Below are 210,436 nucleotides of genomic sequence, written 5' to 3'. Positions count from 1 at the left end.
TAATTTTTAAAATTTAACATTTGGAACTAAAAATTATAATTTAATTGAAAATAAAAAATTTTAATTGAAAAAATAAAAAATATAAAGTAGATAATTAAAAAGAGTTTAAACTCAACACTTAATCCCATAATAACAAATGTTTCACCTAACGCCATGTTAGAAGCCCATAAATTTACAAACTCTAGTAAATGAATTACAAAACTGAAGAATAAACACCGAGATGTATCCAAGACTAACACAGATTCTAATTTGTATTGATGTTCTTTAATACTCAATTATCTTTTCAAGTATATATTATATTAAAAAATAATAAGAAAATAATTAAATCAAAAAATAGGATTTAACACAAGATATATACTTGGAGAAAAGCAAATTTTTGAATTTTAAATGTAACGTCTTTTCTTAAAAAAGAACATATATATATATACACATATATATTTTAAGATTCTGGAAAAAGACGGTCCAGTGTTCGTTGATGGTCCGGGAAAAAAAATGAGTCTGGTGTTAGCCTCTCCATCTTCGCTTCTTTCGCCGCCAACAAATTCCAACGGTCATCATCGACAAATCCTCACTCCTCGCTGCAATACTTCTCCCTCTTCTCCGATACGTCGCCGTTACCATCTCCGCAACCGCTCTCTTCCCTTGCGTTGCATAATCTCCCGTAGAGAGTTCACACGCTGCTGCTCATCATCATCATCATCCATGCCCTTCGTGATCCCCTCTGGAACTTCTCAGGTCTTTCCTTCTCTGTTTCTCTTCTATGGAGCTGATTCTTCCGTTTATCGCTCTTATGCATTACTGACTTTAAGAACTTGAAGATTCGCCTGCTGTGGATGATGATTGATGGTTTAATTTATGACAGGCGCACTCTAATTAATGTTTTTCGATACGGCTTGTTATAATGATGTCACTAAACTTCTAATTTCTTAATGGTGATCAGTTGCAAGAAAGCTTGTTGTACTCTAGGGCTTACTGGGTTAGTGAATCTATAATTGCTTGGAATGTGGATATTGGAGATGGTTCCTGCTATTTATATGCAAGCAAAGTTGCTGCTTTATCTGTTACTGATAATGGAATCCAAGGTTTGATCAGATAGCTTATACCTCCAGAATTGTTATATTTGATTGTGGAAAGGAGGGATGGTAATTAAGGTTTCATAAAATTTTCGAGTTAACAGGTGAGGATGTAAAAATTCAGCTTGTGGAAGATATTCAGGGGCTTCCTGAAAATGTAAGTTCTAAAGCCATTGACAGAGAAGTGGTTTACCAAGCCTGGCATGCTGTTTTTTGGCATAAATTTTTATTTTCTGGATTATAAAAATATTGCAGCTTATTGACTAGTTTTAATTCAGTTCTTATAATTGACTTGTCTGTATGTCCTTTTTATTGTTAGGTGATAAAAAAATTTCCTCACATTCAAGAATACCGAGCTTTTAGAGTACCTTCTGCTTTGGATATCAAATCTCTCCTCAAATGTCAATTAGCGGTTGCTACTTTTACTCGTAAGGAATTTTCTATGTTCCATTTTCTGCCTAGTACAGCTTGACTAAATTGCAAGATGTATAGTCTGAAAATCACCTTCTTTAACAAATTCTTGATTTTATAGAGTATCATTTCTAATAAATATTTACAACCCATTACAAAGAAATCAGTGCTAAATGTGCCTGTTGGAACTTTTCTAATTCCTCAGTAACTCTGTGTTCTTTTTTTTTTTCCCTCTGAATATTGCATGACTGATTCAGAAGCTAGATAACTTCCTAGCATTGATTTATTTGGTAAACTCTGTTTAATCAATGTTCTGCTATTATATTAATCAACTTCTAGACTCTTAATAAGGTACTTCTGCATTTGTCGTGATTACTTAATGAGTGACTGGCAGTGATCTTTATTTTTACGCAGCTTTTGGCAATTGCATCAGTGCTACCGGTTTGCAGTTGCCTGGTGTCCTGGATGAGTTATTCTCATATGATGGTCCACTTGGTGCAATTTTCTCGGAAGAAGATATATCACTTTACCTTTGGGCTCCTACTGCTCAAGTATATCATTCAAACATTCACTGAATAACTTTTGTAATATATGGTTCTTGCTCTTTCAACCCCTCTTCATGGATAGAATTAGTCATTCGTTCTTTTGCATTGAATAGGATGTGCGAGCTAGCATTTACAGGGATCAATTAGATGTGAATCCTGTGGAAATCGTCTCACTTGAGGAGATTAATGGTGTTTGGAATACCAAGGGACCAAGGAGTTGGGAAGGCTGTTATTACGTGTATGAAGTAACCGTGTATCATCCTAGCACCTTGAAGATTGAAAATTGTTGTGCAAATGATCCATATGCTAGAGGGTATGCTGAATGCTTCAGTTTGCCTTTAATTCTCTGAAAATAGCTAAGGTGTTTTATATTCTCAAGTTCTATACTCTTGTACTTTCAAATTTGCACAGTACAAATGTATGGATTTTTTATTTTCATTGACAATCTCTGTTGGAACAGACTCTCATCAGATGGCCAGCGAACACTATTAGTCAATCTTGATTGTGCTACTTTGAAACCGGAAGGATGGGATAACCTAGCAGCTGAAAAACCAAATATACATTCCTTCTCTGACATTAGTATTTATGAGTTGCATGTTAGGGATTTCAGGTAAATTTACATGTTCAACTGTTAAAAAAATTTACATGTTCAACGGTGTAAATTTACATGTCATCTGCCATATTCAACTGTTAAAAAAATTATAATGAGAAAAAGGGGGGGGGGGGGGGGTAACTGGTAAGACATTTCAACATCTTACCAATTGTGCTCAAACAGCACTGTAGTGGTTGGATAATGGAGGAAATTGGATCCATATTATATGCTTTGTAAATCTGAAAGTGCAATGTGGAGCCTACTAGCTGCATCAATTTTGTTATCATTTGAAGTCCCCTGATAACTAAGTTACCTTCTCTCCTGATATAATTTCAGCCTCATTAATCTAATTTTATCATACTACCCTAATACCTTTATTAAGATGTGAGGAAAATCAACTTCGGGCTTATTCCGTGGAAGGGGTACTGTAGCTATTATCAGTTATTTTCATATCATGCTGTGATCTTTATAATTTTGTTAACTCATGTAGTCTAGGTTTCTGTTGCAGTTCCAACGATGAGACTGTGCCTCCTGAATTTCGTGGGAGTTATTTGGCATTCACATTGCAGGTATTTTTATTCACCGTATGTGGTTTCAGTAAAATTACACCGTTCTAAAACTTAGTGATAGCAGAACTTTGTTCATAGACTTGAAACAAGTGATAAGATATGATCTCATCTAATTATCTTTTTCGGTTCTCTTGGATCTAAACTAGACCCTTTTATGATTATGATTGATCTCCCGGTTAATCTAGCGGATTGGAATCAGAACCTATTGTGACCAAAAAGGACAATCTTTTTTGATATGTGTGTATGATATGTGATAACTACTTTGAATTTTGAAATATCATGGTATGTCTTCTTGAAATAATGTTTTTCCTTCTGCTACAGCTCTTATATTTTCAAGGTAAAGAAGAAAAATCTATTACATTAATGGCCTGCAAATTTCACAAACAACTCGACTTTGTTTTTTTAACTGCTAGACATATAAGGTTATGATCTATTACTTGCTAATAACTTTTTCTTCTTGAAGGATTCAGCAGGTGTACTTCATTTAAAGAAATTATCAAATGCTGGTATCACTCATATACATCTCCTGCCAACCTTCCAGTTTGCTGGTGTTGACGACCAAAAGGAAAACTGGAAAAGTGTAGGTAAGAAGTGTGCTCTGGTTTGACCTCGATTATTTCGTTCCCACTTTTAGGTGATGTAAAGATGCCCTCATTTATTGATTTATCATCAGTATTTTATTGATGGTTTATGGTTGCACCAATTCATGATGATGGACTGTCTCAGTTGCCCTTGCAAAGAGCAGTATTTTACTATCCAAGCTTATTTTGCAAGCCATCCCATCAAGGCCGGGTCTCTCTGTGTTTACACCCACTAAGAAAAGTGCATATGGGACATTGTATTATGACCTGCCGATGCTTTGATGATTAATATCTAACTGAAGAAAACCCAAATTTGGTTCTTAAACTCAATGAATTAAAGCCTTTTTAACGATTTCATAAAGAGTTCAATAGACTTTTAAATTAAATCTTGTGCAATTCACTATTTGTGAGTAAGTGAATTATTCTTGATTGTTTTAGCCCCCATTTTGAGTTTTAGGAGTGCTTTGTGCTTTAATCTTCGTTAAGACTTTTGTGATTGATGGTCTCAACTAGGTATGCTTCAACTTTTAAGTCTTGCTGAAGTGGCTTCTTGTTGGGTTTCAAACTTTCAATAAAGATAGCAAAGGAGAAGCATGTGAATTGCTTCAACTTTTGCATCTATTGGTGCTTGATATTATAAACAAGGTAGTCTTTTTGTGTTATGCTGATTTCTGTTCTTCATTTCTCACTTCGCATGCATGCTTCTTGCACCATGACTCATCTTATGTTAGGACGTACTCTTGTGCTAAAAGATGAGGTGAAGCGAAAAGTTGACATTTTGAAAAAACAGTATAGATATATTTGAATAAAGCGTTGTCATTCTTTATTTCCTCCTCTTTTTTTTTTTTTTAATGGTTGGCATCTCTTGCATGCTGGCACGTTCTTTTGGATGGTGGCATCATTTCATTACCTGACATTAAGGCATGTGCAGATACCAAGTTGCTGGAAAATTTGCCTCCAGATTCTGTTGAGCAACAATCTCTGATTATGGTGGTCCAAAATGATGATGGATATAATTGGGGGTACTCTCATGAATGAAGATTTTGGCTACTATTGTTGGCTTTATCACCATATTTTGCTAATGAAGAAACTATTTGCTCTTTGCCTAATTAAGGTACAATCCTGTTCTCTGGGGGGTTCCCAAAGGAAGTTATGCAAGTAATCCAGATGGTCCGCATCGTACATTTGAGTTCAGAAAGATGGTTCAGGTTTGGAATTGTTTTGCTTCTTATCCCAAATCTTTAAAGCACAGGAGTACGAAACTTGTTTTTAATTTATTCTTTACTTGATGTCCCTTTATTTTGGGTTAGGCAACATGTATTGGTCTTTAATAGTTCGCTCAAGTATACCATGCTTTCTCTTGCCTAATATTGGGTCATATGCAGGCACTTAACCGTCTCGGCCTTCGTGTCGTTCTGGATGTTGTCTATAATCATTTGCATGGAAGTGGTCCTTTTGACGAGAATTCCGTTCTTGATAAGGTCATGATGCTGATTCTCTGTTGAGATTCCATTTCTATATGATCTTTTGGGATAGTTGTTTGAGTTGTGGATGTGGGATTTTATTGTTTAAATAATTTTATCTCCTCCCAGTTATAGTTCAATGACTTCTCTATAGATTGTTCCAGGTTACTATCTGAGAAGGAACAGTGATGGCTTTATTGAGCATAGCACTTGCATAAATAACACTGCTAGTGAGCATTATATGGTGGAGCATTTGATACTTGATGATCTTTTAAGCTGGGCAGTTAATTATAAGGTGATTATCTAAGAATCTTCTATTCTCTCTCTCTCTTTATAGAACAAGTATCTTTTGGCTCATATAGTCATATGGGATATATATATATTTGGGCTTAGTTGGAGCTTGAATCTTCTCATGTCATCACTGTTTGCCCTTTTCTTTTTAGATTATTTCTTTTATATTTGTACTTGGGATTTATAAAATTCTTGCTGAATATGTGACTTTTGCCAGGTTGATGGCTTCCGATTTGATCTTATGGGCCACATAATGAAAAGTACAATGGTATGCGACTCTCTTGAGTGTTAAATTTGGAATTTGACGTAAGAAAAATAGTCAAAGAGAAAAGTTCAAGATGCTAATCCTGGCACCATGTTAAACTTTTGTCAACATAGGTGAGAGCAAAGAGTGCACTCCACAAGCTAAGCAAGGAGAGGGATGGAGTCAAAGGTTCAAGCATCTACATGTAAGTTTGGTGTCATATTTGTGTTGTCTTTTTCTATTAATATTGTATCAGTTTTCTGACTTTTTTCTCGTATATGTTGGGGGGCGCTGAGGTGGTTCTCTTGTATCTGATCATGTGCATATCAAATGATTATACTGGCTATATAATACTCCTGTATGTAGACATTAACTTTCTTGCCTGTAGATGATTATACTGGCTATATAATGCTCCTGTATGTAGACATTAACTTTCCTGCCTGTAGATAGATATGGTGAAGGATGGGACTTTGGTGAAGTTGCTAAAAATAGGCGCGGTATAAATGCTTCACAATTCAATCTTTGTGGGACTGGAATTGGGAGGTAATGATTGTTTTGCCTTGTGGCATTCAACATGATACTTCTTACTTTTGTGCATTGAAAATGAAGCATGAGGAAGAATAAACAAAATTAAAGTTCAAAGAAGAATGATTATAGATCTGCTTCTTCCTTGACTTCTCATGATGTAGGACCAATTCACTTTCCGCGTAGGGCTCTTTCTTCTAGTTCCTGCCTACTCAAGTTTAACTTATTTCGCCTGTCCTAATAGACTACCTTGTAACAAATTTTCCATCCATTAAGAAATTCCTGCATTTTGCATTCAAAAAATGAGAAGTTTATTCAATGAACAAGAATAATTTGCAACAATAGAGATTTATATTTCAGCAGCACACGTGACTCATTGGCAGCCAAAGAATTCTATCACCATCTGTTACTTGAGAATGATCTCTATTGATTATCTCTTTGTTGAAAAGATTCACAAATGAAGCTCATCCTAGATTTATCAATTTCTCTAAGAACTTTTATTCATAATGCCATTGTCTCCTAATATTTAGCATGAATTTCATTTGAACTTGGAAGAAAATAACCTTTCTCTTTAGCTTCTTATTTACTATTTGCATAAATGCAATCCAGTTTTAATGATCGAATTCGAGATGCAATGCTTGGTGGATCTCCATTTGGCCATCCTCTTCAGCAAGGATTTGTGACTGGTCTATTGTTGCAGGTATTGAAGAATATCCTCTATGGAACTTCCCTATGTGACAGTTTATATCATATTAGTTTGTAAGTTCCTTCGTAGCAGTATTGTAAACAAATGGATGAGTTACTGTGAGAGTTTTTGGAGAGTATTTACTGAATGTGTTGTCACATCGAGGTTTAAAAGGGTTTCTTAAACTAGATTCATTTTTTTCTGGGAAGATTGTCACCATGGTAAGAATTTGTTGCAGGTCTTTGCTGCATCTTCCAGGGCAATTTATTGTCAAAATTTTTATTTTTTCTGAGTGTAGGTTTGAAGAAAGTGCAATGATGTTTGTGTTTGTCAGTTTAAACGATGTTGAGAAAATAATTGCTCTTGCTATCAACCAATTTTGTGGTTTTTGCATTTCTTCTTTTGTTCATTTGTCTCTCATCTGAGTTCTCCACATTTTCAGTTGCTCTTCCAGAAAGGTTATTAGGGTGATCTTGCATTTATGCAAGATGAGTCACATGATAAATGAGCTTTTGGTTGCGAAGTTTTCATTAATGTTTCGAATGTAAGAGTTTGATGTTCTTAGAGGGAAAAAAAAATTCTTATTAAGTGTGTTCTCATCCAGTTTTAGCTGTATTTATCAATTCTTGTCACTGCAGCCTAATGGTCATGACCATGGCACAGAAAATAATCAAGAAGTCATGCTTGCTGTGGCAAAGGATCATATCCAGGTCAGCCAACTGTTTTGACTCATTCCTGTTATTGTTAATCGATAACGTTGAATTAATGTTCTCTGAAATTAAATATTACTCCAACAAGAGAAGCTTCTTATGTTGATATAAATTGTTCTGGTAACTTCATCATGCAAGAAATCCACTATCTTCAATCCAATGATATTCAAATTATCTAAATTCATGATTTGTTCCTTTTGTGTAGCGCTAATAAAGTATTTTTTGCATTGTTCAGGTTGCGATGGCTGCAAACTTGAGGGATTTTGTGCTCACCAATCACAAGGGGAAAGAGGTATATATTGTCTGCTCAATATTGCAGTTATACTCTGCTGTATAAGATTCCAATTTCATTTTTTAATCAATTTAATTGTGATCCGGCTGTATACTTGGTAATACTGACAAAGTTTTGTGCTTAGTTTGCTTTTCAATAATTTGTAAATATATACCTTGTTTCCTGTCCTTATCATGTTATTAGTTCTGGGAGATTTCCTGAGCACCATGATGATGCACATTATTTATTTACTTGAAGACACTTGTATTTGTAGTTAGCTATCTGAGTGGTCTCTCGTAGTCAACTGTTATGGCAATTCATTGCTTGTGCTATTCAAGTTACAGTACGTCTCATTCTTATTCAGTGTTTCAGATAATGGAAGTCATGTAAGAAGAGAACAAACTCTAAGATTTCCAATTCCACTGCATGGGGTTTTGTGGTTGCTCGCATGGAAAATCCTTTTCGTTGATGAACCTCAACATCTTAATTACATGGGAAAAGAGTTTCCAGCCAATCACTTGCTACTACCCTGTTACAGATTTTACTTTATGTTGAATTTTTGTTGTTTGACATTGTCATTTTCTACATTGGTTCTATTACTATGAGCTACTTTGCGGTCACTTTACGCTTCCTTATGATGCTTTCCTCAGGTAAAAGGTTTTGAGGTTTTAACACATGATGGGACACCTGTTGCATATGCTTCATGCCCGACAGAATGTGTAAGGGCATTATTTGAAATTTTTATTATGTTTCAATATAGATTTAAACATTCTTCTCCAGTTTAGAAATCTTTCTTTCGTTCGCATATAAACCTTGAGGATCCTAATACCCCCTTTTTTTTTAAATGTTATTTAGTGGTCAATATAATCACTCCTCATACATAGCCATATGTGAAAAAAACCAGTTTCTTTTGACATTCCCGAGTGAGAAAACCTTTCGAGTTCTAATGCTTATAAATATGATTCAAAGTCTGTTTTGTCAGAAGTAATCTGGTTATAAATGTTACGAAACCAATTCATCAGCTATATACTGATTCAAGAACTGCAGTGCCAGAAGTTATTTTCTTCATTCCTGGAAGCAGTTGCCACAGCAAGACCTACTTATTGAGAAAAATAAATGTTTGCGTCAAGCAAACAAATAATAGAAGTGGCAAGTGGTGACTAATATAAGAGTAACAATTTGGGTCGTGATTGACAGAATGACAGTTCATCTTTTGTTTCTCAGAAGCTTCTAGTTTAGGGGATTGTGGCCCTCAAATGGGGAGGCAATGATTATTAGGGCTTTTAGCCTTGTACATACACATTGGACTTTGGAGTGAATTATCCTTTCGTGGTTTTACAGTTAACTATAATATCGGCAATTCATGATCATATTACCTATGAGCATGCTCATTTCTTCAAGCCAGTCTATTTGGCTCACTAGGAAATTCTTGTGGTAACTTCAGTAAAATCTATAGAAAAATCTAGTGAGACCATCCAGCATTCTTCTCCACAGTAATGCATTTTTGTGCTAGTTAATTTGATGTCCTTCCACATTCTATTGGCCCATTCATTTCCAAGCTATTGTCTCTTCCTTTATGAAGCATATATCTACCATTGTGCCATGACTTTTTTTAAGATTAGTTACTTAGCCATTCAACCCAATACGTTCACAACAAACAAGGCCCAACACTAGGGCCACTCTCGGACAATGCCCTCACTTGGGGCAACAATAAAGACACACAAAGGCTCACACTTGGGGCAAACAACAAATGGGCGTTTAAATTGTGGAAGCTAAGGTTTGAACACAAGACCTCCGGCTTTGATACCATGTTAAAATTAGTTATTTTGTCATTCATCCTAATAAGTTAACTTGTTTAGTTGGGGCATTTCACATAATTTATACATATTCTAACAGCTTTCACTAGCTTCTCAATGGATTTTATTCGATAAATATTTGCTCCATGTTAACACATAGAAAAAAGTTTGTCTAAAATCTGTTTTAACATTTTATTAAAGCATTTAGACTTTTATCCAGTATTGTTTAAATCTCTATTAAGACGATCCTCAATTTCCTTTAGAATTTCCCATACACTGCTACCTATAATCCTCCATACTGATGTCGACATCAAGTTGATAAGTTTCCGTAATTGCAAACTTAGTAATAAGCTGAATAAGAAAAAATGTAGTTCTTCAAAATCATTTGGTTGATATGTTCAATCCTTTTTTCAGATCAATTATGTTTCTGCACACGACAATGAAACCTTGTTTGACATCGTGAGTTTAAAGGTATGTTATTTTATTCTAAATTTTTTTCACAATATTGTTATTTGACTTTTTGATCTAACTTGGCTTGTTTACTTGTAGACTCCAAAGGAACTTTCTGTTGATGAAAGATGCCGGATAAATCATTTGGCGACAAGTCTAATAGCGCTCTCACAGGTTTTATTCGCTTACTGACAGATTATCAAATCATATCATTTTAATTTATGCAAATTTGTGGTTCTTAGCATTTAAAAGCACATCCGCACTCTTCCAACCCTTTAGCGATAATAGGAACTAAGAGTCCAGCCAAGCCACTTTGGGAAATATATTTCTAGGGTTAAAAGCTTGTCTTTTATCTCTTTTAAGTTTGCTTTTTGTGGCACATTAATATTTTTTTGAAGTGTTTCAAAGTGATACAGATAATTGAAAATATAATTTGGGATACATTCATGACTGTGTCACTGGAGAGTGGAGAAGAACTTGTTCACATTTCATAACAGATTAACATTCTCAAAAGTGCAACTTCAAGCTATAATCTAGCTGGTCCCATGTTATACTGAAGAGTTATTTCACTTTTGCTGCTTTTTTTTTTTGAATGGTTGCAAGATTACCTACTGTCTGAAATCAGGAAGTTTGTGTGCTTATTCTCCTACCTTCCTGAAAGAAAGGTTTTATGATAACAGAAAATTGGAAATAAGAATGATAAACAGGAACCAGGCATCCGCAGCATGTTTTCCTTTCCTTAAACACTGATCTGATATAATTCTGGTATGAAGCTTGTTAACACTTTTTGTCCTTTTTGAGGGAATACCATTTTTCCACTCTGGTGATGAGATACTGCGCTCAAAGTCCCTTGATCGTGATTCGTACAACTCTGGGGATTGGTTCAACAGGTATACTTCTGTCCCAGATGGTAATTAGTTAATTTATTGTGATTGTCATATGTTAAATCAATTATCCAGTCATCCTAGACATTCCTGATTCTATTCAAATCATCACCGTATGTAGTTCGTCTAAGTTGAATACTTGAATGATGCTTCTGACACATTTCAGGCTAGACTTCACTTACAGTTCTAACAACTGGGGTGTTGGGCTCCCTCCAAAGGAGAAGAATGAAAAGACCTGGCCATTGTGAGCATTCCTTACCTTCCCTTTCTCCATTGGTATTTTATTTGCTAGAATTACCTCTCTTCAATAATCTACTAGCTTTTATTTGTTCTTCAAGGTAAATAATCCAGTGAAGCAAAGAACACTTCTTTAGTCATATGATATATATCTATCATTGTTCTGTACATTACTACATCTGAGGTAACATTTCTATTTTTTAGAATAAAGCCGAGATTGGCTGATCCATCCTTCAAACCTCAAAGTACTCACATCCTCAGTGCTTTGGAGAATTTTGCAGACGTGCTACGTATTCGATATTCATCTCCTCTCTTCCGTTTGCAAACTGCAAATGCTATCCAGGTGAGAGGATCTATGTTTTGATATCGTAAGATCTAAGATGATGTGTACCTCAGTAGGGAATTACAACATCTAGATATCTTTTATGGGGAAACATTATATCTCACTCATATGATTTCTAGTGTGTGCGCATGTGTCTGTCTGGCCGGTGGCCCGTCTCTTGTTCATTTGCTAGTAGTATTGTGTGAAAAGCATAGTAAGAAGTAAGAACAGGTACTTTTGTCCAGCATCATATTCGTTTTTATCTGAAGGTTCTTTTTACCTTTGTGAAAAATAGTTCAACTTGAATCCATTTCCTTCTTTGCGTATTTCTTTTCCCCCTTTTCCATTTAAAACTTGTGCATCTGTGAACCAAAACTTGCAGTTTGGTCAATACTATTTGGTCTCCCATTATTTGCAATACTGCAATATTCAAGGTCTTATTCCTTTTGTCTGTTTTCACAATATCAATGACAACTTAAATGTCCTCTGTGCACTGTGGAGGCAAAATCTAACTAGCTGCATTCTTCCTGAAGCCCTCATACGCTTGTTTATGAACTTCCTCATAGCATCACTTTTGGCCTTTATTTACGTTAGACCTAAAGTTTGCGTGCCTTTCTTCACTATATATATATATATATATATATTCATTTATTTATTTTTCTACATTCAAAAAGAATGTTCTGAGCTACCTGCAACCAGAGTTTTGGCAAATAAATAAGCAGCAAGTCTTCGACCAGCACCAAGAATATGACAAGCTAAAGAAACTGTGTTGTAGTTAAATCATGTCTTTTTTTTTTCAGGAAAGGGTACGCTTCCATAATACTGGTATTTCATGGGTCCCTGGAGTCATTGTGATGAGCATTGAAGATGGTTATCAAGGTGTCCCAGGTTTATCTCAGCTGGATCCTGTGTGAGTAAATTTAGCTTAATGCTCTTTCTTTGTTGATTGGAACGGTCGAAACACATGTCAGTAATAGAGTTGTCATCCTTGTTCGTCACAGCTACTCATATATTGTGGTTATCTTCAATACATGTCCGACTGAGGTCTCATTTGCCAGTCCAGCTCTGCGAGCAAGAGCCCTTGAACTACATCCAGTACAGGTAATCATTTTCCCTGGACAAAGGTATTAGGATGAGCCCATAAACTTCTCTGAAATTGACTAGTCAATTTTCTCAAGGGACTAACTCAACTTGAAATTTTTGGGTGAATCTTTGTTAGACGCATGTATTACTTGCTTTGTTAGATAGTTTTTAATTGTCCATAGTGGAGTTTTGTTCAGGCGGAAATAGTTCTAGTTAAAAATTAAAGCACTCATTCCGTTTCCTGCCTTCCCAGTTCCCAATACTACCTCATTTGACAAATAAGGACCGACTGATAACCCAATGGGAGTCGGAGCAGCCGTTCAACTGATTCACTGGGTGCCGAATTCAATTTCTTTAGTTGCTTCCTAATGCACCAACATGAGCTTAAAATATGATGTACTCGTCTTCTTCTTCACTACTAATTGATTTTACTTGAAAATCTGGTGCAGTTGATGTCAGCTGATGATGTAGTTAAGGGTTCATCATACATTGCATCTTCTGGGTGCTTCAATGTGCCACCAAGGACGACATCCGTGTTTGTCGAACGCCGGGAAACTTGATCTGCATGTATTGGTTCTGCTAATAGCTTCCATTAGTAAGGAATGAAGATCAAAGAAAACGCTGATCTGCAATGAAATTTATAATCTTTCAAGGATTATAATGATAAGATATTAGGCATAAGTATGACACACCACTCGCGCACACACCGACACCGATCTTATGTGGATCTATATATATGAAATTTGTTTTTAATGTTTAATTTTTGCAACAGAGAACAATTTGCTACCCATGAAATGGGCGAGACCATGTTGTGTTGACAGACTGAGCATATAATGGAGTTGATGAATTTTGAGTGGATTCCCTCCCACGTTTCTGCAATGTATTAAGGTATTTAATTTATTTTCTGCTGTCTCTGTGTTTGCTTATCTGCCCATACACGTTTCATTGAGTGGCTCTGAAGTCTGAAGCTACTGAATCTCTCGATGAGTTGTGAGGTCACATAAAGTATTGGGAAGGTTGGTTGGATTAGGATACCCAATACACTAAGCTTATATATACCATGCTCACTTTCACTTTCTGTGTATGCATTGTGTGTGTGTGTGTGGGTGTACGTATATATGTATACACGCACACACATATATGTAGATGTATGTACATAGATAAGTATATGATTAGTACAATAATAAGAGATCCTTTGCTTGCTAAGCCCTATACGTGCCGCACACAACCCACTAATGATTTACTTCACGCCAAGTACTTGCATTCCTTAATCCACCCACTATCCCATTGACTTGCAATTCATATGTATATACAAACACACACACACATATGCATGTTCTTCTATAGAGAAATGACATAATGAATAATGATCTCATGACTAATTAAGTAATAAGACCATGAATAATAACAAGTCAGAATAAGCAGGAGTTTTTTTTTTTTAAATACCGTTGAGAAATATGCTTCATATTAGAATCAAACATTTGGCACATATATGCTTAAACCCGTTCATATAAGAGCATACTATATATATTGCACTTTTTTGAAAAAAGATTCAATAGTTGAACACAACCCGAGGATCAAAATCTTTCATATTTTCTATTTATGAATTTTTTTTAGATTTAAAAAAAAATAATATATATATATATATATATATATATATATATATATATATTTTATACCTCACGAATGAGGAGGAGTGGTTGCTCTTATTTTAGAAAAATAGCAGCATACCCAATCCCTAATTTTGGCATTTTTTCTGTTACATTAATTTATCTCTTTCTTTGTTTTTGGCTCTTCTAAGTTCTAACAATAAATAATAACTTAAACAACACACATACAATAGTTGGTAGTTACTGTTCTATTGCCCAATGTTAACTCACAAAACCTCGTTCACTCCATATTTATTTATCTAATCCCCACTCTCCCCACAGCCATTGCTTCCTCTCTCCCTCTCTCACCCACCAAAAAAAACATCCTCCTCCTGTCTCTCTTAGAGCTGGTGGAGGAAATTAAACATGGAGGAAGCTCCAGCTCCATCTCCATCCGGACCATCTCCATCTCCAGAGGAAGTCATCGTTGTGGAGCTGTCATCAATGAAAGACCAGACCCACATCGTCAAAGGCAAGAGAACCAAGAGACAAAGGGTCCAATCTCCAAGCCCAATTGATCTAACCCCAACCCCCAATTCATCAAGTGGGGATAAGGAAGATACCAATTCCAATGAATATGAATATCAAGAAGATGGATTAGTAGAAGAAGAGGATGCAGACATGGACATGGCGAACTGCCTAATCCTTCTCTCGCAAGGCCAGTCGAGAATTTCTCCACACAGACAAGATAATACTGATCATCATCATCATCATCTGGGAGGTTACAAGTTTAACAGCAAGAAATTGATCGAAACGGCCTCGAATGGTACAGGAAAGGCAGGGCATTACGTTTATGAATGCAAGACTTGTAACAGAACATTCCCATCATTCCAAGCATTGGGTGGTCACAGGGCTAGTCACATGAAGCCTCATAACAAGTCCTCCTCCATTGCTGCTGCATCAGCAGAGGAGAAAAAACAGTTTCTCTCGTCCTCGGACGAAGAATTGGATCGACATTACAAGAACATCTGTTCACTTTCTCTCCAACTCAGTCACAAAACCAGAAATTTGTACAACAAGAAGGTTCATGAGTGCTCTGTTTGTGGAACAGAGTTCACATCAGGGCAGGCCTTAGGAGGTCACATGAGGCGTCACCGACCGAGTGCTAGTACCGCTGGGGCCAACAACACATCCTTGACATTGAATCCAACAACAACAATGACATTGGAATTGGAATCTAAGCAAGATAAGCAGCAAAGAAAGGTACTTTCATTGGATTTGGATCTCAATCTTGCTCCTTCTTCTACCCCTGAAGACAATAATCACAATACTGAATCCAAATTCGCCTTCGCTTCCAAGAAACAACAGCAGCAGCAGCAATCACCCAATATTGTCTTCTCCGCCGCGGCCTTGGTTGATTGCCATTACTAACAAGGTTGATTGCCTACAATTTGACCATTCTTTAAGCTGGAATCAATGTTAATTACGGAGATTCTTTGGTTTTTTTTCTTCCCCCTCATACATCAATAGTCATCTTTGTTTATTTTTTATTCTTTGATTAATGGCAAGTACAAGGAACTTGAATTATTTGTATGTGTGCGCTCACAGACAGCACTAATTGATTCATAAAAAAGTGCATGATAGACCACCTTCTTTTTTCTTCACTCTATCATTGCGTTTCATCTTTTTCTGCGGAAGAGAATGTGTAAACACCCTTGCAGAAACATCACCATATCTATCTAAACTCGGGTCGTCAAGTTCGCGCATAAAGAAGTTTCTCACTTGACGATATGATAAGTTAAAACAAAGCCCAACGCGTTACCACAAATATATTGCTCCCAATAAGATCGAACGGCACACTTGGAGATGTAAAAAAAGACCGAGAGAGAGAGGTTTGGGATTGACACCACCTACATGCCAAGAGTGTTGGGTTGGGTTTCTTTTGCCATTGTTTCAATTACAAGAATGGTTGTCTCTATCTATCATGACAATAATAGAATAAAATTAAATGTACAGAAATCAAAACCAGAATCCAGCTCTTGTCCTACATAAATTATAACCCACTAGATTGTGGGGATCAAATGTGCCTACTTAGCTAATTTTTGTTGGGATAATGCTTGAGACCCCAAAAAATATCCCCAAAAGACCCTCATTTAATGTGGAGTGTTGGATGTGAAACGGGTCCTATATGTGTGTTTTTAATAATCGCTATTTTAATGTCACATAGATTTGGGAGACTTTTGGGGGTCAAATTTTATGTATCTCTAGCATTGTCCTTTTTGTTGGTTTCTTTGGTTGGTCCATCCATTTCAGTTACTACTGGCCTACTCCATACACCACCTGATCAATATCTGCAGTTATACGTTACTGCATTAGTATTATAGGTCATTTGAGTGAAAAATCTATGATTTACCGTCCACACCACGTTGGAGACAGGTAAAACTAGCTCGAAGTTCACACGGGTAGAGACTCAAAAGTGAGACAAGCCAACAGAATCAAACGGCAGAATCCAACAAGGAAATATCTCTATTGGTTGGTTCGAACTCTTGACCTCGGGTATCATAGGCCCTAAGTTCCAATAGATAACCAACTAGACTATTACCAAGTGGTTAATCCACGATTTTTTTGCACCCAAATTAAATTAAGGTCAAGGTTCATGTATAAGATGGGAGGAGATGATGAGTATCATTGGATAAACTATATATATATATGAACACAAACATATAGATACATATTCTTCTGAATTGTCCATGGCATATATACATACAATACATATTCTTCAGTCGAATTTAAGTTTATAGTTTCAAATGATTAACCATAATTTGCACACTTCAGAATTTGAAATTGAGACCGAGAACCAAGCAGATCATAGCCATTTCAAACCTGTCAATATACAAAAACATGAATGAAAACAATATGTCTGTATATGCATGCTTCTTCGTGTTCGCAGCATTAACATGAAGATGATGATGATCACTATAAAACATTTTAGAAATACCACTTAATTTGATTTTTTTAAAAAAAATTAGTGGTAGATAAATGAGCATTTTATTTCTAAATTTAATTATTATGTGAATAGTCGTTGCATTAAATATTATGACCGTAAATAAAACTCTAGATCCATAAATTATTTAAATAATTAATCAGGTCAAATTTTGTTAGCTTATTTGAAGAAATCTTTGATTATATTATAAGACTAATTATAACATATATATATATATTATTTTAAAATCCTCATTGCGAATGGAAAAATCTAATAGATTCAAATTTACAAAATAAACTTCTTAATAATCACAAGTTAAAATGTTGAAATTTATATTTGTAAGTATATATACTCCAGACTAGCTATGATAAATTTATATATCCTTTGCTTTTAATTTCCAAAATTGACCATATTTAGCTTGAAATTGAGACCAAGAATCGAAGCAACGCAAATTATAACAATCTCAAACTAGTCTATATATACACAAAATGCATGAATATAATATTAATTAGATATGTCTGTGTGTGTAAATATTCAAAGACAAAAACATTGTTAATAATACAATTGAATTAGTATTTCTTTATCTTTTACAAGTTCTTGTAAATTTTTCTGAAAAGCAAACTGTATAAATTTATAAAGCAAAAAAAAAAAAAGTCAAAAACAGAAGAAAATGAAAATTTGCCAAAGTTAGATTACATCTGCTTCAGCTTCTCACATGAAATATATATGGCATGAATTATTATTATTATCTTATCATCATCGTCGTCATGGTTCAAGATTTTGATTACCATGGCGTTGGCGTGAATGCTGGCGCAGATATTGCGCTGGTGGGCGGAGATGGTGCAGGAGCTGGGGGTAAAACCTTGTACTTCCCTGTAAAAATGTAAATTTACAGGACATGAAAACCATGCATTGCATGACATTTTCGACATGACAATTGTGTAATAAGGAATTAGGCACTGACCGCACAGAATGAGATTATCCGGCGGTGGTTCTTCCTTGGCCGTGTTGTTATCGGGATCAAAAATTCTAATGTACAGCTCTTGCCCGAGATACCAGTTCTTCAGGCTTCCAGATCTCAGGTTCCACATTCCTGGATTATCAAGATATGCATATACTGCAGTCCATCTTCCAGGATATACCTGCACTACATATAAAAAGGAAATTAAATTATGCAACTTTTGATTTCCCAGTAGAGACAGAAACTGGTGGAAAACTAGTACAGAGTATAGAGAAAATCATTCACAATTGTACGCAGGCCTGATGGCTCGAGTTTAGACTCATACCGAATGTCCAAAAAGAAAACTTATATACAATCGTTCTCGATTACTAAAAAGACTTATATGGAGGAAACAATAAAAACAACATGGTCCTAGTAGTTATATATAGAGAGGAAAAGAACCTGAACAGTAGAGCGAACAACAGGATCATAGAGATTGTATGTCCAACGAGAAGCAGGTATCCATTCTCCATCACCAAATCTAAGAATCAAAGATCAATCCACCACTTAAATGCTTAATTAATGTAATTATGTATTGTAGATTTGTATATATATATATATACATATATATGTAACTTACCCCACAACAAAGAATCCAAATCCATCCAAATGCCAAGAATCCATAACCAGTAAATCATTCTTGAATACAAGTTCAATCCACCCCTTGTGGATCCCGCTTGCAACAAAAGTTCCAATAGCATCGCCAGCATTGGTAGTGTTAGTCGGGAATTGGTCAAGTACATAAACACCGACCCCGTCAGAAAACTTATCAGCCAGTTTCAGTGGGGTATCAGGCGTAAGGTAAGACACCTTGTTGACTGTGTAGTGAGGTGAACCACCAATAGTCGCATTTGATCCGTGAAGGATGAAGGTTTGTGACAGTGTCACATTTGATACATTGAAGGTTCCTTGTGGATTAGGCCTTGCTGCCCCTGTTGTTATGTTCCACCTTTTCAAAAATTCGGAAAAAGTCAGTCAATCAGTTGAACTAAATCCTAAACCTTAAACTCTAAACTCTAGCAACTACAAAAAAACATCAAACTCAATCAGACAAAATTTGAAAGGATGACTTGTTTATATATAAAGTCGGAATACCTAATCGACCTAGCTTGAATAATTGAGAATACTAGATCAAATGGATCAGGTCCAAAAGGGAGAGGACCAGTGGGAGTGATTGCAGATGTGTCATAGTGTAGAACCCCTACACCCACAATGCTGCTTGAATCAGAAGCTTGAAACATTTTAGGACTAGCCACAATGTAATAGTCCTTGATTTCTTGATCAGCTGTGACTAGGACAGAGTAAGATTGCCCAACATGAACGTCAAGAGAGTCCAATGTTATTTGATTAGTGTAAGACCCTTCTGTCTCAACCAACACCATTCTATGGTTTTGAATCCTAAAATTGAAGCTCCATGCACTCCCAACATTCGATATCCGGAAAAGGTAGGTCTTCCCTGCACAACAACAAGTATGATCAGACTGTTGCAGAATGATTACAAGTCTGTAATTCATAGAATTTGTAAGTATTAGTACCTTTTGTTACCGTAAATGACTCGTAAGTTTTAGACATAGGGTTCTTATATGGTCCTTTACCATTCATGAGCATCCAATTAGGTATGACAGTTTGGAACAAGAAGTCTCCAGTCTTTATCAAGGACCTAACTTTCTGTCACAACAAGTACCACAGTTAATGGTTTGTTTATGTAGCCTAAACTCAAATAGCAGAAAAACTGTTTCCGTGGTTTGAACCTGTAATGCATAAGTTGCAATAAAGAGTCGCAATTGATTACCTTGTAACTAGTACCAGACCAATCCCCAATAAGAAGATCAAATTCAGCTTCTGGTTTAGGGAATGGTACTTCAATCACCGTCCGGTTATTGATTCTGATCGGACCAAAACCTCCTCCAGCTTTCTGGAAACTGAGGGATGGGAAGTAGAAGAAGGTACCAATTTGGTCCTTGAGCACAAACACATAAGTCCAGTTCATACCTGGTAGGATTGGACAATTTGTGCCAGACACTCCATCTTGCCATGAATTCAATCTTTGTTGTATGCCATTCCTACACAAATACAAGACAATATGATCTAAGCCAAACTTAGTACTATCAATTCACTAAAATCTTGTTTGTTCTATATTGTATATACCATGTAAGGAGTAGAGGCTCATCCATCTGATTGAAAACATTGACATGAACAATATCGTTGGTCGTTCCGTTGATTAGGGGTCCAGGGAACAATCCATTGATGGTAATAACCTGTTAAAATCATATACATATCCTTGAATCAAAAAGTCTATTTCCAAGTGAGTATAGGATTTGTATTAGCATAGAAAGAACTCGTACCGGTTGGGCTAAAGACACTGGTTTGATTGTTGTATCAATTGCAACATGCCACTCATAAAAAATGTGGTGTCCTTCACCATTAGCATTTGTGACTAAGAGAGCAAGTAGAACTGCTAAACCGACGAATAGCCATGGACGCTCACCGGAGAATACCATGTCACAGATCATTACCAGAATTATCTTCTGAAAACGATTCGAGATTATATATATCCTGTGATTCTCTAAACTAAATTTAATGTCAGGACAAGAAAATTTTGGAAGAATTTTGAGAAGCAGAAAGAATAAGAAGAAGGGAAAAAAAAAGAAATTGAAATGAAGAAAACTAATTTGGATTAAGCATAGCCTAGAAACACATTGATGGAAACAATAATTTTTTTGAACAAGATTTGTCTTGTTTTCCTCATCCCAATGATCCCATTAGTTACAGCTAATATAAGAATACAAAGATTAGTTATTTTGTTCCCTATGCACTCTACGAGAATTCCTTCTCTGGCTCGATCCGTATACTAAGTACTGCTATTATAGGAGTCAAAACTAGTATTTGATTCTGTCAGGTTGTATAGTTTTTGTTTCTGTTAGTCCATTTGACCTTACTTGCAAGGCACAACTTCCTTAAAATGAAATCTAAGCTTGATTAGGACATGTCGAGCAACAGCAGCTTCGTCCCGGCAACAATTGAGACCTTAATGTCAAGAATGTATATTTGTTAACAAGTTGCTTCCATTGATTTTAAAATTGATATTTCTTGCATCATCTCATTATTGTACAGCGTCAACCACAAAGAATTGTTGGACTAAACCAACTACAGAAGTACAAGAAGTTTGTAAATGACAAAACAAATTACGGTAACTGATCAAGAAACTAGTCAGTACTACCATCACTTTGTTATTAGTGTTCCATATCACTATTCTGTTCAAGGAGCAGGAGACGGTGGACTAACCGAATCGCCAAAAGTACCTGCCTATGGAGCCGGAGGCAGACTAATAGCAGCATTACTAGAGTTGCTGAGAATACCTGTCATTGACAACAAAATCAGTTTTATCTGTAACAGTGTACTGTCTTAAGCAATTCTGGTGACATATGTAAAGGCCAAAAAGTTGAAACTTTATTAGCACTAACCACATAGAACAAGGTTATCGGGAGGAGGCTTCTCCTTGGAAGGGTTGGGATCATCATTATGGACTCTTATGTAGAGTTCTTGGCCTAAGAACCAGTTTTTCAAGAGTTGTGACCTCAAATTCCACATTCCAGGATTGTCTAAGAATGCATAAACTGCAGTCCATCCTCCTGGGTACACTTGCACCGTTGATCGAACCACAGGATCAACAAGGTTGTAATTACTGCGAGAATCTGTCATCCACTCTCCATTGCCAAACCTAAAATGCCATAAAAAATTATTTGAGGTTAGAATAATTGTAGTTTACTTGAAGAAAAGTTGAGTTTGGCATTGTTTATCTGCTTCTGTTACATACCCAACAACGTGAAATCCGAAACCATCTAAATGCCAAGAATCCATGGCATTGAGATTATTTTTGAACACAAGTTCTATCCACCCTTTATGGTTTCCAGTAACAACAGATACTCCATATGCAGCACTAGCACTGACAGATCGACCGGGAAACGAATCAAGTTGGTATACACCAGATCCATTAAGAAAGTGATCGGCAAGTTTCAATGGGGTGTTTCCGCTTTGATAAGAGACATTGTTGATAAGATATCGTGGAATGCCATCAATTTCACTAGTTGAGCTCTGCAGGATGAAATTTTGTGACAGGGTTACATTTGTTACATTGAAGGTTCCTTGTGGATTAGGCCTTGCTGCTCCTGCTGTCAAGTTCCACCTAGCCAAAGATCAACAAATAATTCTTGATCATATTTTTTAAAAAAATCACCTAACAAGATTTATATGTAGATATAGAATTTAACATTTCCAGTTACCTGATAGATCTGGCTTGAACGATTGAAAATTCTAGATCAAATGGATCAGGTCCACTAGGCAGAGAACCAGTAACTTGTGTATTGGAATTGGAATAGTGTAGCACACCTAAACCCACAAGGCTTGTAGAATTGGTTGTGTAGAGCAATTTAGGACTAGCAACAATGTAGTAATCAGCATCGGGTTGATCGGCTATGACAAGAACCGAGTATGACTGACCAACGTGAACATCAAGAGAATCCAGGGTTATCTGACTGGTGTAAGACCCTTCCGTTTCAACCAGCACCATTTGATGTTTCTGAATCCTGAAATTAAAACTCAATGCACTGCCCACATTTGATATTCTAAACCTGTATGTCTTTCCTGCATGATCAAACACCCGGAAGTCATTCTACACCTCAATGAATCAGATCAATGTGACTTGTGGAATCACTGCCTTTACAATGTACACAGATATACCTTGAGCAACGGTGAAGGACTCGTAGGCTTTTGACATTGAGTGTCCATAAGGGCCTTTGCCATTCATTAGAATTGTATCAGGAATAGTTTGGTATGCCATCTCTTCGTTTCCCATCATTGACCTTGTTTTCTATCACCATCAAAAGGGTTTAGGAGTACAGAATATTTGAGCTAAAATGGTGCAAATCAAGAATAGTTTTTTAAGGCAATTACCTTGTACCCATAATAGTACCAATCACCAATAAGAAGATCGAACTCAGCTTCCGGTTTGGCAAAGGGTATAAGGATGACTGCACGATTATTGACTCGAATTGGACCGAATCCTCCACCAGCATTTTGGAAGTTAAGTGAGGGAAAGTAGAAGAAACTACCAATCTGGTCCTTGGTTTGGAACACATAAGTCCAGTTTGTGCCTGGTTGAATTGGGCAGTTGGTACCTGATACTCCATCTTGCCATGAATTCAGCCTCTGTTGTATTCCATTCCTGCACCACCACCACACCCACTTCAACATGATCTCAAATTGAACTAAAACGTCTAAGTGAATCATTGTTCTGTACTGCATACCATGTAAAAAGTAGCGGTTCATCCAAATTGTTGAACACATTCACATGAATGAAATCGTTGGTAGTGGCGTTGATAAGAGGTCCCGGAAACTTTCCATTGACAGTAATCACCTGTCACATACAAGCATATAGGCAATTCACCATAACCACTATCTATATTAATCAAAACAGTATACAATAGAACACCAGATTATTTTAGCACAACAGATCATACCGGTTGATCAACAGACACAGGCTTTATGGTGCTGTCAATTGCAACATTCCACTCTAGAAAGATATCAACTGCATTGGCACCTGCAACAAAGATTGCAAGGGATGCTGCATATGCTACGACTAGTCCCTGAAGAAACCGAAGAGAGACCATTGCTTTGAAATCACACTAGGAGTACACATAAACGCAACTATTTATATGGATTAGAAAGGATGTTTCTATGCTTGAGAGGCCTAAAAGACAGTGTCAGCTTCTACTGAAACTTAGTGAAAACAACAACAAATGGAAACAAATAAGCATTGGCACCATTTGTTGTGAAGAGCTTACCAGAATGTTTCAGTACACTAAGCCGGCAGATATATGCATTGTTTTGACACAGTCCATATTGTACATCAACTACATTGTTTCACTGGGACGGCGCATTTGTTTCACAAATGCTACGTAGTTTGACCACCATGAAGTATGCTATGATGGTCAAATGGAGCATTTAGTGTCTTGTAGTTGGTAAAAGATCAATGAAGACAAAAAAATTGAAAGAAGAAGTCTTCATAAGATCAAGTAATTCAAGAGAAGGAATAAAGGAATAAATGTTAAGACACGGTAAAGCAGATATAGTTAATCTTAAGAAAGCAACAAAAAGGTGGCCAGCAACCTTGGTAATACAGAGGATGAAAGCATGATTAGGCATAATGAAAGCATGTTTAAGTGGCCTTTTATGTTCGCCTCGTACCATTGCAGAAAACAAGTATAAAATCTCGTTAATCTATTCTACAGCAGTGGCCTGCTCTGCCATAAAGCTCAAACTGGGCGTTCAATACATCGGATAACGGGTTTTCACAGGATGATAGTTACAGGTATAGGTATATTTTTAGTCACCATCATTTACCAAATGAATTGAACCAGTGATAAAATTGTATATTGCAGACTCACAATGGTTATGGAACATCAAAAGGAAGCTGTTTAATGTATTGATCAAGGTTACATTGTATTCCAACTGTTATTTCATGTTCCTTTAATCCTACATACACAAAACTAAGCATAAAACTTGTTTTTTAAATAGAAAAGATTTTGTAACGGCACGTCGGCACCAAGGGGTGAAATCCAAGAACAAACAGGATTACACGTTTGAGAATTTAAGACAATCAAAAACATTAGAACATATTCCACTCAACCAGTGTTTAAAGCTCAAGCACGGAAGGCCATCTATTCAAGAAAACCACAATCGAGCACTCCTTATCATGTACATCCAAAAAAATGAAACAAAATTAAAAATATTTACAAGGAAAATAAGATGTCACAGACAGCCCAAACTATGGAGAAAACAGCCATGGCTCCAAATAGAGCTGCATAATATGGTACAAACTTATGCTATTCTGTTTTGAAGAGTTGTCAAGATCACCTGCTCCACATGGCTCCAGCTTGCTCCGAGCCCCGGACTTCTGCTTTGTTTTTTGAGTATTGTGTGTCTCCCTCTGCGTCTACATTACTAGATTTTGATTATGAGCAGCAACCGCCATTTCTAGGGGCTTGATGTACTTGTTTCTGTTTCAAAGTTTGTCTCTTTGCTCCTACGACTGCAGACCCTTTTTCAAGCAAACTAGGTACCTCGAGTATCTGTACACTAATCGAATGGTTAGGGCACTCACAAAGTATCAAATGAGGTATAATATTTCTAAAACCATTCAGCATTGGCAGCCTGGCAGGACAGAATTGCAAAAGCAAATCTAGCCAGTCATTCTATACATTCATTCACTGGTTTGCGGTACATTCTCGACCAACTGCATTTCTAAGAAGCTTGACCAACTGAGGTCCTTGATCAAATGCAGACAGTTCATTATGTCTTGATTTCAATAAACAGCAGATTATATCATGAGATGATATTCCCTTCCATTTGTTTGAAGGAATAGACAATTACATAGAAACATTTTGTCTGAGGCTCAAAACAGATTGCAATGTCCCATGGATTAGTGGAATGTATTGCACATTAAAATGACAACACAGAAACTGCAAGAGTTTTTTGGCATGCTACCTTAAGTGTGACATCTTTGAAGCACTGCTGTACATTTGTTCTTGTCTTAGCACTGCATTCAAGGAATGATGAACACTTATACTGCTGTGCAAGAGATATCCCCTCTTCTCTAGTTACAGCTCTCTTACTGTCCTGAGATATATTAATATCTTAAGAAGACAACAAACAATATTTATTTTATAAACAACATTTAGTTTGAAGGAAAATATGTACATATATACAGGCATGTATATTAGTAAAGTATCCATATCTATCTACCAATCTTAAATATTGGCTTTTCATGAGAGTTCATAATACAAGTGATTTAGGGGGGAAATCGTATTAATCAGACAACTTACCCTATCGACTTTATTTCCCACGAGAATTTTGATACAATCATGATTTGTGGAGTTGAGCTCTACTTCCTTTGCCCATACTTCTGACAAATTTGTAAAAGTTTCTCGCCTTGTCACGTCATAAACTAAAATGAAATCACATCACAAGCTAGTTAGACAAAACTGAAAATATTATCACGAAACATGTCACCAATATTATTTTAGCCCCTATTCATACCAAGAATGATTCCATGTGCACCCCTATAGTAAGAGCTCGTTATTGGTCCAAATCTTTCCTGTCCAGCTGCAACAGAACGTATGTGTTACCATACCAACTAGAGAATGACAGTTTTTCAATAGAAGAAAATGTCTTAGACTCTTCGTCACCAGTTTCAAATTATCTGAAAGGAGTTAAGTATGTTTTAGAAAGTAAATGATTCTTTTGTGACTATCTTGTGTAGTTATCAGTCATGCTAATTTGAAAAATATTGTTTGTCCAGTGAATTTATGATTATATCAAAGATAATTGCTGAATATGAGGTATTTGAACAAAATCACTAAGGTAGTATAGTTTGGAACTTTATTGAAAACAAAGTGCAGAAACATTTCAGATTTATCAACCACCTGTGTCCCAAATTGTAAGCTTCACTCTTTTCCCTCCAAAACTGAATAGCTTGATCTTGAAATCCACGCCTAAACAGCATTAAAACAACAAGAAATTAAAAAAAAATATATCAATATGCAAAACTGAAAAGAAGAGGGACATCAAAATAAAAAATTATCTTTGGATCACACCCTTTCACACGATTGTATGTGAACGAGTATTTCTGATACACACATTGCACAGGATTTTTAATGTATAGATAAGAAGGAAAAAAACATAATGTCGTTTAAAATGGGGTTTACAATAATTTTTCATTTGGATAAACTAATAAAAATTGCTTGCAGAACACATAGAACACACAATTTGGCAGCTGACTTTTAATCACACACATAAATGCAAATGAAAAGCGATTGTGACAAAAGGCGGAAAATTATCCATAAAGGTGTTAGTTAACGGAAGAGGGTCATCAACAGCATTGGAAGCTGTACATTAGATTCTCAAACATACTTTTTTTTTATAGTCCATGGCACTACCAACACAAGCATCTCTATCAGCCATCTCATTCCACCACCAGTCATATGCCTGCCATTCTCCTTTCAACCACCGCTCAGCTCTGTCACCATTGTGACTAGGGGGAATCTTTCTTTTCATGGCATTCTATCAATTTATATTGTGATGCATATCAATATTGGCAAAAGAAAGAACCGGCAACAACAATTCCGCAACTATTAGGCCGTTGTTTCTGGTCACACTTAAATCAGTCACAGATGGGTTTGTGACATTGAACCTTAAATGTCAACATTTCTCAAACTCAAAAACCTAACTTGAGTTCACAAACACAAAATTGACCAAATTGATATGTATAAGCAGCTTTGTTCCACAAAAACCAAAATTACTTGCCAATAGTACATCAACCAGAGATGGCTCTTCCAGTTCTAACCACCAAACTCACAAATAATAGAGCAGAAAATCAAGATTATATAAACAGCAATAATATTCTGAAATCAAATTCAAGTATCTGTGATTATATATGATAAAGAAGATAAGAACCCATGTTGGGAATTACATGGTATAATTTATAAATCTCATTTAAAATTTAGTCAGCAGACACATGAAACAAGTCAAGAACCCAAGTTAAATAGATTAACAATCAAAGAAGATTAAAAACCCAAAAAAGGAAAGTATACCAATGGTGGGTGAGACATCATGGACGGAGTTGGAGATGAAGCTGAGGAGAATACTGCTCTTCCCAACACCAGAATCACCAATCAAAAGTATCTTGAAAGAGTAATCATAACCATTACTTATTCCCTTTGAAGAAGAACCCATCAGTGCTGATTCTTAACATAAAAAACCCTCCCCACTTATGAAAAAGAAGACATATTTAAACCCCCAAAAGAGAAAACCCAAAACAAGAATTGAAAGAGAGAGTCTTTGAGAGGAAGAAATTGAAGGAAATTTCCTCAGGAGGAAGAAGACAGCGGTGAGTTGGCGGGTAGTGTCACTTATGGTTGGGGATTTTATTTTATTTTTTGGGTTTTTGTTCTTGGATCTTGAACATATGACAAGTGTCCCTGCTTTCTTGGACGGATTGATTTGGATGGCCCTCCACGCGCCCTTGCAGGCGCTTTGTGTTGCGTGGGGTCTATTCTCAAATCTAAACTTTTGTTAATTAATTATTTGTCCGGATGTGAGTAAGTAGCATCCTTATTCCTTGTTTGTTTAACCCAAATTAATGTCATCTAAATAAGTTTTTGTCTGTTTTTTGTTTTCTACAACCCCAAATGGAGCAACATTAGATTCCATAAATTTTGTTTCAATTTAATGATTTATAGTAGTATAGTTTGGTGAATCAATTGGTACAACACTCCATGAGGTCTCGTCAGTGTTAGTTAATTCCTTACTGATTTCTGTTAACGATGAAGTCATGTATATGTTAAAAAACATATGTAAACATGCCAAAAACGATGTCATTTTTACATTCACATGATATGTAAGTAGGTGACGGACAAATCACGTCCACGTCACGCGTATGTGAAAAATACTTGTAAACCTATCAAAAACGACATCGTTTTTATATATACATGACTTTACAATTAATGGAGTTAACAGAAGTTAGTCTGGAAGTTTGACTAACATTTATCAAATCACAAGGGATGAATCGCAAAACCTTTTGATCAACCTCGAAAAAAAAAACCCCTATTAAGTATTAATAAAAGTGTCTATAATTTTTTTCCCATTTATATATTAAGTGGTTAATTATAGGACTAATAGTTTTTTTTTTTTTGCCTAAAATTTGTACTAATTATGTCATAGCTCAACAAGTGTACGACATGCAGATAATACGCCACGCATCACAAAATCACAAACCAACACTAGTAGTAGTATACATAATACATGTCTCTCTTCATGCCTATCAACTTATTAAGTGTCGATCCAAAGTCTCCGTTTGTGGTTTATTTCTTTATTTTATTTGAATAAACAAAATAAAAATATATAAACCATTATATGCCACGTCGCATTGCAAATTGTATGGGATTTTCACACGTGTCACCATGTATGTCAACTTTAGTTTCATGGCTTTTTTAATCATGAATCGTGTTACTTAATAATACTTAGCCTAAGAAGATAAGAACTTGAACTTTCTTATAAACTCATATCGCTCGAATAACCCAAATGATGTGGGATATATAACACTCCACCGCTTTTGAATGCTGAATTATACAAGATCCAATAAATGGCCTAATAGAGATTTTGATATCATGTTAAAAATCTTAGTGCTACTCACATCAACGATATTGTCTATTTATCGATTTTCATGGATACGTCTGATTAGTAGACTTTGTTCTTCATAACTCATCTTATTTAATTGTATTTAATCCCAAAATACACCTTTTAGAGTGGTAAGAAATTAGGCTTTCTTATAATAAACCCATATCATTTTGGGCTATCCATGTGGGAACAGATAACTAGGTTCTCCTTTTCTTAAATCTTGGGCTGGGCCACTAGTTTGGGCCACCTTTAGAAACCCACTAATGAGCTCTGAGCCCTTTGACAATAACCCAATTCAGTTTTTGGTACTGGTTTGGTTTCACTTCAGAGTAGGTGTAAACTGTGTAGTGATTGAATGCACATATGTGCAGCAGTGCAGTGCAGGGGCATGTTACTGTCAGTAACTTAGCAAAAGGCTTCATGTACTAATAACAGTCATTGCCAGAGACCAACACATGATAACCCAGTTCGTTAAGGCTATTCTCAGTGGTGGTCACAGGTTCAAATTTCGTGTGTTACGACTGATTTATTCACCGGCCTCGTCTAATATAACAGTTATGATTCAAATCAAACATTCATAGCGGATGTGTATTCTCATTATCACGCCCAGGGAGGGTTGCTATATTGGGCGCTCTACCCACCATTTCCCATATACAAACTTATCCTTCATTCACTCATTTCATTTTTGTCCTATATTAATGAATCTTTATAGGATGCTTGGTGTAACATCTATTTCACTTTTTCATTTTCTTCCTTTTGACTTTCACTAAAATTTTTTAGGGCCACGTTTATAGTAATGGTCTTGGATCTTTTTTCCTTTCTGTTTTTACACCTAACATTATGAATATGATTAAATTCAGGACTTTCCATATGAACACATTGCACTTTTTTTTTTCCCTTAGTCGAGGCAATCACTAGTGTTTTCAATTCTTGTAAATGATGAATAATAGATTGTCTCACTTTTCTCGAATATTCAGGTAAATTTTTGTGTATAAATATAGAGAGTTGAATTTGAGTATCAAAGTTGAAATGATTCATTACGATTCAACTCATTGTATTCAATAACTTCGATAGATGTTAAACTTTCCAAAATACAAATTCGAAGATAATATTAGGAGGGATTAATATTTACGGGTAAAAAAAAAGTTTAAAGACTGTGTGAGATTTAGCATGAGGACTTAATATCGATCAAGCTTAAAATTTCCGACGAGATAGACTAGGACTATAGGAGGAGTTATGAATGTTTTATGCCATTTTTAGGAGGACTTATAAATGTTCTATGCCATTTTTAAACTATGAGAAATCACATAGCAAGAGTTTATGTAAACCCGTATACTTGTAAAACCCATATCCAATTAATACACTTTAATTTCTTACAATAAGTTATTGGATGTGTGTTTATGAGTTGTATTGTACTATATATATATGTGTGTGTCTTATCCAATGTTTGATTTTTATTTCAGACATTGAATTTTTGAAAACCCAGAAAAGAAATAGTGTAATTTATAATAATTATCCAGAAATGAAACAAATTGCTTGCAATTGAAGGCACTTTGCAGTTACAGGCCCCTTGTTTCTTCATCGTCAATCAATCGAAGCCGAAGCCCTATCTCTTCCTCCTCCCAAAACAACCCTAGCCTTTCATTTCCTATCGCGCTGGCGCTCATGGGTCGTGAAACGTCTACTGAGTTAACCCTCACAACCCCATCGCTGACCGGAGAGCATGAATTAGAGGCTATATCCGGAAAAGGATCGGCGACGGCGGGACCATCTGGTACGGCGGCTAGAACACCCAAAACGGCATCTTCGACAGCGTTGGCACCTGGGTTCCGATTCCATCCTACCGATGAGGAGCTTGTGAGCTACTATTTGAAGCGGAAAGTCACTAAGAAACCCGTCCGCTTCAACGCCATTGCTGAAGTTGACATCTACAAGAACGAGCCCTGGGACCTTTCCGGTGTTAAATTTTTTCCCAGTTTTATTTTTTTTCCTGCTTATTTTACTGTTAAAAGGAAGTCCTTTTCTTTGGGTTTCTGAGATGGCTCTGTGGTTTGTTGTTTCGACATTTTCTTAGAAAATTGTTTTTTTTTTTAGCTTTTTTTTTTTTCTTCCAAATCCGGATTTGTATTTTATTTATGGGACAAGCACATTTTTAGAAAAAAATCTTACTGGTTCAAAAGGCATGTGTCTGTTTCCTGTTTCAAGTTAGAAGACATCTCCTCTGTAATTTTTCTGTCAACTTTGTTGGAGAAGTTAAGAGTAGGTTTTCATATTCTTTTTTGGTGTTGGGGTGAGATGTGGAATGGCTTGTTGCTCTCGGCACTCTTGAAATATTTATTTTTCTCTTCTGCTGTTTATGATGTTTGAGTGTTTGGGGTGTCAGGAAAGTCGAGGTTTAAGACAAGGGACCAAGAATGGTATTTTTTCAGTGCATTGGACAAGAAGTATGGGAATGGGGCGAGAATGAATAGGGCCACTGGAAAAGGATATTGGAAGGCAACTGGCAAGGACCGCGAGGTTCGTCATGATTCTCAGGTGATTGCAATGAAGAAAACTCTTGTGTTCCATGCTGGCCGAGCCCCAGATGGGAAACGTACTAATTGGGTCATGCATGAGTATCGGCTTATCGATGACGAATTGGAAAAGATTGGAGCATCTCAGGTGAGCTTGTAATAAAGTTGTCATTAATGGTTGTGATGATGTTTATGTTTTCAGGTTGTTTGCCCGAGAAGCTTTAGGAAATGAAGTGAAGATAAGTTCTTCTATGAAAAAATTTATTCTATTTTGGTCTAATAAAGATTGCAAAATTCAACAGATGCATCGCTACTCGCTAAACCTTGCATGCTGTGTAAAATTTGGGGATGGAAGAAAGTCTTATGGCTCTTGTATCTGCTAACCTGCTTATTACTTTGATAAAAATGAGTCATAACATGTTAGAATAAGTGTTGTTTTAAGGGACTACGATCTCAACTGGTTTATTGGGGGTTGCCTGCTGGAATATCATATTGAAGTGTCAAACTTGATTTCCTGAATAATTTTCAACAGAAAACATTCTTATTTCATTTTGTTAACTGGAATCTTATGGATGGTTCTTTTCTCTGCCCTGTGCATAAAGATGGAAGGATATGTTTTGTGTCGAGTATTTCACAAGAGTAATATAGGGCCACCCAACGGGAATAGATATGCACCTTTTGTTGAAGAGGAATGGGATGATGGCCAACAAGCTTTGGTCCCAGGGTTAGATGCTGCAGACGATGGGGTGGCTGGTGATGACGCTTATGTCGACAGAAATGAATTTCCACAGGTCTGTACTTTGCATCTCACATTTTTAGCTTGTAATTCAACTTTATCATGGGTGCTGAGTTTTCTTGTGTAGTATGTATTCCATATAATCAGTTCGCTTAGTTATGAAGTGTTCTAACATTATGAGCGAGCACAAATTTTTGACCTTTTTTTTTTGATAAATAATTTTTTTTTGACCTTTTTGTTTTGCATTTTGTATTTTTCTTCAGTTGATGTTTACTGTTTGAAGTAATGATCCATACCTTGTACAAAGAACTACACATATCGCTATATGAGCTTTCCTTGTCATCATCCCTTTTTGGATGCATTTCATGCATAGCAGGAAAAATGATTAACCTTTGTATTAGGATGTGTTGTCTAAAATATGAAGTCACTGACCATCTTTCCAAGGTTGGTTACCCATCTGAACTCTTAATTGGTCGCTCATCCAAGATTCTAATTTTCTTGAATTCAATCTATCGTGGGAAAGGGTTCCAAAACGAGCCTGTTTTTCCCAATAGTCTTCATAGGGAAGTGAAGCAGTTATGGTAAGTGACCAACTTGATTGCTGTAGTATATAACTGCAGTTGAGGTCTTAAGCCTGTAATAGGTAATGGAATCCTTACTTGGGGAAAGATCCCTGCAAATATTGTCAGAGTGTATCAGTAGGCGTGTGTGAGGATGTGATATCTCGTTGGTTACAGAGCATTTCTAATGGTGCATAGTATAAAAATGACATGATGGCTACTGAACAAAATTGTAGGTATTAAGAACGAAACTTAGGAACACCATATCTGGCAATGGACGTATTCGTAAGAGTGTAAAAGTAGTGTCAGCACTCTTGGAAACAGGAGTAAGGAGGAAACACATATGTATTTTAGGAAAGTAAATAAATTGAGGTAGTGAATAAAGAAAGAAAACCAGCTAAGGATTTCTTTAACAAAGAAATCTTTCCCAGATAGACAGGACAAATTACTTTAGTGGCAAAATGGAGGGTTGCTTTCTTGAGTTGGTACGATCGATAATGTTGAAGCTGTCACCTTTGCTTATTCTACTTTTTTCTTGGTCTTCCTATGTACTTATAATTACTTACTAGCGCAGTAGAGTTTGAGGGGACTCTAAATACACTATTGAACCTTTCTATGTTCTTTTTATAATGTATTTGTATGATTGTATGTATGTTGAAAACATGATGTTAGTATCCTATCAATTTTGAGGTTAACCTTTTGGGTGGAGGCGAATATGATATTTAAACATCCTCCCACAAAGGGATTTTCATTAATTCACAGTTCGGAGTATACTTGTCAATAAAAAATTCTTGGGTGGTTGGGGCGGTGGTCCAACGATGCTCTTTTGATCCAATCATGTTTGCACATGGGTATGGCTACAATCTCTTTACTCAAGTTAAACTCTTGTGCTATTCGTGGATCTGAGATCTGACTTGGAGTTTTTTTTTCCTTCTTTTTGGCCGATATGGGGACCTAGATCTATGTCAGATGGCCTCGCTCTTCGGAGCTGCATTCAGCCATTCCTAGTGTGCATGCGTTGAGTTGCGTTTCGGATCGAGATTGGTATTTTGGGGTATCTTTCAATATTTTTTACTCAGTCTGCATGGGGCTGTAATAAGTACTTTTAATTCTCATTTAGTCCAATATGATGCAGGCTATATCATAGTTTTTCAAATAAAGAAATTAATCTTTGATATGATTTCATATGTTGCATGAGTATTTATATCCTTTTTATCAGATTACTCTGACAGTGAGATATAATTATAAACACACTTTAAAGTGCATTATTTTGTTGAAATATGATTTATCGTTAAACTGTAGTAGGGGTTTTGTCTCCCAAGTTACAGCCATGGAGATATTTGGAATAAAAATTTTCCATGTTAAGTAAAGACTTTAATGTGAGCAAGCCTCGGAGCAACCAACTGTAAAGTTGTTTCATTTGACCTATGCAGCCTTTCGTAATGCAGTGATGGAGCCTTATACACTTGCCTTTCCTAAACCTCCTTAGGTGGCAGAACCTAGTGTGTTGTGTGTGTGTATATATAAACAACTCCCATTCACCAAGCTCCATCAATGGGCGGGGTTAGGGATAGACAAGATGTACACAGACCTTACCCCCCCACATATTATGTGGAGACGCTGTTTCCAGGATTGAACTTGTGAGGTTGCACCTGTACAATTTTACCACTGGGTCACATGTTCGCCTACGTGTGTATATATATAATATATATATATATGTGTGTGTGTGTGTGTGTGTATGTTACTATTATTAATTTCATTGAGGTAAACACAGACTCTGGTGCATGTTGCCATTCTAGTAAAAATGTTACCAACTCTAACCATTTGTGGAAACTTAGTTCTTAAAGACCGATGAGCACATCTTATTATTTTGTGCTAATCCATATGTTTTCTTTTGTATTTATATTCATCTTCGCTTTGCCATCTTGCGGTTTGCAATCTGTCAAGTAAATCCTATTGTTTGGAATTGTTTGTGTCATTAAAGTTGTTAAGAGTTGCTTGTGAAGGTCATGCAGAACATTTTGATGCAGGACATTATGTTTCCCTGTTCAATCATTTTTGTGATGCTGAGGAGCAGGAAGCTTTGCTTTTTCTTGTTTATATTCCTAGTATTTTGATGACTTCTTAATCTTTTGAACAAACTTCTATGTTTTACAGATGCCAATCTGATATGTCTCCTTTCTTATTTATTCTCTTTGCAATGGAGGACTTCTTCAATATTTAAGGAATTTCCTTGTTATGGGAATGCAAAACTGATCATGTGTTTCACATGCAATTTTTGAAAATACATATGGGATGAGATAATATAATACCAGAGAGGTATAGCAACATTTTGCAAACCATATGGGCCTTCTTCAAGGTGGACAGATGTTTGGTTCTTAGTTATGGGAAGATTGTACAAATATGTTCTTATGTGGTTGAACTTTTTGATGTGGGGACTCAAACTGTCAGGGATTGGTGTAGGTCATTCAAACATGTTGTTTGGTAGGATTTCTTTTGATTCTGCTGTCAAGGACTCTGTTTCGATGAGACATGCCACTACTGGGTAAATTTCACTGTGTTAACCTGTTTTGTTGAGACTACCATGGGGTACTGGCCCTTGTGTCAAAGGTTCCTGTTCATTGATGGGTGGTGTGCTTTTGAAGTTTCCGACTTTTCTATGCTATGCGTTTATTTGCTTAATTTTGTATTGAAATGAAATAGATGACCATATTTTGAGATTATTTCTTATGACTATTTTTCATCATTATGGAATGAGCATCTTTTCCTCCTTAGATTTTCCATGCGTATGATCACTTTCTTCATCACTGCTACCCAAGATGTGGGAAAATTCAACACATTTTTGTTCCATATATGTGTGTGTGTGCATATGTATATTTGATGTTGTTCTTATGGTGCGAGATACAAGGTCTTTGTCCTTGATGCATGCAGGAAGATTGGATATAATATTTTCATTTTTGCTGAACATGATTTGACTGAGACATTGATATTTACTTATTTGAGAATAGCCTTGGTGTTGTAGTGTTGCCATATTGCAACATTCGCATCATAGGTTCAAGCCATGTCAAGCAGTAGTGACGATGGCTCTGTGGGTTAGACTATTTATTTGATAAAGTCGTTTAATGTGCTTTGTTTGGTTTATGAAGTTCAGATTTCTACTTGCAAGCATTGAAATGTGAAAAATTTTCTTTGTTCAATATTTTTTTCAGGATAGTAACGCCTTTGATAAGGATCCTCTTGGTCGCAATGAACTTCTGAGAGGCACCCGAGGTGTTTTACCCAAGTGCAAGCGTGAACGATTGGAGGATTATCCTCCAGTTTGTGTGCTTAACACAGAAGCCCCTGTCCCGCTACTCCAGTATAAGCGGAGAAGGCATAACGATTCAGGTCCTAACCACTCAAATGGTTCAGATAGTTCAACGAGGACAACTCAAGACGGTTCCTCTTCTACAAGCTCGATGATGACGACAAGTTCTCCGAATGCTGCAACAACAACAGCGATATCTGCATTGCTGGAATTCTCACTTCTGGGGTCTATGGAAATGGAACCCAAAGAGGTTCCTCGTTTTCATGCTCCGTCCTTTGATGCCAATCTTGACACATCGGTGCCTCCAAGCTGTGTGAAGTTAATCAATGATTTGCATAATGAGATTCACAAGATATCTGTTGAGAGGGAGTCCTTGAAGCTTGAAATGTTCAGCACTCAAGCGATGATCAACATTCTTCAATCCCGAATTGATTTCCTGAACAAGGAAAACGAGGAACTGAAGCGGAGGAAGACTCGGGATGTTTAGAATCATGCCCCGATCTAATAACGACTCCTTTATCTGCTGTCTCTCTTTATTTCCAACTGTTAAAAGACTAATCACCCAGTGATGGAACCTTGTCTGTAAAAATAAGGGTGGGGTTGTTTTCTGTTGTAGAAGCACCAGATTGTCGGACTTTGTTTATCTGTAATAGATCTTTTAAGTTCAAACTCAAACCTGTATGTGTTCCCTACCAGCTTGGGGATGTATTTGGTGGTTCATGATTCATGAGTTATTCCTGCAACTCGGCATGGGCAAGAATTATTAGAGGAAATAAGCACTCTGTTGGCTGGATCGATTTCGCAGGGACATGGAGGACAATCTGCAGACAATGGTGGTTGCGGAAAATGCAGAAAATCAAAAGTTAAGGTTGTATGTTAACTTTGATCGTTTATTTTTCCCAGTTTATAAGTTAGCGACGAAAATAAGGGGAAAAAAAAATACTGCCAAACATGCCAATAGCTCGTTAACCATGGAAAAAAACTAATAGAATCTCCGATCAATCTCGTATTTTATTTTTCAAAGAACGTGTGGCCCATGGGCTGATGACACGCTTATCGGCCCATAGATAAACTCACAAGCTTTGTTAATATCAAACGGCACCGTTTCATTCGGTTTATTTTAGATTTCTTTTTTAATTTTAACTTTTGGCCACAATATGCAAGGGCCGAACGGATTGGCTTATTGTTATGCCCTAAACCCCAAGAGCAGAGAAGGATCGGATTCTCTCTCCCGCTAGCCACCCAGCTCTCGCGGAGGCGCTCTCTCATTCACAGTCAATCACAGCGACGTGCGTTGCTTCTCTATCATCTTTCGACTACTCGTTCTAGTCATCTATCGGAGATATTTTGAAAATCCAGGTAATAAGGGCTTCGTTCAGGAACGGAATCGAGATATAGGGAGAAGAACCATTGAGGCACAAGGGAGTTCTGATTTGATTTGGGTAGAGGAGGGATTAGAAGAGCTTGGGATGTATGTTGACAAGGAATAGGAAGAGATGGTAGTACGTAGGGTAGTCAGTGATTTTCAAATGGTATCGAGGCTTCACAAGGTTTTGATTGGGGGCCAGCAATTGAAGGGTTTGGGATTTTATTATTCGATTGATGGGGTCACTGGCTGACACGCATATTTGTTTACTTTCGTGGTGATTAAATTTTCAGTGCTCAATAATGAATGAAATTATTATTATTATGATTTTGAACTTTGAGTATGAACCCATGATTTCTCATATCGACGTGTCTGAAAGGGTTTTGCTAACCATTGTATGCTTGTTTGCTCATACTTGTCTGAATGAGACTATTTCAATAAACCATTTTGTCAAATAAGATGTCATCGATTCCATGTGCTATATGAACCCATGTTGTCAAATAAGATGCCATCGATTCCATGTGATATATGAGAGAAATTGTTGTAGAAAGTCTAAATTATTGATTATTGGATTGAACTCATAGTGCTTTCTTGATTAAAATAATTGCATTCTCTCATTTGAGCTACAAAGGCAAGCCTTGTAGAGTATCTCAATTATTTCTGTGTAATGCATCAAGTCAATATGATTATTTATGTGTGACTGTGTGCGGCTTCTGAAATTATACATGATTATTTTTCCCGTTAATTAATGTTCTTGTGTCACTCAATCAGTTTCTGTTGTTTCCGTAGCTCTTATTGCTCTCAGTGACTACCTTTGCTTGGTTAATCTCCTCCTATCATGGCAACAAGTGAGTGTACATGTGCCACACTTTTACTATTTCTGTTTGCAGTTGATATTTGAAAATGTCATCTTTGATTGGGTGGTTCATGACATGTTATTAATGCAGGACTTCAGTTTGAGAATTCATGTGAAATTGGGGTATTCTCCAAGTTGACCAATGCATACTGTCTGGTTGCCATAGGAGGATCAGAAAACTTCTATAGGTAGTTATATTTTGGCAGTTCAATTTATATATGGCTTTCTATTTTTTTTTTGTCAACCCAGAGTTGAATTTTTTTTGTCAACCCAGTGTTGAATTTTGTTTTATCTCTTCAGTTGTATAATTACTACTTTCTAATATGATTACAATCTACATGTTTCTCGCAGCACTTTTGAGACAGAGTTAGCAGACGTCATTCCTGTAGTCAAGACCTCAATTGGAGGCACTAGGATAATTGGGAGGCTATGCGCCGGTGAGGATCATGATGTCTTTTCAATTTTTTTTTCTGAGTCTTTGTAGATGCTCCTAGCTGTCCTCCATATAAATTTTTTATGTTTTTGGCAGGGAATAAAAATGGGCTTCTTGTTCCACACACGACTACTGACCAAGGTGAGTACTTAAGCTATTCTCGGTTGTTGCTTGCTAGATTATAAAGTCAAATAGCTGGGTTCAATTGTCAGGTTCTTACTACATGATGCAGTTAAATTTGATTTATCGATTCATTATATCATCTTTCAATGTTTTGTATTCAATTTCCCATGTACATGTGGAGCTTATGTTCTTATTTTCTGTCTCTGGCTGAAGAACTACAACACCTGAGGAATAGTCTACCTGATCAAGTTGTTGTCCAGAGGATAGAGGAGAAACTATCAGCTCTGGGTAACTGCATAGCTTGCAACGACCATGTTGCTCTTACACATACCGACCTGGACAGGGTAAAGTTCCATGTTCTGTTAATCGTGAATTTTGACTATTTATATATGTTTCCAATTTATATGCATGCGTGTCTATGTATATACCTGACTTCTGACTCTTTATACGCATGTGTGTGTATGCATGTATATATGACTCCAATGTATGTAGATGGTTGAACTGCTTTGCTAGATTTCCTGAGCAATGGTATGGACACATGGTGAAGCTTTACTCTTAGATCATCATTTTGAAGCGTCAGCCTCTTGAGAGCTTTTCTTATATAGCATCAATGAGACAATGATGTCTCGCACGCTCATTTTTTTGTTGCTGTGGCTTCTTTCTCACTTCCCTCCATTTCCCGGGGTTTTTTATTGTCTGATCTGTTCCTCATGTTCTCAGAAGATCTAATTTCTCACACAAATTACAAATTTTGTTATTTTCCCATGTAATTTAACATCCACTTATTAAAGCTTTGGCCGTGATGGTAACAGCAGAATTTTTTTGTGGTACTTATCAGGAGACTGAGGAGATTGTTGCGGATGTACTCGGTGTAGAAGTTTTCAGGCAGACAATTGCTGGTAACATCCTTGTGGGCAGCTTCTGTACCTTCTCCAACAGAGGTGGCTTGGTAAGGAATTCTAGTATTCTACCCTCTTCTGCAACTGACACTTCGCATATGACTCGATCATAATAGTTGTTTTCTTCCTTGTCCGTATTTCTCTGAATCTTTGTATTGGAGCAGGTCCATCCCCATACTTCCATTGAAGATCTGGATGAACTTTCCACACTTCTTCAGGTCCCATTGGTTGCTGGGACTGTTAACCGTGGAAGTGAAGTGATAGCTGCCGGAATGACAGTAAATGACTGGACAGCCTTCTGTGGGTCAGACACTACAGCTACCGAACTGTCCGTCATCGAGAGCGTCTTCAAGCTGAGGGAAGCACAGCCTAGTTCCATTGTTGACGAAATGAGGAAATCATTAGTCGACACTTATGTTTGAGTTACTATTATGTTTGAGTTATACTGTGCTAGTGACACTTTCCTTTGTATCTTTTGTCAAAGTATCGACATGCAGTGTTTCTAATTCTGTAATTCTGCCAACGGGATGTTTTTGTTCCATTTTCAAGCAAAGTGTTTGAATGTCCATGTTGTTAGTGTTTTTTGTTAAAAGTGCAATTTGTTGATCTCGGTAGCTCTTTACGCAGGCAGGAAGTCGTGAGTTTGAATTCTCGTGAGTGTTTTCATTATCGTAATTTGTGAGATGAGTCATTGTTTAGCTCAATTTATGTGAAATCATCATGCATTATTTTTCCACACTGGGTCTTGGTTCAAGTCTCAATTGGTGCATGAGATTGCGAGATTTTCAGTCCAATGTACGATGTGGTTAGAGGTTTATCAAGTCAGTCGTCCGTTTGACGGATGGGTCTTCGACAGATAGGTGGATTTCATGTTAGGAAAAAAAAGGCAAGGGCACCTCTCTTCATTTTTCACTATTAGACTCTCGAGGATGGTGGATCATTGAATCTTTGACATAAGCAAAATGGGCCGCAAATCACTGGGCTGAAGCACACTTTTTCACAATTTTCAAACTGTTTGGGCTCTACGGCCCATTCGCCACCTCATACACCCAAACACGGCCACGTCGTGTCGTCGTTACAAACATCGTACACTACCTGTCACTTTAGCCTCATCAGTCCTTCCACGAAATATCATATATAAACCACCCCTCTACAGATTTTGATGACTTTCTTCGTTCCGATCGATGGCGTTCTCTCCATTCTTCGCGACTGTCATCTTCTCAAGCGTCTATTTGAAACCCTAATTCAAGAATTGTAAATTTAATCTCTCTTTTTTAGGGGCCCTAATTTTTGAAATTCATCGACGAATTATCGTTCTTTTTATGATTGGTTGATTAATCGGATGGGCACTGGCAGTGACTCGGCGACCTCACTCGCTCCTGGGTTCCGATTCCATCCAACCGATGAGGAACTCGTCCGATACTACCTGAAGCGCAAGGTCTGCAACAAACCCTTCCGCTTCGACCCAATCTCCGTCGTCGACATCTATAGATCTGAGCCCTGGGACCTTCCAAGTCTCTCTCTGACTCCATAAATATGAATTCCAATCACGATGGTGAAATTCTTCGGTGTTATTACTGATATTTCTTCCTTACTTACTTTTTGGGTTTTAGGTAGGTCGAAGCTGAAGAGCAGAGATTTGGAGTGGTATTTCTTTAGTGCGTTGGACAAGAAATATGGGAACGGTTCGAGGACGAATCGGGCTACAGAGAAAGGCTATTGGAAGACCACCGGCAAGGACCGGCCGGTTCGCTGGAATACCAAGACTGTCGGTATGAAGAAAACCCTCGTATACCATCTAGGCCGAGCTCCCCGTGGTGAGCGCAGCAATTGGATCATGCACGAGTATCGCCTTACTGATGAAGATCTGGAAAAGGCTGGGATAACCCAGGTAAGAGAGAGATAAATCTAATTGAAATTAAAAGATTGGAGATTTATACCCATTTAGGTTTTTTGTTTAGCAATTAAATTTTGGTTTGAAATTCAGATGATCATAGATTTTTCCTATTTGGGGTTTTATCTGTTGCAATTAAATTTGATTGCCTGTTGATTGTGGGTTTTGGGTTTGGGTAGGATGCATATGTTTTGTGTAGGATATTTCAGAAGAGTGGCTCGGGTCCAAAGAATGGGGAGCAATACGGAGCGCCTTTTGTTGAGGAGGAATGGGAGGAGGATGAGGAGGTGACCTTACTTGCTGAGAAAGCCGTGGCAGCTGCTGATGAGGTTGGTTTTGGCTATGGTTCCCCTGTGGATGCTGATAACCTGGAACAGGTATTTCTTTTGTTATTTAGATTAAAACTCAATTCAAGAACTATACCTCAAGCTGTGCTACTTGGTTTAGATGTGGAATCCTTGTTAACAAGTTTGAGCAAGTGTTAGAGGACCTGGTTAAGAATCCCACAACAAACAAATCAAATCCAATTGAAAGCACCAATGAACAAATTAAAAAAGACAGATCTGATTGATAGAACTCACATAATTGACCCTAATACAATTTTTAGTGTAAAAAACACAATGAATTTTCATCAACTCAAGCCAATTGGAGTAAGAATAACCCCAATAGCCAAATAAATCTAGTATGGAGTAAGAATAACCCCAATAGCCAAATAAATCTAGTATAGAACGCACATAATGGTTCTATCCTGGCCCAAGCAAATCAAAGCAAAGAGTGCCTTGTGAGCTGATTACAATTGGGATAAACCCTAGGCAAAGCCTCTAAAAAATCCTTCTAATATTTTAGTGCATAATAAAACAGCTACTTAAACTTGAATAAGGATTGTGCCATTAGATTACTAGATGATCCCCCCACTAGTGGTCTAAGGTAAAGATGTGAATCTGCTTTCTTATAGGTGAGTCTTGCCAAAAAAAAAAAATCACTAAGCTATATGCGGGATTCTTCTGTGGAAGCTGCTTTGGGTTTTTCCTATTGTTTGTTTTGGAGATTTTGGGCTTCCTCCACATTATATTCTCTGATTGAATTCATATATCTTGTATACCAGAATGAAAATGGTGTATTTTTTGAGGAGCCTGCTTGCCCACCAGACTTCTATTATGAAGATACAAGTAACAATATTGACAATTTGGGGGGATTCATTGAAAACGACCAGAACCCCATGATAGGCAATGGTGGATTGCAGTATCGTCAAGTTTCCGGCAATGACAATAACTTTCCACCTGAGCAATTTGAGATTGATACAAAGCCCGTCAAAGATGAATATTTTGCTGCTGAAACAAGCAATAATGGGAATCCTAATGATTTCAATTACTTGGTTTCTGGACCATACATAGATGCTACGAGTCGTCATCCTTCACTTGGTGATGGATTCTACCTGGATGCTAATGATCTTTCAAATTCTGTTGAGGCAGATGCTGGAGGTTTTGAAATGGTTGATGAGTACCTCAACTATTTCGATGCTGAAAATGAAAACTTGCTTTTTGATCCTTCAGAATTTCTGGAAAGTGAGAGCATTCCTTATGACCAGGTTCATCAAAGTGTAAAGGTAAAGTTGAGATTTAGGTTGTATGGTTTGAGAATTGAGAGCTGTCCTATGTTATTAATGTTTCAGCTTTCACTCAAGTTTTTCCTGGTTAACAGGATATCTGCAAAGCTAGTGAGGACACACTCAAGCAAAGCCAAGATCAACTGGAAACACTTGGAAATGCTGATGCTTCTTCCTCGAAACAGAAGCATGAAGATACTAAACAATTTGAGCCAGGTAAGTTCTCATATTAACTTGGCAAGTTACATCATTTCCCAGCTACATCCATTGTTGCTACATTCAGAGTAAATCATGGATTTTAAAGTTAAACAAGTTAAGATAGGCACTCATGTTCTTATTTGTTGCAGAAGTGGACTATCCATTCATTCAAAAGGCCAGTCACCTATTGGGAGGCATTTCTGCTCTTCCTGCATTTGCTTCTGAGTTGTCTTTGAAGGATGCAGCTCTCCGCCTGAATTCAGCTTCATCATCTTCCAGTTCAGTTAGGGTTACTGCTGGTATAATCAGAATAGAGGATATGACTTGGTCATCTGGAAAGAATGGAAACCTCAGCATCATCCTTTCTATTGGCATTTCGCAAGGAAATATTAGTCCTGACAGTTTGGTGCCAATGGGTAACTTAGTGTCAGGGAAGACAGGATCTGCGACATCGTGGAGCTGGTTCTTCTTGATGTTATTTTGGATCCTGCTTCTTGGAGTGAGTTTTAAAGTTGGAACCCATATTTGTGCCAATTGATACTTCATCAATAATGTGGGTGATTAGTTACCCCAAAAAAATATGGGCTCTAGGTATTTTATGAGGTCAGCTACTGGTTGAACGCTCAATAGGTTTACTAGGACAACATGTTACTCAATATCCTTCCGTTCATTTTGTTAGTGTTAGCCATGCTGACTTCCTCACTGGTCCATATATATACATATGATAAGACTTTATTTGTATGATTTCCTTTGTCATCAAGTCTTGCTTAGAAGTAAACTGATGTTGATCAATGCATGTGGGGGCATTTCAGCAAACCATTGATGCCTTTTGTGGCATGGCATTGGATACCATCTAGTCTTTCGTTAGAAGCACAGTTCTTAATGATGAGGAAGGAATTGCATTGCATCTGAATATGTTTTGGGCTGCTTTAGGATAATGTTGGGCCCGCAGTTTGTGCGTCATGATTCATTATAGATGGATTGATTGATACCTGCAAGTATTTGATGTCGACTCTTATACATAACTCTGCCAATCATGCTGAGCGCCTGAAGGAAGAAGTAGGTGCATGGTTTGTACCTGTAGATTGTAGCGGCTGGCTTTGAATTATTATATTTGAGTTTTCCAAATGGCACATGTACAAATCGGACGAGAGCCTCTTGCGGTGGTCATCACAGACATCCAAGGGCCTCCGCAGAGGCCGTCACAGACGTCCAGTATGTTTTGCCAAATTCAAAAAACTGCAGGAATTCAAAAAACAGCAGAGATTTCTACTGCAGAACCTTAACTAGATACACATAGGTACAACTGAATTGCATTGATTCGTTTGATCTATTTCATTGATAATGCTAGTTCCAACATTAGGTTGTAGTAAGTTGTGCTACCAGAGACTTCCTTTGGGGATTGGGAATGGTTCAATAAGATTCGAAGAAAACAAGGGACGGTTATGTAATGTTGGAACTATATATGTTGTTATGAAGTGATAATTCAGTACAGACATCATTATATGGCAGGTTAGGCACACTGCAGCAGAGACATGGCAAATGGAAGAAAGAACAGAAGACTACCTGCTAATAAATAGAATACATTGCGCAAATAAACTTAAGAAACACGGTTTTCTTTCCTCACCCAGTAGCCGTCGTTTAGATTTCTCATCATCTCAGTAGCCACTGTTTCTCAAAAAGAGGTCTGGTATGGTTGTATACTATTACATTTCTCCAGGAAGCATTGTGTCCTCTGGTAGATCACAGAATCCAATACCCTGAAAAAAAGCAGAATATTAAGTTATTGTGTTATAATATCACATAGGGACTAAGTGATGTGTTGATATGACATCTACCTCTCCAGTCAGATGAGCTACACATCTCTTCTCGGCTAGCAACTCAGCCTCAGTCTGCAAAATAATTGTTCCCACAAAAATGGTAGATTAATGTATGCAAGAACGTGGTAAACAAGAGCAGCGCACCCCAATCCATTTTATTTTAAGAGGTGCGGTATAATCTCTTCAGAATGTGATAAGTTTCTATGTTGGTTTTAGACCAGTTAATTATGTGGGGATCATGCTGAAAATCTCCATCAGAATTGGAGTAAATCATTGAATATTTAAATTCTGGGAACAAATCTATCAAATGTCATGTGGAAACGCTGGGCAACTTTTCTTTCATTGCCATGCATCACAAAAAAAAAGTCACTGAAGAAGAAAGAATACCTTAGAAATTCGCTTACGGAGATAATCGTCAAATATTACATCTTTGACAAGTTCATAATCACCATCTCCCTGGCAAATGGACTTAAAATTCTTAGAGCTGAACTTTGAATATTTGTATAAGATGAAATCTCTACTTAGACTTACTTTTGATCGGCATGGCATGCTGAAAACAATATCCTCAGCTATACCATAAGGGTTTCCATTGGTATAAACCTACAATTAAAAATTTAGGTATCAGAATGGTGATGCAATAAGAGCAACTTGATTAACCACTAATTTTGAATCGCTAGCAAAATCACATTGAATTATTGTAAAAGAAGCACATCGACACACCGAATATTTCTGGATACTACATAGTTACTCTTTTTTTGGTTGAGTGAGTGGGGTGGGATTCGAACTTGGGTACCACCAAGTCGAGTATATGCCTTAACCATGGCTGAAGGATTGTTAGCAAAACGTACATTTGAGAACGAATAATACATAGTTACTCTATATTGAGAAGATTGTGTCACATTCTTTCTACTTCTCCATGGACACAATGAAGGTAATATATGTCCATACCAATTAGTTGATTACTATAGTTGACACAGAACTACACAAGCAAGAATGGAAATTTTTTTTTGGGAAAAGACTCATGCAAGAATACATGCTAAGTAGACTTACTCCAGAAGAAAACCAATCACCCTTAGGGGTGGGAGTTATTAGAGACTTTATGGCGTCAACAATTGATACAGCAGTTGATGCAGCTGAAGACCTTCCCCATTTCTGAATCAGCACACCACCTCTCTGCAAGAAAATTTGTGCATAAATTTAAAATGACAAAAACTCGGAGGGTTAACAGTGTGCCTTCATAAGGCCCTCCTCATGATGATCAAAGATTCATCTGTCAATAATTTATCATGATCTGAGTATCTCTCACCTTCTGAACTTTCACAGTGAACTCTTCTTCCAACCACTTATGATCCTTGATAACTTCTTTGACAGGTAAACCATCGATCCTTGCATTTAAGAAGTCTGGAACCTGGAAAAAAAATCACATACAGAATCCCTTTAAAGGGGACCAACAAAATTGGATGAACTCATAATCTTGTAGTATATAAGTATATTCAATTCCCCAACCTGAGTAGTGGAATGGTTTCCCCATATGGTCACATTTGACACCTTATCATAGAAGACACCTGCTTTGAGAGCAAGCTGCATAAATCCATAACCAAAAGATTTCAGCAGTCAAGTAGCTCGTTACTTCTAATCATCTTAAATATAACCATTTAAACAATCCAAGTAGTATTAAAACAATGATGTCACCTGGCATTTTGCTCTATTTTCATCTAACCTAGTTAGAGCGTGGAAATTCTTCGCGGGAATGTTTGGTGCATTTTTCATACAAATTAATGCACTGCATCAAAACAAAAAAATTAACAATCACAAGTAACCACGTGGCTTATGTATCATGCTTCATGCATAATAAAATGACAGTGATATGAACAATGCTTCTTACTTGGTGTTGCAAGGGTTCCCAACGACTATAACTTTGACATTACGGGATGCAACAGCATTAAGAGCTTTTCCCTATAATTTCGAAAGAACATATTAATATTGCTAATTAATGACAGCAAAAATCACAACTGTAATAAGATACAATAATTTATAGCACAAAGTTATAACTAATATGAATAAATAATTATGAATGTCACCTGCGCAGCAAATATTTGCCCATTGATATCTAATAAGTCAGCACGTTCCATTCCAGGTCCCCGAGGTTTTGCACCAATCAAAAGAGCCCATTCAGCATCTTGGTGTACCTCATAAGGGTCGATTCCAATTCTCACCTCCCGCAACAAAGGATACAGGGAGTCTTCAAGTTCCATTGCAACTCCTGCATGTTTAAGTGCATTAGGTGTAAGAGCATGGAAGTGTCAATTGCTTTCTGAAGAACATCAAACTTCAATTTTGATTTTAAAAACACATGTGATCTAGCAAAAAGTGTGTAGATGGGGAAAATTATATTTGGGCTTAGAAAAATCCAAGGAAAAATTCAGACAGCAAATCAATTCGCTTACAGTAGTTGTTGAGATTCTTGAGAAACATGTAAGAAGACTGAAACAGAATTACTCTCAAGGTCGATATTTCCCCGATTCAACACTCTAATAAAACAACGGCACACCCAATTTACAGGAAAAAAAAAAGAAAAAAAGAATCCCTACATAATACAATAGCATTCTTCACAAAAGCCCAGATGCAACTTGAGTACATAGGTCACAATCATTGAATTTTTCCACCATTTAGGCATCTTTTATTTTTGTAGGAGGATAATTCAGATGAACTTCTACTCAATTGATCATATGTAGATAAGAACCATGCAAATATATATTAGATCAATTTTAAAAAATCAAAACTGAACATAAAATAATGTCAAAATAATGTCTAGGAGGTCCATACCTTCGAGGGCTTGGAATGACCTCTCAGATCCCAATAGTTTCAACGCAATAGGCTGATCAGGCCCAAAAACTTCACCAGATGCAAGCTAGAATAACAAGATTGATCAGGAACTATATTTTAAAGACAAAAGATATTCCCAACTTGTTTATGAAACTTCCTTACTTTGAATAGTAAATGATTTGATATCATCCCAGCAGCACCTGAGACTGACACAGTGATTAACTTCTTCCATGTTTTTGTCTCTTCCTCCTGAGCAGGAAATCAAAACAAAAATATATTACATCACCATATACACTATAACTAAATCAATACAAGTACTTCCATAATACAATCCAAAAACTAAGCTTCCTTTTCGGCTAAACAACCCAGAATTCCACAAGAAAACGAAATTTATAACAGTTCGGACATATCAACAAACAGTATCAGTGCACTTGAATGAGAAGTTCAAATCACAGAGGAAACAGAGACAGCTCGTAGCAGTACCGCCCATGAAATGAATCTAATAAGACAAAACAAAAACATGCATAGCAATATATATAGCGATAATAAAAGTGAAGGACTTACAGCTTTGAGATCGTACGTTAGGCAGAAAACGCCATAACAATCGGACTTGCTGTTAGGTCCGTCAGCCTGAACTGCAACCGGAGCTTCAACTTGACTGAGAAACAACAACAAAGCATACTCACCATGTTCATAATTAAAGAATAAAATAAAGGACTAGCGGCATCCAATATTAGCAACAAAGATTGATAGAACATACTTGGGCGCAACAGAGCAAGTAATTTTACAGTTTCGATGCCGAGGAACCAATCGAAGAGAACGGTGTCGGTGATCAGGGATACGGGAGGAACATAGGGAAAGTTGTGAGGAGTGGAGACGAGTGGTCTTGGTATATGCAGGGGACAGCTCTGCTACAGCCATGGCAGCAGAAATAGATATGCTTAAATGAACAGAAACACAGGGAGACAGAGAGAAGAGATGAAGAAGAAGATGGGTTTTGGATGAATTGAAGAAGCTAATGCTTGTAGTTATAGGGATTGGGAGAGAGAGGAGTGAAGGATGGTTTTGTGGTTCGAAGAAAAAGAGAGAGATGGGAGTGAAAGGAAGAAACAGGGGGAGTGGGTGACTCTTGGCTTAAAGGATCAAGTGAAATCAGAGTGTAAGGCCAAGGCCTATGACACTTGTCATCCCCTTGGAATCCATCAAATCCACTCTTTACTATTGCTCTTCCCACAATGGGACTGCATTTGGATGGGGAAGTAAAAGAATACTCTACTCAAATTAACAAAATTAATTACTACGGAAGTAAAACAAATTTGCTTCCTTTTCCTGGAGATTGTGAGTTAAATTTATACGTGATTGTAGCGATCAAAACTAATCAGATCCAACTCAAATACAAAAGGGGTGAGACCAAAACATAAGCCCAAAACAACACATGAGACCAAAACATACGTCCATAAGGACATGGTTAGTAAGTTCAATGCTTTACATCCAGTCGAACATCTGGCAGACAGAAACATACAACTCTTAAAGCCGACCAAAAGGCCAAAGGAAGATAGCCGATGGACGAAGCTGAAGACCGAGCATTTATTTACTAACAGTCATGTCCAAAAAAGATAGCAAACTTCCTCAACCGCTATAAACTTTTTCAACTGTTGTAAATTGACGCAATTGCACAAGACAAGTATAAAAGAGAGACAAATCATCAATGGAAAGGGATCTGATTTTTTCTGGAGATCTTGAGTCTTTTTTCCTTTTGAGATCTGATCATTAGTATGCATTCTTTGTAATCATCACCAGATAATAGAACAACTCACACTTTTGTAACGTGGATCTAGGCTTAAAGCCGAACCACGTAAATCCATTTGTTCTTTTTCCAATTCACCCAAAGTCTGATCATTTTTCGGATTGTTGGATTCTTGCATCAATAGTAATATGTATATGAAATTATCATGTGTTCACCTGATATGTATAATTTATGAATTTTTAGGCAGACCCATGAATTTATTCAGTGTACATCCGAACAATATCCACGGCAGGTTATCATGTTTTTTTTTTATTATGTTTCAACTTCCAAAATTTGAATTCCAGAACTGTTAAAACTGAAAATATATAGTTTAAAAAAAAACTGCAAAAAAATGTTTGTAAAATCAGAAAAATATTGGGTTTGATTGATGCTCTTTTAAAGCTTCGAACAAATCCAACCACCAAACGAGTAGCAGCCTGGGAGATTCGGTCAACATTTGCTTTCTCATATAAAAAAAAAAAAAAAAAAGAGGACTTTGTAGTTTTTAGGTTATGACTGTGTAGGCAAAAAGTAGTGTATATATATATTCACCCTCCAATGCCAACTACACTCAGGGGCTCAGTAATCAAAGCAGAGGACCGTAGCAAGTCAACTTCTCTCTCTGTTGTGTTTTTCTTTCTTATCAACTAAAAATCATGGAGAATCTGATGGGTCTTCTCAGAATTCATGTCCAAAGAGGAGTAAATCTTGCTGTTAGAGATGTAACCACCAGTGACCCTTACGCTGTGATCAAGATGGGCAGACAGGTCTACTATTTTCCCTGCCTCTTCTTAGGTCTTTGTTTTGGTTTTGGGTTTGGTTTTCCTGTGAAATTAATTGATGGGTTTTTGTTTTCTGATATCAATTGTCTTTCTGTCAGCTGATTTTGTCCTTATTACCCACTAAAATGTGTCAATTGCTGATGTAATCAACCTATATGGGTTGATCTGATTATGGTGGTAGGATTTTAGTCCTGATCTATAGATACATGGCTGATGAAGTGGGATTTTGTTGTTTTTCATTTGGACTGATGTGGTTTCATGCTTGCAGAAACTGAAAACTCGTGTGGTGAAGAAGAATATCAATCCTGAGTGGAATGAGGACTTGACTCTGTCTATTTCAGACCCAAATCTTCCAATCAGTATTGTGAGTAAATTGTTCTTGCCTCAGTTTATGCTGTTCTCTACTGATTCAAGTACTTAGTCCTTAGATGATATGTTCATTTATTGTGGAGATGAGATGTGTTTGTTAAACGCAAGATTTCAATGCTTCAAGGCATTCTAGGCCGGCTATCGTATCGAAATTAGGGAGTTTCCCAATAACAAATACAAAGAATATAGTTTATAAGTGCAAATGACCGGGAAGAAAAAACATTGTCAAGGCTGTTAACATTTGATTCTGTATGTATATAGATAGTCATGACTTCATAGCTTGAGGTTTCTGGCCAACTCGTTAGGGTTCAGACTAATTTGTAATTGTTTAAATAGTTAATAGACTTTGTTTGTGTAAATTCAGTACAAAAACTTATGGGACAGGAAGTATATTCGAGTCGGTGTAATTCACCTTCCCTTTCTATGTCCCTGCACATAGATCCAATGAATAAGGCTCTTTCATGTTTATTCTTGAATTCCTAATGAAAACTCTGATCGTATGTAAACGCAGGCAGTTTATGACCACGACACATTCAGCTTAGATGACAAAATGGGCGATGCGGAGTTTGATATTCGTCCATTTCTTGAAGCTATGAGGATGGGGTTGGCAGGGCTTCCCAATGGAACCATAATCACAAAAATCCAGCCATGCAGGGAAAACTGCCTCGCCGAAGAGAGCTGCATTATTTGGAGTAATGGCAAAGTGGTTCAGAATCTGTTTCTTAGACTGAGAAATGTGGAGCGTGGCGAATTGGAACTGCAATTACAATGGATTGATATTCCTGGTTCGAGAGGTTTGTAGACACGGAACAATTGTATCTGCTTCTTGATCTGCATAATGTACACGCCTGGTCCAGAGCATCTGAAGGTTGTGTCAAATAGTTTTCTGTTGTGTTTGTTTTTGAAATTTGTGGGAACATATGCATATTATCAGGTTTCTTTTAAGGAACTGCTACGTATCCTATGTATTACTTTGAAATGTACTCTCTTTATCCTCTAAACCATATCAATGGTGACTAGTCTGCAGATCAGGTCGCAGCACATTTCATGAAGAAATATGATCTTGTGGCATAAATGGCACAATGGCATCGTATTTACAACTCTATGCGTTAGTAGGAATAAGAAGTCATGAATTCGGATTTGTGTGAAAACAAGTTGCTTTGTAATTCTGATGTCTAGAGTCTCAATTTCGTTTTTTTTTTTTTTTATGTTTCGACTTGTTTTAGAATTTTGTTTTGAGCTTTTAACCTTTGTGTTTGTACCTATTTTGTGTTTTGAATTTTTAACCTTTGTGTTTGGACCTATTTTGTGTTGGGGTTATTTCTTTGTGAAAGCCCTAGGTCCGTAGGGTTTTACGTGCTTCCTCTATTGCATCGATTTCATTCCATTGCAGTTTGCAGATGATGATTGTGGAAATTAGATTTAGCACTGAAGAAAATTTACATATGAAAGCAATGATGCAAGCAGGTGTTCTTGTCTTCTTGACTTGGATGCCCTGCTATGTAATGGAAAAGCTTTTGCTCTCCATACATATTTTTGTGCACAAGAACCATGAATTTAACAATTGTTAAGATAGATGTCGAAAATTCCAAATGCCTGAACTTTTCATATAACCAGTTTTAGGAATTAGGAAAGAAAGAGCAAATCAAACTCCCATCTTTAATAATATTGAGACTCTCAACACAAAGCACAATTGGACATATATTAGAATGAAAGAAAATATTTGTGTCTTGAGAGAACCAAATGTACAAAGCCTAAAATTTGACAGGCATGATTTTCCTTCTTCTTATTAATGGTGTTTCAAGCCCATAACTACAAGGGTGTTACCTTAGAGGGGCTCAATTGTTATTCAAGATGAAGTATCATATCTTAAGTCTTGGAATCTTTTCAGCACGCTTGATTTGTATGTCTCGATTTCTGCATCTTCAAAGGAATCAGGTGCAGACTTTATAATTGCTAGTCCCCCCGCATGGTGTAGAGCGGCAACTGCTACATCTGCTATGTTAGATTAAAATGAGTTAGAAAACTGAACAGAGACAAAATGATACAAAAACTGAGAAGAATTGGGATTGGCTTGGTCTATCTTGTCAGTAAAAGGTCACTTGGAATGAATGAACAACAAACTGATGGAGGGGATATATATGTCAAGAAACATTTTAATTACTCTACACCATAAGCTCTCTCTCTCTCTCTCTCTCTTTTTCTGAGTAGAGGTGTAATGCCGATGTTTATTATAAATCATCAAGGTTTATGTGATTCTAACAAGTTAAAATAATATTTACATGAAACCTTCATGTCCCAAGGTTTCTTTCCTTATAATCAGCAAACACAGAAAGGAAGAGAGTAATGGTCAATGAATAGTTATCCACTAACTATACAAGATATGTGTAGAGTGAAAGTTAAAAAATGTGTCATCTTCACAACAAAAAAAAAGAAGATCAAGACAATTACTGAAATTGATATGCCACAACTTCACATTGATTCCAGAGATGAAGATTGATAGCTATAAACTGACAGAAACTTTTCAACAGTCAGTTAACATTCATAGCAAACACTTGGGTGAACCAAAAACAAAAAGGAGATTGAAAGAACGCCAAAGTAGCAGTCAGGTAAATTAACCACAAAAAAAGAGTGGAACCTGACCCGAGAGTGAGAGGGCAGCAAGGGCCTTAAAAGCTTCCTTCCTTGTGCGGTCATCTTTAGCAGTCCCCAGCATGTTCAAAAGCTCTTGAGCCCCACCCATCTCCACTATCATCTTTCTTCTATCCTCTACAATCCAAAAGGAAACGAAAAGGTTTGACATAAATATCTGTGCAGTGAATGATCCTTAATTTCAATCTTGGAATCCATAAAATTCATATGCTGGGTACCCAGCTACCTAGATTAACGCCTAAAAAGCACCAAATGCTTTATATTTATAGCGAAAGCAAAATAGAGGAAAGATAAATCTATTAAACTGTTCCATTCTGACATACAAGTAAAGCATCATAGCTCTACCACATTAAAAATTCTCGTTGGCACATTACCAGACTCTAGAATATAAGAAATATCTCTATAAAAAAAAAATTAGAAATATGACAGAGAAGATGTTTATGCTTACAACATTTATTACTGAACCAAGAGGAAGTCAGTTAAATACAGTGCTAAATTCACTGATCAATATAATGTAGTTCAATAACTACCCTGCTATTACCAAGAACCTACTAAGCTTAATCTGCAACTAGAGACATCACCAATAGACAAACCAATAACTGAAGCAACCAGATGATTTTAGACTTCAATTCACTCCTCTTTTTGTCCTTTTTTCCTTATAGGCAAGATAAGTATTCAATTGCACTGACCTGATATTTATTCAAATTTCAATAACAACACTCCTTCTAGCAAGAAGCCTAACAAATAGACAAGAAGATGCATATCATCAGCCAAGCAAATTCTTAACTGCAACCTTACAGCCTCTCCTGATCCTCTCCCCACAAAATGAAGTGCCATTAGTTTTTCATTTGATGTAAGATCTCAGCTATTCAAGAATAACAAGTAGAGTCATAAATCAATACTCTCCTTCAGAAAACTTTGAATTATAATCACAGATTCACAGCACAGTCGGATGTTACTTCAAAAAATGCATTTACCATCTGTTGCGAAACGAGCCAATCTAGAAGCTCCCATTCGTTTGAACAAGGGGTCTTTCACTCGTAACAGTGACACAGACTGTTGTATCAAATTATCTCCTGTCAAAATATAGTATTTCAAGACTTTTATGAGCTAAGGACAAGAACTAAGACAATAATCAGAAAGATCAACTAGCCCAAGATGGTTTCAAAAGCAAAATTTCACATACCCAAGTAGGGAAAAAGCTGATAGCCAACAGCAGTTGCAGTCCCAGCAAAGATGAGCTTCAATAACCATCCTACTTTCCTTTCAGCTTCCTCTTCAATGGAGAGCTCGTCTGAAATTCAAAGCAGATTTGGAAATCAAACATAATTTCACATTCTCAGTAAAAAGATGCACACGAAACATCTAATGCATACATATACATATACCTTTGCCCTTTAATGAAGAAAATTTGTGCGACCGTACGTTCACAGGTGTTCTTCTACACAAATACTGCACAAAAATACAGAAATGCAAATCATTCCAAAACCAACTTTGAATTTAAAGAATGATCACGATTCAAAAGATTGTAATAAACTATGTTCAATTAAAGATTATGTTTTCTGATTTAGGATCATGTACCCTAACAATGCTTGAGGAATCTGCAGGAAGCAAGCGATCCCCTGTAACATGCCACATAGATCTGTTAGGCAGGAGAAATTCACTAGTACTACAATCTAAATTGTACAATAAGAGAGAAATAGATGTCTTACCATGAGAAGCTCGAAAGGACTGATTACGAAATGAACCAAATGAGTGTAAAATCCTTCTGGACATGGACACGGCCATTACTCAACAAACTGAAACAATGCCAAGCAGGACCAGCAAGTGAAATTCAAGTGTAGAAAAATCAATGTTTTTTCTTCTTCTTGATTGTAAACCAAAAACCACATCAATCAGGAAACATATCAGGAACCAAGTCTCTCGCACAAAAAAAAGAACCCCGAATTCTCAGAACTAAAAATTTATGACATATAAATGTTAAAAGAAAAAAGATGGAAGAATTACTTGCCGAAGTTCAGTTTCTGGTAATGGAGGCCCGGGCCGCACCTCCGGAAGGTGGTGGAAGTGAGAGACTGGATGTCGTATGTGGTGGAGACTAGGGAGGAGCGATGGCGGTAGATCAGTGGAGTGAAAGGCAGAATTTTCCGCTATGAAGGAATAGTTATTGGGTTGGGTCTTGTGGGCCATGGGTCATGGGAGAGTTATTGGGTTTGGGTCAAATGGGCAAAGTATAATGAATGGGCTTATGAAGATCAAGTTAATGTTCTTGTCCTTGGGTCAAATGGGCCAAAGATAATGGGCTACTGAAGATTGAGTCCAATTTTCTCGTCTTTGGGTCAAATGGGCTAAGGAAATGGGCCTATGAAGATTAAGTCTAATTTTTTTTGTTTAAATGGGCCAAGGATAATGGGCTAATGAAGATTAAGTTTCCAATTGCCTGCACACACACATTGCTAGTTTTGTCACTCAAAGCAAGTTTCAAGTTTTAATAAACGGAAAAGGATTTGCTGAAATAATTCCAGCAATTTCATCTCATCTCCAACATTGAATGTATTGGGTGTAGTATTGTCAAATCAATGTATTGTTGTATTGGATGGTGGAGATGAGGTAAAATTATTGAAATAATTCCAACCCCCTTCTCGTAATAAACTTTACATTCTTTTGATCCTTTTTGATTAGCCAACTATGTAAGTAAATTAATTGGGCGGCAGAATCCCATAAACCCCCCCACTTCCATACAATATAACTATGTAAATTAGGAATCAAAAAATAATGTTCAATCGAAGATACCATCAAATAGGTCCCAACGCCCCAAGCCGGCTACTAAGCACTTGTCCTTGCCCTAAATTGGCGTACTTTTCTATGAGAACTACCCACCAATCCGACATATACAAAATCCAAACATCAATCCTCTATAAATCCTACATTACACAAGATGAACAAACTACAAACAAACTAGCACATTAGCCTTAAGCAGACCAACTTCTTGAAGATGTCCCTCCAAAAATTGTGGACGGCCACCGTGGATGGAGTGGCCGGACTTCCTCCGCCCCAAAACCCTAAACCCGGCTACGATCATCAAACCGGAATATACCATTCAACCCATCAATTTGGTGACAACCACAAAATTCCTACTAGACCAGACCTTGACATAGCCACATTTGTTCTATCCCAGTTCCCTCAGCCAGAGCAGGCCGTGTCACGAGTTGCAATCGTTGACTCGGCTACTAACCGGCGAGTCACTTATGGTGAACTGAATCAATCAATTCGTGCCCTCGCATCCGGCTTGTACCATGCACTTGGGGTTCGAAAAGGAGATGTGGTGTTTGTTCTATCTCCAAACACGGTCTTGTACCCAACTATCTGTCTTGCTGTGTTCTCTATTGGAGCAATACTGAGTCCAGCCAACCCACTAAACACTGAGTCAGAGATAGCAAAACAAATGACTGACTCGGGTGCTAAATTAGCTATTGTAGCACCAGAGGAGCTTCACAAGCTGTCAAAAACGGGCGTGAATACGATAATACAAACGTCTCATACACCAAATGATGATTTACCATCAATTGAAGAACTAATAGAGTGTTGTGACTCGGGCGAGCTTCCAGAAACCCAGTTGACTCAGTCTGATACTGCTGCTGTACTATACTCTTCAGGCACAACTGGTACAAGCAAAGGAGTGATATTAACACATGCTAACTTGATATCAATCGTGACACTACTGAAGTGGTCTGTGGACAAGACATCGTCACAAAATGACGTCTTTTTGTGCTTCATTCCAATCTTTCATGTCTATGGATTGGCATTTTTTGGGCTAGGACTGTTCAGTTCTGGGATTACTACAATTCTGATGAAAAAATTTGACTTAGAAGGAATGTTAGATGCAATAGAGGCTCATCAAGTAAACAACATACCTGCTGTGCCTCCAGTGATACTTGGACTGGTGAAGTCTGCAAGTAAGGTTAAGCGTGACTTGTCGTCGCTGAGGAGGGTTGGGAGTGGGGCTGCACCATTGAGTAAGGAATTGGCTGATAGCTTCAAGGAGAGGTTTCCATGGGTGCAGCTCAGGCAAGGGTATGGACTAACCGAAAGCTCCGGGGCAGCGACATTTTTCGTGTCCGGTGAAGAGGCAAGGGCGCATCCTGGTTCGTGTGGGAAGTTGATGCCAAGTTTTTGTGCTAAAGTGGTGGATGTTGAAACAGGATTGGCACTGCCACCATGTAGGGAAGGAGAGTTGTGGATAAAGAGTCCTACTATAATGAAAGGGTATTTGGGGAATAAAGAAGCAACAATGGCAACTCTTGATTCTGATGGGTGGTTAAAGACTGGAGACCTTTGTTGTTTTGATGAAGATGGGTTTCTGTATATTGTTGACAGGATAAAGGAGCTCATCAAGCATAATGGATATCAGGTATATATATCTCAAAATTTCACCATCTTCACTGACCTGTTGGTGTACATATGTTCATGCCTTTTTGGGTGTTGAACGTAGGTGGCTCCAGCAGAATTGGAAGCAGTACTTCTGAATCATCCCCAAGTTCTCGACGCAGCAGTTATACCGTGAGTTGAATGACATGGCGACTCTGTCTCTCTCCCTCTTTCTTTGTCTCTCTCTGTCTCAAAAATTAGAAAATTTTGCAGGGTTGAAGATGAAGAAGCAGGACAAATACCAATGGCATATATTGTGAGAGCTGCTGATTCTGAACTGAATGAAGACCAAGTTATTCAATATGTTGCCTCCCAGGTAAGGAAATTCACTTGCCTTGTTTGCTTTGTACATTGCATTCTTCCTATATCTGCATATAAACTTGAGAAAAAGTTAATATGCACACCAAAACTTTCAGGTGGCTCCATACAAAAAAGTGAGAAAGGTGGGTTTCATCAGCACCATTCCAAGGTCAGCTGCAGGCAAAATTTTGAGGAAAGAGCTGGTTTTGCTAAGCCAACCAAAATGCCTCTCCAAGTTGTAACAATTGTATTCATTCTGCTCTACTTTGGCTCAGCAAAAGCAATATATAAACAAGCAATGAATCAATCCCTACATTTCCCAAAACTACAAACATAAATGGCACAGAGTTGCTTGCAGAAATGGCATATTTCCAGGACTACATCAGAAATCAGATAGAGAAAACCTTATTTTGTCTTCTACTTTGTTAGGCAGTGAAGAAACTATGGCAAGTTTTCTCCTTCACTTGGTTTTCTTTAACTAATATTCACGAGTATGAAAAGTTTGGAGATTCTACCGTTTCTTGTAGCTAATTCAATTTAAGAAGGATTTTGGCAAGTATCAAGAATGCTTACCTCTGCTTTCAATGTCAAACTACTAATACAATAGTAAGCAATTTCTTAAGGCTGCCTCTAATTCAAAAGCTATCAAAACACAACTCTCTTCCCGCAGCAATTGTAAGTGATTGATCCCATGACGATTAAAAATGATAGATCCACCGCGAGATTTAATTGGAAAACAGAACAGCAATTGCAGGGTTTAGTAAAGACGATATGCAGACATTCTAAAATACCTTCACAAGGAGACACATTACATTTGAAATTCATGACATCAAGTGCTCTTTGTAAAAGCTATAATTTCTTCAATTCAATGAAACAAGTATCAATCTGAACAACATAGAAATCTATGATTTGGCTGAATAGCCTGTATCTTGTATCCAGTTTGATTAGATCATGTCCTGAAGAAGTTCTTATAATGGCCAAGAATTAGCAAGTACTTTTGAAATATTTTCCTGGGGCAGTGGCAAGATGCACTCATCAGGGCGCAGCATTTTCAAGTAAGCATCACTCTGATGCCTGATTCACCTCGAGATCAAACAAGTCATGGTTTTGGACAGGAAGCTACCAATGCCAACTCCATATTTTCAAATATGAGGTACTGACCGTTGGAACCAATACGGTTGCCAGTTCACCTAGCTATCCACTTCCAGACGCCACCGGAACCTTGTGTCTGGATAGCTTTACCAAGCTCCATCTCCTGTTCAAATACAGACTTTTGTCTCCTAAGCAATTGCACTTCATTTTCTATTGACTGCATGGACTCCAGAATCTTCTGCAGTTCTGCAATTTGTGCCTGACAGTCAACATCATTCAAACAGAATTAATTTACAAGTTACAACAATAGAAACATCATGTGCACTGCTACCCAGAAGAATTGCCGAGTTAACATAACAAAAAAGAAATATAAGATATCATAAGAAAGAAACCTCCAATTTGAAGCATCTCGATCTCTCAGCAACTAGTTGACCTTGGACAGAGAGTAGTTCCTGCAGGAAATCAGTACAGATGTCAGAAATTTGAATGACATATCCACTTTGAAAACAAATTTTTCTGCAAGAGCATACCTTGGACAATTCAGCATGAGTACTATTAACTTCGTCAATCTTCTCACTCAACCTAGAATTTTCTGCTCTGACTTCTGCAAGTGACAACTCCATTGCCCTCTTTTCTTCTTTCAGTGCATCTATTTCAATAGTCATATTTTGTTTTGAAAGGCCATTTTCCACTCCCTTAGAGTTCAAATTCAAATTGGAGGAATCCAACTTTTCAGATTTGGCCAAGGCATATGCAGCACTAACAGATGCTGCTGCCGCAGCAGCAGCTGGCGACTGAAAGATCCTGGGATGTGAAGAGTCTCTCGGTTTAAGTCTCATGACAAAAACCTAGAAACAAAACCATAAGAGCGAGTAAGTCACCATGAAGCAGCACCAGGAAATCTCCAAAACAATATTGGAAAATGATGTCAAAATTCATAATATGGATTGTTTAACATACAGCATACCTCAGAGTTATACTTCCCATTGTAACCACCAAAAGCAACCAAATGCCTCTCCCCATCAATCAATGCTGAGCAAACACTGAGTCCCTGTTTACAAATAATGATTTGGCATAACGTGCATAGCAGAAGCAATCTTCAAAAGGTTCAGCTAGAGGAATTCCTTTACGTATCAAATGGATGCAGAAGCCGCAAAATACTGTATAATGATTCTTAACCAAAAATATGATCTGAACGCTTAGAGATTAATGGACACCATAATCTAAAGAAAAATAAATAAATATGTCGCAAGCAGTCAAGAGTAAGCACAAAGAAATGAAAGAACATCACCACCAAAAGATGCCATTTGAATGTCTACAAAAGACACTAAAAATCACAGCCAAATTTCAGATATGGAACTCATCATCTTAACAAAATGTGAATTTTCACGTAAATATAAGCCGAAAATGCTACTCCAAATTTGATAAACCCCCCCCCCCCCCTCACAACAAGATGACATACAAAGGAGTCCAAGAGATAGTCATGGCACGAAGTATTGACCTCACTGGCAAGCGGATCCCTTTCTTTTACTCTTGTCAACATTGACAAAACAAGCTTAGTCGTATTCAATACCAGGGTTTCTGGGCAACCTGGGAGCAGAGGTGAATTTCATTCATCCAAATAAAGGCAGCAATGTAGAAAACAGATCACAGGCACATCAAATACCAGGAAAATATTAGATTCCCACACTTCTATATACCATGCTTGTTATCTCCACCACCAACAATATACCAATTATCATCGATGGCTATACCGGCATGACCTGCCCTAGGAGTCACCAAGTCAACCGGAATTTCTGGTTGAGACCATTCCATCTGCAATATAGGTATCTTGTCATGTTCAACACTGGGTAATAGGGAGAGTAAAGATGCTAACAATATCTTATCAGAAAACAGTTACATTATCATACTACAACCTTCCAGTAAAGAAAATATGTTTTGGTCAACTTAAGGTCAAAGCTAGAGGTCAATAAGATAACCTTCCAGATGCTAGCAGTATCTTACTAGAAAACAGTTACATTATTATACTACAACCTTCCAGTAAAATATGTTTTGGTCAACTTAAGGTTAAAGCTAGAGGTCAATAAGATAACCTTCCACACCATATGCTTTCAAGGAACAGAAAGCATTATCAAACGCATAATCTTCTAACAAATTGTTTGCTAAGTTCTTATTTTGGGAACCACATGATCCATCATAATAACCCAAGATCATATGTGGCAAAAGGTCACTTATTGAAGTTAGATTAGAAAAACTACCACCCATACCCCAAAAAGACTAAAAGAGGATACAAGAGAAGAGAAGAAGACAAAAAGAAGGGGGAAAAAAGAAGAAATACTTACCGACTGCAAATCCAGTACATGAAGATCATTGAAGAAGACTGAATGAGAACAACCGCCAAATATCAGAAGATATCGCTCTGAATGTACTGCAGCTGTATGGTCAAATCTTGGAGCTGGAGGTGTCTGCCTGTCAAAATACAAGAAACTAGTCCAAAAGACCGACACCGAGTAGTTATTTTTCCATAAAAATAGAATAAACAGTTACCTTGCCTCTACCACATCCCAAGTCATTGTCTCCAGATCCAAGACATGGACATCATTCATCAATCTCCTGTTCCTATCTTCTCCACCAAAAACTATCAATCTACTCCCAAACAAGGTTGCAGAATGTCCCCCACGAGCTGCCTGAGATATGCCCATGAGCAAATAATCAAATTTCCGCCAATAAATATTATATATTTGCACTTTGAAAAGATAACTAAAATCAAAAAGTAAACCAATAAAACATGTTATGAGAGCAATAAGATGAAGGAAGGAAGTATAATTTGGCATTCAATATATTCACTTACCGGAACTTTTCCTGAGGTCTCCACCACACCACAGAAGTGTGTTTCTAGATCAATGAACAGCACTACAAGAAATACAATTACATGACATGGGAGTCTAACAATAGAGCATTTCATGGTACCATCAACCAGTTGAATAAATGATCAAAGGCAATCAGAATGCTTTGAAAGACACAAACCTATCATGCTACCAGAAGGTTTCTTGTAATGCCCACCGAGGACGAGGAGTTTGTTTCCCCACTTAATCTGTCAAAATATTAACGAACTGCAGAAGTAATTATAATAATCCAAGTCAAAGAAGAGAGAGAAAGAATACAGGTTGCATGTTGTGTGGGAGTGAGAGAGTAAGCAAACAGGCGTGTGCATTTGTGGGGATGATTGTGCACATTCTGAACTTCTTACCACACTATGATCTGAGATGGCAGGAAGAACTTCCTGTGGACTACTATTCCCCAACTTATCAGCATTTTCACTCTTCAGGTTTAGACTAGACCATGCCAGGCTACGAAGATCAAAAACCTGCAAGAAAAGCAAAATAACACATGGCCAAACAAGAAAAAAAAATTCATAAGCACGAATTCATTGGCATGTCCAGCACCTGAATGTCAGACAGGTACCGACCGTTACGACTCCCTCCAATGACATATAGTTTCTCATCGATAACTGCTGCAGCATGCTATAATTAAACAACAAAATGGCAGAGAAAGAATCAGAGTTTTGATGAAGCATATAAAGTGATCACTCTAAAACAATGCTGATAACAATACTATTTCCAATGCTTTTTTCCCCATCTAATCACAGCATCTCTAACGGTTACATCTGCATCACCGATACTATTTGAAAGAATACAAATGTACAATTGACATGACTAGCTAAAGTTAGTTAAAGCATACTAAAGGGAACATTGGCTCGCAAAAGCTCTGCCTGATTCAAAATATCAGTCAATTTCTAGAACAAAAATTACCTTGTATCGAGCTGATGGTCGTGCCCCAGAAACAGGAAGGGCAACCCACTGGTCATAGGCCAATTCTAAATTCCCAGAGCCGATAACAATCTCTTTCCTTATCTCCTCCGTTTCCATAGCAGCTGTTTCTATGTTTATCAAATATATCAGCTTAGAAGTCAAAACTAAATCATATTATAGGAGCTGACTTGATTAGATAAGCACAAACAAAAAATGCCAAAATTTCCAAGTTCAGCAAACTTTTGAGTCCTCAGCTAAAACAATCAATCAAAGAGTGAAAGCATTCAAGAAATGAACACAAACCCTAGCATAATTCGCAGAAAAACGCTATTAATTTAAATATAAGATCACTCCTCCAATTGGCGCTCTCCAATTTCACAGAAACCAATCAGAAAATACAATTCACGAACTATTCTCAGATTCTGTACGACGAAACGTTAAATGCAATTCAATTCAAAGGGATCCGAATCGATTAATTTACAAAGGCAACGATTGAAATTCCAAATTGGACCGCGACGTACCTGGAATGTTGTTTCAGGAGATTAAGGGAGTGAGACGGAGATCTGAGAGAATATGAACAATGTGGAGGAATAAGATCAGGGAGTGTAGAGTCTTCGTTTAGACGAAGAAGCCAACACGAACCGTCAAGATCTATAGCCAGTCGGGTTATAGTCCGTGGTTTCGTGTCTTTGTGCAGAGTGCAGACTCAGAGTCTGATGTCATCATGACAAGATAGGGAGAAATTCTTTCGTTTTTTTGTTTTGGGTTTGAGTTGGCAGCCCAGTTTAGTGAAGGCCCAGATCAAACAAAACAACCCAGCCCTGCGGTTTCTTGGGCTTAGTAAGATTCGCGTTGAACTGAAGGAGAGATGGGCCTTTATAATTCATAATGGGCCAAGCCATACTATCTCTCTATCTCCGTCAACCATGGAAGTTTGTACTTCAAGTTCTGGAGACCCGTAACCAGCCACCATAACCAACAACAAGACAAACACCACGGCTGGAAACAATGGCAATAACAACGAAGACAATCCAGGAAATGAAACCCACGAAATCATGAGTAAAACTACGAATCGAGGCCTAAATTGTAGTGCACTGTTGACCAAGAAATTGATGGTAAAACCTAGCTATCATGTGCATGTTTTGATAAAAGGAAATGATGAGCCGAGTATGAATGTATGATTGAATGCAAGCATGCATGATAGTATAGTCAGAGAGATAAGGTAAAGTGACAGTTGTCATTCCATGAGTACATACGAAGAAAGCAACCCCGACCAATACCATTACAGATTTTGTCAGATTGGAATGGAATTTGGGTTAGTGGGATTATATATATATGTGGCCTCTAGTTTTAGGGTTTCGTTAAAAGTGTGTAGTGCCAATTATCACCATGATTTGAAACCCTAATTTACAGGCTTATAATGCGCCTATTAATTATATATATATATATTCTCCTATGGCGGCAGTACTTAAAATGCGCACTTTGTGAAAAAGACTGCATTCGTGGATTTGTTAAGAAGACATTTGTATGGTATATCACCACAAGACTGTTAGTGCATATATAGAGTCAAAAGTGGGATACAGTCATGTATTTGACACACAAGACAAGATATACAGATGTACGTAAATCAGTCCACCACCACTACTACCGCCGTCCCCCACCACTAACACACACATATCTTCACTCAATTGTGTCGATCTGCACAATGCCTATATAAAGGGAACCCCTCCCTTATCGATCTTCACTCACAAAAACACAAGCATTACTGTCTCATATATACATATACGCATATCTATATATATACCATGCTTAATTATATATATATATAGGCAGACTGAGTCACTGAGGGAGGGTACATTTTGAAACTGCAAAAGATGGCTAGTTCTTCAAAGCTGATCATAGCTGGGGCGTTCTTGGCTTTGCTCCTTTTGGACGTTGCTTTTGCTGCTAGGGTACCTAAGGGGGTGCTGAACGGAAGTGGAGGTGGAGGAGGAGGAGGAGGAAGTGGTGGTGGTGGTGGTGGAGGGTCAGGTGGGTATGGATCAGGGTATGGGTCAGGATCCGGATACGGGTCTGGTGGTGGAATAGGAGGTGGTGGAGGTGGTGGTGGTGGTAGAGGAGGAGGAGGAGGAGGTGGAGTGGGTGGTGGATCCGGGTATGGGTCTGGGTATGGATCTGGATATGGAAGTGGATCCGGATATGGAAGTGGTGGTGGTGGAGGAGGAGGAGGAGGCGGGGGCGGGGGCGGGGGTGGAGGTGGAGGTGGTAACGGTTCCGGATATGGTAGCGGATATGGGTCGGGTTATGGGAGCGGGTACGGAGGTGGATCAGGAAGTCATCAGTGGCCATGAAACAATATTTACATGAGGTTCTTTCTTTCAGTTAGCAAAATATAAAAATATTCCATCTAATAAAGCATGGACTTTCAGTGTGCATGCAAAGTATATAAACGTATTGTAGTTACTTTCCTGCATGAAACTATGAAAGTTGAGTTTTGTGTCTATTATTCTATATAACATGGATCACTGATCATTGTAATTCCCAGTACCGTCTAATACACCAATAAATTAGTTAAATTAAGGTACTCTTTTTAATTCAAGACGTGCTGAGGTTGCTGTTTCTCATTGTGTAAATGAGATTCATTTTCATCTCTTTAATTAATTTCCTGGGTTAATTGCTACAAGTGACACTTTTTACTCAGCAAGTGTAACACCCAACTCGAGTAGACGGACTACACGTCTCTGCAGTCTCAAACTTGATAATGTTGTGCAAACTATCAAGTGACGAAGGGACTCAATGCTCTAAACCCACATTGCTCAGGAAAGATGAAGTAAATATAATATACCAAATCTCCTAACATAATGAACATGTTTTCTGAGCCCTTTGGCTGAGGAGAACAAATCAGTGCGTGCTATCATGGGCTGACCGAAGGCAGACACGGGTGGTGAGAAGATTTAAAGAATATCATAGAACAAATGTGTGAATGAAGCACATAACCAAGCAAAAACAAAAGAAAGTTCCAACAGCAAAATCCTCAAGCATAGCATCCTACCAAAACGTAAGACACAACACTAGCTAATTCGGCACCACAAAGTACAAACTGTGAGAAAAAATAAATTATGCTAATTCTATATTTGGTCAAGTTAAAGCTGTCCTAATCCAACAACATTTCTTCTCTGTTTTTTGTAATCCCAAGAGAGTCTGTGTTCCCCGACAATTTCTTGTAAAGAACTCTGCCTGTGTGTCTATTTCGTCTCCCGTTCTTGTTCTCAATCACAGCTTTTGCATTCAAAGTAACTCATAAGGAGAAGGTATGTGGATGGATGGGTTGCTAAGATTGCCAAATAATTAGGAAATAGCAAGCATTTTAAGAAAGAATTCTCGTTAACGATGGATCAGAGTATTGGAAATCTAATCCATTGCCTTTTCCGCAGCATAGGCCACTTTCTGCATAATCATGGACTCAGCTGTGTGGATTGCTCTAGGAGGTCCGGTGATTGTGACTTTCCTGCCAAAGGTGAAGAGGACCAAACCAAATTTTAGCATATGTCGCCCAAAAATTTCACCTTTCAATCAGCGGATTGATCCTTGAATACATACCTGTCAGTCGTTCCAGTCATGAAATCACCTCTGTCCGATACTTTTATCTTGGCTCCACTAACCTGCAAAAACAAGGGTCTTAAATGCATATGCTTGGCAATAGACAAACTAGAAATATTTGCTACTTGCAGACCTGGCTGATTTCCATGATATTCCTCCCACCCCGACCAACAACCAACCCAATGTGACTGTCAGAGACACCAATTGTCATGGAGTCAAAGTGATCCTCCTGGAAAATATCAGGCATCCTTGTGTCATCAAAGTTAAAACAAGATGTATGTGCAAGCAAACGAAAATGCAAATATATTGTTGAAGTTTCACAAAAATTTTCGAAAATTCATAGTATGCTTAAATTGCAAAAGAGAAGACACAAGGGATCAATTTCTTCAAGAGTTCAAGTAATTGGATATTACAATAGCGGCATCAAAACTCATCATAATCTCTATCCTTGATGAAGGCAATAGTAATCATGTGGTTCATCTTTGCCAGAAGACACCAAGACTTTCCCCAATGGAATACATTGCTAAGCTAAACCCTTACACTGAAACTGAAGCCGCCAAAGGCAAGTCCATTTCTCTTATAGATGAACTTACCCATATCGATATGGACCCTATTTCATTGTTTCAGACTGGGGGGAGAGGCAGACACTCACCATCTTCTTTGTAGTTATACCTCCTAAACTCCATGTAGAAACTCTGGACCATCCCAATGAACATTCAAATATTCTACCTCTAGGCAAGGAATAAATGATCTTTCCTAAGAAAACACAAGTTCTTTTTTGAATGGAAAAGGATTTATTAAAGAGACACCAATGAGTTGCAACTTGCAACCCTATCAAGCAAGGAAAAGAAGAAAAATTACAATAATATGACTTCTAAACCAGATCATAATTCACAGTGGATCTATTAATACCATGCACATTGACCTGAAAATATATTTTACTAAAAGCTGATGATGTAAATAACACCGTCAAAGAGTAAAATTAGAAAAACATTGAATAAGATGAACCTTATTATTCTGAAACTTCCCTACAGCAGCACTTGGTCCATAACCCATTGAATTGTGATGGGCCACTGCTATAACAGAAAGAAGCACATGTTACATGTCGAACCACAAAAACCAGACGAAATAACACCAAAAGATTCAAGCAACTACTAGGAACGAAAATTTTCACAATAATCAACATAACTCAATATTAGCATAGATATAGAATAATGTTGTATTTATCACACCACGTACAGATCCAAAACCACAAAAGATAACAAATGGGCACTAAAAAATCAGCATTCAACCATATCATTGAGCTAAATTGCAAGAGATTCCTCCTGAATTCTTGAATATTTTACTGAAGAAATAATTAAGAGGCTAGAGTTGAATAATAGCATCTCCCTTCCACGCCGAAATTGCGCAAAGCACTTTGTGCAGCTTCAATTTCAATTGGATGCACATATATAAAGGAATGTTGTAGTTGAGCCTATCGGAAAGAAGAGGGGCAATATAAACTGAAGTACACAAAGCACCAAAAAGCACATGCAACTATAGGGTAAAAACGGTTAATTTGAACCCGCCACAGGTCACTTTCTCCATCTACCATGAAACTATTTTAATTTCTCTAAAACCGATCCCTTTGTTATGTGTACGACTGTGTGTTAGGGGTCATTGACCACATTTTTCGCCATAATCGTGGTGAAAAATTGAGTCTCAAAGGTCAAACCAAGATTAAGAAAACATAATCTTTTTAGTAAAATACAGCTACTTGACTAGAAGCCTATGATAAGGAAATTAGAATTTGACTTAGATGAAAAGAAAAATAGCACACACAAACCTGGATATGCAAAAGGGGCATTTATACTTTGGACGTAGTGAGAATCTTCAGATAGCTTAGATAAAATCAATTCAATAGCACGCATTTGCTCATCTAGAGTGCCTGTAAGTGTCACAAGCCTGTCACTGAATCCATAAAAGTTATTGTCTTGAGGAGATATCTTAATCCCAGCTTGAGAGTCTTCAATAAATGACCTGCATATCAACAAACTTTGATGTCAACTAATCAGCATCAGCCTCATTTTTCTTTTTCTTTTTCCCTATTCAGTTTGAAAAAATAAAAGAAGGGCCCAAAAATAATAAATTCACTGGCAGCTCATTTTTGCCAGAAAGATTATTGAGAAATGATTGTATATGGAGATGTAATTTAACAAGAAATACAGTTAATAATGGTGTGCATATTTCTCACTGTTCTTCCCGCAAAAAAAACTGTCTCCCTTTTTGGCTCCTTAAGATCAGAAACATGCATAGTCAACCACTCATAAACTAGTCATACAATTGATCAGCTGAGCAAACAGCCAAACATTAATACCAATCACTCCATATTCGGCAAATATATTCTATCTGAAATACTGAATAAGAGTTTCAACAACAGAAAGTTTAATGATTGACAGTTCTTTCTAATTTATGATTATAACTAAAAATCTACTGAATCGAACCATGCTCTACAGAACTGCTTACTTATGCATTAGGTGCAAGTTCCAATTCCCCTCATCCTCAAAAAATTAAGAATATAATCTGTAACTTATAAAAATAAAATCTACGTATCGTGCAGAGGATTTTTTGTTTTGCAGTTGACAATTCCAAGATAAACCTAGCTAATAAAAAACAGTGGGATGAAGAACATCTTAATGAAATTTAAATAAATAAATACATCCGATGCAACTCCTAAACCTAGTTTCAAAAATTATTAAAGAGAGTTACATGAGGTAGACAAAAATTCCTAGGCCAAGAAAGTTTTCTTACTTCATCTAAAAACCACCAGATCAAGTAGACTAAATTAGTTCTATTACAGACAGAACAAGTAGCAATAACCATACTTTATTGTCGACCCTCCTTTCCCAATTATGCCACCACAAGAACTATTTGGAACAATTATTTTCACTCTTGTTCTTGGTTCAGCATCACTGCCTTCTTCGCTGCGAAGCTGATCAACAAAACAGAAAAAAGAGGTAGACTAAATCACCATCAAGACTTTATAAAATATATGGAGAAGAAGCCATGTTGTGATATATTACCTCACTCAACAATTTTCCAAGAACAAGTTCCATAGCTTTTAGCACATCATCAAATATTCCAGATATCATAATTATCCGATCAGTGGTTCCTGGAAAAAATTCTTGATTGCGTGACAGCTGGATTCGGGCTCCAGATTGCGACTGAAAATCATTTATCGTTGAGCCACCTTTTCCAATGACAGAACCAGCTGCAGCATTTGAAACAAGAAACCTAATATATGTTTGCTTCTCAGCAGAATCTGACATGAACAAGTAAGATGGAGAGGGATGAATAACAGAATTTCCAAACTGAAATAAGATTATGCATGAAATAAATGAATATATGATGAATGAATTGGATGGAGTTGCTAACACTTTCAATTTATAATTTTGAAGTAGCAATATCAGTACTCTCTCTACAAGCCAAAATGACACCCTAATGTCTCATTACATACAAGTACCGTAGTCTGTAGTACAAAGAACATAATTGCAATCCATGACAAGCTAAGCATCATAACAAGTTGAAAAAAAAACACTATAACATCCTAAGACGTTACTTAACTCGCTGGTATTTGACATCTTTGACACAAGCATTCTATGGTAATATCATTTGCGTTGCATGATTAAATCAAAAAAGCAGAACATCTAAAATTCCCTCTTCAAAACCAAACATTAGAAGGAAGCAATCTTTCACATATACAAAATTGCAGAGCTGATGAATGACCTACAGCTAGGAGGCAGTAGTTAAGCTTAAGTCATAAGACGATAAAAAAGTTTTGACTTTTGACAGATAAAGCATTGCCAGCTACTTGCTTGAACTTCAGGAGGATAAATGCACGGTGGCATTTAAAACTGTCAGCGTGAACCAGTTGAAATATACTGCTTAACTGTATGTCTAGAGCTCCAAATGATCTATAACAGTTGCATGCAAGATGAAAGAGACTGCCAATTCTTCAGAAGGAAAAGGATTATGATCCATCTTACACCTACATATGGTATCTATAAACATCACTATGTATATGGCTTAATTGGCATCACTCCCTTTGACTACCATGCATTCCTTCCACCATGCGAAAGTTACCATAAATTCAAAAAAACGAAAAAATAAAAAAACCACGAAGAAGTGCAACAATTCTCAGAATTTTACAGCAATGTTTCAGTCCCCAGACTCCCCACTTGACAAGGCATGGTGACTAATTGTTCAAACTCATCCATCAAATTGCTTTCCAGAACATCCACATTGCACAACCATATGCATCAGATCAAATAACATAAAAACAATCTAACGCTATCTCATACTCCATATCTGTGACACCAAGGATATTTGAATATCTGACAGAAATAAACAGAAACTTGCGGAATCAACCACCGTCAACTCTCTCAGCTATCTAACAGCTACTGCAACAAAACCAAAATTGAGAGGAGCAGACATCATAATCTCTACATTAACTCCACAATTCCAAAAGAAACTATGAATTCAACATTGAATCAATGAAATGAAAATGCCATTGATGAAACAATAAATAAAATTCTCTGCACATCGGGAGCAGATCAGATCAGGCACCTGAAGTCGGTGATTTCGGTGGTGGTGGAGATCTCCTCCTTGGAGCCTCCGGTGAAGACACGTATGATGAATCGTTCGACTCCATCACCTTATCCAAACACAAAAGAAACCGTCAAAAACAATCAACGCTAAAACGCAAAGAATCAAACAAACAACCAATGGCTGCGAGAGAGAGAGATCATACTTACTCTCAGAAAGAGAAAAAATCACTCGACTCTTGAAATCACTTACTCCTCTTCTGCTCAACAGTGAGTCCCTCCGCTAGCTAATCTGCGTGGCCTGGTTTTTGCTTCTCTGTGCGTATTTGCGAGCTTGGTTTGTTTCAGACTGAAAACCGCCTCCCATCTCCCATTTATGTTATAATTACAATTTTTTCCCTTTTTTAAAACGCGTATTTACACCGTACAGCCCCACCATACGCACACTTGGTGGATAGGGTCACATGCATGTAAGATTTATATTGTTATTTATGGGCTCATTCAATGATCTTGTATATTTGACTTTGTGGTACGACACCGTTTGGGGGGGTTCTCTGTATTATTAGATTGAATGTTCAATTAATTAGAAGGAAACAAACGTTTACTTTGTTAGGCACTTGGATTCTTTTATGCTTTAATTGCATGCATTTGCCAGTTCAACAAATCTTGTTATTCGGCAACATTGAGAGTCATTCGGTTCTAAAATGAGATCATAATTTTTAGAGTTTAAAATATTTTTCAAAAAATTTGAAAAAAATATATTTGTATTTTAACAAATTTTACGAACCCAACGATATATTTTTTGTTATAAACAAAAATCAAATTCAACATGAAAAATGCATAATAATTTTGAGTCGTTAGATATAAAATAAAATACATTTCATATACTTTTTAAGTTGCATTTGATTTTTGTTTCAAATAAAAAAATATATTATTGGATTCGTAAAATTGATCAAAGTATAAATATTTTTTTTCAATTTTTTTAAAATATTTTGAACTCTACGTGAATCCTAAAAATTAACACCTCACTTTTGGAGTTAATAGGACAATTTATGTATATGTATACTAATATGTGTGTGTATATATATACATACATATAATTTCACTATTATAGAGCCTTTCTTGGCCCATTATGAATGGATGCCGATGCCATTGAAGAGAAAAAAAGGTGGGAAAACTTTACTTACCCCCCAATGTTTACTAGACAAACCTCAACTCTCATTGACTTTGTGTTTTTTTTGATCTCCGTTCATAACACCCCACCCCCAATGTCTTCGAAAAACAGAGTGTAGGGCGTGTCCGCCTAAACCATGAAAGTGAAAAAAGGGATTTGCATGCCTCTATTCTCGCTGCAGGTGTTCACAATAATGATTAGATAATTTCATTGGGACTTGTAGGTGTTCCGGGTCATGTACTCCTCGTTCGGTATTTTATCATCATGGAGACACCGACGATGAAGAGCTCAAGCAAATTAAAATGGCTAGATATGTGGCAAAGCAAGTAAAACATCCATTGAAGAAGCTTTTCAAGAAATCAAGTATGCCACTGTTAATTATCGACATTTCCATCTACGTTATCGATAGGGTCGGAAGGAGAAAACTACTTCTTCAAGCTTGTGTTCAGATGTTCATCTGCTAGGTATTCGATAAAATGCTTCAATGACTTCAATTTTCAAGAGTTGATATTGGACATGTAACACTGATTCTCGTGAGGCATCTTAAAAAGTCTATATGAAACTAAGCAAGTTACTCTAAGTAGGCTTATACCATGTATTCGATAAAATGCCTTAATGACTTCAATTTTGCGGATAAATTGCATTTTCACACCAATTAACACGTCGTATGCTTGGTTTTAAGGCAGGTTGCGATTGGGGGTTTTTACTTGTTGATTTGAAACCAAGTGAAACATTCTCAATGGAGACAAGAATTGCAGTATTTGCATTTGTTGTTAGCTCTAACATGCTTTTCAGTTTCATCATAGCACATGCTTTCTTATCGTTGTTGTGCCATACGCGCGCCGCTATATTCTTCTTCTTTCCTGCTTGGATACTAATTATGGGATTGTTTGTTGTGTTTCTCCTACCGAAAACGAAGGGCTTCCCTGTTGTGTGTTTGGCGGGTTGATTTTGATGTATTTTTGAAGTGGAAATCCCTATTGTGTTTTGACTAGTTGATTATTGCAGCGTTGATTGTTTACCCTTGTTTTTTTTTTCTCTGTTTTCTACTTGAGGTGCACTAGCAAAATGTCTCAATTTTTATATACTTTTAGTATATTTATAAAAATTTAAAATTATATGGGTTACACGTAACAATGAATATTTTAATAAACATTGGGATGTGATTAAAGTTTTCCAAAAAGAGACTTCAAACTACATAATTAAGCCCACTCGGTGTGTGGGCTTCAGTAGACGGGGCACGGGCGCTCAATATGCCAGGCCCAATTAGCTCCTCCAAAGTCCAATCCGGCTTTGAATTTGTTTTCAACAGTTCGCCCTTCTAGAAATTTCAGTCTCCGATTTTCAAAAGGTCCCTCCGAAAACAAACACCATCTATGATTGTCCATTAGCATCCTCACCAGATCCAACCGTCCACGTCTTCGATCCGCGTCTCACCCAAATTAACCAATCAACTCTCAACCGCACCTCCTATATATTTGAAACCTCCCAACATCAAAATCATTCCCATTCTCACGCCATCCTCGCATAGTCAAGAATTTGTTTCGTTTTTCTCGCGGGAATTTCGTTGAAGTTACTTCGATGGCACCAAAGGCGGACAAGAAGCCGGCGGAGAAGGCCCCAGCAGCCGAGAAAAAGCCGAGAGCGGAGAAGAAGTTGCCGAAGGAGGCGCCAGTCTCGGCGGAGAAGAAGAAGAAGAAGGCCAAGAAGAGCGTGGAGACGTACAAGATCTACATCTTCAAGGTTCTAAAGCAGGTGCATCCAGATATCGGGATCTCGAGCAAGGCGATGGGGATCATGAACAGCTTCATCAATGATATCTTTGAGAAACTCGCACAGGAGTCTTCCAGGCTCGCTCGCTACAACAAGAAGCCAACCATTACCTCTCGCGAGATCCAGACTGCTGTCAGGCTGGTGCTCCCCGGTGAACTCGCCAAGCACGCCGTCTCTGAAGGCACCAAGGCCGTCACAAAGTTTACTAGCTCTTAGAATCCTTTGTTATTGGCATTGTCTAGGTATTTTGCTGTTTGTTTCCGATTGATTTTGGAATTAGGGCTCAGCGATCGTTAATTACTTCAATTAGGGAATTAGGGATTGATGGGAATGTAAAGAAGGTACAGGGCGTCTCATGGGAAATTAATGCCGATTTTTTCCAAATTCAATTCAATGAAACTTCGATCTGTAATCTGAATTTTCTCTTCATCATTGCCCTGAATGTTCATATCGATTTTTACGATTATGTTTGGACGTCACATGACCTACATAGACGTCAGCGCTATCTTTGTAACAGCGGTTTTTGGGTTCACGTGGCACTCACGTGAGTAGGTTCTGTGACTTGGTTTCTAATTCGCGTCTTATCCTTGGCCACTGCTTTCTCCCTTGCGCACCAAATCCAGCATCACGTTGAACTCTAAAAGGGGCAGATGGCGCTCGGCGCTTCTTCTAGCACTATAAGCCTTAGTTCTGTTACCTTTCAACCCAGAAGCTCTCGGAATTCCTTCTCTGTCAAACAATTCAGTCTGAACTTCTCTGCATCAGTCAGTGAGCCTCAGAAGCACTCGGTTGGTGTTTTTGCGGCAATTTTACCATCCAAAGCAAGATTCGTTGCTCGTCGTAGAGAGAGAGTCTCTGTCCAGCAGCTGGAGCGTCCTCTAAGTAATGTTCAAATTTCTTGTTTGTCTTGCAATGTTAAGTTGTTGGAGTTAAAAACTATCGGTTGATTGGGTGCAGTTCAGTATATGCGTTTGCCGGCAAGTCAGTATTCAGTGTTGGATGCGGAGAGGATTGAGAGGGTTGATGATAAGACATTCAGGTGCCATGTGTATAGGTTCAAATTCTTTTATTTCGAAATCTGCCCTGTTTTGCTTGTTAGAGTTGAAGAGCAAGCCGATGGTTGCAGCATTAAGCTACTGTCTTGTAAGGTTTGTACTTGGTGCCATTGAATTTTACTATTTTATTCTGTTTTCTCCGTTTCCTTAAGAACCGGTTATTTCTGTTTGGTCGTTGAGAAATGAAGGAGTAGAACTGCTAGGATTTGAAAACTGAATTATCTTCTTAGTGTTATCCTGGTTTTGAAGCTAAAGGAGAACATATATGTAGATTATTAATTTGTGCCGAAATGCTAAAAGAACAACTTGTTACATAGCATTGTTTGAATGTCCGCTAACTATTTTTTCTCAACTGTGTTTATCTTTTGACTTGATGATTGATGGCAGCTTGAGGGGTCGCCAATTGTGGTTGCACAAAATGAGAAGTTTGATGGTAAGGATGTGTTCAGAGTTTTTCCTACTAGAACATAGAATGCTTCTATAGAATTTCAGATTGTTTTGGTTTCTGTTTGCAATAGGGTTGGGACTGGGTCGGGTCGGTTGATTATCGGCCCTACCCGACCAACGGACTTTGCATAAATATGAAAACCATTATTGGCCCGACCTTTGTGGGTCGGGTAATGGTTGGCAACCGACAAAGTCGGTCGCTCAATGGGTTGGTTGATGGTAACAACCGACTTTCAACCTAGCAGGGTAATGGTAGGTTAGTCTTGGGACTTTAAGCATATGTTAAACAAGTATTAGGGTATAGGATATTGTTGGAATTGGATATTTGGTAAAATGGGTCGCAATCTAGTTGTTTACTGGACAATGCCTTAATAACCACAATGGAACTTACAAGTGGACATTGCCTGTATTAGGTTGGTCTGAACTCTGAACTCTGAAGTTCCTGACTTTAGTTTAGTTCATAGGACTTTCAATGTTAATTTTATATCTGAATTATGTGTGCTGCTTTTATTTATGTTGTAATTATTGGGTGATGTATTACATGCATTTTGATCTGCATAACACTTTGAAACTGGACTGGCTACTTAAGATTAAAGAATTTCAACTTGGTTGTGGATTATCTTCTGTATGTTATCTCTATGCTGAACTGATTTTCTACAGCTTTACGACTTTGCTACTCTTTAAGTTTCGTTTCAGATTTGGTGGGTGTAAATGTCCAGTGCATTCTATCTGTGACTTCCTTTTAGGATATTGCTCTTGCGGCCTTGCCAGGCTACTAACTACGTATTCCAAAACTTAAAACTAATTTGAATTAGTTATGGATTTCCTTTATTGAATGATAAGATGTCAATTGTATAGTATTTTAAAAGAACTGAATACTTAGGATGCATACTGCAGTAAATTTAGTGTAATTATGCTGGAATAAAATTCTGATGACACAATGGAAGCTCTTTTCTCATCTGCAATGTACTTGTTCACAGTTTTAAGTATCACCTCTGACATTATCTTGTTGTCACTGGCACCTATAAAGTTTTACGTTGCCAACTTTTTGGTATCAATTGTAATGCACACATGGGTTTGGAACTTAGAGGTCATAGGTTCAATTCTTGAAAATAGTCTCTCCACATATTATGTGGGGTAATTAAGGTCTGCGTACATCATATCTTTCCCCGAACCCATCCACTACGGTAGCCTTGTGCACAAGAATTGTTTACCTTTTTTACACGGGTCTGGATTTGAGGGTGCTCTTGTCACTTCACTTACATATCACATGTTCCAACATGGCAGATTGAAAATCCCCGCAGAATCATGTCTAGTGTGCCTCTTGTTTCTAGATACCATAGAGAAGGTGGAACATGGTTGATTTAGATGGTTCATAGTGCCCTTTTTCCAAATGGTGTAATTATTTTCTTCTGGAACAATTCCATGAATCATTTGTGTCATTTTTCTCTAAGTTTGTTGTGCATTTGTTTTGTATCTGTTTTCCCGCAACATAGTGCTTCAACATTGAATTCTCATGGAATGCCAGCTTTTATGGAGAACCAAATATCTTGTGATAGCCGCCAGAACAATTCATCCGTCCAACAATTAACTTCAGATGCTGTTATTGAGGTATTTCTTTATTCAGATTTGGCATGATGTACCCTGAATGATGTTAATACTATTTTCAACGTTTTAATTTCCCTTCTAGGTTAGCATTGAGATTCCTTTTGCATTTCGAGCAATTCCAATTGAGGCAATAGAGTCAACTGGGACCCAAGTTCTTGAACAGATACTTAAGCTTATGCTTCCTCGCTTTATGGCACAGGTATATGAACTTTATAATAGGCCTTCCTCATAAACAAATAAAATGGGAACTTCAATTTGTTTTTTTATAATTTTGTCTATGTATTCCAAATTTCATTATTTTGTTGAATCAACATATTCTAATTGATATTTAAAGCATTTCTGCCATATGATGGAAGGCTGATAGCCCCTATGTGCACCTTTTCAAACGCATTATTATTTGATGTGTGGCTTTTCTTTTGCCCATCCTTTGTTTAAGTTAAGTGATTTTATTACTGAATTAAAAGGATATCTGTCTTTGTAAACATATTCATATATGGACACTTCTATCTCTGATTTCTTCTCATTTACTATCAATCTCATAGGCTATTCCACCCACCCACTTTTTTTTTGTCAGCTTGGAGCAATTGTTCTGTTTAATTTTTTTCTTTCTAAAAGTGAATACATTATGACTTCCATAATGTTCTTTAAATTTCATATCCTTCATGACAGGACTCAGATCTTTCCCTCTATAATAAGTATGGTGTGTTTATTGCTTGTTGGATCATTATGATCTCACCATGGAGAATGCAGTGTTTGGGTGTACCTAACTGAATGTAGCTTAATAAAGATTTATCTAGCTAACTAACTATATATCTTATGCTTTTTCCACATCTTATCCATTAGACTATTTTGGTGATACATTAGATTGAGCATCTGAATCTTTTTTATTAGCGTCTCAATTTCTCAGAACATGGTAGGAATGATTGTCCATGTAATACACAACGCCCGTCTTTTATTTTCATTCTTTTGGTCTTTTAAAGAAAAATAAAAAACTGGTAACTTTGCCTCTAATATCTACACCAGTAACTTGAGTCTCTGTATTAGTGTATTACAATATAATGTTACTAATGCAATGGGTTATTACATGAGATTGCATTGGGGAAAATCTTTGAGGGTGTTTATGTTGGATTTTCTGTTTCTATCCAAATTTTTGGCCAATTTCTTCTGTACTTCATCTGAGTATGCACATTCTGGAACAATGCAGCAATTTTATGCACTTATCCTGGGTTATATTTGTATCTCCAAGTGTCGAAACATAGTGGAATTCTTTTGTTTCTGGAATCCCTTGATAGATCTCTTCTTGTTATGAAGATCATTGTTGTGAATCGTTTCTCTGTTGTTGCATGCAAAAAAAAAAATCTGCAGCTTGCAAAAGACTATCAAGCTTGGGCTTCAGGAGACACCTCAAGACAGGCTCTTGGGACAGGCCAGATTTGAGGTTGGCAAAATGGTGTATTGAGCAACAAGAACAACTTTGTATGAATCCTTTGGCTGCCGTATCTATCTCGTTACATGTTGATGCACTTAGGTGGTGAGAATCCTATTTCATTGTGTACATCTTCTTTTCTCTCAGTTTTTATATTCAACTAAGCAGTGAATTATATGATTAAGAAATTGTTCGTATCCATGATTCGAATGAGCCAACCCATTAACTGGAGCTGCTTGTCTCTTATTTTTAATTGTTATTTCTTTCTAGTCCTCCATGTTGTTTCTAGTCGTAGAAAATCAGGGGAAATAATTGACTCCTTGCTTTACAGGAAGTACAGCTCTACTTATTCCATTGTATGATTAATTGGTATTCCATTGTTTAAGGTTTAGCGTGAGGATTAGGGTTTGAACTTATGTTTCCTCAATTAGGCAAGCCTCATCACCCTTAGCAGCAGAGTTTGAATGCAAACCCCCTCCCTCCCCCAAGAAAAAGAAAAGTTTAAATCTAGGCACAGAGAAGAAAGTTACTTATGATAGGGGAACATATCTTTCATGGAACTTAGGATATCTGGGTTGGCATATATTTGGAAAATCTTCATTGAACAAAATGCTTGGCAGGTGGGGTGTTTGGGGAGGAAAGGGGGTCCAATAGCCCAACTCTCACGAACCTTCATGCCAAGTAGTCTTCTGAAGTCTTAACACACGTTATATTTAACCTAGTCTAATATCTTCTATGCTTAAGCGGTTGAGGTGATGTGTGATTTCTCTGTTCCTGAACAGTAGAAATTGATAATGCCACGAGGTGCTTAAAAACTTGGTAGACGTCTTATTAAAATTGATTGATGGAACCAGTGGCTGGCTGGTAGGGCAGGAATATCTGGGCAGATCTACTGCTGTCTCTCTTTACAGAAAATGCCAAAACAGAAATGACCAACAATTGATTCCTCGAACGTTTGCCAAAAACAAATACTATATATCTGCTAAAGCAAGATTATGAACTCATGCCTAAATTCAGCAGAACAGAACCACTTGGGCCAGCCTAGTTGCCGAATATCTCTGGGATCAATTCGTATAGATTCGGGAGGTCATGATTCAATTCTCACTAAAAATAATATTTTTGATGACTATGCGTTGTGTTTTAACCCAAATTATGTTATTATCATGTCAATTTTTTTTTTTTTGCGTGTGAGTTTGACATTTCAAAACAAATTTGTATTATTCAAAAAAATCTAGATTCAGCAGGAACCTATCCACCCAAGAGAGAAGGTATTATTTGGGGGGGGGGTCACTTTGAAGTTTTAAACTTGATGTCCTATCATTATATTTCATTTTAGGATTCTAAAACACCATAATATCTATGGAAACCCCAAGAAATAATAGTGCAATATGGATTGTCTCCCACTGATGAGTCCACTATTTATGATTTTTTCCTATTTGGGTGCACATGAATGTGTCATGTTTTCATGGCTTCTTGGAGATGGAGTTTTGCTAAAACCCTAGATAATTATGATACGAGAGATGTATGTAAGAGGAGACAACATAGAAGAAGATGATCGAGATCCACCAAACATGTGAATATGTATACCCCAATGTCTTTGTCCACATTCTTATGGACATTTATAAATGATTCTCCTAATTTTAGGGCTCATATGTATGCACTTATTATTCATGAATGGTAATAATAGTGCACTACTTATCTTCATGGATAAGATCACATCGTTCAATCATTTGATCCACAAACAAAAAATAATTGTTGTCTATACAAATATATTTTAGGGCATGCTTGAGAGATTATGTACCCCTTCAATGGAAGTACTTTATTAACATCTTCTTTTATTGGGAAAGGATGACCAATAGACATTTACTCTCTAGGGGTTTTAAATTGAAATCCCCACTTTTAGCACATTTTAATAACTCTTTTTCTCCTATCACTAAATAAGTTTCAATAATTTTGTTTCTATTATGAGAATCTCTCCAAGGCAGGGTCTTAATTTTGGACCCGCTCCGATAGAGTAAACTTTCAATCGTGTGCATCGCATTCTCGAAAGTTTTTTTACACACGAGACCAAGGTTACTTCGTTGGCATTTTGTCAGGGGGTGTGAGCTCAAAGTATTGGGGAAAGGTTTTTGAACTTAGGACCCATGTGTTTAATGGAATATGAGGAACCAACTCGCAACCCTTTGAATTTAAGAAAAGGCAAAACATTTGTTATCAAATTAAAATTGGTAAATTGGAGGATCAAGTAACTATCTTATTTCTACTTGGATTTGAAATTAATTATGATCTACCTTTTAGATTTAAACAAATTCAATTTTGTTTTTCCAATTATTTATTTATAACATTATCAAGTAACATCAATGAATCAAATTTGAGAAAGGGCTTTTTGGTAAAAACATGGTATGGATAATGTTTTACTTGAATATTTAATCTAGTGAGAACTTAAAATGTATACATGATAAGATAGAATTCAAAGTCAAAAAACTTTCAATCCATTATAGTTGTTTAAAATTATTTCTTATAATAACATATATTGACTCAAAATTGTTAAGATATAAAGCAAATATTACATTTTTTTTCATCCCATTTTTTTTGGTAAGTAAAAAAAAAAGGATGAAAATGTAAACAAAACGTTATTGTGTATATATGGCAACAATAATTACCAGCATGGTGTTTCTTTTTCTTTCAAAAGTGTACCTTGAATGCAAAAGAAGAACCATCACAACAACAAACATGCTCCAATTTGCCCTAATACACCTATGATTATATAGACTCAATTTTGCTTTATCTCTAACCACATCTTTTAAGAAAAAGATACCAAAAATAGTGTGTTTTGACTTGGATCAAGAATTTTTGAAGTATTTATTATCTTGCCGCAAACGGATTATAACGTATCAATACATAGTTCTTAAGATTTATTAACAAAATTTTATGCTGACGGTTAATTTTATTAAATCAATTATCCCAACCCAGGTAGGGATCGTATGTGAGGATGTATATGTTTTTACACAAATAACTTATTAACACACATTGTAGATAAAATCATAAAATTAGAGTTGTTGAAGTGACTAATGAAGTACTATGAATGTGTTCACTTTAGGAAATTATTGAGTTGTAAAGATTACATAGCACCAAGCACAATAGCACATAGATAGTGGTGATACCAAAATGGGCACATTATATGGCTTCAAAAAACCTAATTAGGTGGTCAAATGCGAAATTACTATAAAGTCCAAAAGATTGATTACGTGGGGACAAATAACATAATACAAAATTATCCAAATAATTAAAACAAATAGGAAAAACCAAAAAAAAATCAAGAGTACGTGGCAGTTTATGGTAGTCGGCGCTTCTCCCTCCCTCACACTCCCCTTAGATCCGCGGTCCTTCTCTCTCTGAAATTCTCTCTCTCTCTTTCTATCATGTAATTTATAAATTCTCACATATTCTCTGGTTTGATCTCTCTCCACCCAACAAATCTCTCTGCATTTCTTTTTGTTCCTTTTTCTTTTTCCGGTCTCTTTGAAGACAAGATACAATCAGAACAAGAAACCATCAATACAAAGCCTCTTTCAAGGTATGTCTGTTTGTTTGTGACTAATTTTATCTTTCTTGCTGTCCATTTCTTTTGAACACTTTTCTCAATTTTCGAGTTTTTGTTGCAATTCTGTGTTTTTTGCCCTTCGAAGTTGTTGATGGTTCGGTTTGGTGGTTTTAGGGATTGATTAATTGATTTGTTTAGGTTTTTGGTTTTCAATTGAAAGATATTTTCTTTTAGGATGGTTGATGGGGTTTGGTGTGGGGTGGGGATATCGTCAATAATGCATATTGGGTGCATTGAGAGAGGGATTTTGTACTAGGCGGTGATTTTGGTGTGTGTGTGGCTGGGGTAGGGTGCGTGAGGATGACGGATACTCAACAGCTACAACAAAAACCAGAATCTACTGATGATCCGTGTTCGGATTTTGAACGAGGAGTGGAGGAATTGATGCGTGGGCATTTGGAAAATTGTATGCCATTTGCGTCGTGTAGCTCTCCACGTAATCCTGATGATGAGGAGGACGAGGGTGATCAACTTGTGAGGAGGAGAAGGAGGTCTGATCTTGAGGGTGATGACTTGGCAGAGTCTTCTGCGGCAAGACGGCGTCACTCACGGATTTTGAGCAGGTGGGCTGCCCGTCAGGCACAGGAGATGATTACCACTATTGAGAGGAGAAATCGTGAGTCTGAGCTGATGGCACTTGCAGGTTTGCACACAGTTTCAATGCTTGACTCTTCATTCTTGAGGGAGTCACAGTCCCCAACCTCAAGGCGGCAGGGGGCAGTGGAGAGGCCAAGCGCTCAGGCATCTACAATTTTGCAAATGTGGAGGGAGTTGGAGGATGAGCATGTGTTGAATAGGGCACGTGAGAGGGTGAGAGAGAGGTTGAGACAACATAGGAATGTTGAGTTGAATACCAATTCTTCGATTATGAATATGTCAGAGAGTAATGGGAGTGAGATTCAGGGAAGTTTGAGAGATTCTACTGAGAGTGAAAATGACTATGGCACGTGGACCCATGGTCATATTGGGACGCAGAATGAACGTGAGGATAATAATGGGTCTAGTAGGGAGCAGTCTCCTGATCTTGGTGATGTTGAGAGGGAGAGAGTTAGGCAGATTGTTCGTGGATGGATGGAGAGTGGCATTGGCAATGAAATGTCTAATGTCTCACAAAGGAATGGTAGTCCACGAGCAGAATGGCTTGGTGAAACCGAGCGTGAACGGGTCAGAATTATCAGGGAACAGGTTCAAATGACGAGTCAGCAGCGGGGATCTCGTGGTGGGCAGAGGGTGGTTCAAGCTGCTGTTGTCGATAGACAAGATGACCAAGTCCGCGAAGGGTCAGTTACGGACCAGGATGAAGGGCAGCCAGAGCACATTCATAGGGACTTGCTGAGGTTGCGTGGAAGGCAAGCTGTGGTTGATTTGCTTGTCAGGATTGAGAGGGAAAGGCAGAGAGAACTTCAAGGTTTATTGGAGCATCGCGCTGTCTCTGATTTTGCCCACCGAAACCGCATTCAGGTCTGTTTTCCTCCCTCCCCCTCTCTCTCAAAGATATCTATCGACTTTTTTAAATGGTCTTATTTGTATCTTAGTTTTCAAAGTTGTATTCCCTAAAAACACGGTAAACTAATGCTAAAGGAAACAGCAAAACAAAGACTAGAACTTGTAAACTTGAAGAAGGGATAAGACTGATAGTCTTTGGGTTTGAAAACCCTTTCAAAAATGTATTATCAATGAATATCTTACAAAATGTCTGAAAAAACTATTTGAATTAGGATTACAATAACACTTTTAATATCAACCATTAGTTCTAATAAAACATTAAAACCCAAGTAACCTGGTCATCCAAGCTCATTAAAAGTTACATTCCAGTAACATTACTGTTTGTAAATACAACTACTAACCCTAGGATAAAATAAAACAAAAAAAAGAAATTATTAAAAATAACAAAAACAGAAAATTTGCTACAGTTCACTATACAGCAATGGGAAGGGTAGCCCATGTGTTCCTGTATCGCAGTGATAGTGTTTTAAATTTACTTGGAATAGTTGCTCAATCGCAATACATTTTGTGGTTTTGTTAAATCTAAAGCATATTACATGTCAAATAACTCCCTTCCTGTAAAACCTAGTTTTGATGTAGCATTTTTTCTAATATCATTTGGCTGTCTTTTACTGTTCTCTTTCTTTTCTTGTTTATATGCCTATATGCTCAGTGGCTGAAAAAATCTTTGGGGGAGTCTACATGCCAAAAAACTTGTCCTTTTTTTGCAAACTGGACTTGGGTAAACTAAATTGAGATGCGCAGTGAAGCTTTTCAATTCCTGCAAAGGTAGAATTCTTCTGTTTCTTGTGACTCCCTGGATAGGCGAACATGTGGCCTAGTAGTAGAGTTGCCGGTGCAACCTAGAGGTCATAGGTTCAATTCCTGGAAACAGTCTCTCCACATATTATGTGGGGTAAGGTCTGCATACATCTTGCATGTCCCCGACCTCGCCCGCTGCAAGAGCCTTGTGAACGGGAGTTGTTTACCTTTTTTTTTTAACCTTGCGACTCCCTGGACTAGGATCTTATTACTTGTTTTATGGTTCTATTCCTTATTTCCTTGTGGTCTAAACAAAGCTTTCTTCTGTAGTGTTAAGAGTCAGTTGCATGCAGATCACTTCTAATGTTATAACAATTTTTCAGTCGTTACTGAGGGGTCGATTTTTGCGAAATGAGAGGCCTGCTGAAGAGGAGAGACCACCTTCAGTGGCTGCAAGCGAACTGGTTCAATTAAGACAACGCCACAATGTTTCTGGTTTAAGGTTTGTGATCTTTTCTACTTGTCCCATAAGCCAAGGAATGTTTTAAAATTGTTCTTTCCTCTGTGCGCTTTGTTCATGGGATGTACCTTTTGTGGCTTCATAGTAGAGTAGTGCAATTTATTTAGGGAAATTCTGGAAAGAACTGATATCGAATCTGAATGGAAGCTTGATGCCTAATATCTTTGATAGAAAAACCAGCTGCTATCTTGAAACAAGAATGCTAGTAACTACTAGGGGTGGTGAGTTCATTTTCTTTTTATTTACGTAGAAATTTCTGGTAACTGAATATTGAGAAATGATCTTCCGGTAACTGCTCTGGTTCAGTGGGATAGTGTCAGGTTGTCTGGGTGTGTAGGCTTACAGTATCTGACGGCATGGATATAAATTAGTATTCGTAGAACAAATGGGCATAATATGTTCTCAGTATGTGACAAATTTGTATAATAAAATCAGACTGCATATGGTCTGTGGATAACAGAATGTAATTTGGGAGAAAAATCAGCATTCTGGGAAAAGCGCTAATTTGACCATTGGAGTTTGAAGTGCTGCTATCTTTGTCTGGCTACAAGAGAATCGGTTAGAAGTAGATGATATGGCATTTGGGAAGTTTTCAGTGAAAATTAGAAAAACAAAAAGTGCTATTAGTGCACAATATATGATCCAGGACATTATGCTGCATTGAAAAAATTTGTTGCGTTTTAAATATAAAAAATTGCTGTTATTACGAGAATAAGATTAATGAATGCACATGGGAACGTATACTGTTTCTTGATACTATTTCAAGTTGGATCACATATATTTCTAGACGTAGCAAGAATCTGTATCCTTGTCACCACAGTTGTTTCTTACATATAATTATATTGAAAGATAATTAAATTATACACTTTCTCCATGTTCTTTACAAATGTGTTCAACCTACTGGAAAAAAATGATGAGGAGGTGACTAAAGAATGAGATTGACCTTCACCATGCTTAAGCTGGATGTTCCTTCTTTCAGTCTGGTGTTGCTTGATTAGTAGGCAAGTCTAGAATTGGATGGACCCTGCCCAAACTTTAGCTGAAGATTTCCTTCACTCTAGCTGGTGCTTCTTTTTTTCCTGTCCCCCTTTCTTTTCTCTTTCATGCAGCCATACACTTTTTTATGCTATTTCATTCTTTTGTTTATATCTTCTAGCTTTATTATTTTCATCATGTGAGCTTGTTAGCATATTGTATGTGTCTGGCATTTTGTTGTTGTCATCAATTTTAAATTTATGATGCAATGTTTGCTCCAGTTTGATATGGTAAAACATTGTTTTGGACCATGGGTGGCTTGGTGTATTTCTTTACTAGAGGTGTTTATTTCTCTGGCTCATTTTTACAGAGATTGTTGACTGTTTTTGAACCATATAAATAAGGGAGTTGTAATTGTTATTTCTGTCTAATTATTGCAAATTCCTTTGGTTTTATAGGGAAGGTTTCCGCTCCAGATTAGAAACTATTGTTCGTGGTCAAGTAACAAGCAATTCTGATTCCACATCAAACAATGATGTCAATGATTCGAGGAATGATTGGGTTCAAACAAACGCTTCACAAGATGTGCAAGTGGAAATTAATGACGAGTCACAACCTCGGAGTCAGGGGAGTGACATCCATAACTTGTCTGAGCCAACAAGCCACTCACTGAGCAACACAACCTCTGATAACATGAATTGGCAAGAAACCGCTAATCAGCAAGATGATTGGCAGGAAGAAATCACCACTGCTGAGAGAGATAACTGGCCAGAGTCTACCTACAGTCAGTCAAATGATTGGAGAGATAGTAATACCGAAGGTATCAATGGAAATTGGCAAGAAAATTCTCTTAATGATTGGCCTCAGGAAACTCCTGGAAATGTAGACGATCGGGGTAATCTGCCGGAAGTCCAGGGGGTTTGGCAAGAGACTGGCTTGCAGGAAGCTGTTGGAAATTGGTCAGAAGGGCCTTCCAACCCCCCAAGACCTCGGTATAGAAGATTCAATAGATTTCATCCTCCTGAAGATGATAATGTGTATAGCATGGAACTCAGGGAACTTCTTAGCAGGTATATTGTCTTTCATAACTGGCCTTTATGCTCTGACCACATAGCTCAATGCCTTAATGGAATCATTTTCATCATGTTATAGGAGAAGTGTTTCCAACCTTCTGCGTAGTGGTTTCCGAGAAAGTCTGGACCAATTAATCCAGTCATATGTGCAAAGGCAAGGTCATGCTCCTATCGACTGGGATCTACATAGAAACATGCCAACACCAGCTCCTGCTTCACCAGAGCGGGATGAAGAGCAGCAGAGAATTGAACGAAATGTGGGTCAACGTGATGGCACTAATAGACCTTCACTGGTGCTGCCTACCCCACCAGTGCCTCCACCACAGCCATTGTGGCATCAGGATTTACATCATTCTAGTTGGTCTCGGCATAGCATTCATCGATCAGAGATGGTGAGCCATCTTTGCTCTACAAATTTGATAATGATTAATTCCTCTTTCAAAAAAAAAGTCATGGAGCTAATTTCATCCTACACCATCTATTCTTGTGTCGTTAATTTAGCATATAAATGCTACTGTTAGGATTTGATTGCTTGGAGACAGAAGTCCATCTGATCGTTTAAGAAAGTTGGGGCAATGATATAGGATGTCTTTTCTTTGTTTACTGTAATTATTAGTCTTTTTCTTGTTTATTTTTTAATAAAAATCCATCTGTAGTTGTTTGAGCATGACTCTAGGTTTTTTAGTGTTTCTTCGATTTTCTATTATTTCTTTTAGTGAAAGGTTCTCTAACCTATCAATGCCAATATTTGTTGTTTGAAATCATTTTGGTCTAATTTGGATGCTGTTTTGATTAGGAGTGGGAAATGCTCAGCGATCTGAGAGCAGACATGGCAAGACTTCAGCAAGGTATGAACCACATGCAGAGAATGTTGGAGGCCTGCATGGACATGCAGTTAGAGTTGCAGCGTTCTGTCAGACAGGAAGTCTCTGCAGCGCTGAATCGATCAGCCAGTGAAAAAGGTTTGTGACATGATTCCAAGGAAAATATAAGTTTCTTTCTCTGCATGTTTGAGCTGCCCACTTGAACGATGTCTGACTTATAGCAGCAGATTCTGCTTTAGAGGATTCTCTTTTAATTTAGGACTCTGCAGTTGCCTTAAATTCTGTTTTTCTTCGTTTCTATTATTGATTTGAAAGGGTGTGATGACATTGCAGGGTCAAGTGTAGAAACGTCAGATGATGGATCTAATTGGGGTCATGTGAGGAAAGGGACATGCTGTGTTTGTTGTGATAGCCATATTGATTCTCTATTGTACAGGTATATATCCTTGCATAGTTTATATCTTTAATTTTACTTCTTGTTCTACCAAAGAGGAGCAGATATCATTTTTGTTTTATAAAGGGTATTCAAACATAATTGCATCTATTTCTTGTTATGTTCTCTTTATAATTTGTTCTATTTTCATTGATAACTTTTGCAGATGTGGCCACATGTGCACTTGTTTCAAATGTGCAAGTGAGTTGGTCCGTGGGGGAGGTAAGTGCCCGTTGTGTAGAGCACCAATCGTGGAAGTTATCCGAGCATACTCCATACTGTAAAAGGTAGATAGAATGATAAAGATGAAGTAGCACAAGAGTGGAAAAGATTCGAGCCAATGACAGTTCCTTGTAAATGATCAAGGAGCAACCCAGGCTTTGTATGTGTAGATTGTCAGAATTTTGTCACTGTGTTTCTGCTTACATGTGCAATGTTTATGCTGTGTATTACTGGAACAACATATGACCCCCCATTCATTCATGATTCTTGCGTAAATAAGATGAGTTCATTCTCTTTTCTTCTTCCCTGACTTCCCATCTCTATTAATACTGGACTAGAAAACCCTCCAGCACAGCCGCCCAGGCCTTTACCTTCAACTTCCCTATACAGGCTTTTATAGAATGGTGACCCAAAAAATAGAAGCCCAAGTATTGAAAGTGAGCCCATTTATGGAGAGGATCCTCCGTGTGCTTGTCACGGGCTATTTCAATTGCAGCCCATGGATGAAGTTTTTGGAAAATTTGGTTGGTCATGAATGGAGATGTGGGCACAACAATGGAAAAATACATCATTGTGAGAGACACATTCAGAGCAGGAAAATTATATCATTGTGAGAGACACATTCAGAGCATCCATAATAGTGGTGGACACTTGATATATACTTCATATGTATTAAAACTTGTGATTAAGTGCTAGAGATATAAACACTCGCAATGACACACACTTGATACAATGCCCATTGAAATGCTCCATTCCCCATTAAACCCACGAATCACAACTCCTAATAAAATTTTTGATTGTCCAATTGCCCTACCAAAGGGAAAAAAAATGGAAGGAGTTTCAATTTGAGGATTGTATCTCGTCACTAAAGTCGGTTCATAACGCTAGTTCTCTTAGCTCTTGCCAATAAAGTTCAAACCGTATATGGAGTAGGGATTTGGGTTCTCTGTTCCAGTGAATTCGATGGTTTATTGACTCTAATCTGATCAGTAAAATTTACCAATTCAGTTTGGAGTGAACAACAGATGTTTGACAAAATTCCCCAACCACATATTATCATTGTTGTTCGATAATTCCATAAGAGAAACTGCAAGTTTCGAAGGTCATTTGTATATGACTTATTCCACACAATCAGTCTCACTTATCGAGTGTGAACGAGAATCACAATGATCTTATATACTCAGAAACTTCACAAAATCACTTTGGAGCAAAACAGAAACTCAACTAATCAGAATCAACCAAGCTCTTATGCATTTACATTCCATAAAATCCAAAATCAACTATTCCTCATCAATCTCATCCTAATTTTAAGAACTAGTGAACTTGGTAACAGCCTTAGTACCTTCAGAGACGGCGTGCTTTGCAAGCTCACCGGGGAGAACAAGCCTCACAGCAGTCTGGATCTCGCGAGAAGTGATGGTGGGCTTCTTGTTGTAGCGAGCGAGTCTTGCAGACTCTTGCGCGAGCTTCTCGAATATATCGTTGATGAAGCTGTTCATGATCCCCATCGCCTTGCTTGAGATCCCGATATCTGGATGCACCTGCTTCAAGACCTTGAATATGTAGATCTTGTAAGTCTCCACGCTCTTCTTGGCCTTCTTCTTCTTCTTATCGACTGACGACGGCGCCTCCTTCGGCAATTTCTTCTCCGCCCGCGGATTCTTCTCTGCCGCCGCTGGTGCCTTCTCCGCCGGCTTCTTCACCGCCTTTTGTGCCATCTGCGTAGGGAAAACGAATCCTAAAAAAGAGAGGGAGAGAATGTTTGAGGCGATTATGAAAATTTGGAGCGAGTGGGGACTGTATTTATACAGGTTCTGGATGAGACGTGATTGGTTGATCTTTGTGGCACGCGGATCGATGACGTGGAAGTCATCCAACGACGAATTAAATGTACGGTTGGAGATGGTGCTTGTGGGGTTGGTGGGAATTCAAGAAATTCCCGTCTTTGCGATGATTAAAACGATGTCGTTGTGCTGAGGTTTGAGACTTCATCACTTGAGTAGCCCGTAATAAACTTAATTCGACGTCGTTTCAGCTTTAGATTACCGTGACAAAAATATATACTTGCAGAATTATAAAATAAATAAAAACCTAGGATCAAATTAATTGATGAAGAAGAAAAAATCTCTATCATCATTTTGAACAGAAATATGGACTCTGCATATTTGGGTAAATTTCAGATGCTTGCCGCTGCTGGGTCATCCTGGACTTGGAACTGAAACTTAAAAAACTTAGTTATGAAGATCCACAAAAGTTTAGGGCCGGGACTAAATGACATCTTAATTTTAAGTACCTGTCTATCAAGACTATTCTGTATCTATGATTTTGTATAATTGACGACCTCATGTTCTGTACTGTATATATCTAGTGAATCTAAAGAATGTTCCTTATAGCTGGGAATGGAAGAGTGACGAAAACTTCCCTGTGCAATACCCAACTGGACCTCATAAAAACCACTTCCTTCCATTGCTGCTTACTGACCTGAGCTTGAGAGCAAGTTGATCACGTTCAGCTTGTAACTCTGCATACTTAAGGCTTATGTGGAAGTAACGCTCTTGCATGTCTTTCAAATCTCGTTCAATTGATGAAGAACCATTGTCCTCAAATGCATTTTTCTTTGTTGCTTCACCTTCAGATAACAACCTAGAATACATGCAGTGATCGTCTTAGCTTTGCTGCTAGAGAGTAAGAGTAGGAATGCTATGTGTTTTCTTGATGACTAATGCCATATCAGAAATCAAATATCGTGAGTGCTATATGCAGTTAAAAGTGGATGATACGACTACCACCAGAAAAAGGTGCTGGCTTTTGTCTGGACGAAATCATGAAATAGTTGATATGGAGGTAAAGCATATCTTCTTCTTTTTTGGCGTGGGAGTTGAACCTGTGACATCCCGCATTTGCAAGGAGTTACCACAGTCTCCCAACCAAAGCTTCTTTTGTTAGCTAAAGCATGTATGTGTTATAGGCTTATAGCTAAAGAAAAACTATGGAGGCGACAGATAATGTAAGAGCAATTGCCGCCTATAACTAATTCGACTAATAATCGAGTCATGGCCTGCCTATTCTCATGTCATATCATGATCATCACTTGACTTATTGTGATAAGACAAGCCCAAACAAATAGCTATCAAGAGGGAAATGATGCTAAGCCATTTGGGACTGTGTACTCAGAATAGGTCAAATATAGAAAGCTTTTAAGTTAATATGCAGATGTTTGTTAAAAACGTCTCTTTAGGAGTGAGGTTTCAGAAGACCAAAGTATTTGATATGACTGGAATGTAAAAAATGCAATGATTGCACACACCTCTGAAGCTGGATTTTGTACAAGTCATTTGCCTCCATAGCATCGGCTAGTTTATCTTCTAGTATCTGGATCTTCAAAAGAGGATCAACTCCCATAATTGGAGAACTTCTAGTATTACAATTTTCTTGGTTGTCAACCTGACAGAACATATAAGAAATAAGGAACGAATAAATAAAAACTTTTTGACTTTGTGCCACTTGTATCAGGATAAAGGAAAAAACTCACATTTTGGGACACAGTTTGATCATGTTTTACTTCTTTCTTTTGCTCTACGTCATCCTCCAAAGCTTGAACTCTCTTCAGGTAATCGTTCTTCTCCTCTTCAAGGCTTTCTGTCTTCCTCTGTAATTCGCTGTTTGCTCTCTTCATCTGAGCAAGCTCAATTTTCAGCTGAGCATCCTGGGGATGTAATGTATGTCTTGCACTAAAATCACCTTCCAGCTGCAATACTTTTTCCTCGAGGGCAATTTTACTGCATTTGCAATCATCTAATTCAGATACTGCCTTCTGCATTTCAGAAATCTTTTCAAGAAATATGATCTTTTCAGCCTTCAATTTTTCATAATCACTTGTTAGCATCTGCAATGAAGCGCCCTTTCTTTCATTTTCTAATCTGATCTCAATTAGAGATCTCTTAAGAGCCAAAACTTCATCCCAAAGCAGTGTCGTCTTCTGCAATTGAACTGTAAGGTCAGAAATCTTTTCCGCTAGTTCTAGGCTCTCATATTCAGAAGATTTAAGTTTCAACTCAAGCCCCCTAACCACGCTTTTTTGCTTTTCTTCGTTGGATTTCACATCTTCCAACAAATTCAATAGCTTTTCACGGTCGGCCATGAGAATTTCATGGTCCTGCTTGGAAGCAGCTAGCTCACATCCAAGCTTAGATAGCTGTGTTTCATATTCCATTCGGATGGCACTGAGGCTGCTCTCAGATAATTTAAGCTTACCCCGGGCTTCCTGCAGAGCAGCTTCAAGAATAATATTATTTGCAAGTAAATGAGACGCTTCAAGTACAGCTTCCGAAGCTGTTCTCTCCTTATCATAATGAGTCTTGGACATCTTTCCAGTGAGGCTTGCAACTTCTTCCTGAAGTTTTTCGACTTCAACTGTCTTTAGTAAGTACATCTGATTCAAACGGCTCTCTTCTAAAACAAGTTTCTCTTTCTGTGTTTTGTTCTCATGAACAAGCACATCTAGTTCTAAGTTTATAGCTTTCTCTTTTGAAGCAATTTCTTCGAGGAACGAAGTATATTTTTCTTCAAGAGCTTCAACTTCCTGTCGCATGTGAGAAAGAACCTTTTCTGATTCTCGTAGTTCAACTTGCAAGACTGTATACTGATATTGTAGATCCATTTTTTGCCTCCTCAGCTCGATATTTGATTTCTGAAGCAAACTACCCTCTTCAACTAGACTTTCAGCTGTGCCTTGTAATTTTGAGTTTTCTATTTTTAGACACTTGCTTTCTTCTTGAGCTTCTAACCATCGCCTTTTCATGTCATCCACCTTCTGTTTCAGATCAACCTTTTGTGCCTCCATTTCAATTTCCATCTTTCTAATCTCACCCTGAAGATTCATTGCAAAAGATCTTGAATTTTGTAGTTCCAAAAGACTCGAATCCCTTTCCTCAATCAAATATCTAGAATGCGATTCCATGATATGTATCCTTTCAACATACTTTAGATTTTCTTCTTCCAGTTCAGATAAATGCGCTTCCAGTTCATGTCTGCTGCCTTCTAGATTCGATGATTCCCTTGCAATAATTTTATCGGGTGAGACCCAGGAATTCAAACAGTCAGTAAGCTCCACTATTTCACTCTGCGAACTGTCTAAGGTCTTAGAGGCAATGGTGGTACCTTCTTTGACCGTTGTTCCTACATCTTTCTCCATCTGGTTTTTCTCCTGAGGAATGAATATTTGACTTTCCCGCTCCCTCTGGAAATCTCTTAGAGCTTGAATCTCTTCTTCCTTTTTCAAGTTTTCAGCCTTAAGACTGTTTACCTCCGATATTTTGTCAAATATTTCCATGCTGAAATCTGTAACCTCAGGTTCCACTTGTAGTCTCTTAAATTTGTGATTGGAAGTGGCTAAATTATTCTCTACATCGCAACTCTCCAAATTGTTCTGGATTTCATCAGCACTGTCCAATCTTGCTCTGACTGCTTCACTATGTTGTAGTTCATCATCACACTTAGTAACCTTCTTTTCAAACAATTGCTGCAGCTGGATAAAATCTTTCAAGATAATATCGGCATGCTTCTTCTGAGTAATCAAAGCTTGGCCTTCTATAGTCTCTGACTGTGACATATGCAAACCACAGTCACATTTGATGTTTGCAGATGAATAAAGGGCATAATGTTGCTTCTCTATGTTGGCTGTAGATAGTTGAATCTGTTCGTGCAAATCAGACAATGTTTCAGACATTTCCATGGCAGCATGTGACAAAAGTGAAATATGGTTCTTAGACTTTGTTTCCTCTTTTTGGAGACTTTTTAATTCTCCTTGCAAGACAAAAATCTTCCTTCCCTGCTCTTCTGACCTGGCACGATATTTAGACAGCTCAGCATCAAGGTGACAAGTTCTGTCTGTTAAAGCTTGTCGCTGGAGCTCCAGGTTTGCACACTTCTCTTCAAGATCTTCACATGGCATCTCAAAGCGGCGGATCACATGGCATCTCAAATCCTCTTCAATGTAGGCTTCTTTCTTCTTCAGGTCTTCTTCAAGCCAAGATACATGGGATTTAATTTCGCTCAGTTCAGCTTCTTTGGTAGAAAGAATATTATTGTCCAGACACTTATTTGATAAAGAATTACTACAAGAACTGCATGTCTTAAGATCCCTTTTCGATTCTTTAAGCTTCAATGCAAGTTCAAGATTTTCATCAGTAAGCTCATTGCAATCTGTCTCAAGCTCCTGGACCTTCTGTTTTAAATCATCAATATCTTTAACTAAATTGCAATTGTCTCCATTCTCAAAACTGACTTGCAGGTTTAAGGCTTCAGATAGCTTTGCTTCCAAAATGATGATTTTTTCCTCTTCGACAACTACTCGACCCCTCCATTTAGCCTCGCAGTCTTTTAGAGCTTGCATTTTGCGATCTCTTTCAATCTCTATCTCCTGATCTTTTTCCACCAGAGACTTCTCTAGAAGTTGAATTTTACACTTCAAATTCTCTAGGGATTCCCACAACTGCTGCTGCTGGAATTCTATGTTCCGGTTATCATCAGGTGCAGAATCTTCATTCAGATTTCTTAATTGATATTCATTGGTATGATCTTTAACATCTGAAGCCCAAGAGACCCTCTTCATGCTTTTGGCCATAACTCGCTTGCTCTGGTTTGCTTCCTCTTTGGCTTCATATCCATAACTATAGTTTTCTGCACCTTCATATTCCAGTTGTGTTTTTGAGAGATTGGCAATTTGTACTTTCTGCTCCTCTATGGTCAACTCCAGTTCCTGAAGAATTGAAAAGAGCTCAATATTTGACTCTTGGGTTTTCTGCAGCTGCATAGCCAAGCTAGCATTTGAATCCTGCTGAAACTTTAGCTCACATTTTAATTCCTGGATATTACCTAGATCCTGTGCCGGAAACTTAAGGATCTCAGGGCCATTATTTTTCGACTTTGATTCTTCTAACATAATTTTGAGTTGTTTGACTTCATGCCTCAAACCCTCACATTCTTCACGTGATGCCGAAAAAGCGATATTGAGAGTTTCCTGGTGCTTTACTTGGTCTGACAGTTGCTTCTGCAATTCTTCCACATTGCTCATTAATTTTCGAGCATTTTGTTCCCACATTCTAGCTTCTGCTCGAAGCTCTCCAGTTTTAATGGTAGCAGCTTCTAGGTCATTAGTTGAACCAGTATTTTGGAATGGTGATGGTGCAACAGTGGTTGGAGCCTGATTATGATAATCTCTTGGATTCTGAGAGCGGCCACCTGAAACTGAAACCTTTGAATTGAAGGGCAAATGATTCATTCGAGGAGAACTATTAAAACAAGATCCATAAGAAGAAGCACTGAAGGAACCAGTGAAATTTTTTCTTGCAATCGCACCGTTCATAGAACCAGTTAAGTCACTTCGAGGGGAATAACTTTCCCTGTCAAAGGAACCCTCCACAGAGTCAGCTATGACGTGAACCCGATGTTGAGAGAAACTATAGTCCTGTCACAAAAAAAACATATAAAAAAACTAGTCTTATAAGCACAGATACAATGGATTGAGAATATTTGAAGTACCAGTAATAGTATGTGGAAGTGGAATTAGTATTGATCTATTTTCAGTTTGAGGTCCTTACTGTTTGTTAGCTGGAAGCATTCAAACATTATTAAGTCCAAACGCAAGCCATGCATGACTCACATAATATCTTTGTACCCATACAGGTCAAATCAGAGTATGTAGGATAGCTGTTGCAAGAGCACATTTTACGTGACAAAGGGAATGGATAAACTAACGAAATTTTTCTTGAGCAGGTACCGGCATTTTAAAATTTGGACTATATCATATTTCAGAATAGAACCTACTTGTGGAAAAAATTCAGTAACATGTAGTTGCTGCTGAATTTGACAAAGTAAAATGCTCAAGTTCATCAGACGATAAAAGCCACCCTCCTTGGAATTTGATAAAAGGCACAAAAAAATGTGGAATACTAGAACTACAATGGCTAGCAGCAGTATAGAGAAAAGCTAAGAATTAAAAGATGATCTATCAACATAAAGGATTAAGAGTGCAAGGTGATAGTACCTTGCTAAATAGATCTCCTGGCAGAGATAAGCTGTCTATGTGGTTACTAGAAGTAGATCCAATGCTCCTAGTGATTGTACTGTCAGAAACATCTGATTTGTAATCCATATCATCATAGTCAACATTCACTTCCTCTGTATATGAAGCTGTGTCTTTCCACTGCTCAATCCTTGAAAGAGAGGAATTTTTTGAAGTTTCAGAAGCAGCACAATTTCTTAACTGAATAGCATTCGGTTTCTAAATTACAAACCTGACCACTGTTATTGGCATTAGACACTGAATATTGACCTGAAAACCAGAAGGAGATCCAAATATGTTGCATCAGAAATAAATTAATAGTCGATTACTTTGTATCTTCAAGCCAGAAATAATGCAATTGCAGATTATTTTAAAAGTCAAGAGTTATTACAAATAGAGGAATTAAAACTAAGTAACCACTGCTAGACAGCATTGGTATTTCATCTCCCCCGTCGGGAACTGTATTTGTATTCACATAAGAACTTATGCTAGTTTGCATAAATTGACACCTTTCTGATAAGGGATTCACATTTAATTGGTGCTTTACTTTTTGAATCCGTAACAGAGACTTAAACTACTCCCTCATGTGATGAGATGTTGATACAAGATTGTAGAATATCAGGGTTTTTGGATCTTAAGACTTGTAGAAAGGTTGAAGTTAACAAGATATTCTCCATCGTAACTGTCCTTCTGGAAGAATTTAAGAGCAACAGATTCTACCTCCTTCATGATTCAAAAAACCTAAAGCATTTTACTGGAAGTTTCATAGATATATATGTAGCTTTCTTTCAATCCATTCTTATTTTGGAAGAGGAAAGGCAAGATATTGAGTTTTGGCATGAGTATACTTGTGTTCTTGAGAGCTAAAAGTACAGAAATCGTAATAAGAAGAGCAAACAACAAGAAGGGAAGATAAGTAGCATGAAAGGGGAAAATAGCACCAAAAAAGAATATGGAGTGTGTCAAAATATATTAGTGTGCAATTCTGTGCCAGTAGACCATCAATATTCTTGAAGGAACATATCAGAGTATAGACTATATAATCCAAAAACTTGATTAAGGTATTGAGCATAAGTGATAACGAAAATAAACAAAAACCGACGACAATTAGAGAAGTGGCTCACTTGTAAGATGGTCCCATGGTTGCATTTCTTCAAGGGTAAGGACAGAGAAGCAGAAATTTTCAAGCTTTTGTAACCAGCCAAATTAATCGCGGTCTCTCCAAGGATGCCTGATCTTGAAGATTCCTACAAACAATGTCACTTTAAGTTGGTTGTATGCGTTGATTTACACAAAATTAAGTGAGAGCAAAATAAAGGTTGGCAATAAAATAACATTGGCACCAGACCATGGCGACAATAAGCTTGAAAATGCATTCTTCACTCCCTTTTGAATCATCATTCTCGGAAAAATATACAGACTCCAAAAAGGTGTCTGTCCATCTACAACTACCATTCCTTACAGATGCTTTCCCAGACCTGTTAGTTCCTCCTGTTTCTACAGAGATGATGGACACATAAAGCTTGTCCCATCCTTTTGGAACCTGCAATGACCAGATTTCAATGAGCAACTCCATTAAAAATAAATTAATTAGTGAAAAGATACAAGTATACAACCGATAACATTCTCATTAACAACACCATAGAATAAAATAAAAGAGAAAGCGCTAAGAAATAAACTGCAATGTTATTATTCTCAAGTCTTAACAGTATAGCATAGATCTCTACAGAAGTCGCCAAGGCTTTCCAGTCACCTAAGTCACACAAACACACAGACACAACATCAGCAGTTTCCATTTAGTAATTTGTTAAACACTGCTTAGGCAAATTCCTCGTTAGTGATCCAATTCATATAAAGGCATACACATTCATTATACAATTTCAGAATTTCCCTAATGAAAATGATGCACTTCTTTCCTCTACTCATGACCCTAATTGATACTTCCATGTCTACAAAACAAGAAGTGCATTAAGGGGTATCATCAAGCCATCTGAACCAATTAATTTCAAAACCAGTGATGTTAGGTTTATTACCACAACAAATTAATAAAACAAACAAACGTTGAGTAACTGCATCTGAAATTAATACAAAATAAATTAATATATTCATCATAAAGACAACCAGAAATTTGTATAACTGCACGTTCTTTTCAACAAAGAAGAGTAATAAAGGAAACATCCATCGCCATGCCCTGTAACCAGGGCTGCATTTAATCAACCAGTCTACATAGAATTCGTGGTATACATGTCTACATTACATACGAACAATTCATTCGCAACATAAATTTTCTTTGTGTTTGCGTTAATCCGATTAATGAAATACAGTGAAGCAAAACAAAATGCATCAAAAATCGCGATGTACATTTCTGTCAATCGAACAGAAATTCAAAAGCATTATTCGTGTGTTCATGCATAGAGAGGGAGGGATGGAAGGACCTGAAGAGCGTGAAAGTTCGAAAACTTGAAATCGAATCGTTCTCCATGTTTATCAGAATGGCTCTTACGAAACCTAAACATAATTTATCTTCCTCTTTCGATTTCTTCCTCAATCGAATTCGTTTTTCAGATGATCACCATCTCATGCTTTGAAAAAATTGAAAGAGACGAGAGTGACAGGTTTTTAAGAGTGCGAAGTACGAAGAAAAAGACTAATGAGCGTTAGCTACATATATAGCTGTTATTTGTCGCTGAGAAATTAAGATTTAAATTACGTTTTTTTTTTCTTTTTTCTCCTGGTGTGTATTTTCATTTTTCGTCCTTGACCTTTTGCTGTTTTCTGTTTTTCTCCCAATTGATGCATCATGACGACACTTTTTTTTGGCGATAGATAAAAACCCACTCAAGAGTCGGTCCACCCCGAGACTCACTCTATATGGCGTATTCCGGAGACAATGTTACGTCCCAATTTAGTATCATAACAACCCAACAAAGAATCACAAGTAATTTTCAAGCAACTAAAAAGATATAAGTTCAAACAAATACAACTATCAACAATGAGATAGCAAAGTTGGTTAAGATTCTTCTAAATGGTGGTCACATGTTCAAGTCTTGTGTGCTATGACCTCTAATTTCTAACAAATTGCTAGCTGGCCTGAATTTTATGAATTTAATGTTATTGTGCGTTCCAAGGGTTTTCTCTAATTGTGCGTTTTATTATATTTGCAATAACGGGCTCTCCCTAAAGAAAGTAGCCAAATATGTATCTTATTTAGCAGGCTTTGATTGAATGCATCAATAGCCAAATTCTCACAACTCACAACATTCATGCATGTTCAATATTAATTAAAAACTCAAATACGTTTTAAAAAAAATGAAAGAAATTTGAAGCTAATTAGTAGAAGCAGGGTCTTGTTTCATCTGGGCCTTCATGGCTGCAGCCAATTGGTCATAGGCTTCAGTCCAAGCTTGACCCATCTCATCACTCCATTTCTCCCCAACTGCCCCCTGGATTGTTCTAAGGAGTGCCTCTTTCACCACCTAAAAAAACAGATGAATTAAAACCCACATTTAATTAATTAAAATAATAATAATAATAATTAATGTTGTTTAATTACCTCAAAATGGGGGTCAATGACACCTTTTTTAAGATGGATAGATCCCAAGTGTTTGAGAGTTCTATCAGCCACTACTACGTCACCTTTCTCATGGAGTTGAATTTCTAATTAAGTAGTATTAGCATATAAGTAAGTTTAATTAGTTATTAATTATTGTAATTTATTGGAAAGTCAAAATCAAATATTACATATTAAGTACAAATAGTATTATGCATAGTAGCAAATGTTTAATTAGCACAGGCAATTAACTAAATTCAAGAAAATAAAAATAGGAAGTAGAGAAAAAAGAAGTCAAAGAATCATCTCTTCTTTGACCTATTCAAAAATTATGATTTAAAATCTGAGCCTTCATAATCACTTAGGATATGTTTGTTTTTCATGCATTTTATGTTTCTATTTTACCAAAAAAAATAGAAAATAACTTTGGAAATACGTACATTGGATTGTCCGTTTTAGAAAACATGAGAGGAAATCGCTTAAAAATAGAAAACTAAAAAAAAAAAGAAGAAGAAGAAGACATTTTGTAAAAACAGGAAAATACGAAAAACATAGAAAATATAAAACAACCCAAACGGACCTTTATAATATCTTATTTAAGCAAGTATATCTTTAGAACCACGTTCACGTGTGTAACTGGAACAAGGAGTACACGTGTTTCAAGGGATTATCTGGGAGTACACATGTCTAAAGGAACTAATTGGGAAAAAAATATCGAATATTCCTGTAGAAGTATTATTTTGAAACAAAAAATAAATAGAATATTTTTATAAATAAACCCATATTAATAATTAATTAATAAGTTTGAAATATATAGATTACAAATATAATTAATAGGGATGAGACTCACCATTTTAAAAACCATAACAGCATGAGCTTTCAGCTTTGCATTGTTCTGTGGGACTTCCTTGGAGTCTTTGAGGAAGGAAAACATGTCTTTCGCAGCCGGTGCAATCTCCAAAATCCTAATTAATTGAGTTCACCAACGCCACCATATAAAATTTTCTTTTAAACATTTAATATAGATTTAAATTCGGACCATAAATATATTAATTGCTAAATGATAGTATTAATCACAAACTGTACTTGCTATAAAAAATATATAAAATTAAAAGGTGTTTTTAATTATAACTTACAAGGTGAAGAAGCGTAGGCTGTTTTCAGGGATGTTTTGCTTCAAGACCTCCCAAGGATTCCTTCACCATGGCTTCTTGCTTTTCTGTAAAACCCATCTTTCTCTCTCAGACTCTCACACACACTGGTTTTTGTCTTGATAGCCAAAACCTCTTTGTTCTTGGCTTGGTAAAGATAAATAGACATATATATTAGGTGATAAAGCGCATGACTGACATTGGATTGGACGGCGACCAATCCAATTATGACAACAAATGCTATATGTATATATATAATTAATATTAGCTCCCCTGGCTCTTCATGAGAGTTTAGAGACAAGTGTGTGTATGTCAGAAATCTTCGTACACTCAAATTAAAAATATTATTCGTTTTAAGTTTACCTATTTACGGTAGATATATCGAGCTCACACGATTTTTTTTTTTTCTAGGCCATCGCCCATGCTACTTAAGCCGAGTGATGTGGGATTATAAATCTGACAATGCATATACGATTACAACCCCATTTCAATCTGCGAATTCTACAGAGTCTACAATTTCAATCTAATGCGGTTTGGAAGATGTACAGGTGGTTTTTAGATTAGAATGGCAAGAGTTTCAAAATCGTCTGATTTAGGGCGTCTATTAATAAACTTTGTGGTGCTTACAGGTGTAACACTATCCTCTTGTTCTTGTTTAAAAAATATATGAAAGTTGACAACCATATAGTATAAAATTATCACATTTGTCAATACTCCTTTTGTTGTTAATACAGGTGTGCATGAAGGATCACCCGTCAACTTTTTGTGCCATATAATTATACGATCCATTGTTCAACGTTGTGTTTTTTTTTAAAAAAATCTTATTGAAAAAAAACCAAATATTTGTTTTCTTGATAAGATATATTTACAGAGATCTTAGTTATTTGTATTTTTTTTTTTTAAACGTGTCAAGGTAAAAGAAAATGATAACATGTATCCTTAGGACACTAAATAAGAATGAAAATTATGAATTAAAATCTGAAAAGGATATGTATTTTAAATTTTAAAAAAATTAGGTGAGAGAGTATTTGATGTGAATTCATGTGACAAATCCTTCATCCCACATCGCTTGGGTACGAGCTTTGTGAAGTGTTTTATATGGACAAATCTTTCCTTAACTAACATGACGCGTTTTAAAGTGATTCTTGGGTTACGATGCTCAGGATCTACAATATCATGTTAGTGGGCTGGGCTTTCCATCAGTGTTCATCACCTATGGTATAATGTGATATGCTGTAGTCAATAATTAACAAGAGCCCTTAGGACACACGTTATTAATACCAATTATTTTATCTAAATAATGTTAAGAATTTTCCTAGGTCAGATTTCTTCATAGATTTCGGTTGGGCCTTGAAATAAAAGCCTAAGATAGTAATATTGGGCTGGGCCTATACATATATCTTGGGCATACCTTTTGGCTGCCAAGCCCATCGAGCTTTTCATTCACCGACCTAATGATAAATATTACTAGTTCGTCTTTTCTTTGGGAATTGGAAACCTGCCACAAAAAGAAACAAATAAATAAGAACAGTCAGTACTGCTGTACTGGTTTGTTTCAGTGATGAGGACGTTGTCTTGGCACACACACAAGACAAAAGGGAACAGTCGGGAACTTGCAAGTACAAAGTTGAGGGTGTCGGCTCACTTTTCTTGCACTTTCTCGTGATTTTCTTTTTACCAGTGCCAGTCAGTCTATACTCTATAGATTGCTGCCCGTAGTTTTTCTTTTCTTTCGGCAAGAAAAAACAAAGGAGACGGTGGAAGAATAACTGGATAAGGTATTTGTCTGTCCATGGAATCCAACTCTTTGGGACGTTGGACTTGCTTTACCTGATAAGTTTCTTTTGAAAGAATTTAATGTCTATGCATGTGGGTCATATAGAGCACACAAATTCATTTAAATATTATGTGTCAAACTCAATAGTTAGTTGGGATAACTGAGATACCAACTATTGAGATTTTTATTATTTTCATTTGAAGTGTCGACCCCCTCAACCTACATGGTATATATATAGTTTTAATTGATGGGCGTATCGAAAGTTACATACAATATACAAACATATAGTATGTTGTGGACATATATATCTATATACAAGCTTTCTCTACTAACGACGTCCTTAGTAGAGAAAAATTACGGAACTTTAATCTTAACCGTTAGACCTAATCAATGACTAAAATTAACGATGATAAAAGCGTGTCGCGATACCCAAATGAGTTGAAAAGGTCACTACCAAATCTACGATTTCTTAGTCTGTTTGGATCGGAGAACGATGGGTTTGAAGCTCTCTAGACAGTCGATCCATTCTTCAAATTATCACATACTTTGAAGTTGTCAAAGAAGATATATATATATATATATATATATATATAAAACAGGCAAGGACAGGGTGGTGGATCGCCACTAAGTCGTCGAAGTCTCTCTTTTTGTCACATCTGACGACTGAGATTAAAGACGATAAATTTTCTCCAATAAAGAGCTTCTAGGAAGTAAGAAAGCCTGTATCTATATAATCTATCATGGCCTTTATCAGTACCATGTGAAAACTGAAATGCCCTTTTAATTTTGATGTCTAACTACTATCTTTGCTAATATAATTATATAATTATAGTGTCACAATCTCTCTCTCTCTCCACTAAAGATCAAAGTAAGGTAATTTATTCTGTCAAAAAAATGAAGATACAAAGAGTAGCTTACAATCTAAGCTCCAACAAATAAAGCTCTTGATTAATCATGTTTAACTTTAATATGCCAATATTACTTTCCTTGGCAAAACACGTAAAAATGAAGCCACCCAATAAAGCACACATGCAGTGACTACTTCTAGCACACATCACCTTTGAGTTGGTTCAGCAACAGAGAATCCCTCTAATAATAAATTTAATTAATTGTGTATCACAAATCCCGCTCACTCAAATCAATAAATATTATTATTCGTTTTGGATTTATCGATTCACTGTGGATATATCGAATCCACGCGACATTTTGCTCTTTATTAGCTCATGTGCTCTCTATTTCATTTACTATTTCAAAATATTGTCAAATATATTATTAATTTGTTTAATGTGTCAACTAATATATATGGACCACGTATAACGTCCCCTCTCCTACCCAAACTAATTAATTTATGTACATTACGGACCCGCCAATTAAATTATTTTGGATTGGATTATCTGTCTTGGTTTTCTGTAGCCATCATAAGTCATAACTAAGATCTTATCATGCTTTCCCTATAAATAATATATATATTCTTCAACCAAACAATTTTTTTAAAATAAACTAAATAAATCATTTCGCAATTGGGAAATCCAAGTTATTATTCCAATTGGGAAATCCAAGTTCGCCATCAAGGTGTTTATTATCCATAATTGTAGTGGTTGGCGTTAATATTGTGGGTGCCGGGGGTCTACTGTAGTAAAAACTACAGCAGCCCCCACTGTAAGCACATTTGAGGTAAAAAAAATTTTTTATTTATTTTCTAAAAATTATACATGTGTAGTATTCGGTTTAACGAATCCAACGATATATCTTTTGTTTGAAACAAAAATCAAATTCATCGCGATCGAAACATCGAATATTGTGAGTTTATATTCAACGGTTTAGAATTGTTTTGCATTTTTCATGTTAAATTTGATTTTTGTTTCGAACAAAAAATATGTCGTTAGAATCGTTACATCGAATACTACACATATAACTTTCCAAAATAAAAATAAAAAAATTTTCAATCCCAAAAAGATATTACAACGGGGCCTGCCGTATTAATTTTACAGCAGGCACCCGCCACTCATAATTATTGTAGGTTTTGTGTCTTTTGTCTCATTATTTTTCGCACCATTACGGGCCTTATATATAGGATCTAGGATATATATATATATATATATATATATATATATATATAATTTAACAAAGAATTCATTTTATATAAATTCAATTTAATGAACTTTTTTTTATAAACAAGAACGACACCATACAAGATCAATTTAATGAATTTAATAATATAAAGAAATTATTGACTATTTTTATCGGTTTTTAAAATTCTCAAATTATTCTTATGACAGTATTGTGGCTGATTAATCCAAGTATTTTTTTCTCCTACAAAAACTTGAATTAAAATTTCTTCAATTAAATATTTAAATTTGTGCATAGTACAGGGAAATTTAATTACATAATTAATTAAAGCCAATAGTGATGATATTGCAAGATTTGGTGACTATGTCTTGTGTGTGAAGGGAAGAAAGTTTAATTAAATTAATGAATATATAATATTATTTGAATCTGGAAGTTGGAAGAGAATCCGAGAAAGCATTAGTGTACAGGACAACAATATTGTTAATGTCGTGACTTGTCTTAATCTACCACAAAAGACGAAACATCTTCACATTCTGAAATTACAAGCTACCATACGGTCTACTTCCCGCATTGCCTAATTTTGTGCTCATTAATAACTACAAAACTATACATCCCTCTATACCTACCAAAAAATTTTTAAAAATAAATCAAGCTTATCGATCCCGAAGCCATGTCAATCACTCAATAATTATGCGTCACACACTCACGCATTTTTTTTAAAATTGAAAACCACATCATATAAATTTGTCATTTAGATTTCCGATATGAGCCTAAATTAAGACCATCATTACAACATAAATTGACCCAAAACCTAGCGTGTGGTCACAAAGACATTGTTCACTCAATAATTATGCGTCAAACATTTTTAAACCGATAATGATATCATATAAGTTTTCTCTTTATACTTCGGACATGACCCTAAATTGGAACCATCACGACGTCACGATAGGGTAAGTTTGTCCAAAGCCCAGGGCGTGGTCAGAAGGACATTGCTTCCTCAATAATTATGAGTCATACATTTTTTTTAAAAAACCGAGAACGAGACTATAGATGTTTTATCTTTTAGACACCCTATTGGACTTAAACTAGGGCTGTCAAGAAAGGGTAAGTTGGCCCAAAGCTCATCGTGTGGCTTGTTTCAAGGGGAATCAAACTCATGACCTACAAAACTCATATAGTTTGGCCGCAGAGAGATTCAAACACTAAGAGTGTGTTTGGATTGAAATATTTGGAAGAAATGAAAGAGAAGGGAAATGGAAGGAAGAGAATGGAAGGGAGAATACATTTCCCTCTCTCATGTTTGGACAGATAAAAAAAGAAAGGAAAAAAATTAGTTTAATTTAGTAATTTATCATTGTTTTTTATGTTAAAATGTTATGTACAAGGGTAAGATAGATTTTTAACTTAAAAATAACGTAATAAGTCCAAATGACTCCATTTTGGGAGGAATAATTTTGACAAAAATTTAATGAAATATTTCACCCAATTCCTTCCAGATCCCTCCCCTTAATTTTCTCTAAACTATTCAAATAAGTGAATTGGAAGGAAGCTCGCTTTTCATTCTCTTTCCTTCCCCCAAATCCCTCAATCCAAACACACTCTAAGACTATCACCCATATGATTATATAAAACACTATGACTAACATTAATTAAATTAACATCAAAAATAAAAATTGACCCGATAATCAAACTTAACACAGTAAACACAAGCCACCAACTTCATCTACTAATAATGACAATTTTGAATACTGTATTTAGTAATTCAATTAAACAGACCAAAGAGAAAAATATGTAGAATTATAGAAAGAAAAAAAAAAGAATCAAATTAAGAGAAATTAATTAATTGCACCACATAAACATATATGAGTTTGAGTAAACATAAGAAAGAAAAAAACAAAAAAGGACTCATAATTCAGATCCAAACTGTCTGGAATTTAATTTCCAGACCTGAATTTTGATAATAACGTGGTATTTAATATTCGTGTAATAATTCAATACAATAATAATCAATACATACATCCCATGGAAATTAAATCCCAAAATTCACTAAAAACAGAATATTTCAATACGTTACCGTTTCATTTACAAGCTGTGCACCGCTTCTTCTCAATTGAATCAAAACTGGATCGAAAGAAATCCTCGACCTCTTGAAAGTTATCGATCTCGAAGAACTCCAGCTTCCGCTTACACAAAACCGTCCTCCTCTGCTTCCTTGGCGCCGGCGGACACAATAAGATCGTCGGAATCTTGTTCTCCTCCGATGTCGGAGTCTGGCAGCTGGACTCGTCGTCGCCGTTGTTTTCGGTCTGAATTATTACGCTCCCGCTCTCGTCCGAGCTGGATTTAAGGCTGCTCTCAACATCAATTACAGACAATCGGATCTTCGGCAATTTTACGGAGAATTCGAGATCGGTGGACATGGCGATCCAGAGAGAATTACAAAGGAAGAAACGTAGATTGAGGCGTGTATATGTATGTACAGGTGTATATATGAATGAGAAAGACAGAGAGAGAGAGGGAAATAGGGGAGGCGTGTCTGGTAAGGTAAGAGGTCGTTGGATTCTTCTATTTATTGATCGATATATAAGTATTTCACGTGAAAATGACAATTTACCAAAGAAATAATAGTATTAACTTAGTTTTTTTTTTTTTTTTTTTTTTTTTTGGGGCAAGTTTTAACCTTTTGGGTGTAAAGATTGGGGGATAGTTGGTTATGATCACATGTCATGTCTGTTGGTTTATTGATTGGACATAGAGGATAAAGTACTTTTTGATATGAGATGATCTTGATTTTCATAGGGTGTTGCTATTCACACCCCCTACTTTTACTAATTAAACCCCCTATTGATTAGATGCTTCATCTCTAAGAAAAAAAGGTACTTTGAAATGACAATCGTATTCTCTAATAATTTTGACTTTAGTTTTGCATGAAATGACAATCGTACCACATGTGCGACAAACGAGACACTTTTTTTTTTCTTTTTTGCTATAAACTTTGGTCAAACAACGTCATTATTAGGTTGGTTTAAATAAGATTCACACTAAATTTATCAAGATTAGCTGAAAATAACATAATAAACCTTATAATAATAAATGCTAGATAAATTTTTAACAGTTGCAATAACAATAACAAATTGCATGCATAAACAGTATCATTCATAAACAATATCATGCATAAACAGTATCTTCCATAAACAGTATCTTTCATAAACTGTATCTTTCATAAACAATATCTTCATAAACATTATCTTTCATAAACATTATCTTTCATAAACATTATCATGCATAAACAGTATCTTGCATAAACAGTATCTTTCATAAACAGTATCTTTCATAAACAATATCATGCGTAAACAGTATCTTTCATAAACAGTATCTTTCATAAACAATATCATGCGTAAACAGTATATTTCATAAACAGTATCTTTCATAAACAGTATCATGCGTAAACAGTATCTTTCATAAACAGTATCTTTCATAAACATTATCTTTCATAAACATTATCATGCATAAACAATATCTTTCATAAACAGTATATTTCATAAATAGTATCATGCATAAATAATATCATTCATAAACAATATCTTTCATAAACAGTATCATGCATAAACAATATCTATCATAAACAATATCTTTCATAAACATTATCTTTCATAAACATTATCATGCATAAACAGTATATTTCATAAACAGTATCATGCATAAATAATATCATTCATAAACAGTATCTTTCATAAACAGTATCTTTCATAAACAATATCAAGCGTAAACAATATCTTTCGTAAACAGTATCATTTACAAACAATATATTTTACAAGTTCTTAGCGTGCCAAAATGCTTATTGGATCAGTTTGGCGAACAAGCAGTCTTGCAGAGAATTTTAACATGTAAAAAGTTAAAATGACAAGACAATAAATAAAATTATTTTATTAACTATTATGCGAGGTGGTGGCGAAATTTAACCACATAGTGTCCCTTCATTCCAAGGGATTGGTGGACATTTGTCACTAAAAGGAATAAGATGAAGGGGACCATGGGGCATCATCAAAGCGACCTGTCAAAAGTGGACGCTTATTTCCACGCTTTAGCAAACAATGATAGCATCTTGTAATGTGTACGGGATATATATGCGCATGCGGTGCACGTTAACAAGGCTATAGTAGCCTCGACATTCGCAACAACAATTGAGCCCATAAAATTCCATTATATTTAATAGAGTAGGGGGACAAAAGTCATTTCATGTCATTTCATGAGGGGTGAAATAAGTAAAAGTAGGGAGTGAGAATAGCAACGCCGTTTTCATAACATGATATGATATCATAACGGCTTTTCTTACTTTACTTGCACATCTCCACCCAAAAGCTTTCCGACTGATCGGTTGAAAATCTCAATCCAAACACATTAATAGATATTGTCTACTCTAGGTTACTAATCCGCACGAATTTATTCTTCATGAAATGTCATCATTGATACTTAGACATATAAAATGTGTCGAAATTGAGCATTTTGAGTTATGTCAATTCTTCGATGTGAAATATTAGTCGTGACACGCTCCTCTTCAATATTGACTCTTAGAGTGCGTTGAGGGTGAGAAGTTACACAAGAAGCGTGTGGTTGTGGAGATGACGGCATAAGGAAAACGGCACATAATAGGGTCGAAATTAGATTTTACCATAAGCTAGCATAGGATGCCGTTGTAGAGCCTTGAATACGCACCCTACATATCCTGTTATTGACCAGATCTCGTGGATTGGGTGTTACCAAATACCAAATACCCAACCCATGCAAATACATTTTATATTATATAAATATATAAATATAAATATAAATCTCTCTCTCTTTATGCTTGGTTTTCACCGCTAAATCTAATCATACCTTACTTTCCTTCCCCAAAAAGGCTAATAAACTCATTATTTCTTTCTTTCTTTTTTATTTTTTATTTTTTTCTCCATAATATTAAAAAGTACTGAATTTATAATATTTTTAATTAAATATGTTCACAAATGCGTGAGGTTCTCTCCCATTTTTGTAGTAGGTCAATATTAATAATAATTGCATGGAAACTTCACGCACTCCGAGGTCAATATAGCATATATATTAATTATATTAAGAGAAAAAGTTCAGACAAACGAGACATTCCAACTATTCTTTACCTCTCTACCTAATTAACCACCACTTTATTCCCTAAGATTTTTCACCTTATATATATATATATATATATATATATATATATATAGACTGTCATTAGTAGAGGAAGAGTTCATCACAAGCCTCATACATACAAAATCTTCAATTAATCAGGAAAAGCTGACCATTAAAGAGGAACAGATCAGACATCATGTTCTCTGTCTCTGTTCTTTAATAAGCTAATTAATTAATTAGGTGACCATTTTCTTTTTAATTAAATATAACAGGTCGTTCGATCCTACTGGAGTCCATCGATGATGCTCACTTTAGGTAAGACATGATGTAACTAACTTTAACGACAAAACTAAAAATAATAGTAGTGTTAGGTAGCTCATATAGTATAGTCTATGGGAGCTCAAATATTTTTAAATGAAATTTTAAAACGTTTTAACTCTCAAAATATATTTTAGATTTTAAAAAAATTACATATTCAAAATCAGCGCATAAATCTCTTTCTAAAAATATCAATTGTCAATGAGTTTTATCGGGTATATCTTAATTTCATTTTTTTTAATGGAATTTCTTATTTCATTATTATTTTTTCCAATGGAATTTTCAAAAACAATGAGTTCAGAACTAAAACAATGAATTATAGATTGTGCTTTAAAAAAAATAGAATTTATGTTAAAAAAATAAATTTTGGACAATGAATTATGAGATAAAATAGTGAAAATAAAATTATTCCATTGACGATAGGCTCCCATCGACTACCTAACTGATGGGGTACATGTCATTTTTATAAAAATAACGAATGCTTGTGTATCGAAACGACGTAATCTTCAAACGCTTTGATAACCTGTTTGGGGGTCCGTTTATCTCCGTTTCAACGTGAATTTTTGAGTTGTAACCATCCGTTTCCATGGTTTACCCATTTGGTTACACGTTCTGTCAAAAATGGAAGCTGCGAATTCTCGTTCGTACTCGAAGCGCTCTTGAGCTACTTCAGGCATCACCGTCGTTTCAGACAACGAAGGTTCACTTAAAAAAAACACGGAGCTCGGAGATCGGCGTCAAATATCGCGACATCTTCCAAGTTTGCCCTGATATTTTTCAATTATTCCAACTTTGTTCAATCATCTTCACCTTCCTCATCTAATTGGTTCTCTCTTCTGTGAACTGCCTTCTCCACCTCCTTCCATAAAATCCGACGAAAACTCACATCAGTTTTTGACAAACAATCTCATCGTTATGTATTTGAAATGTCGATCTATTTTTGTTAGCAGACCTACTGTGTTCTATCATGAAATTTGGAGCCTCGACAAAATCATGGTTGCTCAAAGCGAAGATCTTTGTCATGGCTGCTCAAAGGCTGCGTAAATCACCGCCTAATCCTTAGTCATGGCTGTGTAAAACCCAAGTGAAGATTGAAAGGCTTGAGGAGCAACACGAAAAGTGAAGATATTTTGTTGGGTTTTTTGCTATTTATTAAATAAAAGATTGCCTTTAAATTATAATTTAAGCAAAATATAGTTAAGCGTTGAAATTTTTTTAATAGGGTTATTAGTTCAATAGAATCAGTCACAATATTTTTATATTAATATGTATAATTAATGATGTTTCAATCAAAATTAGGTAAAATTCACCTAAGTTTACCTCACCTCACCCCAATTTTACTCATGCCAAACGCTAAATTGCACATCATCATATCTCACCACAGTTTTTTTTGTGACATACCAAACACTTTTTATCAACAGAACTCACCTCACAGCACCACAACTTTTGACCTCAAAGCACCTCGCCTCACAGCATCAAAATACAAAGCACTCCCAAACGGACCCGATATATGTATTTGGCAACGAAACGCTCGTCTCGGTATCACGTGTGACATGTCTAATAGCCAAGCCCATTATTGTCACTGTTAGCCCAACTGGCTTCTTGCTCTCATGGCCCATACTCATTGTTGTCAACGTTAGCCCAACTGGCTTATGCTCTCATGGCCAAGCCCATTGTCGTAAATGTTAGCCCAACTGGCTTATGCTCTCTTGTGCCAAGCCCATTCTTGTCAATGTAAGCCCAACCGCGCCAAGACCATTATTGTAGACGTTAGCCCAACTGGCTTATGCTCTCATGGGCCAAGCCCATTATTGTCAACGTTAGCCCAACTGGCTTATGCCCTCATGGGCCGGTCACCCCCAAACTTGATTGATGGTCCTTGTGGACTTGATTTGACTGTATCATGGTGCAAATTCCTGCTAAACTTCAAGGGCATATACATATACATAAATATATACATATACATAAATATATATATATATATATATATATAAGATATTTATCACAAATTATATATATATGATATATTTATCACAAAAAGACTTATTCCATTATCACCTTTAAAAGAGAGGAAAATGCAAGCTGTAACATAAACAATTACCTGATTCAACAACTACAACCTCAAAAATCAACACGGCTGGGTCCAACCACATCTGACATGGTCCATCTGTATAGCAAGCTTATTCCAGCGTTGTTGTGCCAGTAGGCCAACATGTTTCATGACCACTAGCTATGGCATCGTTAGTAATGGCCGGAAGAACACTAGTTGCGATGGATGAGGAGGAAGAAAACAGTACAAATATGAGGGGGCAAGAAAACTCAATACTCTGACAGTACACAGTAGAGAGTTCATCTAACGCGCAAACGAATAAAAAAAAACAAAACCCAATTTAGGCAGTCTAATGTTCATTCAGACCAGAATTTAACAAAGGCAGCTATGAATGATTTAAAAATAGCCCAAAGAGGGTTATTTTCTGGTTCTGTAGGACTTCTAGACGCCTTTTCCCATGATTTGCTGCTGACAAAAGCCAAATATAATCAGTATCGTTAAAGGCCACTGGACATCAAAACCATACATGAATTGAAGCCACTAGAAAAGCAGTCAATATAACTTACAGTTTAGTTCTGTCTAGCACTGGATTGCTTTGTTTATCAGCGCTGCTCGTACATGGAACATCAGCTTTATTTTCTTTCTTCTGAAACAAATCAACTTTATTTTCAATTGCCACACTCTCTCTATCAGTTGATTCCTTACTACTGCCAGCGGCCTGAGTACTTTCAAGATTTTTCTCTTGAATGCCGTTTACAGCACTATTGGTCTGCAAAAGAACATCAGCGTAAGTTAGAAGAACAAGTTTTGCACCCACATGTTTTCATAGCGAAATATGATTATCATATTTCACTCCATAGGAAAGCATGAAGAAGCTATATAAGCAAACATAAGCGAGGTAAAGCTAGAAGATATAGCAGATTGATAAATCTTCTTTTTTGAACGCATAGTAGAATGATAAATCATAACACATTAACTGTTTGAACTACGTCTAGCAAAGTCATCTGATTTGATGCACGAGGTATCAAAATTGCATTATCTAATGCTGACACAAAATTATGATTGATTGGTTGACAAATATGATTCTCAACTTTTAAACATCCCACGAGAAGACCAAACCCAAGGAATGACTTCTGAAAGACATGCAATGATGTATTTGCAGGCATACATATGTGTTACAATAGCTTACCATAGTTTCACTAGTCAACAGACCCTGCCCTTGTGTTTCGGATGCTAAGTTATCGATTTGAGTATTTGTGCTAACCGGTGTATATTGTACACTCCCTTCAATGGTGGCGGTGCCATTGGAGGCCCCCAGCATTTCAACTTCAGGGTGCTTCTCCACTGCTTTCTTGCCCACTGAATCAGAGTTTTTATCCAATGATGGACCTGATGAATCTCTGCTACTTTTGTAAGCAGAATTTTCAGAGGAACTAATTCCATCTGATAGCAGGAAGTCATTCACCAGTTCTGAATCCACATTCTGAACTACTTTTTCCTCTAAAGACATGGCTAGTTCCTTCGGATTGCTACCCAAACTGTCAGTTGATTTGGTAGCACGTCTTAATGGGAATGTCTCCACCACCACATCTGCTTCTGCCATTTGAGTGACATTAGCCTTGTATACTAAAAATTCCTCAATGGTTTTCTGAGTATCCAGTGTTTCAATTGCATCAGATGCTGAGGATTCTTTAATGGTTTTCTCCACTTCCAAAATTTCACTTGCGTCAGATGCTGTAAATGTTTCAACAGTTTTCTCCGTTTCCAGTGTTTCATTTGCATCAGATGCTGAAAATTCCTTAAAGACCTCAACAGCTTTGTCAGTATCCATTATTTCAGTTGCATCAGATGTTGGAAGTCCTTCAGCAGTATTCTCCATTTCCTGTGTTTCACTAGCATCAGATTCGGAAACATCTACAATAGCTTCGTTTGTATCCAGTGTTTCAGTTGTTTTGGCTACAACAGAAGTTATCTCCACTTCCAATGTTTCATTACTTTTCAACTCTGTACCTGCATCAGATACTTTATCTTTCACAATTACATGATTGCCATTGATAATTTGCCCACTGTCTGACCCCTGAGTTTCAAGTCCAGCACTACGCTCATAAGAACATTTAACTAAATCCTCACTTGAGCCCAAATGGTGGTCAGGTATTAAAGCACCTCCCTGTGTTGATTCAGAGAAAGACATTTGAGGCTCCGTGGCTATTGACCCCAATGGGTATTGTTCTGATAACCGATAAGTGTTTTGCGCATCCGGTGCCAACTTAGCAGGACCCAGTACTCTATTTTCTTGGATTATCTCTCGAACAATCTCCCGAACAGTGTAGAAAGACCCCCCAACTTCTTTCTGAGTTAGACTAAGAGATGGGAAATTCCCATTGTTTAAGCTCTGATACCTGCAAAAGTTTTCAAAATGGATGAATAAGCATATGTATAGATACATGTCAAAAAAATTGGGATATAAATCCAAATACTTAGTAGCTTCAAAATCTATGAGATAAATAAATTATTTAATAAAAGCAGAATTTTACTTATCAAGTGCAGAAGTGCTACAGTAACAGTAAATGGTTTATATTTTGTTAGTTAAAGTTTCAGACATCACAGAGGGGAAAGTTCTCAGTACCATACTAAAAGAGTAGAGGAATTTAAATTTTGATATAAAATTTAATGGTTAATCTCTTTTTTTCTTTGTTGTATCAATGTATTGTAGGCTGCATACATCTATCCTTCCTGAATCATATCTCTGCCGTGCACATGAACCTTGTGCACTGAGTGTCCCTTTTTCTATTGAAGGTATGATCAATTGATCAATGATCATTGTTTCAGCAACAAAGAGGCAGAAACCAAAGTCATCAAGATCATAGAAGGAAAGGATATTAATGAAACATTCCTCATTTCATGTTACCACTGAACATACCAACAGTTCTGTTTTCAAGATCGAACCCATTCAAGTACCCAATTCTAAATAAACTTTCATCGGCAATAAAAAGACACCCCAATGGTAATAAGTTTCAGTAATACAAGAAAACCTCAAATTTTCCCATTCTGTTTGTATCTACTATCTAGAGCTACACTCTCCACTAATCCCATAGCCCGTATTCTTTTTAGTACTTCCATGTTCCATCCACATCTTTTCTGATCTCCTTTTATGTTTCACCCCAACTCTTCTCACTGCCGCTCCAATATCTTTATGTTGTACATGCCTAGACTATCTTAAACTATTTTCTTGGGACCTATCTTCAATCAGCCTTACTCCTACCCTAGATCACGATTTAAAAAAAAAAAAATCTTACAAACTACTCCATAATATACTTACCTGGAGAGGGGTATAAAGTATCAACGTTATATCAAAAAAGCCAAAAAGATAAGCCATCTTTGGACAATAAACATAACAAAATCCCCAACATCAACAAAGCGCCGAAGTCTTTCAAATAGTAACCAAAATCAGCATGAGCTCAACAATACAGTATCATTCAAATGAAGGTGAGTCTTATAGACAAGATCAAAGTGACTGCAATGGTGCCACCAATTAGCAATTGTCTTAAAGGCCTTAACTCTAGATATATGTATAATTATAGATTGAAGTGAAACCAATATGAAGTTACTTCTTTATAAAAGCTTCAGCCATTGTCTTCCTTCCCTCTTTTGACTGCCGAATGCGAGCCTTCTTGCCTCCAGATTCATTTTGTTTAGCCACCGCAAATGTTTGTCCAACCCATCCACCCTTGATAGCATGCATGACTTCGGACAAAAATAGGGTCCTGTTGCACACACCCCTGTCATGTTGCAAAATCAAAGTGAGAAAGGTAACTTCCATATGTCTTAAACAAACAGTTATGCCATCTAAACCACCCAAACAGAGCTAAATTACAATAGTTCTCAAATCATACGAATAGTTGTACTTGTATATGTTGCTTTCAGTTATCATCATCGGTATTTAACACAAATGAAACGACTACAGAAATCTGAATATGTAGATGAACATTCTTATATCATAAAAATAACACAAATTCCCTTTTCAAAAAAAAAAAAAAATAGAGCGTCGAAGTCGTATGTAGAGGAACATACTCAAGGGAAAAAAAAATTGAAAGAGAAAGCAAGGAAAATGAAAAAGAAAGCTTAATCAAATGTGACGATTTGGAGTGAACATTCAACAAAGTTCAACGATATTATGCCGGAAAACCGAGAACCATCGAAGAAATGAGGAGCCGAATCCGGTTTCTACACGAAGCTGTGAGAGTGAGGCAGTGTTACCTGAATTCGGAGAGACACTTCGCGTCTGGAGATTTTGGCTAAAAGCCTAAAACCCTACACACAGTGAAATAATCGTTTTCTGGGTTACAGGAATTAGGTGATTTACCGGGGAACGTTTTACATTCCAATTGGTCCAAGTGCGGATGCGGAAAATACATTTTTTTTTTTAAAGAATATCGAGAATATATTTTCAAAAAAGTTACCGCTTATGTAACATTATTATCTAATATTTTACTTAAACTAAATTAGCAAAATATGCTAAAATCAATTTTTGTTACAGTTTAATTAGTTTTCCATAATTCTAAATTTGCTGGAGTTACTTCATTACCTTTCCTCAAAAGAAGAAACTCCAGATCAAATTCTAATAAGAGAATTGAGAGGATTCTGGAGAGGGATTTTCACAAGCTATTGATTTTATCTTCCAATCTCAACTTCCTGTAATAAAATTATTCATGCACCGTTGTCTCTAAGCAGTCCCATAAAGAACAGATAACCAAGAATAAAAACCAGCTATGTTACTCTACAAAAAATGGGTTCAAGTATTTCTATACAATGTGAAAAAAGAATGCATCTATTTCCTCTTAACTGAAATTTTTGAATGGTAAAAAGAATTTTAGTCAATGTTTTGGCTTCTCTTCAAAAATCTGATGCTGTATCCCGCTCGAAATTTCGTGTAACAAGGCTCAGTGAATTGAGCCTCAATCCCCGGGAAGCAACTTTTCTGGATCCCCCCAAACTTCACAGAATGTTCGAAGAGATGAACTCAAAACATTGGTAGGACTCGGCTGTCAGAAAGAATTAAGCTTCTCTTTATCGCTAAAATTGCCAAAAACTGAATTAAGTGGCGGTGCCAGGAGTCGAAAGACTTTCGAAGTTAGATAAGACTTCCCCATTGGGTTTCAAATTATAAGCTCCCTATCTTAGTCCAAGTGGCTTCTGCCTGTACCCAGAGAGCATCCTTTCGCGGAGTTTTTCTTTCGTTTTTCTCTTCTTGTCCATTTTTACCCTGTATCTTTCTGTCCTCTCCCTGTCGTAAATCCCTTGCCAATGCACTTCCCCCGTTAATGGCCACAACCACTTCTCTCGAGGATAGTCATTGTCATCAGCAGCCTCAGCTAGATCTTCATCCATACTCCTCAACAATGTAAGATTGAAGTACTTTGCCCACATAAATCCCTTCCGTTGTTCAATCTGGTGCTGTTCTTCTAAAAAACCAGAGTTGGGATCCACATAAACCATCTTCCTTGCACTATGGTAAGCCCAGACATTGACCAGGAGTTCCAATACTCGACAGTAGCAATGCTTTTTCTGCAGGTAATTACACCAAAATTTAAAAGGAGAGGGAAAAAAACGAGTAATGTTAGTTAACTTCCATCAGAACCAGAAAAAACAGGAAAATAGTAACCGGACAAAGCTCACCTCAAGATTTGAGGAACCCATCAAACACATACCGACTTCATCAGAATTGGTATGCAATGCATCAAGAGAATCAACAAACATCCTACGGTCCATTATATAATTATTTAGTCAGCATTCAAATTAGAATAACCGTAAGTTTATGGAAAGTATATAAAGAGGATCTAATTATATTAGAGTCCACAATTGAGTTCTTCAGCATAATAATACTAATCAATAGGGCCTCATTGGTAAGTGCTTCAAGATCTCACATCCTGGAACCTATAGGTTATGGAAGAATTGAACATTTGGTTTTCCAAGTCAAATTCCTGAGTATAGGAACGAGTAAAAAGTGTTTTCATAGCTGTAGAATAGCCTTCGTGTCTTAACCCATTTAATTAGATAAAATACTATCGTTCACAATATTATATTACCTTGAAAACATTATGAACTCGAGAAAGGAAGGGGTTGGCATCAACCAACTGTGCAGGGCAGACCAATGACCACCATGTTGTGGCATGGGGGGCAGAGCTTCCACACCTGATGGTAAGCCATACATCTTTCGGAAGGCATCTTCAAAAGCAGTTCTGACAAGTATTTAGAAGCAAAAAGCAGTAACTTGAGAAGCAATTCATTCGCAGAAAAGCAAAGATGCAACATGAATCTGCCCATACTTTATGGAACCAGTATTGTCCATAATTAGGCTTGAAGGAAAAACTATGATCTTTGAAAGCTATAACACATGAAGAGACTCATATCATAACCATTAATCCTTGACAATCATATTCACAGATTTTATATAAACTACACAAATATATACCACACCTGCAGTGCCCACCATTTAAGATGTCACACATGGACCAGAATGTGAGCTCAGCACTTTCTGCAACACCATGAACCATGTCCAAGCGTGCCCAAAAATAAATTACATCCCCTATGGTTTCTTTTTGTATCTTTTCCTCCAGAACCTTTTCTGCTTTGATGGACAAGGAAACCTGTTTCAAATAAAATACGTTCAAGAACTGCAGACTTCAGAAAGCAACTATGAAATAATGCTTTAAAAACTGAACTCACCAGCAAACCAAATTGCTGGCTTGATTGAACCGTTTTGTTTAATTATTCAACAAAATATGAGAAAAATAAAAAAAAGAAAGGAGGATAGAAAAAGATATAATACCCAAAAATGATGAAAATGATGTAGGATTTTAACAAGTCAAAAATTTTACAAATAAAGCAAACCTATGGAACCAGAGGTTTAACTTTAACAGATCAGCCAAATTTAGTCTTTCAACCAATACTTAAACTATTCAAGAGCCAGTCAGTAACAGCCAGCAAGTGACAATTTCCTGGTTTATTGACTAGCCGGTAAAAAAAACACAGGCCAACATGTGGCCTGGTGGTTCAGCCTAGAGATCACATGTTCAATTCCTAAAAACAGCCACTCCACATAATATGTGAGGGTAAGGTTTACGTAAATCTTGACTTTCCCCAACTCTGCCCATTGTAGGAGTCTTGTGCACAGAAGTTGTTTACCTTGTTTACCACTGACTAGCTGGTAAAAACCAGCTTTCAAAAAATTGACTGCAAATAAAAATTGGAGAGAAAGAGACAGCCTTCGATGCAAAAGGCTAGTATCTTTTTCTCCCTCTTAATTCTTTCAAACTTAATTACATCTTTTGCGAATTCCAATGGAATTGTAATTTTTACTCCAATAGGACTTTTAATTTTCTTTCTTCATCATGAAAAGCTAACCATTTAGTTCGGGAATAGTCCACGAAACTGATTCATAAAACTACCACCCCTGCACCTAAAATAAAAGATAGGTCCCAGGAAAGTAAGAGATACCTTTCTACCAGCAGCATGCCATGATTGAAACCCAATCCAAGGTCTCTGGTGAACAGTATCCACTTTATTTGCAACAGAAAACATTCCTCCCATCTCACAAAGCATTTCACGATAGAAAGTATCATTCAGAAGGGGAAGACGACCTACTGCATCCACATCATCTGATCTTGACCTTCTTGCTTGTGTATTCTGACATAACCAAAGAAAGTACAGAGGAAAAAAATTATACGGGATTAATATTGTTTTGAAGTTTATTTTTCACGTACATCTGATGGGAATTGCAAAGACTGAATGTGCAAAGCAATGAAGGATTTGATGTAGTCATAAAAAACTTACAAGACTTAGGCCACGGTACAAGGACCCATGGTGCAAAAATGGCCAGGCCCCTGCACCATCATATATTTCGTAAATGCATACTGGCTGGCCTGTCCTTTCCAGCTCTCCCTCATCCCTTTCATTTGCTTCAAACTTAAGCTTTTCAGATTTTCGAACATTACGATATATATCATCCCATATACCAGGGCTTTTGTCCATTCTCTCTTCAAGCTACACATCAGAAAACCATTTTGTATTGCAGCTTCTCAATAAAATCCAAAGGGAGAGAGATAGAGTGAGAGGATAAAGAAAGGGGAAAAAAATTCCTGAAAGTTCTGAACTTGCAATGAAATACCTGTTCCATCTCTAATCTCTCATATTCTTCATAGCTTTCCACTTCCCTCAGATCCTCCCAATCTTCTTCAGTTGGAATATCTTGCACCACAATTTCAGAACTGTTAATTGGCTTCACAAGAACAGATAATTCTTCCTCTATGGCATAAACAATACTAGAATCTCTAGAGAAATCTTCCTTGTCAATGTCTTGCATGTCATCAGTTCCCTCTTCTATCTCGTCAAACAAGTCCCATTCCCACTCCTTTTTCTGAAGTTGACTAACAGGACCTGGCAGAAAAACACTTGATGGAAAGCTGAGCATGTTCTCCAGAAGCCTTGCATAAGCAGTAATACATTCGGATGCCAGCATGTTCTTAGCAAGTAGCCTTCCTGAAGAAGCAACTTTCAGAGCAAAATCAGAAATTTTCCCATTTGATAACAAGAGTGAGAAAGCCGTCATCAAAGAGCCAGGGTCATGTTTTGGAAACAAAATTCCATCAACTCTATCAACAACCTGTAATTTCAGAAAGACTTAAAGAGCATAAGATTAATGCACCAGCACCTGTAGAAAATTCAAGAAGAAAATTCCATCTACTCACAAATTTTCTTATAATGGGAATATCAAGTGCAACAACTGGTATTCCAAAGGTCATAGCCCTTATTAGTAATGGAGGAAAACCCTGTTCATCTTGGGAAGAACCATAAACCACGATATCACCCATTAATAATACACTATTCACATCACTGTTCAGGCCATAGTGCTTCACATAACCTGGAGGTAATCCTAGACGGCAAACATCCTCCTACGAAAAAAAAGTGGGGAGGGTGAATTGAGCATAATATAAGATGAAATAAATTTGCACAGTTCAAGGTAAAAATGAAGCTGCTCAATCAATTATATCTCTATCCTCCGAGGACCTTCAGGGTTTTATCCTCTCCCCCAGTTCATCTTCCTGGTAGTTTCTAATTGTCTCTCACCTAAGAAGATAGAATGCATAAACATATTATTAAGAAGCTAGCAAGAATAATAAGTACTATCTTTTATTTCTTTTCACTTTCAAACTCGGGGACAAATGGTAGATGAAGCAGCGTAAATACCCCACAAGGAAGAATCTCAAATCACATACTTTTTATGATGAATATGACAGCTTAATCATCCAAGTCCAGTATATTTCAGTAGCACATTCAAATGGAATTTCTTGTGGATAATGGTAAACTAGTTGAGACTTGAGAGAGCACATAAAACGAACCAATGCAAAAATTTCCTCTGGCATTGCTATCTTTTCTTTTATGGGATCATCATTATCACAATGCTCTGTAAACATGAAGTCATGAACATCCACATGTATTTGGGCAGATTATATAGTGTGAACCTAGAATGGCTTGCTTCACTTGAAGGAGGTAAGAAGGGAAGACTAGATACAGTAAGCATGAAACATGATAATGCATCCATCGGCAATAGACTACCTGCAGAGCGTGCTCATCAGTGGCATTACCACATAGGAAAACAAATTTAAATGATCCTCCTACATCATTCCTTGCATATTTTATTAACAAAGGACGTATGGTATTCATAACCACAGAATAGTCCCATGATAGGTCATTGTAGAAGAATGGACTCCCAACAACTAGAACCACCAAATCCTCATCACTGAATCCATTTCTCTTCCTCATCTGACGCTTGTCATGGGTCCTGTTGTAGCTTTCTGCAGCCCACACATCAACTGGTGATCCAGGATTCACAAAGAAGTTTCCACTGTCAAGCATACTGTATAACATCTGATACAGAAGTAGCACAGATTGAGAAGTAGGGTAACAATTCATGTCAAATAGCTGGCAAAAATAAGATTGGAATAAGACAAAATTTACCGGCAGAGTGAAATCTGGGAACACAACAACAGTTGCCCTGCTAAAAGCTTTTCTCCAATGAGAAATAAGATTGTCCCAGCCCATTTCCTTATATACTGGAAGACGATTGGAAAGCGTATCTTCTTGAATTATCCATATAAGTGGAACTGAACAAAAAGGCTCCTGCATAAGGCTGCATAAAAGTGAAACTCAATAATCACACCATCTAACCAGAGGGGCAGATGCCAATTCTTCCCGAATTTTACATTAACCATTCAAAATGCTGTTAAATATTATAAAAAGAAATTTACTTCAGTACTTTGCAACTACAGTGTTTTGGCATTGGTAATAATTTTCTGGAGGCCTTCTCTCCAGCCTCCTTGTAACTCTTCTTTGCGCTTTCTTGGAGCTTAATAGAAAGTTGTTTATTATGATTTAGTTTCATTCCACTTAAACTTTTCTTTTTCAGGACTTCAATATCACCACAATTCCATTATTGTCAAGCTTGTGCCCAAAGCAATTGTAACTTAAGAGGTCACAACATGAAAAGATCCAATCCACCAACCTTGAAATAGAATCTTTTGCTTCAAGCGAATCAACGATAACACCTTCAAATCTGTAGAAAATGCAAGTATGAGCCATACAAGAATATAACAAAATTGATAATACACGTTACACAACAAAAAAAACGTACATTGACCAATCAATATGACTATACTCCTCTGGACCTAAAACTGAAACCTGAAAGCCAATTTTCTGCCACAACGAAGAACCTGCAGCTTTGCCATCCTCCACTATAAAAATCTGTAGGCAATGTGAAGGTGCATAAGCTTTTCTGATGGAGCAGTCAGCAAACACTGTTGAGTATGCAGAATAATTATTCTGTCATCGATCTTTTATATGCAGCATGCATTGAGCAAGGATCCATGCATAAATTTATAACTATAGTATCCTCACATGCCTACCTACATCTGTAGAATATTGGAGCAATTATCTATAGAAACGCAACAGCAAACTTGCCTCAACCACATAATCTAGCTTCTGTATAATCTTAATCAAAGTTATCAATGTCAATGACCGTGGATCTTTCTTCAAATTTCCTGTAACCTGACAATGATAAAAACTTGACCAATTAGCAAATACCATCCACTTAAACCAATAAAAACCTATTAAATGATATTATAATATTGTATTGAATGTGACAAAATTTGACAATCTAAGATACAACCATAACTTTTTAGCATGTCAAATAACCACAAATTGCAACTAAAATATGTTCTACTTTATTCTCAAATACACTGACACACACATAAGAAGGCAATGTACGTTTCTTAATTCTCAGACAATGAAAATTTCCATCCGCAAAAAATTCTCAGATAATAAAAATCTCATGCACAAGGTACATTAGAGCTTGGATATAACCACGACTTTTATCACATCCAATAACTGCAAAATGCACCTTACAATTATGTTTTTCAGTCACAGATAGGAAAAGCAAAAGAATTGCAATGTCTAGAGAGCCAATATTTATTTATGGAGAACCAAGTTTCAATAAAATGATCTCTCCCTTTCTCTGTCACCTTGAAGAGCCTGTAGTTCTTTCAATCCAGACCAGCCAACAAGTGATTAAGGGAATCCTTTGGACAACATTCCCATGAGCTCTGCCTCTCCATAACCCTTTGCATGCACAGCTCTACAGATATGCTGTAATTGATACCCTAGCTTACACCCATTAACCTCCGGTTTGTGGGCCAAATCTCACTATTCAATGAACAGTGCATAAAATATGTTCAATAGACTCAGCCTCCTTTTTGTTTCAAGAGCATTTGTTTGTTAGGGAAATTTCCTTTCTCTGAAGACGCCAACCAGCCTTTGAACTATTTCACCATATTCAACCTTTCGAATTAGGTTTCATTTGAGCTTCTCAAAGATGTCAAAAAGTTCATAAAAGCCTCCAATTTCCAGTCTAATACTTCTTTAGCACGGAACACATGCCAAATCCATTCTCCAATTAACCACATTGGTCCTCAGTAAAGCTTCCTTATCTCTCTTAAGATAAAAATAATCAGCAATTAAGAATATAACACCAAGACTTATCAAAGAAAAACCACACCCCACATCTTGCCAAAACTGCACTATATTTTTTTTTTGAGTCTTGTAATGGTTGTCAAAAGAAATTCATTAACTATACAATTCCTGATCCATTGATTCCAACTAAAAAACACATTCCAATCCACTCTTCCATTGACCTCATTCGTATATCCCCCCTCAAATTGAAGCTTCCTTATTTCTTGGAAGACAAACTGTAATCATAAACTGATTTTCTAAGAATGACAACTTGCCAAATATTTTGCCAAATCTTTTAAAGGCAATGTTAGACCCATCACAATCTTACAAATAATCTACCAAACACCTCACTATGATTCTATCTCACGTTGTTAGAGCACCAACCAAAGAGATTTTCCCATATTCAAGCACAATAACCTTCAATTCATCCATAAGTTATTAGTCTCCTTTACGACCTCCAAATGCCCCAAAAGTTAGTTAAACGATTCTGGAATCCCCACCTTCCATTCGCGTTTTCAGTTGATCCCAATTTACCAAATGAAAGTCCATTCCACACTAGAACTTCTTCATAAGAAGCTTCTAAGAATTTCTTCAAGTATTTTGGCAACAGCAACAAGCATTTTGAATAAAGATGGTGTATTACCACATAGTCAATAAAAAAATCTGCAAGTACTTGCTCAAAATTTTACAATATTTGACACCTAATTCTTCTCTATGTTGGTGGCTCCCAAAGGCAGTGTTAAGTGAGTGATAGTAAATGACCTACCTCTCATATTACTAACATCAATTCCTTGCCCCTAAGAGTATAATCTCACTAGGTCTCACCAATCAAAGAAGTTGATTCTCTGACAATAAAGCCAATCCCTGCCATTAATACTTTCCCTACCATTATTCAACAGTTATAAAGATCTCCCATAACCTTCCATGCCAATCCATACTTCTTTCCAATTATGGCTTGACCTGAATTTTGAATTTTCCCTTTACATCCTCAGCAATGTTTAACAGCTTCTCAAAGTTCTTAGTTCTTACAGCTAATCTAGCTTTATTACTCTTTTCCCTTACTTGTTTCTCTCAGATGAAAACCGAATGGTACTCTATTTCCAGTTCTAGGCCCTTGAAAAAAACACTAACCAAAAATGCATGTCAATATGTACAAAGAAAACATATCCAAAAAAACTCACAAGTGCAAGCCTAGGTTTACGCAAGCCAATCCCCGTCTGCAAGGCCATCCCCGTCTGCAACCTTTCTCGATCAAGTCCCTCCTCATCCAATAAACTCTTCAAGACACTTCCCCGCTCAAATCTCAGAATGCTCCCCTCCCTTATCGATCTATGCCTCTCACTGGGGCCCTGTCTCAACACAGTCGTGACGGAGCTCTGAAGCACCATGGATGCCATCGCGAATGCGAACACCGTAAAGAAAATCAAAAAGTAAAACAAGTAAGCACCCCGAAACGGAAACAACGACAACAAACCCTTGCGATTAAACCGCGAGTGGTGCGATTTGCGCAACGAAGGTCGATCCAATGATGTCTTGCATCGGTCTCGGTTGTGCCCTGGGTTCCGCTTGAAAGGAAATCGGTCTCGGATCGATTGGAACCCTAGATCATTGTCCTTGCTGTGGTTATGGTTGCCACCATTGGAGCTGGCGGCTTTGTCTTCGATGTCTGGAGGAGGAGGAGGAGAGGAGTTCCTCCACATCGGAATATGATAATTTACTTTCTTTCACGAGAAAACGAAGGAAAACTCCGGATTCAGGGAAAATTTTGTTGCCGCGATCGTCAGGAGTATTAGAGTTTGCATTGATCGAGACAAGTAGTCCGATGATGAAGAGCTTCGTGTTTGAGTCGTCAACGTGAAGGGTTTAGGATTATGATTCTGTAAAGAAGATAATGAAAGCGACTAAGGGAGACATTTATTATCTGAAAGTGAAGTTTCAACAACTCAATAATTGGCAATTGAATTACAAATGGGATAAGAGTAGAGTTGTGGTGGTACAAGGTAACATCAAAGTCTTGATTATGATTGTGAAGTCTTTTATAGTCACAAGCAACCGTCTATTAATTGAGAGAACCATTTGTGTGTGATAGCTCAACTGTTAATCTTTTCGGGATTAAATCGTATGGACTTGGAACATGTTGAGTTCGATTTTCAATGAAAACGATATTTTTATGATCACATGCTAGACTTTGACCTAATTTATCATATCGTCAAATAAGAAATTTATATACCCGCATACCTTACGACTCCAATTTAAACTTATATCGAATGTCAAGTGAAGAACTTCCTGTGCGCAAATATAACGGTTCGAGTTTTGATCTAAGAGACATGATTCATATTAAATTGGAGAGTTGGTATTTTTATCAAAACAAGGATTTGCTAACCAGTTGAAATTGAATGTAAGATTGAGTACCACATTCAATCAGCTCATAGTCATAGCAATTTGTTCTCCCTGTTCTAATAATAGCTGTATGGTAATATCAAACACAATGGATAAACTCTAAGATCATGAACTGGACGCCTAAAAGTTAAAACCAAAAGCATACATATGGCCAAAGAATACCATAAATGCCGAGTAACATAAAGAGTTCAAGGTATTCAGAGGAATAACCATCATATAGACAGAACTTGTGAATTGTAACATATACATTTCTCATTCTATACTGTATCTTTTATGAACAATTCAATTACCATGTTGGTTTACGAAGCTTGATTACTGGGGTTGGGCATTCTTGAATAGCTCTTGCCACTTTTGGGAATCACTTCCTGGACCATCTCCCTGCACAGTACCGTTTCAGCGGAGTAGATTGATAGCATCATATGTACACCTCAACCTTTTATCATGACATACCTCTATTGAGTTTATTTCATAAACTTCTCCTTGAGTGAATTCCATGTCCAGCACCTGAATGCAGGCTTCAGCAACCACGAGTCTGCTGACCTCTCCGACAAGTTTGTCCCCTGATCAAACAAACCCAGAAACCAATAGAGACATGAGTACAAGAAAAATGTGTTACCTATAAGACGCATAACATATTTGAGTTTCTATAATGCCTAAGAATTCTAAGCCACGTGCATATATGGCTTGTGGCTGAAGCTGCCTGTGGCGTCTGCATACTGAGTTTTGTCAGCTTCATTGGGTTTCAATTGCAATAAATCGCTAAACCAGCAAGGTCACTATAGTTTCTTGCACGGCTGCCAAGCCAGATTCACTCTCCCATAGGTCAAGAAAATGATCATGATAAGTCTGAATGCATCAAATAGCTCCCCAAAATCAAGTCCAACAAAATAACAATACAACTATTTATGGTAACTAAATACTCTCCTCTTTTGTTCCTGCAAATGATTTCTAAATCCTGGTATAGAAAGGTCCCCGATCAAGTTGAGCTTTATGGATGAAACCCAAATGATGTGACAAATTTCAATTCGAAGAAACCATGATTGAATACCTTTACCAATAAGAACTGCACGCCGCTGTCCAGCAGTGGCTTTAAGCAATGTATTGAGATCATAGGATGTGTAAGGTCCATCAGTCAATCTACCAGGTCTGGTATACAGGCAGCAAGCAGAAATTAGAGATGCGCTACAGAATTCCGGAAATCTTTAATTGTTTTGGGAAATTAACCACATGAGAAATTTATTAACAGAAGAACCAAAAAATGATTAGGGCCTATTAGGACATAGCAGGTTTCCAGTCTCTCCTTCACATCCTTGCGTTGTATCCAGAAAAAACTCCAGAAAGTATCATTACAGATCAAAAAAATGGAATTCAGGAGCACAAACAACCAGCCAGAATTCAGGAAAACAGTTGCAGAACAATTTTTTCAGGCAAAAACAAAAGATCCTTTTAGTGGTTCCCAGGTTGTAATCCTGAATAGTATTTTTTGTGTTCAAGAATCAACTGAAAACCCCACAGGTCATCTTTTTCCTTTAATATTTGAGGGATCATATGTTACTTCACTTTGTTGTTTCAATAGCACTTCCAAGAACACGTGGCACAAATACTTCTGAAGAAAGGAGAGTTCTGTGTGCCAAAAAGAAATAAAAAGTAGCATTCCCCAAAACACAACAAGCAAGTCCTTTATTTTTTTGTTTCTAAAGATAACTTATTTGGTCCGCATCAGTCAAGAGAAAGATGGCAACTTACTTTACCTGATTATGGTAAATGGAAGACCAGACTTGCGGACAAAATCTTCTCCCATCTTCTTGTACTTGAGGACACCAAAAAGGTTCATAATGCTGCATTAAATTGAAAATTGACCAAGTATAAATTATATAATAGATGGCCCCTGACCACAACCACAAGAAATACCACCAGTGACCAGTACGATTAGGTTTATCTACAATGAATGAAGCGTTTCTTTTTCCAGACAGAAAACAATATACTACTGTAGGCATAAATATGAAAAGCCAGCAGGCAGTCATGGTAAAGTTTTGAGGTTGCATTGATGCAGTTCAGAGACATTAGATAACTAGGCAAGAAATGAGCCCAACCTGATGACACCCTACTTTTGAAACAGTAAAAAAAATCATTATCACCACAATGCTATTTTGCTAAAAGCAGAAAAATAAGACTTTAAAAGTCTTTCTCAGAAGATGAGAGGTGGTTTCTCAGAAATGCCTTGTATAGGGCCAAAGGCGAGAAAAGTGGATGCAGTTGGGAAGTGGTAAGGAATGAGATATGTATACAATATACGTATATATGTATGTAATTATGTATATATATTACATACATCCGTGAAGTGTTTTATTGAGAAGAAAAAAAAATAAACCCAATATTTTTTATGGGTAAGCTTTCATTGACAATGTTCTTAGTTCTTAAACAGGGTTTCTAGTTCCATCTAGATAATACCCTCAAAGGCAACTCTATAATCTGTACAACAATGTTCAAGTAAGTTGTGATTTTACCTCCATGGTAGTTCATTGAATTTGGTTACACCAACTGACGAAACAAGAACAATTCTCTTCAGTGATGATGGCAGAGCAGAAACAAGATTTCTCACACCCTCCCAATCTTCAAAGAGAAGAATACAGTCAAAAGCAGTGAATGCAAGTGAACATTTGCTTCCCTGTTTTGTGTTTCTATGCGTGAATTTGTAACTACATGGACGGAAGAAACAAAAAGAAAATTGCAAATTCTTTACAGGATGCTAGGCTGCTCCTCGATGATATCAAATGAAAATCATAGAAGAAAACTCTAAAAGTAATTAGTGCATATGCTAAATTAGTCACCTTTGCCATGTCATAACAAGATTTTCAACCAATTTTATTTATGAATTTATTAGCAACTACCAACACGATCAAAGAATGAGTATAAAAGAAATGAGAATGTTGCATTAAATCGAAAGATGTGATTAGAAATAGTAAGTACAAATTTGAATGTAACCTATTCAGCAATCACTAACAAGGAAAAGTAAACCATCATGGTCCTTCACACCCATGGCACCACCTATTAGAGTACTAGTTAACAAAATGAAAAGAGAGCAAGATAACACAGAGACTGACCAACTCTTTCTGGAGTGTTGTCCCCATCCCATCGCCTTGAAGGAAAAGCTGTTGTGCCAGTGCAACAAATCACATGCGTGACTCCCTACAAGACCACAGCCCCCAAAGATGAATAAACATGGAAAATGTCAACTTTTACACGAACAAAAAAAGCCAGAAGATATCTTTTATCTTCAACTATATAAAAAGGTTTATATAGAGAAACCGCCACAAACCTCAAATAACGATGGATCTAGATTCTCTGGGCATCGAGTGTCCACTTTAAATACCTGTCAAATTGTAGAGGCCCTTTACTACATTATTTTACATCTGAAGGAAAAAAGAAAAATTCCATAAAAAAAGAATATGCTTAAGCCATCATCTTACAGATAAAGCAATTCACTAAAACCTGGAGCACATATTGAAATAGAGAGAACATATTGGCACCTGAAGATTGTCCTTATCTTGCATGCCAAAAAGTGTAGTAGCTTTATCAGGATCTCGAAGTAATAAACGTGCTTTGATATTTCGGCTTATCAATGATGCCACAACCAACTGCCCTGCAAGAAAGTGACAAGTCAAAATTTCACAAATTACAGTGAACTGTCGAAGCTTCTGACAAGGAAACATAATTTGGGTAGTTAAGGCATGGAAGTTGCTATAGCAATATTTTCAACGATAGTGCAATTCAACTCAGTTATGACTAGTCATGAATCGAATGGTATATGCATATGAAAGGAATCAAATGTCACAAAAATGCATTTATTCGTAATCAATTTCCATTTCTTCTCAATTTGGTTCAGAATTGTAGCTCCAATCACACGCTTCAACCACAACAATTGAAAAAAAAAAGAGGAAACAAAAGTACCTTTAGGTGCTAACCACCAACTGATTACAATCAAACTATTTATTTTACAATTGCAGAAGCATGTCTCCAGTCCCTGAACCAACGGAGCCAAATCAACATCAAAGATGAAAGACTTACCCCACAATTTCGAAGTAGGATTGTTTTTCCAGGATAGTTAAATCAAAATCACAGCTCCAATTTAATAGGAATACAGTTACTTATGCACCCTAAAATCAAACTGGTTCTACATTAGCTTCAGCACATATTACAATATAAATATTTCTCAAAAATTCATCTGTTGTAAGCTTAATTTCTACACATAACAGAAAAGAAAGGTAGACCTGGCTCCAAAACCTAGTTGTCAGCTGTGACTGAAAAGAAAGGGCGTCAGTGCATACCTACGCCACCAGTGGCGCCAACGACAAGTACGAGCTTGGAAGTGGAGGAAGAGGAAGTTCGGGAATCATAATCATCGGTAGATTCTGAACTTGGAGATTCAGTCAGTTCTTCTCGCACCGCATTAACTGATGATAACAATGGTCCTCTGGAGCTTGAAATATTGACGCGCCAAGGCACACTCAATGACGGAAAAGCGAATAGCGTCGTATACGACAATTTCTTCGGTGATTCCACATGAAAGTGAGCGGACAATGGAGTCGCCGGAGCTGATGCGAGCCTGGAAGCCATCAACGCAGCAGCTCTGGCATGAGAAGACAGGGATCGAGCGGTTGTGTGTGGTGGTTATATTTCCAACCTGAAAATATTAGAATACTTAATGGGCCGAGTAAGAAGAGGCCCATAAATTTCATCAGGCCCAACTCATTCAGAAGCCTTAAGTTGAGGCCGGTATGATGATAGAAGCCCAGGCCCAGCTATAATTGAAACTAAGACGCACAGAAACGAACCCGAAGCCGCCAGCACTCGATTTTCGGTGTCCAACGCAAATGGCTTCGTCAGCTGTCTCAAGACTATCGAATCTCCAAAGGCATCTTCACCCTTCGCTCCCAAATAGCAAGGTTAGCAATCTGGACATGTAAGTGAATACCTATGTATAGATTGTGTAGGTAATGATCAGATGGGATTTTCTTGCGACAGATTGAAGAACTGGTGAAATTATCACCTGAAGTTGCTGAAGCTTTGTCGAGTGGGCGACCCGTTGTTGCCCTCGAGTCCACCATTATTTCTCATGGTGTGTTTTTTTGTTTATAAGACTAAATTGATAATATTTTGCCATGGAAGTTTGTATTAGAACCTTTTATTTTTCAAGGATGGATGTAATCTACGCTTGTTTCATATTTTTTGGAAATGACAAATTCAATAAAGCTAGGGGTATTGATGAACGAAGTTCGTGCTTTGTGAATTTTAAATTTGTTTTCAGGGATGCCATATCCGCAAAATTTGGAAACTGCTAAGGAGGTGGAGGCAATTGTGAGGGAGAATGGGGCGATTCCGGCTACAGTTGCCATTTTAGATGGCACGCCGTGCATAGGTGTTTAAACATTTTCTTCTTGTGTACGTTGATGCTTATATATGTGCTTGGATAGTGATTATTGAAATATATTAAATATTCCTATAGTTTGGTCAACCATTCAAAGGTTATGCGTAACATATCCTCAGTAGACCTAAATGTAGTATAACAAGCTTCTTTGTGAGGCTACAAAAAGTTGATGTTCTGCTTTTGTGTGTAAGATATTGATTCACATTATTCATGAATAATCATGGCAACTATTCAGAATGTTTTTAAACAACATGGTTGAACATTGAGGATAAACTAATTTAGAGGCATTTTCTGTAGGTGGAACTAGGAAAGATAAATTATAGGCTCACCATACCAGCATGGAAAGGGTCAGGATTCAGATTTGGTTTTATCTATTGAATAGAAATAGCATTCCATAAATTTAAATATTATTTCTTGTGTTTCTCTTTCTATCTTTGTTTTGCCTTTTAAACCAATTATGAGAAGAGCAATCTAATTGAATCAATAATATTCACCAACAACTTCGGTTATAATGTGCTCCGAATGTTTTATGAGTTGTTGGATTGCTGGCTTTTTTTGGTCAGTTGATTGTTCTTGTTTGGATTCTGCAACAGAAGCAAGAATAACCATTTATAATGTTTTTGATCAATTTGTGTGTGCATATGCTGCTGTCTGTATTTAGTCTTCTGTTAATTTTTTTTTTCTTTTGGTCTTGTTGGGATTGATGTTTGCATGGAGTTGGGGGTGGTAGGAGAAGAGAATAAAGCTGTTTTCACAATTTGCTTAGAATAGATACTCACAACTGATTACATAAATGATTTATGACGTTCTGCTATATGTATTTATAGGTTTACATATTGAAGAATTGGAGAAACTTGCTAAATTAGGAACCAAAGCTCAGAAGACAGCTCGGAGGGATATTGCATATGTTGTGAGTAACTTTAAATTTTACTGTTCTTGTGATTACGGCTTTATGTGTTATGAAACTCTTTTCGCTTTGATATGCTTCTTTTCCTTTTCTCAATTCACATTTATTAACTAATAAGAAAATCAAATCAAAACAAGGTGTAGGGGGTGTTAACCCGCTGCTTCCCAAATATGTAGATCGTTGAACTTGTTCCTCATTTCCTTGTAATAAGCTTGTAGTCCAATTTAGACTCTTTGTTGGTTACGTGTGTGAGACTCAAAAACCCTCAACGGGCCACAAGCAGAATAGCAGATATGTTCAGGGACATATCTTGTTTTCATGCCTTTCCCAATCTCTAGCAGAAATGGAAAAGTTTATCCACTTTCTGTGGCAATGAGACAGACAATTGTGACCATTAGCCGCAAACACCATTCCTGCTGTAGTTTTTCATTGTTGTTATGCTACTAACTTTCCATGCTGGTTTATTCGCTTTTAGGTGGCTAACAGAGGGAATGGTGCTACTACTGTGTCTGCAACCATGTTTTTTGCTTCATTGGTATTTGTTCTATTTAAGAACTAAAATTCCATAATTTTCGTTTTATGTACAGGACTATATTCCATGCTTTTATTTTTTTCAATCTTCTACATATTGTTCATACGTATTTCACAAAGTTCAGAATGTACAAATTCATGCAGGTTGGCATCCGTGTGTTTGTCACTGGAGGGATTGGAGGAGTTCATAGAAATGCTGAGCATAGTATGTGTACCTCACTTATATCATTTTCTAGAAATAGTTTGGTGCGCAAACTGTTTTGAGTTTTGAAATTACTGAGTTGTCAATATTTAACAGTTTCCCTATATATGCTTGACTTCTTTTAGAACCTTACCTATTCCATAGAGTAAGTTTGTTCTTACTGAGATCTGAAATGTATATTGTTGATGCTATGGGTCCATCAGTCTAGATTGGTACCTAAATGATCTTAGATATGCACTCTTGCAGCAATGGATATTTCTTCTGATCTTACTGAGCTTGGAAAGACTCCAGTAGCTGTCATTTCTGCTGGTGTGAAATCAATCTTAGATATTCCCAAGACTCTTGAATATTTGGTATATGCTACTTTGTTCTCCAAAAATTTTCAATGATTTTGCATCAGCTCTCAAATATGATTACTCACCTTTGTAAGCATTGATACAGGAGACTCAGGGAGTATGTGTTGCTGCCTATAAGACATATGAATTCCCAGCTTTTTTCACTGAAATTAGTGGCTACAAGGTACCATTAATAATAAAGTGCCGCATTGCTGTATTACTTGTAATTCCATATATATAATTCGTTCCTTTTTTCTTGTTTTCTTAGTGGCCACATTTGTTGTAAGTATAAAAGGGAGTAGGAATAGACAAGATAACCCCTAAAGAATAAAACTACGCTCTGAAAACGAAGATGCATCCAAGCCAAAAGAATGCTTATAGAATAACTTGATTGGTTTTGTACCATACTACCATTTGTTTCCAGGTGTTTGATTTATTGTTTTGGTTTGAATTGTGACTACAATTTTGTTTGGTTTATGGTGATAAATTAGGTGCCATGTCGTGTGGACAGCCCAGAAGATTGTGCTCGGCTAATTGGAAAGTGACAAGATCAGCTTACTGCGGATTTTTAATGTTCTTTTTTAGTCATTTTTCGTGGAGTTAATTCTGTTTTGATTCTTTTTTTTTATTGTTATTAACTGCAGATGCCAACATGAGACTTATGCTTGGGACTGGAATTCTTATTACAGTTCCAATTCCAAAAGAACATGCTGCTTCTGGAAGCATGATTGAGTCTGCAATACAGAGTGCCCTTAAGGAAGCTAGGTTAGACTGCCTTTAGCTCATCAAAAGTCAAAAAAAAAAAAAAGTGAATGCTTTTTTTTTTGTAATTTTTATTAATGCCCTATTATTATACATTGGTGACTGATTTACATAACGCGAAATCTGATTCTCAGGGATAATAATATAACAGGAAATGCTGAAACTCCCTTCTTACTTAAACGAGTGAACGAACTAACTGGAGGTGCATCACTTGCATCAAGTATCCTCACTTTATTGTTCAAAGCCTAGTATTGCTATTTTGTTTCTTTGATTCCAAAGATTTTACAAAGCAGATGCTCCCTGACTTTTTGATTCCGAAGATTTGACTAACCTGACGCTCTTCAACTCTTTGTTAATCCATGTTCATGTCACTTTTTTCTTGGTGCCTTATTTAGCATTGCTGTTCAATTGAGTAAATTGATTTTCTAAGCCAAGTTCTAGACATTGCACTTGTGAAAAACAATGCCCGTGTTGGTGCTCAGATTGCAGTAGCTCTTACCCGGCTAAGAGACCATTCTAATGAAGGTGAACATTGATTTGTGGATGCCAACTTACGTACTCCCATCAAAACGAAAATGAAAGGAAAGAAAGTTTTGTTGGTTGTCTAAGTCAAAGCTTAGATGTAGAACCGTATATTTTTTGCATAAATGTTGTTTGGGAGTGTATTAGAAGTGATTGCCCTGACAAGCTGACATGGTGCAAGATCTATATCGTTGTTCACAGGCTGTCACGATCAAGATTTCTTGCTTTATTCTGATAATCTTTTCCACATGGTTATTATACTTTCAATGGTCTACGTTTGAAATTACGCAGCGACTTTGATTGTCCGGTATTTTAGGGTGGACTCTGCTCTGCATTAGTACTTTCCCTCCCTAAGGAGAATCTAAAACAACGAGGGCCGTATGAATATTTTGACCATGACAGAGAAGTTTCAATCACTGCTGATCTTATTCTGCCTTAAAATCTGTTTGCTTCTTATGCACGATACAGTCTATTTTATTTTTCGACTCTTGCTTGCATATTATACCTATTGACCTTGCATGTGCTTCCTTCGTGGATTAGGCTTCCTATTTGACCTCTGATTGATGCTTCATTTTTTACGCAGGCGGTGCTTGTTAGTTTCGTAGACTTGCAGATGCTTTGATCCGGCAACGGTGATTGCTGCCCTAGCTGCAACTTTAAGCAAGTTGGGTTCTGCGACAAAGACTTATTTTCCGACAGACATATTGGAAGTGCACCAGGTTTGAGTTCGCAGTGTAGTTTACTTGCCTGGATTGAGCAAATTATGAATCAATTAGTTGGATTACTCCCTTTGGAGGTTGCACAATCGATGAAAGCATGATTGTGTTATGTTTTTTGTGTTCTTTTATGCAATCCTTTTGCTTCATTCTTGCAATGTCTTTTTCCAATTATGTTTGACAAACCTCTGGTTAAACTGAGAATGCGAGTTACCTGAAGCACACTTATTTTTTCCATGTCATCACAAACTCCTCATCCATCAATTATATTACAATAAAGCTAAGAGCTCTATTCGGGTTTCAAGTAATTATCTCGCATCCTCCACTCGAACCCATGACTTCATGGAGAAAAAGTGAGTACCCAAGTGATCGACTAGACCAGCTGTCAAAATATTTTTTTTCCCCTATTTTCTTTCAAACAAACAAAAAAATTTTTAATTTTTCATAACGATTTTCTTTAAAACAAAGAGAGTTAAATTTCATGGAATCCATAAATAAATAAATAAAAAATGGCACTCCCTGTCCCGGATTGACTCAGTGGTCAGCGACCGAGTTTGACTAGGTCACATTGCATGGTTTTGACTTTTGATTGATACGTAGAAAGAGATTGTGAGTGGCCGGGTATTCTAGAAACTCTGCGTTTCAGCCGTTCGATGATATTCCTGAATGACATCAATCAACAATAACAAACTCAAAACCTTAATTCGGATAACTCCATTAATAAGAACCACTCGTGTCCCAACAAAATTGACACTATTATGCATTAGAAGATACCCCATACACACACATACTGACATGCCGACCACATAGTCTTCATCTCTATTGCTGTTATTGTTATGTTTGTTATTAACGATAATCCATGATTATTATATATAAATCTCTGCTTCTAATTAGTGGAAGAGATTTTGAATATAAACAAAACAATTTTTTTTTTTAAATGTTGTATGGGGTAACAACATGATTAGCTAAAATAATGGGGTTTATTTATAACAAATTTTGAATGGTTTTGAAGTCTTTATAGGGCTTCCTGATATTTCCTCTCCAAAACATATAGACATGGCAGCTCCATCACTCCAATCCTTCTGTCTTCCATGGCTACTACTTGTTCTACTCTTTATGGCATTGTTTGCTTCAGCATCAGCACTACCAAAGACAATTCCGAGACTCGGTGTGCTTCGAGGAGAATTGAATCCAGAAAAAAGTGAAGCAGCATTGGCTTCGGAGGATCTCGAGACTTATTACTACGACCAAACACTTGATCACTTCAACTATAAGCCAGAAAGCTATGCTATCTTTAAGCAAAGGTACATGGTGAGCTACAAGCACTGGCATGGCGCGCATGTCGCCGCTCCGATATTTGCGTATCTTGGTGAGGAGTCATCAGTGGATGATGATGTGAAAGGCATTGGATTTTTATCTGATAATGCAGCTAGGTTTGGTGCTCTTATAGTGTATATAGAGGTATGCATATATAACACTAGAACTCGAAGAATCCCTTTGATTGTGGGTGTGTGATTCTTATTCTTACTGATTGTACAGCATCGATATTATGGAAAATCAGTCCCATTCGGAGGATTTCAAAACGAAACATTGAAGAATGCAACGGAACGCGGTTACTTCAACTCAGCTCAAGCTTTGGCAGATTATGCAGAGGTGCTAACTTACTTGAAACAGAAGTTATCAGCAGAGGCTTCTCCTATTATTGTTATTGGGGGATCTTATGGAGGAAGTATGTTTAGTTAACAATGTTTATGTGTAAGTATGTGTGTATGTATATTCCTTACTGGGTTGTTTTTATTTTCAGTGCTTGCTTCATGGTTCCGGTTAAAATATCCTCACATTGCCCTTGGAGCACTGGCATCTTCAGCTCCAATTCTCTATTTTGATGGCGTTACACCAGCAGAAGCATATTATGATGTTGTCACAAAGGACTTTAGAGTAAGAAAATCCAACATTTTGGCTGAAACACAAACTTTGACGCTTGATAATGTTGGGATTAATTTGTATTGTCTGTGTGCAGGAAACTAGTGAGAGTTGCTACAACACCATAAAAATGTCTTGGTCGGAAATCGATAGAGTTGCTGCTAAACAAGATGGCCTGTCTATCCTTAGCAAAAAGTTCAAAGCCTGCAAGTAAGTCACCCGAGAACTTTGTCCTGACAACATCTTCCGGTCTGCGCAAATAGGGTTTCAAACTCCTAGTTTAATGCTAACTTTCTAAGAAGACTAGTACTAAACTCTGTATTCACTCTGTTTTTCCCTATTAGACCATTGGACAGTGCATCCGCTTTGAAGAACTATTTGGACAATATGTACACAGGGGCAGCACAATATGACAGGCCACCTAGATATCCTGTCACTGTGGTTTGCAGTGGCATTGATGGAGAGACAACAGAAGGCAGCGATTTACTCGACAAGATTGCTGCCGGAATGTTTGCTTATAGAGGAGAAAAGGATTGTTATCAACTCCAGGATTTCTTTCCATCAGAAACTCGGTTGGGCTGGAATTGGCAGGTCAATCATGTTACACTGTATATATATAAATATATACATCCGTTTATCTGATCATTAATCAACTCCTAACGAGATTTTGGGTTTTTGCAGGTATGTAGTGATATTGTGATACCGATTGGCGTAGGCAACGACACCATGTTTCCACCTTCACCATTTAATATGACCGACAACACCGAATATTGCAAGGAGAAATATGGAGTTACTCCAAGACCGCATTGGGTCACTACTTATTACGGCGGTCAAGTATGCTTGTCATCAGTGTCTTGTCCTCTCTTTCTATAATATGCAACCCCCGATCGATCGCTTGAAGTTTAGTCTGGTTAAGGTGGTTAGATTCACTGATGTCTTATTGTTGCAGAATATAAAACAAGTCCTCAGGAGGTTTGCCAGCAACATCATCTTCTCCAACGGCCTCCGCGATCCTTATAGCAGTGGAGGGTAAACTCCAAATTCTTGAACATAAAACGTCAAGATATTGCTGTGAACAACATATATTTCTATAGATTGAATGTGGTTTTGATGTTTTTTTAACTGCAGAGTATTGGAAGACATTTCACACACTGTAGTTGCAGTTTCTACCAAACAAGGTACAAACACATCAAATGCTTCTATCAATCAACAAGTTCTGGTTCAATTATATCAGAGTTGGCATTTGACACTGTTGTGTATACATACAGGTTCTCATTGTCTGGACATATTGCCAGCGAGAAAAGAAGAGGATCCGGAATGGTTGGTGATGCAGCGGAACATAGAGCTTGAGATCATCAATGGATGGATTCTGAAATACTATGAAGATCTGCTCAAAGAGTTGGAGAGAAATTGAAAATGTCATGTTTAGACTTGAGATTTAGGCATGCATCATTGCATGGCAAATTAAATAAAACATGATTGATTGAAGAGATTTAAATCTCTTGCATTCAGTCCTTCCTTGCTGTATGTAATGCCTTCAATTATCCCAGGCTTGCTTGCATATTCATTAGGCTGAAAGGCCTGGTATTATGTTTTTCTTTTCAATCACAAGTTTGATTGTCAAGTAACATTCCAAACCTAAGGACCAGGGCTGGTCCGTGCCTAAAACAGCCCAAGCTAGGGCTTTGGGCACCATTCCGGCCCAGGGCAACACAATTTTTTAAAAAAAAAAAAAATTCACACCCAGCTCATTAGTCTAGCGGTCAATCCTAAAATTAGTCTAAAATAAGCCTTAACAAGTTTCCTCCTCCCCCTCTTCTCCTTCAGGTCTCAACACGTATGTACAAGGTAAATCAACAACCTTGTCTACCGTCTACGAGCTCGACTTCAAGCACCTACTACACGCTTGAACTCAAGACAACGTGACCCCGCTTCGGACACCAATGTAGCTAGGGTTGGCCCTGCCTAAAACCTTACTCGCAATCAAAATTTATCATGGGACTATAAAGTGACACTATCTAGGCCCAACAAAATCTATCAAGCCCATTTTGTAGAGCAAAATGAAAATGTATACACTCTCTCTCCTACTCACTCCCCTTTTTGTCTTTGTTCTAGATGTACCACTTGTTGTGTTTGCATGACCCAAAGGACTTGGTTACTTCTCATCCACAATGCCTTTGATCACTAATAAATATTCTTGAAGACTACAACTACTACGCCATTAATTAATGGCCTACTTCCCAATGACTAGTTTTCAAAGAAAAGTCTTGCACTTCCAAAGAGGCAAACTACTATTGCAATTCTTCTCCATATAGACAGACTCCAATCCATTAAGGGTTAGACTAAGTACACAAATTACTTAGTGTACAAGTAATAATTGAAAATTGATCCCTCGGAAACACCCTCTTTTAATACTAATTAATATTATGTTGACAAAGTCAGCCAAGTCAAGTCCTTGGACATGTTCATTACATTTTGTGGGTACTTTCAGATTGTGACATTTTTTATTTATTTATTTCTCTTTTGATTGGAGTTTTGGAAAGAGAAATAAAAATACTAAATTAGGAACTTTTACTAAAAAGCCGTGTAAATGAGATGGTCTTGGTGGGGCACTAAAGGTAACCCTTTTTTTTTTCCTTCCCTTTTTTAAATTAACTTTGTTTTCTTTTTTTTATTTATTATTAAACCTTTTATATAATTCAATATTATTAAAATTCTCTATCGTTTATCCTTGAGTTTTTTTTTTTTTTGATTTTTCAGAAAATTTATTTTTTATGTTCTTGTGATTTTTTATTTTTCGTATTTTTTAAAATGAGCAACCAAATATATTTTTAAAGTTTTGTTACTACTATTTTTTAATTAATAAAAACAGAAGCAATGGTTGACCAAGTCACTGGTGCTGACATACCTGTCTCTCACACTACTACGCATTCCACAGAGAATAATTATGAATTTTAATTCTTTAAAAAGGTAAAACCACGTCGTTTTATCCTCTCGCTTTTTTTCCCTGTCATGTTGTTGTCAACACCAGATATCACTCACTTAACAAGTAACGACTACCTCCGATACGTACTCCCCAGATCCCATGACCACCTGTGTTTATTTTATATATATATATATATATATAGACCAATCTTGCTTGCACAATGCAAGTTGAGGCAGGTTTGGACTTTGGAGGGTTCAATCCCCAGTGTAAGTCGAGACCCTTGTTTTGAGGGATCGTCAACAATCTCAATAGTTATGTGTTTCTTAATTAATGAAAATTTTATTCTCAAAAAAAAATAAAAAATCTTGGGAGTCACTTGTGTTATTGTTACAAAGTATACCTTATATTATTTTTACTTTCGTCATTAGGGACAATAAAAATTCATATGACCACTTAAGTTATAGTTTAGTGATTAATCTTTTTGGGATCAAACCGAATCAATTTCAACTGAAACAATACTCTTGTCGCCCATGAGTTAGGATTTGACTCAATTTATTATGTGGTCAGATAAAAAAATATTTTAAAAAAATGTCTGGGGGTTTTCAATTGTCAAATGCATATTTTTTTAAAAAAAATGTCTGGCGCTTCTCAATTGTCAAAAGCAAACAGAAATAATGGTGACTACCCCAGTCCGGTCCTACCCCAAACATGGAATCCCCATTATCACAATTATTTTTTATATTATATTCCCAATTAAACAAATAAATAATAATAATACTGTCACTTGGTCTACCTTTTAATGGATACAAAATTAATCAAGTACTCCACCATGTTCCATGTATGTACTCCCAAGTCTCCAACCAACCAATAATTTCCATATGGATTTATAGATGGCCACCTCATTCAAAATCTTATATTAGGGAAAATTGAATTACAATTTTTGTCTCTATTTTTTCTTGTTAATAGTGTTTTTCTCTAATTAATAAATGGTGTTTTTTTTTTTTCTCTAATCGATAATGACACCATATGAATTTGCTCTTTAAACATCTGATATAGGTCTAATCTCCGATCATCAAGTCGTCACCTACAGACACTTTCCACTTGATGATAAGATGATGAATTGGACTAAAACTAAATGCGTGACCACAAAAATATTGTTCATAATAAGAATTGAACTCGGAACTTTCTAGTCCATACAATTTGACTAAGGATACACCTTTCTTCACACGAAATTGATAAAGAAATAGTGGCACAAATGCATCAATCGATGTAGCATATAGCTAGTCACATTAATGGAGAGAACAACTACTTTTTGTGGAATATAATAATGGATGTGTGTAGATGGTGGTGACTCTCCAAATTTTTATTGCTATTGGTCCCCTCACTCCAATCTTAAGCCACACAAATAAATAGAAAAAAAAAAAGTCACATCCTCTTATGGGACCCATTATTTGTATTGGTACATTGTGGAAAAAAAAATACTTATCTTTGTTTGTTTACCAGGAAAAGATCATTCCTTTTCCCCTTAATCGTGCCATTCAAGTCGAGAGTTTTGGCTCTACCTATATATAAGTCATCACCTTGAGTAAGTGCATGCATGCATGCATATACATATACATATATAGATATAGATAGATATATTGGTGGGGGGGGGGGGAGGAATTGTTTGTAGGACCATGGACTCTTGGGTTTAATTCAAGGATTTGTTGTTGCTCAAATAAACTAGAAAATGTTTGTCTAATGATAACTTTCTCTTAGACCTTGAATTATGAGAGATTTTAGCATCTTCTCACTCTAATAACAATAATAATGATCTCCAAAAAAAAAAATCCCAATTGTTTCGAACTTTCTCTTTTCTTTGGGCTTTGGAATGATGCTTCTTTTTAGTGCTAAGAGATTTTAATAAGATGCTTGTCAATGGATTCAAAAATATGTATCAAAATGTTTGAAATATATAAACGCGGTAATGGAATTCAAAAAGACAAGTTTTTTCCAATAAATATAAACATTTAACTAATAAAACTTTATGAGATGAATGTGATAACGATAAATTGATAATAATATAATAACAAATCAACTACTACTCTTATCCACTAAGTATGTGGATTAGAAAATAATTGATATTAAAAGAAGATACTTCTAGATTAATCAAATTTTGTACACCAATTTGTGCTCCGGATATATATATTATTTATAACATTAATTTATTAACAACCCTTATCACAACATCCATGACATAGGCTCCTTTAATTGTGTTTATCTTTCACATTAAATAGTGTTAGTTTTCAAATGATAAAAATATCTTTATTTTCTAGGGTGATAAACAACTAGACAATTGTGGTTTGGTTGCAACACACATTCCCAACGTGTTTTAAATTTATGTAATGAAAAGGTGTGTACGTGCAACTAGATTAAATTGTATAATGTCTTACTTTTTATATAAAAAATCAAAGCGAAAAATATCTCGAATGAGTCTATACGGGTGCAATTGAGCAATGTTAGAATCTCACATCCGTAGGCTCTTACTCAACCAAGTGGTATATAAAGCCAAACCCTCCTCTAACATTCAACAATACTTTTTTTTCTTGAGTCTAAGTACCATTAAGTGAGAAGGTTCAAGGAATAATGAAGTCGTGCAGGCTCGATGAATATATACATGACCAGTAGCGTATCATAATAAAAAATCCCCGAAGGGAACGACATCTCGAGTGGATTTACGCTAATGCAAACGCACAATAGCATCTTTCCCCATTAAAGACACTTTCAAAGCAAATAATATCTGGAGTGGATTTATGCGGGTGTCAAAGTCAATTTTTTTGTTCAAATTGATTTGAACAAGATAAGAAATCCTGGTCCTCCCATTTTGCCTAGTAAAATTCTTTTTCAAACTCCGAGTATAGATGACCTAAATGTCTTATAGTAAAGGCCTAGACTTCGTCCATATATGTTAGAATGTGATAGATCACAAAAGGAATTGAATTGTACCAGCCAATGCAACCACCAAATGAACCTTCAATGAAATTTCAAAACCCTTTTGATTTTATTATATATTTTTGTCCCTAGTACTTTACTCTTGTCACATATGTAGTCCCCTAGGGAAAACCTAGTGGAGACCGATATTGACCCACAAACAAGGTTTTATTTGTCTAACCTAATTGGACTCTTGTAAAATTCTTCCTTAAAATCATCGATCATCAAACAAATATTAAAGAATTAACATGGAAAACAACGAATATAAATATGTTATTTACAATGTTGTTAGAGGAAAATTTCAAATATTTTTACATTTTTTTCTTATTTTTTTCGGATTTGCAGGTAAATTTCAGAACAGATGATAAATCGTGGCCCAATAGTCAAGATTGTTACCATCTCAACAGGTGTTGCATTCATCACCTCATCTATCGTGATTCATATCATAGTAGTAGGCTATAAGATTAAGTTGCGTAATATGTAAGTTATGTATTAATTATTTTATCAAAATAAGATAACAATATTTGTTCTTGTGTATGATAACAAATATTTCCTACAACATCATAAGATTAATTTAGCTAAAGACTTGTTCAACACCATGAGGAGAATAAGATGATGAAAGTTCCTCTACATCTAACTAATTAAATGTATGTATGTACCCACTAGACTTATGCTTCTAAAATTTTTTCTATTTTTAATATTAAGTTCACATTAATTATTTGTCCCACAAAACAAGTTATCAATTATTTTTGATTTTTCCAATTTATTTATTTATGAATTAATTAAATTTTAATTTTAAATCCAATTACTTTATAAAACACGGTAGGCCGTTTTTTGGATGGATTCTTTAAAAAAAAAGTATATCCTTAATTTCTATATAAATATTTTCAGTAAATAAAAAAACCTAAAAAAAGAAATCAAATACAAAACCACAACCAAAAAGGTGCGATTTCCATACTCGCTGCTTACGTCACCACCTACTCTCTCCGTCTCACACACACATGACCGTTTTCACATTTTCTCTTCGGAAGCCCGGGACCTGCTGTAATAAAATTACAGCAGGTTCCACTGTAATCCCTTTTTTGGGCATTAAAAATTTTTATTTTTATTTTTAAAAATCATAAATATGTAGTGTTCATCGCAACGAACACAACGATATATTTTTTGTTAGAAACAAAAATCAAATTCAACATGAAAAAGACACGACAATTCTAGACCATCGGATATAAACTTAAAATATTCGATGTTTTGATCACGATGAATTTGATTTTTGTTTCAAACAAAAAATATACCGTTGGATTCGTTATGAAAAATACTATATATTTATAATTTTTAAAAGTAACGCATAAAAGGTATTACAGCGGGACCTGCTGTAACTTTATTACAGCAGGTCTCGGGCACCCTTTCTCTTCTTATATGGCGAGTACAGCTGTTACCCTCGCGAGTACAAATATATAATCAATAAATAAATAATAATAACAAATAAATATTTTTAAAATTTTATTTGTTAAAAAATCAAATCTCTCGTAATTATCGTCACTAGCAATACATATACGGCGTGTCTATGTGTGTATATATATGTCCGCCAGGTAACGTCTCTCCCCCTGGATAGTCCGAGTCCGACCTGGTTATGCCACATTGTAGAGAGAGAGAGAAAGAGTAAAGAAAATCAAAATTGAAAGAGAGAGAGAGACGAAATAAAACAAAACTACTCATCAGAATCGGGAACAAGAAAAAGCTACTGTTCGTATTTTTTTTTTATAAATTCGAAATGCCGGCGATAGCAGGGGCTTTAATTTCGGGCTCTGCAACGTCGGCGTGAGATCTCTCTGCGAAGAATCAAATGGGTTCAAGCTCTTTGGTGGGTGGTGGTGGGGCAGCGGTTTGTAATAATGGGACGGCGGTGGGAGGTGGTGGTAGCGGCGGCGGAGGGAGCTGCTGTGACATGAGTCTGAGGTGTTGGTGTAGGTGGAGATTAGAGCACCGGTGGAGGTGGCTCTCGCTTTTCTCTTCTGGTTTTGTTTTCTTTCTGGGTTGTTTTGTGTTGTACGGATCAATTGCGACCCTTTATGCGTGGTTGGTTTTCAAGCCTTCTTATGATGGTGGTGTCCGTGCGGGTATGGGTTCGCTTGGGTGCCAAGAGGACAATGAGGGGTCATGGTCCATTGGTGTTTTCTATGGAGACTCTCCCTTCTCTCTCAAACCCATTGAACAGGTAAAAGAAGGCTTTGCTGGGTTTTTTAGATTTTGTCAATTTTTGAACCTTATGCTGAAAATTGGGTTTTCTGGTGATTTGATTTTTTTTGCTGTATTTGCTGGTTTCTGACTTTCTGGTAATTGTGGGTTAGGTTTTTTTACTTTTCATTTTTCTTCATGTACTTATCTTACGAAAACTCCCATCGCTACAAGTGTTGAATTTTGGTCAAAGCTTCTTGTTATGATGAGAGTTTTTCTTTGTTTTTGATTTTTCGTGGCCTTGTAGCTGTTGAGGTTTCATGCCTCTTTTTATTGTAGTATAATTTACATCTTCACCTACATGTTTTTTTTTCCCTCTTTAACTGATGATTGGATCATTTACATGCGCGTATGCAACCTTCGTATCTGTAAATTTTGAAAGCTTTGAATTGATTCTTAGTTAATTTTAATTTATATGTAAGAACTTATTCTGTTGCTTATTCTTTTAGTCTTTGTTTGTTGTCCAACTTTGGTGCAGATGAATGTAAGGAGGGATGCAAGTGCAGCATGGCCAGTTGCTAACCCAGTTGTGACATGTGCTTCGGTATCTGATGCTAGTTTCCCCAGTAATTTTGTTGCAGATCCTTTTATTTATATTCAGGTAATTTCTTCTTTAACATTTCCCTGACACATTTTTGTTAGTATTTGAGAATTGAGGGTCAGTAACTTAGAGATGAACACAATAATTGTCATAACATTATTGATTCAGTATTCATGCCTATAGTACTATTGTCTGGTTCTCTAAAATCAGCAACAAAAAAAATATTAAGGGAACCACTGTTTGCAACCTGATCCGATAGGATTTATTTCATACCTTGTTTAGCATAATTTGCGGCCGGGCCCTCCATTCTAATTTACAGTCACCCATAGTATTTATGACGTCTTTGAATATGTTGGTTGTGGAAGACAGATTACAGAGTGCGATAGATAAGCCAGCCACTAGCAGTGGTGAAAAAGGCAGTGTGGCACAATTTTGGCCTCCATATGATGGAGACACCATACCTTTGAGAATAATCAATATTTAAAGTTTTTCTAGGAGTATGATTTTCTTTGAGTCTTTGTCATAAGAAGAATCATTTAGTTTTTGTCTTTAAGGAGACCCTAGATGTGGTTATGATGAGGTATAAAGACCTCATAGACTGTGATTCAGTTGTGTTTTGGGGAGCTTGGTGAGGTTTGTATAATACCACTGTTGGTAGGCAGTTGGTTTTATCTGTCCATGTTCATTGGGCAGCGAATGATTTCTAGGAAATATTAGGCGCTGAACTTTGCTTAAAGACAAAAAAATTGCTTCATTGCAACAGGATAGTTCACTACACCAACAATATATAAGGACTCTGCCAAAGGAATTGATGGCAAAACCCATTTTCTATTCTCTGAACGGTATCCGGGTACAGGTCACCAGCGGGACGTAGACACCTTCGTGAAGAGGATAGTCCTTTCTTATGGTTTTTACGTTGTAGATATGATGATCCTACACCTGAAAGTACACCAAACTTAGGGAACTTGTAGGTTCAGAAACAAAATCGAAATTTTGCTTTGAGCTTGTGCCTTATGTTTGATGTTTCTAAACTGCAAGAACCAGTTCAGACTGTAATGTGACTTGGGGATGTTTTTTACAGTAATATGTAGCATAGAAAATGAAGTCAAAGTATTCTAACAATTTCAGGTGGTTGGCTTGTTTGAATCTATAAAATATCTTCGATCGGTAGAAATGCAAAAGGGTTTAACATTCCTCTCTTCTTAGCCTTAAGTTGGACCTTTTGTCCTGGGATCACAATTTTGGATTAATCTGATACTGTTAGGCGATGAGTGCTTGGACTGATTTTGCATAGTACTATGTATATTATTTAAAATGTTACACTTGTGTTATTTGACAGTAGCAGTTAGTTTGTTTTGTTTCTTTTACTCCTGTTGACTTGGACTGAAGTGGATGCCAATAGTCATTACTGATTAATGCATCATGTTCAACAGCGATCTTTTCTCTAATGCATGAAATTTAGTTTGATTTTTCCATGTGAAGACTGCCGAATTATTTCCAACAAAATGTTTTGAAGTTGTTAAAAATTGTAAATGTCCTTTGTATTTGGGCTTAATTCTCTTTCGATTATATGCTGCATGTTTCAGGGAGATACTCTTTTCCTCTTCTATGAAACGAAGAACTCAATCACCATGCAAGGAGACATTGGGGTTGCAAAAAGTACCGACAAGGGAGCAACATGGCAACAATTGGGCATTGCTTTGGATGAGGACTGGCATCTCTCTTATCCTTATGTATTTGATTACCAAGACCAAGTAAGACTTGAACTTCTTTACTTACTCAAATGCATAAAATTTTGATTATATTGCATCTAGTAATATTTTTGTGTATCCTAGATGCATGATTGAGGAGTGGAACAACAATCAAAGGTCGTTACCGTCAAAAAATTGCTTTGAAACTTTAGGATGCATAATTATAGACAACCTAAAAAGAACTTGTTGCATAGTTCATTGATTGAAAAAGTAATTAAAATTCAACCAAGTTCAAGTTAAGTTTATTGCTGGGCCTAACCGCCTCGCTATTTAGCCTTGGATTTCCAAATAATCATTTCAATTTAGTGGTTGGGGATAGTTGAGATTTAAATACACTCAGCAATGCAAGCTGATTTTATTTGTTATCTGTATCTCTACATCAACAGATATATATGATACCTGAGAGCAGCCAGAAGGGGGAACTTCGTCTTTACCGTGCAATCAACTTCCCTTTGCAGTGGACGCTAGTCAAAATCCTCATAAAGAAACCTCTGGTTGATTCTTTTGTAATTAATCATGATGGCCAATATTGGCTTTTTGGCTCAGATCACAGTGGTTTTGGAACCAAGAAAAATGGACAGCTGGAGATATGGTATAGCGGCTCACCACTTGGACCTTGGAAGCCACACAAGAAGAACCCTATTTATAATGTTGACAAGAGCTTGGGGGCCAGAAATGGAGGCAGACCTTTTGTGTACAATGGAGACCTGTATCGGGTTGGGCAAGACTGTGGAGAAACGTATGGGCGACGAGTTCGTGTTTTCAAGGTGGAAGTTCTTACCAAGGATGAATACAAAGAAGTTGAAGTTCCTCTCAGCTTTGAAGAGTCCCGTAAGGCCCAAAATGCTTGGAATGGAGCTCGCTATCATCATCTTGATGTGCAACAGTTAAGTTCTGGTGAGTGGATTGGGGTTATGGATGGAGACCGGGTAGGTTCAGGGGATTCAGTGCGTCGGTTTATTCTTGGTTGTGCTTCACTTGCAGCTTTGGCGGCAATTGTTGTATTATTGGGTGTGCTACTTGGGGCTGTGAGGTGCATCATTCCCCTAAACTGGTGTCCTCACTATTCAGGTAAAAGAAGTGACACATTCTTGGCTTGGGAAAGGTCACATTTATTTTCTTCGAAGGTGAGACGGTTCTGTAGTCGCTTGAACCGGGTACCTTTGTCGCTTCGAGGCAAAATAAAGCCTAATACATGTGTGGGAAAGTTTGTTCTGGCTGTTTTATTTGCTGTTGGGATTGCAATGATGTGCATGGGAGTTAAATATATCTACGGAGGCAATGGAGCAGAAGAAGGCTATCCACTGGAGGGTCATTATTCTCAATTCACTCTATTAACAATGACCTATGATGCTCGGCTCTGGAATTTGAAAATGTATGTGAAGCATTACTCAAAGTGTTCCTCAGTGAAAGAGATTGTCGTGGTGTGGAACAAAGGAACGCCTCCCAAATTAAGTGATTTTGAATCAGCAGTGCCTGTTAGGATCAGAGTAGAGAAACAAAACTCACTGAATAACCGTTTCAAGTTGGATCCATTGATAAATACCCGTGCTGTTCTAGAGCTTGACGATGATATTATGATGACTTGCGATGATATTGAAAGGGGATTTAATGTATGGCGTCAACACCCAGATCGGATTGTGGGTTTCTACCCGCGACTTGTTAAGGGAAGTCAATTGAAATACAAGGGTGAGAATCACGCCCGGAAGCATAAAGGGTATAATATGATTCTTACTGGGGCAGCTTTCCTTGATAGTCAAGTAGCTTTTGAGAGGTACTGGAGTGAAGAAGCCAGGCCTGGCAGGGAAATGGTAGACAAGTTCTTCAACTGTGAGGATGTGCTAATGAATTATTTGTATGCAAATGGTAGCTCATCAAGAACAGTTGATTATGTGAGACCAGCATGGGCAATAGATACGTCTAAATTTTCCGGTGCTGCAATTAGCCGAAACACGCAAGTGCATTACCGGATAAGAAGCAACTGCCTCCTTAAATTTTCTGAGATATATGGAAGTTTGGCTGGCCGGAAGTGGGAGTTTGATGGCAGGAAAGATGGTTGGGATTTGTAGTAAAGACGTGAATAGAACAGTTGACTTCTCCATGTTTGTCGTCCTCGTACCATCCTTTTTTTTTTGATAAATTATTGTTGATCCTGTCTATAGGTTTTCACCTTATTCATTTAAAGATTTTGTGATAGGGTTCTTCTTTAGGTACTTGGTAATCTTTAACAAGATGTACATTGGTTTCTGTCAAACTAGTGTCCTTGTTTTTTTTTAAGTTTTTCTTGAAATTTGATCAAATATGGTTTGTAGCTTGGCCTTTGAGACCTCTCTTTGTCTCTCCCATGCTCTCTCAAACACAAACACACACACACATCAGGGACATGGTCCACATGGTTCGAGTCTTCGAATCTTTTTAATCGAGAATGACATCATACAAGATTGCTCTTTTGATATCTTATGTGAGTTTAAACTCGGATTTTTTGATATCTGATATGAGCTTAAACTTTGGTTATCAAGTTTGCACATGTATAAGTTTCTCACTTGATGACAGATTAAGTTAGACCAAAGCCGAGCAGATGGCCATAAGAATATTATTCTTAGTTGAAATCGAACTCGAAACCTCTAGAGTTGCTCAGTTGAAATCGAAATCGAAACCTCTAGAGTTGGATAACCAATTAAGCCACTACCTAAAGTGGTCGAGTCTTGAACTCTGGAACATGTTTAAGCTTAACAAGACATTGCATCTGAATTGACTCCTACAATGCAGCATTTCATGGCCCATGGGCCAGCACTCTCTAAAGTTGGGCCCAGCAATGTCATTTTGGATCATGTAATGGGCCCATCGCGTCCCCCATCAACCTTATCCACTCATAGTGGGCTCATGAAACTAATAAGAAGTCAAGAACCTTCTATCCATCTGAGATTGTGTGTTGAAGATAAAAGGTAACACAAAGGAAATCATTCCATACATACACAAATCCATTGGGATGGGGACAAAACTGTTTTGAGTTTTCATGTTGTTGTCTCCATGTCCACGTGCATGCATGTTTTGATGAGAGAGAGAGAGCTCTTATCCACTTCAATCATGTTATAGTGAAATACATTTATGATATACTATATACTATACATTTAAAATCTTTGGACCCCCATGTTGACTAGAGATTCAAGAGACCACCAAGCAAAGATGACCATTTATTATTTTATTTCATGAGCCCAAAAATATGTACCATACTTCAAAAGCTTAGAGGCTTAAACCTTTTCTAGACTTAACTAATGTTGATTATCTTTTCGGATTTAGGACATAAAGAATTTCGTTAGAGGTCGGAAGTTCGATTTTAAGCTGATATAACCTCAAGTGATTTGTACTGAGCCTCTGCCCAACCAATCTATCAAGGGAGTTTGCGCGTGTCTAGCCCTATCCGAATTTGGGCTTAGTGGGTTGTTCAAAAAGGCATGTTTGAATTGTTCTCGGTTTAAAAAAAGTGTACAAATTTTAAAAATTTTAAACTACAGAGGTTATATTTGCAGCAGGTCAATTCTTGTGGGATTATTTTGCAAATTGTTAAACTAAAATGGGTAATTTTGCAGCTGACACAAAATATGTGGCAAAGTACAATTGCAGAATTTCTGATGTGGCAACAGTTTTACCAATGATACTATGATATGAAGGGAATAAGCATCTCCAGTGGAGTCTCAAAAGCAATGGGGTGTGTGTTAGAGATGGAGAGAGAAACAAAATGAATGATCTTCTCCATGTGCTTTTCTTCCTTCTCTTCCCCAACAAAATTTCCTGAATTCATTCCCTCTCCCTCCTCTCTCATGCACAAAACTATTATTATTCATCATATTCACTTTCTAGGGTTTTGAAATTGCACCACAGCTAAAGCTGATCACAATTCAGATTTTTCACATGTACCCATATACACAATACATCATACAAGGAACAGAATCTCATTCACTTTTCTTTTTTTCAGAGAATATAAAAGACTCCTCTTTTGTTTTTCTGATCCAAATGGGTTCTCTTTTGACTTAATTACCATCCTCCCAAGATTTCTAGAGAGAGGAATTTTGTTTTTTTCCGCCGAACTTGGGGTGTTTTTTATTATGTAGAGAGAGAAATTTTGTGGAGCGAGATGTTGGCAATGGAGAAGGATTTTGATTCGAAGCTCAGGATTCAAGGCAGTGGCAATTCTTCTTCTAGTGGTGGTGGAAATGTTCAGAGATCTAAGAGCTTTGCCTTCAAGGCTCCTCAGGAGAATTTCACCATCCAGGATTTTGAATTGGGCAAGATCTATGGCGTTGGGTCTTATTCGAAGGTTTGTTCCTTTTTTTTCTTCGTGTTTTTTGTGGATTGGTCTGGTTAAGCTGTGTCTATTTTTGGGTATGTGGGTTTCGGTTTGTTCTTCTGTTGTAGATTGGTGGGATGTAATTACAATTGTTTATGATGCTTTTTTTTTCCCTTTCTTTTCATCTATTTAGGTATAAGATTGGAGATTATCAGACTATCAGTTTATAATACATGGTCTTTATCTGTCTTTGTGTTGATTTATGGGCAGCAGGGGCTTGATGATTACTAAGGTGTATGCAAGCAATAGATTAAGGTTAATTGTCAACTATAGCAGCTTATTTATATCTCATTTTTAATGTGAAACAAGGATAAATTTCATTGATAGACCCTTGGTTGGTTTGAATTACCAGGTAATTTTTGTTTTTTGTTGGGGGTAGGTGTAGGGAGGTGGAAGGGCTATGTATCTGCATCACATCAAAAGGATATGTGAAAAGAGAGAAGATGTTTGTTGTTTGTTGATATCTGAGACGCATTGCAAAAAATTGAGAAAAAGGATTTTAGATTCACTGTTCGGTATGGAATTATGCGTTGGATGGCTGTATTAAGTTCTGTAGGGTGCCAAATAATGTTTTGAAGGGCAATGTGACAACTAAATGTTGAAATTTCTCTTTTTTCTCCCACCTTTTCTCAGTTCTCACCAACCAAATATAGGATTTAATCTAGTCCAATTGTGTTGATTTATTTTTGAAAAGAAATTTTTTTATTAACAGCACCAAGGGGGTGCAACCCAAGAGCAAACCGGAATATAAGAAAGAAAATAAAGCCAGACCAGATTCATTTGCTGTGATTGCAGTATGATATGTTGGTTGAACACATGCTAACATGGATTGTGCTGGCAATAAAAATGCTTTGGTGATTCATCTCTCTTTGCCCTTTTCAAGGACCTATATGTATTGGGATGTGTTACTTAAATAGTTCGTGGAAAAAAAAAACTTCATTTTGCCATTTCCTGCAGGTTTTACAGGAGCTCTTATTCACTTATTCCATATGTATGTATCTGGCATTTAGTATATTGGATTGTTTGTTTCTTTGACTTATTATCCTATTTAGGTTATCTCTGGAGGTCATATCTGCTTAATTCCAGCTTTTAGTCTTCTTGTTGGCTTTGTTGCTAAGCATCTTTGTAATCGTCTCATCAGGTTGTGAGGGCAAAGAAGAAGGATACAGGAGTTGTGTATGCATTGAAAATTATGGACAAAAAATTCATTACCAAAGAAAACAAAACAGCTTATGTGAAATTGGAACGCATAGTGCTTGATCAATTGGACCATCCTGGGGTTGTGAAGTTATTTTTTACATTTCAAGATACTTTTTCACTATGTAGGTATTCTTGGTTGCTGCCTTTTCAAATTTCAATTTAATTGATACTTTCTCTATCTGTCACTTTCTATTAAGGTTAGTGCTTTCTCAATGCTTAAACTCCTTGTTGTCTGTCACTATTTTTCTCACTTGATTTCTTCTTTGGAATTGGTGTCTTTTCGTACTTTGCAGACATGGCACTCGAATCTTGTGAAGGTGGAGAACTTTTTGACCAAATAACCAGAGTAAGTTAATAGCGATGAACTCCATAATTTGATCATGAAGCATTTTATCATTCTGCAATTACATTGGACACTTGATGTTCTAGATATATGGATGGTATGGACATATAAAACATGGAGATATTGGTGCTTTGGTGCTTGGAGTAGAGAAGATTAAATTAGGATTGCTAAAAAGAGAAGAGGGCCAAGGATCTAAGTATGAGCTAGAAAAACCCATAAGAAGAGAAGAGAGCCAAGGATCTTAGTATCAGCTAGAAAACCCATAAGATGCAAGGATCTACATAGCGTAGATCTTTGAATTTACTCTTTCAGGACCTCTTTAGCTCTTGTATCAAGAACACTATTAAGTGAATGTTCTAAATGTGTTCATCAGCACTATTTGCTTTCTTAATCCTGATGCTACTAAACATTTCTGTTATCAATACCACTCGCATTCTTATTTCCATTGGGTACAAATGCCAAATTGCTTAAATACTTTCCTCCCGTCTGTGATCTTGTGATTGTTTGGTATCATTACCCTTTTAGTTTGTGTTTACAGAAAGGTCGTCTGTCAGAGGATGAAGCTCGCTTCTATGCTGCAGAAGTTGTAGATGCACTAGAATATATACATAGCATGGGATTGATACATCGTGATATTAAGGTATTTCTTTCTTTTTTTGCACTCATATGCTATTTGATTGGCAGCTGGTGAATGCCTAATGTTTCTTCAATGGCAGCCAGAAAACTTGTTACTTAGTGCGGAAGGCCATATTAAAATTGCTGATTTTGGGAGTGTGAAGCCCATGCAAGATAGCCGAATTACTGTGCTGCCTAATGCTGCTTCTGGTAGTATAATGTTTGATGTGGTGAAACCTTTTGACAACATTTTGAGCGTTGCACTAAGGATTCCTTTTTTCCTGGTTGTCCTGTTTAGATGACAAGGCATGCACATTTGTGGGGACTGCGGCTTATGTTCCTCCAGAAGTTCTTAACTCTTCTCCTGCAACTTTCGGGTAAGGATATCTTTCTTGAATGGGTTATGGGCTCATTAGCTAAACTAATTGGATTAGTAGACACTTGGAAATAATCTCTCCTAGGTGTGTGGCTTATTGGATATTTATTTAAAAGTAATTTGTGGTTTTGATTCAGCGTATTTGTATTTTCTCTTATCATGTATTGTTTATGTAGGATAACTTTCTTGTTTTTGAACAAATCCAAACAGAAATGATCTCTGGGCTCTTGGATGCACCTTGTACCAAATGCTTTCTGGAACATCTCCTTTTAAAGATGCCAGTGAGTGGCTTATTTTTCAGAGGATTATAGCCAGAGATATAAGGTTTCCAGGTTACTTTTCAGAGGAAGCCAGAGATATTATTGACCGGTTACTGGTAAGCGACAAATTATTCTTTTGATACTGGCTATGATAATTTTATTTTAGCTTGCTCGCTACAACTATTGTTGCACAATCTGCACTGCTCTCCCGTTTCTGTCTTTTTGAGGAGGAGTTCTTGTGTCTCCATGTGTTTTGTGCGCATATTAGGTATGGTTTATTTGTTAGCATATGAGAATTAAATACTGCATCAAAACCCAAAATTTCTCCTTCTTTGTAACCTGAGCCATATGTCCGCGACTTTTTCTTTCGGAATGATTCCCTCATTACTTTGTTTCATGGCATCCTTTGTTTTGATGATCAAACACTATCGAAATTTTAAAAGAAACCTGTATTACCTGTCATGGACCTTCTGGGCGTTGAAGGAATTGCCTACATTGGTAGACTGAGAATTTGATCCCAAGTTGCTTAGCAAACACAGAAAGCCACTTTGATCCGGTCTTTTGGCAACCAAATCCACTTCCAAGGAACTCCTTGTGACCACAACTCCTATTTAGGCGAGAAAGAGCCTTATATAAAAAATAATTCATTAAAAGTCCCTTTGCTGGATTTTTTTCCATATGAGACAGTCTTCTCTGTCATTGTTAATTGAACATCCAAAGATAAAACTGTCCTTTATAGAGGGAAATTAGAGCATGATAAACGGCATTTCAACTTTGACATGTGAACAACTGGACATTGAAGATGTTTGATGTTTGGTACACAAATAATTGCTGAAGAGTTATTTTTTTACATAGGTTGTGTACGTTGTGGTGTAAGTTTCATAGGTCTAAATGAGGCTGAAACTCAAGTTTTTTCCTTGCGTTTTGTCTGATGCAGGCATGAAGGTTTGAGTCACATGTCATTAGAAAACTGCAATTTTGTTATACTGGATATCTTAAAGAAATTCAATTGACCTTTTCTTCAAGTCTTGGTTACAAGTTTATGAAGTTGTACACCATATTGCTATACAAACTTACATAGTCTATTTATTTTGCCCATTAATTTCCCTGGTATGTTGATGCAGGACACAGATCCTGGTAGAAGACCAGGTGCTGGACCTGATGGTTATGCTGTGCTTAAGATGCATCCTTTCTTTAAGGGAGTCAACTGGAAGAATGTAAGAGAGCAGACTCCCCCCCGACTTGCTCTGGAGTCTACGGTATGTCTTTTGTATTCCTTGGTGCTGTATCTATTGGAATGCAACTTTCCTTTCATCATTCCTTTTTCGTTTAAAACTTTCCTCTCTTTTTTCTATTTTAGGCTACACCAGGTGAAGGTGATGGTGCTCCTGATTCTTCATGGAACCCGTCACATATTGGGGATGGTTCTGCAGGACAAAATGATGGAAATTGTGGTGCCTCATCGTCTGAAGCATCTGGTCATATAACTAGACTTGCTTCAATCGACTCTTTTGATTCAAAATGGTATTGGCTCAATTCTTCTCAGATATACTTATCTTTCTTTCTCTTTTTTTTTTAGAATCCTAGAATGGACATTGATTCCTCTGTGGGACTTTTCGAGTTTATGGGGAAATTAATTGTTTATTCTTTTTCATTTTGGTTGCTTGCTCAGTATTCCCTCCCTTTCTTCCATCAGACCCTTCTCTTTCATCTGCTGGTTCTGGATTCTGTTCATTATTGCTCATAAGAAATTGTTACCATGTTATCAGGCAACAATTTTTGGATCCTGGGGAATCTGTTCTCATGATCTCCATGGTAAGGAAATTGCAAAAGTTGACAAGCAAAAAGGTGCAACTTATCCTTACCAACAAGCCTAAGTTGATTTATGTTGACCCTTCCAAACTAGTGGTTAAGGGAAACATTATATGGTCCGACAATTCTAATGACCTCAGTATTCAAGTTACCAGCCCTTCAAATTTCAAGATCATAACGGTACGCTCTTACACTCCTTTTCTTTCCTTTTGTGTGTTTTTTATGCCTTTGCTACTGCTCCTGAAACACATAATCTAATCCAACTTCTATATACCTGGTAACCCCGTCAGAATTAATAATTCTCGTCATGTAATGCACTATGGTTTTTTTGGTTGTGTTTCACAAACAAGGTTTTATAAAATTTTACCTCCTCTGTATACCATTATTGATCATTGTAACAATGTTTAGATCAAAGGTTATTGCAGCAAATTCTTTTCTTCTTTTTTGTTTTTCATATTCTTTTCACCATTTTTGTTATTCTTCTTGTCTGATAATATTTATGTGATTATTTAGCCCAAGAAGGTGTTGTCATTTGAGGATGCAAAACAGAGAGCATGGCAGTGGAAAAAGGCCATTGAGAGTCTGCAAAACCGGTGAAGTCCAATATATTCAGTAGAGAGGCATGGGTTCTTAAACAATTGAAGTTGCCACCGATTATTTATTTTGTGAACGAGATTCAAGTTGCAGTTTTTGTTCGAGTTTCGGAGCTGCTCCCCATGAGCATTTATCTCTTGCAATTGGAGCTGAGCTTGCGGCGAGCTTCTCCAGTCTCCTGTTTGCTACCTTTATACAAAATTAACGTACAATTGTGAAGTTCTTACTGTAGGGTTGTCCTGAGGAAAGCTAGGGTTCATTTCTCAAGTGTATATCATACATCAGCAAGCATAATGAAAAGTCACTCCCATGAAAGTTCTTCTGGTGCAAGTTGTGAACTTTTTAGAAACCCTGTGCAAGCAACTATCTAACTTAATTTCTATAACAAATCCTTGTGAACTCTACTAATTACCTTTTGGTAAAGATGGTTTTGGATACTTTATTGTTTTAGCTTTATAATTAAGATTATGCTGGTTTATGGTTTTCCCGAGCGTACGAGTTAAGTTTAATAGTCTTTTTTTTTACGACACATGCAACAACACAACACTCACAAATATTCATAAATATGCTGCACGCGGGATTTGAACCCTGCAACGTGGGCAGAAATACACAATGGTTTGCTAGCACCGACTAATAGCATAAAAGGAAACCTAAATATTAGGCAAAAGCACATGACTTCTTAAATGTGGAAAGCTAGCTTTGCAAATGTTTGGTTTCGAGCCGAATGTCCTCCCTCCCGAGGGCATGATGTCTTCATGCTATTTCTTTGAAGAGTTACATTGAGCATATTGCATTCTCAAAAGAACAAAAATCTGTGTGCATAGACCACCTAAATCAAAATGCAAGTCTGCCTTAACAACCACAAAGGTAGTAGGTATTTACAGGAAATGAAAGGCAAATGCTTTAACTAAAGAATACATACTAAGAGCATTCGCATCAGAAGATGCAGTAAAACAGAATAATAAAGTAATATAAATAAGTAGTAATAGATTAAGAGGAAACTAATATTTTAATGCCGTAAAATTGCAAAGCATAAGGGTTTCGCTTGGCTTACAAGATTTGAAGAGAATCTTCTGACACTCAGAGATTCTCTCTATTATTTTTCTTTACTATTATTTCTGCAAATCACTCCAAAGAGATTGATTGGGAAGTTTACCTCTGCATAATGCTATTGGTATTCTGAGCTGGCCTCCTTCACTGCAAGTGGTTCATACCACTGAGGGCCAAAGCCAGCAGCTTTCCTTGCCTTCTCGTTAAAAGGTGGCTTCAGAGGCCCCCTGAAGTACTTCCTTACTATTGCATGAAACTTCTGAATCACTTCTGCAGCATTCCCCTCCTCCACTGTAAAATAATCACTTTCTTGAGTTGCCAGCATTTCTCCTTGAAAAGCTGGATCTCTGGACCTCAAGCAAAGATATTTGAACCATTTTATTCCAGCAGCACAATGGGTAACCTCTTCTGGGTAAACCACTCTGTCCAGAAGATCTGCTGTCTCATTATCACCTCCATTGCGGAAACGAGAGATGGTCGTAGGAAGCACGTCAAGTCCCCTCGCCTGCATTATAACCCAATTGGAGTATAACGTCATTGTATGGAAACAGCCTCTCAAATAAACCCTAAGGACTAGGAGGTTTCACAAAGAAATAAGCCCAAACACAAAGATAAGCAAACAAATAATAATAGAAGAAGCAAATAAACCCCAAGGACCTAGGGATTTCACAAAGAAAGTAAGCTCAAACACAAAGATGAGCAAGCACCTCATGGACGCAATGTTCGACAGCCAGACGTGCTAAAAGGTCCTTGGATGTGGCAATGGCAGAGTCCCAAAGTCCATCATGTGCAGGTAATGCCCCATACGAAGAACCAAGTTCCTCAAGCCGTGCTGCAAGGAGTGTGAAGTGCCTGCCCTCATCTTGAGCCACTCTCACAAAATCAGTGAAGAATTCTCTCGGCATCGCCTCCTGCTTACCAAAACGAGCAATTATATCCTGCAATAAAGGATTAAAGCAATACCAGAGTGTTCAGGAAATGCATATTACTATCAAATTGGCTCAAGAACCAGTCTTCAAGGTTGGACAAAGAGTATACCCATGACAAGTCAATTGCCCAACTCTCAGTGTGAACAAGGCTGTGCACAATTGCCTGCCTGCTCTGCAAGCTACCAGCTTTCCCCAACTTTGGCATCAAACTTGGAGAAACCAACTTAACCTGCACATTTTTCATTTAGGGTTTTATCGAACCGTTCATCGGGTAATCAATTTGAAAAACTGTAATCCACGATCAAATAGTATGTTACGTTAGTGAGCCTGGCGGGGCGATCTGGCACGGGGAGATCAAGGGAGGGATCGTAAGTGCGAGAGATGGTCCCTTGTAGCCATTTGGAAGCAACTGAGTCACCGAGGCGGGCCTTCTCGAATGGATCGGCCGTATTCAGGACTCGCAACGCCGCTTCTACCAGTGTCTCGCTGTCCTCTCGGTCTCGGTTTCGTGGGCTCGTCATCTTATCCTCCTCAATGGGACCCGGAGAATCGGTGATTTTGGCGCTTCAATAGTCTGTTCTTTTATAATATTTTGAAGGCTAAGCGAGCCGGGCTAAGAGTTTCGAGATTCGTGGCCCAGCCCGGCCATCAAATATCAAAAAGCGGGCCAGGTCAGCCCAAGTACCAAGCTGGCACTTTTGGGCCGTTCTGAGTTCCGCAGGGTCGGCCCATTTATACACCTCTGACGTAAATATATCAAATCAAAACTTGTGGGCAGCTCGAGCGTCATTTTCTAGATTTCTCCGGTCATTGCAAAATCCCAAAACCGCTCGATTGTCTATACATTGCAATCGGAGTAAAGAAGACAGTTCCTCGACCGGAAACCATGCCTGAAAGCACCGAAGTCACCTTCGGAGAGGCGGAGTCGAAGAACGCTCACCAACACCAGCAGCTGCACAACTTGTTTTCACAGCTTTCGAAATTTGAACTCAAAATCCCTTTCCTCGACCAACTGCTAAAACCTAAAGGCGAGTCTGCTGTTAAGGTTGAATCTGTTGACGTTCAAAATGAGGAGAAAATCGAGAAACCGGACATTGTTAAGTTCCCGAACGCGCAGCTGACGGTTCCGCCTCCGTTGGAGTTGGAGGTGAAAGAGATTGGGAGGACTTCCAACCCCGTCGTTCTCTGGCAGGTCCGGCTTCCTCACTTACGTTCACGTGTTTGTTTGTAAATGGTAATAAGGTTTCATTTTTTTTGGTCCTGTGAGAAGGACATGGATTTAGGCTTTTAGGTAATGAAGTGATATTTATTCTCCTTCAACTAGTGAGGCTACGAGTTTTGATAAACTAGTTACTAGGGCAAACTATCCTGAAAAGCAAAGAAAAATTTTCCTGAAAATGTAAATTTTACCGGAGATGTATGATGTTGAAATAAACTCATATTAGTGTGGTAGTTTAGGTTAGTATTTGGTATGCTTCAACAAAATGTCGGATGAAACAGCTGAAGTGGAGTTGATAGAGATATATAGAATTGTGTATTGCCTGTCCGTGAAAATTTGTCATGCTTGTTTTGGTTTTAGTAAATATCCAGAATTCAACAATGAATGTGGTATAGGAACTGGCTTGTTTTACCCTATGAGTCAGTAGAAAGCATTGTTGAAGCAATGTTTTCTTTGATGGTGATGTGGTAAGAATATGAAGAATGTAGACATCTATTTATGCACGTAGTGGATTCTTGAATTTATGATTCAGGAAATAATGTCAAATGATACTGGGGACATTTCTGCAAAATAAAATTGTCTGCCCTTTATTGCAATTGGATTATACTATTTTGTTGTTTCTATGGGGGGCTGCAGAGGCTTATACCCTAACTGCCATTTGAGCTGCTAGAATGGCAATAGCCTACAGCCTATAGCATATTTATGCTCAGTTGCATTCTTGATATTTTCCATATGCAGCACAATGTTGAGTCCAATGGCATCAGGAATAAAACACATCAAACCATTGGAGTTACATGGAGGGTCAAAAGCATTGGTTTTACCCCTTTGATGTTGTTAGCCTCACCATTTGAAACAACAGGATATCCCTTCCCTTTGTAGACAAAGTTCTTTATATTGGTTGTGCAGTGCTTCTCTTGCTATCACAATGTGTAAGCCGTGCATTCAGTTAGAATCTCATCTGCTGTAGTGATATAATTTGTAATAAAGGCCATAACATTGCAAAAGAGCCTGCAACCATACAGAGAAAAATGAAGCATTTTTTTCCCTTCCCCAATGGTTGGTGAAGAGGTTGAAAGATGGATGTCAATCTCTGGATATTTTGATAACTTTCTGTAGCTTATTTGTTAAGTTAAAAATTGGCAAAAAGGGTTTAACCAATTTTGTGTGGAGCCAAGTTGCTATAACTTTCAGGTATTTCACACCTGCCTCCCCAATGTGGGACATTTAGCACTTCCTTCAGAGAGAAGTTTTCCCTTTTAGGTTTGGCTGAATTTTTGCTTTGCTCAAATAGTCAAATACCTGCATCTGGCATTAATCGGACTAAGAGAAAATCATTATCAATTGTAATCTTCCCTTGTATTAAATGTTGTGATAATATTTTCTTCTTTAATGAAAAGCTTTCATCTGCGTTTAGGTTTATGCCATTGGTGGGTTCTTTGTCCTGAAGTGGGTGTGGGCAAGATGGAATGAGAGAAAGGAGAGAGCCAGGAAGGGTTCTTCTGATGATAATCAGTCTTGTGAGGATGATCAGCCCCCTGAAGATTATCAATCTGCAGCTGATGATGAGCCATAACTTTCAAGGTGCATTATGTCAAACTTCTTTTCTGAACTCTTTTGTACTTGGTGAATGCAAAGTTGGTTTTCCTGGTGAATGAAATATTTTCTCACCTTTTCTGCCACCCGACAGTTGTCGTCGGCAGCCATATACCAACTCTAACAGGTTTTATCTGTCGCCGAATACTAGTATATGAAATGATTTTAGATGTTTTAAATTTCATCTCAATGAAAATCTTATCCGTAGCATATTGGTAAAGTTGGAGGTTGTAAAAATGGAAATAATTTCCAGCCTTATGGATGTGAAGATATTGCTTCCCAGCTTTTTTTATGTCCTCTTGATATCAAGTGATATTCTCTTGCAATTATGAGCTCAATACTCGACGTATTAGGTAAAGAGAGAATTGAGAATAATGTATGGAAACATGCATGACTTTTCACAGAGACCATTGCTATGTCCGAGGGCTTTTCTTTCGCAAAACATGTATTTTATCATGACAGAACTGGAATACATGGATGCCAGTAAGGAAATTACAAAGAATTGAAAGATACAAAATCTGTACGCAAGGAGTTCAGGAAAGGAATGGCCGGTCATGGTTTATTTTGAAGGAAAACCCCCCAATGATGTATATCCTGGACTATCATAGTATAAGAAACTCTTGCTTGTATCATATCAAGCTTCTGTCTCCTCCCTTGATATCTCTTTGCTACAATCATACACAGCTAAACTCTATAGGCTGTACAAATTGTCCCGCGACCTGTCCAAAGTACTAGGGCCAATTTCTATCTCCTGCCTCCATGTTCCTTCAATGGAAAGGCTCTTCTGTCTAAATAAAGCTTTCTAGCTTTGAGCTCTAATCTCTTTCAAGAAATCTATATCAATGGCAGAATCCAGCAACTCATTATTGAAGTCACTCCGACTCAAAATAACTGTCATAAATAGAAAGCCGATCAAATGCATCAAAATTTGCCCTTAGTCCAACAAATTGGCTCCTTAGCTGAGCACAACCAGCATCTGGCCATCTGCAGCCTCCATCCCGTGTGCGGAACGGGCATAAAGTTTCACACACTCGACCAATTGAACCATCATCTTCCATCATAGTAATTGAAACGGAGAGGTCTGGTTTCTCATCACCCTGCATGTTACCATCAGGTTCCCTTCTTGAAGGAGAACAACCAGACTTCTGTCGAGTTTCTGTTGTGTTGCTTTCAATGCCAACGGTACAATCACCACTCTTTGAAAAGTGAACCTTGCACCCTAGGGTCTCCACAGCTCTCTTTATGGCTTCATTTTCCTTGCTGGCATTCGTGGCCAAGTTCAAAGCTGAGCTACTAATCTTCTTTTCATTTCGTAAATCCACGGCTAATGATTCCATGGCAACCGCTGTTTCTTTGGCTTTTCTTTCAGCTACTTCTTTTACCTGTAAACAGGTTTTGGACCACAAAATAAATCCCAGTGTTAAACTTTGTGATTAAAAATGAAGCAAATTTAAATTGCAATATATCGTCACATCATAAGCAAATTTAAATTGCAAATTTAATGCAACAATGCTTGGCTGCTTTGTCAAGCAAGATTGGATCCACTAGGAGGTCTATCATTGGATAGAACACAGCATTGACTTCCCGTTCTAACCATTACAATAGATGTTCTTTGGGTTGGCTTTTAGATGTTGGGCTTTTCCTTTTTCTCCCATCATGAGGGAAGAGGGGGAGGGGGGACAATAGCCAGACAAGTAAGGTTTTGTTACCTTCTGCAGTTCAGAAAATTTCACAGCCATGCGTCTACATTGGGCTTCAAGCTCTCCAGCTTGGGCTTCTGAGGGACAAGCCCATCGTAGATGGAATTGAGGCCACAAAGTTGGGGCTAAAGCTGCAGCTGGAGGTAATAAGGGACTGTCATGCTTAGATGGATCATAGAAGAGGTTATAGTGCATGTGAGAACTTCCTTCTGAAACCCGCAAATGAGCCAAGTATGCCCACAAGCATCCGCAAGCTTCAGAGACACCACATTGCTGCCTCTCCTTCTCACTGAAAAATCACATTAAGAATTCAAAAACAAAAAAGACATTGAGTACTTCAAAGTTCAATCTTAGTTGACTAAAAATGTTTTAACTTGCAGTAATATTTTCCAGGAACCCAAGGCAGCCAACGAATTTGAAGGATAAATTTGACTCTTAAAAATGTTAATAGGCACATAAAAGTCAATAAGACAAAAATACAGGCATTACAGGAGCAGATCAATGTTATAAAACGGAATCATATGAAGTGACCATCACATGTAGTAATTTTATAGAGGTAAGGATGCCCAAAAAACCAGTTTTCCGCAAACAACTTGCTCCCGTTCCTCTCACTATCCCAGTTCCACGCACAAACAAAGTTTTTTATTAAGAATCCTGTGCCCAGACATGAGATTTATGAGATAACCTTAGTGATAGAAAATTATGAGGATATAAATATGAAAAGGGAAGCACATTGATTAGCCCAAGTGTTTCAAGAACCGACTAACCGTTCTTCAAGGACTCTCCTATTTTCATTTTTTTTTTGGTGTCTCCTATTTTCATGCTAGCACATCAAGTCCGTAAGCATGACCTGTGAGCAGTTCGAGGAAGATCGTTCTATCCTCTAAGGTAGTGCTTCTTTTCAACAACCCTAGTACAATTTAAGAGCTGTTCATTAATGACATAGCTGTCATCCTGGTAGCAAGGCTATTACATATCAATCCCAAAAAGTTTGTTGGTTATGCACTTTCCTTTAGGGCAGCACATCGAGTATGTTAAGTCCAATATCACAACCAAATCATCAAGATTTCCCTACTTTGGGGTACTATTATAAAATCCCATTTCTATCCAGAAACTATTGGTCGTGAGCACTATATCTTAATGCTATCACATCATGGGCATTAAGGCAAATTTAGTCAGTCCGTATTTGGATAAAAATTTGACAACATAGTCTACTTGTGGCAATGTTTGCAAGTCAACAAGTTTACTTCTACGTCTACAATATTTTTTGCCTGTGTTGATTCATGGATCGTGTTTCCATTTATTGGAAAAACAAGATTATTGGTATGTAAGAGCAGGGGGAGGCCCTTCCTGGTGCACAACGCCCGAAAAACAAGAGTAATATACCATTGCCTTATCCCTCTTCTGAAGATTATCAATGGTTAGAATCCTTTTCCAAGTGGCTTCCCAACACCCACCCCCACCAAAAGAAAAGGAAAAGAAGAAGATGAAAAGATAGCAACTCTTATAAGGAAACTGATCCTTTCCAACCCTGTTATTTCCTGGGAGAATTTTACAGGAATAATAAACTTAAATATTGGATTCTTAAAAGGCCATTCCGTACAACCTATCCCTTGTTTCATGCCAAGATGAACGTTGTAAAATTTTCAATCTCTAATAAAAACCACATTCCAACTAAAAGCTCCACTCACCAGTCATTCGATTATTCTACTTTACTTCAGTTAGAGATATATTTACAGATTTACTTACTTAGGTGACCTTTCCTGTTTTAGTGTCTTAGCGTGTTGTTGGGTATACAAGGGCAGTATATGTAAGGGGCAACACGTGTTTTGACCAAGTGAATAATACAAACTCTCTTTCCTCTCCTCCTTTATGCGTTCTCTCCCATCTCTCTGTTTTGGTATTCAGCTCTATTCAAAGCACTTAGATGGAAAATTAATTACCTATTGCAGAAGAAGTTTCCAAAACGACAGGAGAGCACACAATCCAAGAAATCCACCAAGAACGCCTGAATCATCATATGGTAGATAAGTCAGCATCCAATTCTTCTCCAATCAGAAACATTAATTGAAATAACCGAAAAAGAAAGGAAAATAACAATGTCCATTTTACCAGTATATCCATTAAAAAATAAAACCTTCATATATAACCAAGACATGAGCTTATACGAATAAACTTACAGAGGAGAACTCAAATGCAAAAGGATACATCCGCAACAGTTGTGAAACACAATCAACCCACTGCACAACAAAGTCACATGGATGATGGATCACCAGATAGATACCAGCAAAAATCATCTTCAAAGTGGGCATCAACCCTTGACATCAAATATCAAAAACATGCCAAGGTAAAAAGGCATAAATAAAACCTAGTTCTCGGCATTCTAGTGATGAATAATGACAACCACAAAACCAGTAAAAAACATGAACATCCATGTTTTAAAATAGATAACCCTAGAAGTTGCATCATCAAGATAAATTTAACTTACCAAAAATAATCAAGATAAATTTAAGAAACAAAGGGTCTTTAGGACCTTAAACTTGAAACATTTGGAACATTTTTCCTAACCCTGAATCTCACAATGAGATTTTTTTATTAAGAACCAAATTATGTTATAAATATGCACAGAAAATGACCTCGAGCCATTGGAATAGGGAAATTATTTCCTTTCATTATTAACACATTTTCAGCAAAGAGTTGTACCTCTTGGTAAAAATTTTATGCAGTGAAGAGATCAACTTTTTTCTCATCTTTGACGTCCTCAATCCTTCGTACAATTTTTTCATCTTTGAAGATGAGAAAATTGTACGAAGGATTGATGAAGTCACCGCGAAACTTGTGGCTAGCAAGAATAGCTTACAACTTAGTCGTGGGTTCTAAGAACAGGAAAACGTCCCGTGAATGTTACCTCAAAACAACTTGCAACATTTCAGTAGGCGGATCAACTATTAAATTCATCCCTACCAGCCAACCAATAAATGAATTCACAGCATTGCCGACTTGTTGCCCCATTATTTAAAAAGTCAAAGTGTTGCCCCCATACTTTGGAAGAGGTCTTGTGGCACACGGGTGCTAACCTAAGCAGCATTTCGAGGCTACATCAAGCCATTCTAGAATTGCCTGGAATCTCCTGCACCAGCAGAATGCCAATGCAGTTACTTTTTCCTTACCTAAGAGAATAGGTGGGATTTCTAGAGGCTGGGCACCTTATAGAGGTGTTTGGCTTTCACAAAAACCCACAAAATCCTTATTTTGGGTCAATGACCAAGGACATGATAACTCGTACGGAATCAGTTCTAGAAATGAATATTTTACAAGCCCCTTTATCAAGATGAAAATATGGGCAACATTATATAAGTTGAATAAACAGAAGAAAACTCTAAGAATATAAATCTGGTCACCTGCATAAATATGGGAGAATAATTGTTCTGAGCATGAGAAGAATTTGGAGCTTGAGATGTGTGTGACCCTGATGACTGGCGCATGGGCGATGAGGGAAAATTCCCAGTTGAAGACTGCCTAGACAATTCAAGAGGCACGTTCTCGCTTCCAGATATTGTTGGCATTCCCATGCGATCTGAACATGGATGTCCAAAGGCTAGCCAATCTTTCTCAACAAGTGCCTGAATCAAGATAAAAATTCCAAGAAAATGAGCCACATCAAACACAATACTGAAAATAAACTAAAAACACTTGTCAGGATCTAATTGGTATATTATGCGAAGAGGCTATTGAGAGGGAAATGTCTAAATCCAACCTAATGTTAGCACATGATTGTCGAAAGCACATCAAGAATAAAGCAATCAGAATAAATAAATGAATGAATGGGATGAACTTGAAGTGCTAAAATAAAAGGGGAAAAGCATCCAACTGAAAACCTTGGAGAGAAGTGAAAGATTACATGCTAACATTTCGTATTATATGGCAGAGATTTAAGATGTCCTTGCCATTAAAATGAGGAAGAAGGGCTTTTTGATGAAAAGAATGAGGTAAATTTCAAGCACAACATTAATTTAGTGCGTACCTGAAAACCAGTGAACGTTCGGTAGAAGGGATCAAGTAACAAACTGGCAAGTGAAATCAACTGAGTCGTTCTATCCCATCCATCACTGCATATATCATCCACATGGATATACAAAAACTTGAGAGGTGCAGAAAGGAAATTTAAAGTGCAAAAGTGTCCACTTTATAACCAATATTAAGGGGAAAAAAGAGCTCTTAATGCTTTCATGTAGTGGGACTCAAATTTGAGTGACTAGTAGTCTTATCTATCCACCTATCCAAACGCAATATCTTGAGTACCTATGATAGAGACCACATCTGCTCACATGTGATGTTTAAACATAGAATCAAGTCCATGTGAATGGGGCAGAACCAGGAATTCTTATTTACAATTGGTGGGACAATTGCTTTCATGCTGACCAGAAAGACACCAAATTCTCCTTTAGGTCCTTCAACCGCGGTATAAATAAAAGGAGCTGGTACGCAAAAACCTTCTGTATAAGGTTCGAAATGGTGAATTGAGGTAGATCAATTATCCGACAGTCCTGTTTTGTCCAGCCTACAAAAAACTACATAAACCTCAAAACTATAAAAAGGACAACTGGAGCCAACGATTATGCTGGCAAGAAGAGATATATAAAAAAAGAATTCCAAAAAGTCAAATCATTCTTATTCAAATGAACTCCTATTCTATTAAGTAGGGAGTAGACTGAAATTTTAGTGTGATAGTCAATTTATCAATTATCACAATGATTTGAAAAAAGCAAACCAAATATTATAATGTTCTGACCTGCAATGTACAAGCACTGATGCTGATTCCAATGCAACTCGTGCAGCAATCCAAGCGGAACCAGCCAAGACACTCTGAACATGTATTAACCAGCCACTGTCCCCAAGTGTCGATACCGAGGCAGACATACTGCTGAGATTTCCCCCACCCCAAGTCCAACCACCATGCCTCTGACAATGACAATAGAATTAATGTGTCAAATAAAACTATGGTTTTTATGTTTAGTTCAACGAAAACACGCTTTAGAAGTACTTCCAAGATTCACAAAAATCCCATTGCCTTTTATATCTTGAGATTAACCCTACCTGAAAGGCATATTCATTACTATAGGACCACAAAATAATATAATCCTAGTTTATCTAATACCACCTTTTGGAAGATCAATATATATTTGAAGCCCAACATTTCAAACAAAAGAAAATATTATATTTCATTATTTGGAAAAAAAAAACATATAAAGAACAACATAGTTGGAAAATATTATTTCACCCATAAGTGAGGTTCAAGAGATAATTACACATTAGATCTATTGGACTTCTAAATGAAAATATCTAAAGAGACTAACTGATTTGATATCAGCTTATACGCCTTTTTATGCGATTGCTCAGGGAAATTCCAATGGTCATCATAAATACAGCTCCATAAAACATCATCTACCTCAAAGGAAGAGAAACACAATATTTACAAGCTTAAAAGACAGAGACATTGATTACAAGTATAAATAACATTTCTTTCCCTCATATATTAATATTAAAGTTCAAGTAATCCATGACGAAAGGAGATATCTATTGTACTTAAGTATACAAGAATACATTGAGCCAAGGAAAAAGACAAGACAATAAATTATTAGTGTTGGAAGCATTCTAGAAACAGCAGATCGAGGATTATTGATGCAGATCAAAAATCATGGGATTTTGAATTATAGTTTATTTAGAAGTCTACGTTCTTTTCAGTTAGTTTTAGGTCTTATCTATCTTTATTTAAGTTAGTATTATTGTTAGGACAATATTATAGGATTTTATTTAAGTTTTAGAATCGATGGCATTATCGTAATTTTCAGGTTAGTGAAAAAAACGAAATTAGTTATTTATTAGTATTATATTATAATATTTTAGGAAGTCAATTGATTGTTAAGTAGTATCTTTTTCGGGTCAATTAGGAGTAGTATTATTTCTTTTTAGTATTAGTTTCCAAGTAGGAGTGGTTTAGGGATTCTCTATTTAAGGATTGTAAAGAGAGACAACTTTTAGACTTTTATTCAATCAAAATACAGAATTTTCTGTGGGTTTTAACCCTTGAGACTCCATTGAGTCGATTCTATCATCCCTTCTTCTAATCTATACCTTCAAATCATTATTTTGCTATTCCTTATTGTTGTCATCAATTTTCGCTGCATCAATTATATTAACTACAGATTTAAGTGTAACAAACTTTCCTTCAGAAAAAGCACGTGGAGAGTAGAGAACATATAAATACCCCAACATGTTAAGAGCAACTTTATCTAGCAACTTAACATATCATATTATAGCTAAATGGATTAATGGAATTTGTCATCATACACAAAATTCAAGAGGTACAGCTTATCGTCAACATCAATTGATGAAAGTCAGGAAACTAAAGAAGAAAGATGAACTGAAAAAATTCAAGACTCACCAAGAATGATGACATTCCATCCGACGAAGTGGTGCCATGAGTATCCAAATAGTCTCTAAGACGAGAAAAACTCTCCCTCATAGCATGTATGTTGTCTATCCCAAAGAAAACTATCTGATGAACAAAAGTAACACAACAAAACTTGCCCCCTTTAAGTAAACAATATTACGTCCAAGTGATGCATAACTAGACAACTCAAAACCTTTAACAGACCTCAGATTGAAAATAGTTCGAAGATGACTCTGAACCACCTCCCATAGCACCATTAGCCAGAGCATTTCTTCTTGGTCTTGCATCCGCAATGTAAAGCTTCCTGCAAGGAAACAAATTTAAAATGAGATACAAACTTTTCAGAAGAATTATTGACTCAACAAATCCATTGCATTAGCAAAGAAAAAGGCAAAACAGATAGTCGCCGAAACAAACAATAGGAAAGGAAAATTAGGAAAATCTAGTTTCTCACAGAAGGCAAACCATTCCCGTGCACAAGGCTCCCCACTAGGTTGAACCTAGTTTCTCACAGAAGAAGTCGAAAAAAATGACAACCAAAACAGGCCTACCTCCTTGTTCCCTTTCCACCGCCAAGTTGAGTACATAGTGCAGCAACAAGCTTTTCATCAGCATTGCTGTAAAAAATTGAGTAAAAAACAAGAAAGATAATCACAGCAGAAAATAAATGTAGAGAAATAACGTTAAGTGCTGTGAGCTCCAGACCTCAAAAAAAATAGAGTTTAATTAACATTTGTTTATTCTGCACCACCTGCTATTTATTTCAAAACTCAGAAGTACTAGTAAATACCTTCTCATATTCATCATCAAGCCGACTAAGGGTTGGGACGAACGCGCAAGCACAGCCCCCGTTCCTACACATAAATTGTATCAAAAAATGATTGTGAAAATCATGAGAAACAAACAAGAAAGAAGTTGATGATATACTGCATACCAGGATGACACCATGAAACTGCAGGCAACCGGCACCTTGCACGAAAATTAGAAGCCTGGAGCACTTCTTCATCACTAACATCAAAAGCCACATAAAGTTATTAGTTGCCTTGTTCAAGCGAGGAAGAGGGAGAACTCAAGAGATACAGTGAGGGATTCAAGATATTCTTTTCTTCCGTGCCTTCTCTTTCTTTCAATTCTTTTGTTGCAGAAAATGATTACCTGATGCATTTTGGAAAAATCAAGGCAAATGGATAGCTGTCGCACATGGTATAGTTGGAATTTAAGTTGCTGATTCTCCATAACTCGTTAGACAGTGTAAAGGAACCGTCTTCAATCATACTCATTGATGCATTATGGGACCTTTTCCCAAGAAGTCGAAAATACTCATTCAGCAACCGCACCTTTGGGCTCGCATTACTAAATTTGGAAGGTCCAGAAGAAAATGCATAGAGATCCCAGAGTCTTGCCGGTTTTGCGCATCTAAGTAACGCATCATATATTGCACGCCTCTGCAAGATAAAAAACTCATCATCATTTTTTTGAATGGAAAATTTTTTAACATTATATCTCTCCATATGATATCAATGGAGAAAACCACCAGCATATCATCCCCCCTCCTTTTTCTTCCCTCTTAACATATAAAACGTAGTACTACCTCCATCTCTCAATAAGTGTCTTGCTTTTACCTTTTTCCATCTTAAAATGTATGCCATGTAACCAAATGTCATAGAATTAAATTTACTATGTTACATGATTTCCCTTCAAAAGTAACCTAAAAAATACATCTTTAACTTGGTCTTCACTAATTAAACATGCACACGTAGAAGATGTAAACATTACAATGTACACATATACATCTTTCATTCTTAGAACTCTATGATGCATCAAATGTGCGTCCTGCATTGGGACCAATTTTTTTTTTCTATACATAAGGCCCACATATGCAAGAAGCCAAACACCCTCAAACCACCCCACCCATGCTGAGGTTGCTTGCCACTGGGACCACTTGATGGAGGAGTAGCACAATGGGCACGTTTAATATAACACCAGAAATTATGTTTTGAGCAGTTGATCATCAAAAAAATTCGATATATGGAAAAGACCTCCAACTTATGCATCAAGGAGGACAGCTACTGTGTCCACTGGAATATCATCAAATGAACTGGCATGGCTCATTTTCACAAGGATCAGCTAAGCCGAAAAAGAAGTACATAAACCATCCATCTTATAGGCTAACAAACGACTTACTCCCAACCCAAAACTGGTGGAAGGGAATATGAACCTCTTTAAACTACGTCAAGAAAAGAAGTATTGCGAGAAAATAGTGACCTGCTTTGTTCGAGCAAGGAAACCGAAGATGATAATTCTCATGTCTTTGCCTGCAAAATATAAAAACCACCACCCCAATTCTATTGTTATCTTCAACAAGAATGATCAGTCAACCATTCAACAAACTAGTGACAATTTATGTAGTATTCATACTATTTTGAGCAGCAAAGAAATGCACTATTTAATAAAAAGACACAAAAAAAAAAAAAGTAATCATGGGCCAGAGGAACACCAAGTCAAGAGCCAGTTCTGCTCAGATTTTTCTAATAAAAGGCCAGTGACCTTGGATGTGGGGTAGCTTGTATACAGCGCTCTATCAGCATGAAAGGAGCAGGAATGAGTCTGAGAATGTTGCATAATGAACATTTTAAATGTTGCTTCCAGTTTATCTCTCATAAGGCAGCCCTACAACTGGTAAAATGTCTCTGAAAAAACCTCATTTAAATGGAACTAAAAATTACTATTTTCAGGGGACTGAGCAAAATTTTTCCTAGTGTTGTGAAAGCTTCTTCCAAGATCGAATGCAGAACATCCTATTGTACTTAATGTTGAGGGTATGACATGTAGAACTATATGTCATTCCATAAAGCATAAGTCACTCACTCCACCAATCAGATGGATCTACATCACTCCTGAAAGAGCTTAAGAGCAGACCAAGATATTACTTACATCTACAAGAAACCCTTAGAACAAAAACTCTATACCTTCTAAGAGTATAACAGTCATTTTCACAATTGACAGACTGAGATGAATGCAGATGCATAGAAGAACTCTGTACAAAGCATACCAATAATCTGGAGAAGTCGTCGTGATGAAGTCTTATCTGATTGACGAGGACCCGATTGATTCTTTACAACCTACATGCATTCCATATTTCCATCAAAGCAATTATTATGAGAAAACAATTCGAGCTCAAATATCCAAAAAGAATAAAATAACAAAGATGCATGGAACAAAAAACAATGAAACAACTGAACAACTGCATTCAAAAAAATTATTACATAATTTACATTGGTGAATTATGTTTCTAGATACTTTCCTAATTCCTATCAGGAAAAATTAAAAGCAACCTGAAACTCAACCAATAAAAAATATGACAAAAATTAACCTAAAAAATAAACCTCTATATCTTTTTTTGAAAAGAAAAGATTTAATAACAACACCAAGGGGGTGCAACCCAAGAACAAATTGGATTAACGGAAATAAAATAAAGCCAAACCGGATTACATGATTTTAATATAATCAAAAATATTAGAACAGGGTCCACTCATCCATAGCTTAAGCGCACAACACCATCCAAGAAAACCCCAATAGAGCAGTCATTATTGTGGAAAATTCTAGAATTACGCTACTTCCAAATTAACCAACAGGTACACTATAAGATCAGAAGTTGAAATTTTCCTTTGGATTTGTCAAAGGCGAGGGCATGCCAAGCCTCAACTTCCGCATCAAATTACAACAAAGAACCCAGTTCACCAAGGAGGGTAGGTTGTACATGCCTTAAACCCTCATGGAGAGAGAGCTCTAAACCCTAAAATTTAAATCAACCTCTATATCCATGAAGTCAATACCCAAAGTCATTGAAAACTAGCAAATAAATGTATATCTCAGGACAAAGAACCATTTTGATTTTTGAGTATCAAATAAAAACTTATTGCACATTGACAGGCATAACAAATAAAAGATTCAACGTAAAGAAAAGGAAGGAGATTACCATTTTGCTGAACTTCTCAATCGTTGCCAGTGGTATAGAGCCAAGCGCAATAATATTTCTGGTTCCCTCGCTCTTCATAAATGGCAAAAGCAACTCCAAGAATTATACAAGGAATAACAACAAAAATAGAGAAAAAGATAAAGCAACAAGTAAATAAATATTCATTTATCTATTCATTCGTCATCCCTCATCGCAGAAACACATATGAGGGAAAACGCAAACGTACAATCCTAAATATGGTAAAAGTATGTGCAAACTGATGGAACTAGAATCCAACAAACAGAAGATGAAATTTGCAGTGGCAACAAAGAAGAAAACCGCATGCAGCTACGTCAGTTTTCTAATCATCATTCAGCAATCAAAACGCTATCTTACTGATCCTTTGACAAATTATAATAGCCAGAGACAAATCATTGAGGTGATGAAGGAAAATTAGGACAGGCAAGAAAGTGTTGAGAGAGATAGAGAGAAGGAGTTTCTGTTCCAGGACAAGGGAACCCATAAAATCATCCTAAATTTTGCGAAGAAAAAATCCACATTGGTAACTTCGTCCAAGTAAACAACCTCTCCACATATTATGTGGGGGTAAGGTCTACGTACATCTCGTTTGTCCTCAATCCTACCCCTACGGGAGCCTTGTGCATGAGTGTTATTTTTATAGGCGAACATGTGCCCCAATGATTAGAAGTCACATGTTCAAACCCCGGAAACAACCCCTCTACATATTATGTGGGGGAAAGGTTGTGTACATCTTGCTTGTCCCGGTCCCGCCCACCACGGGAGCCTTGTGCACAAGAGTTGTTTAAAAGAAAAAATCATTGGTAATGCAACTCAAAGATGTTATCAATGTCAGTCCACATACATGCCTATCTAAGGCAATTATAGGAAAATCATGCGATGAAGTTCCTAAATCTAAGACATGCTATTGAAATAAAATGTTCCTCAATATACTGCCATGAGTTGAGATTGACTATATAAATAAACCAAATTAAGCACATACTAAGATAGTAGGATTAACTTACCAAAAAAAGAAGACGAAAATTGGTCACATACAACGTACCCGCCTCATCAGTATTAACAAGAACAACACCATATCCCTGAGAAAGCATTCAGAAAATCAAGTTGTTCATAGATTTGCAGAATTCGCTATGTGCAAATCCACTATATCACAGTTATTGGATAAATAAGATCAGTACTTAATGGATTGCACCAATTCTAACCCAAACACTTTCAAAGAAGAAAACACCATCAGTAATTTGGAATCCTTAAACGTAAGTAGCTTTGCCATCATCCAGCCTTCAACGGTAACATTTCCATGAAAGATCTCGAATATTCTATACTTTTTGACGTTCATTTGTTTCAAATAAGTCACACGGTTATATTATTAATATTTGGAGGAAAGGGGAATCGAAGCTTGCACCTCGTGCAAGTGGTAAGGAGCCAGGCAGCCCTAGGCCACAAGATAAATACAGCCTTCTAATGAAAGAGTTAAATGGCTTTTTATTCAAACACCTCATGAGTTCAATTCAGTATGGGAAGGTATGATACTGCACATCAATTACAGGTTTCAGAACAGAGGCAAAGGAAATATGGAAGTTACACGCTTTAGATACTATTAATAATTTCGGTTTCAAAAGAGGACTGAGCGTTCCTTAAGAGAGTATGGAAAAACGATTAATTACAACTTTCTCTTTTTTCCCCACCATACTCTCGGCGACAGTTCTTTCCTTCTTTTGTTTTCTTTCCAACCAAAAGAACACAATGGTAAGATTCAAAAAATCCCTACCAGTCCCTAATTGAAGTCACAAACTGGAGATTGATTCTTTCTCAATCTATTGATATTTTGTGTAAGGTAATCACATCAACCAAAATATTACCTCTGCTACAACCCGCTCCCCTTCAAGCAAGAACTCCAAGTTCACATGCGAAACAGGCAGCGGAACCGGCTGCAATTCGACACAATTTGATTAAGATCATTTAAAACCCTAAAGATGTCAAACGGATACATCTTTGAGGAAGAAAAAGACCTCAATGGTAGTCCAACCGAAGTCCAAGCTTCCAGTGCCCTCCAACTTCTCGGACTCGGAATAGTCCCTGAACGACGTTGATCGACCGTGGCGCAAGTTTGGCGAGGCCATGGGATTATATGATCGGAGACTCTCGTTCGGCGAGAATTTGAAGGTCGTTTTATAGGTGAGGAAGAGAAGAGAGCGCAGACCTAACGTTCAAGAGGGGCCAATTGAAATCAGATGTTCCCAGGATGCTCTGTTATTGAAAGAACGATTGGAAGGTTTGGGCAGGAAAAAAAAAAAAAAGCTCAAAATATATGGCGGTTGTGGTTAGTAGGGGAGGGCAATAAAAAATGGGTTCCGGGTCGGTATGGATATACTAGATTACATATCTACGAGACATTTACAAGTCAAGTCTTAAATCCGAAATTCCGAATTTAATACGTACTTAATTAATTAAATTCATATTAGTTTACAAGTAAGGACAATATCTAGATTAGAGTACATATAAGTGAATCGGACAATTTTTTTTTTACCTGAACCCGATTTTAAGTATGACAATTTTTTTTTACCTAAATTTCAAATATATAACATGTGTCCAAATTTGATATAATCTGGATTAAATAAAATTTTGTCACCCCTAACTATGTGTAGGACTTTATTTTTATTGTAAAAAATAATTATAGTATTTTTAAAATAGTACAATTTTGTTTTCCTCCCATTGATTAGAGACGGCGGGATACAGCGTACAGGCATATATCAACAAGTGCGATTCTTACTTGTCTCTGATAAGTAACGGTCTGATTCAATGAATCCTTAAAGTTCCTTTATTTTTTTCCATCCAAATCGTATTATGAAGTTTCATGTATTCTATGTTTATCAACCATACTGATTATTGAACCTTCCCCAACTTTCAATATGAATAACTTTTTAATATGTTTTATTATTTCCCCTATATTAATGGAGGATATCGGAATTATAAGTACAAGCCACATTAGTACACCCGAGACCCGAGTCACTAATTGATGCGTTAAAAATGATGTATATCACCCTAACGATCAAGGTTTGAATTCCTCTCCTCCGCTTATTTTTTTTTTAAAAAAAAGCCCACCTCATTACAAGACATACATATAGATTGAAGCATAAAACATTATAAGCTTTATTTCTTCAACTTCTTTAATCATACAAAAGGTTGTATATAAGCTATTTAGCATGAAACAAGAGGTGTCAAATTTCCATGTCAGAAAGGTGTCACATTAAAAGTGGAATATGACACAAAATTGTTGGCAATAGAAATGTCCATATTGTTAATCAACATATTGTACAAGAAGCTTTTGGACGAAAATTGGAAACAAGTGGGTCAAGCTGTTTTGTTGTTTAATTAGATACAGATAATCCTTTTTCAGACTGAAAATGGCTCATTCTGTTGGACCCTGTCGAGTCACACATTCTCTGAACAAATTAGTGGGTCAGTCTCCACCTTCATCATTGTCCTTTTGAAGACATTGTTGAATGTATAAATTTATCCTTGGATGATATGATATGCATATGATATGCTCGGCCTAGTTATGCTAAATACAGGACAACAACAGAGGCCCAGGAAAAGGTTGATTATATTCTTCAGTCTGTAAATGTGCTTGTGGGCTGGGCCCTCCGGCCCTGTTAAGCATGACCGGGTAACCTACAACTTGAGCCTGATAACAGGGTGACCCAGAACCAGGTTACCCGATAACCCTTAACAGAGTTATCAATGGGTTAAGCTCCTAAAATAACCTAGTTATGCTTGGATGATATGATATGCATATGATATGCTTGGCCTAGTTATGCTAAATACAGGACAACAACAGAGGCCCAGGAAAAGGTTGATTATATTCTTCAGTCTGTAAATGTGCTTGTGGGCTGGGCCCTCCGGCCCTGTTAAGCATGACCGGGTAACCTACAACTTGAGCCTGATAACAGGGTGACCCAGAACCAGGTTACCCGATAACCCTTAACAGAGTTATCAATGGGTTAAGCTCCTAAAATAACACTGGATCAGGTCTGACCTGAACTGAAAGGTCGGCACCTGGTCCAGTGTTCACTTCTACCATTCACAGGTAAGTTGCGAGTTGTTGGTGTGGGAGTCCAACTCGAGTCCACTTCACTCCTAGCCAACTCAACCTCCCATGTCAGAATTTTATGTAAGACGCCAGGTATTAGCGTACAGAGTACAACCCAAGTCCTCCAACAGACCCCCCGGCCAACCCAAAATGCCAACTTGTGGGCTGTTAGCTTGCATATCCAACTCGCGTCCTCCGACTGGACGGTTTCATTCTTTGCCAAGTCGACCATTTTTGGGGAGGCATTTAGTATGAATAATTATGGGCTATGCTTAGCATGATGATAACAAAATAAGCAGGATTAACTGGTAAGAAATGCTTCAATGGATAATGGTAGCCACAATAGTTTATGTTAAAGAAATGCTCCAAAAAAATTAAATAAAGTACAGATCAATTACCTTATCCGCCACTTCCAGTGATAACAAGAATGAGTGCTGAAATACAAAGCTCAAAAATTTGTAGGCAATGTCTACCACAATCGATTTGCTTGTTGTAACCAAACCAGAAACAACCTCACTGGAGCATTTCCAGGGGAACACTTGAATCGGGGAAGCATTTACGCAACCCTATTCAGACTAGCTTTTGAGACTATGCAGTTCAAAGTTCATCATCTCAAGAGAAACATGACCAACCTGAAATCTCCTTTATGTAGAAAGATTTACAATCCTATTAATGGGTATAGCTAATAAATATACACATTTCATGAAAATATGACTTGAATAGAAAGGGTAATGAGATTTACCAGGAACGGGTCGCGAGCCACGTTTCACAGCGGGCAAGAAAGATAATCAGCACTCACCAGAAAGAACAAAATAAACTAAAATGGCTTTTGGAGCTCATAATATATCATTCACTCACCAATTGCTTATAGTGTTGGAATTTTCAGAATATGAGTATATCTCATCTGAATGGTTGCAACTTGCAAGAAGATCAACCAAATTATCAATGTCGCCAGGCAGAATCAAGAACCTCACAGCTGAGTCTGGGACTACCATCTTTGACCATACACAGGATGCCGTTGATTTTTGAGGTAATTAGGATTCCAAGTGAGCCAATATAAGGAGCCGGGAATATTTTCATGCTTCTAAGTCCAAATACTTATCAAACACGCTACCGCAGGCAGATTCAGGCAAAGCTTTTGCATGAACTTCTCTATCTAATCTCCAGACATAATTTAGACCAACAAGAAGCTCAGTGATTGTTGCCTCTATCTTCTCCAAATTTGCAAAGTAGAGGGTCTGAACCAGAAGTACATTTGTCCTCGAAACAAAATTTTGCTGCTCAAAACTCCGCTCAGATTGCCACCTTATCATGTTATGAGCAAGTGGAGCCAACCATTCTAATATTAATGCCATTGCATCAGTCCACTCTCCTGCAAGAACTGTATCATAATCTGATGCGGCCAAGCTCTTTTTAAATGGCTTTAGCTTTGCCCTAAGAGCAGATCTGACACTTGCAGGTAGCATGTTGTAGAGGTCATCTCTTGCATCATGACCAATCAAGTGAGGAGATGCCACTAGCTTCTCAATTACAATTATAACATTTGCATAATGCAGAGCTAATGCAGCAGCACCAAGGGTTTCAGGAGGAGCTTTCAACAAACCATGTTGGGGACAAAACCGTGATGGATATGCAGCGCCCTGAGGAAGGTTATTTGCATCGCTTCCCCTGGTTCCATTGACAGTCGCTAGAAGATCGTTTGAATTCAACAGACCATTGGCAACAGGAGTGCTATGCGTAGCTATAAACTGTCCCTTCAAAGGTCCCTCTGCAGTCAATAGGTTGGATTTAGGTCGTGGTTTCTTTCCCAGCTGGAATGGTGATTGGACATGAGTCCACCACTTCTTCTTGCTGGATTTATCCTTTCCAGAAATTAAACCTGATTTGGTTGCCGTCTTCCCGAGGGGTCCAGAATAAAAGTGGATATTCCTGTCCTTTCCGGAAATAGGACCTGACTTAGTGATAGAGTCATGAGGAAGACCCGAATGGATATAACTGGTCTTGTTTGTTTTAGAAATTGGACCTGATTTTGTAGTAAACCTTCCAAGGGGACCAGAAGAAAATCGAGGAAGACTGCTACTTTCAGATGGATGAACTGATGATTGCATCAATGCAGAAACTGATTGGCTACGATCAATAAAATCAGAATCTGCAAATCCAGATTCATCAACATCAACATCAACATCAACATCGACGGTCTGATTAACTCCAAACACATGTTTGATCCGACCATATATTGTGAATAGAGATCTAGCGAAAAGAAGAACCACAAAATCATATGTCCTGTTCCAAGGAGAGATGTCCTGCAGATTCTTCACAACATGCTGCTTCCAAGAAACCTTCTTCTGAAATTCAATCAAATTACCTTGCTCCCCACCATTACACTTCATTCTCCTCAGCGTTTGTTCAAGATCAGTAAGCAATTCCATCTCTTGGTACAAACTTGCATTGACTGAAATAAACCATTCCATTTTCTTGACTTTCTTATCCATTTTCTTTGAACTAAATGCCCAACCATATGGGTCGGCACCAACCTTCATCCACTCCCAAAAAACAAGCTCAAAATTCTTCAAATTAGGATCATTGCATTTCTTTGCCAGCCTGGCCACAGATTTTTCCAAGCATCTCACATTCTCGATCATCTCCGCACAAATCAAACCAACTATAAAATCATCATCCTCCGACACAAGCTTTTTTATTCCAACAGAATTTGTGACCTCCTCTCTCAGCCGAGCAACCTGCTTCTCACTCAATGACTGCCACATATGAACCAGCTTTGACATTAAGCTTGCAACTTCAAACGCTAATACTCCTATCACCACTTTTCCAGAAGCATCATGCTTTCGGGGGGTTCTCCACAAATTACGAAACCATGACTCCGAAACCATCTTTACCCTCTAGAAAGCCTGTAAACCCAAAGATAGGTAATTAAAATCACAAGCTAAATCCATCATCAAATCTTTTGATTCATCAGTTGAAATCAATGCAACAGGAAGCAACAGTAAATTAAGTATGAGAATCAACCTATTCTCATTACAGTTAGTGTGGGGTAAATATTGTTTTCCCATTAGATGATTTATCGATCTTTCTTTTGTCCTTTTTTACTTTGAAGCTAAGCTTTTAATACCAAACTTGCCTAGATCACTTTTGTACAGAACTTTGAAGTATTTTGCTTTTGCAACTTAATCTATTTCTGCCACTGAAAACCCAAAAGCAATTATACAAAAATGAACTATAAACAGATGAAAGAATTGCCCAAAATACAAGATAGAGAGTATTGAGTAAGATCTTACCAAATTCAGGATCTACCATCCCAACCAAAACCCATAATTGCACAAACACAAACAAAGAACATAATTTTACGAGCCTACTTTTTATGGTCAATCGATAAGAGAACAAATATCAAAGGTAAAGAGGGATTAAGACAGTATCCCAAAAAACCCACATCAGAATCTCATTTATTAGTCATAGACCCAACTCAGAACACCAATATAACCTCACTTCATAATCAAATTCTCCTGATCACGCATCGAAAGAAACCCTAACAGTATAATCTTAGCTACATCTCAAAACACAAGTATAAGGGAGAAGCCACTCTACACCACAAAAGAACAAACAAAATAAAACAAAGGAGTTGATAGAGAAAGACATACTTTCACATGCAGAGGAGCGAAGAAAGGGATCTTTGAAGAGGAAATAAATGAGAACTTTCAGAGAGAGAGAGAGAGAGAGAGAGAGAGAGAGAGGGGATAAGAGGTAGGAAAGGATGTAGAAAGGAAAGTGCAGTATAATAGGTAGTACAGCCGAACTATAGAAAGGGAGAAGGAAAGGAGAGAAAACGAGTGAAAATTAAAGATAAAATCATAAAAGAGGACAGTATTTCCAATTAAGTGCGCATATTTGTGATTTCGTCCCTTGACTTTCTTGTATTTATGTATAGGCCACACCTCTACAATTCTTTTTTTTCCCTCCAAAGGCTCATTCTTTTTTTTCCCTCCAAAGGCTCATTTGATTCATGTATGTAATTTCGTATAATATATTTTCCATTTTTGATCACGTAATTTGTAAAAAAAAGGGAAATTCTCGAGTGAAGAGACTTTTTTTTAAGTAATCGATTACGATACCATACTCAATTTTATTTTTTAGACATTCGATAGTAGCTTAAACTTGAGCGGCTAGGCCAGTTCACATAGAAAATTTTCACTTGACGACAGGTGGGTTCGGCAAAAACTCAGCGCGTTATTACGAATATATTACTCCCTATGAGAATCCTCTTAGGAGGAGTAACTACAATGAATATAAAAAAATATGAACACTTTGCACTAGAGAGATTTCATAATAGCATAAATGAATACAGATGATGAATTCCTATTGACTTTCTTATAAACTCATGTAAATGTTCGAATGATGATGATGATCCACTTGGAGTTGCCTTAAATGTAATGAAGGAGGTCGACATGGTCGCATAGGTAGCAAAAAACATGTGTTTTTACTCTTTGTGTTAGGTTGCAAAATCTTATTAGTCACTTTTCAAAACACTTGAATGCAATTTGTTACACCAACATTGGATTCACCCATTATCATCAATTGGTGATTGAATTGTGTTCTCACAAAATTACACCTTAATGTGCACTTGCAAAAGTCACACCATAATTTTGTGCTAAATCATCATGGATCAAAATCATTATTTGACTATAACGTTAAAGACAGTGTTACAAAATCAAAATAAAGTAAAGTCACAGGACACGGCTGCAAAATCCACAAAAATAGGGAGAGATCTGTCATAATCGTCAAATGGAAACAACGCGGAAACTTTGTGGTTTTACATGTTTGACCTCTGAATCCGAATACCCGACCCGTAATACGAAAGCCGCCAGAATAGTAGATTCAATTTTGATCGAAAAGACTGAAAGGAATGTCTAATCAGGTTTTGATTCAAGTTTGACTTAAATAACTTCTTTATATTTGGGCTTTGTTGGGCGAGTTGTGCTGCACGTGCTTGTTGTCTAAGAAATTATTACATTAATTATTATCTACCAATTTCACTTTTATTGATTCTATATTCTTGTTGACCAAATTATTGTGTTTTTCCCCATTTACAATGTCATGTATTATGACGGGTGCCGAGGTCTGTTGTAGTATTGGTCTAACAAATCCGATAATATATATATATATATTTGAAATAAAAATCAATTTTATCACTTGTAAAATGTTTTGGATTCATATGTAACTTCAATTTGCAGGTTTAAGACGTAGATGTCACAAGTTCAATATCTGAAAATAATTTCTCCATATTTTATATAGAATAAAGTCTACGTATTATATCTTACATATCTTACTCATTCTCGACTCCATTCACTGTAAAAATCTTGTGAATTTAAGATGAAAAAACCATATAAATATCACCAAACCAAAAATGTAATTTATAATTGACTTTTTATGTGTAATACTAATCGATAGGGGTTCATGGGTGAGTGCAATAAGATCTTGTACATTGGAATCCATAGTTATGAACCGAATCCATTAGTATGGAGCATTTTGTTTATCAAGTGAAATCCCCGAGTATAGGAAAGATTGAAAAAATGCTTTCGTTGTTGTGAAATAAGAAGTCTTCGTATCTTAATGCATGTAAAAAACCATAAAAACGTCACCAAACCAAAAATATAGTAAGAGATTTCAAGGCTTTTAGTTTCCAAAAGTGTGCTGGGCCTTCTGTAAAATCCAAGCCCATCAGAAGCCTATGTTTGCTTTGAGCTTCGCAGTTAGAAGAAACTGGGCCTTTCCCCAACAAGCGAGCCTATCACAATTCCACGTTTTCAAGGAAATTACGAAATTATTCTAACCTTCTTCATGAAATACCTCTCACGCCTCTCATCTTTCGCACATAAAACCCACAATTCCACAGACTATAAACCGCCGACCTCCACTTCGCAGCTCAGCGAAACTGTTGAGCTTTCGAACGCACATCTCGGCGCAATTACATTATCTCTCTATATACACACACACACGTCTCTTGTTACCAATATTGGTCATGGCGAAAGGTGATGATATAGTGAGGAGAAAAAAGAACAAGGAAAATAGAAAGAAATTACAGAGGGATCCTGCTTCAAAGGTCTCCGCCCGGGTTGCTGCCGTTATCGCAGCCAAGAAGAGGCGAAAGACCGGTAAACGCAGCATGTGCCAGGTACTATTCTGTTTGTTGAATTTGATGATCTTATGCTGTAGCAGTAGTACAAAGTACAAACGGGGAATTTGCGATTTTTTGTGATTTGTGCTGATTTTGGTGATGTGGGGTTTATCGGGACGAATTGTTCCTGGAAGATATTGATTTTAGTGCCTTAAGGTTTACTTCGTGTGGATGACATGTGGATAGCTAATGGAAGATGAAAACTGGGCTGCCTTACAGTTTTTTCCTTCTTCTTCTGTTTCTGTTTGATTTACTATGTTATGATGTATATGTATGAAATAGGCTCCTTTTGGTGTTTCGGAATTCCATGCTTTTTTGTTGATTGTGTGTGAAATCTAGTGGAAGATGTGGGGCTGGTTTAATTTTTGTGATTTCTACAAGAATCCGATTGGCAGCCCAAATGGGGGGAGCTATAAAACAGAAAATAAAAGACGAAAGCAAAGCTTATGGGTTATTTTTCCTTCTTTCTTATTTTTTAATTTTTTTGTTGTTCCAAGTGATCATCACGTAATTCTTTGTTTTTGTTTGAAAGTTGTGATTTTTATTCTCGGTTTAAGTTAATGTTATCATTGCCCTCTAACTTTTATGTTTAATCCTGCATTGTTGATTGTTCATGTTATCAATTCTTCTTAGTTTTATGTTTCCATGAAAGATGCTTGTGATTCTCCACTGTTCATGTAACTTCGAATTGCGTCTATATCCTGACATAACAGGGGATGTGTTTTAGCCTTCCCACACCTGAGGACCCTTTCAACGACAAGTACAGTACAAAAAAGGATCCTAAGAAACCTTCCAAAGTAGAGGAGGGGGCATTGGCAAAGGGTAAACCCAATCCCCTAGGTAAAGGACTTTTTGATGGAAAGAAGCTAAAGACAGATCATGTGGGCCATCTGGAAGTGAAACATGAGAAGGTTCAAACTTTGAAGAATGGGCATAAAAAACCGCTTATGCCTGATAATCTGAAGCAGACGGGGTATGTTGACGGGCGAACCAAGACTCAGATGGATTTAGAAGCTGATGATCATTATACTTTAGAGTTAGAACAGACCTTTGAAAACTCAGATTGCCCATCAAAGTTTCTTATACTGTGCTTGAATGCTATAGAAAGTGATCTGCGGCTTAGTGGTTCCTATAAAATTGAGGAGAAGCCTCTGTTTGTTAACTATTGGGGAGTTGAGTTCTGGAAATGTTATTCAGTTGGAAAGGATATACTGGATTTGAGTGGAGGATCTTCCAGAATAGAGCAAATTGCATGGTTGGCTTCTACTGCTGCTGATACTATTGCAAGAAAGGAGAAGGAAGGTTTATCATTCCACAGTCCCTTTCTTTTATTCCTTGTTCCATCCCAAGAAAAAGGCACCAAGGTGTGTGTAATTCTCTCCTTTGGTTTGATCTGTGAATTTGTTAACTTATTTAGGTACAATATATACTTATATAGTTCATTATTATTGGCCAAACATAGTGTAAACAATCTTGGATACAAAGCAAACTTGTTGTTTATGCATTGAGGGTGCTCATTTCAATCAAATTTGATGAGTTTTGATTGAATGAAGTGATCTCGTTTGTGACCTTTTCTGGTGTGGCTTGTTCCACATTTTTGGTCTAAGTGGTGCTTGAATGATCCATAGTTTATTAGAGAAGAACTTTAAATGGCAGATGGGCAAAAGCAGAACCATTAGAAAGTTTCTTCAGAGTAATCCTGTGGCAACTAACTGGCTAATATGGAAGTAGAGTAAAAATAGAATTTTCAATGATTTAGGGACTTCTCTTGATTCATTTAGCTGAGAAAAGAAAAGAAAGGAAGTTTCTTTATCATTTTATGGTTAGATGGATTAGCACCATTAAGTCCTGGATGTCGGGTTATTCTACCAATTTCTTGAGAACACTACTTTTAACTTTCTTGTAATTCTTTCATCTAGTTGCACACCCATTTGGTTTTTCTCTTAAAAAGATTTCTTTTGTGTTTAAAAATACCGTATGAGACAGAGTCTCAAAAGCATCAAGACTTGGAATGTGGACTCTGTATTACTGGAGTTATATAGAACTTGGATCGACTTTCAGTGTTGTTTTGGGGCTTCTCTATTTATCCGAATGTAAAAATGTGTATAATCCCCAAAAACTTTCCATGGAATGCCAATGACAGAAAAGCAGAGATTAGATTTATTCATCCTAAAGCATGGAGAAAAAATGAAAAATACATCCATGTCCATTCTAATGGAGCCATTGCTTTTTAGCTTATCTTATTTCTTATCCGACTTATCCATCCACAGGTGCGCTCGGTTTGCAAGCCTTTGAAGGCTCTGGGTATACACACAGTGAGTTTGCATCCTGGTGCCTCTCTACAGCATCAAATTCACGGGTATGAACTGTTAAATCTTATTCAGTTGATGTAAGAGATGATTTAATTTACCCCTATATTTGCATATGCATTTATGTTGTATTTGGCTGCTCCACATTTCAATACTTTCATCTATGCTTGGTCATATTTTGTGCTTCTTTTCCCAGTTACCACGTGTACTGCAAGTATTTTCCGCTATCCTTAAAATTTTATGCGTGTTTTTTTTCTTCTTCTTCTCTTTTGGTAGTTTGAAAAGTTGTGAGCCAGAGTTCCTCGTTTCCACACCTGAGAGACTCTTGGAGCTAGTATCTATGAAGGCCATTGATATTTCAGGAGTCTCCTTTCTGGTAATATTTAATTTTCTCTGTAATCGGATTATTACTTTCTAGTTTGCCCTCGTTTCTTCACTTCCTGCATTAGCTCTTTTATTGTTTTAGATAGTTTCTAACCAACTCTGGGGCAGAATCCGATCAGGCAGTTTACGCTAAGAGGTTATTTGACTCTTGGAAAGCTTGATTGCTCTTTCTAGACTTGTAGGTGATCTCTGTTTTTTGGGGCTATTTGGTTAGAGAGTTGTTTGAGTGAGTGGCTGAAATGATGTCATCTGATGTTTATGATGAGCTGTTAGCTCGGTTATGTATGTAATTGGATGTCCCTGGAATGCTAATGTCATTTAAGAACATAATCTGGGATCTATTACTTCTTACTGATTTCTGTTTTCTTCTAAATTTGGACAGGTTGTTGATGGGATAGAAGCTTTTTGTGAAAGTAGTTGCCTTGATGCGATACAGACCATTAAGCAGTCTATTTCAGGAAATCCCCTTACATTAGTTTTCAACGATTGCTCCAATTCTACATCTATTCCAGCTTTGCAAAATCTTCTGTCAGAACCAGTTAGTAGATTATCCCTCAGTGGTTCATTTTTCAGTCAAAGTGCATCTATTCTACGGACTTGTCAGAAGAAGAAAAAATTAGTGAAGGTATGGAATTCCATCTTCTATGTTCGACGTATGAACTTGTTTTTGGTTTGCTATGCGATGCTAGAAAACAGTCGTCTTTGGTTGCTCTCTCTCTCTCTCTGGATAGGGTTGCACTGTTGCTTTTTGTTACTTTCTTACATTCCCTTATTTGAGTACTTTTTGTTATTCCTTGGGTCATTGGGTGTACTAAATTACTAATGTCTGAATCGCATCGTCAGATCTGCATTATGCTTTTCTTCTACTCATTCTCGTTTATCATTGTTGCAGCCTCGGGTTGTGAAAGCAGAATGAGACCAACAGTCTCAGTGATAACCATGAGCACTATTATGAGTCGCCCAATGATTGATCGAGCGACTATGAAGTTGCAACGTTACCCTATTTTGTTCTCTTGATTGACAATGACGATTAATACTCACAAGGACTCCCCAGCACACAATCCGCAACATTCTGGAGAGCTTTTTACCAAAAAATTATGCACTGCGCTGCACCATTGGCCAATCTCCCTGAACTGTGAGTATGGGCGGGCAGTTCTTGAAGCTTGAAGGTGCACCTTGGATCTTATTGACTGAATCATGAACTTATTTTTCTTTTGCATTTTATGATCCTCATTCTTCTATCTGGATCAGTTTATGTATTGTCTAAACAGTTTTTGCAATTGGGTGTGATGAGAGGATGGAGTAAGCAATTTTGAAGAGTTGCAGGTGTGACCATTGATGAAAAAGCTTGAATAATGTGGGATTGGATCATGAAGTATGATTGTCAACAGAAAACAGAATTTCTGGTAATTTCCAGTAGTAATTACCAGAAAAAACAAACAAGGTGTAAGCAAATCTAGTGGATTGATTAATACTCTGTCAAAATATTGAACAAATAGTGTGAAGTGATTAAATTTTTTAAACACCCTTGACTTGTAAAAATGAGGTGCATCACTTGGATGATCAGAGCTTGCATCTCCGTTCTTTTTAAAAAATAGAAAGAGAAAATAGTGTGGGCCAATGACAGATTCAGAAAATCAAACCCGACCCGATATCCATATATCGTTTCATGATTTATATATCTACTATGGATAATGTTTGAGACCTTCAAAAAGTCCCCAAAAAGTAATCCCAAAAATCCCCTATTTAATGTGGAGTGTTGGATGCCCCCATTTAATGTGGAGCCCATTTAATATGGAGTGTTGGATGTGGAGTGAGTCCTAAATGTGTGTTTTTAATCAATGATTATTTTAATTCATATAGATTTGGGGAACTTTTTGGGGTTTAATTTTGGGGGTCTCTAGCATTGTATATCTACTATATTGCACTTTGAAAATAGAAGTCCAGAAACAGAAGACGATAACGCGAAGAAAAGCTTTTGCTTCTGCAACAGTGTCTGGTCTTTGTCTTCGAGGTACGGCTTCTTCTTTTCAATCTGCTTGTTCCTCGCTCAAATCTTCGATGAAGAACTGCAAAGTGTCGATGACGACGTTGCTATCTTTAATCGGATGGTTCTTATCCATCTCCGACGTTCCATTATTCGGTTGTTTGGTTCGATAGTGAAAACTGAAAAATGAACCATTACTCTACGTGATTGAACTGTGCAAAATTATGAACGTATTAGGTATTGAACATATTGATTAATTTGATTTCTCTGTTCTGGTAAAAATCGTGGAAGGGATTGTGTGTTGATGGTAAAGTTGCACATGCTGGGATTTTTTTTGATGAGATGGTCGACGGTGGTTATCAATCCGATGTAGTTACTTACAACACAATATTGGATGGATTTTGTTCATTAGCCTATACTGACTTGTCCTGCAGTCCGTTTACTCAAGGAAATTAAAGATAGAGGTTGTAAGCCTGATGTGGTAGTGTATTCTGTTATGATTGATGGACTTCGCCAGCACAGGATGTTTAACGATGCTTTCCATCTACATTTAGAAATGATGGGTGAAGGTATTACGCAAAATGTTTTTTCACTTATAGTTCCTTAGTTCGAGCCTTCAACGTCCATGCAATTTAGGCCAATGGAAGGATAGCTAGGAAGATCACGCCAGATGTTGTGACTTTTACTACATTGGTTGATATGCTTTGTAAAGAAGGGAAATTGGTAAGATGATCGAGATCATTGTGAAGCCCAATGTGGTCACCTGTAGTGCACCGTAAAGAGTGGTTCAATACTTATTCATACTTGTTTCAATATGCTCAGATAGTTGGATTCTCTACAGTGATAATGTCAATTTCTGTTCCTACACTTCCAATCTCTTTAATCAAGAAGGATGATATTGTTTAGTAGGCTGAATTGGTGAGTCATTAGAAAATAGAAATGTTCAATGGCTGAGAAAGATTTTGAACCTGATGGTTTAAGCTATAGCGTATTAGTATAACGATAGATAAGGCAATGAGACTTTTTGATGATATGACTCAAAGGGTTGGGTGCTGATATTGTTACCTACTCCGCCCTTATTAGTGAATTATACCAGGTAGGGAGAGTTTGAGCTGCAAAATATCTTCTTAAGGAGATGTGTGCATCTGTCTATACTCCAAACTTGTCTATACTCCAAACTTGTTAACTTACTTAGCTCTATTGGATGGCTTATGCAAACATGCGTGTCTTGAAGAGGAGATTTTTGTATTTGAAACAATGCAACAAATTAAGTTGGAGCTTCATATTGTAACTTGGAGTAGCATCATTAATGGTTCAAGTAAAGCTAGAGAAAGCATAATATTCCAAGGGACCTGTTTTCCAGCCTTTCTATCAAAATATTATATCCTGATATTAAGACTTATCACATCTTGGTCGATGGACTTTGTAAAGAAGGGCACTTGGCTGAAGCATATAAGCTTATCAGAGAAGCAGAAAGCATGAGTTGCTTGCAAGTTGAAAGTATTTATAACTTAATCATCCGAGGATTTTTCTTTAACTATGATATGTTCAAGGCATTGCAGCTTCTTGAAGAAATGGTTGATAAGGGATTCTCAGCTGATGCATCCATAACAGCTATGTTAGTGGATCTATTATCTAAAGATGAATTGGAAGAATCAGATTCAGAAAAAGTGAAAAACTGCATAAGTTGTTTTTTTTTTTTTTTGAGAGGTAGTAAATACTATCAACATTATATGAGACTGTTATTCATAAGGTTAATGAATAATGGTGCTAGAATTGTGGAAGTATCTCCAAATTTTGGCTCTTCCAAGATAATTGAGTAATTTTATATATAATGCCCTATTTGAATCTGGAGGAATCTTTATAACAAGTGGAAGCTTAAGAAACTGTCAATGGCAGATATTTTGTCTCTAGCAAAACATTGTTCCCTGGGAGATCTTTATGGGAATAAAAAAACTTTAAGCAGCAGCAAGAAAGAGTTTATTCAGGAGCAGTCATTGTATGACAATCTGTTGTGGCAAAAAAAGAAAGATGCTGAAGATCAAATCATGGGTGACATCACTTAAGGTACATATAGCTTCTCTATCATCAATTTTCTGCTATTTTTGCTATATCTACTTCTTTGAATTTTAGCAAAGAAAGAACGAAGTGCTACTGTGCTAGTGGACAAGATTTTCCCGTAAAAATCTTAAACGATATTTATGATGAAATATCAGATCATAAAATGGTATTAGCTGTTATTATTCAGTAAATATTATGCATGTAAGTTCAAAATTGAAACAACTTGTTCATATGAGTGAGACTTCTAAATTGACTATGTATATGATATATATTACACCTTCTATCTTTCAATCGAATCACTTGAGCTGGACTTGATAGACATGGTAACACCATCATATTCTTTTTCTAGATATTCTGAGTATTGTTAAGGTTATTTAAGTTCATCATTGCATCTTTTGTCTCCTTTTTTTTTTCATTGATGATAAATCCTAAGAGTTATTTCTTTTGTTCCTATTTTTCAACCAATTCCTTTATGGGTTTATCTGTTCCTATGAGACTCCTTATCTGCCATTCTTTGCTTTGTGAAACTATCAAGTACATATAAGCAGAAATTTCACATATTTGTCCATGTAATGTGGATGAGTATGGGACTGCATATATGGTTTCAATGTTACTTGGGATTAATGACTCTCAACTTCTATTTGGATCACAAAATGTCGGAAAATTTCCATTCAAATGGTGATTCTTAGCTTGTGTTGCTTTTTTGCTATCATTAGAACGTTTAATCTTTTTATGTTCATAAACCAGAATCAATATATTGAAATTTCTTCTTTTACTTAATTTCTAAGTGTAAGTGGGAAATTTTATTTTCCCCTATATTGATCTAGCCTGCTCCTGTTAATTTACAACTTAAAGATTATTCTTAGTTTTTTTTTGCATGTTTTTGCTTTCTCTTGCATCTTCAAAACCAATGCAGCTATATGGAAACCACAATGTTTTGTTACCAATGCCTTTACAAAATAGCAATTATATATAGATAGAGATTTGGAGAGAGGGCCTCTTAAAGACTATCTGAGGTTTCATTCTTTTAAGAGAATGGATATATGAATGATTTGCAGGCAGTTACTATATACTTTTTTAGTTCTTTAAATCATGCCATATATATTATCATGTAGTACCCAGCTCGAATGGGTGGGGCCACAAGCCTTTGTTGTGTCAAGTTCCATGGTACTGGGCGAGCTATTGAGTGACGATGGGGCTAAGTCTCTTGGTCCACATCACCGAGGGGAAGATGTGAATATAATTGGCGAAACTTCCAAACTAATGACACATTGACATACATATGTTCAAACTAGTATGGGTTGGCTGGTGCTGGGCCTAGAAAGACAAAGCCGTGCGGGTCAGTATGGGTTAACCCAAAACAGACAAAGTGTTACTAGTGTAGAGGGCCGATTGTTACATATTCAGCTCTGAATGGTATTCAGTTTAAGTTGTGGTGTTCGTTTTATTTACTTGTTTATCCTAAAACTGAAAACTCTATAGGATTGAGGGGCTCCTCAATTGATCATCCAGTCATATATATGCTGACCTCTCTCAATCATGTTGGGCAGCAAAGTGTGGTTTGTCTTCAATTCATGACTTGTAAGATGATCGAGCTCAGTAGCTCCAACTTCAATGGAGAACATATGGAACGATTTGCTTGGAACATACAAGGAGAGCCCATATAGTAAAAACAAGGTAACTTTCTTCTTCTTCTTTTAGTAGTTGCATTGTAATTCCCGATGATGAATTGACGATGGCCAAAAGAAGGCATATTTTGTAATTTCCAACACGTGGTGGTGTGCATTTAGTAAAAAAAAAAAAAAGAAACTATATATTAACGCACGTGACGTGTATATGTTCCCTGTAACATGGATTACAAACTATTTTTTGTAGACATTTGGACAAAAAAAAGAAAGAAACTGTAATAAAAACACTATTTTTATCTTTTAAATTTAGTAAACAAAGAGATTCACTAAACAAAATACCAAATTAAGAAATAAGAATATATATGCTTGTGAGTTACCCAAAAAAAAATTAAGACGTCGACTCTCAAAAATGATGAAATTTAATGTGAATCAAGTGAGATTTGAAAACTCCGTAATTCTTTAGAGTTTATAATTCACATTTAGAGTGTGTTTGGATTGAGGGATTTGGAGGGAATGGAAGAGAAGGGAAAGAGAGTTTCCTTCCAATTCCCTTGTTTGGATAGTTTATAAAAAATTGAGGGGAGGAATTTGAAGGGATTTGGGAGGAAGATTTCATTAAATTTTTGTCAAAATTATTTCCTCCCAAAATGGAGTCATTTGGAGGGAAGAGATTACTAATTAAGTTACTAAGAAGTTTAAAACCTATTTTATCCTTGAACATAACACTTAAACATAAAAAATAAGGATAAACTAGTAAATTAAACTACTTTACTTTATTTTTTTTTTTTATCTATCCAAACATGAGAAGAGAAATGTATTTTCTTTTCCATTCTCTTCCTTCCCTTTCCCCTTCCCTTCCCTTCCCCTCAAATCCCTCTATTCAAACACACTCTTAATGATAAAGAAAAAGTCAGATAAATTTAAAAATAAAGAATGATGATATGACACACTTTTTAAACTATTAATTTGCGAGAATTGTGGAACTCCAAAATCCTATGAAAGCGTACGAAATTGTACCTTTTGTGGCACAAAGATTGGGCGGAGCAGTCTCCAAGGAAAGAATGTTATTTTATTTAATATTTTTTACATTTTTGCGGGACCCACTTTGACAAGAGTTGCACAAGGAGGTGGGCTTGGGCTTTGTGGCCGTCTGTTCATGGCAAGACCAGTTCAAACTTGCCTTGTACGCACGCCAGTTTTGCAGTACTGCGGAATTACCAATTATATATATACATACAAAGACGGTGAAATTCTCAAAAACAGTTACAGATTTATAATGGCTGTTTTTAGTTCATAAAATAAATATGTTTATATATATATATATATATATATATGCGATCTCACCATAAGGAAAAATTATGCTATATTATTTTGGAACGAAACAATGTGTTTATGTATTCTTTTGTTGTTAGAGGACTGTACGATCGAATCTACAATTGATGATGTGTCGATGTAGGTCACTAGTAACCTGCAAATAATTGAGAGAGAATGACAATCGTGCAGACTATGTCAAAGGCAGGTTGGTTGAGTGGCTTGAATTTGGTTGCTGTAAATCGTGTAAGATGTAAGTTCGGTTTATACAGGGTCCTTTTGAGATAGTGGGCCAATCCTTTGGACCCGCATAGCCCAATGAGACATGTCGATACTTCAGCCATATGGTACCTTGGATTCATCTTAGCCCGTCCTGGTGTTTCTTGGAAACAGAATCTTGGGTCGCGATAGCGTAATTGGATTTGTATACCCCCTTGATCCATGGGATCTAGATGACAATTGTTTGGATAGTTGATCGTTGTTTTGAATTGAGCCTAATACCAAATTTGACCCCTATAATTTACAGACATTGAGTAAAGAGTGGCAATAAATAGGCCAGTGTTGAAACAAGGAAACATTGTTTTATTATGACTCCATAAAAGAAACACAAAATTTTTAATATTACGACAACTAATTGAGTTGGTTGGGAATGAATCTTTTATATCAAATCAAAAGTATGCGGTTATCTTATTTTTCAAAAAAGATGCTTGTGACCCCACAAGAAGTACGCAAAAAGCATTTTATTTTGTATATAAAATTTATGATCATACTGTTTTGGGTTTATTTTTTCTCTCTCTTACATTTCTCCCTCTCTCTCTACATCTGCTTTCTCTCTCTCTATCCTCCTTGTCTACGGCGGGAGGAACCGGTATTTTCTAGCATTGACTCGTCCCAGAAAGCACACAGCTCTGGCCAGTTAATCCACCACCAGATCGGGTGAGGCTTAACCCAACATAAATTTCTCTTTTATTGCTCAATTCATGCTGATTTTCCCAAACTAGCCCACATAAATGGGTTACATTTCTCCAACCCAGAAGAGATGATTCTTTTGGAAGATCTTGTTATGTGTTCTTTTAAACCCAGAATCGAATCCATTTAAAACAGATTAATTCTGTCGATTTTTTTGACAGATTTACAGCTATCTGTTTGTGGAATTTACTCTGATAAGTTTGCATTTATTGGTTGTCCATTTACTGCCTCCTGTATTCCAAACAAAGGGATGTATTGCTGGCTTTTAGTTGTGGAGAGGCATTTGGGAATTTTTCATTTCTCTAGCATTTATAAGAAAGCATTGATTCTTTGTGTGTGTTTTCAGTTTCACTATCTGAATATAGAGTCTTTGTTTGTTTGGTCATTCTCCGGTGCATTGTCAGGTGGTGGAGTTTGTGGAGGTGGGGAATGTGTTGGGTTTTCATTGAGGAAGGGTCAGGCAATGGGGTAGGTGAGGAGCTAGGGTTTTGATTAGTTACCCAAATTTGAATTCGGGTAATGCTCTAAGGATTTCTTCTGATTAGAGATTTCAATTTTGGTTACTTGTGAGTAGGAAGTGGATTGTGTATCCTGATTGTTCTCGGTTGGAGGGTCTGTGAGGATGAATTATGGGGAGGGATTTTTAGTTCCACCAGACAAAGAACTCCAGCTTATGGGTATGGGTTCTTGGATACCATTAACGCCACAGAAGCCTATTCAGGCTAGGTCTAATCTGATGCCTGAGAGGCATGGGAACCAAACGGGAAGTGTGAAGCCAGACCTGGCTTCAAATCCGATGACTGAGATGCGTGGGAACCAAATGGGAATGGAGAATTGGCAAGGCCTGGCATCGAATTCGATGCCTGAGAGTCGTGGGAACCAAATGGGAAGGGCAAATTGGCAAGACCTGGCATCGAATCCGATGCCTCAGAGGCATGCAAATCAAATGGGAGAGGTGAATTGGCAAGACCTGGTTTCTAATCCGATGCTTGAGAGGCATGGGAACCAAATGGGAAGGGTGAATTGGCAAGACCTGCCATCTACTCTGACCCCCGAAAGGCAAATAGGAAGGGCAAATTGGCAAGACTTGGCATCTACTCTGACCCCAGAAAGGCATGGGAACCAAATTGGGAGGGCAAATTTGCAAGAACTGGCTGGGTTTCACAGTATTCGTGGACAAGAGGTGCCGAATTACAACCCTGTTGAACAAGCCTTTAGAAATGGAAGTTGTCATGGTGACAGTGCAGGTTCCATGGAGAGATACAATGGGGTTGTTCAGAATTTCAGCCCTGTTGAACAAGCTTTTAGAAATGGAAATTGTCATGGTGACAGTGCAGGTTCCATGGAGAGAAACAGGCGGATCAATCAGATTGCAGGTGCCCATAGGCAGGCCTTCATCGATAACAGTGATGCTCGTAGTAGTATTGCATTAGCAAATTATATAGCACGTAGGAGTGCGGCTTCCATTTCTTCTGCTAACAGAAATCTGAATGGAAACACGAGCATAGGAACCGAGAGAAATCTGAGCGGAAGCATAAGCATGGGAACCGGGCATCTGATTCCGAATCCAAATTCTCAACTTTCTGACTGGGGGGATTCCAGCTTGACCAGTTTTTTGCTTGCTAACCGCTCACAGTTTTCTGGAAGAAATCTGTCAACTAGCATTAGCAGCATACCTCAGAATAACCAATGTAAGCTACAAGTCCTTTTTCTACATCAATATACGCAACTTATACTGCTATTTTCAATTGTTCTGCTCATTTTCCATTATGAAATTATAAAATGGTAGGAAGGAACCTAAGTTGCTCTATGCAGATGATAATTTGCGTGTTTAAACTCTGTTCTAACTCTTGAAACTGTTGTTTGAGGCCATTTTTAGGTCGTAGCAATTATCACTTGTTCTATAGGAAATTGCAATATTTTATTGATAGTCCTCACTTCTTAAAATTTTGTTGATAGTTTGTTTTATCTACAATTTTGATGCTACCAATGCTAGGGTTTCAAACTTCTAACTAAAACCGACAAAACCAGTTCTTTACCCTTCTTACTTTAATGCTTCATCTCCCTTGGATTTAAGTGAAACGACAAAGAAGCACTCTCTCCTCATCACACTCCGCATGAATCCCTGCTAAAAGTTGTAGAAAATGAAAATTTTCTTATGTGCATAGCTAAAAAGCCGTGAAAATCTGTAATGTTCATTTCCTTCAAATAATTCTATTATATCACTGTAAATATAGAAAAAAAAGTTTCAATGCATTGCATGAAAAAGCAACATAGAATTTTTCGTTCTGTTAACATTCTTAACAGTTGTCCTTATTCTTATTGTATATATACAAATTCTGAGGTAAACTAGCTTTTTCAGCAGGTAGATTCCCATTACAATACCAACCTGACCACAATCTAAACTTACTACCTAGAGCAGAAGCCGATCAAGCTTCATGCAGCACCACCTCAGTCCAATTCACGCCACAAACACCAGATGGGGCCAAGGTAGAGAATAACAGGCTTCTGATGATTCAAAATTTCTCAATGGACAAAAACTCAAATCAGCAAAAAGAGAAACAGAAGGAAATAATTATTATAGAAGATGAAGCTGATGAGCACAGTTCTGATAGACTCTTACATAACATCGTGGATTCATCATCTGCCATTGCTTCTATACCATTGGAGGACAACCAAGGCTTTGATCTTAACGAGACGCCCCCACAGAAACCACCCAAAAGAAGAAAGCACAGGCCCAAAGTTTTTGTAGAAGGGAAACCCAAAAGGAATTCAAGTGCTGCAACCACAAAAAATAGTGAGTCGAAGCAGAAACCAAATGAAAAGAGGAAGTACGTGTGCAAGAATGGCATGAACCAATCAGCAACTGAAGGTGCTTTTGTCAGAGTGGCTACAGATCCACTGGATGGAGCAACTGCAAAATCATGCAGAAGAACATTAAATTTCTCATCAGAAAAGGCTGGAGATGAAAAGCAGATCAGCATAGTGGGTCAAAAGGAGATAAACCCCACAAATAAGCAGGTTCCTGATTTCAATGCAGATTTTCAAGCAAGAGAATTTTCCTCTGGAACTGATATTTTATGCAGAACTAAGTCAGCATTACAGAGCACCCAGCAGGATGCAATCTTGCCACAAATTCAGCAACCAGGAACCACTAGTAGCATTGCCCCTGCTATGAAACAAATGCCAAGAAACTTCTTCTCAATGTCAGAAGCACCAGGATCTCTATCCCATCAACTCCCAACAAAAAGCATTCAAACAGAAAACTCAATAGTTGACCCACAAATTGTTGATCCCCGCCAAAAGAGTAGCAAAAATGGATTTCCTCCCATACTACAAATGCATGCAGAACAATTTGGGAGACTTTCACCTCAAGCAAGAGCTATTTCTCCAAGCTCCGAAAGTACCAAAATGTTGATGCCGAAGAGTACCCTTCATTCGGTACCAAAATTTTCGTCCAATTCAAATCCAGCTGGGGGATCTAAGAGAGCATATTCTCATACCATTGAGCAGACACCATTCCATGACATAAATACTACTGCTTCTTCAATGTTCAGTCATAAGACATTCCAGCTTGAAGATTGCCGCAGAGAGTCCAATATTCTTCGAGCAGGTTATTTTGAGACCCACAAGAAGAAGAAAATTGAGAATGGATTTCAAACAACATACAAAATGCCCTCATGCAGTGCAGCATTTGAAGTTACAGAAGGTTGGGGAGAACCTAAAACAAAAGGTACAAATGACGATCTTTATGTGCTTTCTTCGCAGCCAAACCACGGATTTCTTCACTCAATATTTGAAAGTGAGCAGCTGTTGAAGAGAGAAAACAATGGGGTCAGCCTGAATAACAGTAACGTTGAATCTATAACTTTCGGGAAAATTTTGCCAAAGCAAAATATAAGATATGAACAGCATTCATGCATGGAAAGCATGGGAGTAAGCAGTAACAACTTTTCCAAGCTGACCACAATTGACGAACATCACCTGCTCCCACCAACTCTCCCCAGGAAAACCTGCAATGTTAATGTGTCAGTTAGACAGGAGACTCAGGAATCTGCTCCATCCCACTCAATAACAAGGGTGCCACCCAAAAAGAAGGATGCATCGAGTGATCATCATCAACCATCCGCAAGAAGAAGAGGTATGAAAAATCTTGTTCAACTATGAAAGCATATAAAAAAAGATTCAGATAATATCCAAAATGTTTGAACTGTTCATCCGCAACCACTCATTTTTTCTGCAGGGCGACCAGTAAAGCAGACATACCCCATTTCAGTTGACCAAATCATATACAGACTGAATGACCTCAATCTCAAAGAGAGGACCAATGAAAGCGCAGGACAAGAGCAAAACGCACTAGTCCCATACAAAGCAGATGGTACCATCGTTCCATATCAGGGGCTTGGATTCCTCAAGAAACGTAAGCCAAGGCCAAAAGTGGACTTGGACCTAGAAACAAATAGATTGTGGAATCTGTTGATGGGAAAAGAGGGACCCAAAAGCCTGGAGGGGACAGACAGAGATAAAGAAAAATGGTGGGAAGAAGAAAGGAAAATTTTTCGTGGAAGGGTTGATTCATTCATCGCAAGAATGCATCTAGTACAAGGTACTCTCCCAGACTTTTAGGCGACAGTATTTTATTGGCATGCACACCACAATCATGATAAATTAATTAAAATGAAGGCATCTACAAAATATAATCCTGAAGATAGAAATTTCTAACCTAATATGCTGTAATCAGCATAGAAAGAAAATAAATATCATATACAAGTCATTCATCACTTTTTTACAGTAATGATAAGAAACCCTACCTATTTATATGCTTATAAACCTTGAAAATAAAATCTTCACAGGGGATAGACGCTTCTCACAATGGAAGGGATCTGTTATTGACTCTGTGATAGGAGTTTTCCTCACCCAGAACGTTTCAGACCATCTTTCAAGGTACATTGAAGGTTTTTGTATTATGTTAATTCCTTATATTCTAATAAACCTTCAATTCTATTGAATCATTCATTTGACTTCATTCCCACAATGCAGCTCCGCCTTCATGTCTCTAGCAGCAAGGTTTCCTCTCAAGTCAAAGAGCGATACAACCTATGACAAGGATGGAACCCATATATTTGTTGAAGAACCAGAAGTTTACTGCTTGCAAAATCCAAATGAGACCATCAAATGGCATGACAATGCATCAAGTCAACTCTGCAACAAAAGCTCTTCAACACCTCATAAGATGGCAAAAAAATCAACGGAAGGTGTGACCCCAGTGAAAGAAGGAACAAGCTCAGTGGAGGCGGCTAGTCATGCCGTAGAAGAAGTGATATCATCACAAGATTCTTTTGATTCCTTGATCATCCAAGGAATTCCAGGAATCAGATCATGCTCAGGTTCTAACTCAGAAGCAGAGGATCCTACTATTGGGAGCGAATGCAACGAGATCCGTGGTTCAACCTTCACAAATCTTCTACTGATGGACAGCAACTCCCTATTGGATGAATTCTTCATTTTCGAAAATGAGAGCTCACTATTTCACGAGAGACCTCATGGCCAGCAATGCCCAAGATCAGGACAAATAGATGACCAGAAGTGCAGCAACTCCATACTGCAGATGCCAGTGATTCCTTCCAATGATTTGTTACACATGACATCAAACTCCGAGTTAATGGGGATAGAGGCTCTTGAGTTTTATGATGAAGAAAGCATATCTTCTTGGCGTTCAGCCACTTCAGGGGTCACTAAGGCAATAGACGACAACATTACAAGTAAAAGGGATGGACAAGTCGCAGAAAGTGTAAGTAGATCTACCGCCAGAGTAAATAAACCTACACGAGTGGAAGACTCAATTACAAATCCATATGCCACAGTAAACAAGCATCCATTCCACCAACAAAGCATCTCTGAAGCTTATCATGACAGTTACTTGAGTGAGATGAGCAAGCCCTTGCACCTGGAGAGCACATCAGTGACACAACCCATAAACCTTGCTGATACACTGTCTAAGGGGCAGACTGGTGGCACAGAGTGTATCTCAAACGTCCCTGAGTTTCCAGGAAAAACTTTTGATGTTGAGGGGGGAATTTCTAAAGTAAACAAACAAATTCGAGTGGAAAATAAATTGGTTGAACAAAATTCTAGACAGAACGTACATTCTACCGTTACTGGTCCTCGGAAAGCAAAAAAAGCAAAGGTTGAGCATGAAAACAATAATGCAATTGACTGGGATAATTTAAGGAAACAGGTGGATGCCAATGGCAGAAAAAAAGAGAAAAACAAAGATGCAATGGATTCACTGGACTATGAAGCAGTGAGATGTGCTGATGTCAAAGAGATTTCAGATGCTATCAAAGAAAGGGGGATGAACAATATGCTAGCAGAGCGAATGAAGGTACGTGTATCAGAGATTAGTGACTAGTAAAACAATGTTTTTACAATATTAACAAGTTTCACTTTCAGACATGTTAATGTGGTTGCATGATATTTGTAGGAATTCCTCAACCGAATGGTCGCAGAACATGGAAGCATAGATCTAGAGTGGTTAAGGGATGTTAACCCTGACAAAGCGAAGTAAGCCTTCTCCATATTACAGTTCTTTCTACTTCCATTTTCAATAGTAATGCCACAGAAAATTCATTAGAAAAACACAAAGACACAAAAAACTTATCAAATCTGCCTAACTGCTGAGGAAATACTATACTGATTTACAGATTTACAAGCTCTATTGTTCAATTGTTTTATGATGCAGGGATTACCTGTTAAGTATACGGGGTTTGGGGTTGAAAAGTGTGGAGTGTGTGCGGCTTCTAACTCTTCATCATCTTGCTTTTCCGGTATAATTTGTATTACAACTTGAACCATACAGCCTAAAAGAGAGGAACAAAATTGACCAATCAACATTTTCCGTTTATTTGAAGGTTGACACAAATGTTGGGAGGATAGCAGTTCGACTGGGATGGGTACCCCTCCAACCATTGCCAGAGTCACTTCAGTTACATCTTCTAGAACTGTAAGCTCTAATTACCAACATAAAAAGTTACACACACACACAGATATATTACAATGCTAAATCATTCAAGCTCATTCTTGTATAGGTACCCAGTCCTGGAATCTATTCAGAAATATTTATGGCCAAGATTGTGCAAACTTGACCAACGGACATTGTAACAGCAAAACTCCTCTTTGAATACATAATTGCATACCTTACCTCTTTGTCTAGATAGCATCTAGAAAGCTACTCTTACATTCTCCTAAAAGCATTACTGATTTTTTTGTACTCAACTGCAGGTACGAGTTACACTATCAGATGATTACCTTCGGGAAGGTAAGTAGGATCACATGTATTTGGTATTTCAATTTGCTTCTACATTCCTGAGTAATGTAAATTGTATCGAAAATATCAATTGCATGCAGGTTTTCTGCACCAAGAACAAGCCGAATTGTAATGCCTGCCCAATGAGAGCAGAATGCAGACACTTTGCCAGTGCATTTGCAAGGTATGCATCCCATTGCCTGCCCAATTACTAAAGCCATTTCCACTACTCTGCCTGTAGTTTTTCAGTTATCATGTTTGACAAACCCCTTGGCCCTTACTCGAAAGCGAGTGAAAAATAGAGTTGGACAATCAGAGGCAAACTTGATAATAATGTCAAGTGCACAGGTTACAGTCACAGAGAATGTGATTGTTAAGGCTTATAGCTAATGACTCACCTTACGCAAAACTCTATAAACGATATAAAAAAAGCATAACAGACAAGTAAAACAAGTACAGACTACATAGATTGTAAGGATTCACGATCACATATGAATAAATCCAATCAATTCACTACCTCAATCAAGGAAACCAAATGAAATGATTATGGAGGGTAGAAGATCGAAGGTGAGAAATTTGGACAGAATGAGAATTCATTCTTATATCACTCATCCCACTTTCAATTAATTATGTAATTCAGCATACCAAATGAAACTGAACTTTACCTTTGTTTGATGCAGTGCACGGCTTGCACTTCCTGGGCCAGAAGAAAGGAGTTTAGCAAATTCAGTTGTTCCCATTACATCTCAGAAGAACGCTGCAGTACTGATTAATCCTGTGCCATTACCTCTGATTGAGGAAAACTCCCTTAAAATGGCACTGTCTGATGTTGGTAGTTGTGAGCCTATCATTGAAGAGCCAGCAACACCAGAACCAGAACACAGTGAAATAACAGAAAGCAACATAGAGGACTCATTCTGGGAAGACCCTGATGAGATCCCGACAATAAAACTTAACATTGATGAATTCACTGCAAGTTTGCAGACTTATATGCACGAGAACATGGAACTTCAAGACGGTGATTTGTCCAAGGCTTTAGTTGCTTTGAATCCAGCAGCTGCTTCTATCCCTACACCAAAACTGAAGAATATAAGTCGGCTACGGACGGAGCACCACGTGTAAGTGAATGTTTTTCCATCACTACTTGGCCAAGTCATCAACCAAGAAAGAACTAGAATATGTAAACTCAACTGGGCCAAGATAAAATAAAGTTCACATTAATCCTTGTAACCATAAACTCAGGCCACTTTACATTCATTTTGGCAAAAACTTTTAAACCTTGGTAAAATACAGTTCCCATTAATCCTTGAACTTAGCAACATCAACAAAATAGTAATAAAGTGATTGCAATTACTCCTTTAGTTGACCTTTAGTTGCTAGTTCAAAGGAAGATCCCTAGCTCAAGCAATCTTAGCATGAACGGTTGACAATGAAACCATTAATATTTCAAACTAACACAACAATTATTAAAATCATATTTGATGCAAGCTGACATTTCTTGACACATCACACATGATGCAGATATGAACTTCCAGATTCGCATCCTCTCCTGAAAAGGGTTAGTTTCTCTTCTTTTATTTTATTCGCTTTTAAGTGATAAAATTCTCAATGATTCCTTCATGAAATTTGCAGATGGAAAGACGGGAACCTGATGATCCTAGCCCATACCTTCTTGCAATATGGACCCCAGGTGAGAATAAAAAAGAATAGTCTGACTTCATCTTAACACAATTGGGATTGATCTCCATCTTCCCTTGCATGATGAAATGTCTATATACTGTCATGTAATACCACACAAGTCAATAAATGCTGGTGAAATACCAATATTGTAGGTTGCTCAATTAGGCGGCGTTTAATTGCAGCTTAAAAATGTTACTGCTTTCATTAAAAATGCCACAATGTTGTACAGTTGCTAACAATTAGACCAAATTTTGCATTGCTTCATTAGGTGAAACCGCAAACTCTATTCAAGCACCAGATCAACAATGCAAGTCCCAAGGACCGGACAAATTATGCAATGATAAAACATGCCTTTCATGCAATAGCATACGAGAAGCTAATTCGCAAACAGTTCGGGGAACAATTCTGGTGAGAAATCATATCTCATCAGCACACAAATAACATGTGCCAATATAACAAAATAAGCTACTGAACTAGGCACTAATGCTCTCCATTATGACATGTACAGATACCTTGTAGAACAGCAATGAGAGGAAGCTTTCCACTTAATGGGACGTACTTTCAAGTCAATGAGGTAAAAACTACTCAGTTGATCCGTCAACTTTTTCACTTTGGATAATCCATACAGCCTGGAAACCCTTTCTCCACACTGCTCAGCAAGCAAATGTCTTGCTATTTTGAGATAGGGAAATGTTAACTGCTCCCTTCACTTAACCAAAATGAATATCAATAGGTTTTGAGATTAGATTCTAACCAAAATAATGCAACATTGCAGATGTTTGCAGACCATGAATCGAGTGTCAAACCAATTGATGTACCAAGAGCATGGATATGGAATTTGCCTAGACGAATAGTGTTCTTTGGAACTTCGGTATCAACAATATTCAAAGGTGAGAAAACTCGTTATCTATGCACTTCTGTGAAACAATGTTGCGGTCAACTGTAAGTATTGACGTAAATTTTTTTTTTCTTTTCTTTCAGGCCTTTCAACAGAGGGAATTCAATATTGCTTCTGGAAAGGTATGAAATTTTATTTCTGCACGTCTTATTCTTGTATGTACTTGTTAAATTCAATCAATAAATTATGCAGATATCTCATATCATCAGAAAGAAAATTGATAATGTGATTTTAATATGCAATCAGTCTAGAATTTCTCCACCATTTGAAGCCAGTTTCTATAAAATATTTCAGGCAATATGATGTAAAGCTGTAAACTCTTACTAAAAGTTGAAAACGCCAATAATAAAGTTTGGAACAAAAGAAACCAGCGAAGACCAACTTAGCTGATCTGTTTTGACATTGAATTTGCACAAGCTTCAAACAAATTTTAAATTTTAACTACTGGGACATGATACACAAATGTTAAACTTCAGCAGGGTGCAAAAATTCCTCACTTTGACATGTCCACTTTAGCTGTGGAGTTGCAAAAATTTAGGGCCCCGATCTAAATTTCAATTATTACTTTACCACTCAGATAATTTGAGGCACAGACAATTCACTCAGAATATAAGATAACTATAACAATATCATAGTCACCTAAAAGCCTTTGATTGCCTTGATCATAGAGATTTGTGTTTGGATACGTGAATTCTTAGTCAAAGCTGATGTACTGCACCATGTAGATTGTCTTTCTCCATTCTATCCGGTATACATCTATAATCAACCAATTTCTCTGCTTTCATAATTTTTTTATCACATTAATTCATGTCTTTCTTGCCTTCTCCCTTGTCTTCCTTACATCTTTTCTTAGATGCTCTTTTCTTTTCTACCCCAATACACTAACTTCCTTACATTCCACACGTTCATATCATCTTAAAAAAGCATGTATCATTAGTGTCCATAGATTTCTCAATGTAGCTAGAAATTCAGGCCATCCACACAAGTCAATCGACAGCCTCCCCAAATTGGTTAACAACCATAATCTTCCCGCCATTTTCTCCAGCTGAAAAGGCATTTCTGTATCGTCTTCTCTTCCTAGTTCCTATACCACAAGATATCTGGTCATAAATTACACCGCTTCACTGATTGCCTGAAACCACTCAAATCCTATCATATTCATAAACCATGAAAAACTTCTACCTTTTGGCACCGCTGATATCCAGAACAGTCTATATGTTTGCCTCTAAAAGTACATTAAATCATTATTAGAGCTAGTTAAGTTGCTTGGTGAGATCTTTCAAAACTAACATATCCAAATACGAAACAATGCAATATGTTGGCCTTACATTCCTAGGCATTGCTTGTTCAATGATTTGTTTCAATCCACATGCATCCCTACGTTATCATTAATTGATAGTCACTCTTAACAACTGAGAATGAATTTTCAGGATTTGTTTGTGTCAGAGGATTCGACCAAACAACAAGAGCACCTCGACCTCTTTTAGCCAGACTGCACTTTCCAGCAAGTAAAATGGCCAAGAAGAAAGAGGAAGTGAAATGAGAAGCAGCATGATGCGAGAAAAAATCTCAGAAAATATACTAACCACGCGTATGCGATCCAACTCAGTGCAGGAAAACGACTACATACCAGAAAATTGTTGTAGATGATCATTCTTCCTCAAACTTTCAATGCATCCACCATTGTAGTCTGGCCGAAAGCATTTTTCGACAAAGATCGTATAGCAAGTGAGATTTGGACTGTACAAGAACAACAGATATTAGTACAATTATTTCAATTGATGCTCCAAATTGAGCAATTGTTACCAGGAGGAAAAAAAAATAATATTAGTCAAATAAAGAATAGAAGTTCCTTTAGGCTTGTTATCCTGAGCTACGTTGTATGGTCAAATGTATGGTTAACTGTGGAAATCAGTGAACTGAGCCAAACACAATTAACTTGAATCCATTTTTCTCGAATAAATTTGGCATGCAAGATAAACAAAACCAAACGACCAATAAACAGCTAACAGAGTCCACAACACTTCCTTCGCTCGCTGAGAACCAACAAAAAATAAACGATCCAACCCTAAATTTTCCTTTGCTTGACTGAGCCAACACAATCGGTTCACTAAATTCAAAATCGAACGAAACACTAAACAAACATGCGTCGAAACATAGATAAAAAAATTTCAACAATCAAATTTGACAACTACATCGTGGAATCCTCAATAACTATCACTACAACAGACAACAAACAAACCAGAGTAAGCAAATCCTCAGAAAACAAAACTTCTCTACTTTCTCATCGGCCAAAAAACGATGGAACTCAAACCAATAAACCACAAGCGGACGGAATCGAAGTCTCTAGAACAGAACAGTACCTGCTGCTGCGTCCATCGGAGTGGCTGAGGCATAGAATTGAGAGATTGTGATTTTGTGGTACAAAAGCTGCTGCAGAATACAACGTTCCGGATTTCGTTGAAAGAAATATCTGACAGATATGGCAAGAGAGAAAGTAGAGAAGTTTTGTTTTCTGAACAAACAAACAAGCCTCATGCCTGGAGACAGATAAAATTTATCAACAATCAAATTCCAAAACTACATCGTGGACTCCTCAATAACTATCACTGCTACTGTACTACATACAACAAACAAACCAGAGTAAACATATCGTCAGAAAACAAAACTCCTCTACTTTCTCATCGGCCAAAAAACGATTAAAATCAAACCAATAAACCACAAGCGGACGGAATCGAAGTCTCTAGAAAAGAACAGTACAGTACCTGCTGCTGTGTCCATCGGATTGGATGAGGCATAGAATTGAGAGATTGTGATTTTGCGCTACAAAGCTGCTGCAGAATACAACGTTTCGGATTTCGTTGAAAGAAATACCAGACAGATATGGGAGAGATAGAGAGGATTTGGGGACGATTGAGCTGCTTTGCTTTTATTTTTGGATGGTTTGCCGCCTTCTTGTCTTCCCTCCTTTATTTCCCCCCTCTTTTGTATTTTATTATTTTTGTGAGGTATCGCGCTCCCTCTCTCATCCGTTGCAACTTATTATTTATTTTTTTCTTTTTTTACAATAAATCAGTACATATTTGAATCTCTCATAAATTTTTGTCAATCAGTGCCATTGAAATTAAAGATTAATGCATTTTGGAATAAATTTTATACATATTAGTATGTAATTTGCTGTGAGTGAATAACCATTCATTCCTTAATGTTACATAAGATTTTTTAAAAAGACAATTATTTCAATGTCCAAAAAGGAATTACTGCAATATTGTTGTGATCAAATCCAAATCTTAGATTACTATAGATGTAAAGTTGAAAATATTTTATTCGTCATGACAAA

At 37.1% G+C, this 210,436-nt stretch overlaps 36 protein-coding genes and 1 long non-coding RNA gene across 62 annotated transcripts; 18 read left to right on the top strand and 19 right to left on the bottom strand.

Annotated features, from left to right (window-relative positions):
* Window positions 1-454: 454 nt before the first annotated feature.
* Window positions 455-13,611, top strand: LOC119989176 (pullulanase 1, chloroplastic). 2 transcript variants are annotated; one of them, XM_038834532.1, is made up of 28 exons: window positions 455-735; window positions 941-1,082; window positions 1,178-1,230; window positions 1,393-1,501; window positions 1,899-2,035; window positions 2,143-2,342; window positions 2,490-2,639; window positions 3,130-3,190; window positions 3,654-3,774; window positions 4,703-4,793; window positions 4,886-4,979; window positions 5,157-5,252; window positions 5,389-5,529; window positions 5,743-5,793; window positions 5,904-5,974; window positions 6,220-6,312; window positions 6,904-6,994; window positions 7,618-7,689; window positions 7,925-7,981; window positions 8,611-8,679; window positions 10,171-10,227; window positions 10,306-10,380; window positions 11,008-11,096; window positions 11,257-11,334; window positions 11,532-11,670; window positions 12,450-12,559; window positions 12,651-12,750; window positions 13,182-13,611. In XM_038834532.1, the coding sequence occupies exons 1-28, from the start codon at window positions 493-495 to the stop codon at window positions 13,290-13,292; spliced, it is 2,901 nt and encodes a 966-aa protein (XP_038690460.1). In that variant the 5' UTR covers window positions 455-492; the 3' UTR covers window positions 13,293-13,611. The 2 variants fall into 2 exon arrangements, 1 of the variants encoding a protein (XP_038690460.1); XR_005465740.1 differs by lacking the exons at window positions 12,651-12,750; window positions 13,182-13,611 and adding an exon at window positions 11,429-11,511 and having other exon boundaries at window positions 11,609-11,670; window positions 12,450-12,529.
* Window positions 13,612-14,479: 868 nt separating this feature from the next.
* LOC119989177 (zinc finger protein ZAT5-like) lies at window positions 14,480-15,959 on the top strand. The gene has a single exon (XM_038834533.1). The coding sequence runs from the start codon at window positions 14,748-14,750 to the stop codon at window positions 15,750-15,752; it is 1,005 nt and encodes a 334-aa protein (XP_038690461.1). The 5' UTR covers window positions 14,480-14,747; the 3' UTR covers window positions 15,753-15,959.
* A 1,886-nt stretch (window positions 15,960-17,845) lies between these two features.
* Window positions 17,846-21,527, bottom strand: LOC119988038 (monocopper oxidase-like protein SKU5). The gene is made up of 11 exons (XM_038832945.1): window positions 21,494-21,527; window positions 21,244-21,331; window positions 20,650-20,875; window positions 20,453-20,562; window positions 20,097-20,367; window positions 19,840-19,972; window positions 19,400-19,760; window positions 18,885-19,253; window positions 18,707-18,785; window positions 18,269-18,446; window positions 17,846-18,177 (listed from the first exon to the last, which is right to left on the bottom strand). The coding sequence occupies exons 1-11, from the start codon at window positions 21,525-21,527 to the stop codon at window positions 18,089-18,091; spliced, it is 1,938 nt and encodes a 645-aa protein (XP_038688873.1). The 3' UTR covers window positions 17,846-18,088.
* Window positions 21,366-25,298, bottom strand: LOC119988037 (monocopper oxidase-like protein SKU5; the record flags this gene model as incomplete). The annotated part of the gene is made up of 9 exons (XM_038832944.1): window positions 21,366-21,663; window positions 21,769-22,025; window positions 22,122-22,490; window positions 22,588-22,948; window positions 23,045-23,174; window positions 23,258-23,528; window positions 23,611-23,720; window positions 23,824-23,903; window positions 25,220-25,298. Coding segments are annotated over 9 exons (1,710 nt in total), but the record flags the coding sequence as incomplete, so codon positions are not given.
* Window positions 25,060-28,265, bottom strand: LOC119988697 (ras-related protein RABC2a-like). The gene is made up of 6 exons (XM_038833833.1): window positions 27,955-28,265; window positions 26,788-26,856; window positions 26,402-26,467; window positions 26,188-26,309; window positions 25,850-25,981; window positions 25,060-25,434 (listed from the first exon to the last, which is right to left on the bottom strand). Exons 1-6 carry the CDS (start codon window positions 28,094-28,096, stop codon window positions 25,318-25,320), a joined length of 648 nt encoding a protein of 215 aa, XP_038689761.1. The 5' UTR covers window positions 28,097-28,265; the 3' UTR covers window positions 25,060-25,317.
* A 2,498-nt stretch (window positions 28,266-30,763) lies between these two features.
* Window positions 30,764-37,398, top strand: LOC119989341 (NAC domain containing protein 50-like). Its single transcript, XM_038834788.1, has 4 exons — window positions 30,764-31,496; window positions 31,923-32,200; window positions 32,655-32,843; window positions 36,558-37,398. Exons 1-4 carry the CDS (start codon window positions 31,205-31,207, stop codon window positions 37,140-37,142), a joined length of 1,344 nt encoding a protein of 447 aa, XP_038690716.1. The 5' UTR covers window positions 30,764-31,204; the 3' UTR covers window positions 37,143-37,398.
* Window positions 37,399-37,809: 411 nt separating this feature from the next.
* LOC119987625 (eukaryotic translation initiation factor 6-2-like) lies at window positions 37,810-40,936 on the top strand. 2 transcript variants are annotated; one of them, XM_038832532.1, is made up of 8 exons: window positions 37,810-38,014; window positions 38,793-38,869; window positions 38,969-39,065; window positions 39,229-39,314; window positions 39,407-39,451; window positions 39,647-39,777; window positions 40,272-40,382; window positions 40,497-40,936. In XM_038832532.1, the coding sequence occupies exons 2-8, from the start codon at window positions 38,860-38,862 to the stop codon at window positions 40,752-40,754; spliced, it is 738 nt and encodes a 245-aa protein (XP_038688460.1). In that variant the 5' UTR covers window positions 37,810-38,014; window positions 38,793-38,859; the 3' UTR covers window positions 40,755-40,936. The 2 variants fall into 2 exon arrangements, with proteins under 2 accessions (XP_038688460.1, XP_038688459.1); XM_038832531.1 differs by having other exon boundaries at window positions 37,811-38,014; window positions 38,811-38,869.
* A 555-nt stretch (window positions 40,937-41,491) lies between these two features.
* LOC119988884 (NAC domain-containing protein 53-like) lies at window positions 41,492-44,945 on the top strand. The gene is made up of 6 exons (XM_038834117.1): window positions 41,492-41,846; window positions 41,946-42,223; window positions 42,406-42,603; window positions 43,332-43,832; window positions 43,928-44,048; window positions 44,180-44,945. Exons 1-6 carry the CDS (start codon window positions 41,675-41,677, stop codon window positions 44,566-44,568), a joined length of 1,659 nt encoding a protein of 552 aa, XP_038690045.1. The 5' UTR covers window positions 41,492-41,674; the 3' UTR covers window positions 44,569-44,945.
* A 509-nt stretch (window positions 44,946-45,454) lies between these two features.
* LOC119988885 (malate dehydrogenase [NADP], chloroplastic) lies at window positions 45,455-49,812 on the bottom strand. The gene is made up of 14 exons (XM_038834118.1): window positions 49,437-49,812; window positions 49,241-49,334; window positions 48,839-48,925; window positions 48,677-48,761; window positions 47,932-48,113; window positions 47,736-47,806; window positions 47,543-47,633; window positions 47,357-47,431; window positions 47,157-47,258; window positions 46,901-47,023; window positions 46,382-46,450; window positions 46,238-46,306; window positions 45,869-45,922; window positions 45,455-45,790 (listed from the first exon to the last, which is right to left on the bottom strand). Exons 1-14 carry the CDS (start codon window positions 49,595-49,597, stop codon window positions 45,737-45,739), a joined length of 1,317 nt encoding a protein of 438 aa, XP_038690046.1. The 5' UTR covers window positions 49,598-49,812; the 3' UTR covers window positions 45,455-45,736.
* A 1,185-nt stretch (window positions 49,813-50,997) lies between these two features.
* On the top strand, window positions 50,998-52,825 carry LOC119988785 (protein C2-DOMAIN ABA-RELATED 3-like). The gene is made up of 3 exons (XM_038833948.1): window positions 50,998-51,229; window positions 51,513-51,608; window positions 52,125-52,825. The coding sequence occupies exons 1-3, from the start codon at window positions 51,119-51,121 to the stop codon at window positions 52,413-52,415; spliced, it is 498 nt and encodes a 165-aa protein (XP_038689876.1). The 5' UTR covers window positions 50,998-51,118; the 3' UTR covers window positions 52,416-52,825.
* Window positions 52,826-53,247: 422 nt separating this feature from the next.
* LOC119988783 lies at window positions 53,248-56,407 on the bottom strand. Of its 2 annotated transcripts, none has more exons than XM_038833947.1 (8): window positions 56,273-56,407; window positions 55,978-56,064; window positions 55,847-55,887; window positions 55,654-55,717; window positions 55,452-55,559; window positions 55,243-55,341; window positions 54,257-54,382; window positions 53,248-53,608 (listed from the first exon to the last, which is right to left on the bottom strand). In XM_038833947.1, the coding sequence occupies exons 2-8, from the start codon at window positions 56,051-56,053 to the stop codon at window positions 53,463-53,465; spliced, it is 660 nt and encodes a 219-aa protein (XP_038689875.1). In that variant the 5' UTR covers window positions 56,054-56,064; window positions 56,273-56,407; the 3' UTR covers window positions 53,248-53,462. The 2 variants fall into 2 exon arrangements, with proteins under 2 accessions (XP_038689875.1, XP_038689874.1); XM_038833946.1 differs by having other exon boundaries at window positions 53,462-53,608; window positions 56,277-56,407.
* Window positions 56,408-56,949: 542 nt separating this feature from the next.
* LOC119988781 (4-coumarate--CoA ligase-like 5) lies at window positions 56,950-59,616 on the top strand. 2 transcript variants are annotated; one of them, XM_038833943.1, is made up of 4 exons: window positions 56,950-58,676; window positions 58,758-58,825; window positions 58,907-59,009; window positions 59,110-59,235. In XM_038833943.1, the coding sequence occupies exons 1-4, from the start codon at window positions 57,261-57,263 to the stop codon at window positions 59,233-59,235; spliced, it is 1,713 nt and encodes a 570-aa protein (XP_038689871.1). In that variant the 5' UTR covers window positions 56,950-57,260. The 2 variants fall into 2 exon arrangements, with proteins under 2 accessions (XP_038689871.1, XP_038689870.1); XM_038833942.1 differs by having other exon boundaries at window positions 58,907-59,616.
* A 190-nt stretch (window positions 59,617-59,806) lies between these two features.
* LOC119988782 (acyl-CoA-binding domain-containing protein 4-like) lies at window positions 59,807-64,576 on the bottom strand. Of its 2 annotated transcripts, none has more exons than XM_038833944.1 (14): window positions 64,419-64,576; window positions 63,898-64,025; window positions 63,532-63,609; window positions 63,336-63,452; window positions 63,113-63,179; window positions 62,937-62,998; window positions 62,633-62,772; window positions 62,428-62,554; window positions 61,786-61,900; window positions 61,587-61,675; window positions 61,053-61,136; window positions 60,616-60,933; window positions 60,478-60,537; window positions 59,807-60,344 (listed from the first exon to the last, which is right to left on the bottom strand). In XM_038833944.1, the coding sequence occupies exons 2-14, from the start codon at window positions 64,012-64,014 to the stop codon at window positions 60,180-60,182; spliced, it is 1,539 nt and encodes a 512-aa protein (XP_038689872.1). In that variant the 5' UTR covers window positions 64,015-64,025; window positions 64,419-64,576; the 3' UTR covers window positions 59,807-60,179. The 2 variants fall into 2 exon arrangements, with proteins under 2 accessions (XP_038689872.1, XP_038689873.1); XM_038833945.1 differs by having other exon boundaries at window positions 63,898-64,019.
* Window positions 64,577-65,599: 1,023 nt separating this feature from the next.
* Window positions 65,600-66,523, top strand: LOC119989967 (putative glycine-rich cell wall structural protein 1). The gene has a single exon (XM_038835751.1). It carries the CDS (start codon window positions 65,772-65,774, stop codon window positions 66,246-66,248), a length of 477 nt encoding a protein of 158 aa, XP_038691679.1. The 5' UTR covers window positions 65,600-65,771; the 3' UTR covers window positions 66,249-66,523.
* Window positions 66,524-66,839: 316 nt separating this feature from the next.
* Window positions 66,840-72,491, bottom strand: LOC119989884 (protein BTR1-like). 2 transcript variants are annotated; one of them, XM_038835622.1, is made up of 9 exons: window positions 72,287-72,491; window positions 72,103-72,190; window positions 70,560-70,798; window positions 70,362-70,468; window positions 69,323-69,516; window positions 68,506-68,570; window positions 67,631-67,726; window positions 67,498-67,559; window positions 66,840-67,405 (listed from the first exon to the last, which is right to left on the bottom strand). In XM_038835622.1, the coding sequence occupies exons 2-9, from the start codon at window positions 72,185-72,187 to the stop codon at window positions 67,309-67,311; spliced, it is 945 nt and encodes a 314-aa protein (XP_038691550.1). In that variant the 5' UTR covers window positions 72,188-72,190; window positions 72,287-72,491; the 3' UTR covers window positions 66,840-67,308. The 2 variants fall into 2 exon arrangements, with proteins under 2 accessions (XP_038691550.1, XP_038691549.1); XM_038835621.1 differs by having other exon boundaries at window positions 72,291-72,487.
* Window positions 72,492-74,747: 2,256 nt separating this feature from the next.
* On the top strand, window positions 74,748-75,439 carry LOC119990007 (histone H2B.2). The gene has a single exon (XM_038835812.1). It carries the CDS (start codon window positions 74,836-74,838, stop codon window positions 75,241-75,243), a length of 408 nt encoding a protein of 135 aa, XP_038691740.1. The 5' UTR covers window positions 74,748-74,835; the 3' UTR covers window positions 75,244-75,439.
* An 87-nt stretch (window positions 75,440-75,526) lies between these two features.
* LOC119990006 (uncharacterized protein SYNPCC7002_A1590) lies at window positions 75,527-79,794 on the top strand. Its single transcript, XM_038835811.1, has 6 exons — window positions 75,527-75,909; window positions 75,985-76,175; window positions 76,470-76,515; window positions 78,058-78,140; window positions 78,220-78,336; window positions 79,503-79,794. Exons 1-6 carry the CDS (start codon window positions 75,678-75,680, stop codon window positions 79,572-79,574), a joined length of 741 nt encoding a protein of 246 aa, XP_038691739.1. The 5' UTR covers window positions 75,527-75,677; the 3' UTR covers window positions 79,575-79,794.
* A 3,121-nt stretch (window positions 79,795-82,915) lies between these two features.
* LOC119989365 lies at window positions 82,916-89,771 on the top strand. 3 transcript variants are annotated; one of them, XM_038834839.1, is made up of 8 exons: window positions 82,916-83,140; window positions 83,457-84,628; window positions 85,798-85,916; window positions 87,368-87,979; window positions 88,062-88,374; window positions 88,779-88,944; window positions 89,140-89,242; window positions 89,406-89,771. In XM_038834839.1, exons 2-8 carry the CDS (start codon window positions 83,468-83,470, stop codon window positions 89,521-89,523), a joined length of 2,592 nt encoding a protein of 863 aa, XP_038690767.1. In that variant the 5' UTR covers window positions 82,916-83,140; window positions 83,457-83,467; the 3' UTR covers window positions 89,524-89,771. The 3 variants fall into 3 exon arrangements, with proteins under 3 accessions (XP_038690767.1, XP_038690766.1, XP_038690765.1); XM_038834838.1 differs by having other exon boundaries at window positions 83,328-84,628; XM_038834837.1 differs by having other exon boundaries at window positions 83,253-84,628.
* Window positions 89,772-90,598: 827 nt separating this feature from the next.
* Window positions 90,599-91,241, bottom strand: LOC119988434 (histone H2B.2-like). Its single transcript, XM_038833472.1, has one exon. It carries the CDS (start codon window positions 91,177-91,179, stop codon window positions 90,769-90,771), a length of 411 nt encoding a protein of 136 aa, XP_038689400.1. The 5' UTR covers window positions 91,180-91,241; the 3' UTR covers window positions 90,599-90,768.
* Window positions 91,242-91,269: 28 nt separating this feature from the next.
* Window positions 91,270-95,425, bottom strand: LOC119988433 (centrosome-associated protein CEP250-like). Its single transcript, XM_038833471.1, has 3 exons — window positions 92,994-95,425; window positions 92,769-92,905; window positions 91,270-92,104 (listed from the first exon to the last, which is right to left on the bottom strand). The coding sequence occupies exons 1-3, from the start codon at window positions 95,412-95,414 to the stop codon at window positions 91,906-91,908; spliced, it is 2,757 nt and encodes a 918-aa protein (XP_038689399.1). The 5' UTR covers window positions 95,415-95,425; the 3' UTR covers window positions 91,270-91,905.
* Window positions 95,426-95,451: 26 nt separating this feature from the next.
* Window positions 95,452-100,305, bottom strand: LOC119988036. The gene is made up of 7 exons (XM_038832943.1): window positions 99,962-100,305; window positions 98,875-99,069; window positions 98,651-98,773; window positions 97,759-97,796; window positions 97,509-97,677; window positions 95,560-96,929; window positions 95,452-95,482 (listed from the first exon to the last, which is right to left on the bottom strand). The coding sequence occupies exons 1-7, from the start codon at window positions 100,040-100,042 to the stop codon at window positions 95,452-95,454; spliced, it is 2,007 nt and encodes a 668-aa protein (XP_038688871.1). The 5' UTR covers window positions 100,043-100,305.
* Window positions 100,306-100,709: 404 nt separating this feature from the next.
* Window positions 100,710-102,308, bottom strand: LOC119989994 (non-symbiotic hemoglobin 2). Its single transcript, XM_038835793.1, is given in 5 exon segments — window positions 100,710-101,002; window positions 101,080-101,183; window positions 101,923-102,041; window positions 102,213-102,265; window positions 102,267-102,308. Coding segments are annotated over 5 exon segments (468 nt in total). The 3' UTR covers window positions 100,710-100,852.
* A 5,645-nt stretch (window positions 102,309-107,953) lies between these two features.
* On the bottom strand, window positions 107,954-108,633 carry LOC119989596 (cyclin-dependent protein kinase inhibitor SMR6-like). Its single transcript, XM_038835221.1, has one exon. The coding sequence runs from the start codon at window positions 108,492-108,494 to the stop codon at window positions 108,153-108,155; it is 342 nt and encodes a 113-aa protein (XP_038691149.1). The 5' UTR covers window positions 108,495-108,633; the 3' UTR covers window positions 107,954-108,152.
* A 4,928-nt stretch (window positions 108,634-113,561) lies between these two features.
* On the bottom strand, window positions 113,562-117,984 carry LOC119988118. Of its 2 annotated transcripts, none has more exons than XM_038833050.1 (5): window positions 117,842-117,984; window positions 117,193-117,363; window positions 114,774-115,983; window positions 114,151-114,353; window positions 113,562-114,052 (listed from the first exon to the last, which is right to left on the bottom strand). In XM_038833050.1, exons 2-5 carry the CDS (start codon window positions 117,324-117,326, stop codon window positions 113,941-113,943), a joined length of 1,659 nt encoding a protein of 552 aa, XP_038688978.1. In that variant the 5' UTR covers window positions 117,327-117,363; window positions 117,842-117,984; the 3' UTR covers window positions 113,562-113,940. The 2 variants fall into 2 exon arrangements, with proteins under 2 accessions (XP_038688978.1, XP_038688979.1); XM_038833051.1 differs by having other exon boundaries at window positions 113,562-114,049.
* Window positions 117,985-118,279: 295 nt separating this feature from the next.
* LOC119988950 lies at window positions 118,280-127,574 on the bottom strand. The gene is made up of 14 exons (XM_038834219.1): window positions 126,829-127,574; window positions 124,601-124,687; window positions 124,275-124,384; window positions 124,146-124,196; window positions 123,602-123,773; window positions 123,200-123,511; window positions 122,332-122,535; window positions 121,752-122,246; window positions 121,418-121,627; window positions 121,082-121,270; window positions 120,062-120,231; window positions 119,671-119,823; window positions 119,261-119,342; window positions 118,280-119,149 (listed from the first exon to the last, which is right to left on the bottom strand). The coding sequence occupies exons 1-14, from the start codon at window positions 127,345-127,347 to the stop codon at window positions 118,757-118,759; spliced, it is 3,147 nt and encodes a 1,048-aa protein (XP_038690147.1). The 5' UTR covers window positions 127,348-127,574; the 3' UTR covers window positions 118,280-118,756.
* Window positions 127,575-128,174: 600 nt separating this feature from the next.
* LOC119988504 (uncharacterized protein At2g34460, chloroplastic) lies at window positions 128,175-132,704 on the bottom strand. The gene is made up of 9 exons (XM_038833565.1): window positions 132,376-132,704; window positions 131,578-131,690; window positions 131,367-131,420; window positions 131,152-131,236; window positions 130,555-130,660; window positions 129,799-129,885; window positions 129,096-129,193; window positions 128,498-128,607; window positions 128,175-128,425 (listed from the first exon to the last, which is right to left on the bottom strand). Exons 1-9 carry the CDS (start codon window positions 132,662-132,664, stop codon window positions 128,360-128,362), a joined length of 1,008 nt encoding a protein of 335 aa, XP_038689493.1. The 5' UTR covers window positions 132,665-132,704; the 3' UTR covers window positions 128,175-128,359.
* A 158-nt stretch (window positions 132,705-132,862) lies between these two features.
* On the top strand, window positions 132,863-138,491 carry LOC119989465 (pseudouridine-5'-phosphate glycosidase). Of its 6 annotated transcripts, XR_005465815.1 has the most exons (14): window positions 132,863-132,993; window positions 133,073-133,166; window positions 133,356-133,466; window positions 134,303-134,385; window positions 134,858-134,917; window positions 135,058-135,118; window positions 135,362-135,468; window positions 135,557-135,634; window positions 135,942-135,987; window positions 136,095-136,215; window positions 136,347-136,432; window positions 136,654-136,737; window positions 137,318-137,453; window positions 138,463-138,491. XR_005465815.1 is itself a non-coding variant. In XM_038835000.1 (13 exons), exons 1-13 carry the CDS (start codon window positions 132,922-132,924, stop codon window positions 137,329-137,331), a joined length of 1,017 nt encoding a protein of 338 aa, XP_038690928.1. In that variant the 5' UTR covers window positions 132,863-132,921; the 3' UTR covers window positions 137,332-137,676. The 6 variants fall into 6 exon arrangements, 3 of the variants coding, with proteins under 3 accessions (XP_038690928.1, XP_038690929.1, XP_038690930.1); XR_005465816.1 differs by lacking the exon at window positions 136,654-136,737 and having other exon boundaries at window positions 136,347-136,414; XM_038835000.1 differs by lacking the exon at window positions 138,463-138,491 and having other exon boundaries at window positions 137,318-137,676.
* On the top strand, window positions 137,318-140,936 carry LOC119989464 (lysosomal Pro-X carboxypeptidase-like). The gene is made up of 10 exons (XM_038834999.1): window positions 137,318-137,453; window positions 138,505-138,911; window positions 138,990-139,179; window positions 139,255-139,388; window positions 139,471-139,583; window positions 139,718-139,964; window positions 140,055-140,207; window positions 140,323-140,402; window positions 140,502-140,551; window positions 140,642-140,936. The coding sequence occupies exons 2-10, from the start codon at window positions 138,507-138,509 to the stop codon at window positions 140,785-140,787; spliced, it is 1,518 nt and encodes a 505-aa protein (XP_038690927.1). The 5' UTR covers window positions 137,318-137,453; window positions 138,505-138,506; the 3' UTR covers window positions 140,788-140,936.
* Window positions 140,937-146,855: 5,919 nt separating this feature from the next.
* Window positions 146,856-152,122, top strand: LOC119989386 (glucosamine inositolphosphorylceramide transferase 1). 3 transcript variants are annotated; one of them, XM_038834869.1, is made up of 4 exons: window positions 146,856-147,484; window positions 147,983-148,105; window positions 149,632-149,799; window positions 150,183-152,122. In XM_038834869.1, exons 1-4 carry the CDS (start codon window positions 147,113-147,115, stop codon window positions 151,863-151,865), a joined length of 2,346 nt encoding a protein of 781 aa, XP_038690797.1. In that variant the 5' UTR covers window positions 146,856-147,112; the 3' UTR covers window positions 151,866-152,122. The 3 variants fall into 3 exon arrangements, with proteins under 3 accessions (XP_038690797.1, XP_038690798.1, XP_038690799.1); XM_038834870.1 differs by lacking the exon at window positions 146,856-147,484 and adding an exon at window positions 147,716-147,853; XM_038834871.1 differs by lacking the exon at window positions 146,856-147,484 and adding an exon at window positions 147,718-147,872.
* A 1,358-nt stretch (window positions 152,123-153,480) lies between these two features.
* On the top strand, window positions 153,481-159,827 carry LOC119990053 (3-phosphoinositide-dependent protein kinase 2-like). Its single transcript, XM_038835871.1, has 11 exons — window positions 153,481-154,114; window positions 155,286-155,466; window positions 155,638-155,690; window positions 156,226-156,327; window positions 156,404-156,512; window positions 156,601-156,679; window positions 156,889-157,054; window positions 158,063-158,197; window positions 158,299-158,462; window positions 158,708-158,930; window positions 159,264-159,827. Exons 1-11 carry the CDS (start codon window positions 153,932-153,934, stop codon window positions 159,345-159,347), a joined length of 1,479 nt encoding a protein of 492 aa, XP_038691799.1. The 5' UTR covers window positions 153,481-153,931; the 3' UTR covers window positions 159,348-159,827.
* A 177-nt stretch (window positions 159,828-160,004) lies between these two features.
* Window positions 160,005-161,978, bottom strand: LOC119989796 (uncharacterized protein HI_0077). 3 transcript variants are annotated; one of them, XM_038835499.1, is made up of 5 exons: window positions 161,641-161,978; window positions 161,433-161,552; window positions 161,102-161,332; window positions 160,501-160,899; window positions 160,005-160,173 (listed from the first exon to the last, which is right to left on the bottom strand). In XM_038835499.1, exons 1-4 carry the CDS (start codon window positions 161,842-161,844, stop codon window positions 160,513-160,515), a joined length of 942 nt encoding a protein of 313 aa, XP_038691427.1. In that variant the 5' UTR covers window positions 161,845-161,978; the 3' UTR covers window positions 160,005-160,173; window positions 160,501-160,512. The 3 variants fall into 3 exon arrangements, with proteins under 3 accessions (XP_038691427.1, XP_038691426.1, XP_038691428.1); XM_038835498.1 differs by lacking the exon at window positions 160,005-160,173 and having other exon boundaries at window positions 160,317-160,899; XM_038835500.1 differs by lacking the exon at window positions 160,005-160,173 and having other exon boundaries at window positions 160,317-160,899; window positions 161,102-161,305.
* A 124-nt stretch (window positions 161,979-162,102) lies between these two features.
* Window positions 162,103-164,345, top strand: LOC119989183. The gene is made up of 2 exons (XM_038834540.1): window positions 162,103-162,515; window positions 163,957-164,345. Exons 1-2 carry the CDS (start codon window positions 162,210-162,212, stop codon window positions 164,113-164,115), a joined length of 465 nt encoding a protein of 154 aa, XP_038690468.1. The 5' UTR covers window positions 162,103-162,209; the 3' UTR covers window positions 164,116-164,345.
* Window positions 164,346-164,550: 205 nt separating this feature from the next.
* On the bottom strand, window positions 164,551-178,605 carry LOC119989182 (phosphatidylinositol-3-phosphatase myotubularin-1). Its single transcript, XM_038834539.1, has 19 exons — window positions 178,296-178,605; window positions 178,146-178,214; window positions 177,291-177,365; window positions 176,269-176,340; window positions 175,342-175,411; window positions 174,555-174,604; window positions 173,445-173,734; window positions 173,224-173,297; window positions 173,080-173,143; window positions 172,841-172,906; window positions 172,494-172,593; window positions 172,281-172,394; window positions 170,628-170,797; window positions 169,860-169,944; window positions 169,237-169,458; window positions 168,016-168,075; window positions 167,779-167,843; window positions 165,845-166,124; window positions 164,551-165,517 (listed from the first exon to the last, which is right to left on the bottom strand). The coding sequence occupies exons 1-19, from the start codon at window positions 178,404-178,406 to the stop codon at window positions 165,008-165,010; spliced, it is 2,547 nt and encodes an 848-aa protein (XP_038690467.1). The 5' UTR covers window positions 178,407-178,605; the 3' UTR covers window positions 164,551-165,007.
* Window positions 178,606-179,870: 1,265 nt separating this feature from the next.
* LOC119988852 (protein PSK SIMULATOR 2) lies at window positions 179,871-184,144 on the bottom strand. 7 transcript variants are annotated; one of them, XR_005465679.1, is made up of 4 exons: window positions 184,030-184,144; window positions 180,775-183,282; window positions 180,306-180,642; window positions 179,871-180,050 (listed from the first exon to the last, which is right to left on the bottom strand). XR_005465679.1 is itself a non-coding variant. In XM_038834058.1 (2 exons), the coding sequence occupies exon 2, from the start codon at window positions 183,262-183,264 to the stop codon at window positions 181,453-181,455; it is 1,812 nt and encodes a 603-aa protein (XP_038689986.1). In that variant the 5' UTR covers window positions 183,265-183,282; window positions 184,030-184,144; the 3' UTR covers window positions 180,127-181,452. The 7 variants fall into 7 exon arrangements, 1 of the variants encoding a protein (XP_038689986.1); XR_005465681.1 differs by having other exon boundaries at window positions 180,306-181,018; window positions 181,119-183,282; XR_005465682.1 differs by having other exon boundaries at window positions 180,306-181,008; window positions 181,119-183,282.
* Window positions 184,145-186,264: 2,120 nt separating this feature from the next.
* Window positions 186,265-190,741, top strand: LOC119990147 (probable ATP-dependent RNA helicase ddx5). The gene is made up of 6 exons (XM_038835993.1): window positions 186,265-186,560; window positions 187,277-187,927; window positions 188,834-188,922; window positions 189,149-189,248; window positions 189,639-189,881; window positions 190,149-190,741. The coding sequence occupies exons 1-6, from the start codon at window positions 186,408-186,410 to the stop codon at window positions 190,170-190,172; spliced, it is 1,260 nt and encodes a 419-aa protein (XP_038691921.1). The 5' UTR covers window positions 186,265-186,407; the 3' UTR covers window positions 190,173-190,741.
* A 6,294-nt stretch (window positions 190,742-197,035) lies between these two features.
* Window positions 197,036-208,957, top strand: LOC119988856 (transcriptional activator DEMETER). Of its 2 annotated transcripts, none has more exons than XM_038834064.1 (20): window positions 197,036-197,179; window positions 197,617-198,903; window positions 199,575-201,353; window positions 201,456-201,818; window positions 202,066-202,156; window positions 202,253-203,597; window positions 203,697-203,776; window positions 203,955-204,039; window positions 204,124-204,215; window positions 204,301-204,369; window positions 204,494-204,530; window positions 204,620-204,702; window positions 205,199-205,636; window positions 206,040-206,076; window positions 206,151-206,208; window positions 206,467-206,606; window positions 206,707-206,772; window positions 206,974-207,088; window positions 207,180-207,218; window positions 208,527-208,957. In XM_038834064.1, the coding sequence occupies exons 2-20, from the start codon at window positions 197,835-197,837 to the stop codon at window positions 208,637-208,639; spliced, it is 6,099 nt and encodes a 2,032-aa protein (XP_038689992.1). In that variant the 5' UTR covers window positions 197,036-197,179; window positions 197,617-197,834; the 3' UTR covers window positions 208,640-208,957. The 2 variants fall into 2 exon arrangements, with proteins under 2 accessions (XP_038689992.1, XP_038689993.1); XM_038834065.1 differs by having other exon boundaries at window positions 199,578-201,353; window positions 208,527-208,639.
* LOC119988857 lies at window positions 199,450-199,977 on the bottom strand. Its single transcript, XR_005465684.1, has 2 exons — window positions 199,836-199,977; window positions 199,450-199,720 (listed from the first exon to the last, which is right to left on the bottom strand). It is a non-coding gene; the product is annotated as an uncharacterized LOC119988857 (long non-coding RNA).
* Window positions 208,958-210,436: the final 1,479 nt, after the last annotated feature.

Source organism: Tripterygium wilfordii, chromosome 21, assembly GCF_013401445.1.
Source record: "Tripterygium wilfordii isolate XIE 37 chromosome 21, ASM1340144v1, whole genome shotgun sequence".
NCBI classification, from domain to species: domain Eukaryota; kingdom Viridiplantae; phylum Streptophyta; class Magnoliopsida; order Celastrales; family Celastraceae; genus Tripterygium; species Tripterygium wilfordii.
This window is presented reverse-complemented; position numbering and strand designations above follow the sequence as displayed.

What these genes read in the sequence shown, in the direction of transcription:
- LOC119989182 (XM_038834539.1), bottom strand. Translation starts at nt 178,406, where the DNA reads ATGGCCTCGCCAAACTTGCGCCACGGTCGATCAACGTCGTTCAGGGAC. An exon ending in TCGGTTGGACTACCATTGAG is followed by an intron (nt 178,215 to 178,295) that starts GTCTTTTTCTTC and finishes GTCGAATTGCAG; the next exon opens with CCGGTTCCGCTGCCTGTTTC. An exon ending in GAACGTTCACTGGTTTTCAG is followed by an intron (nt 169,459 to 169,859) that starts GTACGCACTAAA and finishes ATCTTGATTCAG; the next exon opens with GCACTTGTTGAGAAAGATTG.
- LOC119989183 (XM_038834540.1), top strand. Translation starts at nt 162,210, where the DNA reads ATGCCTGAAAGCACCGAAGTCACCTTCGGAGAGGCGGAGTCGAAGAAC. An exon ending in ACCCCGTCGTTCTCTGGCAG is followed by an intron (nt 162,516 to 163,956) that starts GTCCGGCTTCCT and finishes ATCTGCGTTTAG; the next exon opens with GTTTATGCCATTGGTGGGTT.
- LOC119990053 (XM_038835871.1), top strand. Translation starts at nt 153,932, where the DNA reads ATGTTGGCAATGGAGAAGGATTTTGATTCGAAGCTCAGGATTCAAGGC. An exon ending in GCGTTGGGTCTTATTCGAAG is followed by an intron (nt 154,115 to 155,285) that starts GTTTGTTCCTTT and finishes TCGTCTCATCAG; the next exon opens with GTTGTGAGGGCAAAGAAGAA. An exon ending in ATATTATTGACCGGTTACTG is followed by an intron (nt 157,055 to 158,062) that starts GTAAGCGACAAA and finishes ATGTTGATGCAG; the next exon opens with GACACAGATCCTGGTAGAAG.
- LOC119989177 (XM_038834533.1), top strand. Translation starts at nt 14,748, where the DNA reads ATGGAGGAAGCTCCAGCTCCATCTCCATCCGGACCATCTCCATCTCCA.
- LOC119990007 (XM_038835812.1), top strand. Translation starts at nt 74,836, where the DNA reads ATGGCACCAAAGGCGGACAAGAAGCCGGCGGAGAAGGCCCCAGCAGCC.
- LOC119989365 (XM_038834839.1), top strand. Translation starts at nt 83,468, where the DNA reads ATGACGGATACTCAACAGCTACAACAAAAACCAGAATCTACTGATGAT. An exon ending in CACAATGTTTCTGGTTTAAG is followed by an intron (nt 85,917 to 87,367) that starts GTTTGTGATCTT and finishes TTGGTTTTATAG; the next exon opens with GGAAGGTTTCCGCTCCAGAT. An exon ending in CTCAGGGAACTTCTTAGCAG is followed by an intron (nt 87,980 to 88,061) that starts GTATATTGTCTT and finishes ATCATGTTATAG; the next exon opens with GAGAAGTGTTTCCAACCTTC.
- LOC119988856 (XM_038834064.1), top strand. Translation starts at nt 197,835, where the DNA reads ATGAATTATGGGGAGGGATTTTTAGTTCCACCAGACAAAGAACTCCAG. An exon ending in ACCATCCGCAAGAAGAAGAG is followed by an intron (nt 201,354 to 201,455) that starts GTATGAAAAATC and finishes TTTTTTCTGCAG; the next exon opens with GGCGACCAGTAAAGCAGACA. An exon ending in CGTACTTTCAAGTCAATGAG is followed by an intron (nt 206,773 to 206,973) that starts GTAAAAACTACT and finishes GCAACATTGCAG; the next exon opens with ATGTTTGCAGACCATGAATC.
- LOC119989386 (XM_038834869.1), top strand. Translation starts at nt 147,113, where the DNA reads ATGGGTTCAAGCTCTTTGGTGGGTGGTGGTGGGGCAGCGGTTTGTAAT. An exon ending in ATCCTTTTATTTATATTCAG is followed by an intron (nt 148,106 to 149,631) that starts GTAATTTCTTCT and finishes TGCATGTTTCAG; the next exon opens with GGAGATACTCTTTTCCTCTT. An exon ending in TATTTGATTACCAAGACCAA is followed by an intron (nt 149,800 to 150,182) that starts GTAAGACTTGAA and finishes CTACATCAACAG; the next exon opens with ATATATATGATACCTGAGAG.
- LOC119987625 (XM_038832532.1), top strand. An exon ending in AATTGGGAGGCTATGCGCCG is followed by an intron (nt 39,315 to 39,406) that starts GTGAGGATCATG and finishes TGTTTTTGGCAG; the next exon opens with GGAATAAAAATGGGCTTCTT. An exon ending in ACACACGACTACTGACCAAG is followed by an intron (nt 39,452 to 39,646) that starts GTGAGTACTTAA and finishes CTCTGGCTGAAG; the next exon opens with AACTACAACACCTGAGGAAT.
- LOC119988781 (XM_038833942.1), top strand. Translation starts at nt 57,261, where the DNA reads ATGTCCCTCCAAAAATTGTGGACGGCCACCGTGGATGGAGTGGCCGGA. An exon ending in TCAAGCATAATGGATATCAG is followed by an intron (nt 58,677 to 58,757) that starts GTATATATATCT and finishes TGTTGAACGTAG; the next exon opens with GTGGCTCCAGCAGAATTGGA. An exon ending in CTCGACGCAGCAGTTATACC is followed by an intron (nt 58,826 to 58,906) that starts GTGAGTTGAATG and finishes AAAATTTTGCAG; the next exon opens with GGTTGAAGATGAAGAAGCAG.
- LOC119988038 (XM_038832945.1), bottom strand. Translation starts at nt 21,527, where the DNA reads ATGGTAGTACTGACTAGTTTCTTGATCAGTTACC. An exon ending in TAGTTTCTTGATCAGTTACC is followed by an intron (nt 21,332 to 21,493) that starts GTAATTTGTTTT and finishes CTTGACATTAAG; the next exon opens with GTCTCAATTGTTGCCGGGAC. An exon ending in ATTCAAGCTAGGTCGATTAG is followed by an intron (nt 19,254 to 19,399) that starts GTATTCCGACTT and finishes ATTTTTGAAAAG; the next exon opens with GTGGAACATAACAACAGGGG.
- LOC119989341 (XM_038834788.1), top strand. Translation starts at nt 31,205, where the DNA reads ATGGGTCGTGAAACGTCTACTGAGTTAACCCTCACAACCCCATCGCTG. An exon ending in AAAAGATTGGAGCATCTCAG is followed by an intron (nt 32,201 to 32,654) that starts GTGAGCTTGTAA and finishes CTGTGCATAAAG; the next exon opens with ATGGAAGGATATGTTTTGTG. An exon ending in ACAGAAATGAATTTCCACAG is followed by an intron (nt 32,844 to 36,557) that starts GTCTGTACTTTG and finishes TATTTTTTTCAG; the next exon opens with GATAGTAACGCCTTTGATAA.
- LOC119988118 (XM_038833050.1), bottom strand. Translation starts at nt 117,326, where the DNA reads ATGCATGCTATCAAGGGTGGATGGGTTGGACAAACATTTGCGGTGGCT. An exon ending in GCTGAAGCTTTTATAAAGAA is followed by an intron (nt 115,984 to 117,192) that starts GTAACTTCATAT and finishes AAACTTTTGCAG; the next exon opens with GTATCAGAGCTTAAACAATG. An exon ending in TGTTGACTAGTGAAACTATG is followed by an intron (nt 114,354 to 114,773) that starts GTAAGCTATTGT and finishes GTTCTTTTGCAG; the next exon opens with ACCAATAGTGCTGTAAACGG.
- LOC119988783 (XM_038833947.1), bottom strand. Translation starts at nt 56,053, where the DNA reads ATGGCCGTGTCCATGTCCAGAAGGATTTTACACTCATTTGGTTCATTT. An exon ending in TCAGCTTTTTCCCTACTTGG is followed by an intron (nt 55,342 to 55,451) that starts GTATGTGAAATT and finishes ATATTTTGACAG; the next exon opens with GAGATAATTTGATACAACAG. An exon ending in TGCTGCCCTCTCACTCTCGG is followed by an intron (nt 53,609 to 54,256) that starts GTCAGGTTCCAC and finishes CTAACATAGCAG; the next exon opens with ATGTAGCAGTTGCCGCTCTA.
- LOC119988504 (XM_038833565.1), bottom strand. Translation starts at nt 132,664, where the DNA reads ATGGCTTCCAGGCTCGCATCAGCTCCGGCGACTCCATTGTCCGCTCAC. An exon ending in TGGCGCCACTGGTGGCGTAG is followed by an intron (nt 131,691 to 132,375) that starts GTATGCACTGAC and finishes ACTTTCTTGCAG; the next exon opens with GGCAGTTGGTTGTGGCATCA. An exon ending in TTCAATGAACTACCATGGAG is followed by an intron (nt 129,886 to 130,554) that starts GTAAAATCACAA and finishes AATTTAATGCAG; the next exon opens with CATTATGAACCTTTTTGGTG.
- LOC119989465 (XM_038835000.1), top strand. Translation starts at nt 132,922, where the DNA reads ATGGCTTCGTCAGCTGTCTCAAGACTATCGAATCTCCAAAGGCATCTT. An exon ending in GTCCACCATTATTTCTCATG is followed by an intron (nt 133,167 to 133,355) that starts GTGTGTTTTTTT and finishes ATTTGTTTTCAG; the next exon opens with GGATGCCATATCCGCAAAAT. An exon ending in GGAGGGATATTGCATATGTT is followed by an intron (nt 134,386 to 134,857) that starts GTGAGTAACTTT and finishes ATTCGCTTTTAG; the next exon opens with GTGGCTAACAGAGGGAATGG.
- LOC119988785 (XM_038833948.1), top strand. Translation starts at nt 51,119, where the DNA reads ATGGAGAATCTGATGGGTCTTCTCAGAATTCATGTCCAAAGAGGAGTA. An exon ending in TGATCAAGATGGGCAGACAG is followed by an intron (nt 51,230 to 51,512) that starts GTCTACTATTTT and finishes TCATGCTTGCAG; the next exon opens with AAACTGAAAACTCGTGTGGT. An exon ending in CAAATCTTCCAATCAGTATT is followed by an intron (nt 51,609 to 52,124) that starts GTGAGTAAATTG and finishes ATGTAAACGCAG; the next exon opens with GCAGTTTATGACCACGACAC.
- LOC119988434 (XM_038833472.1), bottom strand. Translation starts at nt 91,179, where the DNA reads ATGGCACAAAAGGCGGTGAAGAAGCCGGCGGAGAAGGCACCAGCGGCG.
- LOC119989884 (XM_038835622.1), bottom strand. Translation starts at nt 72,187, where the DNA reads ATGGAGTCGAACGATTCATCATACGTGTCTTCACCGGAGGCTCCAAGG. An exon ending in TGCCCCTTTTGCATATCCAG is followed by an intron (nt 68,571 to 69,322) that starts GTTTGTGTGTGC and finishes CTGTTATAGCAG; the next exon opens with TGGCCCATCACAATTCAATG. An exon ending in ATATCATGGAAATCAGCCAG is followed by an intron (nt 67,560 to 67,630) that starts GTCTGCAAGTAG and finishes TTGTTTTTGCAG; the next exon opens with GTTAGTGGAGCCAAGATAAA.
- LOC119989464 (XM_038834999.1), top strand. Translation starts at nt 138,507, where the DNA reads ATGGCAGCTCCATCACTCCAATCCTTCTGTCTTCCATGGCTACTACTT. An exon ending in AAAAAGTTCAAAGCCTGCAA is followed by an intron (nt 139,584 to 139,717) that starts GTAAGTCACCCG and finishes TTTCCCTATTAG; the next exon opens with ACCATTGGACAGTGCATCCG. An exon ending in TGCAGTTTCTACCAAACAAG is followed by an intron (nt 140,552 to 140,641) that starts GTACAAACACAT and finishes GTATACATACAG; the next exon opens with GTTCTCATTGTCTGGACATA.
- LOC119988036 (XM_038832943.1), bottom strand. Translation starts at nt 100,042, where the DNA reads ATGTTTAGGTTTCGTAAGAGCCATTCTGATAAACATGGAGAACGATTC. An exon ending in ATGCCAATAACAGTGGTCAG is followed by an intron (nt 97,678 to 97,758) that starts GTTTGTAATTTA and finishes CTCTCTTTCAAG; the next exon opens with GATTGAGCAGTGGAAAGACA. An exon ending in CAGGAGATCTATTTAGCAAG is followed by an intron (nt 96,930 to 97,508) that starts GTACTATCACCT and finishes TTTTTGTGACAG; the next exon opens with GACTATAGTTTCTCTCAACA.
- LOC119990147 (XM_038835993.1), top strand. Translation starts at nt 186,408, where the DNA reads ATGGCGAAAGGTGATGATATAGTGAGGAGAAAAAAGAACAAGGAAAAT. An exon ending in GTAAACGCAGCATGTGCCAG is followed by an intron (nt 186,561 to 187,276) that starts GTACTATTCTGT and finishes CTGACATAACAG; the next exon opens with GGGATGTGTTTTAGCCTTCC. An exon ending in CTACAGCATCAAATTCACGG is followed by an intron (nt 188,923 to 189,148) that starts GTATGAACTGTT and finishes CTCTTTTGGTAG; the next exon opens with TTTGAAAAGTTGTGAGCCAG.
- LOC119988885 (XM_038834118.1), bottom strand. Translation starts at nt 49,597, where the DNA reads ATGGCTGTAGCAGAGCTGTCCCCTGCATATACCAAGACCACTCGTCTC. An exon ending in GTCATTCCAAGCCCTCGAAG is followed by an intron (nt 48,114 to 48,676) that starts GTATGGACCTCC and finishes TTAAACATGCAG; the next exon opens with GAGTTGCAATGGAACTTGAA. An exon ending in GCATGCCATGCCGATCAAAA is followed by an intron (nt 46,307 to 46,381) that starts GTAAGTCTAAGT and finishes TCCATTTGCCAG; the next exon opens with GGAGATGGTGATTATGAACT.
- LOC119988950 (XM_038834219.1), bottom strand. Translation starts at nt 127,347, where the DNA reads ATGTGGAGGAACTCCTCTCCTCCTCCTCCTCCAGACATCGAAGACAAA. An exon ending in TGTACCGTGGCCTAAGTCTT is followed by an intron (nt 121,271 to 121,417) that starts GTAAGTTTTTTA and finishes TGGTTATGTCAG; the next exon opens with AATACACAAGCAAGAAGGTC. An exon ending in TGGGTTCCTCAAATCTTGAG is followed by an intron (nt 119,150 to 119,260) that starts GTGAGCTTTGTC and finishes AATTACCTGCAG; the next exon opens with AAAAAGCATTGCTACTGTCG.
- LOC119990006 (XM_038835811.1), top strand. Translation starts at nt 75,678, where the DNA reads ATGGCGCTCGGCGCTTCTTCTAGCACTATAAGCCTTAGTTCTGTTACC. An exon ending in TTAAGCTACTGTCTTGTAAG is followed by an intron (nt 76,176 to 76,469) that starts GTTTGTACTTGG and finishes GATTGATGGCAG; the next exon opens with CTTGAGGGGTCGCCAATTGT. An exon ending in TTCCTCGCTTTATGGCACAG is followed by an intron (nt 78,337 to 79,502) that starts GTATATGAACTT and finishes AAAAATCTGCAG; the next exon opens with CTTGCAAAAGACTATCAAGC.
- LOC119989796 (XM_038835499.1), bottom strand. Translation starts at nt 161,844, where the DNA reads ATGACGAGCCCACGAAACCGAGACCGAGAGGACAGCGAGACACTGGTA. An exon ending in GCCCCGCCAGGCTCACTAAC is followed by an intron (nt 161,553 to 161,640) that starts GTAACATACTAT and finishes AAAAATGTGCAG; the next exon opens with GTTAAGTTGGTTTCTCCAAG. An exon ending in TCGAACATTGCGTCCATGAG is followed by an intron (nt 160,900 to 161,101) that starts GTGCTTGCTCAT and finishes GTTATAATGCAG; the next exon opens with GCGAGGGGACTTGACGTGCT.
- LOC119988697 (XM_038833833.1), bottom strand. Translation starts at nt 28,096, where the DNA reads ATGGGTTCTTCTTCAAAGGGAATAAGTAATGGTTATGATTACTCTTTC. An exon ending in GCTTACAATTTGGGACACAG is followed by an intron (nt 26,468 to 26,787) that starts GTGGTTGATAAA and finishes GTTCTGTTGCAG; the next exon opens with CTGGACAGGAAAGATTTGGA. An exon ending in TGGGAAATAAAGTCGATAGG is followed by an intron (nt 25,982 to 26,187) that starts GTAAGTTGTCTG and finishes AATATATCTCAG; the next exon opens with GACAGTAAGAGAGCTGTAAC.
- LOC119989596 (XM_038835221.1), bottom strand. Translation starts at nt 108,494, where the DNA reads ATGTCCACCGATCTCGAATTCTCCGTAAAATTGCCGAAGATCCGATTG.
- LOC119988852 (XM_038834058.1), bottom strand. Translation starts at nt 183,264, where the DNA reads ATGGTTTCGGAGTCATGGTTTCGTAATTTGTGGAGAACCCCCCGAAAG.
- LOC119988782 (XM_038833944.1), bottom strand. Translation starts at nt 64,014, where the DNA reads ATGGAAACGGAGGAGATAAGGAAAGAGATTGTTATCGGCTCTGGGAAT. An exon ending in GACCATCAGCTCGATACAAG is followed by an intron (nt 63,610 to 63,897) that starts GTAATTTTTGTT and finishes GTTTAATTATAG; the next exon opens with CATGCTGCAGCAGTTATCGA. An exon ending in CGAGATGCTTCAAATTGGAG is followed by an intron (nt 60,345 to 60,477) that starts GTTTCTTTCTTA and finishes GTTGACTGTCAG; the next exon opens with GCACAAATTGCAGAACTGCA.
- LOC119988433 (XM_038833471.1), bottom strand. Translation starts at nt 95,414, where the DNA reads ATGCCATGTGAAGATCTTGAAGAGAAGTGTGCAAACCTGGAGCTCCAG. An exon ending in ATCAAACTGTGTCCCAAAAT is followed by an intron (nt 92,906 to 92,993) that starts GTGAGTTTTTTC and finishes ATGTTCTGTCAG; the next exon opens with GTTGACAACCAAGAAAATTG. An exon ending in TACAAAATCCAGCTTCAGAG is followed by an intron (nt 92,105 to 92,768) that starts GTGTGTGCAATC and finishes CATGTATTCTAG; the next exon opens with GTTGTTATCTGAAGGTGAAG.
- LOC119988884 (XM_038834117.1), top strand. Translation starts at nt 41,675, where the DNA reads ATGGGCACTGGCAGTGACTCGGCGACCTCACTCGCTCCTGGGTTCCGA. An exon ending in AAAAGGCTGGGATAACCCAG is followed by an intron (nt 42,224 to 42,405) that starts GTAAGAGAGAGA and finishes GGGTTTGGGTAG; the next exon opens with GATGCATATGTTTTGTGTAG. An exon ending in TACTAAACAATTTGAGCCAG is followed by an intron (nt 44,049 to 44,179) that starts GTAAGTTCTCAT and finishes TATTTGTTGCAG; the next exon opens with AAGTGGACTATCCATTCATT.
- LOC119989967 (XM_038835751.1), top strand. Translation starts at nt 65,772, where the DNA reads ATGGCTAGTTCTTCAAAGCTGATCATAGCTGGGGCGTTCTTGGCTTTG.
- LOC119989176 (XM_038834532.1), top strand. Translation starts at nt 493, where the DNA reads ATGAGTCTGGTGTTAGCCTCTCCATCTTCGCTTCTTTCGCCGCCAACA. An exon ending in TACTGATAATGGAATCCAAG is followed by an intron (nt 1,083 to 1,177) that starts GTTTGATCAGAT and finishes TCGAGTTAACAG; the next exon opens with GTGAGGATGTAAAAATTCAG. An exon ending in TGACTGGTCTATTGTTGCAG is followed by an intron (nt 6,995 to 7,617) that starts GTATTGAAGAAT and finishes TTGTCACTGCAG; the next exon opens with CCTAATGGTCATGACCATGG.